General features: G+C 38.3%; 7 protein-coding genes and 1 long non-coding RNA gene across 21 annotated transcripts in view; 5 read left to right on the top strand and 3 right to left on the bottom strand.

Annotated features, from left to right (window-relative positions):
- Positions 1 to 6621: 6621 nt before the first annotated feature.
- On the bottom strand, positions 6622 to 39178 carry LOC106877762 (GPN-loop GTPase 1-like). Its single transcript, XM_089347231.1, has 12 exons — positions 38868 to 39178; positions 36729 to 36822; positions 35827 to 35866; positions 32614 to 32676; positions 30463 to 30504; positions 28714 to 28796; positions 26108 to 26220; positions 22516 to 22662; positions 12595 to 12677; positions 11106 to 11125; positions 8741 to 8839; positions 6622 to 6815 (listed from the first exon to the last, which is right to left on the bottom strand). The coding sequence occupies exons 1-12, from the start codon at positions 39027 to 39029 to the stop codon at positions 6760 to 6762; spliced, it is 1002 nt and encodes a 333-aa protein (XP_089203357.1). The 5' UTR covers positions 39030 to 39178; the 3' UTR covers positions 6622 to 6759.
- Positions 39179 to 43506: 4328 nt separating this feature from the next.
- Positions 43507 to 122831, top strand: LOC106874195 (serine/threonine-protein kinase A-Raf). 8 transcript variants are annotated; one of them, XM_089348394.1, is made up of 17 exons: positions 43507 to 43640; positions 69282 to 69383; positions 80018 to 80248; positions 83487 to 83596; positions 87330 to 87438; positions 91087 to 91286; positions 92067 to 92184; positions 95866 to 95932; positions 97397 to 97543; positions 104400 to 104560; positions 104687 to 104883; positions 110483 to 110659; positions 112414 to 112460; positions 116221 to 116339; positions 116539 to 116670; positions 116901 to 117035; positions 118685 to 119039. In XM_089348394.1, exons 1-17 carry the CDS (start codon positions 43533 to 43535, stop codon positions 118862 to 118864), a joined length of 2340 nt encoding a protein of 779 aa, XP_089204520.1. In that variant the 5' UTR covers positions 43507 to 43532; the 3' UTR covers positions 118865 to 119039. The 8 variants fall into 8 exon arrangements, with proteins under 8 accessions (XP_089204520.1, XP_089204518.1, XP_089204532.1 ...); XM_089348392.1 differs by having other exon boundaries at positions 92022 to 92184; XM_089348403.1 differs by lacking the exon at positions 43507 to 43640 and adding an exon at positions 67735 to 67875.
- A 56-nt stretch (positions 122832 to 122887) lies between these two features.
- LOC106874203 (uncharacterized) lies at positions 122888 to 133892 on the top strand. Its single transcript, XR_001409977.3, has 3 exons — positions 122888 to 122978; positions 123771 to 123863; positions 133755 to 133892. It is a non-coding gene; the product is annotated as an uncharacterized LOC106874203 (long non-coding RNA).
- A 2797-nt stretch (positions 133893 to 136689) lies between these two features.
- Positions 136690 to 177799, bottom strand: LOC106874202 (uncharacterized). Its single transcript, XM_089348458.1, has 3 exons — positions 177664 to 177799; positions 169699 to 170102; positions 136690 to 137910 (listed from the first exon to the last, which is right to left on the bottom strand). Exons 2-3 carry the CDS (start codon positions 170095 to 170097, stop codon positions 137365 to 137367), a joined length of 945 nt encoding a protein of 314 aa, XP_089204584.1. The 5' UTR covers positions 170098 to 170102; positions 177664 to 177799; the 3' UTR covers positions 136690 to 137364.
- On the top strand, positions 170810 to 220175 carry LOC106874200 (protein SHQ1 homolog). Of its 4 annotated transcripts, none has more exons than XM_052978435.2 (15): positions 170810 to 171019; positions 187391 to 187477; positions 189060 to 189127; positions 192385 to 192443; positions 199486 to 199614; positions 202169 to 202344; positions 203184 to 203296; positions 204443 to 204549; positions 204688 to 204738; positions 206716 to 206819; positions 210529 to 210582; positions 211192 to 211315; positions 212280 to 212400; positions 214611 to 214650; positions 218245 to 220175. In XM_052978435.2, exons 2-15 carry the CDS (start codon positions 187403 to 187405, stop codon positions 218485 to 218487), a joined length of 1464 nt encoding a protein of 487 aa, XP_052834395.1. In that variant the 5' UTR covers positions 170810 to 171019; positions 187391 to 187402; the 3' UTR covers positions 218488 to 220175. The 4 variants fall into 4 exon arrangements, with proteins under 4 accessions (XP_052834395.1, XP_089204559.1, XP_014777342.1 ...); XM_089348433.1 differs by lacking the exon at positions 170810 to 171019 and adding an exon at positions 177833 to 177851; XM_014921856.3 differs by lacking the exon at positions 170810 to 171019 and adding an exon at positions 179770 to 180534.
- On the bottom strand, positions 218477 to 248399 carry LOC106874201 (borealin). Its single transcript, XM_014921857.3, has 16 exons — positions 246796 to 248399; positions 246401 to 246543; positions 240674 to 240768; positions 237456 to 237489; positions 235433 to 235517; positions 234599 to 234653; positions 229276 to 229303; positions 226815 to 226860; positions 225769 to 225823; positions 223942 to 223969; positions 221862 to 221892; positions 220356 to 220416; positions 219950 to 219981; positions 219045 to 219122; positions 218797 to 218911; positions 218477 to 218702 (listed from the first exon to the last, which is right to left on the bottom strand). The coding sequence occupies exons 2-16, from the start codon at positions 246531 to 246533 to the stop codon at positions 218616 to 218618; spliced, it is 963 nt and encodes a 320-aa protein (XP_014777343.1). The 5' UTR covers positions 246534 to 246543; positions 246796 to 248399; the 3' UTR covers positions 218477 to 218615.
- A 2688-nt stretch (positions 248400 to 251087) lies between these two features.
- On the top strand, positions 251088 to 266000 carry LOC106874204 (AFG2-interacting ribosome maturation factor). Of its 4 annotated transcripts, XM_089348388.1 has the most exons (6): positions 251279 to 251400; positions 253143 to 253422; positions 254277 to 254571; positions 256662 to 256818; positions 259028 to 259142; positions 263221 to 266000. In XM_089348388.1, the coding sequence occupies exons 3-6, from the start codon at positions 254288 to 254290 to the stop codon at positions 263259 to 263261; spliced, it is 597 nt and encodes a 198-aa protein (XP_089204514.1). In that variant the 5' UTR covers positions 251279 to 251400; positions 253143 to 253422; positions 254277 to 254287; the 3' UTR covers positions 263262 to 266000. The 4 variants fall into 4 exon arrangements, with proteins under 4 accessions (XP_089204513.1, XP_014777345.1, XP_089204514.1 ...); XM_089348387.1 differs by lacking the exon at positions 253143 to 253422 and having other exon boundaries at positions 251088 to 251400; XM_014921859.3 differs by lacking the exon at positions 253143 to 253422 and having other exon boundaries at positions 251262 to 251400; positions 256662 to 256823; positions 259027 to 259142.
- A 12257-nt stretch (positions 266001 to 278257) lies between these two features.
- Positions 278258 to 287027, top strand: part of LOC106874194 (calbindin-32) — a 122127-nt gene continuing 113357 nt past the window's right edge. The window contains exon 1 of the mRNA XM_089348378.1: positions 278258 to 278868. Within this exon, the coding sequence (XP_089204504.1) occupies positions 278742 to 278868 (127 nt within the window). The 5' untranslated portion in view covers positions 278258 to 278741. The remainder of the gene's footprint in view (positions 278869 to 287027) is intronic.

Here is a 287027-nt window from a genome sequence, read left to right as displayed (position 1 = left end):
CGGCGGCAGAGCTGGGGAAGACGAACGGAAGAAAGGAAACGCAGATTCGAGCTGCGACGGGAGAGCCGCCGCGGCGAGCGAGTCGTCGGAGTGTATTTCCTTAGGGCGCCGCGGGGCGAGTGCGCTGCCGAAAGAAGTAGAAGTAGAAGCGCTGCTAGGTGCGAGACTGGTCTCGGGTGTTTCGTCCTCCGTTTCCGGAGAAGCGGGGTCTTTTTTCTTCTTTCCCTATTTTCTTTCTTTCTTTCAAACCGAGAACCGACGGCATCGAGCACGAGCGCGAGAGCGTGTGCCGGACGTCGCAGCGCGAGCGTATGCCGGTCGTCGCCGCGCGAGCGCGATCTCTCCAGGTGCATCGAGCAGTGGAGGAAAGTTGTAAGGTTTAGGGAAGCAAAGCGATTAGCGGCGTCGCTCGGATCGCGCAAAGACGTGACCGCCGCCGGCCGAGTGACTGTGTGTGTGTGTCCGTGTGTTAAGCAGGCTAAGACACGCGGTCGACGGATAAGGAGTTGGTTCGAGTGAGAAGGAAGCGAGCGACGTTGCTGGGAGCGAGCAAAGAGGCAGCAGACGCATCGGCGGTGGGCCTCCACCGGCGCGATCGAAGGCGATACCGACCACGAGTGTATGTGTGTGTGTCCGTGTGTTACGGGAAGGTAGTGACGAAAAATAACGGCGCGGGACTCTGTCGAGGCCCCGCGATCGGAATGAGTACACTTCAAATCCGTTAACGAGGATCGAAAGAAGAAGAAGGACGGACGTACGTTCACGTGCATCTTGGGCAAGTGTCTTCTGCTATAGCCTCGGGCCGACCCCCGTCGTATATATATATATATGTGTGTGTGTATGTGTTTGTCCCCCCCCCCAACATCGCTTGGCAACCGATGCTGGTGTGTTTACGTCCCCCGTAACATAGCGGTTCGGCAAGAGAGACCGATAGAATAAGTACTAGGCTTCCAAAGAATAAGTCCTGGGGTCGATTTGCTCGACTAAAGGCGGTGCTCCAGTATGGCCGCAGTCAAATGACTGAAACAAGTAAAAAAGAGTAAAAAAAAAGAGTATACACACACAATGGGCTTCCTTCAGTTTCCGCCTACCCCATCCACTCGCAATGTTCTGATTAGCCCAATACTATAGTAGAAGTCCTTTTCCTAAGGTGTCACACAGTGGGACTGAACCCGGAACCATGTGGTTGGGAAGCAAACTTATTACACAGCCACGCCTGCGCCTATTTCGGTAATATTTCGTTTTCTCTTCTTAAAGATGTAGCTTTTGTAATCACCGTAATACGCACTCGCGATTGACATACAGATTGTCAAAGAACTGCATGTGATGCAAATTTGAGTAACACATTGTGTTAAGAATATCCAAGCAGATAAATATTTAATAAGTTTCGAGGGCAAATGACGAAAGACTTAAAAGTGTTTTCCAGTCTATTATTATGCGTTCATTAGCTGAATCTCTACCTTTGCATTAGATTTCTATAAAATCATAAATCGTAATTGAGAAAATGACATAAAGCAAGCTTGTTGATCTGCCTTGTTAGTGTTTAAATCTGATTTAATCGCTGATTTCAGGCAATATGATAGAGAGTGGAATATCATCGTCTGACTTAACAACATCAAAAGCTTTTACTTTCGTCGGAAGGTGAAGATGAATTAGTTACGTTCACTGTTGAGTTTTGCGCTTCACTACTTACTGTCCAGCCACTGGCTATGTTGGTCATTAATGTCCGTAGCCTGTCTCTGGGTAAAGTTTCTAATAGATTCCATATGTAAAAATAGACGTTCTTGATTAGTTCCCGATCGGCCCTTAATTATCAAGAATATTCCAACCGTGACTTTACCGTCTGTTTTTCCTCCAGATACATCTAAACTACGGCTGTCGCCCGCAATCAACGATGATTTGGTAATTGTTTTCGGTGCACATGTAGTCATGCGCAGACACACTCTTTCGATCATGTCACCCTTTATCTTGTGCAGTGGCTCTCAACCGGAGTCCATGTGGCCCTTGAGGGCTCAAATAAGATTTTGGTAAAATTTATGTGCAATAAATCGGTTATATTTTAACAATAATCAAAATACTTCAACAATATTTTTATACATTTTTTTAATAATATATAATCATATTTTATTTATTAATTCGTAATGGAATATAAAGATAAAAATCACGTTAATGATTTTTATCAGGTATAAAAATATACCTGCCATAAAAATTTATAGGTATAAAATTTTTATAGCCTGCTATAAAAATTTATAGGTAATTTATACATTAACTTAATAATATACAACCACATGATTCCGAGTTCAGTCCCACTGCGTGGCACCTTGACCAAGGGTCTTCTTCTATAGCTTCGGGCCGACCAAAGCCTTGTGCGTGAATTTGGTAAACGGAAACTGAAAGAGGCCCGTTGTATGTATACCCACATCAGTTGTCAACTATCAGGACACAGCTTCCTTCAAAAATTCCACGCTTTCTGAAATTCACCAACCCTGCTCTTGACATGCTTGTCGCCCTTTTCTTTTTGAGCTTCTTCTCGTGTTCTCTTGTCTGTCTTTCTCTGTGTGCGTACGAGCGCGTGCGTGTGTGTGTGTGTGTGTGTGTGTGTGTGTGTGTGTGTGTGTGTGTGTGTGTGTGCAATGAAGGCGCTTGGCTTCGTACTTACGGTATTCGGCTCACTATCGTAAAGTCCTGAGTTCGATACCCGTCGATGCATTGTATCCTTGGACATGACACTTTATTTCCCGTTACTCTAATCCACTTGGTTAGCAAAAATGAGTCGTACCTGTTATTTAAGGGGCCAGCCGTGTCGCAATCTATAGCACGCTTAATCTCCCTGAGAACCACGTTAAGAGTTACGCGTTTCTGTTGAGTTCCTCAGCCACTTGCACGTTAATTTCACGAACAGGTTCTTCCGTCGATCGAATTGACTGGAACTTCGTCATCGTAACCGACAGAATACCGGTGCGTGCCAGCGTGTTTTTTCCTGTATACAGTGCATATAATTCTTTCATTGTAGACTTCTTTTACCTGACTTATGCCCTTCTTTCTGACCCTTCTTTTGCCATTTTCCGACGAATTTTGTTGCGCCTGAGCACTGCATACAATAAGCCCGTTATTATTACTCCTCACGCGTAAGAGAAAGCAGGGTATTGTAATCACTCGTCTTTGTCTGTTTGTCTGTGTGTTTGCAAAATTACTGGAAAACGGCTCAACGGATTTTCACCGCATTTGGCAGAAATACTCATTGGGTGAGTGGCTCGACGTGATGGAAATTTGGTTTGATTATCTTCAAACATACATAAATACCTTCATAGATATGCGGCTCTGGGGGTGGGCGTGAGCGTGTGTTTGTACAGTGATGGATTCGAGGGTTTCGTGTATTTACGAGTTGATTTCTTAATTTCACCGGAGTATAAATACCTATAACAGTGATACTTGAAAAAAAAAATTTTAATCGAACTTACAAATTTCTCGATAAGCAAGTGGTCATATTATTTATATCGTACTCCGAACTTACAGTATGCTTGATTCATCTGCCATCATTGAAAGACGTTGAAAGCACAATTCTATACAATATTTTATTTAAGTAATGCAGCGAGCTGTGGAGGCGCGATGGCCCAGTGGTTAGGGCAGCGGAGTCGCGGTCGGAGGATCGCGGTTTCGATTCCCAGACCGGGCGTTGTGAGTGTTTATTGAGCGAAAACACCTAAGCTCCACGAGGCTCCGGCAGGGGGTGGTGGTGACCCCTGTCGTACCCTCTTCGCCTCAACTTTCTCTCACTCTTTCTTCCTGTTTCTTGAGTAACGCTGCGATAGACTGCCTAGAGTAAACAAGAATATTTTCGATAAGTATTTCATTTTGTTCACTTTCTTTTTCGTATGAACTGACCCTCGTCTGCGTGTGTATAGATCATTGTGTACCTATGCGTGTAGACACATGTGGGTACATACATACATCTGCGACTGTGTTTGTATGTGTGTATATGAACACTGATGGATTCGAGGGTTTCGCTTATTTACGTGTCGATTTCTTAATTTCACCTATAATGGTGATACTTTAAAAAAAAAATTAATTCAGTTCAATTAAAAAGCATGGGTAAGCATTAAGCTACACATTGTAAGCCACACTGTAATTTTCAAAGAATATTATCTGCGCGCAGGGTATGCATCGCCCCTCCGATACATTTTTTTTTTTTTTGTCATTTACAGGGCAGCTATCTGTCCTCGCTTTTAACTTTTTTCAACGAGGTGCAGTCTACAGTAAGTACATCATTATTCTTGTAGCGTTTAAAGTGGGATATGATGCAAATAAACGAAGTATCTTGGTTATTGTTTTAGCATTATTTTACACACACACACACACACACACACACATGCACAGTATATCGCCCCAATAAGTGATTACTGTCCAGATCAGATAAAGGCAGCCTTTTTCCGAAAAGTAGGTTGCATGAGACATGGCTCATCGTCAGAAGGGGCCGCACTACTAAAAACATAGAAAGCTATTTTTCGTAGGGCGTGCATTTAGAATATCTTGCAGGCCGCATGTTAGCCATGAGTGGTCTAGTTTATCAATTAGAACCCTCGAGGTCGTAACCGACGGAGAACCAGTTTAAAGGGGAGCTGTTATGTGTCTGGAGCATGTGAAGATTTTCTACTCCAGACTCTTCACGGCCTTAAAGAGTTTCAAAGAGCTGCTGGTTGAAACTTCTAAGTCACTGTCAACACTATTCCTGTTTAAAAAATAAAATTGTACTCTCCAAAAGTAAGGTGGTGACCCTTCAGAATAATGCAAAATTGTTTTTATTACAACTGACAACACACACACACACACGAAGGCGTGTGGTGCGTAGCATAGTGGTTAGGGTCACGATCTAGCGAGCATGAGTTCGATTCCTTGACTGGGCAGAACATTTCACATTGCACCAGTCTACTCAGCTGTAAATGGGCCACCCTGAGATGGAATAGTCTTCCAATCAGAGGGACTGTTGGCCTGCTCACCTAGCCATCATTTGAAAGCTAAAACAATGTGAAGCGCATTGTGACCATCGATGTATTACAACATGCAATAGTCTGGTCGATACCGTGATATATAAACACACACACAATGGGCCTGCTTCAGTTTCTGTTGACAAAATCCACATACAAGGTCTTGGAACATCATCATCATCATCGTTTAACGTCCGTTTTCCATGCTGGCATGGGTTGGACAGTTTGACTGGGGACTGGCAAACCAGGAGGCTGCACCGGACTCCAATCTGATCTGGCAATGTTTCTACAGCTGGATGCCCTTCCTAACGCCAACCACTCCAAGATTGTAGTGGGTGCTTTTTACGTTCACCAGCACGGGAGCCAGTCAGGCGGCACTGGCATCGGCCACATTCAGAAGGTGCTTTTTTGTGCTACCAGCACAGAAGCCAGTCGGGTGGGATGGGGTGGACAAAATCCAAGTTCAATAAGTGTCCATACAACCCATCATAGTATTGCAAAAGACATAAAATGAAAGCAATACGCACAAGAGAAGCCAGTCAATACATCATGAAAGAGACATTTTAGCAATTCTAACATGGAAACTGTTAAATTCCATTCTTCGTTTATTTCATGAGCTGACAAAATTTTTGCAGCACATCTGTAAAATTACCTTTCATAGTTATTGGGTTGGTGCATATTTATTGCGGCTTCTTTTCAACAATATCAGCATGTAACAAAAACATCTTTAAAGGATTATTCCAGAGCATATTCACCATCGACTTCAATTACTGCTTCCCATTTGCTTGGCAGACGGTCAGACCGTCATCTAAAGATGTTTTTGTTAAATATTATTGTTTTTGTTGAATAAAATTTGTTGAAAAAAAAAGCCGCAATAATTATGCACCATCCCAATAAAATAAGTTAGGAGTTATGACTAAACTAAAATTAGAGCTTGAGGAATAATTGCTGTGTTTCGTTCTCCAAGAAGAGAAAATTTGTTTTTTTGCTTTTTTAAGAAACAGTTTTTCATTAAAAGAAGTTATATTTTCTTAGATTTGAAGTAAAATATTTTGGACCAGGATTGATGAGAGGATGATTAAATATGACCCTTTACGAGTATCTCTGATGCCTTTTAGATTAGGCGATTATATCTCTTAACCCAAGAGTCTTGTGTGTGTATGTGTGTATGTGCACGTGTGAAGATATATACCTGCATGTATGGATGTATATGTGTGTGTGAGTGTATTTATGTCCCCTTGTTTTGATATTGCATGACACTTGTAAATGAGTGTCATTGACTTCCAATCTTCTGCAAAAACATGTCTGGCCGTGGAGAAATATTACTTTGCTAGGAAACAGAAAAGGCACCTGGCTGTGGAAAATCAATTCCAATAAACACCATCCGACCCATGCAAGCATAGAAAAGTAGATGTTAAAACGATGATGATGATGATCAACTGTAATCTAGTCGTTGGTGCAATTCCAGGACAGAGTGGAAAACCCACTTTAAATATCTAAAAGGTTCTTCCTCAATGTAATTGCTTCAGTCTCAATGCAAACCCTCAGATCAAGTTACTTAATGAAAGAACACCATTTCCAAAATAGAAAAAAAATGGAATATTTTTATTTACAAAAATATTAAAAGCCTCAAGCCTCTACTTTGCAGTTGCTAAACTCACTTATTCCACAAGTAGAGCAACACATTTTGATCAAATGAAGCTTTTTAATACAAAATCCAGTAAAACTGTTTTATGAGAACCATAAAGAGACCATCAACTGTTGTTTTGGCTTTTCACTTTCTCTCCAAAAAGTGTTGGAATGACTCCCTCTCTCGCTGCTCTTCTTCATCTGTAAAGTAAAACAATAAAGATTTCAATTGTTTTGTCTAAAGAGAAATCACAGACTACACAAATTAAGGGGCTTTTACAAATTAGTAATGTTCAGTCGTAGATAAGTAAGATTAATGAAGGCTTTAAGAGTTGCAGAAGTGTGTAGATTAAGAATTTCTGACAGAGAATGGAAAACGGCACCAACAATAGGAACCAGGTGACATACACCGTAAAATGCTAACCCTTTCATTATCAACCCGGCTGAAACTGCCCCTGGCTCTGGAGTACAAATATCTTGTTTCCATAAGTTTTCAATTAAAATCTTCCACCAAACCTTAGTCACAATTTATGTTTCTAACACTAGCTGAATGGTAACTAAATTATTTTACTAAATTCTTTGTTATATTTAAAGTAATTAAAAGAAACACAGAGCATCTCAAATACAGTAACGAAGGGTTACGACAAACAAAAAAGTTTGTAGAACAAACTTTAAGAGAAAACCAGGTCCAGTCTGCAAGTCCAAAAGAACAGACTAATAGATTTTCCATTCAAATTAATAAGCAGTAGCCCAGTACCTGAACACAATAACCTCATTTGTCACACACACACACAGAAAAGGCACCTGGCTGTGGAAGGCGTTTAATGGCATAAGGGATGTGCTCAAGGGTAGGTTGGACAGGACCACCCATGCCAACCTCATAAATAGCACAGTTCTACCTGCAATGTTATATGGTTGTGAAACATGGGCTACAACAAAGAGAGAAGAGCAGAGATTGGTAACGGCTCAAAGAGCCATGGAGAGGTCAATGCTTGGAATCTCGGTGAGAGAGCACATCAGTAGCAAGGTCGTCAGACAAGAAGTCCGGCGTGATGGATGTCATCGTAGAATATACACACAGCAAGTTTAGATGGGCTGGACACGTCGCCCGGCTCACTGATAATCGGTGGACCCGCACAGTTGTCGAATGGTACCCGCACAAGCGGAAACGACCACTCGGAAGGCCTCCATGATGGTGGAGTTACGATTTTAGGAGGGCGTTTGGGACCACGTGGATGAGGAAGGGACGATTCAGAGAGGAAGGGACGATTCAGAGAGGAAGGGACGATTCAGAGAGGAAGGGACGGTGTGCTGTGACCAGCAGTGTCAAATGGATGCCCGACGGACTGGTCGGTCAAGGTGGTCAAGGTGATATTCTCACGTAAAAGAGCTTTTATCATGTTTGTAAGTAAATGGCGGAACTTGAGGCAACCTGGCACCACTACACAAAGAAGATTGACTCAGTGGAACAGACGAACTACTGGGAGAGGCTACAAAAAACTCAAGTTCTACTCCCCGGAGAGAAAATGAGAAAGATATGCAGTGATATACATATGGAAGATCCTGGAAGGATCCTGTGAAATTAGAATTTTCTTACTGTTCAATAAAATTTCATCAAACTATTTCTCTGTCATTTGTGATTTTATATACAGGGTTGGCCAAAAGTCACCTGACAGTAAATCAAAACCATTTAATTCCAAGATTTATTTATGTTTAACAACTGAATAAATTTAATAAAAGCCTCTAAATGTGAAAAATCATGAAAATTGTTTGAACTGAAGTCCCTCTTGAGTGACACATTTTTCAATTCGAGTTGATACAAAATTACAGATAGTATCTATGGAATTTTGATTTACTGTCGGGTGACTTTTGGCCAACCCTGTGTGTGTGTGTGTGTGTATGTGTGTGTGTTTTGTTCCCGACCATCGCTTGACACCCAGTGTTGGTGGATTTGTGTCCCTGTAACTTAGTGGTTTGACAAAAGGGACTCAGAATAAGTACCCAGCTTTAAAAAAAAAAGTAAATAATAAACATTGTGATTGGTTTGTTTGGCTAAAATTGTTCAAGGTGGTGCTGTAGCATGGCCGCGGTCTACTAACTGAAACAAATGAAAGATATAAGATTACCAATAAAGTCATCAGGATCTCCAGTAAAATCTTCATCACTGTCACTTTCCACAACTCCTGGGGTGATTGCAATCCCTGGGTAAGGTTTACCAAATGCTTCTGCAAAAGACAAACATAATGTAAATGATTTCATCTGTTACATCTGGATAAAACAACACTTTAAAATGAGCCGATGAAGAGGCCACTATGTGGTCACTTAATTTGCAAGAAACAGCAGCCAAGTCGTCCTCAAATCACACTGTACCATCATTAAAAGATGGAAGAATCATCATCTTCATTTAATGCTTGCATTAGTCAGATGGAGGGCCAGTCTGGTGGTACTGGCAACGGCCACACTCAAATGGTGTATTTTATGTGCCACCTGCACAGGAGTCAGTCTTGCGGCACCGGCAACGACCTCACTCGAATGTTTTGTTCACATGCCACCGGCACAAGTGCCAGTAAGGTGATGCTGGTAACGATCACACTTAAATGGTGCTTTTTACGCGCCACCAGCATGGAAGCCAGACAGCCGCTCTGGCAGTGATCCCGCTCGGATGGTGCTGTTAGCGCTCCACTGGCACAGGTGCCAGTCATCGAATTTGGTTCAGTTTCAGCATATACACATACACACACACATATGCACATACGCATCCAAGATTTAAAAACTGTGCTCTCATTTCCGCCATCATGTTCCACTCACTACAGCTACCCTTATGTACATCTACCCTTATGTACCTCTACATCTCCCGCCCCACACACCCTACGCATCATCCACCTACTTCCTGAGCCATTTCTACTCCTCACACCTCACCCCATTTCCATACTGATATCCCCCCCATCCACACATTCACCCTTGTACATCATTCACTACATCACTTCTACCCCCATCTCTAATCACCCCTCACACTCTTATGAAACAAATAACCCCCCCACACCCCATCCATTCTGTATCCTCAAATAGGCTCACTTCCTTGTACCTTGAGGGTTCTCTGGCACCCTATTACTGCCATCTTGATGGCAACGATGGTAATAATGAGGAGGACGGTGGTGATGGTGATGATGATGGTTATGATGATGGTGGTGGTGTTGGTGATGGTGGCGATGTGTTATTCAACTCTCCAATGGCAACCTCTGACATTTTCTACAGATGGTATTTTTTTTTTCCCCCCTATCCTCATAGGAGTCTAACAAACTCCATTTCCTACTTTTACACTTTGCTTTGCATGAAACTTATTTCATAAATAATTAATAACTTTTTGAAAGGTGAACCACAGTTCATTAAACATAAGTAATTGGTTGTAATAAAAAAGAAATAATATATACTTGCATGTCTTTAACAAAACAATTGCTTCACACCTAATTATTATTATTATTATTATTATCATTCAGTAGTCTTATTTTTATCACATGCTTTCACTTCACTACCGAGCACAGCTCTGTGTGCCTTGGGTATGTGCTGTGGTTTGCTGTGATGCTCTTATGGTTACTGTATTGAAAGCGGTTTGCATAGGATGTGTGCAGTGCCTAGTAGTGCTATTTTCTGTATGTTATATATATTTGTTAGACCTGGTGTTTTTGTTATGTATTTCATCATCATTTAACGTCCGCTTTCCATGCTAGCATGGGTTGGACGATTTGACTGAGGACTGGTGAAACTAGATGGCTACACCAGGCTCCAATCTGATTTGGCAGAGTTTCTACAGCTGCATGCCCTTCCTAACGCCAACCACTCAGAGAGTGTAGTGGGTGCTTTTACATGTCACCCGCACGGAGGCCAGTCAGGCGGTACTGGCAACGGCCACACTCAAAATGGTGTATTTTATGTGCCACCCGCACAAGAGCCAGTCCAGGGGCACAGGCAACGATCTTGCTTGAAAATCCTATGAAGGCCAGTCAAGCGGTACTGGCAACGGCCACGCTCAAAATGGTGTATTTCATGTGTCTATTTTTTTTATCATACCTAACACGCCTATTTCGATAGGAATTGTCTCTCTTTTTAGACTCCAAATTCGAGTTATCTCTATTTCCAGGTTTGTATTTTGAAACTTTCTCCATTTCTTTTAGAGAAATGTTGCCATCTGCTGGTATTGATACATCGATTAGAAAGCATATTTTTTCTTAATGATCTCTGACAACTATATCTGGGCTATTGGCCTTAATTTCTCTATCTATGTGTATTGGCATATCCCATAGTTTGGTTGCTTTCTCATTTTCTGTGACCTCTTCTGGCATGTGCCTACACCATCTTTTTTCTGTTATTCCATAGTGTTGGCATAGCTTCCAGTGTATATAGGTCTCACCTCTGTCATATCTATTATTCTTATTCTTATTATTATTATTATTATTATTTCCTTTTTTTGAGTATATGGCTTTCTTTTGTTACCATATTTTTTTTGAGATGCCCTGTGTTTCTTTCAATTAATTTTAAAAATAAAGAATTTAGTAAAATAACTTAGTTATCCTAGTGTTAGGAACATAAATTGTGATTAAGGTTTGGTGGAAGATTTTAATTGAAACCTTATGGAAACAAGACATTTGTACTACAGAGCCAGAGCTGGTTTCAGCCGGGTTGGTATCAAAAGGGTTAAAGGCGGCGAGCTGGCAGAATCATTAGCATGCCAAGCAAAAAGCTTAGCGGCATTCTGCCCATCCTTACATTCTGAGTTCAATTTCTGCTGGGGTCAACTTTGTCTTTCATCCTTTTGGGGCCAATAAAATAAAGTACCAGTTGACTACTGGAGTTGATGCAATCGACTAACCCCCTCCCCACAAATTTCTGGCCTTGTACCTATTGTAGAAAGGATTATTATTATTATTATTATTATTATTATTATTATTATTATTATTTTTATTTCATTCTTCTGAGTATATGGCTTTCTATTGTCTTAAAGGTGGTGAGCTGGCACACTCGTTAGCACGGTGGACAAACTGCTTAGCAGCATCTCTTCCAGCTTTACATTCATCATCATCATCATCATCGTTTAACGTCCGCTTTCCATGCTAGCATGGGTTGGACGATTTGACTGAGGACTGGTGAAACCGGATGGCAACACCAGGCTCCAGTCTGATTTGGCAGAGTTTCTACAGCTGGATGCCCTTCCTAACGCCAACCACTCAGAGAGTGTAGTGGGTGCTTTTACGTGTCACCCGCACGAAAACGGCCACGCTCGAAATGGTGTCTTTTATGTGCCACCCGCACAAGCCAGTCCAGGGGCACTGGCAACGATCTCGCTCGAAAATCCTACAGGAGCCAGTCAGGCGGTACTGGCAACGGCCGCGAGTTCAAATTCCACTTTGCCTTTCATCCTTTCGGGGTCGATAAATTAAGTACCAGTTGAGTACTGGGGTCGATGTAATCAACTCATCCCCTCCCCTCAAAACTGCTGCCCTTGTGGAGAAACTTGAAACCCTTATTATTAAGGTGGCGAGCTGGCAGAACCATTAGCATGATGGGCATTTCGCCTGTTAACCACCGGAGTCGATGTAATTAACTAGACCCCCTCCCCTCAAAAAATGTCATGCCTGGTGCCTACAGTAGAAAGAATTATTATTCTTACTATTTTCTTGTTAATCCAGGGTAGCAACCTGACCAAATTGTTAGCAACCCAGACAAAATGCTACAAGTCTTTCTGCTAGCTCTTTACATTCTGGTTTCAAATCCAACTGAGGGAAAATTTACTTTTAATTCTTCCAGGGCCAATATAATAAAATACCAGTCAAGTACTAGGGTCAGTGGTATTAACTAACCCCTCTCATCTCAAAACTGCTGACTCTGTACCAATTTAGAAACCATTATTTCTGGATAATCTTGAGAATTATTAAACCATAGACAGATTAACGAATTACCAGAAAGAAAATGTGAAACAACTTACTGTTTATATTCTTCTGTAGCATCATCAACAAGTTTGAGGAATTCAGGAAATCCTTCGCCAGTGATGGCTGACACTCCAACAGACTGAAATTTGTTAAAATATACAGGAGTTAAGAAAATTTTAAATACAACTACAACATGCATGGCACCATGTGGCTTAGGGGTTCAAATATTCAGCTCATAATCAAAAACAAAATTTACAACCAAATGGTAAATCAGCAAAGCTAGGCCATACACACTTACAGCACACATTTTTTTTCTTTTACATGTTTCAGTCATTGGACTGCAGCCATGCTGGGGTACTGCCTTGAAGGGTTTTAGTCGAACAAATCAACTCAAGGACTTATTCCTTTTTAACCCTTTCGTTACTGTATTTATTTTGAGATGCTCTGTGTTTCTTTCAATTAATTTTAAATATAACAAAGAATTTAGTAAAATAACTTAGCTATCATTCAGCTAGTGTTAGGAACATAAATTGTGACTAAGGTTTGGTGGAAGATTTTAATTCAAAACTTATGAAAACAAGACATCTGTACTCAAAACTTGTCAACAAACGGTGTATTTATGTCCCCATAACTTACTGGTTCAGCAAAAGAGACCAATAGAATAAACACTACGCTTTAACCTTTTCATTATCAACCCGGCTGAAACCAGCTCTGGCTCTGAGTAGAAATGTCTTGTTTACATGAGTTTTGAATTAAAATCTTCCACCAAAACTTAATCACAATTTATATTCCTAACACTAGCTGAATGATAACTAAGTTATTTTAATAATAATTCTTTGTTATATTTAAAGTAATTGAAAGAAAAACAGAGCATCTCAAAATAAATACAGTAACGAAAGGGTTAAAAGTGATAAAGCCATTTGCATTTTGAAGCAGACATTACAATGCAGTTGAGGGAGAAAGAGATATGATAGAATGATATATTTCTGAATTCAACCAATTTCCATAAAAGAGGTAGGGAAAATTTTTTTTTAAAAAAGCCAATCACAAGAGACTGTACAAAGAATACACCATAAAAGGAAAGCACCCCTGCTCTTAATGGACAGGTTTTTGAAATAACTTTTAGATGTGCATTCTACAAGGTTGCATTAGGCATTTACAACTTTCCACAAAAATTTTTAAAATATTATCTAATGTGTATAAGTTTTGTCTTGCAAGTTATTCGGTGATCCAGTCAGTGCTGGTGCCGTGTAAAAAGCATCTGTGCCTACGTCACCTAAAAATCATCTGTACCAGTGCCACATAGGAAGTACCCGTGCTGGTGTCACGTAAAAAACACCCAGTACATTCTGTAAAAGTGGTTGGCATTAGGAAAGGTATCTAGCCATAGAAACAATGCAAAAACACACGACTGGAACCTAGTGAAGCTCTCCAGCTTCTCAGCTTTTAGCCAAACCACAACCCATACCAGCATGGAAAACAGACAGGCAGATGATGATGATGATGATGATGATGATGAAGATGATGATGATCTTACTTTTATTTTTTTTTTTTTTATTTTCAAATTAAACTTTTCTCATTTTCTTTTTCTATTTTATTTACCTGAAATTTTGAATTACCTGTAATTTAATTTATCAGCAAGGTGAGTGATGAATTCTGTATAATTATAATTAGTACATCATTATTGTAAGTACATCTGTGTATTTGTATTAGTAAATGCAATTATTATGTTATTAGTGGTTAATTATTGTATGGTGGTGCATAAATAAGTTTAGCAGTTTTCTTCAGGCACTAATAAACTCCAATATCTTGTACTATTCTTGGTACACCTGCTTTACATGTACTTAAAGTTCAACTGAAAATCCAATAATGTAGACAATTCTTCACTGCTTATTATACAGAGGTGGTGTGCAAAAGTAGGTATACAGTAGGGACGTGCTACCAAGGCAGGTAAGGTAGGCAGTGCCTACCTTAAATAAAAAAGATTGATAGCAACATTTTCTTTTAAGGCAAAATATGCACCTAATTCAATAAAATTATGAAGGTTATTCTAATTACTATGCATAAAATGCAAAAAAAATTTTTCTTTTTGTCGATTAGGTAGGCATAATTCAACCCTGCTTTTCAATCTCAGTATTTAAGATACGTATAGTATTGCTGTAGTACATGTGCTGCGTACATTCCTACAACACCATTTTCTTTACGTCATTGGACATTAAACTCTGCTTGCGAAGACCTGTTGAGGCAAGTGAAATCGAAATCTAACCAAATTCGACAAGTATTTTTCAATGTTCTTATTCATCATCATCATCATCATCATCGTTTAACGTCCGCTTTCCATGCTAGCATGGGTTGGACGATTTGACTGAGGACTGGTGAAACCGGATGGCAACACCAGGCTCCAGTCTGATTTGGCAGAGTTTCTACAGCTGGATGCCCTTCCTAACGCCAACCACTCAGAGAGTGTAGTGGGTGCTTTTACGTGTCACCCGCACGAAAACGGCCACGCTCGAAATGGTGTCTTTTATGTGCCACCCGCACAAGCCAGTCCAGGGGCACTGGCAACGATCTCGCTCGAAAATCCTACAGGAGCCAGTCAGGCGGTACTGGCAACGGCCACGCTCAAAATGGTGCATCTCATGTGCCACCCGCACAAGAACCAGTCCAGGGGCACTGGCAACGATCTTACTTGGCTTGCCGGGTCTTCTCACGCACAGCCCATTTCCAAAGGTCTCGGTCCGTAGTCATCGCCTCGGTGAGGCCCAATGTACGAAGGTCTTGCCTCACCACCTCAGCCCAGGTCTTCCTGGGCCTACCTCTTCCACGGGTTCCCTCAACTGTTAGGGTGTGGCACTTTTTCACGCAGCTATCCTCCTCCATTCTCACCACATGTCCATACCAGCGCAATCGTCTCTCTTGCACGCCACAACTGATGCTTCTAATGTTCAGCTTTTCTCTCAAGATACTTACACTCTGACGGGTATTCACATTGACATTACACATTATTATTATTATTATCATCATTATTATAATTATTATTATTCAGGTCAATGCAAAAGATCGATATCTGAAGGTGGTATTTGGTAAAAAATTAATTGAAGGCTCTTACTTAAATCATAGTACTTTCAGAACTACTCTAATTACAGGTGTATACAGGTAAATTCAGTGAAATGTATGAAGTTATTTAAATTTAATTTAAACACACGTGTAGCTGTGTGGTAAGAAGTTTGCTTCCCAACCACAAGGGCAAGTGTCTTCAATTATAGCCTTGGACCAACCAAAGCCTTGTACATGGATTTGTATGTATGTATGTATGTGTGTATGTGTGTGTGTATGTGTGTGTGTGTGTGTATATATATATATATATATATATATATATACATACATATATCTGAGTGGTTGGCGTTAGGAAGGGCATCCAGCTGTAGAAACTCTGCCAAATTTAGATTGGAGCCTGGTGTTGCCATCCGGTTTCACCAGTCCTCAGTCAAGTCGTCCAACCCATGCTAGCATGGAAAGCGGACGTTAAACGATGATGATGATGATGATGATATATATATATATATATATATATACATACATTATTTGGTGTGTTTATGTCCCTGTGACCTAGCAGTTTAGCAAAAGAGACCAATAGAATAAGTACCAGGTCTAAAAAAGCTAGGTCCTGGGGTCGGTTTGTTTGAAATTAAAAACCTTCAAGATGGTGCCCCAGCATGGCCACAGTCAAATGACTGAAACAAGTAAAAGATAAAAGAATTAATAAAGAATGCTTTACCGATGCTTTTTTGCTTAGTAAAGCAATAATATTTTGTTCAAATTTAATTATTTTGTAGTTATTTATCAAATTAGAAGTTAATTTGTGAATTCATAAAATTTAGGGAAAAATACAAATTTAAGATCAACCAAAATTGGTATTTTTTCTTTCTTTTTTTTTTTTTTTTTTTTTTACAAAAACAAGACAAGATAAAGTAAGAATAATTGAAATGGGCCTGGAAATGTTAGAAATAATCAATAGCAAGTTGATTAGAAAGATTAAGGGAAGAAGGGAAAAAAAAAGAAGAAAAAAAATACTTTATTCTCGATATAATGAAACAACGAAGTTTAAAAGGTGAAGTATGGTGGGGGGAAGGGTTGAGTTGAGCGTGAGACAACATAAGAAGGTAGAGGGGGGAATAAGGTAATATCATGGGTAGTGTAACTCCAGAAAATACTAAAGGGGGGGGGAAGAAAAAAGGGGTCAATTGTGAAAGAGTAGCAAAAGAGGAAGTGAGTTAGCATGAGGCCAGCATTAGTTTAAAAGGTCTCAACTAAAAGGATACAGCGAAAGGTTAAAGTTGCCTTCACTATATAATAGTAAAAGTAGTAGTAGTAGTAGTAGTAGTAGTAGTATAAAAGAAGATAAAAACTAATAAAACAAGGAGCTAATGTCAGCTGTAGTGCAATAAGTTGCACAATGCACATTCTACGCAAAAGTTTATGCATAATATAAGTTGCACAACATTTAATTATACCTCCCAATAGTATAATACGACCAGTATATATTCTTTTCTACTAATTTAGTGACCCCGAAAGGATGAAAAGCAAAGTTGACTTCGGTAGAATTTGAACTCAGAACGTAATGACAGATGAAATGCCGCTAAGCATTTCGCCCGGCATGCTAACGATTCTGCCAGCTCACCACCTTTTAATACTTTTTTCTACTCAAGGCACATGGCCCAAAATTTTTGAGGAGGGGACTAGCCGATTAGATCAACCTCAGTATGCAACTGGTACATAATTTATTGACCCTGAAAGGATGAAAGGCAAAGTCGACCTCAGCAGAATTTGAACTCAGAACACAAAGACAGACGAAATATTGCTAAGCATTTCGCCATGCTAACAATTCAGCCAGCTCATAACCTTGACCAGTATATATTCTACACTATGACTTCCTAACGTTATAAGGCCGGCAATTTTTGAGAGGAGGGGCCAGTGAATGCCACTGACCTCAATACTTAACTGCTACTTTATCAAAGTTGACCAGAACAAGATTAGAACTCCGAATGAAAACAACACCAACAAAAACCACCATCACCATATCATCATCATCATCATCATCATCAATTTAACTCCATGCTGGCATGGGTTGGATGGTTTGACAGGAAGTGGCAAGGCTGGAGAGCTGCACCAGGTACCAATTGTTTGTTTTGGCATGGCTCCTATGGTTGGATGCCCTTCCTAATGCCAACCATTTTAAGGAGTGCACTGGCTGCTTTTCACATGACACCAGCACAAAACCCACCACTTTTTATGCTGCCATCATCATCATCATCATTTAACGTCTGTTGTCCATGCTGGCATGGGTGGGACAGTTTGACCAAGGCTAGCAAGCTGAGAGACTGCACCAGACTCCAGTCTGATTTGGCATGGTTTCTATGTCTGGATGCCCTTCCTAACACCACCCACTCTGTGCTGGTGCTTTTACGTGACACCAGCACAGGTGCCAGTTGCGTGACACCAGTATCTGCCAGTTGCGTGACACCAGTATCTGCCAGTTGCATGACACCAGTATCTGCCAGTTGCGTGACACCAGTATCTGCCAAGACTACAATTTCACTTGGTTTGATGGGTCTTCTTCTCAAGTGGCTTATTTATATATATATATATACACACACACACACACACACACACATATATATATATATAAAGTGTAAACACCCACTTTGGTCATGAATGGGTGCCAGTCAGACAGCACTGGCATCAGTCATGCTCGAATGGTGCTTTTTACGTGCCACCAACACAGGTGCCACTCAAGTGGCACTGGCAGCAGTCACACTCGGATGGTGCTTTTTATGTGTCACCAGCACAGGTGCCAGTCAGGCAACACTGGCATCGGCCACGACAAGGGTTTTACTCAGTTCAACAGATCTTCACATTTTGCCCAACAATTGAAGGGCACTTTTAAACAGGCCAGTTATGCGGCACTGGCATCGGCCATGACTACAATCTCACTTGGCTTTCTGGGTCTTCTCAAGCACAGCATATCTCCAAAGGTCTCAGTTGCTTGTAATTGCCATGTATATATATGTGTCTTTGTGTATGCCCCACCCCCAACAGCTTGACAACCAGTGTTGGTTTGTTTATATCCCAGTAACTTAACAGTTCTGCAAAAGAGACTGATAGAATAAGTATCAAGATTTTTAAAAAATAACAAGCCCTAGGGTCCATTCATTCGACTAAAAATTTTTCAAGGTGGTGCCCCAGCATGGCTGCAGTCTTATTGACAGGAATAAGTCTTTTCTTTATTAACCAAAATGTCAAAAAATAGAGTGGACAATACAAGGACAGACAAGGGGTCAGGGGACGAATCATCATCATCATCATCATCATCGTTTAACGTCCGCTTTCCATGCTAGCATGGGTTGGACGATTTGACTGAGGACTGGTGAAACCGGATGGCAACACCAGGCTCCAATCTAATTTGGCAGAGTTTCTACAGCTGGATGCCCTTCCTAACGCCAACCACTCAGAGAGTGTAGTGGGTGCTTTTACGTGTCACCCGCACGAAAACGGCCCCGCTCGAAATGGTGTCTTTTATGTGCCACACGCACAAGCCAGTCCAGGGGCACTGGCAACGATCTCACTCGAAAATCCTACGGGAGCCAGTCAGGCGGTACTGGCAACGGCCACGCTCAAAATGGTGCATCTCATGTGCCACCCGCACAAGAGCCAGTCCAGGGGCACTGGCAACGATCTTACTTGGCTTGCCGGGTCTTCTCACGCACAGCACATTTCCAAAGATCTCGGTCAGTAGTCATCGCCTCGGTGAGGCCCAATGTACGAAGGTCTTGCCTCACCACCTCAGCCCAGGTCTTCCTGGGCCTACCTCTTCCACGGGTTCCCTCAACTGTTAGGGTGTGGCACTTTTTCACGCAGCTATCCTCATCCATTCTCACCAGATGTCCATACCAGCGCAATCGTCTCTCTTGCACACCACAACTGATGCTTCTAATGTTCAGCTTTTCTCTCAAGATACTTACACTCTAACGGGTATTCACATTGACATTACACATCCAACGGAGCATACTGGCTTCATTCCTTGCGAGCTTACGTATGTCCTCAGCAGTTACAGCCCATGTTTCACTGCCATGTAGCATGGCTGTTCGTACGCATGAGTCATACAGTCTGCCTTTTACTCTGAGTGAGAGTCCCTTTGTCGCCAGCAGGGGTAAGAGCTCTCTAAACTTTGCCCAGGCTATTCTTATTCTAGCAGCTACACTTTCAGCGCACCCACCCCCACTACTAACTTGGTCGCCCAGATAGCGGAAGCTATCGACTACCTCTAGTTTTTCACCCTGGAATGAGATAGAAGTTGTTTCCTGTTTGTTTACAGTCTTTATTGCACCTGAACATCTGCCACAAACAAAAACTAACTTCCTAGTTAACCTGCCTTTGATGTTGCTGCACCTCTTATGTGTCCATAGCTTGCACCGGGTACATCTTATAGAGTTACTACCTACTCCTTTTCTACATACTGAGCAGGGCCATCTACCTGAAGGGGTTTGTGTTTTATCTACCTTCCTACTTATTAGGATTTTGGTTTTAGCTAGGTTGACTCTAAGGCCCTTCAATTCTAGACCTTGCTTCCACACCTGAAACTTCTCCTCTAGTTCTGATAGTGACTCCGCAATTAGGGCAAGGTCATCAGCATAGAGGAGCTCCCAGGGGCAACCTGTCTTGAACTCCTCTGTGATTGCCTGGAGGACTATGATAAATAAGAGGGGGCTGAGGACGGAACCTTGGTGGACCCCTACCTCTACCCGGAATTCATTGCTGTATTCATTTCCAACCCTCACCTTACTGGCAGCATCTCTGTACATGGCTCGCACAGCTCTCACTAACCATTCTTCTATCCCAAGTTTCCTCATTGACCACCAGATAAGGGATCGGGGGACACTGTCAAAGGCTTTCTCCATGTCAACGAAAGCCAGGTACAGAGGTTTATCCTTAGCTAGGTATTTCTCCTGCAGCTGTCTCACTAGAAATAAGGCATCAGTAGTGCTTTTACCTGGCACGAACCCAAACTGCATCTCATCTAAATTGATTCGCTCCCTAATTAGTTGGGCTATGACCCTCTCTGTAACTTTCATAACCTGATCTAACAGCTTGATGCCTCTGTAATTATTTGTATCTAAAGCATCACCTTTACCTTTGTAGCAGTTGACTATGATGCTGCTACACCAGTCATTGGGTATGACTCCTTCGTGTATCACCTGGTTCGTAATACGGGTGACTAGGCTATAACCAACACTGCCAGATATTTTGAGCATCTCTGCAGTGATTCCTGATGGAACATATAAATCGATGATAAATAAGTATAAAATTTGGATGAGAAACAGAAATGAATGAAAAAGGCGACGAGCTGGCAGAAAAGTTAGCACGCCAGGCGAAATGCTTAGCGGTATTTCGTCTGCAGCTACATTCTGAGTTCAAATTCCGCCGAGGTCGACTTTGCCTTTCATTCTCTCTGGGTCGATTAAATAAGTACCAGTTACACACTGAGGTCGATATAATCGACTTAATCCCTTTGCTTGCCCTCGTTTGTGGCCCCTTGTGGGCAGTGAAGAAATAAGAAATGAATGAAAAACATAATTATAAAGTGAGGCACGTGGCCGACCCCACAAACCACATTCCAACACTGAACCCTTTGTTAAACTCTTTAATTTCTCGCTCAAACAGGTTCATTTATTCTCAACACTCTTGCTACAGTCGGCCATCTTTTCCGAAATGAGATAAAAGAAAGACAGGAAAGAAGAATCATAAGGAAAGGGTTACACTGACCCCCAACTGGTGGTTCTTGGATTATTGACCCTTAGGGCAACAGCAATAATCTAATGACAGATCTGTGTAAACAATCTGTGGTGTTAATCTGTCATATTGTGGAAAGGAGATAGTAAAGTGTGTATGTGTGTGTGTGTGTGTGTGTGTGTGTGTGTGCATGACAGAGAGGGAAAGAAAAAGAGAGATTCACACAAATGTTACAGGCATACACACACACACACATCTTCCTATCAATTTATCTTATATTAGATTAAAGTGGTGAGATGATAAATATCTGTGCTAGAAACAGACACGCACTCACACAGATATAAACTATTGGTACACACACAAATACAAATGCTCTTGGCACACACATGCAAACACAGATGATAATTTAACACTAGATGGTCGCTTCTAATCAAATCACGGAATATCCACAGGGTCAGCTAGCTGTTATTATTAAGGCAACAAGTTGGTATTTCATCCATCTTCACGTCCTGAGTTCAAATTCTGCCGAGGTTGACTTTGTCTTTCATCTTTTATAGGGCCGTTAAAATAAGTACCATCATCATCATCATCATTTACTGTCCGCTTTCCATGCTGGCATGAGTCGGATGGTTTGATTGAGGACTGGCAAGCCAGGAGGCCTAATGCCAACCACTCCGTGAGTGCTTTTTAAGTGCTACTGGCACGAGGGCCAGTCAGGCAGTACTGGCATTGGCCACACTTGAATAGTGCTTTTTATGTGCCACTGGCACAGGAGCTAGTCAGGCGACACTGGCAACAACCACGCTCAAATGGTGCTTTTTACATGCCACCAGCACGAGTGCCAATCAGAGTACTGTCATCAGCCACGACGACGACTTCACTTGCCTCAACAGGTCTTCGCAAGTGCAGTTTATTGCTCAATGATTGAAGGGTACTCTTAAATGGGTTGGTTATACTGCACTGGCATAGGCCACAGTTACAGTCTTACTTGGCTTGCCGGGTCTTCTCAAGCACAGCATATCTCCAAAGGTCTCCGTCACTTGTCATCGCTTCGGTGAGGCCCACTGTTCTTGTCAAACCATCTAACCCATGCTAGTATGGGCAAAAAGGTCATATGATGATGATGATGATGATGATCATCATCATCATGATGAAGATGTACATTGAAGAAGTAAACTCTGATTTACCTTAAGGTTAGTGTAAAATTCATCCAAGACTAAACTCATAGACCTTGTCAAGTTTGAAATGTATGAAGTTTCATTCTGTAAGGCTTCTTCAAAAGTCTCAAAGTCAGTCATCCATTCCACTGCAAATTCATGGCTCACAATATCTGTCTGCACCAAAAAAAAAGAAAAAAAAAACAAGAGAAACAATGGGTAATGAAGGAGCTAAAATGTATCCGTGTAGATAGCATACAGGCTACGGGACAGATGGAGAGAGGTTAACCCTTTCGTTACTGTATTCCTGTTGAGATGCTCTGTATTTCTTTCAATTACTTTAAATATAACAAAGAATTTAGTAAAATTAACTTAGTTATCATTAAGCTAGTGTTAGGAACATAAATTGTGACTAAAGTTTGGTGGGAAATTTTGATTCAAAACTTATGAAAACAAGACATTTGTACTCAGAGCCAGAGCCAGTTTCAGCCAGATTGGTAATGAAAGGGTCAAATCCCTTTGGCATTCAGATTACTGTGTCAAATGTAAAGGCTTATTTTTATCTTTTCTTTTATTTGTTTCAGTCATTAGAATGCGGCCATGCTGGGGCACTGCCTTGAAGAACAGTTTGTCAAACGAATTGACCCCAGAACTTATCTTTTTCAAATCTGGTACTTTTTATATTTTTGTCTCTTTTGCTGAACTCCTAAGTTACAGGGATGTAAACACACCAACATTGCTAGTCAAGTGGCTGTGTGGGACAAACACAAAATCACACATATATATCTTTTACATTTTTCAGTCATTAGACTGTGGCCATGCTGGGGCACCACCTTGAAGAATTTTAGTCAAATGAATCGACCCCAGGACCTTTTTTTGAAACCTAATACTTATTCTGTCAATTTCTTTTGCCAAACCACTAAGTTACAGGGACATAAACACACCAACACTAAAGTCAAGCAATAGGGTGGGGACAAAGACACACACACACATATACGATGAGGTTCTTTCAGTTTCTGTCTACCAAATTCACTCACAAGGCTTTGGTCAGCCTGAGGCTATAGTAACAGACACTTGTTCAAGGTTCCGTGCTGTACAGCAGAATTGATACTGGTGCTGGTGCCACATAAAAAGCACCCAGTACACTCTGTGGAATGGTTGTCATTAGGAAGGGCATCCAGCCGTAGAAACCTTGTCAGAACAGACAATGGAGCCCAGTGTGGCCTCTGGCTTTACCAGCTCTGGTTAAACTGTCCAACCCATGCTAGCATGGAAAACGGACGTTAAATGATAATAACAATGATGATGATAAAACTACAGGTTTCTTTATGTTTCCATTTACCGAATCCATTCACAAGGCTTCAGTTGGCCCATGGCCAAAGTATAAGAGACCTGCCCAAAGTGTCACACAGTGGGACTGAACCTATTGTTTTGGGTTAATCATGCTATTATATCATAGCTTTGAGATTTCAATGATGTGACTGCTTATTTTTAGAATGAGATGGTGGACTTGATGAGAGAGGTTGGAAGGGGCCAGTTTGAACACTGAACAATTAAGATATTTGGGCCGATAGGGCCAGTTTAAATGCTAAAGTGTTAAAGAGAATAAATGTACATGAGCCTTTGTAATTGCTTTATAAACTATTGTTTCAAATACGCAATCTTATGAATAACAACCTTGTTAAACATCTGAGCTCAAAGAGTGGCCCAATGAGCCAGTTCACAGCGATCTACCAGAAGATTCACTCTTGTACAGAGTTACACAACCACTCTACTTTACCAATAAATAGGGGAACCCAATGAAATGAGATTTTGCATATTACACTGGTTTCAAATGTTAGAACAAGGCCAGCAATTGTGGAGAGGAGCTAAGTCGATTATGTCGACCCCAGTACTCAACTGGTACTTTTTTTATCAACCTTGAAAGGATGAAAGGCTAAGTCAACCTAGGCAAAATTTGCATTCAGAATATAAAGGACGAAAAGATGCCATCTTACCACTTTGTTTGCATATTATATTAATGATTATTATATCAAAGGAGACATTAAACATATATAATATTCATAACATATATTTTATTTAACATTATGTATAAACACATCATGAGCCAAATTTCTATTTAACATTCATTTATAAACTGAAGTGTTTGTATTTACAAGTTACAAGATTAATTTTCTATAGAAAAAGACTTTGAGGTACAAGCAAAAAAACTAATGACGGTTTATAACATTCTGTATTTTAGAAGCTGATGTTAACATATTTAATCAATGACTATCAAAAAGCAAATTAGAAAAATTAAGTAATGAGAAAAATACATTAGATAATGACCAGAATTATAAATAGCAATTATGCAAGCATGGGAGACAACTCGTGACGATTTTACTAAATTTGATCTAATTTAAGTATACCGGAAGAATGTAAGAAATATAGTCATATATAATAAAGTGAAGAGGAAAGAAAATACATGGGAGGTCCGTTCTCACGTTCTAAGGACATTAAGTGTCGATGGATGACATAGGGGAGGAATTCGAAGAAATCAATGTGTGTTGGTTTATTGGGACATTGTTTTTGCACTTCCTTCAATTCCTTAAAAAATCTTAAGACGAGAAAAGCAGAAGTTCAGAATATCTTTGGAAACTTTTTACAAGCTGGATCTTATTGCAGAATCAGTGAATGAGCTCCTGAAAATGCTCCAAGAACTTATAAATACGCATCCACTGCGACCAACAGATACCCAGAAATGCAGTGCAGCTTCTGCAAAGACCGACAAAGAACCAGGACTTCTGATATAACAAAGATATACAGGAGTAATTAAGTAGCAGAAGTTTCCATGAAATGAGTCTTTAAATTGCTCAGATAGCTAACCAGGTATAAGACTTCATGTTGGTAGGTGACCTAATTAGTACTGCAGATGGACAAAGTAATAGTTTTAGTGGAAAATATAGTAACTAGAATAGTAACTGGACATTGCTCCAGTCCACTCAGCTGGCAAAAATGAGGTGTACTTGTAGTTCAAAGGGTTAACCTTGTTACACTGTGTGTTACATAGGAATCTCCTTGAGAACTACATTAACCCTTTTGTTACTGTATTTCTGTTGAGATGTTCTGCGTTTCATTCGATTACTTTAAATATAACAAAGAATTTAGTAAAATAACTTAGTTATCATTCAGTAAGTGTTAGCAACATAAATTGTGACTAAGGTTTGGTGGAAGATTTTAATTCAAAACTTATGGAAACAAGACATTTGTACTCAAAGCCAGAGCCAGTTTCAGCCGGGTTGGTATCAAAAGGGTTATGAATCGTTTCTCTATTATACATTTTAACCCTTTCGTTACTGTATTTATTTTGAGATGCTCTGTGAAGAATTTAGTAAAATAACTTAGTCATCATTAAGCTAGTGTTAGGAACATAAACTGTGGCTATTAGGTTTTGTATAAAAAAAAAAACTAAATATTTTGTGTATTGTAGAAATATAACCAATTTATTGCACATAAAATTTTAACAACAGAATCTTATGTGGACCCCAGTTGAGAACCACTGATCTAACCCAGTCACAAAACCATCACAAAAATCAATGAGATGATGAAACAATGACGATGATGATGATGATGATTTACTTACTTTGTTCATCACAACAATAAATGGCAACTTAGATTTGTACAGGATACTGCAGGCGTAGAGCATGTTGGACATAAATGTGACGGGACTGAGACTGCGTGAGGAAATGAAGATGCCTCCAAATATACGAAAATTTTAATTAATACTTTCTTCAAAATATCACAAAACTAAATATTAAATTATAAGGAGGAAAATGAGAGCTAATTAAATTTAGAGATTTAATTAAATACAATCAAGTTTCGTGACAATTCTGAATACAAGCAACGTTTATCCTATAACTTGACTTACCATTTTTTCTGGAATACAAATCGAATTTTTCAGACTTAAATTTACAGCGAAAGAGCTACTTAACTATTCTGGTATATCTTTACTGCATCTGAAGTCCTGGTTCTTTGTCAGTCTTTGAAGAAGCTGCACTACATTTCTGGATATATGTTGGTCGCAGTGGATGCATATTTATACACCAAGGCAACTTTGGAGGATCAAAAATTCCATGTGAAATGCAGCAGGATTTGGCAAAATAGTAACGGTGTTTGGACGTTTACAAATCATGTTAACGCTATTAGACTGCATCAATTAGTAGACCAGAAAATGGAGTATATTTCCAAAATGAAATGAACAAAAGAAAATAACCTTAAAAAATGATTTCAATGTCTTAAAAGAAGCTTTGGAAATTAATATTCCACAACTGTATTGTTCTGTTTTCTTTTTTGCTTTTTTTAACCAATTCTGACGATAAAATTGTAACATGATGTTTGAGTATTGAGCAAATTATTTTACAACTGAAATCTTCATATTTGAGCTAAACACTGAAATATGTATGTTGACAACCACATACATCATCATCATCGTTTAACGTCCGCTTTCCATGCTAGCATGGGTTGGATGATTTGACTGAGGACTGGTGAACCAGATGGCTACACCAGGCTCCAATCTGATTTGGCAGCGTTTCTACAGCTGGATGCCCTTCCTAACGCCAACCACTCCGAGAATGTAGTGGATGCTTTTATGTGCCACCAGCACAAAGGCCGGTCAGGCGGTACTGGCAACGGCCATGCTCAAAATGGTGTATTTTACGTGCCACCTGCACAGGAGCCAGTCCAGCGGCACTGGCAACGATCTCGCTCGAATGTCTTATATGTGCCTGGAAGGTGATGCTGGGCACAGGAGCCATCACGATTTTGCTTTCACTTGCCCCAACAGGTCTTTGCAGCAAATGAAATAAGGTACTTTGCCTGTGAGCTTTAGAGCATAACTGAGGCAGAGTTTGAACTTTTGACAATGCTATCAGCATTCCGATAATTCATAATGATTTTAAATAATTTTGTTGTATAGTGGGAGGGCCATCATGCCAATAAGAAACACACACTGGCAGAACTGTTAACACACCAGACAAAATGCTTAGTAGCACTTCGTCCATCTTATGATCTGGGTTCAAATTTGGTTGAGGTTGACTTTGTCTTTCATCTTTTTTTTTGGGAGGGGTAGATGAGAGTACCAGTTGAACACTGGAGTCTATGAAATCGACTAGTCCCCTCCCCAAAAACTTCAGGCCTTGTGCCGATAGCAGAAAGGGTTATTATTATCAGTCAAGTACTTAACTGTTTAACCACTTAAATAATCAATTGTTTGATCAATCATTCAGTCAATCAATCAATCAATCAGGCAAACCAAGATGATTGACTGACTGACCAAATAATTTTACTTTTACTTGTTTCAGTCATTTGACTGTGGCCATGCTGGAGCACCGCCTTTAGTCGAGCAAATCAAGCCCAGGACTTATTCTTTGGAAGCCTAGTACTTATTCTATCGGTCTATTTTGCCGAACCGTTAAGTTAAGGGGACGTAAACACACCAGCATTAGTTGTCAAGCGATGCTGGGGGACAAACACGGACACACAAACATATACATACATATACATACGACAGGCTTCTCTCAGTTTCCGTCTACCAAATCCACTCACAAGGCTTTGGTCGGCCCGAGGCTATAGTAGAAGACACTTGCCCAAGGTGCCACACAGTGGGAATGAACCTGGAACAATGTGGTTGGTAAGCAAGCTACTTACCACACAGCCACTCCTGTGCTATATTAATCAAACAATCTGTAAGCATAACGGCTCTCTCAATATACAATAAAATCTGTTTCAACCATGAATTCACACCAAGGATCTTGAAAACCAAATACAAAAACAAAGTGGCTGAGTTCCTTTTGAGTGTTGGGCCTCACGGAGGCAATGACCAAGACCTTTGGCATGATGTCGTGCTTGAGACGAAGACCCAACAAGCCAAGCAAAATCACAGTTGTGACAGATATCAGTGTCATGCAAATTGGCACCTGTGCCAGTGGCACATAAAAGTACCTGGTGTCATGCATATAGCACCCATGCTGGTGGCACAGAAAAGCACTCATTACACTCTCAGAGTGGTTGGCATTAGAAAGGGCAACCACCCATAGAAAACCATGCTAAATCAGAATGGAGTCTGGTGCAGCCTTCCAGTGTGCCAGCCCAACCAAACTGTCCAACCCATGCCAGCATGGACAACGGACGTTAAATGATGATGATGATGATGAAATATTTAAAATAATACATGATACTGTATGGATTTACTTACAAGAGCCTCTGTGATAATACTTCCAGATGCTGACCAAGTGAATACTTCAATTTGACCAGGTGTGTCCAAAATAACATACCTACAAAATAAAAGGCCATCAAAGTAACAAGTTTTCATTATGATTCAATTCTGTTTATAAACATAGCAATATATATTTAGGTAGCAAGATGAGATAGAACTTATAAACTCTTAAATAACATGATTCTAGGTTCAGTCCCACCATGGGGCACCATGGGCAGGTGTCTTCTAATATAGCTCCAGGCCAACCAATGCCTTGAGAATAAATTTGGTAGACGGAGACTGTGTAGAAATGTGGCTTAGTGGTTAGGGTATTCGGCCCACGATTGTAAGGTCGTGAGTTCAATTCCCCACGACGTGTTGTGTCCTTGAGCAAGACACTTTATTTCACGTTGCTCCAGTCCACTCAGCTGGCAAAAGTGAGTAGTACCTGTATTTCAAAGGGCCGGCCTTGTCACACTCTGTGTCATGCTGAATCTCCCTGAAAACTACGTTAAGGGTACACGTGTCTGTGGAGTGCTCAGCCACTTGCACGTTAATTTCATGAGCAAGCTGTTCCGTTGACCATATCAGCTGGGACCCTCATCGTCGTAACCAACAGAGTGCCCCTCTAAAAGAAAAAAAAGAAAACAGAAACCTGTTGTGTGCGTCTTTGTGTTATGCCCCCATAACTTAGTGGTTCGGCAAGAGACAAACAGAATAAGTACCAGACTTAGAAAATAAGTTGTGAGGGTCAATTCATTCAAGGCAGTGCTCCAGCATGGCCACAGTCCAATGACCGAATCAAGTAAAAGGAGCAAGATAAAGGATGGAGTAATTGCATAAAACTGACAGAACTTCAACCATTGTGGAACCAAAAACTTCAATTTTAGCTAAATTGAAACATCATCATTTAATGTCGGTTTTCCATGCTGGCATGGGTTGGACAGTTTGATAGCAGCTGTCCAGGCTCCATGTCTGGCATGGTTTCTACAGCTGGATGTGCTTCCTTGCACCAACCACTTTACAGAGTGCACTGGGCACTTTTATGCAGCACCAGCACAGGTGCCTTTATGTGGCACTGGTATGGATCCTTCTTAATGTGGCACCAGCACCCACCAGCCTGCAAGATTAGGAGCGGTCAGCAGAAGAGGGATGTAGGGGACAAGCTTATATGCAAGGACAACCATGATTTTATTTAGCGCTTGAAGTATCTTCTCAACCACAGCAAAACATAGGTAATATATTTGATAAATAATTACAAAACAAGACCTGTTGGGGCTAAGTGAAGTGCTAAGAGCACTGTCCGAGCGTGATCATTGCCAGAGCAGCTGTCTGGCTTCCATGCCAATAGCACGTAAATAGCACCATTTGAGCGTGATCGTTACCAGCGTTGCCTTACTGGCACTTGTGCCAGTGGCACATGAAAAGACATTCAAGTGGGATCGTTGCCAGTGCCGCTGGACTGGCTCCATAGCAGGTGGCACGTAAAATACACCATTTTGAGCGTGGCCATTGCCAGAACAGCCTGACTGGCCTTCGTACCAGTGGCATGTAAAAGCACCTACTACACTCTCGGAGTAGTTGGCGTTAGGAAGGGCATCCAGCTGTAGAACCATTGCCAGATCGGATTGGAGCCTGGTGCAGCCATCTGGTTCGCCAGTCCTCAGTCAAATCGTCCAACCCATGCTAGCATGGAAAGCGGACATTAAACGATGATGATGATGATGATTAAAAGGTATATGTACTTGCATTCTTTTGATCGTTTCTCAATGAATTTCATTACCTGAAGAATAAAATAAAGGAGTTGCTTAACAATATTATATAAAAATAGCGGACGTTAAACGATGATGATGATGTAAGTGAATTTGATGGATGGAAACTTAAAGAAGCCCATTATATATGTAATACACACACATTATATGTGTGTGTATTTTTTGAAGACACATGGTCTAGTGGTTAGAGTGTCTGACTCACAATCGTGATGCCATAGGTTCAATTCCTGAGTTAGGCAGCACATTGTGCCCTTGAGTAATGTACTTCATTACACATTGCTCCAACCTACTTAGCTGAAAATGAGCACCAACCGGGGGCTGATGCAGCCCTTTCTCCTTCCAAAAATCATATCCTAGATGTGCTGTTTGGTCGCAGGATGGGAGAGTCAAGAGGTTGTTTATGTCAGTTCATGATTACACAGGCACCTAAAACAATTAGTGAAAGCATGGTACATGTTACCCAGTCATGCTCATCCACAGATAACAGCTGGAATTTTTTTAACACATATGTTTGTGAAGTAAACTTCTCAACCATGCAGCCATGCCTGCAACTACAAGTCAAAGTAATATTCTTTTATTTGTTTCAGTCTTTTGACTGTGGCCATGCTGGAGCGCTTGCTTTAGTCAAACAAATCAACCCCAGCACTTAATCTTTGTAAGACTAGTACTTATTCTATCGGCTTCTATTGCCAAACGGCTAAGTTGCGGGGACGTAAACACACCAGCATCAGTTGTCAAGCGACACACACACACACACACACACACGCATATATACAATGGGCTTCTTTCAGTTTCCGTCTACCAAATCCACTCACAAGGCTTTGGTCGGCCAGAGGCTATAGCAGAAGACACTTGCCCAAGGTGCCATGCAGTGGGACTGAACCCAGAACCATGTGGTTGGGAAGCAAGCTACTTACCACACAGCTACTCCTGCGCCTATAATATCTGACCCTTTGGCATTCAAACCAGCTATATCTCACCAAAATATTCTGCCTGTTTTACATTTCAACTGTCCAGATCAAGCATCTCACTCCTACTCAACAATGACATTCTAAAAATAAACAATCTCATCGTCCAAAATCTTGAAGCTTCAAGGCAATTCATGACTAATTCAAAACAGAGTAAGCTGAGTGCTAAAGGGTTAATGAAAGACAGAGGCTTTGTTGAAAAAAATTCATAACAATAATAATAATAATAATAATCTATTCTACTATAGACACAAGGCCAGAAATTTGGGGGAGGAGACTAGTCAATTACATCAATCCCAAAAGGATGAAAGGCAAAGTCGACCTCGGCGGAATTTGAACTCAGAACATAAAGACAGATGAAATACCGCTAAGAATTTCGCCCAGTGTGTACAGCGGGTACAACATTGAAAAATACCTCAGGAATGAGAACCCAGGTTCGAAATTTCCCCAAGACACCTGATGAAGGTTGGAGGGTATATCAGCCGAAACGTTGTGCTAACAACAAACAAGATGAGAACAAATGTTCGTCAAATGTAAATAATGAACTAATTCCTTGCTCTTTTTTTTTTTTTAAGGCCTTTAATAGGAATTAAATTTCATATAAATTGATATAAACTACAAATAAATCTCCAGAAATTGCTTCATTGTTTCCACAGCTGGATGCCCTTCCAAATGCCAACCACTCCGTGAGTATAGTGGGAGCTTTTTACATGCCACCAGCACAGAGGCCAGAGGAGGCTGGAAATGACCACGATCACTTGGTGCACGGGGATCACAACTGAACAGTTTGATTTCTTTTTTTTTTTTGCATGAAAATCAATATCAAATGGAAATGGTAGCTGTGATCCCCATGCCGTTGGCACGTAAAAAGCACCATCCAAACATGGCCAATGCCAGTGCTGCCTCGACTGGCTTCCGTGCCGGTGGCACGTAAAAAACACTCACTACAATTTCGGACTGGTTGGCGTTAGGAAGGGTATCCAGCTGTAGAAACACTGCCAGATCAGACTGGAGCCTGATGCAGCCTCCTGGCTTCCAAGACCTCAGTGGAACCGTCCAACCCATGCCAACACGGATGTTAAACGATGATGATGGTGATGATGATGATGGTGATGATGATGAAAGAAAATTCAAATGAGTAAAATTCTTACTTGGATCAAAACGAGTAGCAAAGAGATTCAGTGAAGTGATTATCCCTCCATTTGGTCCAAGTTTGTATCTGATTTTAGTTAAGGAAGAACAGCAAAGAAATTAATAGATACGAGGGGCTGCTGAAAAATCCCTGGCTTTAGGTAAAAAAAAAATACAGGAGGATCAGTTAATTATGATTTTATTTGACATGTTCCCCTCTCAGACTCACACTTATTGCAGCAGCTCTTCAGTTTTTTTGAAACCTTGTTAAAAGAATTCAGAAGATTGGGCCTCCAGCCAGACCTTTTGCGATTCTCTTAAAGTCAAGAACATTTCAGAACCCCCTCGTATACATGCATACATATACCTAATACCATACATACATCACCATCACAGACCTTTGCATGATTTTGGCATAGTTTTACAGGTTGAATATCCTGCCTATCACCAACCAATTTATTACATGGACAGGGAGTAGTTTTTTTGGTATTTTTACTCCAGCATTAAAGAAGTTGTCTACCATGACTAAATTGCCCCCACCACACTTTCAGTTTATATTCAGAGATGTTCCCCTTCATGGGTTGCTTTCACTATGACTTACATAGTTTACATCGTCCTCATTCGAGTAACTTAGTACAAACGACTACTCGCCAGAGAGGGTTAACTTCACTAAGGCTTATGGCATCCTCATCTCCCTATGCAAGCAATTTATTTCATCACTTGCAGCCCACACAGTGCCAAATGTGAATCACAACAGAAAATTTAGAACTTCCTGCTACATTATTTACATTTGATGGATATTTGTTCTCATCTTGTTTGTTGTTAACACATTTCGGCTGTTATACCCTCCAGCCTTCATCAGGCGTCTTGGGAAATTTTAAACCTGGGTCCTCATTCCTAAGGTATTTTTCGATGTTATTATTATTATTGTTGTTATTATTATTATTCAGGTCACTGCCAGGGATCGAACTCGGAATTTTGGGGTTAGTAGCCCGCGCTCTTAGCCATTACGCCATCAGATCAGATTGGAGCCTGGTGCAGCTGCTGGCTCTCCAGACGTCAGTTAAACCATCCAACCCATGCCAGCATAGAAAACAAACATTAAACGACAACAATGATGATGAGATTTGAAAACTCAAAGAATTTTGCAGTACTCCAATCTTTTATCAATTGATCTTATGTCGACTTCTAAACTGATATCATTAATAAATATTTACAAATTTAGCAGAAAGTCACAAGTTAACAACATCAAATATAGGAACTCAGATGGGGAACTCTCAAACCTTTAGCTTCTAAATTGTAGAAACACCTTGCAGAGTGAAAAGATGAATTCCCTCCCTTTTAAAGTAACCCTACTGGAAACACACACACACACACACACACACACTGCCGCCGTCGCCACCGCTACCACCAGTGTTTCTCAGCCATTTGTTTACCAATGGATCCCTTTAATTATTATTTTACTTGGATGTACTCTCCAAGCCACTCAAGGTCTAAAAATCTTGTTACATTTTTATATTTAGATATTATTATTAGGGGTTGTATAAAATAGAATTGTTAAAATATTCTGTGTATTGTATTCTTTTATTTGTTGCAGTAATTTGACTGTGGCCATGCTGGAGCACTGCCTTTAGTCAAATAAACCAACTCCAGGACTTATTCTTTGTAAGCCTAGTATTTATTTTATCGGATTTTATTTTTTTGCCAAACCACTAAGATACAGGCACGTAAACATACCAACATCAGTTGTCAAGCGATGGTGGGGGTACAAACACAGACACACAAACATATACATATATACGACAGGCTTCTTTCATTTTCCGTCTACCAAATCAAATCCAATCACGAGGATTTGCTCGGCCCGAGGCTATTTGTAGAAGACACTTCCCCAAGGTGCCACGCAGTTAGACTGAACCTGGAACCCACCCAGCCACTCCTGTATCTATCATATAACCAATGTATTGCAGATAAATTTTTAACAAAATCTTATATGGACCCCCTCCCCCAGGGGCTATACGGAACCTAGTTGAGACCCACTGATTTAATGTCTGGTACACATACTGGCATGGTTTAGATGGTTTGACAGGATCCAACAAGCTGCAGAGTTCTGTTAGGCCCTAATGTCAGCTCTGGATGGCTCAGAAATCATACCAGTTGATCCTCAATTTATTACTAGCATAATCAGACAGAAAAAAACAAAGCTCAATGCAAAATGAAACACAACATACTACACAGAAGAGAAGAAAGCTTCGAAGTTTCAGTCTCTATTACTCATGCCCACTTGTCCATCCATCATCGTTTAACGTCTGTTTTCCATGCTGGCATGGGTTGGACGGTTTGACCGGGGTCTGGGAAGCCAGGCGGCTGCGTCAGGCTCCAGTCTGATCTAGCAGTGTTTCTACAGCTGGATGCCCTTCCTAACGCCAACCACTCCGTGAGTGTAGTGGGTGCTATTTATATGCCACCGGCACAGGAGCCAGGGGAGGCTGGCAACAACCACAATCGGATTGTGATTTTTATGTGCCACCGGCACAGAAGCCAGTCAAGGCGGCATTGGCATCGGTCACATTCAGATGGTGCTTTTATCAAATAAGTAGGCTAGTTTAATCAACATTTAAATGAAGAGACCATTTTGAGCAGTCATCAAATTTTTTGTAGCCATATTGCTGTCTAAACGAATACATTGCCTAGGTTTCAAATAATATGGAAAATAATAGAAGATTTAAAGGAACTTAGTAAGGGTCACCTTGGGTTAGTGTCTTCTACTATAGCCCCAGACTAACCAAAGTGTTGAATAGATTTGGAAGATGAAAACTGAGAGAAGCTTTCCATGTATGTGATTGTCTACATATGTGTGTATATATAAAACAGCATTATGTCACAAGTTCATGTGTGTGTGTGTGTTCACACATCTACTAAACTCTCGGACTGGTTGGAGTTAGGAAGGGCATCCAGCTGTAGAAACTCTGCCAAATCAGATTGGAGCTTGGTGTAGCCATCTGGTTCGCCAGTCCTCAGTCAAATAGTCCAATCCATGCTAGCATGGAAAGCAGATGTTAAACGATGATGATGATGATGAATGATGATAGCAATGATAATGATTGTATTTGTAAACCTAACGAAGAGTTCTTAAATAAAATCAGAGATGGAAAGTTTCAATGTGAACACTTAAAAACAGACAGGTTGGTATCGAAATATTTAATTGAACAAAACAAACACAATACAACAAGAAGGATACTGTTTCATGACTTCTTTGTAATTCACAGTGTCTCGAATATCTGAAAAGACGCACAGACATAGAATAAATCAAAACTGATAAAGAAACGCAGAATTTCACAGTTAATTGAGTTATTGAAATGGTACTCAAGGCTTTGTCTTTTACATGTTACAGTCATTAGACTGTGGTCATGCTGGGGCACTGCCTTGAAGAATGTTCTAGTCACATGAATCAACCCCAGTATTTGTTTTTTTTTTAAGCCAGGTACTTATTCTATCAATCTCATTTGCTGAACTGTTAAGTTACAAGAACAGAGTGGACCAATTGTTTTCACCACAGGAATTTAGTATTAACACATTAATATAAAAGATTAATAAGGAAAAGGATAATTAAGTTAACTGCAGGTGTTTAACTCTTTAGCATTTAAACCGGACCAAATATTGTACCTTTTTTTATGTTCAAACCAATGAGATCCCACCTCGCACAGCCACCCTGCTATGACATTCTAAACTAAACAATCTCATCATTGCAATTTTGAGGCTATAAGATAATGCCTGATTAATTCAAAATGATGTGAATACATAAGCAATAGATTTGACAGAGTAATCTGAACGCTACAGGTATTTAACCCCTCCATTAACAACCCGGCTGAAACCAGCTCTGGCTCTGAGTACAAATGTCTTACTTTCATAAGTTTTGAATTAAAATCTTCCACCAAACTTTAATCACAATTTACGTTCCTAACACTAGCTGAATGATAACTAAGTTATTTTACTAAATTCTTTGTTATATTTAAAGTAATTGAAAGAAACACAGAGTATCTCAACAGAAATACAGTAACGAAAGAGTTAAGTTATTGAACCTGAAATAACCAAAGACAAAAACTCATCTCAACAAAAATCATTATCAATGAATTTACTTACCAATATTGGCAGGAAAAGATACGTCAAGTACAGCTGGATCGAGGTTAATGACATAGGGAGCATTGTTCTTCATAAAAAGGTGCCCTGTTAGCCGCTAATAAAAGAAAAAAAAGATTGGAAATAGTAAAATGTAAAATGAAATATTCAAAATATTTACATTCCTAAAATATTGTAATCATCATCATCATTTCACATCCATTGTCCATGCTGGTATCGGTTGGATGGTTTGACCAGGGCTGGTAAGCTGAGGGACTGCACCATACTCAACTGATTTGATATGGTCTTTACAGCTGGATGCCCTTCCTCACACCAACAACTCCAAAAGTGTAATGGGTGAAGGCCAGTAATTTCAGGGGATAAGTCAATTCCACTGACCCCACAGTTCAACTGGTACTTATTTTAGTGAAACCATAAGGATGAAACACAAAGTCATCCCTGGTGGCATTTGAACTCAGGATGTAAAGAGTCTGCAAAAAGTGCCACTAAGCATTTTAACAAGCATGGCATCGATTCTGCGAGCTTGCCATCATACTTTCTCAAAATATTGGAATATTCTTTTCTACTCTAGGCACAAGGCCCAAAATTTTTGGGGAGGGGGCCAGTCAATTAGATCGACCCTGAAAGGATGAAAGGCAAAGTCGATCTCGGCAGAATTTGAACTCAGAATGTAAAGACAGACGAAATACCGCTAAGCATTTCGCCCGGCGTGCTAACATTTCTGCCAGCTCACCACCTTCAAGCTATTGGAATATTATACAAACAAATACAAGTTTTTTTTTTTGTTTTTTTTAAAACTCAGGTCAACCATGAACGAAGAGATCAATGATTAAAGATATTCCAACCATGACTATCCTGTCTTTATTTATAAATTACTTAAGCCCTTTTCTCCCGATGGAGCATAGACCATTGACAACTTTTCTCCAGTTTTCAACTTTAGCCTCTCTTTTCTGCTTCTCTCCAGCTGGGCCCCTACTTATTGCTACTTGTTGTGTTTCCATGAGGGAGAGCCTTCCTTTCCTAGGTCTTGTGGGTTTTCAATTGCCATCAGTGCTGTAATTTAGCTTTTTTCTCTCGGAAGGGGTCATACACAAACCTATTTTTATCTCTGGAAAGACGTGGTTCATATTAGTCTGGCTTCCATCTTTTGATCTGTCCAGCACAGGAAACCCCACAAAAAGCTTGCGCTCCACTCGCATACATCTCTGGGTCATTGATATATAAAAGCCACCACATTGCAACACGCATTGGCCCTTATGGTGGTTTATCTATGAAAGTAAGATGTAATTTGATAGAGATTTGGCTGCTTTTCAAGCAGGTCAAACATCTATATAGTAAATCCTTTGTTAATTCACAGTATAAGTAAAGCACTGAAAAAAAAAACTAATTTTTTATTGCTTTTTATCCATTTTCTGTTCCTTATTTGAAGGGACAGCTTCAGGAGTACTGTTGGATTAATTCTTTTACAGGAGTTAACTTTCATTAATTAAGTTACCTAAAAAGGCATGAACATCACATAATCTTACCCAACAAGCCAATATTAGAAGAAATACAATAAAACACTGGTGCTAAATAAAGAGCACTGAATACACTGCAAAGTGGTTGGTGTTAAGAAGGGCATCCAGCTGTAGAGACAAAGCCAAAACAGATTATGGAACTTGGTGTGACCCCTGGACCAGCCAGTTCCTATCAAACCATCCAACCCATGCCAGCATGGAAAACGGACGTTAAATGATGATGATGTTACATAGTGGTACGCCACACGAACACTTTTAGCAACTCCAAGCAATTTATTTTAATAGCTTTTAGTCATTGTTGTTGTGGTTGTTGTTTGGCCTTTTAGCAAACAATATAATTGCACTGGAATATGGCTGTTAGTATACGATTACTCGACTAGCTAGAATTAACAGTCAAACAGCGGTAGCTTCGCCAGCTAGAAACAGCAGCCACCAAAATCAAAACATACAGTATTTAGAAAAGGATAAACTGGATAATGGAATCCTAGATATATAAATAGATAGGATGGTGATTGTTGGATTGTCTTTGATCACCTGTCTGTTCAGTCAGGGAAGATTTAATATAAACAAGCAGCGTGTATAAACAAGTCATGAATCGGAAGGAGAAAGAAAAATGAATTAATACCTGTACAAATGTGCTTTTACCAGATCCAGCCATTCCAAGAACAATGACACATGTTGGTTTCACCTGACTATCTCCACCTTCAGCTCCTTCAACGTTATCATTATCTTCAGGTGTCATTTTCTCTTCTTTCTCCGACGGAGAACTTTCACTCGCATCCGCCATGTTGTAAATATAAACAATTAGCACAGTTTCGTAAACAAATAGCGTAAAATATAATGAATCTTAAAAATAAAGATTAGAATAAAATAAATATTATAAGAATTAAATAATCTAATTTGATATCAAATCTATGTTCAAATTAACCCAGTTTTTTTCTCTCTAATGGAAAATATAATTTATACGAAAATATCTAATAGAGCACAAATATTTTTTAAATGTTACTTTTAGATTAAAAAAAATATTATTTAAAGTTTTATGAATTCAATATTTAGAAAAGGTTAGTTGTCATATGGGCGAATAAACTAGTTATCGGTTTGTAGTAGTGAGAGAAACAGGTATAAAAAAACAGCAGAGAAAAATAACTCTAATGAAAACATTAATATTCCTAACGTATTCGAATGTCATTGCCGTTTTAAAGTGGATTCGACTTTGTCGAACCTTTTCTCATCTTCTGTATCTGAATTCATTTTTGGTATACCAGCAGAAGTATCCACACACACGCGCGAATTTGTGGTGGACAATGGAATTAGACACTGAGGGAAAATGGCTGTAACTTTTTTATTTTTTAATTTTGGCGATTTTCGTTTTCGATAATGTGTTCTACATGTCACGGTCATGCGGTTCCCCCTTAAAAAATGTTTTTGACAACCCAACCCCCTCCCCCACACACACGGGTGGGGGTGGCGATTTTCATTTTTGAGATTGTGTTCTACATGTCCAGTGTAGAACACATAATTAAAATTTAGGGTTCGGCATTGCTTTACCACACGCAGCAATGCCTGCTGAACCCTACATATCAGTTGAATACAGTAACTGCTGTGACGGTGTATATGATATTAATCCCCGTTAGTTCTGACATTTCCGATTAACTAGACTGTTCGTAAACAAAGGGGAAAAAGCTATCAAAATACTTGAATATTGCTTGCACTTGTTATTGGAGCTACCAGAATTATTAATGCACCTCCACCAAGTGCTTCATTTCCTAGAAATAGCAGCCAAATCTTCTTCAAATCAAACTCTAGTTTAGGGTTAGGGTTATGAGTGAGGTTATGGGAAAAATATACACACACAGATACGCACAGCGTAATTTATTATATAAACAATATATGCGTATATCCGAGTTGTTTATTATCCCATCAAGAACAAAAGAATAGGATCTTTATGATTTGACGGGCAACATTTTTTTATGTAGTGTTTTTGGTACCGAAACACTTTCAAACTTCGTATACTTGTATATTTTGTGGTATAGAACAGATAAAAAATTTTTGTATTTGAAGTTATTTCACGTTAAAAATTGTCTTATTTCGATAATTTCAACTAATCACTGACGTCTATTCAGTTGAATACAGTTAGTGCTGTGACGGTGTATATGGTATTAATCCCCGTTAGTTCTGACATTTCCGATTAATTAGACTGTTCGTAAACAAAGGGGAAAAAGCCATCAAAATACTTGAATATTGCCTGCACTTGTTATTGGAGCTGGCAGAATTATTAATGCACCTCCACCAAGTGCTTCATTTCCTAGAAATAGCAGCCAAATCTTGGGGTTAGGGTTATGAGTGAGGTTATGGCAAAAATAATCATAACCCTAACCGTCACCCTAACTCTAGAACCCGAACTCTAGTTCTTCTTCAAATCAAACTCTACCATCATTTAGAAAATGTGTTACTGAGTACTAGCGAAAAATTGTTACACACACAGATACGCACAGCGTAATTTATTATATAAACAATATATGCGTATAAATTACGATTAAACCGGATGAAATATGTCACAGGGAATAATATTTTTATGACCGGCCAAAATTTATTGTTTGAAATTAGAGAAATACGACAACTTTAACATGAAATAACTTGCGATGTACAATTTTTTGTTAAGAAGGCTAAGAGAAAAAGTTGTTTTGTATGACACATTCTACCAGTGTCCCAAGTTTGAAAGTGTTTCATTAAGAAAACAAGTGTCGCCCGTCAAATCATAAAGATCCTATTTTTGTTGTGTTTTATTGCTTTACTTATTGTTGTTAATAACGTTCTGGTTATAACTGCTGTTATTGTAATCTTTCTCACTGTTGTGGTTGCTATTGTGCTTTTTTTTTGTAGTAATTGTTGCTACGTTATTGCTGTTGTTAATGCTATTAAAGAAGAGATATAAAAAAGAAACAAAGAACACGACAGAAAGACGGGTTATGGAGAAGAAAAAGAGAGATAAGAAAAGAGAAAGAGAGTATATAGGAAAAGAAAAAAAGGAAGCTAGATAAATGGCGAGAGTGGTAGAAAAAGGGTTAACAATTAGTTACAAATTAATGCAAGCATTAAAGGAAATGGAAGTAAATGGGATAACATGCAGTTAAAATCGTAAAATAGTGAAAGTATATCATTTTTATAAATGAAAGTATATTGTGATAGAAACCGGAAGTGACGATAGTCAATTACGAATGGAATTCTTTTGATATCGATGGGTGGACTGCCTATGTGTCTTAGTAATTATGAACTTGTCAATCATCTACTCAAATTTTATGATCTAAATGATGACAGCATCTATATCAGACTATAGAAAGGCGAGAGATGCTCGACAAGAAGAAACTTAGGTGACAATGTGGGATTAGTGATGATTTATTTACATGAACATGTGTGACAATTCAAATTTAGAGATCGAGAAAATCTATTACAAATCTCATTTCATGCATCAATGACTTATGAATATTTGCATATCTAGTCTTAACACGTCTAGGAAGGTTCGTGCGCAAAATGTCGAGCGCTATAGGAGGATAATTCCCCTCTTTTATACAACAGTGTGTCCACACACTTATCTCATTCTGGGTTACCGGTGCTTCGACATGTGTCTCGTCAGCCAAAAATAGCCGGAACTTCGCCGCTATCTTTGTTTAAGCCCTCAATGAATATTTGTCTGTTATGTTTTCATCTTATATAAAATAGATTGCCAATACTTGTACAGTTTTCCTGTTGAATATATGCACGTTTATGTATTGGATACATAACACGTCAGTATTATGAAATTACAGGATATCACTTCCGGTTTTTATCGCAATATAATTTCATTTTATAAGGATAATTTTTTAAATTTTACGATGGTAAACTACCCTGTTAAACCATTAAATGTTCTGCGGAAAATTATGGAGAAAGAATGGAGCATTAGCTGGCAATTATGAGAGTTAAAGATAAGAAGTAGACCAGTGACAAGAATAGTAACATATACTTGGGAGAAAAGCACAACTGACCGTCCCTATCATATTTTTGAACGAGGAAGCCTCTACGTGGTCGAAATTAACTATAAATCGTAACTAAATTTTCTTCAAGTAACAACTTATTGTATTACAAAAAAGAAAAAACTTGAATATAGCTGAATTGTATTTAATTATAATCAGCTTTCTAAAGAAATATAGTCGCCGAATTAGCAGTAGTTTATCAATGAAAGATAAAGTTCAAATCTTGCTGGTAACGACATCACATTTTCCCCTTTGATAAAATATATTCTAGTGAAATATTGAAGCCAGTCTAACCGACTTTGACTTTGTGCTTATCACAGAGTAATCGGTTTAAGTGTTTGCAAGAGTTGATGAAGCATCAGTCGAAATCGAGTGTGGTTTTGAGTTACGTCCCTTGTTCTATTGAGTTATGGCCCTTTAGGTCCACCCGTTCTGTGATCGATTATCCCTAATCAAAGAAATCAGTAATAACCCTTATCCCTCCCCCAACCCAATATCTGGCCTTATGCCTCCAAGTTATCACTGGATCTGCTAGAAATAGGAGCGAAATCTATCTTAACATCCACAAAACAAAAATATGTGTTTCAATGTTTCTAACTAGATGTGTGAACAGGAAAAAGACGAGATGGGCATGAGTAGAACGCTTTTTGTCATATTTCATCTCGATCGGGTCTAACGTGGGCGTAGCAGCCAAACAAGGAAGAACACATCAGATAATGTACACCTAGTTATTTCGTGCTTAAAAATATAGACGAGATGGTCATTATTGAACATCTATGATGATAGATTAGGAGGATAGCGAGAACTTAACAAAGACACAATAGATTTTGCACTTTGAGACACACTGCCTAAAAATAAACGATTGGAAGACACACTACTTGAATGTCTTTCATCACAGGTTTACTGAGCTGACTAATCGAGGAAGCGTAGAGGGATCCTAACAGCAATGAAGGCTACATCCATTATTGTATCCTACATACACTGTACGTTCCATCTTTGGCCATCGCCTGCACATCAGCATTTCATCGTCCAATTTCTCCTTTATTCAAAATAGTAGGTGAAATTCAAGAGAATTTAGCTTCTATTTTTAGCAGGTCCAGCAACGTCGTAGAGAATCCCCCCCACCACAACAGTGACAGAGGGTGATGGTAGGAGAAGAAGCAGGAGGAAGAGGAGGAATGCCTAATGATCATTGCAGCGTAAATCGTGTAAGGAGAGAGTGAGTGAGTAAGGGAGGGAGAGAGAAAGAATCACGTGATCGGCCGCTGCAAGGAGGTAAGATGGCGGTGTCTGAATCAACAGTCCAAAATGGTGATATTACAACGTTTGGGGAGAATACAAACATTGATGACGATGATGATTATGATCGAGATACGATATTAGAAGAGGTAAGTTGTTCATTTCATGGTATTTAGAGAGTCCTCCTCCTCCTCTTTGAAATACTCTGCTATTTTAATGTTGTTGTTATTATAAACGGAATGAGAGATTGGAGCAGCAAATAGGGGGCTTCCCCCCTTTTTATGATCAATTTCTCAATTCTAAACGATCCATGTTGCAGATTAACTGAAATTTGACATTGTTATATTACAGCCAACACGTATTGACCAAAATAGAAAGCTCAAAACCAGAAGCTTAAAAAAAAAAAAACTATGCATATATATATACACACAAACATATATGTGTGTGCGTATATAGATCTATATTTAGCCTCAGTTGATCTATTTGTAAATATATATATAATGTATGTATATACATATGCTTTATGCGTATAAATGTAATCGATGTATTTTTTGCTTGTTTCCGTCATTGGATCGCGGCCATGCTGGAACTACTTTGAAGGGTTTTAGTCGAACAAATCGACCGTAGAGGGTTTTTTTAAAGTCTGTTACTTAATCTATCGGTTTCTGACTGAACCGTTGAGTTACGAGGACGTAAACAAACCAACGCCGGTTGTCAGGCAGTGGTGGTGGGGATGGACAAAGCATATATATATGCTTCTGCCTTTCGGTTCTAAATTGCGAATAGCCACTTTAATAATATATATATATATATATATATATATATATATATATATATATATATATATATATGGGAGAATATATATATACACACACACACACGCGAGTGAGCACATAAATACGAAATAAGGTGGAAAAAAATAGTACTCGAATACCGGAGGTAGAGTGATATGGTTTTTTTCATGCTAAAGCCGAAAGAATGCCATATAATTTATAAATTGTTAACGTATGTGTACATATATTTAATATACGTATATATAACAGCACAGGCACATGGTTAAGAAGGTTTATAATTCTATTTACAAAATTTCATTCGCCACCGTTTCCTAACTCACGTTTACGTACAGATATTTATTAATGTTTGTTTTTATGTTATTTTTGTCTTTTATTTTTTTACTTGTTTCAGTCATTAGACCGCAGCCATGCCGAAAAGAACCTAAGTCGAACGAATCGACTGCATTATTAAATATTTTAAGCCTGCTACTTTGCTATCGATTACTGTTTGCCGAACCCCTAACTTACAGGGCACATAAACACATAAATACCGTTTGGAAGCTGTGGTGAGGACAAACACACATACATGTATGTGACGTGTTTCTGTCAGTTCTCGTCTACCAAATTCATTCGCAAGGCTATTGTAGAAGACACTTGTCCAAGGTGTCATACACACTGAGACTGAATCCAGAATCATGTGGTTGGAAAACAAACTTCTTACCACCCTGCCACGCCTACTCTTTTACATTGGACTAAAGAATATTGTAGAATAGAAATTTATTATTTTTGAACAAGAATTGTATTCACTGTGTCTTCAAGCTTTCAGCCAGTTAAACAATCGTTCCACTGTCCAGTAATGGCTTAGCTTTCTCTCTCTCTCTCTCCCTATATATATATATATATATATATATATATATATATATATATATATATATATATATATATGAAGCATCAGTAGTGGTGTGCAAGAGAGACGATTGCGCTGGTTTGGACATGTGGTGAGAATGAATGAGGATAGCTGCGTGAAAAAGTGCCACTCCCTAACAGTTGAGGGAACCCGTGGAAGAGGTAGGCCCAGGAAGACCTGGGCTGAGGTGGTGAGGCAAGACCTTCGAACATTGGGCCTCACCGAGGCGATGACTACTGACCGAGACCTTTGGAAATGTGCTGTGCGTGAGAAGACCCGGCAAGCCAAGTGAGATCGTTGCCAGGGCCCCTGGACTGGCTCTTGTGCGGGTGGCACATAAGATGTACCATCCTGAGCGTGACCGTTGCCAGTACCGCCTGACTGGCCTTGTAGGGTTTTCGAGCGAGATCATTGCCAGTGCCCCTGGACTGGCTCTTGTGCAGGTGGCACATAAAAGACACCATTTCGAGCGTGGCCGTTTTCGTGCGGGTGACACGTAAAAGCACCCACTACACTCTCTGAGTGGTTGGCGTTAGGAAGGGCATCCAGCTGTAGAAACTCTGCCAAATTAGATTGGATCCTGGTGTTGCCATCCGGTTTCACCAGTCCTCAGTCAAATCGTCCAACCCATGCTAGCATGGAAAGCGGACGTTAAACGATGATGATGATGATATATATATATATATATATATATATATATATATATATAGAGAGAGAGAGAGAGAGAGAGAGAGAGAGAGAGAGAGAGAGAGAAAGTATTCACACAACATTCCCTCATGACATAGATAAAGAGGCTGCAAAAGATTGCTAGCTACGGAAACTCAGAGACTGGAAAAGTTGTTTTATGACTTCTTAAGAGACAGAAACCAGGCTGTACCAGCCAATGGAGGCTCTGTCCAAAGAGACAGTAATAGCAAGTGGAGTGCCTCAGTGAACTGTCTTGGTACTACTGCTGTTTATGATAGCTCTCTTGGATATGTCACCAGTTACACTGACACCCACACTTACTAGCTATTCTGATGACACAAAAGCAGTCAAGGAATGTTTTGATGCTAATTTTTACAGAAAAACCTAGATGCCATAAAAAAAAACAACAACAACATACAGTTTAATGCAGGAATATTCCAAGCTCTCCACTATCAGTCAACTTGTGCTAACATGCTACAACAAAGATACTTTAGAGTCAGAGTGCATCATCTGGGGATTGATATGAACAATGATGCCTCATTTCATGTACATATTACCAAGAGGTGGCAGTATCCAGGTGACTGGCCAGATGGATTCTGAGAACTTTCAGAGCAAGGGACCAGGAAACTATGCTGGTTCTATGGAAGACGGGACTATTAACTGTGGTCACCACATAATATCAAATCAATAACGGAACTTCAAGCAGTTTAGCAGTACTACACTAGGAAGGTTGCATCAATGGAACTGCTGAGTTATTGGGAAAGACTGAAAGAATTATACCTTTAGTCTCTTGAGCTGACAGGAGAGATATGCAGTGATATACATATGGAAGATCCAGAAGGGGTTGTCAATGAGAGTTATTTATACCAGCCCGGAACTGGACATCACTACACTGTCTCAACAGTCTCACATGTCCTGTCTAAAGTGGGAACCATGTACTGCAAGAGCTTGGGATTCAAAGTATGCCAGCTATTTGATATCTTGCCAAAAAATCTGAGCAAACTACATGTAGTGGTGATAGATGCTTTCAAGAAACAACTCAATCGCCTGCTGTCCAAGATCCCACCATGAACCTACATCACAGCAAGAAACTCTAAAGAGGGCTACAATATCAAACTCCCTCCACCAAAAACTAACTGTTGAAAAAGTGATAATACAGACAATGCCCTAGCATGGCCACAGTTTTTGGTCTAAAATGCATAAAAGAATATATGTATGTATATCATCATCATCATTTAATGTTCACTTTCCATGCTAGCATGGGTTGGATGTTCTGACAGGAGCTGGCTAGGTAGAAGGCTGCACCAGGATTCAGTGTCTCATTTGGTATGGTTTTATGACTGGATGCCCTTCCTAACACCAACCACCCTGCAGAGTGTACTAAGTGCGTTTAACATGCCACAAGCACAGGCAAAGTCAGTTTTAGCATAGTTTTTACAGCTGGATACCCTTCCAAATGCCAACCACTTTACAGTGTGGACTGGATGCTTTTTACATGGCACTACCTCTAGCAGCATCAACAAATAACTTGCATATCATCATCATCGATTAACGTCTGTTTTCCATGCTGGACATGAATATATATATATTGTGTGTGTGTATATATATATATATATATATATATATATATATATATATAGATAGATAGATAGATAAACACACACACACACTAGCATGCCTCCCGGCCTTTGGCCTGGTCTGTACGGTGTTCAAATGTATTCATAAGGCACATATTGGCATCTATCATAATGCCCATTTTCCTTACAATAAAAGTTGTTAAAATGTATTTAAATATTGCATAACATATTTTTTTTTAATTATTTAGAATACAGAAAGTAATATGGATTATAGTAGAGAAATGTTTTGTGTGAAAATTATAAAACGTTCACAGAACCTCAGTATATACAAAGATTTTCACTTTTTTCTTTGGAGCATATATGAAGAGTTTCTGTGGGCTTCCTACTCTAGAAATGCTGTGATGAACTGGTGTCCTGTCCAGCTGGGTGGGGGGGGGGGGGACACATATGCCATAGAAACCAGGAAACCGAGCCCATGAGCCTGACTAGGCTTGGAAAGGGCGCATAAATAAATAAAAAATCCTGCTCTAGAACAACCTACATACGACTGACCCTGTGCAAAACAGTCCTCTTCTGGACAGAGACCGACAACCTGCAGTGTTTAATCTTGTGACTTGTTAATTGGTCAGTGCATAACTGACCAATTGGTCACTGGGAATTGCCTTCATTTAAAATGAAAGGAGACATCTGTTGGTATTAGTGGTATTCTCGGTATAAATATGTCTCCCTTTACACATCCAGTTAGGATTTTTGCTTTAACCCTTTAGCGTTCAAATTGATGTGTCAAAAGTAATCCTTATTCATTTACATTTTAAAAAATTAATCTGGTATTATCTTGTAGCTTCAAGAGTTGAAAGATGTAATTGCTTATTTTTAGAATGACATTGCAGGACAGGTTAGAGATACTGGTTCTGGCCAGTTTGAGCATAAAATGAGTAGAACATTTGGGCCGGATATAGCCGGTTTAAACACCAAAGGGTTAATAATGAGGCTGTAGTTCAGTCAGAACCATATGTGTACCATTGCACAATCTTGGCTGACCCAGGTTTGTGGTGGCATACCTGATGGTTCCAGACAGTTGAGGAATTCAACAGGATAATGAACAGCATCATCCGCGTCAACAACTTTATCGATAGATTTATAGATGTGGCTACCTCTATCCCCCCCTCTGTCTCACTTGTTTCCCCTAACTCCCTTTCTATCTGTCTCATGTATTTTTTCACTAAAGAGAAAAAGAGGTAGAGGTAGGGAGAGAGATATAGAGAGGGACATGTAGACAGAGAAAAAGCAGAGGTCTGGCGGTGACTTCAAAGGAATGTATGTAATGTTAAAGTTGGGGGTGGATTGAGTATTTTTTCACTCTGTATAAAGCATTATGGTGAAATAGAGAGTACGTGGATTACTAGAAATAGGAGCCAACACACCATCAACTCAGCTCTCACCACACCAAAATTCCATTTTTAGAAAATAAGTGCACAGTTATCTGTGGAATGGTCATATTTAAATGAAATAAAAACCTGAAATATTTATTTTATTTAGTGTTTTCAGCAATTAACATAGAAACAAATAAACTTTGCTTTTTATATTTTGTGTTTTCAGTGGTCAACATACAAACAAACAAGGAATCTTTACTTTTTATTAGGATATATAGTCATTATGGTGAAATAGACAGTACATGGATTGCTAGAAATACATGCCAATACACCATCAACTTACCCTCCCCATCCGTTTTTGGAAAATAAGTGCACAATTATCTACAGAATCATCATCATCATCATCATCATCGTTTAACGTCCGCTTTCCATGCTAGCATGGGTTGGACGATTTGACTGAGGACTGGTGAAACCGGATGGCAACACCAGGCTCTAATCTAATTTGGCAGAGTTTCTACAGCTGGATGCCCTTCCTAACGCCAACCACTCAGAGAATGGTCAGATTAATTTAAATGATGTGAAAAACCTGAAATATTCTCAATTTTATTTAGTGTTTTCAGTGGTCAACGTACAAACAAGCAAACTTTGTTTTTTATAAGGATAGAGATAATATATCAGGTCATTAAGAATGAAATGTCCAATTTTGAACTGAAAGTGTAATTTACCCAACAAAAAGCAATGCAGTTAATCAAAGTATGCACCTAAATTATCAACACATTTTTGTCATTTTATCGGTCCCTTATTTATGCCAGCAGTGAAGAATTCTGGAGAGCAAGAGGTGATGAAATCATAAAAGGTTGTTTTTGCATCTTCTTCAGATTTGAAGTTTTTTCCTTGCAAAAAGTTGACTAATGCCTGGAAAATGTGATAGTCAGTTGGTGCAAGGTCTGGTGAATATGATGGATGACAGAGTGCTTCCAAGTTCAGTTCCTGTAACATGAGTAATGTTCTTTGTGCATCATGTGGTCGAGCATTGTCATGCAAGAGACTTGGCCTGTCTCTGTTGACCGATCTTGGTTGTTTAATTGCAAGTTCATTCCTCATTTCATCCAATTGGTTGACGTATACATCTGCTGTAATTGACTTATCAGGTCTCATGAAGCTGTAGTGGACGACACCAGCACTGGACCACCAAACAGACACCATTAGCTTTTTTTGGTGAATATTCTTTGTTTTGGCACTTCATCTCAATCCAGCCACTGTGCAGAACACTTGCTATTGTTGAAAAGAATCTATTTTCCATCACACGTAATAATACAATGCAAAAATGGTTCACTTTTATGCTGTCATAGCAAAGAACGGTAAGTTTTAAGACGAAGTGTCATTTGATTCTTGTTCAGTTCACGTGGCACCCACTTGTCCAACTTCTTTACCTTGCCGATTTGTTTCAGATGGTCCAATACAGTTGAAATCGAAACATCAACCCTTGTTGCTTACTCATGTGTAGTTTGAGATGAATCCACTTCCACTACTGTTTCCAGCTCATCATTATCCATCTTGGTCTGAAGTCTGCCACGGGGCTGATTTTCAAGAGCAAAGTCACCAGACCGGAACTTCTCAAATCAACGACATAAAGTGTGCTCATTTGCCACATCTTCATCAAACACCTACCTCATTGATGTTTCAAGCTGTCCAGGAGGTATTCATAAACAACACAAATTCTTGATCCATCCATGGGTTCACAAAAACTGATTTACTAGAGAAAATTCTGAATATAATCAGACACCATGAATTGCATTTCGAAAAGTATTGGTGTAACTCTTCAAAGAATTGTCAGGATAAAACATTAGAGTTAATGACTGTCAAACTTGGTGCATAAGAAAATAGAACATTTCATTCTTAATGACCTGATATATATATATACACATGCACACACACACACATGCATATATCCTCACCAAACACAGGGACAGATGTATGCCCTTAAATATATATATATATATATCTTATCATCATCATTTAATATTTGTTTTCCATGCTGGCATGGGTTGGATGGTTTGACTGAACACTGGTAAGCTGAGGAGCTGCGCCATTCTCACTTGGCATGGTTTCTATTACTGATGCCCTACCTAACACCAACCACTCCGAGAGTGTAGTGGGTGCTTTTTACATGCCACTGGCACAGATACCAATTACTAAGCAGGTATCTGCCATGACTACTATCTCACTTGGCTTGACAGGTCTTCTTAAGCTCAGTATATTATCCAAGATCTTGGTCACTTTTCACTGCCTCTGTGAGTTCCACAGTTTGAAGGGTGCTTTTTACATACCACTGTCAGAGGTGCCAGTTATGCAACCCTGGCATCAGTCATGACTACAATTTCACTTGGCTTGACAGTTTTCTCAAGCACAGTTTATCGCCCAACATTCAAAAGGTACATTTTACATGCCACCAGCATCAGCAACAACTGTGAATTCATTTGGCTTGATGGGTCTTCTCAAACATGGCATATCACCAAATGTCTCGGTCACTCATCATTGCCTCCACGAGACCCAATATTTCAAGATCATGCTTCACTTCCTCGTCCCATGTCTTCTTGGGTCTACCTCCCCAACAGTCTCCCTCCACAGTTAGTGATCAGCACTTCTTCACACAGTTGTCCTCATGCATATGCATCACATGACCATACCAGCACAATTGTCTCTCTTGACCACCACATATGATGCCTTCTATACCCAACTTTTCTCTGAAGGTGCTTCCACTCTGTCATACATGCACAATGACATTACACAGCCAGTGAAGCACATTAGCTTCATCTCTTTCAAGCCTTCGCATGTCATCAGCAGTCACATCCCATGTTTCACTGCCATGTAGCATGGCTGTTCACACACAAGCATTGTACAATCTGCTTTTCACTCTAAGGGAGAGGCCCTTTGTTATCAACAGAGGTAAGAGCTCTCTGAATTTTGCTCTGCCCATTCTTTTTCTAGCCGCTATGCTCTCAGCATCTTGAGCAAGGGTCTTTTACTATTGTCCTGGGCTGGGTAAAGCCTTGTAGACTTGTAGACAGAATCTGAAATTAGTTCTTTGTTTGTTGTGTGTGTGTGTAGACAGAAATAGTTTATTTTTGACCAGATACTTGTCTTGCAGATGCCTTACTCAGAATATAGCATCCATAGTGTTTCTCCCTGGCACAAAACCAAACTGCATCCCATCTAGGTTAATTCTCAATTGTGCAATGATCCTTTTTCTATGCATCTTGGCAGTGTGTATCCATGTGTGTGTTTATATGCATATATATATTATATGAAATTCATGGGTAGAGCCGGAACAATGCAAAATAAATCCAAAGTAAATCACAAGAAAACAGGCATAGGAATTAATGGTGACTTACCCTGCATTCAATATTTCAGGGTTATGACTCCCTCTTCAGGAATTAGCGAATGTTGCAAATGTAACCCTCCTCAGAATTCACTAATTCTGAGGAAGTATTAGCTAATTCCTGAAGAGGGGGTCATAACCCTGAAATATTGAATGCAGGGTAAGTCACCATTAATTCCTATGCCTGTTTTCTTGTGATTCACCTTGGATTTATTTCACATTGTTCCAGCCTTACTCATGAATTTTATATAATATATTCCACACAATGCTTCATACTAACTATTCCATTATAATATATATATATATACCAGAGTAAGCACATAAATGTAAAATAAGGTGGGGGGGGGAATAGTACTTGAATACTGGAATTAGAGTAATATGCTTTATTATTAAAGGTCCCCTTTCATCAGACAGTTTTGATTGACATTTATGTGCTTACACTGGTGTAAGCACCCCGTTCTTTTTTAAGAAAGTTTGAGCGACTCCCACAAGTAAGAAGAAACGGTTATATATACTGTAAATCCTCGAGTATAGTCCACCCTTGAGTATAATACGCAGGGGATATTTAGGGGGCTGTACCTCTGAAAAACCTAAACCTTGTGTATAATACGCACCCCTTCTCTAACTTGAGTCAAGGAGATCTATATAACGTCCTTGTTTTGTAAACGTATATATGGTAACATCATCATCATCATCATCGTTTAACGTCCACTTTCCATGCTAGCATGGGTTGGACGATTTGACTGAGGACTGGTGGACCAGGTGGCTACACCAGGCTCCAATCTGATTTGGTAGAGTTTCTACAGCTGGATGCCCTTCCTAACGCCAACCAATCCGAGAGTGTAGTGGGTGCTTTTACGTGCCACTGGCATGAAGGCCAGTCAGGCGGTACTGGCAACGTCCACGCTCGAAATGGTGTATTTTACGTTGTCACCTACACAGGAGCCAGTCCATTGGTACTGGCAATGATCTCGCTCGAATGTCTTTTCACGTGCAAGGAAGGCGACGTTGATAACGATCACGCTGGTGCTATTTACGTGCCACTGGCACGGAAGCCAGGCAGCGGCTCTGGCAACGATCACGCTCGGACGGTGCTCTTAGTGCTCCACTGGTACAGGTGCCATCACGATTTCGATAGCCCCAACAGGTCTTCGCAAGCCGAGTTTAGTGTTCCTACAAATTTAATTCAATTTCAATTTCACTTGCCTCAACAGGTCTTCGCAAGCGGAGTTTAGTGTCCAATGAAGGAATGTTACGCGTAAGTAGGCTGGCTACATCCCTGGCAGAAGCCTTGGATTTTGGTCTCACTTGGCTTGCCGAGTCTTCTCATGCACAGCATATTTCCAAATGTCTTGGTCACAAGTCATTGCTTCGGTGAGGCCTAATGTTCGGAGGCCGTGCTTCACCACCTCATCCCAGGTCTTCCTAGGCCTGCCTCTTCCATGGGTTCCCTCAACCAGTAGGGTGTGGCACTTTTTCACACAGCTATCCTCATCCATTCTCACCACATGTCCATACCAGCGCAATTGTCTCTCTTGCACACCACAACTGATGCTTCTTAGGCTCAACTTTTCTCTCAAGATACTTACACTCTGACAGGTATACACACTGACATTACTCATCCATCGGAGCATACTGGCTTCATTCCTTGCGAGCTTACGCATGTCCTCAGCAGTCACAGCCCATGTTTCACTGCCATGTAGCATGGCTGTTCGTACACATGCGTCATACAGTCTGCTTTTTACTCTGAGTGAGAGGCCCTTTGTCGCCAGCAGAGGTAAGAGCTCTCTGAACTTTGCCCAGGCTATTCTTATTCTAGCGGCTACACTTTCAGCGCACCCACCCCCACTACTAACTTGGTCACCCAGATAGCGGAAGCTATCAACTACGTCTAGTTTTTCTCCTTGGAATGAGACTGCAGTTGTTTTCTGCACATTTACAGTCTTTACTGCACCTGAACATCTGCCACAAACAAAAACTAACTTCCTGTCCTTTATTATTATTGTATATATAACATAATGCAAACGTGTAGCTTTTTTGTGCATTTTGCAGAAAATAAAGAAATAACAGTAATAACGTCAGTGAAAAATAAATATTAAGTAAATTGCCTTTACATATTTATCACTTAGAAAATATTTTTCATTTTTAATCTCGTATATAATATGCACTAGAAATCTTGACCTTTAAATTTTGGGGAAAAAGTGCGGATTATACTTGAGGATTTACGGTATATACACACAGAGTTTCCATCTCTTAAATTTTACTCATGAGCACCGAGGCGATGACTACTGACCGAGACCTTTGGAAATGTGCTGTGCGTGAGAAGACCCGGCAAGCCAAGTAAGATCGTTGCCAGTGCCCCTGAACTGGCTCTTGTGCGGGTGGCACATGAGATGCACCATTTTTGAGCGTGGCCGTTGCCAGTACCGCCTGACTGGCTCCCGTAGGATTTTCGAGTGAGATCGTTGCCAGTGCCCCTGGACTGACTTGTGCGGGTGGCACATAAAAGACACCATTTCGAGCGTGACCGTTTTCGTGCGGGTGACACGTAAAAGCACCCACTACACTCTCTGAGTGGTTGGCGTTAGGAAGGGCATCCAGCTGTAGAAACTCTGCCAAATTAGATTGGATCCTGGTGTTGCCATCCGGTTTCACCAGTCCTCAGTCAAATCGTCCAACCCATGCTAGCATGGAAAGCGGACGTTAAACGATGATGATGATGATGATATTGGTCTACAGTAGAAAATATTTGTCCAAGGTACTTTACGGAGGGGTTGAATCTTGAATTACATGGTTGCTAAACAAACTTCTTTACCACATAGCTGTGTCTACTCTAAGAGTAAAAAAAAAAAGACTTTTAGACATTTTTCTTCTACTTATTAGAGTGAAAAAGTATTGTTGCATATATTGTAACTAATATTCAACAATTAATGAAAATAAGCTATTATACAAGAGGAAAGTTTGTCTTTTACAATATGTAACTGTCATTTATTTGTGGACATTCTTCTATCAGTTGAATCACATGTAAACAATGTTAATTCAACTTGTATGCAAATGAAACTTATTTAGTCATGTGTTTGTCAACCGGAGACACTATAATGATAGATTATAGTGCTTAATGTTTTGAGTGAATTTTATTTAAAATATGATCACAAAAGGGTTAAGTATAAAAAAAAATTTCAACGAAAAGCCTTCTTTTGGTAGTAATCACATTATAGAAGTTTTATTATCTTATCTATAAAAGGCAGATTTTCTCTGTGTGTGTGTGTGTGTGTGTGTGTGTGTGTGTGTTTAAAATTCATACATTTACACAATTCCAAATTTCTTGAATGAAAGAATCGGAGTTAATATTCTAAATACAATAAGTTAGGTCACAGCGTCATTTTTTCAGTCAAAATAACTCCTAATTACGAATAAAATCCATAAAACTACATACAAAATTACTTTGCCCCTCTAAAACAATCTACTTAACTATTTCTATTCCTCTTACAAATCATTTCAATTGCTACTTTCTCTTATGAACATTTACGAACGATCCAAGAAAAAGACAAAGAAACAAAGGAGAAAGAGTGAGAGTCATATAAACAGACACACTACCAATCATACGTAAATACACACATATCATCGTCATCATCATCTTCGTTTAACGTCCGCTTTCCATGCTATGGTTACCAATGACCTCATTCTAATTGGCGGGAATTGTAAGTTCACTTTCCATTTCTAACTCTGTCCTTCACCATGATAACAACAACAACAAAAACAGCGAGACATCTTTTTCAAATACGATCGACAAACATTTATTCCCTCCAAACTGAGTTTTTTAAAAAATCTTTTCGTAAATCTTGAGATTAACACCCGCACGATTACCTACCTAACCCTAACCCAGACCCTAAAACCTTAACCCTAACACTGTAGTGAAAATCGTGCAGGTGTTAATCTGAAAATTTACCAATCTTTTTTAAAACACATTTACTTACTTAACATTTTTTTATTTAGTGTGTGTGTTGCCCATATATATATATATATATATATATATATATGCACTTAACACTTAGTTGTGGTTTAGGAGTTTGATCGGCAGAGATCATTATTATTATTTTAAATTTTTCCCACAAGGGTGACTTGGGGCAGGTGGAGAATAGTCGATTATATCGACCCATGTGTTCAACTGGTACTTATTTTTTAGACCCCGAAAGGATGAAAGGCAAAGTCAACTTCGGCGGAATTTGAACTCAGAACGTAGAGATGGGCACAAACCTCCCGTTGCGACACTGATTCTGCAGAACAGGGTTGAGTGTGAAAGCCAACTTTAAAGTGTAAATATAGATGTTTTTGAATACACACTCATACATACATACGTACAAATACACACATGCATACAAATAAACACATACATACAAATACCTGTCACTCTCTTCCAAATACGATCGACAGTCAAACATTTATTCCCTACAAACTGATTTTTTTGAATATCTTTCTTAAAACGCATTTACTTACTACCATATATATATAGAGAGAGAGAGAATACACATTAATACACACACACATACAAATACCTGTCATTTCTTTTTATTTAGTGTGTGTGTTGCCCATATATATATATATATATATATATATACACTTAAGACTTAGTTGTGATCTGAACATAACCGCTTCTGACACAGACGATCAGGAGCCCTTTTGGTCATCTTATTTTCCTTGCTGGAAGGATTCCCGACCCATGGGCAAAGAGGGATAGATGATGGGGTCGGTGTTTCCAAAGGTCTGGCATGTGCAACCTGACCACCTCTGCTGATCAAACTTCCAACCCGCATGGTTTGGGAGTTTGATCGGCAGAGGTCATTATTATTATTACTATTATTATTATTTCAAATTTTTCCCACAAGGGCGGCTTCGGGCAGGTGGAGAATAGTCGATTATATCGACCCCTATGTCCAACTGGTACTTATTTTTTAGATCCCGAAAGGATGAAATGGGCACAAACCTCCCGTTGCGACACTGATTCTGCAGAACAGGGTTGAGTGTGAAAACAAACTTTAAAGTGTAAATATAGATGTTTTTGAATCAGCAATATTGTGTTCGGTTAAGTCCTATTTGGGGTGAAAAATCAATAAACTGATTCCTTATGGAGTTTTCCATTTAATCAGGATAAAATTTCAATCGATAAACCGATTTCTTATAGGATTTCCCAATAAAATTGGCTACACCTCATTTTCAACCATAACTTTTACCAATTTTGATGTATTTTGTTCAAACTTTTTGCCAGCATTACTTTATGACTCATGGGATCTTTCAATGCTTTAAGTTCTCCAAAAACGAAAAAAAAAAAAAAAAAAATCAATGAATGGAAAAAATTGATAAACAAATTCCTTATGGGTTAACTCAATCAAGTTGTCTGCAATTTTCAGCCAAAAGTTTACCAATTTCAACACATTTGGCCCAAATTTGACGTCGATGTTACTTAGTTTGGTTTCAAATAAAGAACTTGATTACCTTAATAATCCTAACTTAATCCCTGGCAAAGCCAGGCTATACTGCTGGAGATTATATAAAATTAAATATTAGATTTAACATGTTATATGCAAATTACTAAAATTTTGCACTTTCATATGAGCTCTTAAAGGTGATATTTAGTAGTTTAGGGGCTGAATATTGTGGTAAACAAGACTAGAAAAGAATGAATGTTGACAAGTATAAGAATGGAATTTTGGATGAATAAAGAGTATGATTTTAAAAGGTAGGCGATAAAATGAAAGATGGGTGGAGTAAAGAAAGTTGTGGAATAGACTGAAATAAGTGATGGTAAGTGTGATATGTTTAGGTTAATAAAACTGCAGTGTTGAGATAACATTGATTAGAGTGAGCATAAAGAAAATTCTATTGTGATGTATTTTTGAATCTATTAAGGAAAATGGATGTGAGGAAATCTCTGCAAATTGACCTGACTAAAAGCCCACTCTTTCAAAAGAAGCAGGAAAAGCAGAGTATTTCTCAAGAAACTCAAAAATCTACAGAACAAAGTTATTAGGATAGATCAGAAAATAATAAATCCATACAATTTAATGAATTAATAGAGCTGTCAGATGCCAAAGCATGTTGGAAGTACTTAAGGGTGCATTGAGTCTGACACAGCCTTAATTTATAATAAGCTTGGAATATTTGATGAAATAATAAGTAACCTGTAAAAAATAATTAGGGGTAGCACCATGCTGTATTTGACACTAAGAATGTCCTTCAAAAAATACAGAAGTGGGATTATTATCTGATGAAAATGACATCAAAAATAAACCAACCATTGAAAACTGAAGTGGCTGAACATCAATGGTAAATGGTAACTTATTTAAAATAAGTGTCTACTATGTTTACAACAGAGATCTATCCATCTTTAGTCTTTTTAGGGAATTACTTGTGCAAAGCAAAAAGAATGACATAAATTATCAACTCATAAAGATTTACAAAGACTCTATGCAAGTGCTGAAAATTTAAGGTTTTGCACAACTTTTTATTCTAATGAGTTTCTAAAAGTAAGGCTTCATTTTTCTAAAGTAAAGGGTGTCTGTTTTTAAGTAAAGATATTGTTTTATTATTATTATTATTATTATTCTTTTTTGTTAACACTGACATTGCAAACTACAAAAGTTTGTAGCCAAAGCAGAAACAACTTAAAGTACTTGCTGGTAGCTAAAATTAGTCTAAAATACGTAACAAGTATAAGTAATAACGTTCAGCTTATAAAGAAAGTTATAGATAGAAGCTTGACATTATGTAGACAATACAAGTTGTATTGTCAGTATTTCAGTCAGACTGACACCTCCACTGCACTGGGTTGACACAATTGGAGGTACATGCAACTCAACCTTAAAATTATTAACTACACACACACACACACTCTCTCTCTCTCTCTCTCTCTCACACACACACACTAGATAGGCCTTGTTATCTTCTTGGCTTAATGTTACTCGTCATAGTATAGTGGTTTTGTTAAAGTTATTTGCATAGTTCTGTCCTTGATGACAAACTATTTTTCATTCACAGATGATTTGCTTAGTAAAACATTTTGGTCAACTGAAGCTTATATAGTTACTGTGCAGTAATACATAGCACTATTATTATATTTCTGTTTTAATTTTTCATGGAGGCAAAGTGGCTGAGCTCCTTTCGAGTGTTAGGCCTCACAGAGACCTTTGGCAAGTTGTGCTTGAGAAAAAGACCCATCAAGCCAAGCAAAATCACAATCATGGCAGATACCAGTGTCATGCAAATGGCATCCGTACCAGTGGCATGTAAAAGCACCCATTAAACTCTCAGAGTGGTTGGCTTTAGGAAGGACATCCAACCGTAGAAAGCCATGCCAAATCAGACTGGATCCTAGCACAGTGTGCCAGCCCATGCCAGCGTGGACAACGGATGTTAAATGATGATGATTAAATGAGATTGGATATGTGATGACTACTCTCCTTATCTAGGGATGAGTTATTATTTTAACTTTTATTAATTGTTATTGCTGTTTAACCTCAAATCAATTCTGATCAAGCAGACCCATGATCAAAGAAATTCAAATTGTAACCACCCCATCTTTGGGGTGCATCTAGGCACATTATCTAATGTGCCTTTTTTTTTGTTTTTCTTAATACTTTTGATACCGACATGCTAAGACTGCTCTTAGTTCCGTGATGCAAACTCCCTGTTTTAAACTGATTGGAATTAACATCTTCCATTAAAATTTCCTGTTAATTTAAGCTCAAAGTTATCTTACTAAATTCTTCTTTATTTGAAAAATTAATTGAAATAATGGTACTGTTTCTCAATAGAAATATGGTAACAAAAGATCAATATGTTGACGCATGTTTTAAGAGACATTTGGCTGTTTTTCTAGTTGATTGAGAAACTACCTTGAGGGTCCTTCATTGGTTTTTTATAAGTTGATAAATATAGCATCGTTCCTGTTCCTAGACTATCAGAGTTTGTACGCATTTCTGAACCTCTACATATAATATACAGAATCTAGTGTAGAGTTACAAGTCTTCTGGGTTCATTTCTTACTCGAATTTTTTTGCTATACATCACTAGTTTAACTTTTAACATTTTGTTGAATAAATTTAAGTCAAAAGCTCAACCCTGAAACAAGTAGAAAATAGCTAAAACTGGATTTGTTTATTCAAATGCTTTTTAGTATTTTGTGGTCAGGTTACTATGGAAATTAGCTGTATTTCAGAAAAGAATTTGTTTCTATTCTTATGCAAATAGTAATTTCATCATTATCATCATCCTTTAACATCCACCTTCCATGCTGGCATGGATCGGACAACTTGTTGACCAAACAGAAGACTGCACCAGGCTTCTGTGTCTACTTTGGCATGGTTTTTATAACTCGACGCCCTTCTTAACACCAACCATCCCACAGAGCTAAAAATAATGTGCATCTATGTTTGTTAATTAATTACATAATGATAACTAGAATTAAACTCCAACAATGTCACTGGTCATATTTTGAGCATGTACAGGTTACTACACTGTAATAAACCATTATACTATCTTGATTGTATGGTTAAGAAGTTTAATTGAAAACCAGGTGACTTTAGATTCAGACCCATTGCATGACACCTTCAGCAAGTGTCTTACCCTGGGTTAACCAAAGCTTTGTGAGGGAATTTGATAGATAGAATCTCATATGATGTTGAGTCAGCTCCTTGATTACAGGAGAAGTGATATCAATAGGGGCTTTTCTTTTCCTGGAAATATAGTCAATTATTAATTCTTTGACCAATTCTAGATGTGAGATGGACTTTAAGTGTTTCTCAATTCAAAATACATTTACTGATCAATTTGCATCTAAAAGAAAGCAAAATATATATTTTCACTACATTTTGCTTTGTTTCTGCTCCCATACTAGATCTGCAGTTTGTATATTTGGGGATGAATTTTGGGGTATGTATAGTCATTCACACCTTTTTCTATTATTTCTAATCCTGATGGTGACAAGCTGGTAGAATCATTGACACGCTGGGCAAAATGCTTAACAGCATTTCGTCCGTCTCCACATTCTTCTGAGTTCAAATTTTGCCAAGGTTGATTTTGTTTTTCATTTTTTTTAGTGTTGATAAAATACCAGTTAAATACAGGGGTCGATGTAATTGACCTGGGTGTTATGACTGACAGCCACATTGTATTATTTATTCCTTTCTTATGTGCAGAATTGGCACAGCTGGTATATAGTAAACTGGATTACTGGCGTAATGGAAGTTAGTGTTTGTTTAAAAGTGAAGAGTGGGAGTACAATTTGCATGGGTTTGCATGAAAGTGCTTTCTGTTCTTGAGAAGGATCAGAAACTATCAAGTGTTTCATTGTATAAAAGGGGGTTAATACGATTTTGTCCAGAAATCACGTTTTCAAAATTTTAATTTCTCCCCATCCCCATTGCAATTTCTTAATTTGTAAGTTTAAAAAAAATTTTTTTTTTATCCATGTAGAAAAATACAGAGATTACGAATCTGGGAAATATATATATTTTTAGAAGTTTTTCTTCAAGATGTCGTGGTAGAGAAATGTGTTCGCATGGATGATGGTATGCTTGCACTAAACGAGGCTGCAAAGAAAGAGGTTTGGAGACGCCACTACGAAAGATTGCTCAATAAAGAGAATGGATGTGAGAAAGAGAGTCTGCCGAATGTTGACCCAACAGGGGGACCAGCTATCCGAGTTGACAGTACCATGGTAGATAAAGCAACTAAGAGTATGAAGACAAGGAAGGCTCCCCCAGCCCATCAGGAATCACTGCAGAGATGCTCAAAATATCTGGCAGTGTTGGCTATAGCCTAGTCACCCGTATTGTTAACCAGGTGATACATGAAGGAGTCATAACCAATGACTGGTGTAGCAGCACCATAGTCAACTGCTACAAAGGTAAAGGTGACACTTTAGATACAAATAATTACAGAGGTATCAAGTTGTTAGATCAGGTAATGAAAGTCAAGGAGAGGGTCATAGCTCAACTAATTCAGGAGAGAATCAGTTAAAATGAGATGCAGTTTGGGTTCGTGCCAGGTAAAAGCACCACTGATGCTATGTTTCTGGTTAGACAGCTTCAGGAGAAATACCTAGCCAAGGATAAACCTCTGTACCTGGCTTTCGTTGACATGAAGAAAGCCTTCAACAGGGTCCCCCGATCCCTTATCTGGTGGTCAATGAGGAAACTAGGGATAGAAGAATGGTTAGTGAGAGCTGTGCGAGCCATGTACAGAGATGCTGTCAGTAAGGTGACGGTTGGCAATGAGTACAGTGAAGAATTCCGAGTAGAGGTAGGGATCCACCAAGGTTCCGTCCTCAGCCCCCTCCTATTTATCATAGTCCTCCAGGCTATAACAGAGGAATTCAAGACAGGATGCCTCTGGGAGCTCCTCTATGCTGATGACCTTGCACTAATTGCTGAGTCACAATCAGAACTAGAGAAGTTTCAGGTGTGGAAGCAAGGACTAGAATCGAAGGGCCTTAAAATCAACCTAGCTAAAACCAAAATCCTAATAAGTAGGAAGGTAGAAAAATCACAAACACCTTCAGGTAGATGGCCCTGCTCGATCTGTAGAAAAGGCGTAGGTAGAAACTCTATAAGATGCACCCAGTGCAAGCTATGGACACATAAGAGGTGCAGCAATATCAAAGGAATGTTAACTAGGAAGTTAGTTTTTGTATGTAGCAGATGTTCAGGAGCTATAAACACTGTAAATGTGCAGAAAACAACTTCTGCCACATTCCAGGGAGAAAAACTAGAAGTGGTTGATAGCTTCTGCTATCTAGGTGACCAAGTTAGTAGTGGGGGAGGGTACGCTGAAAGTGTAGCTGCTAGAATAAGAATAGCCTGGGCAAAGTTCAGAGAGGTCTTACCTCTGCTGGTGACAAAGGGTCTCTCTCTCAGAATAAAAGGCAGACTGTATGATGCATGTGTATGAACAGCCATGCTTCATGGCAGTGAAACATGGGCCGTGACTGCTGAAGACATGCGTAGGCTCGCAAGGAGTGAAGCCAGTATGCTCCGATGGATGTGTAATGTAAGTGTGCATACTAGACAGAGTGTAAGTACCTTGAGAGAAAATTGAACCTAAGAAGCATCAGTTGTGGTGTGCAAGAGAGATGATTGCGTTGGTATGGTCATGTGGCAAGAATGGACGAGGATAGCTGTGTGAAAAAGTGCCACACCCTAGCAGTTGAGGGAACCTGTGGAAGAGGTGGTGAGGCAAGACCTTTGAACATTGGGCCTCACCGAGGCAATGACTTCCGACCGAGACCTTTGGAAATATGCCGGCAAGCCAAGTGAGACCTAAATCCAAGGCCTCTGCCAGGGGTGTAGCCAGCCCACTTATGCGTACCTTTCCTTCATTGGACACTAAACTCCGCTTGCGAAGACCTGTTGAGGCAAGTGAAATCGAAATCGAACTAAATTTGATGACTGGCACCCATGCCAACGTCTCCTTCATTGGACACGAAACTCGGCTTGCAAAGACCTGTTGGGGAAAGCGAAATCGTGATGGCACCTGTGCCCAGCGTCGCCTTTCTCACACTTGTGCCCGTGGCATGTGTAAGGACTTTCGAACGAGATCGTTGCCAGTGCCGCTGGACTGGCTCTTGTGCAGGTGGCACGTAAAATACACCATTTTGAGCGTGGCCGTTGCCAGTACTGCCTGACTGGCCTTCATGCCGGTGGCACGTAAAAGCACCCACTATACTCTCGGAGTGGTTGGCGTTAGGAAGGGCATCCAGCTGTAGAAACTCTGGTGATGTAAATATGTTCATAATTCAAAAGACGATGAAATGAATAGGGCAAGTCTGAAGGCTATTTTGTGTAACATTATTAAGCGTATGTAAATTTCATCCGTCTAATTGGCTATACAAATGCTTGTGCAACTTTTTGCGTTGCCCTGATTATACATAGCAGGGTAATCCCTTTTCGCAGGAGCTAGGACAGCAATTTCTGATGAAGCAATTGCTGGCGATCTGTTGCTACACAGATCTGCCAGAATTCTATCAGATTGGGCAGTAGATGTTGATGCACCATTTTGCATTATGTTCTAAGTAGCTTCTGGAATGTGGTGAATTGCTGCAGTCTGTTGCTGTCTTTTTAAACTGGTTGCTTTCTTTCCCTAGCAAACTCTCTTCTTTGGAGGCATAATCTATGTATATATTCAACAGAACAACAAAAAGTTATAACAGATAGCAGGGTAGGTAGTTTTCACATTTCTAATGAAGTTCACTGATTTGCAATGTGTTGTTCTGTCTACATAAGCTCCGTAGTTTGTATATTTACAAAACATTGATGAACATGTAGTAAGGTAAGATCTAGTTATATTGTAGTGAATGCTTGCGTGTACGTGCGCATGTGTGCGTTTGAGAGAGCGAGAGAGAAGAGGGAGAGAGGGGGAGAAAGGAATAGAGAACGGGAGCAATGAAGAGAGAGAAAGAGAGGAAGGAAGACAGTTATAAAATAGCAATGCGTGCGCGTGTTTATATAAGAAACACACACAAACTAAATCTTATATCAATAATGTTGATGTGTGTATGTATTTATGTGTATGTTGTTGTCACAAATCACGTATGTGTGGTTGTGTGTGTTTTTACGTTTCTATGTTATGAAAAATATGTGAAAAATACTAAGAGGAGACAAGGATGCTGAACATGCAGACAGACAATGTAAGTCTAGTTACAAATTATCATTGCAACTTCAGCAAAAGGAAGCTAAGAGCCCCAGATTCCTTGGAAGAAAGAACAGTCATTTTTGAATTTTCACTACAAACAAAATATTTATTGTTTACATGAACTGAACTACAGTTTTTTTTTTTTTATTTTTTTTTTTTGTAATTTAATATTGAGTTTGTCTTTTTGTAATTTAACTTTTTTTTTAGTACTTTTCTCAAAACTTGTTTCATTGAAGATTTTTTTTTTCTTTTTCTGTTGTTTACCTTGCAAAAAAAGAAACTAAATTCATTTGGTCCCCTAAATAGTAGAAATTATCTACTACCTCTAATGAGCCTCAGGGGCATTTACGAAAATCAATTTCCTGAACAGCTGTACTTTTTATGGCTGCTGTGCATCTTCCACATACAGACTCGTCTTTCTTTGATAACCTTATTATTCCGCTGCACCTCTTGTCTACACTGGGTACACCATATGGAATTCATGCCTACACCTTTCCTTCAAATCCAGCAGGGCCACTTAACTGGAGGGTTAGGGTCCTGTCTGTTTTCTTGCTTACTAAGACTTTAGTCTCTGCTTAGTTAACTTTAAGGCCCTTAGATTCCAGGTTAGCTTCCACAACTGGAATTTCTTTTCTAGTTCTGCTATGAGGGCAAGATCATCAGCATATAGTAGTTCCCAAGGGTTGTCAGTCTTGAATTCCTCTGTTATGGCCTGGAGGACAATGATGAAAAGGATGGGGGGGAACTGAGGACTGAGCCTTGATGAACACCTACCTGTACACCAAATTCTTTGTTGTATTCATGGTTAACTCTGACCTTACTGACAGCATCTCTGTACAGGCTTTCTCTAGATTAACAAATGCCAAGTATAATGGTTTATCTTTAGCTAAGTACTTCTCTCCAGGGCAAATCTCACCTAATTTTGTTCCTAATTAACTCTCTCTGTAATTTTCATTACCTGGTCCAGTAATTTAATGCCTCTAGAATTGCTTCTATGTAAGGCATCTTCCTTACCCTTGCAGCAGCTAACAATAATGCTACTACACCAGTCATTGGGGGGGGGGGGTATGCTTTTCTGAATAACCTGATTAACTATGCAGGTGATTGGCCCATATCCTACCTTACCAGATATTTTGAACATTTCAGCAGTGACTCCAGATGGACCAGGGGCTTTACTTGTTTTCATGTCTTTAATTGCCTTATCTACCATACTGCTGTCCACGAAGATAGCTGGTTCCTCTGTTGGGTTCACTTGGAGACTCCCTTTACCCCATTCATTCTCCACTACCAATGGCCTTGCATAATAACTCTTCCATATCTCTTTCTTGTTCACATCACTAAGTGCAAGCATACTATTATCCTCCATCCATGCACGCTTCTCTTCTACAATATCTCAATTCTCTCAGACTGCCTAGCAGTCTCAAACACCTGTCCCTGTGTCTCAGGATGTTGTTAATCTAGCTAGTGCGTCCACCAGATTGATAAATGATCAGATGGTTGGCAGGTTTCCTGAAGTTGATGTTGCAGACCAGTTTGCCATGAGCACCACAAAACTCCAGCAGCTTTGTTCCCCGCTATCTACACACACACACATGTAGAGTCGGTCTTCTGCTTCCTTGGTGTTTGTGTGTACATGAGATAATCAGATAATCAGTTTCCCATAGATAAAAATAGTATTAATCCCTATTCCGGTATTGAGTACTCTTTCTTCAGTCTAAATGGATCTGGCTGACAGAAAGTGAAAGGAACCTGTTTGTTTCCTTGTCTTGTCATCACGTGATACATGATATGTGTAAAAGAGCGTCACCGTCATATAAGCGATGCTATTCGTTTTTCAATCTTTCGTAATATACGTCCGACCTTGGGGAAATATTACCGTGTTAGGTAATGTTATCAGTATGTAGGGTATCCAGCCACTTATTGTGCCTCACGGAGTTCCGTCTGATCCATGAAGCCTGGAAAGTGGTCGCTAAAACGATGACGGTGGTGGAGTGTGTGTGTGTAGCGTGAATGAAAGAATGTGTCACACAGATTTCACCTGAAAATTACGTTTCATGGGACAATTGTCTCGGCCACTTGAAGTCCAATTTAGTCTGCAGGTAGTTCACCACTGTCGTTGCCAAAAAAAAAAAAAAAGACTGACAGATCTGTTAATGTCGATACATACACATACGTACCTATATGTATGTATGTGTTTAAAGAGGGGGATACTTGGGAATTTAGTGCACCAAAAAGCGTAATTTCTTTGTTTGATCTATGCTATAGTGTGTGTATGTGATTTTAAAATTTGCTTGGCATGAATTTATTTGCAGACTCTTTCGAAATACAACAATATTTTTCTATTTATTTACTCGTCCGTCTCGACTTACATATATACAAATCTAGTCTGCCTATATGTACACACACACACATGCGTGTGCACAATATATCTGCAATCAACAAGGAACATGAAAAACAACCCTTGTTGAAATTGATCAGTTTTCTTTGAATTTCCGAAACTTTCTAAGTAAAGTCCTCTCGCGACGTTTAATATCGAAATAGAAACCGGATTAAATGCCTGTTTTTTGTGGTATCGTGTATCAGTTTTTAAGAAGTAACCTTTTCTTTGGCTTCTGATTATTAGATCTGACTATAAATTTGTTTTAATACCATATGGAAAGTCTGGTGAGTATAGGTTACATTGACATGACCAGTAACATTCTTTCGTAGGTTTTTCCTTCCTATTTATTTTTATCCTCTCTCGACTATCGTCGCTGCTTCGGAAACTATTAGAAAGGGGGGAAGATTGGAGTCCTCCTTTTTCTTCTGGTAGAATTCCATTGATTATCTCCCCTTCGATGCAGGTGCTCTCCAGCGTTGTACTTGACCTTGGTAAGTTTATGATGGCGAGCTGCTGTTTCTGTATTGGCGACTGATTTGGGATATCCCGACTGATTCGCAAAGAAACGTCTTACAACCACCTCACAATCTTAAGAAAATGACAACTACTGACAATCAAGTATTTATTTATTTGAAAGCTTTGTGTATTTTCCCTCTTTCATTTTAGTATTCAATCAGTGTCTGTGTTAATGTATGTTTTCATATGATGTATGTCTAAACGCGCTGTGTAAGTATGGGGGTGTTCTCCTAATATACGTTGGTGTAGCTAGGCATGGTCTGTATGTAAGTTATTGATACCTTTACTTATTCACATGTTGATAGAATCACCTACATTCTCCTCTAATTTTGAGCTTTCTGCTTTCTTTTCCCCATTTTCGTTAGGATTTAACAAAATATAGTCATGAGGTAAATATCCGCTTCTTAGTGGAAATACTATGTTTATGTAAAGCTAATTTTATGTCATTGGTAAAAAAAATAAAATAAAGACAAAGAAAATATAAATTTAAATGTTTGATGCCTATTAGACATGTTTTTATCCTTCAAGCAATATTTTTTCTCTATAAACCACAATCTTTCAGTTTGCATCACTTGGAGTTATCTTATATTTGCAAAGTTATTGGAAAATCCTACGTAGTGTTGCCTCCCTCCCCATTTGGCAACTAGTAGTCGTGTATTGATTGTGCTGTCGTATAACTTAGATAAAAGAAAAGCACATCAAATTAAGTCCTTGATAGCAAATATCGTGATTGTCACCTTTAAAAAATTGTAAAGGTAAAATAAAAAGAAATAGAGCTTTGATGACGTGAAAACATTTGCAATAAAGAATGAAACAGAAAAAAAAAAAAAAAAAGATTTGTTGACTGTTTTAGTCTATTTTCATCAATGTAAGCTACATTTCGAATTTACTTTTATTGTTACCGTTAATCGATGATGGAAATAGATTTTTAGTTCTAACATATTCAATAAGGATTTTTCTATATTAACTAATTAAGAGGCTTACAGTTTTGATTGCTTTATTAGTATAAGCTTAAAATAAATAAATTAAAAAAAACAATATTCACGGATTTAGCTGTTAGTTTCTGAAACTTTCAGTACCTGTTAATATATTTTTAAATTTCAGTTTACGTTTTTTTTGTTTGGGTTTTTTTTTTTTTTAGTATTGGTTCAAATATAATATTTTATCCTTTTTAATATATATATATATATATATATATATATATATATATATATATATATATATATATATATATATATATAGCTGTTGTGTCTAAGGAGTCATTACAACAATTTGTTTCGACACGAATTCACATAAAGAATCTTGCAAACGAAACACAAAAACGAAGTTATATATTTCTTTTCCTAATTTGTGAATACTTACCTCTGATATTTCCAAATTTACTTTATGAAGCAACAACGAGCAAAAATTATGGGATCAGCTAATGATCGACATTTGAAATTTGATAAAATAAATCTTGATTTTTCTGAATGAAATTTGAAAAGTTTTTTTTTTTTTTTTTTTTTTAGTTGAAAAACATTCGAAATGTCATTCGATTAACCAAAGAAAAACTTGAAGATATGAACAAAGAATTTGGTAAACACCAGCATCCACATCCATTATATATTCAGGTTTGTAATGTTACTTTATATTCTTCGTTCATATGAAAATGTACTGTCTTTTCTTTTGTGCTTTTGTCACGTTTTTCTGTATAAGTTAATCAAAAAAAGTGTGCATTGCCTTTGTCAGCCCTCTCGGCAGGTGATATTGGTGTGGTTAATCCTTGGTTAATGTCTCCAGGGAATTCCAAAAGTGGAAATGGTTGGGAAAATGTTTAACGTAGGGTATGGAGACTCAGCAGAAGTAAATGTGTGAGGAAGCTTTGAATGAAGGAAAGAAACAAAGGTTATTGTAATATCAGTTAAAAGGCAGGCAGAAGAAACAGTTTGTCTAATACATGACAGGGTGTGCCATAAAGTATTCCTGATTGCTTTTTAGTGATAATTTTTAGTAAAGGGCATAAAAATACACAAGTTGTTTAGGATTTAATTAAATATGGTCGTGTAACATATTAAGATATGTTTCATTCAATATGTCTGCCATTACCCTTGACAATCGCCTAAAGATGGCCGAGAACTGAGTCACACAAATGCTGGATGACTTCTTCACTTAAACAATCCTGTGATGCAACTAAAAGCTTTCTTCAGGACAGGAAACTCTTGAAACATCAGAATGGACCAAATAGCGAGGTCCTCAGAGTTGATGTCTGGGCTGGAGGGTGGGGGCCACACATTCTTGTCCCAGAACCTGCTGAAATGGCTCTGCATCATTGCTGTGTCACATTAGATGTATAAAAAGGAGCAGCGTCTTGCATGAACATGTAATAATATCCAAATGCTTTGGTCAACCATTGCAAAACATTATCCCCCCAATATTTTCATGCTGAATTGACCTTCATCCCCTCTTTAATATGCACCAGGGGAGATTTTCCACCATCAGATGGCACTGATACCCAAACCATCACTCTAGCAGGTTTAATTCAGCAAAACACCTTATGGGCGCCTTTGAGAACAACATCCGACCTCAGTGTTTGCTACAGCCTCCACAGTGAATAAATTTTCATCCAATTAGATGAAGACATTGTCACCTGTCCAGTCGCTTTGCTTTGGAAGTGGCCAAAATTAGGTGTTGATGTTGCAATCTTAATGACTTACAATTTAAGTCTTCATGCACAACCCATCACATGGTTGTCTGCAAATTTCACAACATTCTCTTTTGGACAACATCCACCATTTGTTTTGTCCTTATGGATCATTTTCAACCAGGAATGGGCTTGCTATTGATTGAAACTGTCTCTCTAGCATTTCATGACATTATAGACTGTTTTGGGATCAACACCAACCCTTGAAGCCAGTCTTTGGTGCTATGTCTTGCTTTTTTGAGAGCTACAAACTCACTTCACCTGTTAGCTGCCATATTGAAATGTTTTACTTGCTGAATCTAAACAAACTGGAGTGTACATGCTCTATTGAATGTTGAGGAGTGCATTTTAATTATTTTTGTGCCATTTCAAACTAAATTTAATAAAATAAACCTCATCAGCTTATAATGTCTGTTTCAGTTTAACCTAGATTTGTTTTTCCAAGTGAGGATAGGCTAAACAAGATTTCTTAGGGCAGTATTCTATGATCAGATGCACTTCTAAAGGCCAACCCTTTATTCTCCCAAGTAAGCTACTTTATTCCATGTCTGTATGTTGAACCACTGCCAAACATTTTTATTGGGGACAGGATTACAAACACTCTCTCTCTCTCACACACAAATATTGAACACTCAAAGTTAACAGAACATCAGGTAAAGGAAAGTCCAGGGAGACCTGGGAAAAGTGTTGAAAATTGATCTCCAGATGCTGAACCACACAAAAGCGATCACAATGGACTGTGGTGATTAGTAACAGAAAAAAACAGTCTTAGTAAGTAGGAAATCAGACAAATTACAAATACCTTCAGGTAGATGGCCCTGCTCAATCAGTAGGAAAGTCTTAGGTAGAAATTCCATAAGATGTACCCAGTGCAAGCTATGGACACAACAATGTCAGAGGAAGGTTAACTGGGAAAATAATTTTTGTGTGTGAAATATGCACCGGTACAATAAACAATAAATTTGTACAGAAAACAGACTCCATCAAATGCCATGGTAGGTAAGCTAGAGGTAGTTGATAGGTTTTGTTGTCTAGATGATGAAGTCAGTAGAGGAGGTGGATGTTCCTTGAGTGTGGCTGCAAGAATAAGAAGAAGCTGGGCAAAGTTCAGAGAGCTCCTACTTTGTTAGTTTGTTGTTTTTGAATGTTAAATGGCACAATTTTTCCTTCTACGAATTTATTTTTTTCAACTTTCATATCACTTATGATGTGTTGAAGATTGTAGAACAAGTTGTTGTAATTTAGTGTTAGTTACATTTGAAGAAAAGATGGGGGTTTTGTTAGCTAAAACTGTCGCACATAATACTTTGTGGTTGATGGACATGGATGAAGATGAACAACAGATATTTGTAGTCAAGGAAGCAGTATGAAAGATTTCTGATATAACAGCAAACGTGTTGGAACATTGGCGTACAAGATAGAGAATTGCTTGTAATTATTGGGAGCTTTTAACAAGGTTTAGTTTCAATATGGACTTACACTAAATCAACTCATATGCAAGTAAAAACCAGCTATTTTGATTGGTTCACAAAGAGCTTGAAATCAGGTTTTTCCACTTCAACCCCTGATAAGGAAGCAATCGAATTGCTTTTTGATTTCATAGAAGAGTTTTTCCTAACCCAACTTATTCGTGAACCAACAAGGTGTCACAAAAACACCTTGGACCTAGTGTTCAGTAACCACACTGACACTATCCTCAATATTGCAGTGGAAAAAAACACCACTACTCTCAGACCATGACATGGTTCTCTGCAATCTGAGATTCTACCACCCAAAGATCAAATCCAGGGACATCTCTCCAGCCCCTCCATTTGACACTATGCATCTTTATAACACAGACTGGGATGCGATCAGTCTTGATCTTTCACAAGTGGATTGGGCCTTCACGCACGCACACACCCCCTTAAACATAAACACATCATGGCAGACATTTGTAGATACTGTGACAAATATATGCACCAAACACACTCCATTAAGATCAGTCTACAAATCTAAGTGCAGAATCCCTAGAAATAGAAGAGCAATTATCAGAAAAATAAAAAGAATTAACAAGAAAATCAACCAACTTAAATACTGCCAGCAGCAATGCACCCATTTGACTACCATTGCATCAGTCAAATCGAAAAAAACACAACCTCCAAAAAAGCATGATGGCCTTCATTAACAAACAAAAAGCAGCTGAGGAGAATTGGGGCATTGAGAAAATAAAACTCAATCCCAAAATGACGCTGTTTCCACTGTTGGTCCTTTGGTTGATGAGAACAACACTCTACATAATGATGCAAAATCCATGTGCGAGATACTGCAGAGACAATACTGCTCTGTCTTCAGTAACGCTAATGCAGTTGATCTGGCTAGTATCAGTGATGTAAACCCTCTACTAACCATATCTGACATAACTTTTGGTGCACCTGATATCCTAACAGAAATAGATAAGATCAAGCACAACTCAGTAGAAGGTCCCGATAAGTTCCAATAAGCTCTGGAGAACCTCACTTGATGTAGGCTACATTCATGATCATATTCTTTCCCAGTCTGTCGTTCCAGTCTTCAAAAAGGGAAACTTTTTCAAAATATCCTGGACCAACCTCCTACACCCGGATATGTCTCCAACAATAATAACTCTTTGCTAGAGTGGGCCATGGTGCCCCATATATGACTAAAAGACTTCACCAGGTGGTGCTATTAATTTAGACATGGCCTGGGCTTTTACTGGCCGAAACCTATCAAAGTTATGTTTACATAACTTTAGGCTTGACATAAAAATCCAATGTGCAAATGCAGAGGGTTCAGTGAAAGTAGTCAAATGCAATAAGTGCACTCTTATTGACCACATCTTAGAGCTGTACTGCTGGATGGTGTAAAGAAGCAGTCAGTGAATGTGCACTTGCAGCCTTGAAGAAGACAGGATACACTGCTTGTGCAGCTGATGCGGATATCTATCTCAACTTTACTCTGGCCTAGGGTAGTGAATGTAGAGCCAAGGTAGATGAATGATCAACTCCTAGAACCTTGCCATCGGGTATGTTAAGAGAAGTTTTCAGAGGACAAGATGCGAGTGGAGACAATCCTTGTTTAGCTGCATTGATTTTCTTAAAACAGATGTCAGTGAAGGAGTAATGTGAGGCAGTGACTGATGGGATATCCAATACAGGGGTGCACTTACTTTGGCTATCCCTAGTTATTTAAGCATAATGTGTCACCAATGCTTTACCCTCATCCATTAGCTCTGTTCCACTCTCCCATCATCATCGTTTAACGTCTGCTGTCCATGCCAGCATGGGTTGGACGACTTGACTCCGGTTTCACCAGTCCTCAGTCAAGTCGTCCAACCCATGCTAGCATGGAAAGCGGACGTTAAACGATGATGATGATGGGAGAGTGGAACAGAGCTAATGGATGAGGGTAAAGCATTGGTGACACATTACAGTGAATAGGAACTTAATTCCGTGCATGAACTTGAATCCTAAGAACACAGGTTATTGTCCTTTTATCTCTTCTGACTTCATTCTTAGCCTCTTGTTTTGCCAATCATCTCTCCTTCTCCTCTAAGTTACCCATTATAGATATTCCATCACACTCTTTTACCACTTGCCATTTTTGTGACTATTCATCACCCACTCTCCCCTTTCCAAGTAACCTTGTAGCTGTCCCGTCCCCCCCACCCCATTTTGTCAACTCAATTACTCTACCCCCTCCCACACACACACACCTACCTACCATAGCAGGTGTTCCATCAAATAGATGCACAATATTGTTCAATGTACCTTTTGAGTCAAGTAGCAATTGATCAGTGAACAGCATCTCCTCACAAAGTTGAATATTTTCATTGCAAAAATGAACATACATCATCATTAAGTATTGATGTGCCACAACTGTTGATTCGTCAACTTGCATGGAAAATTCAGAACTCTAAAGAATATAGATGAGTTCATGTTTGACATCAGTGGCCATTTCATGTATACGTTGAGAAATTGTGTTATTTCTAAGTGGAATTGTATTGAGAATTCTGTCGGGCTTTTTATGCGTGACAGTCAAAAGAACTTCTTCAATAACAGGTCAAAGTAATGTGTCTCCTACAGTGGGGGGCTTATCGGCCTTTGCAACCAGTAACACAATATTGTATGACACAATCATCCTATTATCTTTCTGAAATCCCAAGATCGTTTTCCACTTTCCGAATTAGGTCTTAAGGTTGAAGAAATATTATTACAAAGGTCAGGATGCTTGGAATATAAATGATACTATAAACATGAAGCCTTCATGGCTTTGTTGCTTAAAGTTTGGTTGCATATAAGACACATAGGCAATTGACTATTCTGACGAGAATAATAATCCTTTATTACTGTATTGACAACAAATTTTCGTAAATGGAGACATTGGAATGTTTAAAAATTGTACAATACAGAAAAAAGTTTTGTTACTCGACATCCATTTTCTATACTCCCCAAATGCAAAAACACGAGTGTTGCAATCACTTGGCAATCAATACAATCCAGCAACTTCATGTGGCTGTCTGTTTACATGAGCATGTGCATTGAGCTGTGAACAGGTCGGTCCCATCTTGCAGTTCTCATATTTTGTCTGGCATTGTCATCCATACCTTCCTAGCTCATTGCCTGCATCAATTTTGTGTGATCACTTGGTACTGGCAAGTTTATCCCAAGGTCACTTCTTAATTTTATTGGCAAAAGTTGTTTGTGGCCTTCCCTTATCTAACTTATATTGAAAAACAAAATGTTATTTCATCCAAAGAATTCTTTAAATGTTAATGATCCTTCTCAAAATTGTAGTATATACCAAAATATTCTCTGTTTGCAAAGATACTTATTTCTTATTCAGGAATGTGGCCCATTTTTTCCCCATTAACCTCTTGTTTCTTTTTTTTTTTCCTCTTTTTTTTTATACAGATTCTTTGCATATCTCCTTTGAATATTTTTTGGGGTTGCATATGTGAAAATATCTTAATACTCAAAATTCTATATCACCCACCATTTTCTGTTCGGTTGCTCATCATTCACTCAACAGTTGAAAATCCCTCACGTTGGGAAACTCTGGTATAAAGGAAGACAGCTTTATACCAGGAAAACATCCTTGGGAGTGTATTTGAGAGAGAGGGAAGTGGCTTTGTGTCAGGTGTTGAAGTCTAAGGTATGATAGAGGTGTCAAACACGTTTTGCTATAGAAGAGATATATATGGCTTTCCTACACTATGTGAGGGTAGCTAGAAAGAAGACAAAAATGTTGGTGACAAGGTGCCAGAGCATACTGTCAAAGTATAAGAAGGAGAGTATAAACAGTGGGTCAAATGGGGTAGGAAAGGGTAGGTAATTTCATAAGAGATTGACATGGTTAGAGATGGGGTTAAAGATGAATGAGTGATGAACAAGAGTGAAGGTGTACAGTATGGAGTGAGGAGGTGTAGAGAGTAGCAGTATTATAAATTTGAGGGTAGATGAGAGAGTAGGGAGATGTAGAGGAAGTGAGAGTGGAGAGGGAAGAGATGGAGGTAAGCGGCATCTGAGAATGGCTGTAGTAAATAGAGCAACAAAGATGGTGGAGACCTGAGAGCAGAAAGAAGTGTTAAAGATGAGGTTATAGGATACCTCAGAAGAAAAAGAAATAACTGAAGGCACAGAAAAGGGGGATAATCAGTGGAAAGTAGTATGGTAGTGCAAAAAGGGATTAACTATGTGCCGTTTCTGCTCTCATGATTACAGCAGTTGAGTCGTGCCATAATTAGAAAAATAATGGAGGTTTGAGTGTTAGGAATATGTGATGTAGGGGAACTGCTTGGGTGCAATGGATGGGTCTTCTTGAATCACTATGAGGCTCAATATCTTGAAATCAGCCTTCACTGCTTCAGTCCATGTCTTTCTGCATCACCTTCTTCCACAAGTTCCGTCCACTTGAAGGGATGGCCACTTCTTTATATACACTTGTCCTCATTCAGACACATCACACAACCAAACTGTCTCAGTCTTCTCTCTTAGATGCTACATCTGATTCCACTTGCGCTTGATATTTCTCTCAACCCATTTGCCTTTTGTTTTATATATCCACACTCACGTTGCTCTCTCAAAGGAACACACTAGTTTCATTCCTCTCTAGTCTTCACATGTCCTCTGCATTCAGAGCTAACATATCACTACTATGTGGCATTAATGTTGATATGCAAGCATCATACGATCTGCCTTTCATTCTGAGAGAATGAGAGAGAGAGACCTTTTGTTGCCAACTGAGGTAATAGCACTTTGACCCCACCCCCATTCGTATTCTATTCACTATATTTTCAAAATATCCTCCTCCACTGCTAATTAGATCACCTAGGTAACAGAAACTATCTACTACCTCTAGAAAACCCCTTAAATACTTGAGAAAATCTACTTCCTGTATGCCCTTAGTGCTTATTGCTCATTTGCATACAAAGATTATTTTCTCTACTGTATCTCTTGTGTATTCAAAGCTTGCACTGAGCACACTATAGAATTCCTGCCTACACCTTTCCTACTTATCAAAGAGGGTCATCTACCTGATAGGAAGAGAGTCCTATCCATTTTCTTGCTAACCACATATTTGGCCTTTGCTAGATGGATTTTAAGGCTCTTTGATTCCAGGTTTTGCCTTCTCATAGAATTTCTTTTCCCATTTCATTACAGATCCTGCTATTAGAACAATGTCATCAGCATATAGTAGTTCCCGAGGGCAACCCAATCTTAAAATTCCTCTGTTATTGCTTGTAGGACGACTTTGTTGAGTATCAGTCCCTTGTGAACTACTTGTAGTACTCATGGTTGACTTGCACCTTACTGGCAACACCCCACTACATGGCATGTACAGCTTTCACAAGCCACTTGTCTACTCCTAGCTTCCTTAGAGACCACTGGGTCTCAAAGGCTTTCTCCAGGTCAAGGAATGTCAAATAAAATGGTTTACATTTAGCGACTTCTGAAGTTGTCTTACTAGGAAGATGGCATCATTGGAATTCATTATTGCACAAAACCAAACTGCATTTCATCTAGTCTAATTCTGTTCCGCATTAATCTATAATAATAATAATAATAATAATAATAATAATAATGTGTGTCAGTGTGCCACACTTTGACACCCCCTCTCACTATTCAATGACACTTCTTCTACTCCTCTTGCTGGGGTGAGAGTAATAGTAGGCATAGAGAAGGTGAGGGCAGAAGTAGATTGACAGTGGAGATGGTAATGGGGTGAGAGTAATAGTATGAGCTGTGGTTGTGATAGAGGCAGAGGTGGTGGTGGTGGTGGTGGTAGCTGAGGCAGTCAAGCATGACAGTGATAGTAAGGGATGTGAAAGACAGTGGTGATGGTGGTGGAGGGGAAGGCAGTGAAGTCAAAGGTGTTGATGGTGGTGGCATGAGAAGTCTGAATGGTGTGTGTATGGTATTTGTGGCGATGGTTGCAGACAATCAACAGAGAGAGAGAGAGAGAGAAATGTTAGGCAGAAAAAAAATTGTACTGACCCCCCCCCCCCCCTTCCGAATGGGAAGACAAAAAATGTTATGAAGCTTTGCAATAAGTCCAAGTCCACATATTATATTGTTTTGACAAAAATTGTTCATTGCTTGAAAAAATATTAGTCAAGTTTAATAAAATTTAATATGTACTCTATGCAGGAAATGTCATTATTGGGATCTAGAGCCAATAAAAAGAGGCCTCCACAGGAGCTAGCTTAAAAGCTGCCCGAAGCTGGTTAGGCCATAACTCTCTTTGGAATTTTCATGACCTGCTCCAGTAATTCTAAGGCCTCTCCTTTATTCTTGTAACAGCTAATTATAATGCTGCTACATCAGTCATCGGGGGAATGACACCTTCTAGTATCACCTGATTATAACTATATAGATGACTAGGTTGTATGCTGTCAGATATTTTAAGCATCTTTAGTGGTGATTCCGGTTGGAATCATATTGGAACCATTGACACTAATTCCATTGGAGTAGAGTTGTTGCAAAATGCATTAGAAAAAAACAGGTGGGTGAACTCTTAAGAGTTGTCAGGTGGTACCCAAGAGCTCAGAAAGGACCACTTGGAGGTTACCATGATAATGGGAATATGATTTAGTTAAATGGCTTGTGCCAAGATGGAAAGGAAGAGTTCCATCAAGAAAGAGTTGGAAATGCATTGTGACCAATGATGTGTATAGCAACATCCAGTAGTCAGGTGATATATATAGCACTCATGGTTGTGTGGTAAGAAATTTGCATTCCAGCCACATGGTTTCTGTTTCAGTCCCACTGTGTGATACCTTGGGCAAGTATCTTCTTTTATTGCCTTGAGCCTTTCAAAGCCCTGTAAGTGGATTTGGTAGATGGAAACTGAAAGAAGCTTATCGTGTATATTGTTACTGTCTCTTACCTTGACTTTGCGTGATAGTTGTAGCCATGCATGACTGTCATACAAGCAGCATTCCACATTTCAATCTCCTGTAAAAATATCTGGTCATAGGGAAATATTACTTGGAAACAGGGTTAGGGTTGACAATAGGAATGGCATCCGGCCATTGAAAATCTGACTCATGTGAGCATAGAAGAGTGGATGTGAAATGTTGGTGAGAGCAGAACTGCACCTATTTCTCTCTCCTTCTCACCCTCTCTTGAAGCACTTCCTTTGTCTCATGTGTTGTCAGTGTCCTTCCATATCACTTCATTCTTTTCATTGAATTCTCCGTTCGCCTCTCTTTTTTCCCTCACCCTAACCCTCTTAATTTGCCATAGCTCCTCCACTGTTACCTCTGTTCATCTTCCTCTTTTTTTCAACCCTATGTACCTTTGACTTTGTCCCTGCCACTCCACACACTTCAATTATCTGTACTTCCACCTTCCCTGCTAAACTGATATTTATAATTGGCCATGCCTTCAGCCATATTCACCATTTACTCTGCTCCTCTCCATCCCCATCTCTAACCATCTGCTACTTTCATGAACCTACCCACTCACTTTACTTAATCCTCTATACCACTTATATTCATCTTCTTATAACTTGAGGGTATGCTCTGACACCTCTTCACCACTATCTTTCTCTTTTCCAACTGAGGTAACCATGTACTTCCTCCCTTACAAGACATCTGTTCCTGTCCTCCGTTCATACTTTAACCTCTTGTTACCTGACATAAAGCCACCTCCCTCAGCATTTTACCCTCTCAGTTTAGAGGTCTTATCTTGTTAGTTACCTGGTGACTTTACTGGTACCAATGCTATGTAAAAAGTACCCTCTGTGAGCTGGTTGGTATTAGGAAGGGTAATGCCATAGAAACCATGCCAAAGTAGACATTACAGCTTGGTCCTCTGCCTTGCCAGCTCCTGTGGAACCATTCAGCCCATTCCAGTATGGAAATGGACATTAAATGGCTGTGATATATAAACTTGTATAAATTTGTGTTTGTATATTCCCCCTCCTGGGCAATGTTGGGTGCATCTGCTAATCTAAGCTAATGTTTTTCCTAATCAGTTGTGCTGTAACTTTTCCTCTGATTTTCATGACTTGTCCTTTTCAGTTTTGCTCATTTTAATAGATTAATTCAATTTTTTCATGTAGGAATATGAACAACTTACAAACAAAATTCATGATTTCCAATTAAAAGAGCAGCAGCTGTTAGATAAAGTGATTATTCCGTCAAGTGAAACTGAAGATGAAGATGATGATGAAGAAGAAGAAGAAAAGTTACCTTCACCTACAAATAGTTCCACGTCTAGTCCAAAGCTCCCATTGAAATCTCCTGTCAGATCTACTATAAAGGTATTACTCCCTAATGCACAATTCACTCGGGTAAGTCAACTTTTTTTTTGGTCTCATAATAAAGATATAATACACTGCTACTTCAAGGAGGTTCTGTTAGTTTCACACAATGTGCTGAAGAGATAAAGGTTTTACATTTATGAAATGTAAGAGGGATTAATAATATAAAACACATATTGCTAATTTAGTTTCTCTCATTCTTTTCTTTCACAAAACAATTTGTCTCATATATTAGTGCAACTTTTAAAAAGTGCTAAATGTTTTTCAAATTTATTTGAATCAAATTAATACTGCTCCGACATTATCTCACAATGGATTTTACTGTAAAGGAAGAAATGAAGTTGGGGAAAGAGTTATATGTTGGAAGAAATCTACATTCAAGCAACTACTGTATTAGTCATAAAACATACAAAATGAACTGTAGATAATAGGTGTATTAGATAGAGTGGCTAATATTACATTAATTCTGTCACCTTTCAAAAATATGGTACGTGATGAGGTTATAAAGTGTTCAATAGATTTGAATAAATTCTATGTTGGAGAGAAAGAGAAATGAAATATCTTATGATCACTTTGTAATATGTGGAAAAGTATCACATGTTAATATAATGCTTTGTCAAGATAATAATTTTTCATTGTAAATGAAAATGAACGAGTGAACTGAGACACTAGAATATTAACTTTGTCCATGTAATGAACTAAAGATGAAACTTGTCTGGGGTGTAGTTTGTCAAGGATTTCACTAATGGAATATCTTTCAGACCTCCATACTTTTAAGCAATTCTCCATTTAACAAACAATTTTTAAAATGTTCAAGTTTTAAAATACAAATTCATTTTCTTGATTTGTGCACCAGATGCAAATGAAAGAAAAAAGTTTAAAAAGCAAATGGATTTATATTTATGCCATGACTTTTATACATCTATTAGTTGGATTGCAGATGTTTTATCTCTAAATTCTTTTTATTTTGCTTTTTTATTTCTTTTCCCAAAGAATGTAATTATTAATAAGACCTGCCAGCCACAACAGAATTGATATCCTAAAACCAAAGTACCACATAAAAAAGCATTGGTGTGGATGCTGGTGCCACATAAAATCATAGAAAGCACCCAGTACACTCTGTAAAGTGATTGGCGTTAGGAAGGGCATCCAGCTGTTGAAACCAAGCCAAAACCGGCTATGAAATCCACCGTGGCCCCTGGCCTTGCCGATTCCAAACAGACATTAAATGTTGATGATAATAATGATGATTAACAACAACTACATTAGAAATGCTGTTCTTATGGAGAGACTCTATTTCTTCGTACTTTCTAAGCATTAAGGTTCTGATTTTCCAGGCTATTATCCTCATCGTTAGGGCTTGCATTTACATTTATGTTTCAATGATTTACACAGTCCCAGATTGAGCCTGAATTAATGGTGATGTTCTTATCCAAAGTTGTTAAGAAAGGATTTGTCAAGGACCTACGATGTCATACAAAAACACAATCTGCTACACATGAAGCAGATTATAAAGCTGAAATGAGTCACTTCAAAAAAATATATTCCTTTATAAGAGATCTCAGCCTAGCATAAAATGGCTGCAGCTATCATACTTTAGTAGAAAAAAAGTTACTGCAAATGTTTGCATGATGTGTTTGTGTGTGTATATGCATGCATTCTCACACACACACACACACACACAAGTGGGTGCTGAAAAGTTCCTGGCTTGTCCCCAGTGATCACAGCCCATGTTTCACTGCCAAGTAGCATGGCTGTTTGCACACAGGGTTCATACAATCTGCCTTTCACTCTGAGGGAGAAGCCCTTTGTCACCAACAGAGGTAGAAGCTCTCTGAACTTTGCCCAATCTATTCTTATTCTAGCAGCTACACTTTCAGAGCATACACTTGGTCACCTAGGTAACAGGATCTATCATATATGCATACATACAACCTCATGTATCCTCCTCCAAAATGGAGATGAGTACCAACACTTTCATGTGGCATTCTTAAGTAGTTGTGAAGATCCTTCACATGAAACCATTGGTTGCTTTGTCAACCCACAAATAAAGAGTATTTATTCACAAATGCAGTGTTGAGCACTCGTTCTCATTGTTCAGTATTTGTGTGTGTGTGTGTGTGTGTGGCATATAACATAATGTCCTATGCATTTGTAGATCTTCTGAAGTGACTGAGGCTAATAATACAAAACAGTTTAATCTTAGCTACAACAACTTTGAATTATAGACATTTAATCCAAAGAATTGTTTGTATGTTCAGAGTAATGAAAGGTTGCCTTTATCTCAGATTAAATAATCCCTTGAGCAATAAAATAGTTTATAAAAGTGATTGGAAAATATTGCTGATATTATCTCATCATCATCATCAAACATCTGTTTTCCATGCTGGCATGGGTTGGACAGTTTGACAAGAGTTGACAAGCCGGAGAGCTGCACCAGGCTCCTGTTGTCTGTTTTGGCATGGTTTCTATGGCTGGATGCCCTTCCTAATACCAACCACTATCAATTATACTACTGCTAATGATATAATACAAAACTATGCTTTAGTATTTTAATGAATTTTTATCAGTCTGCTACTAGAACAAAAAATAAAGCATTATCGTCTGTTCTTTCCATACCAGCATGGGTTGGACAGGTCATCGCAGTCCAAGTCACTTCATATTCAGAATTATTGTTTTCCTAGATGGATCAGGGGACCACATTTCACCAATGTTTAAATTTTGGCATGATTTCTGTAGCTGGATGCTCTTCCAAACACCGACCACTTTATAGATTGTAGTTGATATATTTTATGGTGACACCAGCACTAGAAACATGGTTATGTCCTCAGTAAGACTAAACTATGGACCTTCTCATTGTCTCCATTTGCCAGTCACTTTATAGAGTGTATTGTGTCCATTTATCTTTTCACAAGTGGTAGTGAAGTTATCCGAATGAAAATAGAATTAGTTGCATATCTCTCTCTAATTCAATAAATTTTGAATGATAATATAACTTACTTGGCCATATTACCAATAGGTCTTGGATAATAATAAACTTCAAAGAGTGGGGGACAACAGAATAATCTTAGTTGTAATAAGCTTTGTAATAATCATTGATAATTTGATCACGAGTTAATTATAATGTTTTTGAGGTTGAACATGTTTATTTATTAAACTAATGTGTTGAATGCTTTATCAACAATAACCTTCACATGTTGTAACCATTTTGTTGAATGATTACTCATCTGACCTATTGATTTTTTTTTTTCTTCAACATTTGTTATAGGTTCATGTAAAACCAGGAGTAACCTTGAAAGGAAGTCTTGCTAAAGCTATGAAGTTGCGTGACTTTGAACCTGACAGATGTCTGGTATTTATACAAAAGCCATGGCCCAGGTTAGATTTTTTTTTTTTTTTAAGAAAACATTCTACACCTTAAAGTTATATGATATATATTTACATATCTTGTCACAATATAATGCAATATGATTGTTACTTTGCAAATATTCCAAAATTTACAATAGTAATGATAATTTCTAACATAAACACAAGGTAGAGGTATAATTGATATAATCATCATCATTAGAAAACAGATAGTGTGAATTTTCCAACAGTCCTCTTCCCCCTCCTCCTCAAAAAACATTTTTTCATAAATTTCTTTATAATCATAATCTATGTTGTTTGAAAGGTGTTTCTGTAAAATTTCATTAAAAGACATCCATTTTCCTGAAAGCTATGAGGGAAAAATCGGATCTTGTGAATTTCTTAAAGTCCCCCCCCCCCCCGTTCGTTTGTGTACATTTTTGTTTTCATATTCATTTTCTACACATTTTTTTTACACCTATTAGGTCCCCCCCCCCCCACACACTTTTTTTGGGTGACCGGGAGTTAAACTATATATTAATCAGTGATTCTACATAGAAAGAAGCATGGAAGTACAACTATGAAAGGCTGCTAAATGTGGAGAAGGTATGAGAGGAGGGGGAGGAGGAGGATCTCCTCATTGTGGACCAACTGAGGGATCAGCTATCCATGTTGAAAGCAGCATAATAAATATAGTAATTAAGGATATGAAGAAAGGGGAAGCTCCTAGCCTGACAGGATATTTGGTGGAGTGGGATATGACCTAGGCACCTGTGTAGTCAATCAGGTTGTCCAGGAAGGTATCATACCTAACCACTAGTGTAGCAGCGTTATAGTCAGCTGCTACAAAGGGAAGGAAGATGCCTTTAACAGAAGTAATTACAGAGATGTCAAATTGTTGAACCATGTCAAGAAAATTAGAGAAAATATCAGAGCACAACTAATTAAGAAAAACTTGATGAAATGTAGTTTGGTTTTGTACCAAGGAGAAACACTGTTGATGCTATATTCCTAGCAAGGCACCTGCAGGAGAAGCATTCAGCTAAAAATACATTGCTATACTTAGCATTTGTTGACATGAAAGAAGGAAGCTTTTGACAAGGCCCCTCACTGTCTCTCATCTGGTGGTTGTTATGGAAGCAAGGTGTAGATGAATGGTTGGTGAGAGCTGCTCAAGCCATGTACAAGGATGCTGTCAGTAGGGTGAAAGTCAGCAATGAGTAGAGCAACAAATTTAGTATAGAGATAGGAGTCCATCAGGACTCAGTTATCAGCCACATCTTATCATAATCCTCTCGGCCATAACAGATGAGTTGAAGACTGTTTGCATACAAGAGCTCTTCTTTGGTAATGATCTTGTTCTTGTAGCTGAATCTCCTGTGGAATTAGAGAACTTTCAGGTGTAAAAGCAAAGCCTGGAATTAAAGGGCCTTAGAGTTAATTTGGCAAAGACCAAAGTACTAGTAAGTAGGAAAGCAGACAAATTATTAATCTCTTCAGGGAAATATCCCTGCTTGATACAGAAGAGGTGTAGAAATTCCAGCCCCCTCTTATTCATCGTAGTCCTCCAGGCAATAACAGGAATTCAAGACAGGATGTCCCTGGGAGCTCCTCTATGCTGATGACCTTGCTTTAATAGCAGAGTCACTAGCAGAACTAGAGAAGAAGTTTCAGGTATGGAAGCAAGGTCTAGAATCAAAGGGCCTTAGAGCCAATTTAGCTAAAACCAAAGTCTTAATAAGAGTGAAAAGCAGATTGTATGATGCCTGTACATAAACAGCTATGCTACATGTGAAACATGAGCTTTGAATGCAGAGGACATGTGAAGGCTTGAAGAAAATAAAGCCAGTCTGCTCCACTGGATGTGCAATGTCAGTGTGCCTGTATGACAAAGTGTAAATGTTTTGAGAGAGAAATTGGGTAGAAGAGGCAAGAGAGAAAACTGCACTATTATGGTCATGTGATGTGTCATCATCATCATCATGTGATGTGTATGAATGATGACAACTGCATAAAGAAGTGCTGATCACTAAATGTGGAAGAGGAAGATGGGATGGGATGAAATGATGGAAAATAGATGTTGGGCTTCACAGAGAGGAGATAGTAAAGGAGTCAGACAATTGGTGAGTTGTTCTGATTAGGAAGACCCACCCAGCTAAGTAAAATCGATGCCATGAAGACATGTCCTTTATATCCATGCCCCCCCCCACACACACACACACAATTTGTCCTGTCAAACTTCTCCCCCCACCCACAGCCCATCTTCCTAACTTCTCCTCCTTCTTGCCATCTGTGTTCACCACTCACTGTATTCCCCTCCCTCTGTCTCCTACTCTTCCTCATGAACCTTCCTGCACAGAGTATCATCATCATCATCATCATCATCGTTTGATGTCCATCTTCCATGCATGCATGGGTAGGACAATTCACAGGAACGGGCCAGGTAGAAAAACTACCCCATGCTACTTTGTCTGTTTTGGCAGGGTTTTTACAACTGGATGCCCTTCCTAACACTAACCACTCTGCAGAGTGGACTCAGTGATTTATATGTGGCACTAGCACAGGCGAGGACAGTTTTTAGCATGATTTTTACAGCTGCTGGATGCCCTTCCAGATGCCAACCACTTTACAGTGTGGACTGGATGCTTTTTACATGGCACCAGCACTGGCAGGGTCACTACGTAACTCACAAGACAAGGAATTTTGAGAGGGGCAGGGGGGCATTTGAGGAGGGGAACTTGTGTCAGAGGATGAAAAAGAGAGAGAGAGTAGACAGAAATAGGTGTGCGGCTGTAGAAGAGATATGTGGCTACCCAACCAGAGGGAAGAGAGAGAGTAGGAAACAGCAAGGGTGTGAGAGAGAGCAGGAGAGGGATGGTGAAGTGCCAGGGTATACTCACAAGTAACAAGGATCAAAGCATAGATGCGTAAAGGAAAGAAAGGTACAAAGGTTGTAATATATGCAATCAAGTGTTGCCAGGAAGGTGCAAGTAAGGAGTGCGGATTGGGGTTGAGGGCAGGAAAGAGGATTGAAAGACACCTCTCTGTCCAATCTTTTCCTCACAACATGTCTTCCTGACACGCCTCCCCTCCTTCTCCCACTCTCCTTTCACAATCTTGTGTACTTACCCATCCAATCCCTGATCCATCTCCCTTCAACATGGCTGTACACCCCATCACATCTTTACTATGTTATCTATCTTACCCCCCACCACTACCACCACTCTCTCTCTCTCCCTCCCTCACCTATGGAGGTAGAAATATAACCCCTCTACTGCAAGACACCTATTTCTGTCCCTCTGCTGATACTTTAACTTCTCAACATTTGGCACAAAGCCACCTCCTTCAATACTGCCCCCCCCCCCTCTTCAGTTGAAAAGTCTTGTTTTGCAAGCTACTTGGTGTCAGGTAAAAAGCACCCACCAGCTCACTCTGTAAAGTGGTTGGCATTAGGAAGGGCATCTAGCCATAGAAACCTTGCCAAAGCAAGCAGAGCTTGGTGCAGCCCTGACTTTTCCAGCTCCTGTCAAACCATCCCACCCATACCACCCACAAAGAGAGGTTAAATGATGATGATCATCATCATCATCGCCACAGCTGCCGAAAACCAGAAGAAATACTGCAAGATATTCAGTCTGACAGCTCACTACTTTATCATTAACCTCCAAAAGATGAAAGACAAAAAGGGATAAAGAGAAATCATGCATCTCCTAATTTTTCATATTCATTCAGCTTTCGAGACTTATGATAATCTGTTTTTCTTCAGGAAATTTATTCCCTGGGATGTTGATCTCTCAATGCTGGCAGCTGAGGAACTTTCTGTTGAATTTATCAGCCAACATCTCCCCACTGATAAGCCTTTATGCCACAACTATGTAAGTATTTATTTGCATATTTTCTAATAATGAAATCTCACATTGGTGCAAGATAGCACGTTTGTTTTTGAAAGGTGTGTTAATTAAAATGACATCCAATGTATTACTGCAACCTATTTAATTAACCTTGAATCAAAGGCGAGTTTAACTTCTGTCGGATCTGAATATAAACTAGAATAATTAGCTACTCTAAGGTTCAACATTCTACAACTTCAGTATTTTATAATTTTAACTTGGCAATAATTGAAGTAAGAAATTATCAGGTTGTGGTTGGCCATCTGAGAATATGGCAGCAGCTTGCATTACCAGTTTGCTGGACAAAAGCAACACTCGTGTAAAGTACCTATTGTTTAAGAACCTTTAACCACAATGCTTGTTATTTTTTTTTTGTTTTTTTTTTTGTTTGTTTTTGCAAAACATGTATTGTGGTTAAGGTCAGCTACTTGACAAATGTAAATGTTTCATCTTAGGTTGCAGAGAGCAACTGATCATCATACAACTACCATCTATTGAATGCCATTTGAACAGGTTATCTCCTTATCAGCTACTTGAAGCATTAGAAGTTTATATTGTATCAGCATTTCACTGTATAATTAGTTATCTCTATGAATCTTGGAGAATATTTCAATGTGATTTCTGCTGTACTTTTTCATAGAGAGCATCCAAAAAGAAACATTTTCATATTTCATTTGTGATATTTGGATGAATATTTTTGGAAATATGACAATTTGAATGATCAACAAACTTGTTGTAATCTTGTCTAATTGGCCTAAATTAATAATTAGCCACATTTGTGGTGTCGTATCATTTTCAAATTACTTAGTGACCACGGTATACCAATTGGTTATTTTTTTTTTTTTGTTCAGGTTCTTGGAAAGAAATCTTGGGTGGGAGCAATTTTATATATATATCTATACCTCTAAGGCCTATTTTGTTACATGTCACAAGCTGTCAACTCCACAGTGTTTTCAGACCTAATTAAATCAAGAAGCACAAGCCATGGGGGACTTCAGTTTTGGCATATTTGTAGTAGGTATAGAACTAAATAAATCCTGAGATTTTGAAAGATGACATTATTTTAATAAAATTTTAATGGCTAATTAAAAATGGCTCTAAATGGTGGAGTTTCAGATTAGGACACCCACAAAAGTTGAATTTTCCCCATTTTGACAGAGATGTTTCCTTTTCTTCTTTTTTTAATTTTTTTTTTTTTAATCTATTTCAATAAAAGTCTTGGAAATGATAGTTGTAAGCTTTTTATGAAAAAACTTTTTGGAAAATTTGATTTTTTTTCCACCCCTCCCATCCAGGCCGATTTTGGCTAATGTTTTTTTGCATTAAGCACTTAAAAACGATGAGAGAAGCTGTATTTGTTTTTAATATTTTCAAACAAAAAAATTGTGTGATTTAAGGGGGATTTAGCTGTTGTTTCTCACACATCCCACAACCACCTGGTTCTTTTCTCAGAATTGCATGTAGACCTAGATTTTAAAAAAAAAAAAAACAGAGCAAAATATGAAAACTCCTTGTTTTAAGCATTAAAAAACAAAAATTAAAGACATTAAAAACATTTGTAACTTACAGCAAACTCATTGGTAACAGAGAGAGAGAGAAACCCTAAACAAGTATGTAGACAATAACACTAATTGTCTGTCTGTATTCAAAATCAGAAAAAAAGAAAAAAACATCTCATCTGATTTTAATAGTCTACAAAATTATATTCATTGTACAATATAATTTTTATTGGTGAAATTTGACCAATATTTCTCAAAGGAAAACAAAGTTTACCTGTACAAGAATATCTGCTGGGTTTGCCTAGCAGCTCTCTGCACATTAAAACAGTGAGATGAAATAAACAACATTCTCAACACAACGAATCTATTGTAAGGTTCGTCTCGATTCAGTGCATATGTTTACTTAATAATTACTTCATCCATTTCTTGAAATTCTGGCTCATGTTCTGTTTGACCTTTTGTTACACGTAAATACGCTTTACTGACTTTGTGCCTTTTCATCATATCGTGGCCAGGTTTAGCAATGACCATATAAAATTTGCAAGAATTTTTTTTTCTTATGATATAAAAACTTTGAAAAAAATATGGTCTTTTCTAAATGAAAAGTAAAGATAAAATGTTCACGTTTCTATTTTGTAATGCTTATATGACCTACCCCTATATATTTTTATATCGAAATAAAGCAAAAACATTCCTCTTCATGACTATGATTTTGAACACAACTGGAGTTATAATGCTCCAGCACATTGAACCAGAACAAGGGCTACCGTTCAGCAGAATAAAAAAAATGGGATAAACTTTGTAAATGCAAGAAAATACCAGTGTGTTTGAGGGACCCTAACATGATATGTAACAATCAGACTTTAATTCAAACTATATGAGAACAAAGTTCACATCTAAAACTTTCCAATGATATATAATTTTTTGAGGAAAATATTTATTTTCACATGAAAATGAAGCAAAAAGTGTGTTTTTGTGTGTTCAAACTGTGCTTGTCTCCATTATATGGTGCTCTATAGTGATACCTAGTATAATGCAAAGCTATTTTCAACTGCCTTCACAACAAGAGCATTGGAAAATTGATCAAATATTTTTGTTAGCTTACCAGAAAATGTAAAGAAAAACCAATCCAGTGAATTTTCTCTTCATTTGATATAGTGAAGTACATTATTCCTAATTAGGTTAACTGAAGAAAATAGAATCTTTTTTCTGTTATGGAACCTGTTAGTACATATTTGAATGCATTAGTTTTAGCTATCATAATTTGCAAACAAATGATACAGTAAGATGTTTTAGATTAGAAAGAGCAGTATCATTATTAATGGGGCAGAAATACAATCCTAACTTACAGGAAAACATTCCTGTAGCACTGAACAAATCTACTTTCTCCTCCAGGAAATGTTGAATTCCACTTCATTGTTAAAACAAAAATTAAATTCTTTATAGCAAACATTGATTTGTGCTTTTCTTTTTTTTATTGACAAATCTTAAGAGTCAGTAGCTTTCTATAAATTTAAGCAACTTTAAAGATATTCCAATTATAATACTAATTTCTTTTGTTAGCAATATTTTATGAATGATTTAAAACATTTCATATTTATACAACATTTTTGCATTTGTAATCTGTTAATGACTATTTCCAGAACTTTCTGACTTCATATAATATTTCAATAGCTTTATAGTAGAATGGTTTAAGTTTAAATGCAAAATGATTTAATGATGCAAAATTTAAAGGAAACTCCATTGTAAAATATACCAATGTAAGAAAATCCAAGGACAGCCATATATATATATATATATAGCATGCTTTAAAACAAAATTATGAATATCTAAAGTAAATATTTTAAACATTCTATAAATTGAAGTATGCTTAGCACAAAACTGAAAAATCTAATATTTTAATCAATGTGTCCCCTATAATAACATAAAACTTTTGAGGTCATTTTGCCAGCCACATATATTGTCTCTAGTTTCCTCGAAATTCATGTGTTTATATATTTTTATTTTTGTCGTTACCATGGTAAATTACATTCATGACATCATTTCTAAATTTAACCATCTGACATTATTATGTTTTCCTTCTTACTTAATATGCAGTCTAAAAAGATCTAAAAGTATAAATTAACTTTTGTAGGTAAGGAAGACATTTTTTACTATAGCTTTCTGTGATCTGTGCAGAAAGTTGTTGTTCCATGGTTGTTATCGCTGTGCAACTTGTGGCCTCCGCGTGCATCAACGTTGTATACACCGGGCTTACAGCTACTGCGATGGTGGTGATGATTATCATTCACATTATGGTAGTCCAAATAGAATTTCAGAACCAATGTACAATCAGTAAGTGAATCCTATTTTATTTACCATTGGAATTTGTATCTTGTGGGAGAGAGTATATTGCTTTTTATGGATTATCACATTTTATAAGTGTTTTTTATATTCATTGATGACCTAAATTTTAAAAATAACTATTAATATTGACTTACATTTTTTTTAGAATTAAAGACCAATTTAATTCTAATTCTAGAGAAATAATTAGAATTTAATCCTTTAGTTGATAGGAAACTAAACAATTGAGAGGTTGACATTTGATTCTTTGTCTGTGGTTAAGATATTTAATTGTAAAATCGCCCAGAGAGTAAAGGGCAAAAGCCACAAGAAATGTGAGGTAAGTAGTTGGAGGTGGGGGGGAGGAGGAGAATAGTGTAGAGGCAAGGAGCAGAAGATAAAAGCAATGAAATTGTCCTGGGAAGGTGGGCAAGAAGAGAGAAGATTGAAGGAGAGGCATCCTAGCCATCAACACTCTTCTCATTAGCTTTCTTTCTGCTGCCTTTGCCTATGGGAGCAGGTTTTCTCCATTACAGCATATCCCCAGTTGCTGCAGTCACTTGTCATCTCTTTTGTGAGATTTACCATCTTCAGATCAGGTTTTGCCTCTTCTCTCATGTCTTTCTAGCTCTTCCTCTTCCACAGGCACCATCCACTTTGCTCTGATGGAGAGACCCTTCAGAGCAATATCTTTTTGTTTGTTAAAAATTTGGCCTTTAGTGAGCCACATAATTTTATTGTTTCTAGACCATTTCCAGATGTATCTCATACACTACCTACATACGTTTCCAGTCCGTTCAATCAGTTCCAGACATTGCCAAATCAACGTAACACTCGTAAGCGTCCTCCTCCAATATGCCAGAGAGAGCGTTCAACATCAGCTCCAAATGTCTGCTGTAATCTAGTCAATGTAAGTAATAGCTTCAACCTTTCATTGCTCAATGTTGACTTTGAGAAAAAAATTATATATCACCATTATGATATATATACACACACACACTCACATATTGGTTCATCCCATACATAATGCAGTTTTCTTATACTTTTATTTTCCAAAATTAAGGTAAACAAAGTTCTTTTTAGTCTAAAATATACTCTCCTTCATTTGTGTGGTAGACTTGCAAGCCTCCTCTTCCAAAATTCACTTGTCCATGACGAAAAATACTCCTCCAGTACTGTTCTGATCTCATCTACAGAATTCATATTTTTTCCGTCCAAATGATTTTGAAGACTACAGAATAAATGATAATCAGGTGGGGCAATGTCTGGTGACTATTGTAGGTGGGGCATCGCTTCCCATTCAAACTGCTCCAGCCTTTGGAATGTCATTCTCGCTGTATGTGGCTGAGCATTATCCTGATGGAAGAACATCTTTCTTCTTGAAACCAAAGATGGTCATTTTCCTTCTAGCACTGACTTAAGCCACTCAAGCTGCTCACAGTAGATCTCCTTTGATATCATTTGGTCTGGGTTTAAAAGTTCAAAGTGGACTAAACCTTTCATATCCCACCAAACAGATAAGAACACCTTACGTGGATGAAGACCTTCTTTAGCCTGGAGTGCTGCTGTTTCTTCTTTCCCTAACCACTGTCTTGAGCACTTGAAATTTTTATAGGGAACCCATTTCTCGTCACCAGTCACTATTTGGTCCAAAAAAGGTTCAGTTGTGACATGTGACAGCAAAGAAGAGCACACATTCACTCTCTGTGATTAGACTCAGATAGTTTGTGTGGAACCCATTGACCCAGTTCGCTGATTTTTCCGATGGCACACAGTTGTTGATGAATGGTCAAATGACCAAATCCAAGCTTCTCTGCTGGTTTCTCAACCGTTACAATGGGGTTTTGTTCCACCAGGGTTTGTGCTCTACACATCTTCCAGGACGAGGCTCATCTTCTAGGCTGTAGTTTTCAGCTTGGAATTGCTAGAACCACTGTTGACACTGGCTTATGCTTATTGTCTGATCTCCATATACTGCATTAGTATTCCTCACCCTTTCTGCTGTTGCCTTTATTGAACTCATCAAGCAAAATATGCTGAATATGCTCCTTTGTCACTTCCATTATTAGCTTTGGGAAAATAGTTAAAATCAATCTGCACTATTCAGAACTTGCACTAAGGATAAGAACAAGGTAAAATTATTACCTGCTTTTATAGCAAGTTGAAACAGGTTGATATCTTGTCCTCTTCCAACTTTTAGTTCATGTAATTGAAAAACCCGTATTATTTATGGGATAACCCAATATATATCTATATATATATATATATATATATATATATATATATATATATATACAGAGAGAGAGGGGGAGTGGGGTAAAAATCTGTATATCAAAGTTATATGTATAAACATCTGTATGAATATTTACTGTTTGTTTAAAGGAAATTGTGTGTGCACGTGTCACTTTGTACATATTTGTATGTGAGTTTTGTATCTATTTTCCCATGCTAGCCTGAGTAGAAAAGATTTAACATTTTGGGACATCTTAGTCATAACTGGAGAAACTGGTGTCCACATGTGGGTGTTAATTAGTCCATTTACTAATGTACACTTTTAAAAAATTTCAATTTTACAAACAACTAACATGGAGAGGAATGATTGAAATTTGCTGTTGTGAAATTTCAATTACTCTTTTGCCATTGTACAAATCATGTTGCCAACTATACTTTTTTTTTTTCTGTAAATTTTACTTGAAACCTCTTTTACTATAAATTTGATAATAGATTTTAATTATTACTACTAGTAAATTTCTTAATCATTCTTAACATCTTCGTCACTTGACTTTTCTGTAAACTGGGTTGTTAGATTATTTACAAATTTTAATATTGTTACAACTAGTTTTTTTTCTTACTTCTACGTGTTGGATAGCTTTACATAAATTATAATATACTAGCAGTATTACCTGTCGTTGATCAAGTAATTACTTTTACTGTTTCTCGGGAGCCAAGATTAATATGTAATAATTGAAATAGAAAAAAAGATCAATTTCATACATGAACTTGTGTTTGTTTATTATATGACAATAATGAGTTGTATGTGTTATTTAATTCATTAATACAGTAATGGCAATTATAGAATATTGTTATAAGAGAAAAAACATGTAATAATTTAAAGTAGAAAAAGATCAATTTCATGCATGAATTTCTGTTTGTTTATTAAATGATAATAATAAGTGAGTTATGTGTTATTTTATTTATCAATACAGTAATGACAATTATACAATACAGTTCATTGAAATAGGTAATTTACTCAATCTTGAATGTTATAATAGTAATGGTAAATTAAATTATTAAAGTATTCATGTTGCATTAAGAGTGAATATTTCTTTATAAACAATGTTTTTTGTTTTATTTCGGGGTGCATAAGCAAAAAGATTTTACACCCACACATGATGCTCGTCCATAAAGTTGACCATGTAAAAAGCATGGTTCTTCAAGTAGCAATCCATCAACTTTTAGTGTTTGGCCCTGACTTTTATTAATGCTGATGGCAAAAGAAAGTGGGATAAGAAACTTGAATTGGAATGGGACATTAGATGGTATATAACTGGTATGTGAGGAATGAAAAGGGTCTTACCTTTACCACAACCAGTGAGAATATTTGCCTCAATGTACTTCGTCATAAGTTTGTGCACAATCTTTGTACCATTGCATAATTTTGGATGAGACAAATTATGTGCAATAGCATATTAGGAGTCCTTTTTTGTCAGGTGAAGACAATGAGGAGCTGTACCTGGTGGTTCTGGGGAGTTCAAAAATTCAATGGGGTAATTAACAATATCCTGATCATCAACAACACTTTCAATTGAGTTATAAGTGAATATTTCTCCTGGAAGTTTATTCAATAGCATATTATTAATGCTATTTACGGCAACATTTTTTTTTTTGGAGCCAGTGTAGCTCGCTCACAAATCCAATCTGTATTGCTGTAATTATGAAGAAGATTAGGAAAGACTTCATCCACCAAATCATCGACGGAATCAGTTGAATTATATATTGGATTGAATGTAAGAAATTAGGCAATGGCATAATAGCTCCTCTTGAACCAGGTGCCTTCATTTTGCCGAAGAAAGAGACAGAATTTCAATTTTATATATATAGAAAAAAGCATAATAGTTTCCCCTGAACCATTTAGTTTCATTTTGGTGGACAAACGAATGAACAAACAAACAGACAGAATCTCTCTTTTATTTATATAGATAGATAGAAGATAATATTGGAATAGGTTATTAGTTTGAAGAACTGAGTTGGTATATCTTTTGAGCCACATCCCAAACCAAATAGACAAAATCAAGTTAGCTTTATTGAATTAACTTGTCAGACAAAACAAAATAAGAAATCCAGCTTCTAGTTTAAATTACTGTGAAGCAAAATAAGTTGTTGAACAGGTGCGTAGTTAACTGAGAGAGAGAGATTCACCTTTTTGGTGATGGTTCCTGGATAAAATGTAGAGTTAGGAGAAAAAGCATAGCTACTATTTAACTATTATTAATGATTGGATGCTACTTAGCAGCTGTTGTTGAGAGATAGCGTTATTTCTCTAAGATATTAGGCAATATATCTTGTATTCTTTTGTTTCAATCCTATGTAGAGCTCCTTTTTGACATCTGAACAAGAATCGAGTAGAAAGAATATGGACTATCCTGGAGATCATTCAAGTATGTATACCTCTAGACCATTTCTTGAACATATTTACTTCTGTGCTAGTATTTTCTAAAGTTGTATAATGCATTATGTTTGAAAGTAAAATTGTAGATTGATTTAAGGAAATCTCTTCCAAGAAATATTCTTAATTTTAATTTATTTGTATTTTCAAGAGCAATATTTATAAATCTGCAAATGTGAAAAATACAGACAGTCACTGTTCTGACTTTTTACTGCCATTGTAACATTTTCATTTAAAAAACACACACAAATAGTTGTATTTAAGAATGTTGTAATAAATTCACAACACTTTTTCATGCGAAATCTCATATTCATAAAACATCTGGAACTTATTCCATTGTCTTTCCCATTCCCTTATATTCACTGCAAATGTACACTAATTTGATTCAAGAATTCTCTTGAAATTATTTTTTATGTCAGTTCTTCACATTTTAATCATTTCTATTGTTTTTGACATGTTTTTATGGTTCCACCTTGTAAATAATATAAAAATTATTCTGCAATCATTCATATTACATACTGAGAGCAACTTTGCCGCTGCTTGACCTACTAGAAATAGCAGCCAAGTGTCTCTCAACACTTTAAAAGAAAAACAGAAGGATATATTGCATAATGTAATCCTAGATAAACTATGCCTGCAAAAAAGAAGTAATAATGATAACGAGAATGACTTTCATTTGGGCTGATTTGTGAATCATTAACAACTTTAATTCTTAGGTGTTGTATATTTTAAAAGTATATGAGATAAGTGTATAAAGTAATGTAAAGGTTGAAGAAAGTATCTAATGACCTGTATTATTACCATGGCAATTTGAAATAGTGAAACATGTTGCCAATTTGCATAGTGTTTACCTGAAATATTTTATCTGGTAATATGTATGGTGTCTGTGAATTCAAATCTTGGACTGTTGTGTTTTATGAAACACAAAATTAAAACTTTATTCTTAGAAGAAGATTTTACACTTACTTTATATCTCTCTTAATTATGGAGTTTTGTGGGTATTTTTCAAAATTGTTTAAATTTATGAAAAGGACTGCCCCATAACCTCCAAAAATGCTCTCAGACCAGTGAGATCAATGTTTGACCGCAAGAAGGAGCTCTGTCCACAGCATGCACAGGACTTTTTAGACCAGTGAGGTTGATGTTTTTCTTGATGAACTACAGGAAAACCTGGGGCAATGTGGGAATTTCAGAGAGGTGACATTCAGGCATGGAAAGATTGTGTATAGTTGTTAGTGGGACTTAGCAGATGAATAAGTTGGATAATGGGTATGAGACAAGCTGGCTTTGAGGTGGAAAGGCCACAATCGTGTTGAAGAATTACAAGTTTATGAATTCTATTTCCTTTTGCTGAAACTTAACTTCAAACTTGAAAGGTTTTTCTGAATGGTTTGCCCAAAAGGTATTTGAAGCATCACCTTTCTTTTGCTGTTGGCATTGTTTCTATGTATTTCAGATGTTGCTGCACCAGGTACAAACCACAGCAACAGAAGTAACATGAGCCACAGACAAGCTCTTCAGTATAAAGATAAACGTCATGCTAGCGACAGTATTACAGCTATTTGTAAAATTTCTCCATTTTTCTCTTCCTTTATGTCCAGAGGTATACACTACTGCATGCTTCAGAGTGGTGTGAAGATTTGGTTTGCCCTTCCTTCAGATAACGTTTTCATTTCATCTAACCTTTTACTGTGACTTTAGAATCAAGTTGAAGCAAACTAATCACTTTATTATCACATTTCAGTAAACAATAGAGCCAAAGGTGTTTTACTAATATTTCTTGTGAAACATGGATCCAGTTTATATCATGATAATATCTTCTTAAAATAACTCTGATGGTTAAAAATATTTAGTCTTCATAACAAGAGTAGCTCTCTCAAACTGCTTCTTTATTTCTCTACTGTGTTCATCATGTGACATACTCGTTGATTGACTCTAATGATGTAATTGAGCTGTTATTTGAACTTATGAAACTTCAGTTTAAGCAATCCTCCAGGCTACTCATTCAAATACTAAATAAGAATTATGGACTTGTGTATAACTTGATACATTTGAATAAGTGAAAGCAATAGCACTGATACATTTTTGAATGTCTTACATGAGTTTTTAAACGTTATAAATTCATTTAGGTGACCCTTCAAAACATCCTTGATTATTCTAGTTCTGAAGTCTGCCATTCAAGTTTTGTTTGTATAGAATATTTCTTTGCTCAAATTAAATCCATTTTATCAAATGGATTAAGCATTTTTTATATTTGTTTTATCAATTTTTTTAAAATTATTAAGCTATAAAATTTTGTTTTAGCAGTACATTGTCTCTTCATTACGAGACATAGTGTTTGGTATCCAATCAAAATATGAAGGTCTCAGATTCTATAATAACCTCTGAACTGTTCCCAAGACAAACTGATTAACCTTTTGCCTATCCACTGATTTTGTGACTGGTGCATTAACAGAGTTTTGCTCCAAGCTAATATTATAATACAGAATATACCGATAGAGTTGCTGTATCTTAGATGTAAACACTTTGCGTACAAAATAGTTTTGTGGACAGAAAAAAAAAAATAAGAAGAAAAACCAACTATAAACAATATTTAACAAATTAGATGCAAATTTGTAGACACCTTCATATCATTATTTGGCTATTTGCTTTTCCAAGCATGAGTGTGAAGGGGATTTGTTTGAGACAGGATTTTATGACTGGAAACCCTTCCTGCCACTGTGTGTTTTCCAAGAGATTTTTTTTTTATACCATAGTGCAGAGTTACAGGTCATGATATCAGTGAAGAATGTCAACATCAACAGTGTGTGTGTGTGTGTGTACTCTCTGTCTATTGAATTCATTTTTACTGCCATTTTTCTCTCCTACACATAAGAGTTTTCATTCCACAATCTTGCAAACCGATTCTTCAACTCACCTTGTGCCTTGTGGAGCCATCTAGGCATCTTATTGCCATTATCTGTCTCTTAAAGTTCCTGCTGGTTTTTCTCTTTCTCTCCAATTCTCATACTGGATGTGAGTAGCCATGCACAAGTACCTGCACTGTCCCCTCTCACCCCACCTCATAGTTCAGTCCTCTCGACCCCTGGCATGAGATTACCCCCCCCCCTTCCCTTTCTGTAGTTCTGTAGTCTCAGTAATGCAGGTGGTGCGAAAAGAAAAAAGGCACCCAGTCCATGGTGTACAGTGGTTGGTGTTAGGAAGGCATCCAATCATAGAAATCGTACCAAAATAGACATTGGAGCATTGCTGCAATCCTTGGACACATCAGTTCCTGTCAAACCGTCCAACCCATGGAACCCAGGCATTAAATCATGAGAATGTGGATGAAATTTTTGAGAGCACAGCATCACCACTATTTAGTTTTTTTGTAGGAAAATGACAACTGACAAAAGTGTCGTGGTTCAGCAGCTTTTCATACAATTTCACACTACAAACATCACACAGATGGGAAGCCTACAATGCTGTGTGTGTGTGTGTAAACACAAGTTAGCACAGAGGTGCAATATAAGGTGGGAAAAGTAGTGCTCAAATACCAAAGCTAGAATAAAATACTATTTTATTAAAGCCAAAAGAAACTTCACAAACTGTTACTTAAGTTTCAGACAACCATTCATCAGAGAGTTGTGATAATACAGGCTAATAAAGAAATTTGATAAATTGTGAGTATATATAAACCTTGGAGGTTTTAGTCGAACCGGTCAACTTCAGTCCTTTTTTTTAAGTCTGGTACTTATTCTATCAGTGTCTTTTGCCAAACTGCTAAGTTACAAGGTTACAAGGATGTAAACAAACCAACATCAGTTGCCAAGTAGTGGATGGGGAGGCAAAGACAGCAATATTATCATCATCATTTTTAACGTCCACATTTCCATGTTTGCATGGGTCAGATGGGGTTTATTAAAGCCTATTTTCTATAGATGGGTGCCCTTCCTGTTGCCAACCCTCACCTGTCTTCCACACAAGGTAATAGTTTTCCAGGGCCAGACATGCTCTTGCAGTATATTGGAAATGAATGTTATTGCTTGTATGGTTGTTATAAACCATTTACAACTATCAAAACAAGGAGACACAAAACTAATCTCCTTGTTGAAGTGCTCCAGCTGCTTCATTGAAGGCCCCATGGAAATCCTCCAAAGTGAAGGTGTCCAGGGCCCTCGCCACAGCCTCCTTCATATCCAAAACAATTGTCCCTAAGGTTTTCCATCAGTTTAGAGAACAACAAAAAGTCACAGGCTACAAAGTCTGAACTGTGGGGAGGATGAGGGACAGTTTTGGTGCCCCGTCTCTGTCGAGTAATTGGTTACCAGGATGGAATTGTGGGCTGGTGCAAGTGCCATCAACCCAAATGGAAAAAAGCTCTGTCCTTTTGTGTTGAGATCTCTTCCTGAACTTCCTCAAAACCTCCACAAAGTACTCTTTGCTGACTGTCTGGTCAGGGTTTGTACCAGTGGAAAACATGCTCAGCTCATACAAGTTAATGCAGAAGTAGTTTGGAGCATTTCATAAGTATCTGTAGCATTTTTGCCCAGTTTAGCACAGAATTTTATTACATAGCAAGCATCCCAATTCTAGTGTAGAAACTAGTCAGCTGACAAGCAGTGTTCTGTAGGGTGTATATGCATAGTGCTGTTACAGCCATCTCCTTCAGTCTGGAATAACAGATGTTGGCAGGTCAGCTTGTTACATGTATAGTTTGACTGGGCTGGCACACTGGAAGGATGCACCGGGATCCAGTCTGATTTGGCATGGTTTTCTATGGCTGGATGCCCTTCCTAACAACAACCACTCCAAGAGTGTAATGGGTGCTTTTGTGTGACACCAGTATCTGTCACAACTGCAATTTTGCTCGGCTTGATGGGTCTTCTTCTCAAGCACAACATAATGCCAAAGGTCTTTGTCATCATCCTCGTGAGGCCCAACAGCCGGATGGGCCCAGCCACTTTGCCTCCATGAGGCCCAACACTCGAAAGGTACTCAGCCACTTTGCCTCCGTCAGGCCCAGCATTCAAAGGTCGATTTTGTTACATGTCACCAGCATGGCTTCACTTGGCTTGACAGGTCTTCTTAAGCACAGCACATCCCCAAAGGTCTCAGTCACTAGTCATTGCTTCTGTGAGTTTCAAAGATCATTCTTCACCACCTCGTCCCATGTCTTCCTGGGTCTAATATATATATATATATATATATACACACACACACACACACACACACAACAGCACACACACACACAACAGCAGACACACACACAACAGCACACACTTACACTAACACATACACATGCATGCGCGCATGCATAGGAAGGAATAAAAAGTTCTTGTTAATACAGAATAGTATTATATTAATGATAATAATTATTTCTACTACAGGCACAATGCCTGGAATTTTGAAGATTGGATCTAATCGATTACATTGAACCCAGTACTCAACTGATACATATTTTAATGGCCCCAGTTTGGCAGCAAAAACAGAACAATCTCCCATATTGCGAGTGACTAACAAACTGGCTCAAAAGGAATGCAAAAGATGCATGATAACAGAGCTAAGTTTGTTCACTGAAGTTTGTGAGAAGTACAGTCCTGAAAGAACACAAAAATGGCCCAAACATAAACCAGGAGGCATCACTGAGAATAATGAGTGTAAGATCTTATAGGATTTTACAATCCAGTGTAATTCAGTGATTAAGGACTACTACTTCTCACTCATATGTTCCATGTTTGGAATTGTTCTGTAGCTAGATACCGTTCCTAATGTGTATTGGATGTATTTTATCTATTTTATCCTAGCACCAGAAAAAGGTTATCATGTCCTCAGCTAAATAAGTAAATTGGTTTTCACTAATTTTTGTGTTTACTTAGCAGCTAATCATTATTTGAAATCCTTCTAGTTCAACTTTAGAAATGGAGATGAATTTACAACAGTTCAAACCCTTTAATATATATTGTTGTTTGTTGTTGTTTAATAATTTCACTAACCTTGAACCTGAGTGGATTTTATTGACTTTTTCTTTTTTCTTTTTATTTAAATGAAAGTTCAATGTTGTAAAATGTCCAAGAATTGTTTGTCCTACTGAATCACTATCCTCATTCTAGAGAGTTATAAATTAATTATTGTACACGTTTTTTTCTTTTTTTTTTTTTTTTTTGTAGTTTTGTGTGTGTGTGTGTGTTGCTTTATATGTATATCATCCTCATTGTAAATGTTCACTTTTCTATGCTTGCATGGGTTTCACACAAACACACAATACATGGAGTACAGTTAATGGAGTTTCATATCCATAACAGATACGTGATCAGTCAGACAATATATGATTGTCTTCTGTGTGTATTGTTCATTTGTTTGTTTTTGTATGCCAGCCACAGCTTAAACAGAGGATTCAAGGCAGGATTTTTACAACTGGGATGTTCTTCCTGCCATTAATCCTTATTTTTTCAAGTGAGGTTGTTTTTAGTTTTTTTTTCTTATTCCAGAGAAATTTGAAAACACAGAGCTAAACTAATAATTTGTTGGCAAGAAATGTTAATAAACATCATCAGTTGCAGCTAAATTACAAAACAGAGATTTCACTGTTTATAGCTGTAGCTCAGAGCAGATTGTAAACAATTATAGTCATTCATGTGACTCACATACACATGTATGGCAATTCACAGTATATATATTTATCTCACTAATCAGTACACATAAAACTCTGAGCAACAATGGAGTAATCATCACCAATTGATTACTCACACACACACACACACACACATATGTGCATATAACACACACACACGTGTGTGTTATATATATAAAGTGTAAGTATGGCTGTATGGTTGAGAAGCTCACTTCCTAATCACAGTCTCGGTTCAGTCTTACTGCATAAGACTTTGGGCAAGTGTCTTCTACAATAACCCCAGGCCACCCAAAGCCTTGTTAGATGGAAATTGTGTGTGTGTGTGTGTGTGTGCTCTTGTCGTGGTATGACATTATGGTTGTAAAAGAGCCTCACCATCATACAATTGATATTGTTCGTTTCCATCAGGTCATTGGAGAATATTACCCCACTTGGGAACAGGTGAGGGGGGTTGGGAACAGAAAGGACATTCAGCCAGAGAAAAGTTGACTCAACAAATTCTGTCTGATTCATGCAAGCAAAAGTGAACGTTAAACAATATTGATGATATGTGTGTGTGTGTGTGTGTGTGTATATATATACACACACACACACACACACACACACACACACACACACACACACACACACACTACTTAGACTTAGGTTATCCCATGTTGTGAGGCACACAAAGGCAGCAAGCTTTCTCGAGAAGGATTGATCTGCCGTTTTCCCTGTCATTGCTGTTTTTGTGTGTCAGGTGGTAGGCAGGTGCAAAATGTGACCGGCCAAGTGTAACTGACATGGCTCTGTGATGTGATGCAATGATAGGAACTTGCTCCGTAGGAGGATTTCCTCATCTGTAAACAGCAAACAAGTTGTAGAAGACCTGGGCAATTTCTTCTACCCAGGAAGTGTGATCAGCAGTGATGGACGCATAGAAAGTGATGTAAACAATGGAATTGATAAAGCAGGGGCCACATTGCAGCCTATGCACCAGACCTGAATAATAACAACAACAATGTCCAGCTTTTGGGGTGATAGTCTTGCTTGTGGTTTTGTATGGTTGAGAATTTTCACCAATAAAGGTAGCCAAGAAGCTAGAAGTCCAATCAAATCTATAAAAGATCTTCAAAAGTTACTTTGAGATAGATCACACACACACACACACACATCCATGATTCATTATATATATATATAGATATGGATATAGAATATCTTGTGAGCTTGGGTGTACAAAGAGATGTATGACAGCTACTGCTGAGTTCCCAAGTAGATAATCATCATCCAGTCTGCTTCCAGTATCGTGGTTTAGCTACTACTACTAGACTTAGAAGTGCTACTAGTTAGGATATACAGAGCAAATGTAGCAGAAATTACAATAAACACAAGTTGATGTCATTTGTTCCTACACATGTTTCATTGGAACTCTGCAGTGAATGTTCCCCTAGTGCAGTTGGATGCTTAACCATAATGGATTGTCAAAGGAACACTTTATTGCATTATGCGTAAAGCTTTGTGTGAAAACTTTTCTGAGGTAAAAAAAAAAAATTAAAAACAAGCAATTTATTTTATAACAAAATATATTTGGGGAATTCTGGAATGCTTAAAATAGTTTTCTCTAGAAATATATTCATTTCAAAACTGACACTAATTCTCCTTTGATCAAGTAACTAATTACTCAGAATGTGTCACCTCACTCCTCTACTATTTCTATGGCAAATGTTTGTAATATTTTATGATAATTTGGTGTGTGTGTGTGTGTGTGTGTGTGTGCAGTTTGGTTTGTTTGTTTTGTTTTTTTGTTAAGGATAGCTCTCTTGATATAATTTTAATACTGATTTTCAAATATTTATTTTCTCTTCAGGTCACAACACTAATTGTTTGGCTCCACCTAACTCTGGCTCAAGCCACAGTCAGGGAAATAGTCCAACTAAAATCCACAGTGCAAGGGGTTCACCTACCAACCAATCTGAACAAATGCGGCCACGTGCAAAATCAGTAGAATCAGAGCTAGGACAACATGTGGTAGATAATTTATGACATCTGTTTGAAATCCATTTATAAAATAGTTTTATAAACAAGCTGCTATTACCAAAGCCTCATATTGTTTATTTAATCTTTACATATTTTGTCTTATTTTCTAATCTATAGCGACTACGACGAGATTCAAATGAAGAATGGGAACTTCCTGACAAAGAAATTATATTAATTCGTCGAATTGGTTCAGGATCGTTTGGAACAGTATTTTGTGGTCACTGGCATGGGCCTGTTGCTGTGAAAAAGCTGAATGTAGTTCATCCAACACCTGCGCAATTAGAAGCTTTCAAAAATGAAGTTGCTGTCTTAAAGTACATATCTTCTTTCTTCCCTCAGTCTTAAGTTGGGAGAGTTTTATTCATTTTAGTTTTTAGTGTGATCTTTATGTTTATTTCTATATTTTCTCATCACCGAGGACATTGGGCCTCACCGAGGCGATGACTACGGACCGAGACCTTTGGAAATGGGCTGTGCGTGAGAAGACCCGGCAAGCCAAGTAAGATCGTTGCCAGTGCCCCTGGACTGGTTCTTGTGCGGGTGGCACATGAGATGCACCATTTTGAGCGTGGCCGTTGCCAGTACCGCCTGACTGGCTCCTGTAGGATTTTCGAGCGAGATCGTTGCCAGTGCCCCTGGACTGGCTTGTGCGGGTGGCACATAAAAGACACCATTTCGAGCGTGGCCGTTTTCGTGCGGGTGACACGTAAAAGCACCCACTACACTCTCTGAGTGGTTGGCGTTAGGAAGGGCATCCAGCTGTAGAAACTCTGCCAAATCAGACTGGAGCCTGGTGTTGCCATCCGGTTTCACCAGTCCTCAGTCAAATCGTCCAACCCATGCTAGCATGGAAAGCGGACGTTAAACGATGATGATGATGATGATGATCATATATTGCTTTGTATATATGTAAATCTCTCTTTCCACACACACACACACACACGCACACAGCTATTCCACAGATTCCTTTCACTTCGATCACTTGACAATTATTTTATACACATCATCACATGCAGAGATCAGTGAATGCAATCATCTTGCTTGTACATTAAAATCTCTTCTACTCAGTATTTTTCTCTCTGTTTATTTGTGCTTTGTTGTTCATTACCACTTCAAATCCAGTAGAGCATGTTCAACTCATTTCTTTCCAACTGTCACACTTCTCTCTCATTCATTATGCTTTGTTACCAAGCACATACAGTCTGCCATTCTCTTGAAGACATGAATCTCTTGGCTGTCACCAGGCTGATAGTTCCTTGAACTTTTTCCATTACAACCTTATTCCATCTCCCACCTCTTTTAATTGTGACTCCTATATAACAGCAGCTATCAAATACTTTGAGGAAACGTTCTGGACTTTAAAAAGAATTCAATTCAAAGGTGTTTTCAGCGCTTTCTACTCTTGTGCATCTACTACATATGAAGTCGTTCTCCTATGTCAGCCTGCCTGTGGTACCCCTGCATCTCTTATTCACTCTTTGTTTACATTGGATACACTGTATAGCATTCTGACCTACTCTTTTCTACATGTGGAATATGGTCACTTTCTAAATAGCACTAGGCTCCTGTTTTCTTTGCTGCTAAAACGTTTGTCCTTGGTTTACTCTAAAATACCTTGTTTCTGGACTTACTTCCATTTTGAAATCTCTTCTCTCATGCTCCAACATAACTCTTAGTTATGAGAACGAAGTCATTGGTACAGGCAGTCTGTCATTAACTCTTCTATAATGGCCTGAAAGAACTATCATAAATAGCAGCAAGTTTAGAACTGAGCCATGATATACACCTTGCATGCAAAATTCACCACTGATCTCATTAATGACAGCATCTTTGTACATAACTCTCATAAACCATTCATCTACATGTAGTTTTCTTAGCAAACACCACATTACAGAGTCTGATATTTTGTTAAAGGCCTTCTCCTGGTCAATGGATGCTAGGTACTGGCTTACTTTTTGCTGAAAATGTCACTTGTCTCACCAGGAAGAGGGCATTAGTGATATCCTGTACAAACACTTAACTGTCTTGCTTCTCATCAAAGCCAATTTTCTTAATCCATTGTGCTATAACTCTTTCTGCTATTGCCATAATCTCGTCCATCTGTTTAATACATCTATAGTTGCCTTTTTTTTTCCCTGAAGCGTCTCCTTTGCCATTGTAACAGCTGTTGATACTATTCTGACAGTCATTGGATAAAGCACTCCTCCCTGCACTACTTAATTAACTATGCAAGTCACCAGCACATGGGCCTACCCTGCTGACAAGCCAGCTGTTTTCCCCTGTCTTCATATCTCTTTAATAGCCATTTCAACTGTATAGCTTACCCTCTGCTGGGTTACAGGATGTGGTCTTTCTCTCTCCCATGCAATCCAGCATCATTTAGCATCATTTCAAAATTGCATTCCCTTCCTCATTCTCTTTGGCATCTGTAAAAACAAGTGAACCATTATCATTATAAACACACCTCTCACCACACATCTAATTTCTCCCTTCACTGAGTTACTGGATATACAGCAAAATTGTAAGATAGAATTGTGTGCATTACTGAATTTTCAAGTGAATGCTCAATTTTGTGTCATCATTTCAATTCTCCCTGCTCACCATGCACCTAGCGATTTATTATTACTGCTCATTATTTACATTTCCTTGGAGATAGCCCCATTAGCCAGCACTACCTGACTTCTATCTTTTAGAAAGTCATTTAGCCATTCTCCAAGTTCTCCAACTATGCCAAGATTACATGACTTGTGACATATCATACCATGGTCGACTTTGTTATAGGCTTTTGCAAAGTCAAGATATATCATGTCCAGATTTGAGTTGTTGAACAGCTGCTTTAATACCCAGTCATAGTACAGCAAGAGGTGTGTCAGACAGCTTCTACCTGGTTGAAAGCCATGCTGGTTGTCAGCAAGTCATTCTCTTCAAGAAATGCAATTAGTTTCCTTCAGACTATTCATTCCGAGATATGCTGATGTGTGACGTCAGAGAAATAAGCCTAGAGTTTTTGACATTTACTCTGCTTCCTCCTTTGTGAATAGGATATATTGTTCCCTCTTTCAGTTTGTCCAGGAGCTTACCATTTGCAAGGAAGCTTTGAAAAAGAAGCTGCAGTGGTTTTGCAAGGACTCAGTTGCATGACTTGAGGAGGATTGCTGGGAATTCATTGGGGCTGAGTTTGCATCTACATCATCTTTGATGTTGTTGTAATCAGTTGTTACTGCCTCTCTTTTCACATTTGTAGTGGTAAAGAATTCTAGAGGCTTGTTGACTTGCATGTGCCAGAAGGTTGAGGTGAAGACATTTTTGAATTGTTCATTCTGTGTTTCACTTATCCTCACTCTGTTTCCCATGAAGGAACCCTCTTTTTTAAAGGTGTGGCACTAGTTTGCAACACACAGAGGCAGTTTTTATGGCTTTAGGTTTGATTTTATATTTCTTATGACCCAGGTTTCTTTATCTTCTCTTTCTTTTTCACCTGTAGAATATTCCATCCCTGATTCTCTTTACCCCCACCCCCTCACCTTCCTCTGCCTTCAGTCATTTCTCTCTCTGCCATACTACATCTTAATACCTCACATAACTGCTATTCTCAACATCCTCTTTCACTGAATTCCTTATGTACCCCCATACCATTTCCCCTGCCCTCCTTCTCAAGCCACTTGTATCTCTCTCTCTCTTTTTCACCTTAATCTCTCTCCATACTGTTTTTTCCAATCAACCACCCCTCCACCCTCCCTCTATTTTCACACCTACCCCCATCTCTAACCATCTGTTACTCTTTCTCCTTACATTCTTATGAAACTGCACACCATCTCCTTCCCTCTTCCTGATCCTTTCTTGTACCTTGAGGCTTTGCTCTAGCACCTCATCGCCACCATCTTTATTTTCTTCTCAGCCACTACCACCCACCCTTATATAATACCTCTCTTCTATAACAGGACACTTGTGCTTGTCCCTCCAATGTACTGTAGACTTTCAACACCTGACATGAAGCCACTTCTCCACCTCCTACTCCCTCTGCTTAGTAGTAATGTTTTTTGGGGGTTTTTTAAAACTTTCTTTTTCCTCTTCTCTTTGGTCTTGCAAGTTACTTGTCAACCTCACTGGTACCAATTGCACACAAAAGAAAAGGCACCCAATACACACTGTAAAGTAGTTGATGTTACGAAAGGTATTCCGCCATAGAAGCCATGTGAAAGCAGGCAGCCCTGGTGGGGTCTTATTTTAAATAAGGGATCATAATCATCTTCACATACTGCTAGTGTCTCATATATGCAAGTACTAGCATCACTTCAAAGAGCATGTTTGTTCATTAAACCTGATACCTACAGGTTGTTAAAAAAAAGGTTTGTCCTAGTTAGCCATAATCCATGTTAAGAGCAAAAAGTGCCTGAATTTCCTCCAGGCATATTACCATAGCACAGACTTTCTTTCTCTTTACATTCTGAATGACTTAAATTTCTGCAGTTTATTGTTTGGAATGTTTCATTCATAAAAATGAAGAGAAATAGTCGGTGGTTCAACTCATTGGAAAGACTGCGAATAGGTTGAAGCAAAGTAGTTTTTAAATCCTTCTCACTTTCTCTTTCTGCTCTCATCACTTTCAGAACTCAATATCACTAATTGTTCATCAAGCATGTGTTTTCAGCTGGTTGCATAGTTTATTCTGCTGTTTCATCTTCTGAAAAATCTTTTAAATTCTGAATCATAATCTGTGAATGTGAAACTTTTTTCTTTTTTATTCTTTTGTAAAAAAAGATATCATCATCATCATCATCATCATTTAACGTCCGTTTTCCATGCTGGCATGGGTTGGATGGTTTGACCAAAATCTGCTTTATCTCCCTGGGTGCTGTTGATTCAGATAGCTGGTCCCTCAATTAGGTCAACCTTTGGCAGACTCTCCTCCTCCCATTCATTCTCCAGATTCAGCAGTCTTTCATAATGGCATCTCCAAGCCTCTTTCTTTGCAGAATCATTAAACGCAGGGGCACCAATCCATGCGGATACATTTCTGTCCTATGACATCACGGTTTTCTCTCACACACTGTCTTTTAATCCGAAATACTTCAGTTCTTTGGTCCGCACGTTGCTGAACATTGGCAAACTTCTTTTCTGCTACTCCCTTGGCTAATAGTTGTGAAGTGAAAAAAATATTTTGAAAGTTGAACAAAATAAATTTGATGTTAAGAATTGTTTGTCAATTGTTTATCTAGCGAAACTTCAAAATAACAGGATTTGTGATGAAATTCTCAATTAAATAAGACTAGTTTATTTCAGGTAGGTTCAACAAGGAAACTGAGCTGTCATTCTTTACATTACTTATACCAGCAAAGCATAGCTTGCCTTTGCATAAGATCTAAACTGTCTTCCTCTTGCCTGCAGTAGAACAAGTTTCAAATTGTTAGCTGTTTTACAGTCCATGAATCTTTATTCATCATCATTCAACATTTGTTTTCCATGCTGGCATGAGTTGGACTGCCTTCATAAACCTTTCACATTCTTCCGGCAAGAAATGTACTGGAAAGATAGTTACTTTTGATACATGTTCTTCATATTTTCTAATGCAGGAGCTGCCTGACTGGCCCCTGTGCCGGTGGCATGTAAAAAGCACTCACTACGTTCTTGGAGTGGCTGGTGTTAGGAGAGGCATCCAGCTGTAGAAACATTGCCAGATCAGATTGGAGCCTGGTGCAGCCTCCTGGCTTGCCACTCCTCAGTCAAACCATCCAACCCATGCCAGCATGGAAAGCAGACGTTAAACGATGATGATGATGATGATGATGATGATGATACATTCAAATCTTTTTCCTAATCTTTTTCATCAACTCTAACAAGAAATGTCTTTAAAACATGCTATTCCGTAAGACTGATATATTATTTTACATTGTTTTCTTTCTCTCTTTTCAGGAAAACTCGACACTTAAACATCTTATTATTTATGGGTTATACCATTGAACCTCAGCTTCAGATTGTCACTCAGTGGTGTGAAGGGTCAAGTCTTTACAAACGTTTGCATGTAGAAGAAACCAAGTATGATATGTCTCAGCTAGTTGAAATAGGTCGTCAAACTTCACAAGGCATGGAGTAAGTTGGCACTTTGTTTCTCATTTTAAGACGAATTTTATTTAGCCATTTCAAAGAAAGAACTGCTTCTGCTACATAATGGTTAAGTACAACAAAAGTAAATGAAATTGTCAATATGTTTATGTTATAGGAGGAGAATATATAAGAGATTTGTATTTGGTTAAATTTGAAAGACTTGTTAGCATTTTGAGTTGTTTTGAAGATGAAATAGTTCAGTGGAGATTGTACTTGAATAAGCAAACTGATGGTTCTATCAAATATTTAAGAATTCCCACTCCATACTTACTACATAAAAGAGTTGTGAATTGTCCATAAAGGAATCTGTAGGTTTTGTGCATTACATCAAAATTAGTACAATTTTTGTTTTAAAAATTATTTTAGTTCTGTAAATTAGTAAAATCAGTTAAATTCAAGTATTTCTTTCTTTTTACCTCTTTTTACTTAAACCTACAGCTGAGCAAATTCTACAGTATCAGGAATAGCAAACCAATATTTTATTGACTCAAGAGATCTTATAGACATTATAAGTCCCAGAAAATATTAACTGGGGGGACATAAACCACATATCAACAGCAAGTGATTAAATATGTGGTTTTATGTCCCATCAGTTGATATTTTTTGTTTGTTTTGTTTTCTTTTTTTTTTTCTTTTTACAATGCCTAATATTATTTAGTAGTGTTTTTTCATACATGATCTTGTTTGTACCTGGATACCAGTGATGTTACCTGGGGATCAACCTTTACCCATCCTCCCTGATTCACCTGTCTTCACAATCTCTTGGACATGTTACTTTGGATATTCCCTGGCTCCTTATCATCATCTTATCTCTCCTCCTGCCCACACACCATTCTACCCACCCATGTATAACATGGGGGTAACACTCCTTTTCCTCCTGTTCGTCCCTACCCCTATCTTCTCTCTCATGTTTTCACTTTCCCTTTTTTTTTAACCCCTTTCCCTAACATTGTCTCTGTTATTGTCTTTCCTACTTTCAACAATAAAATTGTCTAACCAATAAGAACATTTTGGACCCTGACAAACAGCCAGCACATGCTGGTATGGCAGGCAAACTGACCAGCCCATCACTGGCTCCACCTACTCAACCTTACCCCCCTCACCCCCACCCCATTACCCCTTTGTCCATCCTTTTCACACAAAACCCTGATATTACTCTTATCCTCCATTGCCATCCTCTTACAACAAATTCGTTCCATCAATCATGGATGTTCTCTTTTGCTTTGCAAGTTACAAGGCAAACAACCCCAACAGTGCTCATGACATGTAAAAAAACAAAAAAAAAAAGAGGACTAGTACACTCTAACATGGTTAGTGTTAGGAAGGGCAGCTGTTGAAACCAAACCCCAAAAAGGACATAAGTGAAACATACTCCTCCTGTTGAGAACTGATTTGGGCTATAATAAGCACAGAACCCATGAGAAGTAGATATCCAGCAGCATAGGGTCGTTTGACGTGTGAAGACCTGGAATAATCTGTGTTTTAAATAGCTTAATTGAAAAGAGGGGTTGATATCTGGAAAGGCAACACAGAATGCAGAATACTGTTGCAAGCAACCTCATCCAATCCGTGTAGCAGACAAACAACAGACAAAAATGATGATCACAATAACAATGGTGGCAACAACACTTTACATTTGTCGGGAACCCTTTTTCTTGAGAGAATGATGTGAAAATTAGCTAAACATGTAGTAAATAAATTATCTTTCATTTTCTTTTTTTTTTTTTTTTTTTTTACAGTTATTTACATGCAAAGTTTATCATTCATAGAGATTTGAAGTCCAACAGTATCCTTTTAAAATTTTATTGTAAATTTAGAGATTTTAAACATTTGTGTTATGATTTTTTTGAGAAAACTAATATTGGAATGGTTTTAATTTTATTTTGAAAATTCTAAAAAAAAAAAAAAAGGACTTTAAAAATTTCTGCTTAATAAAGAGAAGATTGCTTAATAAAGAGAATGAATGGGAGAAAGAGAGCCTGCCGTATGTCGACCCAATAGAGGGACCAGCTATCCGAGTTGATAGTACCAGGGTAGATAAAGCAATTAAGAGTATGAAGACCGGGAAAGCCCCATCAGGAATCACTGCAGAGATGCTCAAAATATCTGGCAGTGTTGGCTATAGCCTAGTCACCCGTATTACGAACCAGGTGATACACGAAGGAGTCATACCCAATGACTGGTGTAGCAGCATCATAGTCAACTGCTACAAAGGTAAAGGGGACGCTTTAGATACAAATAATTACAGAGGCATCAAGCTGTTAGATCAGGTTATGAAAGTTACAGAGAGGGTCATAGCCCAACTAATTAGGGAGCGAATCAATTTAGGTGAGATGCAGTTTGGGTTCGTGCCAGGTAAAAGCACTACTGATGCCTTATTTCTAGTGAGACAGTTGCAGGAGAAATACCTAGCTAAGGATAAACCTCTGTACCTGGCTTTCGTTGACATGGAGAAAGCCTTTGACAGAGGTATCAAGTTGTTAGATCAGGTAATGAAAGTCAAGGAGAGGGTCATAGCTCAACTAATTCAGGAGAGAGTCAGTTTAGATGAGATGCAGTTTCAGTTCGTGTCAGGGAAAAGCACCACTGATGCTATATTTCTGGTAAGACAACTGCAGGAGAAATACCTGGCTTTCGTTGACATGAAGAAAGCCTTCAACAGGGTCCCCCGATCCCTTATCTGGTGGTCAATGAGGAAACTTGGGATAGAAGAATGGTTAGTGAGAGCTGTGCGAGCCATGTACAGAGATGCTGCCAGTAAGGTGAGGGTTGGAAATGAGTACAGCAATGAATTCCGGGTAGAGGTAGGGGTCCACCAAGGTTCCGTCCTCAGCCCCCTGGGAGCTCCTCTATGCTGATGACCTTGCCCTAATTGCGGAGTCACTATCAGAACTAGAGGAGAAGTTTCAGGTGTGGAAGCAAGGTCTAGAATTGAAGGGCCTTAGAGTCAACCTAGCTAAAACCAAAATCCTAATAAGTAGGAAGGTAGATAAAACACAAACCCCTTCAGGTAGATGGCCCTGCTCAGTATGTAGAAAAGGAGTAGGTAGTAACTCTATAAGATGTACCCGGTGCAAGCTATGGACACATAAGAGGTGCAGCAACATCAAAGGCAGGTTAACTAGCAAGTTAGTTTTTGTTTGTGGCAGATGTTCAGGTGCAATAAAGACTGTAAACAAACAGGAAACAACTTCTATCTCATTCCAGGGTGAAAAACTAGAGGTAGTCGATAGCTTCCGCTATCTGGGCGACCAAGTTAGTAGTGGGGGTGGGTGCGCTGAAAGTGTAGCTGCTAGAATAAGAATAGCCTGGGCAAAGTTTAGAGAGCTCTTACCCCTGCTGGCGACAAAGGGACTCTCACTCAGAGTAAAAGGCAGACTGTATGACGCATGCGTACGAACAGCCATGCTACATGGCAGTGAAACATGGGCTGTAACTGCTGAGGACATACGTAAGCTCGCAAGGAATGAAGCCAGTATGCTCGGTTGGATGTGTAATGTCAATGTGAATACCCGTCAGAGTGTAAGTATCTTGAGAGAAAAGCTGAACATTAGAAGCATCAGTTGTGGCGTGCAAGAGAGACGATTGCGCTGGTATGGACATGTGGTGAGAATGGATGAGGATAGCTGCGTGAAAAAGTGCCACACCCTAACAGTTGAGGGAACCCGTGGAAGAGGTAGGCCCAGGAAGACCTGGGCTGAGGTGGTGAGGCAAGACCTTCGTACATTGGGCCTCACCGAGGCGATGACTACTGACCGAGACCTTTGGAAATGTGCTGTGCGTGAGAAGACCCGGCAAGCCAAGTAAGATCGTTGCCAGTGCCCCTGGACTGGTTCTTGTGCGGGTGGCACATGAGATGCACCATTTTGAGCGTGGCCGTTGCCAGTACCACCTGACTGGCTCCCGTAGGATTTTCGAGCGAGATCGTTGCCAGTGCCCCTGGACTGGCTTGTGCGGGTGGCACATAAAAGACACCATTTCGAGCGTGGCCGTTTTCGTGCGGGTGACACGTAAAAGCACCCACTACACTCTGAGTGGTTGGCGTTAGGAAGGGCATCCAGCTGTAGAAACTGCCAAATTAGACTGGAGCCTGGTGTTGCCATCCGGTTTCACCAGTCCTCAGTCAAATCGTCCAACCCATGCTAGCATGGAAAGCGGACGTTAAACGATGATGATGATGATATATATATATATATATATATATATATATATATGGGTTATGAGAGGTAATGGTGTCAATAAGACCCAAAGGTGTCAGGTAATGCTGAGTAAGTGCTCTGGACAGACTGTAGTTAAGCTCCAGGTTCGGTGATCATGTGAATAAGGAGTCCAACGTAGGTCATATATCAGCATGTGTGTATATAAAAAAATTTTTAGAATGAGATAAAAATCTATGGCTGTGAAAGATTTTAGAACATTTATAAATAGAAGGTCTTACACCTGTTTCCGGGATGTTTTATATATATCCCTTCATTGGAGATGGTGTGAGAAAATGGTTAAGCAATAGTTAATTTAGATAAGATATGAAAAAGAGAGTGAAGTGGAGGAATGAAAATACATGTGAGATATGCAGGGATATTGCATCTGTAGATCCATTATTTAGGCAGAATGGTATACATATAAGATTCCAGTACCTTGTGAGTAAGTTCCAATAGTATTTAAAATTGGTCATTCCAAGTATAGAGTTTGTACACGGTGCTATTGAATGAAGGGTTCTATTTAAAGTGACTTAAAAGTTGGGGATGTATTTGTAAGGTCAAATGGAAAACAGGAAGAAAAGAAAAAAAGAAAAGCAAGAAGAGAGATAATAAAGAGATGAAAGAGGGAAAGTGTACTGGTCAGTCAAGATGAATTGATAGAAGGAATGGGGAGGTAGGGGTGATAGAGAGAGAAAGATATGATAGGGTAAAGAGTAAAGGAGTGTCAGGTATGTAGTGATAGAGCCGAAATGAGGGGGTAGGGGTAGTAAAATGGTGGAATGAAGGATTTGGGAATATAGGTTAGGTTGGTTAAAGGACAGGTCAGTGCTTAGTAGTAGAAGAATATATATATATGTGAAGATGTATACACATGCATATATTAAACATGTATATAGATATTTATACATATCAACACCTACACATACAAGACGTACTCTTATGTATATGTACATACGTGTATCTGTATATATTATCGCTCCTGCACATGCAAGTATATATACTTTACATACATACACGTATATATGTACGCACACATATACATACAAATATAATTAAATGGTTGTGATACTCGAGTATGGAACAGGAATTAGATAGGTAGATGTTTCTAGAAGCTGATCTCATTAAAAGTCTGTTGTATTCACTTCATGTTGGGATGGTTTAATTACAATCTGTCTAACCCGTTCTAACCTAAATAAATGTTTATAAAACCCATGGTTTATGCTTTTAGGTGCTTCAGCTCTTGTCTATTAACTCAACAAACAATATTTTAAAAATATCTCCAATTCATTTATTGATTAGATGTTAACACAAAAACAAAATGATTTCCCTTAAATTATTGCTCTCCAGATATATTTTTGACAGAAGACTTCACTGTCAAAATTGGTGACTTTGGTCTTGCAACTGTGAAAGCACGATGGAGTGGATCCCATCAATTCCAACAGCCAACTGGTTCCATTCTGTGGATGGTAAAATTGTTTTTTAATAAAATCTAATCAGTTAAACTTGATATCAGTTTGAAATTTGTTTCATATTTGCTTTGGGATGTAATTTGAGAATAACTACACTAGAAATACAAAACATTAGAAAAACTTGTTAAATTATATATTTTTTTTTTTTATTGAAACTATGTTGCTACTACTATAAAATATTGGTTTTTTCCTGTAGGCTCCTGAAGTAATAAGGATGAAAGATGACAACCCTTACACATTCCAATCTGATGTGTATGCGTATGGTATTGTCTGTTTTGAGTTAATGACCAGCTCACTGCCATATTCTCACATCAACAACAAGGACCAGGTAAGAGGAAAGTTTTCAACCAACAAACACAATATACATTTTGAAGTCATTTCAGATTTCAGACTTCTTCAAATCATGACCTTTGTTTAAAAATATCTTTGTTGCAGTATCATTGAACTATTTGTCTTCTCAATTGCATTTAGCTTCTTGTAGAAGCTATCTATTTGTTGTACCAGCTTTACTATTAAAATATTCATAATTTCTGAAAAACTTCTCTCTTTCTTAATTAGATCCTCTTCATGGTTGGTAAAGGCCATATACGACCTGACCCCAGTAAATCCAGATCAGATACACCCAAAGCTTTCAAACGTTTGATGATGGAGTGCTGTAAATATGATCGAAATGAAAGGCCTCTATTTCCACAGGTATGCAAGGAAAAACTTTTGAATGGGAATCATTGACTTGTGATTAAGTTTTAGATGTGGAGGTTAGGGTTAATGTGTTAATCCTATTCAAATGGTTTAAAATGGGTGGTTATCTCCTTATCACACTGTATTTCTACTTAGCATACTTTATTTTGTAATGTCAGGACTATTGCTCACAAATTTGCAGAAGTAATGGCTGAAGCACCAGAAGATTTTCTTTAGTTTAAAAGATGGAAACATTCTCCATTCCATTTTTGTTGTCAGAAAGTGTCAATACTCACAATTTTTCAAACTTTTAACCATTGCTAATGTTTTCATTTTACCATCAAAGTTTAGATTTCCACTTAACCAATATTAGAGATTCTATGTTCATCACTTGACTCTTCAGCACAGTCAATCTTGCTTCAAAGACTGTCGTTTTAAAAGATCAGGAGTATTCATGCCAGAATGGAACATGGGTATTAAATGACGATGATGATGATGATGATGATGATATATGAAGTTTTTGCTTATCTGACTCTACCAACATAGAAAGAAAACTAATGAAATGACTTGATGAAACCTTTATAATTAATGGTAGTAAAACAAATGTGGCTGGGAATTGCAGAAGGGAGAAACCCAGGAAGGCATGAGACAAGATTATAAAGGGCTCACCTCAGGACCTTGAACTTCACTGAGAAAAGGGCCTGGTTAACTGGTGATATGCTGTTCCCAAGAAGACCTGTTCACCTCAGTGAAATTCACAATTGAACCCTTCACCCAATTTCCTTCCTTCTCAAGGCAGCCACGACCACCCCACCACTCCCTCCCTAACTGCAGTTCTTCCTTAATATCTCTTACAACCCAAAACCCCTTTCATTTGTTGTCCTTCATTCATTAATACTGTTCTCTCCACCTATACTTTCATTGAACACCCACCCACCCACTGTGCCACCCAATTTTTCTTTCTTCTCCTTCTGCCAATATGTCCCACCTTCTTCATGCACTACACCTACCGCCCTTCTCTTCCCCATCTTTCCACAACATATCATCTCTCTTTCATCCTGTCTACTGTATTTTGGCCCTTCTGTCCTACTCATTCCTACCTACTTCATACCTTGAAGCTCCACCCTGATACCATCTCAGCACTCCTACTTCTCTTCGAAAATGGGATCAGTCATGCAGCAAAAAAACACTTTTCCTCCTCTGTCCCCTTATCTCTCATACTCTCCCCGTTTCTATTTCTCATTTCAACCTAAAGTTGCCTTCGTTTGTAGTCTTGAAAGCTGCATGCTGACTTCACAAATGTTGGTGACATGAAAAAAGCATGCAATACTACAGTGATTGGACGTTTGGAAGGACATCAATCCAGAGAAAGCATACCAAAGCATATGCTACTTAATAATTTACACTTATGAGTGATAACGTTTCCATAACACTAATCTTAACGAAATCTCTAGGAAATGTGGATGGGTTGATGTTGTAATTCCCTCCATTGTTTGATTGACTATTTTCACAACCATTATTTACAATTTTGAGACATTGTGAATTCATGTTAATCCTTTCTAAGGAATTTTTTCATTTGAGTCTTTCTTTTTTTTTTTTTTTTTTTTTTCTTTTTCTTTTTCTTTGCTATTTAATTAGTCTGCTTATTTGTTTGTCACTTTCAGATATTGTCTTCTATTGAATCTCTGAAGAGATCTCTTCAAAGACTACAAAAAAGCCACTCAGAGCCTACACTGCGGCCACAGTCATCCGATGACTTGGATCTATTTAATGTATTTTCATCACCAAAAACTCCTGTCAACTGTCAATATGCACAGTTCACATTCTATGATTTAGATACCTGAGAAGGTTAATGTTGATATCAACAGTTTGGGGTGTTGTATTTCTCCAGTAAGATCGAAGAAAAAAAAAAAAAATTAGGTAAATGATGAAGAGAGAAAGTATGAGTTTTCTTTTTTTCTTTTTCTTTTTTTTTTTTTTTAAATATATAAAAGAACAATTTTAAGTTTAATGTTCATTCCTAACACTGCTGTCAAAGCGTTCCAGTGGAAACTAAGATGATGATGATGATGATAATTTTATAAGCAATGAGGGAACTTAGGTTTCTGTGAACAGTACCGTGTCTTTCTTTACTTGGAAGTGAAGATCCAATGAATATTGCATGGATTTCTGGAATTCCAATATTTCTGGCTGTACTATATTCTTTTTTTTTTCTGTCTATACTGTTGGTTGAAACAGAGAAGATAGCAGCAGCAGCAGCAGCAAAGTTATTTGTGGGTTAGCTTGAATCACTGTTCTCCTTGCTGCAAACTATTATTATTGCTACATTGACGAGAGAAAAAAATAAAAAGTTTCACTCATTTCAGGATGAGCAAGAAAGAACAACACAGGTAAGTTGCTGTTATCACCTGCTGCTGCTGCTATTATTCTCTTGGATTGGGCTCGAGGATTCATCACTGGTTCCATTGATAGTATTACAGCTAACGATGAGTACAAGTTAGTCATCAACAAACACATTGAAACATCATGAATTCACTTTATTTTCTTTGTGTATTTTCTTTTCTGCCATTCTCTCTCTTCCTTCTCGTCCATTAACACTTTATAAACACGTTCTAACTTATATACTAAAACATTGGTGCCATTTCCACGTGATTGCTAAAGATATTTTTTTCAATGTTACAATGTTTGCATAGATGTGTATGTATGTGTGTGTGTGTGTGGTGAGGGTGTGGGTTTTTTCAATTACACATATTTGTGTGTGTGTGTGTATATATATATTTATATATACACATACAAATTTATATATATATATATATATATATATATACATATGCGCACACATTCACACATTGTATTTGATTAAAGAGAGAGAGAGAGGAAAGAAAAAAACTATTAGTGAAATGATTTATCACTGAGTAGATTTAAGATATCCTGTGCCTTTTTAATCTGGTGAATTTTAATCTCTGCTTTCTCTACAGCTATATTTACTGTTATTGATTCTTTTTACTTCCAATTTACCAGCTTCATGTCTCTGACAGATTCGACTGGATTCTTCAGAATATTTTGGTCTCTATAAAGCTGCTATTCTAGCTTCTTTTTTTAAATCTCTTAAATATTTGATTCTCTGGCTTATGCGTTAACAGATATTGTTATACTTTTTTTTTCTTACTAGTTTGTGTTTTTATATTGAAAAATACTTCATCCCAAATTTTATTGCATCTTATTTTCGATGATGCCATCAGCATTAAAACATCCGTATGTCTGATGTTAAATGATTTTAGTTGTATCATGGCAGTTAATGCCATATCTAATCTTGCCCAAACATTCTTCATCGCTGTTCTTTTAGCTGTAGAGGCCTGTCATTTACTGTAGCTAAACAGTAAACTATTGCATTAAAATTGTAACCACATTTTATTCTATAGAAATCAAGGATGGAACTAATTTAATGTTTTGTTTGATATTTTTTTCAAAAATAAAATATAAATTTTAAAACTTTGGCAATTCTAACAGGAAATTTCCTAATTGTTGGTGCTAAGTTACCACAGTTCTGTAACGTTCTCATAGCATCAAATTCATTTTTAGAACATTTTAACTGAGTCTGGCAAATCTATTGAAAACTCTCAACAAGCTCCATTCATTAGTATTAAATGTCAAAAAAATGGACTTGATTTTCATACTTCTCATATCCTGGCCAATTTTTGTTTTTCTTTTCTTTTTCACCTTTTTGTGGAATTTTTCCTTTCTGTAAATTATTACATCTATTTAAATAAATTATGTGTGTGTGTAATATGTATATATATATATGTGTGTGTGTGTGTGCATAGATATATGTGTGTGTGTATGCATGTATATGTATATAAACTACACTAATCTTAGTCAAAAGACCACATGCAGGTGTTTGTGTATACACACATGCACACTCACTCTCTCACACACACACGTGCACACACGTTGTGGCCACTGATTATCATAGCTGATAAACAGAGAAGCCAAAATCTGCAGGTTGCTGTCAGCCTTGTGCAAAGTGTGGATGCAGATTTGTTGAAACATTTTCATATGAAGTAAACCAATAATTCTGTACATAAAACCTTATGATTAGTTTATTTTCATTTTACTTTTCTTTTAAATTTTAATAATGTTTTTGATAATAGGTTAAAAATGTTCAAAATATATTCCTTGTTTATTTTGACTCTGGCTCTGCATCTAAATATTTCATACAAACTGTTGTTTTTTTTTTTTGTTTTTTTTTTTTAGGTTTAAATAATATCTAAGTTCCCTCTTTTTTCCTGCTGTTTGTACTAGTGTATGATGATGATGATAATGATAAGGCTTGAAAACAATATAATACATTATTTTATATTGCTATTACAGTTAACATTAAGTTGGTGATGAAACATTTTGAAATTTTGCTTTCTATGTTCCTCTCTGATTTGTTTGCTGGTGTTGTTATTACACAAAATGAACAGTCCAAACTTTCTATATCATTTTTATTTAATAGTATGCAAATATATCAGTACCCTCTTCAAGCCACAGGCTGCTCTTTTTAATTGTCTACAACTTTTAAAAGTGGGAATTTCATTTGGTTGCATCAAAGTCATTTTTTTTTTTTAATATTTTTTAAAAATCGAAAAAAATATTAGCTTCATGACATATTATAAAAGAAATGTTAAGATCGTTACAAACTCCTTTTGTTTGCATTCACAGAGTGTGTGTGTGTGTGTGTGTAGGTAGGGGGGTATTCTTTAAAAACAAACATTATGATGCCTACCGTAACTTTTTTTCCTAAATAAAAAATTTTAAAGATATATTTGGTGAATTAGTTTTAGATTGGACATTTTCTGTTAGTATTCTTAGCTTAAGACCAACATTTTCTTTGACAAATATGTAGCAGTGATGTTTATTCTTTTAAATATTCTCCTTTAATGAAAAAAAAATTCTTCAGCTTGCTCCTCCCTTTAAACTTGTATTGGATACCATTTTAATGCTGATACCAAAATTTATATTTTCCCCTTATATCTTATTCATTCCACAATTTCTCTTATTCTCTATAGAAAATGTCTATCTTCCTCTCTTTACTCTTCAACTAATGTTGCTTTGAATTCAAATTTCTTGTTCTTACTATTAATTCTTTCTTCTGAGAGTTCTTCTTTGCTACAATTCTTTCCCAATGTTGTTGGTTTCCTGTAATCTTCTATCTCACCCACCATACATTTCATTATCAGTGAAATGGCTGATGAATCAGAAGTCTTGCATGCGGGCACCCTTGATCCCCTGACCCCCCCCCCCCCCCATGCTCATTCAGTTCTAGTGCCAGATGTTGCCAGCCCTGCCACCAAATCTGCAAGTGATGCCATCGAGTTCCTGCTCATCTCTGCTCTTGCTTGCTGTCCCCCCCCCCCCCCTTCCCTCTTACTATTAACAAACATCTGCAGACAAATTCTATTGATGAAAAGGAGGAGAACAAATATATGATGCATGTTAGAATATGGATGTGTGTATGGAAGATCAGTGGAGGAAAAAAAAAAGAACCTTTTTTTTCTGTCCTGAGCATCCTAACTCTGACTAAAATACTCTGGAAATGAAAAATGGACGTTTTTTTTAAAAAAATACTTTAAAAAAATATTTTCAAAAAAAAAAGTAAAATTTAAGAAACACTTTAAAAAAAAAACCCGGAAAACATGAAAATGAAGACTGTTAATATATGAGGACTGATGAAATGTATTATTTATATCAACTTCAGGACAGGCTATTTCATTTTATATATTTCACATAAGTTGTAAAGATGTTACAATGAAGTTCTGTAAAAACTGTTGTGTTTGTTCACTTTGTTTTTATTCCATTCTAATTTTTCTAATATCTTGTACTCCAGCTTTTTAAACAAGAGTTCAATGAGAGTTTTATCACTTTAAAAACTCTCTGCCCGACTATTTTAGTTTGTTGATAGGCACCAGTTCATAGGTGAGTATCTTGTTTTATCATTGCAAATCTTATTGTTACTAATTAACAACCATGGTATTTATTATTCAGTTATGCAAATAGTCACAGCCTAAAACATAAGTTTGAGAGTTCGTTGTTGCCTAATTGAGAACTTGCCTTAATAACTCCACCTGATCCTTAATTATCTTGAGTAGAATTCACTATTTTGTGAGGTTTTGGATCAGTTACTTGGATGCCCAGCCGGAATTTCTACAATAATGTAAGAGGACTTGCAAAGCCTGTAGATACACGCACCAAGTATATTATTAAGGGGTTCTTTTTCCCTTTTTTTAAAATTGAAGCTAGTTGAACTAGCCATGGCTTAAATACCAAAAATGTTTCATTTTGAATGTCTGTCAAGAATCCTAGCTCTGTAAATTTAGTGTGGTTATTATTTGAGCACATTATGTGGGAATATGTTTCTTTCGTTTTTATTCATTGTCACTCATCAGGTTGTAGATATATGATGTTGTTAGAAAATTCTTTCAAAATCCTGAATATAATAAGGTCATATGTGATAAAATATCTACAATGGACTCTCCTATGATGCAGTTGTTTGAGTTTCCATTTCAGATTAAGTGAACCACCCAATTCTGAAAATGTCTGTGTGTCCTAGGTGATACTTGTGTGAAATGTGCAGGTGATAAATGTCCTGTTTTTTTTTTTTTTTGTTTTTTTTTTTGTTAATTATTTGGGGGGATAAACTATATAAATGAATTGAATAAAATATATATTCCTGCCATTTATTAGATAATGCCAAATATATCATTGCAGTGCTGCTTGGTAGTGAGAAATGGACCTTAAATGCTGAGGAGTTGAGAAGACAGGAAAGAAATGAAGTGAACAGGCTTTGTTAGAACTTGCAATGTAAGTGTGAATGAATAACATTGTGCAAATGTGCTGAAAGAAAAACTGGGCATGAGAGGGGATCAGATGTAAGAAAGAAGAGAGCACAGGCGGCATGGGCATGTAGCACGTTTGGATGTAGAGAGCTGTATAAAGTACTGCTTGCCAAATACGGTTGGAGCTTGTAGAAGAGGGAGACCTAGGAAATCATGGAATAAAGGGCCTTCAGCACTTTATTGATCTTTCTCATTCTCTTTCCAAAATGTGAGTAATCATGTAACTCCTCTACATAACCTGGTTGCCCTTCCCTTCTTCCCACCCCCATACTCAATACCCTACCCCTCCCTTCACCCAGATTTTGTGGTCTTGCAGTTACATGGCAACTTCACTAGTACTGGTGGCGTGAATAAAGTATCCAGTACATGCTGTAAAACGGTTGGCATTAAGAAGGGCATCCAGCCACAGAGACCCTTGCCAGCATGGAACATAGACATTAAATGGTGATTCCATTTATATATACATACATACATACATATATATATATATCTCTGGTTGGAACAAAATTTATGTCCCGTTTTAAAATTTTTATTAATAAATGAAAAATTTGTTTATAGAAATATTTAGCTATTAACATCCATTACTCCATTGAACTTCATTCCATCTGTCAACAAGCTTATAGATGCCATGCTTGTAAAATTCTTTGGATTCTGATGCAAAGTACAATGCCAACTCATTTTCAACCTCTTCTCTTGATGTCTGCCTCAGACCATCCAAATGATTCTGTAATCCCTTATACAAGTGATAATCAGAAGGTGCAACGTCAGGAGAATATGAAGGATGAAGCAATTTCTCTCAACAGAGCTCTTGTAAGAGACCTTTAGCTAGTTGTGCAGTAGGGGGGGGGGGGGGCATTATCATGATGCAGAATGACTCCCTTTCTGTTGACTGAGGCTGGGTGATTTTTATCTAAAGCTGCTTTCAAATGACAAAGTTGATTGGTGTTGATTGTTTATTGTCTGCCAGTTCATACTGAGTAATTCCTTGAATATCCCACCATACACTCAACATGGGTCTTCTTTGGATGAAGTCATCCCCTCAGTTACTGGGGAGGTTTTGCTTCCACAACTCGTTCATTGACGACAGTGTTTAACGTTATGATATAGGACCCACTTCTCATCACCAATAACAAGCCTATCCAAAAATGGCTCACAACAAGCAACATGTTGCAGATTCTCTTCAGGCAGGTCATGCAGGACCTATTTTCCAACTACAGAAGCCTTTCCAGTTCACGTAGGATAGTCGTATGGTTTACTTTGAATTTCTCGGTGAATTTCCTCGTACTAGTGACAGAATTTTCTACGAGAGCAGCTTCCAAGTCTTGGAACGACCCTCCTTTGACTTGTTTGTCTTTGCTGAAATTCTCACTTTGAAAACAGGAAAACCACCTCCTGCAACTTCTTTCATTCACTATATCATCATCTCCCTCAGTGCTCTGAATGAATTTTGCTGCTGCACTCACATTAGCACCTTTATGAAACCTGTTGAGTAAAGCACATCTAATGTGTGAATATGAAAGCAGATTGTGAACAATATTCTTTTAACCTGTAGTGACGTCATTTGGCGCCAACATACAGTCGCCATTACTGCGTTTTCATCCACTCATGCGCAGGGAATAGTTCCGGAAGGAACACGGGAAGAGTCTCATGCGCATGCGTGGAATTCAACATCTAAAACGTTCCCGCTCTTTTCATTCTCTTTCTCGGTCAGCCGGCCATGAGCATGGACGGGTCAAGCTTTCTCTCCAACATTCCAACGTCTCAGCAACCAAGATTAAAGCTGCCTATTTCCTCCATAAATAAATATTGTTGTGTTGATAGTTCAGAGTCTGCGTTCCGTTGTTTCTTTTGAATTTAATATAGGAAAGCGGATGTACACCTAATGGTGTATAACCACTTTCCTATAAACCCAAAAGAAGAAAATTGAAATCTCTCATTGCTTCAGTCCATTGATTGATGATAAGAGACAATACTTCAATGAATGTCATCTTGAAAATCTAACAAAATGTTCGTTCCAATGTGATATATATATATACATACACACACGTTTTAAACTTGTGATGTATATTTCTCCTCTGTATTGTTACTAAATGACTTGTCAGTGTTTTAACGGAATACTGAGATTGTAAAAGAATAGCAGAGAATTGGCTACGATATGTATATCAGAGAGAGGAGGCATACTGCCAACTATCTGAATAAATCTGTAAATTCTGCTCTACATTGATGCTTATGTTTTGTACTCTAGGGCAACACTGAATGATAAAGTAGTTCACTTGCCAGTCATATAGCCCTGGACTCTTCTTTCTGGCACACATCAGATTCCACTTCTGCCCAATTTCCCAGTTTTTTTGCTCAGAGTACCTTTGTACTCTGCCTTTCAACCACACTTAATGTTGCATATACATGCTTGTGTACGTATGTATGTATCATCATCGTTATTTAACATCCATGTTTCATGCTGCCATGGGTTGGATGCTTTGGCAAGAACTAGTGTGTCCAACGACTGCATTGAGCTCCAGTGTTTGCTCTGGCATGGTTTCTATTGGTGGATGCCCTTCCTAACACCAACCACTTCACAGCATGAACTGGGTACTTTTTTTGTACCACCTGCATTATTGCAGTCACCATACAGTTCACAGGACTACAAACCCAGTGGGGGGGGGGGGTGTCACCTTCTTGATAGGGGGTCATGGGAATTACTGTGAGCAGGTTCTTGCAGTGGGATCTGCATGGCTACTCACATTTGGTATGAAGAAAGAAAAAAAGGTGGGGAAGAAGAGAAAATGATGAGTAGGAGCTGCAAAACAGGTAATGGTGATGAGGTGTCCAGGTGGCCCCCATAAGGCACAAGCTAAGAAGTGAGTGAGTGGTTTGTAAGACTGCATGGAAAAGTGAAAGGTGGGGGGGAAGGCTGCCAAAAATGTGTAGGGTTCAAAGGCAGATTCTCTTCAGGCTGGGGATGATAGAGGGATGCAGAAGAGTGGGGACAGCAAGTAGCTGGAGTTCATTTAACATCCAGACGATACAGTTGCAAGGGATGGCAGGGTGACCAAAAAAGAGGGAGGGGTAGAGGCACAGTGCATGAGAGAAGGGAGTTGCTGTAACAGATGGAGAACCCCAAATATAGCAGTTCCAGAACTTAGTTTTGCTGAGGAGGAGGACAAATCTTTTTGAGAATTTCATTTCACTACAGATCGCAGTACTTTGTTGTCTCACCCATCAGGCTCAAAGTCCTGACATCAACTTTCACTTTGTCCCGTGTCTTCCTGGGTCTTCTTCCACCTTTTACATTGAGATGGACTCCTTTATATACAGCTGTTTTCCTCATTCTATTGCCCAGTTTTTCACTAAGTGCCTTTCTACTAATTTTTTCATGCACATCCAACAGAACATGTTCACTGCATTTCTTTCCAGTCTTCTAATGTCCTCTGCATTCAAAGTACATGTCTCACTACCATGCAGCACTGCAGTTCTAACACAAGCATCATACAATTCACCCTTCACTCTTAGGGGAAAGATTTTTGTTGACAACAGTGGTAGGATCTCCCTGAACTTTCTCCAGCCCAGTTCTTACTCAAAAAACTCGTATCTGGAAAGTTCAGTGCAAACATTTTGGCCGTTAGAAATTTTGCCGCAAGACAAAAAAATGAGTCCCCCCCCCCCCCCCCCCTTCTGGTGTATAATTGTTTCAACCAATAAGAAGAGGTAAGGTCATTTTTAACTCATTTAAAATTTCTGTATTCATTCGACAATATTTTTTTGTGTAGCCAACCTATTACAATGGTCTATCGAGTGGGAACTAGCAGAGGTGGTGTGAAATTAGTTGATGATCTTAACTTTGTTTATAAGATAGATGGAAAATACTGTGAAAAAACATATTGGAAAAGTGAGAATAGAGAATGTAAAGCAAGAGTGCTGGAAAACGATAATTCATATGTGAGACATTCAGCAAGCATTGCCATCCTTCTCATCCTTCAAAACCAGAAGTTTGCATTGCAAAAATGAAATTGAAATCACTACATCCAGGGGGCTTCCATGGCATACATGGAGGCTATGGTTTTGGTTCCCGCAATGAGGAGGAAACCAGGCTGCTGGAGTTTTGTGATGCAAATGACCTTATGGTCTGCAATACTAACTTCAGGAAACCTGCCAGTCATCTTGTCACCTACCGATCTGGTAGACACACTAGCCAAATTGACTACATCCTCGCCAGGAAAAGGGAAAGATGGCTGCTTATAAATGCCAAAGCTTTCCCAGGCGAAGAATGTACCCCATAACATAGACTAGTAGTTAGTAACTCCAGGATTAGGGCCAAGTGGTTGCCCAAGAGACGACCAGCTTGGAGAAGAAGGGTCTGGAAGCTCAAAGATCCTGCGAATGGACAGAGATTTAGAGACTTATTACTTGAGGCCTTTGACGAATTAGAAGAGGAAGTAGCTTCACACGATGTAGAAGACAACTGGAGGTTTCTACGGGACAACCTGCTGAGGGCCACTGACAAGATCTGTGGATGGTGCAAAGTCCCCTCTTGACCCAAAATAACGTGGTGGTGGAACAATGTTGTTGACAAGGCTATTAGACAACAGAAACGGGCTTGGAAGGACTGGAAGAACGGTGGTAGCAGGGAATTGTATCAGACTGCCAGAAGGGAAACTAAGCGACAGGTTTATTTAGCCAGAGGGGAAGCAGATAAGAAAAAATTTGCCAATGTTCTGCGCCGTGAGGACCAAAGACTTGAGGTATTTCGTGTTGCAAGACAGTGTGTGGGAGAGAAATGTGTTCGCATGGATGATTGTACACTTGCACTAAACGAGGCTGCAAAGAAAGAGGTTTGGAGACGCCACTATGAAAGATTGCTCAATAAAGAGAATGAATATGAGAAAGAGAGTCTGCCGAATGTCAACCCAATAGAGGGACCAGCTATCTGAGTTGACAGTAGTACCAAGGTAGATAAAGCAATTAAGAATATGAAGACAAGGAAGGCCCCCGGTCCATCAGGAATCACTGCAGAGATGCTCAAAATATCTGGCAGTGTTGGCTACAGCCTAGTCACCCGTATTGTTAACCAGGTGATACATGAAGGAGTCATAACCAATGACTGGTGTAGCAGCACCATAGTCAACTGCTACAAAGGTAAAGGTGACACTTTAGATACAAATAATTACAGAGGTATCAAGTTGTTAGATCAGGTAATGAAAGTCAAGGAGAGGGTCATAGCTCAACTAATTCAGGAGAGAGTCAATTTAGATGAGATGCAGTTTCAGTTCGTGTCAGGGAAAAGCACCACTGATGCTATATTTCTGGTAAGACAACTGCAGGAGAAATACCTGGCTTTCGTTGACATGAAGAAAGCCTTCAACAGGGTCCCCCGATCCCTTATCTGGTGGTCAATGAGGAAACTAGGGATAGATGAATGGTTAGTGAGAGCTGTGCAAGTCATGTACAGGGATGCTGTCAGTAAGGTGAGTGTTGGCAACGAGTACAGTGAAGAATTCTGGGTAGAGGTAGGGGTCCACCAAGGTTCTGTCCTCAGCGCCCTCCTATTTATCATAGTCTTCCAAGCAATAACAGAGGAATTCAAGACAGGATGCCCCTGGGAGCTCCTCTATGCTGATGACCTTGCCCTAATTGCTGAGTCACTATCAGAACTAGAGAAGTTTCAGGTGTGGAAGCAAGGACTAGAATCGAAGGGCCTTAGAGTCACCCTAGCTAAAACCAAAGTCCTAATAAGTAGTAAGGTAGAAAAATCATCAACACCTTCAGGTAGATGGCCCTGCTTGATCTGTAGAAAAGGCGTAGGTAGAAACTCTATAAGATGCACCCAGTGCAAGCTATGGACACATAAGATGTGCAGCAATATCAAAGGAAGGTTAACTGGGAAGATAGTTTTTGTGTGTGGCAGATGTAAATGTGCAGAAAACAACTTCTGCCACATTCCAGTGAGAAAAACTAGAAGTGGTTGATAGCTTCCGCTATCTAGATGACTAAGTTAGTAGTGGGGGAGGGTGTGCTGAAAGTGTAGCTGCTAGAAAAAGAATAGCCTGGGCAAAGTTCAGAGAGCTGTTACCTCTGCTGGCGACAAAGGGACTCTCACTCAGAGTAAAAGGCAGACTGTATGACGCATGTGTACGAACAGCCATGCTTCATGGCAGTGAAACATGGGCCGTGACTGCTGAGGACATGCGTAGACTCGCAAGGAATGAAGCCAGTATTCTCCGATGGATGTGTAATGTCAGTGTGCATACTCGACAGATTGTAGGTACCTTGAGAGAAAAGTTGAACCTAAGAAGCATCAGTTGTGAGATGATTGCGCTGGTATGGTCACATGGCGAGAATGGATGAGGATAGCTGTGTGAAAAAGTGTCACACCCTAGCAGTTGAGGGAATCTGTGGAAGAGGCAGGCCCAGGAAGACTTGGGATGAGGTGGTGAGGCACGACCTTCGAACATTGGGCCTCACCGAGACCTATGGAAATATGCGTACGTGAGAAGACCCAGCAAGCCAAGTGAGACCAAAATCCAAGGCCTCTGCCAGGGGTGTAGCCAGCCCACTTATGCGTTCCTTTCCTCCATTGGATACTAAACTCCGCTTGCGAAGACCTGTTGAGGCAAGTGAAATTGAAATCGAACTAAATTCGATGACTGGCACCCATGCCAACGTCTCCTTCATTGGACACTAAACTTGGCTTGCAAAGACCTGTTGGGGCAAGCGAAAGCAAAATCGTAATGGCACCTGTACCAGTGGAGCGCTAAAAGCACTGTCCGAGCGTGATCGTTACCAGCGTCGCCTTCCTGGCATGTGAAAAGTCATTCGAGTGAGATTGTTGCCAGTACTGCTGGACTGGCCCCTGTGCAGGTGGCACGTAAAATACACGGGGAGGGATCCGACTGTCTAATTAAAACAGCATTGCATAGCTGGCTGAACTGCACAGATGCGATGTGATTTCTGCCCAGTGCTAAAAAAAAAAAAAGAAAGAGACGGACCTTATCATCTGTTATCTCAAAGGGGGGCCTGTTGAGAAGTGCTTGGATAGTCTTTTGGACTAAGAGCATTATGACTCGGTCTGCATAGACGATCCAAGCTGGCCTCCGCAGGTGACTGCGGAGGTCATAATAATTTATATTGAACACATGATTTCGAGGGGTTATCAATCGGCGGGCGCTGGTGCCCCTCCCATTTTTTATTCATTTTGTCGTTATCATCCTCATCACATTAATATCTTTGTCCAGCCTGCAGCTACTCTTCTATGTACTGCCCTTGTGGCAAATTTAAATGAAATAAAGTAGCTTGCTTACGAACCACATGGTTCCAGGTTCAGTCCCACTGTGTGGCACCTTGGGCAAGTGTCTTCTACTATAGCCTCGAGCCAACCAAAGCCTTGTGAGTGAATTTGGCCCGTCGTATATATATATGTGTGTGTGTGTGTGTGTCCCCCAACATTGCTTGACAACCGTTGCTGGTGTGTTTACGTCCCCGTAACTTAGCGGTTCGGAGAAAAGAGACCGATAGAATAAGTACTAGGCTTAGAAAGAATAAGTCCTGGGGTCAATTTGCTCGACTAAAGGCGGTGCTCCAGCATGGCCACAGTCAAATGACTGAAACAATTAAAAGAGTAAAGAGAGTACATGCCGGACTTCATACAATTATGCAAAAAAAAAAAAAATACGGCGTAGTGTGATTTAAGTCCTAGGCCTGTTTGACTGCTATTTTTAGCTCACATGACAACCATCTCAATGACTGTGTGACAAAAATATTCGATCGATAAACAAGTCTGCTTTTTTAATACAAAGCAATGTCTCATGCGAGTAGTCAAATCAATAAGAGTGCATCCTTATTCTAGGCAGGACTAGATATCAGTAAATGCAGACTTGATTTCTAAAATTCTTTGTCACCCACCAAAATCTCAAATCGCCCACCCACCCCTTCTAGAAATTCACTCATCTGTAAGTTTGGACTTCTTTATCAACTTTTTTATTTTGGTTATATTTTGATATAATCTTACGTGCTCTTATATATTTTTCATTTTTGTGTTGATGGTGTGAACTCATGCTGTGTGGTTGTACACACACACATATATATATACATATAATCATCATCGTTTAACGTCCACTTTCCATGCTAGCATGGGTTGGACCATATATATATTCACATTTCTTACCTTTTAAGGCTCTTATTTTTAATATCATGTTTCTTATCTTCCATCTATCTTTAAGTGCATTTTCATATATCTCTGTACCTGGCTTTCGTTGACATGGTGAAAGCCTTCGACAGGGTCCCCCGATCCCTTATCTGGTGGTCAATGAGGAAACTTGGGATAGAAGAATGGTTAGTGAGAGCTGTGCGAGCCATGTACAGAGATGCTGCCAGTAAGGTGAGGGTTGGAAATGAGTACAGCAATGAATTCCGGGTAGAGGTAGGGGTCCACCAAGGTTCCGTCCTCAGCCCCCTCTTATTTATCATAGTCCTCCAGGCAATAACAGAGGAGTTCAAGACAGGTTGCCCCTGGGAGCTCCTCTATGCTGATGACCTTGCCCTAATTGCGGAGTCACTATCAGAACTAGAGGAAAAGTTTCAGGTGTGGAAGCAAGGTCTAGAATTGAAGGGCCTTAGAGTCAACCTAGCTAAAACCAAAATCCTAGATGTTCAGGTGCAATAAAGACTGTAAACAAACAGGAAACAACTTCTATCTCATTCCAGGGTGAAAAACTAGGTAGTCGATAGCTTCCGCTATCTGGGCGACCAAGTTAGTAGTGGGGGTGGGTGCGCTGAAAGTGTAGCTGCTAGAATAAGAATAGCCTGGGCAAAGTTAAGAGAGCTCTTACCCCTGCTGGCGACAAAGGGACTCTCACTCAGAGTAAAAGGCAGACTGCATGACGCATGCGTACGAACAGCCATGCTACATGGCAGTGAAACATGGGCTGTAACTGCTGAGGACATACGTAAGCTCGCAAGGAATGAAGCCAGTATGCTCCGTTGGATGTGTAATGTCAATGTGAATACCCGTCAGAGTGTAAGTATCTTGAGAGAAAAGCTGAACATTAGAAGCATCAGTTGTAGTGTGCAAGAGAGACGATTGCGCTGGTATGGACATGTGGTGAGAATGGATGAGGATAGCTGCGTGAAAAAGTGCCACACCCTAACAGTTGAGGGAACCCGTGGAAGAGGTAGGCCCAGGAAGACCTGGGCTGAGGTGGTGAGGCAAGACCTTCGTACATTGGGCCTCACCGAGACCTTTGGAAATGTGCTGTGCGTGAGAAGACCCGGCAAGCCAAGTAAGATCGTTGCCAGTGCCCCTGGACTGGCTCTTGTGCGGGTGGCACATGAGATGCACCATTTTGAGCGTGGCCGTTGCCAGTACCGCCTGACTGGCTCCCGTAGGATTTTCGAGTGAGATCGTTGCCAGTGCCCCTGGACTGGCTTGTGCGGGTGGCACATAAAAGACACCATTTCGAGCGTGGCCGTTTTCGTGCGGGTGACACATAAAAGCACCCACTACACTCTCTGAGTGGTTGGCGTTAGGAAGGGCATCCAGCTGTAGAAACTCTGCCAAATTAGATTTGAGCCTGGTGTTGCCATCCGGTTTCACCAGTCCTCAGTCAAATCGTCCAACCCATGCTAGCATGGAAAGCGGACGTTAAACGATGATGATGATGATATATATAAAAAAACATTTTTTTCATTTTTGTACAGAAAAATAATTCTTGAATTTTTGGTTTCTAAAAAAATCTATTGATATAGATTTTTTAAATAATCTTTTTTTATTTTTTAATTACTTAATTATATTTTTATTTTTCTATTAATCCTATTTACAATTTTTCATTACTTAAAACTTCATAATGTGTTTGTTTATTTTTAGAATTACAGAATCCATGTGCAAGAGGCAGGGTCTGATTGATTTGAACATAAAACTGGCAGAATATTTGGACCAGATAAGCTTTTAACCTTTAAGGTTATTTCTTGGAAAATATCATATCATTAGTACAGTTGTCACACTCGAATTTGGTTTATAACACTTTAATGATACATATAAAGCTAAGTAGTTGTATGTAGAATGAGGATAGCCTCAGGCATACAGAAAAGGACCAACCTATCAATATGCTCCTCTTAAGGAGACTTCAACTTCCCAAATGTTAAATAGCCTGTAGGCCACGTCCTCTCTTGAACAAACCAGGGCAGAACTTGAACTTTCTAATATGTTATTCCTGGAACAAGTTACATTTGCCAACCAACCAAGAGCAGCAACCTCTTGCATCTTAGTTTCACAAATAATATAGACCTCATCTATAATGTGAAGATGGCACGAACAGCTTTCTCAAACTACAACATTGTAAAACTAATACTGATCCTAGGTGAGCTGCTGGCATCTACTCTATAAGATAAGAAGTACTCAAAGCCATATCCGACTTGAATTTCCATAAAGCAAACAGGAAATCAATTTGCAAAGAGATGTACAGCAAAACAGGCCCAACGGTTTATGTAAGACAAGGACTTAAAACTCAGTTTATGTCAACGAGCCAGCTATATGCACTAAACATGAAAACCAAAGATTAAAACTCGAGAAATAGGAAAATCCTTATAAGATGCAGAACAAAGGTCTCAAAGTGATTGCGTAGGCAACTGAAGGATAGTGAAAAGTTAAGATGGACATTCCTGGAAATTGAAAGCAAACTCAAACTCTCTCATGAAAAGAAAAGAGACCAGAGAAGAGAGTTGTTAAAAGTATTAGAACAAACCCTGAAGCTTTCTATAGATTTGCAAAGGAAACAGCCGTAGTACAGTACAAAATAGGACCATTGTTCCAAGAGAATGGCTCACTGATTACGGACCCCAAAAGGATAAGTGATGTACTCAGTGAACAATCTGAAAGTGTCTTCACCTCCCTCTCCCCTGGGACACATGTAAATAAATAAACCTGGTTGAATTCTTTGACATTTCAGAGGAAGACATTTCAGCAAAACCATGGAACAAATCATCAGAAGGAAACTGATGACGTTTCAAGAAGGAAATGACTTGCTGAGTGTTACTCGGCCTGGTTTCAGTCAGGAAGAAGCTGCCTCACCCAGCCCTCATGGCGCAGATGACTGGGTTTTGAAGCAGCTGCTCAATCATTTAAATGTTGACTTTGCAAAAAAACCTTTGACAACATAGATCGTGGCACATGTCACAAGCTGAGAGCGTGGCATTGATGGTGACCTAGGAGAGTGGCTACATGATAGTTGGGCAGTTGCAATTGATAGTGCCCTCTCTAGAGAAACAAATTCTGAATGGGGGTCACTCAGGGAACTGTCTTAGGACCATTACTGTTTATAGTTGCTCTTTTAGACATGCCTATGGTCATTCAGACAGGTAGTACCACTAACTACACTGATGACACAAAATTATTACAGACAATAAAGAACCCTTACAGTGTGACAAGCTTTTGCAGCTGCACCTGAATGCAATATATGTGGACAGAACAAAACAACATGCAACTTAATGCTGGAAATTTTCAAGCAGCACCACAACCTACATGTATAGGACCTGGAGGCACTGCATTCCTAGAGTCACATACAGCATATGTAATGATGCATCATTTCATGTGCACATTACCAAGATGGATTCTAAGGACCAAGAAGTCATGTTGACCCCTGTGGTCACTGCACAATGTGAAAATAATTGTGCAGCTTCAAACAATCCAATGTTACTACACTAAAAGGTACTGTCCACTCCATCTAATATCAGCTTGGGGTTCACAAATTTTCAGTACTCTGCCACAAAAATTAAGAAACTTACCCAATGTGAATGTCTTCAAAAAGGACTTGAACATTCTCCTATCCACAATATCAGATGAACCAACATCCCAGCATGAAATATAATGTGTGTGTGTGTGTGTGTAGCTTTGACTGGTTTCAGTCATTGATTTGCAATCATGCTGGGGCACCACTTCAAAGGGTCAACCCCAGTAATTACTTTTAAAAGCCTGGTATTTATTATATCAGTCTCTTGTGTCATCATGTAACAGGGATATAAACAAATTAACACCAGTTGTCAAGTGGTGGTAGAGGACAAACACACACACACAAAATGGGCTTCTTCCAGGTTCTATCTGCCAAATCCACTCACAAGGCTTTGGTCAGCCCATGGCTATAGTAGAAGACATGTGCCATGCAGTGGGACTAAACACAGAGTCACGTGATTGAGAAGCAAATGTATATACATGAGGGAAAATTTCTGGATTTTAAACATTTCCCACTATAACATTAAATTGGTTTTTCAGAGTACTTAATGAAATCTTGCCCCAATCTAGCATTGAAGGGATGTTTACAGGAGACTTGCAGCAGTTTTCTTGAATCCTCAGCAGAGATCATTATTTTGTTTACAATGGAAGTGAAAATACACACCTAAGACTAAAGCTCTGACAACTCCTGCATGTCTGGAATACTACTGTATTATTAAGCTACACTAACCAACACACACACACACACACACCAGTTGCTGGATCACAGATCTATAGTGTCCTCTCTCTCTGCCTGTTCCTATAACTACTGCCACCTCTATAGATTTCCTTCAAACACCTGACACATTTTCCCTGCTAACCAATTATTTTTAGTTTTAAGTGGTTCACTTTTAGACATAGGAATTGCTAAATTAGATGTAAAGTGCAAATGCTTTGTAATTAGATTGCTATTGCAATAATTATGATTACAAGCCTGTTTCTACCTGTTGTGTTAACACATGGTCAACATCTTCATTTTGAACACAATTCAGTACATTCTACATGGCTGGGCTAAAGTGAATTATTCAATAGAACAAAATAGAAATATTTCTTTATTATCAGCATATTTCACCAAAGGTTTATTGAAATGATAATCTCAGTGCAGCTTTGTAAGTACAGAAGATGTCCCCAAGTTTTTGTTTTTCAAGTCACAAACTTCCTGAAAATGATGGCAGATGAAAGATTTCATTGTGGAGCAAGAATAGAAACTAAATCCTGAATCGTCATTATTTTAACAGCTGCTTTTCCATGCTTGCATTGTTTCGTTTATATATATACAGCATTTGCATATCGAAATAAAAATACTGAGCAAATAAATTAGACACACACAGAAATCGAGTTTGATTAGTAAGACAGGAGAAACAGACATTACAGCACTGCCCTTAACAAATTTTTCTTGAGAAATCTTCCTTTGATGGGTGAAACAGTTTCCTCTATGGGGATTCATTCATTCCATGTTGCTGAAACCCTAAGTTACAATATATTTTGGTTCTTTCAACCTCAAAATTTGCTCTTACAAATAGTTCACTTGTCATAATTATCAAACCTTGAGCAATGGTCAAAGGAAATGAAAGTTAAACACACCCAGCAGTGTTGGTGAATTTATATCTGGAATGTCTTCTCAAAACTGGAAACTTTTGTTCCTTATTCTAATGTCCCTGGTAGAATACCAAAAATTGCTCAAATTCACAAAGAGAATAGTAACCAGAATTCAAAAATTTCTCTCTCCAAACCCTAAAGGAAGAAGATAGTTACGTCGTAATTCAGATGTTGGTAACTTATTATATGTGACTGTATCTTTCAGGTTAAAGTTAAAATGACTTTTGTGGAAATAAGCAGTTGTTGTCAACACTTCTGCTTCGTGGTCTTTGTAGGCAGCTATGAAATTAGTGGAGAATTCTTCATGGCGAATTGTTAATTTGTTAGTAACCCACTCGCGTTTTACATCAGATACAAGCAAGGTATGTCTTGATGTTCGAGTCTTTTTCATCAACTGCTTGGCTATATCCAGAACTTTACTGAAACGATCTGGCCCTTTCTCTGGTGTCAACAGAGTTACATTAAAGCCAGTTCCTTTATTCCTTATCATTAGTAAATATATGCTGAACACGCGTTCCGGGTCAATCTGTGGTGTCACAATATAAACAGTGGCACCAACTCCAAACCAATCATCCAGCAGACATTTCCAAAGTTGTAAGATAAAATCATGACACATGATGCCACCACCTTCTGGAATCATATCAATGAATTCTTGAACCTGAAATGGACAAAACAAGAGAAGATAAAATCAGTTACAAGTTTTGTTAATAATCTCAAAAGTCAATCATCCAAATATACTTAATATTTCTCACTCTAATGATTTTGATCATATTCTAAAAGACTAAAATTTGTTTTATCTGTAAATCCTGTTATTAATGTTTTTGGTTTTACAGTTATTTCACATAATTTGCTGAAAGAAAAAGTTACTATAGACAGGTTTTTAAAAAAATCTCTACCTAGAATTTGCATACTCCAAGCAATTACACATTAAATTCACTTTACATATCTCATAACTGCAATCACTAGTAAAATTTCTTGGTACACCGGAGAGAAAACCTCGGAATTTTACATTATATATTCCATAACACTTGAAGATGGAGTATGTCACATATTCACAGAATAGATTGAATTATCAACCAAAGCCAGTTAGAAGTTACTGTTGTTGAGTAATTCCACTCTATTCTCTTTCTTTAAAGCAAACAATATTTCATCTGGAGTTTCAGTTAATTCTCTTGAAAAAAGAAAAAAATACCCCACGAAGGAGTAATATTTTTATATCTGAAAAGACTGGTATTTAGTAATGTGGACATTAAGAAGAAAACTGTTTTGTTGTATCGTCTGGATGTTGTTATTGTGTCCTCTGTCTTTTATTTTAAGACAATCACTGTTTGTTAACTGTGATATTGTCAATGTATCTAGAGACAAAGAAGATATCAACAGGTACCATGGTTTGGGTGATATGCCATCCTTGAGAAGACCTGTCAAGCCAAGTGAAATCAGTCGTGACCGATGCCAGCATCGTGTAACTGGCACCCTTTGAATGTTGGGCCTCACAGAGGTAGTGACAAGTAGCTGAGGCCTTCGGCAATATACCGTTCTTGAGACGACCTGTCAAGCCAATTGAGATCATAGTTGTAGCCAGTGCTGGTGTTACATAACTGACACCCATGCCAGTGGCACATGCACTCTTGGAGTGGTTGGCATTAGGAAGAGCATCCAACCATAGAAACCATGCGAAATCAGATTGGAACCTGGTGCAGTTCCGCAGCTGCCAGTTTTCAGTTAAACCATCCAAGCAATGCCAGCATGGGAAACAAATGTTAAATGAAGATGATCTGGACTGTATTAGGTTTTCAAAGATGAACTGAATACATCAACATGATCCCATTCTGTGAATGTAAATTATTTCACCTTCAAACCAACAAATACTCAACAATAAACATCTTTAACGACCTTCTGTTTATAAGTTGAAACTCACCTAAACAATTTTAACCCCAGAAAAATAGCTGAATGGAGATAGCCGAGCCTTCGATATTGGTTTGATATTTTGGTATTAAAAAACTAAGTTGGTACAAGTATTTCTACTGCAGTACATAAAAGGTTTCTTTATTTTTTGTTAGGGAGAAGTTAGTAATGCAAGAGACATGGCCATTGAGGATCAGTAAACTCCTAGAAAGAGATTTACCAGCTTGAATGGCATTATTTAATGATTGCAGTGACAGTAGGCGGTCGGTACAAAGTCATGATGATCATCATCATCGTTTAACATCCATTTTCCATGCTGGCATGGGTTGGATGGTTTGACTGAGGTCTGGAGAGCAAACGGCTGTACCAGGCTCCAATCTGATCTGGCAAAGTTTCTACAGCTGGATGCCCTTTTTAACGCCAAGTGCTTTTTACATGCCACCGGCACAGGAGCCAGTCAGGCGGGCCTGGTATCAATTATGTTCAAATGGTGTTTTTTTACGTGCCACCGGCATGAGAGCCAGTCAGAGGGGTACTGGCATTGGCCATGTTTGGATGATGCTTTTTACATGCCACCAGTATGAGAGACAGTCGAGGCACTGGCCACAGCTACAAAATTGGTTTTGACTCAATAGGTCTTCTCAAGCATATCATATCATCTGAAGCATCAGGAGTTCTCTTAACTGGGCCAGATAAGCGTGGCTGCGATCTCAGTTGCCAGGTCTTCTCAATCACAGCATATCTCCAAAGATCTCTGTCACTAGTCATTGCCTCTGTGAGACCTAATGTTCGAAGGTCATGCTTCACCACCTCATTCCATGTCTTCCTGGGTCTACCTCTTCTACAGTTAGGGAGTGGCACTTCCTCACACAGCTGTCTTCATTCATACATAACACGTGACCATACCAATGCAGTCATCTCTTGCACACCACATTTGATGCTTCTTATCCCCAACTTTTCTCTCGGGGTGCTTACACTGTCATATATGCACACTGACATTACACATCCAGCGGATCATACTAGCTTCATTTCTTTCAAGCCTACGCATGTCCTCAGCAGTGACAGCCTATGTTTCTCTGCCATGTAGCATGGCAGTTCACACATGCATATTAGTCTACCTTTCATCCAGAGCGAGAGGCCTTTAGTTGCCAGCAGTGGTAAGAGCTCCCTGAACTTTGCCCAGGCTATTCTTATTCTAGTAGTAACACTCTCTGAGCATCCACCCCCACTACAAACTTGGTCGTCTAGGTAGCGGAAGCTATTAACTACTTCTAGTTTCTCTCCCTGGCATGTGATGGAGTCTGTTTTCTGAGCATCGATGGTGTTTATTGGCACTGTGCATCTGCTCCACATGAAAACTATCTTCCTGGTTAATCTTCCCTTGATGTAGCTGCACCACTTATGTGTTCATAGCTTACACTGGATACGTCTTATGGAATTTCTACCTACACCTCTTCTACAGATTGAGCAGTGCCATCTACCTGAAGGGGTTTATGATTTGACAGCCTTCCTACTCACTAAGACTTTGGTTTTTGCTAGGTTAACCCTAAGGCCCTTCAATTTTAGGCCTTGCTTCCACACCTTAAACTTCATCTAGTTCTGGCAGTGACCCAGGTATTAGAGCAAGGTCATCAGTATAGAGAAGCTCCCAGGTGCAGCCTGTCTTGAATTCCTGTTATTGCCTGGAAGAAGAGGGGGCTGAGGACTGATCCTTGTAGAACCCCCACTTCTATCAGAATTCTTCACTATACTCGTTGCCAACTCTCACCTTACTGACAGCATCCTTTTACAGGACTTGTACAGCTCTTACCAACCACTCGTCTATCTGCATTGGGAGGAGGGATTGGGGGACCCTGTCGAGGACTTTTCCCTAGTCAACAGAAGCCAAGTACAAAGGTTTATCTTTGACTAGATATTTAACCTGCAGTTGCCTTACCAGAAATATAGCATCAGTAGTGCTTCTGCCTGGCACAAAACTGAACTGCAACTCATCTAGGCTAATTCTCTCCCTAATTAGTTGAGCTATGACCCTCTCTGTAACTTTCATTACCCGATCCAATAATTTGATACCCCTATATTTATTTCTATCTAAAGCATCACCTTTACCCTTGCTGCTGTTGACTATGGTGCTGCTACGCCATTGGGTATGACTCCTTCATGTACAACCTGATTTTCGATGCAGGTGACAATATCATAACCCACACTGCCCGATATTTCAAGCATCTCAGCAGTGATTCCTGATGGGCCAGGTGCTTTCTCTGTCTTCATATCCTTAATTGCTTTATCTACCAGGGTACTGTCGATTCGGGTAGGTGGTCCCTCAACTGGGTCAACATTTGGCAAGCTCTCCTCCTCTCATTCATTCTCCACATTCAGCAGTCCTTCATAATGGCATCTCCAAGCCTCTTTCTTTGCAGAATCATTAAACGCAGGGGCACCAATCCATGCAGATACATTTCTCTCCTATGACATCACAATTTTCTCTCACACACTGTCTTGCAATCCGAAATACTTCAATTCTTTGCCAATGTTCAGTGATGTGAAGACCAAACTTCTTTTCTACTACTCCCTTGACTATATATACCTGTCTCTTAGCTTCCCTTTTGGCTGTCTGATACATTCTCCTGCTACCCCTACTCTTCCAAGCCTGTTTCTTTGCTCTAATGGCCCTGTCTACAGTATTGTTCCGCCACCATTTTACCCTAGGTCTGGAAGGGGCTTTGCACCAGCCACAGATTTGGTCTGTGGCACTCAGCAAGCTGTCTCGCAGGAATTCCCAGCTGCTTTCTATGTCACATGACTGTAGCTCCTCCTCCCTATCATCAAATATCTCGGTAAGGATATCCTTAAATCTCTGACCATGTGAAGGGTTCTTAAGCTTCCAAGTCCTTTTCCAGATTGGTCTGCTTTTTGGCATCTTTCTGGCCTCAAGTCTGAAGTTACTAATGACTAGCCTATGCTGGGGGGGTACATTCTTCACCAAGGAGGGTCTTTGTATTTAAGAGCAACCATGTATCCCCCTGTCTGGTGAGAATGAAATCAATCTGGCTAGCAGAGTTTCCTGATTGATAGGTTATCAGGTGGCTAGCTGGCTTCCAGAAGTTAGTGTTGCAGATTAATAGGTTATTTGCATCACAGAACTCCAGGAGCCTAGTTCCCTCTTCATTTCTGGTACCAACTCCATGGAAAATACCAGGTTGCTGTCTGACATGCCCATTAAAATCTCCAACCACAAAGATGAGATCATTGTCACTTGTCTTTGAGGTAGCCTGCAGAAGAACATCTTAAAAGTAATCCTTCTGTTCATTTGGTAAGCCCGCTTGTGGGGTGTAGGCAAAGATAATTATAGCTATACCATTCTGCAAGACTAGCCTTAGTTTAATTATATCTATCGCACACTCTCACTACCCCTATGACCTTATCCACCCATTTCTCTGCAAGTAGTCTGCCCACCCACCTTATTCCATCACTATTACCTCCTAGAAGAGTTTATACCTGTGTGCTTTGCCTGTAAGAACTGGCTGAAGCTCTTCTCCACCTTACCTCTTGTATGCAACATACATCAACACATCTCCATTCAAGCATCTCTACAATCTCAATGTGCCTACATTTACAGTGCCAACTCTGAAAACTGGGAAAGAGATATGGGAGGTAACACAGGAAGGAGAGATGTTATTCAGCACCTGAAACGAAGGTTCCTGTGATTGTTTGGTAACAGATGTCATAATAGTTGTTCTTGCTTTTAACCTACCGTCATTCAAACATGTTAGAATTGTTAAGGTTGTTGCCTCTACTGGGGGGGGGGGGGGGGTAAGGAAGCATTGTATATGAAAGTGTTTGGGGCATTATAAATATAAGCGTTATGAGTCTTGTGGGCGTAAGCATTAATGATGCTGCAGATATAAATATAAAAAAAAGAGAGCGGGGGTAAGTGGGCTGCTATCTGGTTTAGTTAGTCCAGAGATGGGGGAGAGAAAGGAGAGGGTGGCAAGATTACCAATATGACAGGGGAAGGGCAACTGGATGTCTGGTAAGAGAAAGAGATTTCTGGTATTGGTGGGAAAGGGTGGGTGCAACCACGGACACGAAAAAGCCATTTTAAGGGGTAGAGTAAACAAGAAAGAATTATTTTTAAGAAAAGTACGAAATATGTATATACATGTAGCCAAGAAACAAGGTTAGTCATAGCAGGGGCAGAACAAACAAGAATTATTTTAGAGAATAGATGAGTTTGAATGAATAAGGCAATTAAAAACAAGAGAAATACTTAGCTATGAGTGTATAAGTGCTACAAGTGAGACCAGATGTCAAACTTGTGATGACATTATAATAAGAGGACAATATATCAAATTAAAACAACAATGAAAGTGTTTTTATGGTGGAGTAGCTTTAACTGCAACAGTATAAGAGTCATGACCATCACAACATATTGTTAAGAGCTTCTCTTTAATGAGATACAATTTGTCTTCAGGCCTGCAGTACATGTTCTATGAGTTGTAGTATTGGAAATGATGAAATCATTTATTCAAACTAACCAAGTTAATCTGTTCACATCTTTACCTCATTACTCCTTTAAAATAGAGTGTAACTCAAAACTAAATCAGGAGTGAAACCTATGGGAATACAGCTGTATTTAGAGATTCAATTTTGTGGTTTTGTACACAAACCACGTCGATTCTGATTGGATGCTTTTGGATATCGAGCAATTGTTTTAAAGTTAGTCTTTCATTTTGTGAAGTAAAAATTGTATTTTCGCTGAAATTTTTGGAACTAAGAACTGTGTTGTCATATTTAAAAGAATTTAAAAAAAGTTATTGAGTACGGTGTGTGTTTTGTTCTTTTTTTCTTTTTTTTTTTTTTGTTTCACAACAGATCGAGTTAAGTGTTGACTAATTTTGTTAAAAGCACAATTGATGAGATGGAAACAGAAAACATTTTAACTGTTTCCAACACAAAATTTTCAGTGAGTGGGCAAGATGGATGCTGTTTTTAACACTTTCGTAGCAAAAGGAATAGCAGAAAGTAAGCAGTTTGACAATATTCTAGTGTGAGGTGTTCAGAATAGCAAAGCAGTGTATCAGAGAGAATCGCAATGTGGTAGGGGAAAAATGTTCAAATGGGTATAAGCTTGCATTTAGCAACTCGGAGAAGAAAGATGCATGGAGGTGCCATTACGGAAGGTTATTGAATGGGGAGAATAATTGGTAGAGAGAGTGAGTCTTGCAAATATCAAACCAATTGAGGGACCAGCCATCAGAGTTGATAACAGTATAATAGTTAGGGCAATTAAGGATATGATGACTGAGATGTCATCAGATGTCACTGCCAAGATGATTAAAATATCAGGCACAATGAGATACAGCTTATTCACTCACATGGTTAATCAGGTTATATATAATGTATGTATATATTACATTTATAATGTGTGTATATATTACATATATATACATAATGTATATATTATATATATGTCTCTGAGTGGTTGGCGTTAGGAAGGGCATCCAGCTGTAGAAACTCTGCCAAATTTAGATTGGAGCCTGGTGTTGCCATCCGGTTTCACCAGTCCTCAGTCAAGTCGTCCAACCCATGATGATGATATGTGTGTGTGTGTATATATATATATATATATATAGATAGATACTATATATATAGATATATAATAGATATAACATATATAGGCACAGGAGTGGCTGTGTGGTAAGTAGCTTGCTTACGAACCACATAGTTCCAGGTTCATTCCCACTGCATGGCACCTTGGACAAGTGTCTTCTACTATAGCCTCGGGCCGACCAAAGCCTTGAGTGGATTTAGTAGACGGATTATATGTATGTGTGTGTCTGTGTCCCCCCCAACATCGCTTGACAACCAATGGTGGCGTGTTTAGGTCCCCGTAACTTAGCGGTTCGGCAAAAGAGCCTGATAGAATAAGTACTAGGCATCTAAAGAATAAGTCCTGGGGTTGATTTGCTTGACTAAAGGCGGTGCTCTAGCATGGCCACAGTCAAATGACTGAAACAAGTAAAAGAGTAAAGAGTACACAATATGTATGTCTATATATATATACATATATCGTCATCATTTAACGTCCGCTTTCCATGCTAGCATGGATTGGACGATTTGACTGGGGACTGGCGAAGCGGATGTCTACACCACACTCCAATCTGATCAGGCAGAGTTTCTACAGCTGGATGCCCTTCCTAATGCCAACCACTCCAAGAGTGTAGTGGGTACTTTTTATGTGCCACCAGCACGAGGGCCAGTCTGGCGGTACTGGCAACAGCCACGCTCAAATGGTGTTTTTTACGTGCCACCTGCACAGGAGTCAGTCCAATGTTTTGTTCACACACCACCGGCACAAGTGCCAGTAAGGTGAAGCTGGAAATGATCGCACTCAAATAGTGCTTTTCACGTGCCACCGGCATGGGAGCAAGACCGCTCCTCTGGCAGTGATCCCACTTTGATGGTGCTGTTAGCGCCCCACTGGCACAGGTGATGTCATCAAATTTGGTTCAGTTTCGATTTCACTTGCCTCAACAGGCCTTCGCAAGCAGGGTTTTGTGTCCAAAGAAGGAAAAGTATGCGTTAGTGGGCTGGCTACACCCCTGGTCAAGGCCACAGGTTATGGTCTCACTTGTCTTGCTGGGTCTTCTCACGCACTGCATATTTCCAAAGGTCTCGGTCACTAGTCATTGCCTCGGTAAGGCCTAATGTTTGAAGGTCGTGCCTCACCACCTAATCCAAGGTCTTCCTGGGTCTACCTCTTCCACAGGTACCCTCAACTGCTAGGCTGTGGCACTTTTTCACACAGCTATCCTCATCCATTCTTGCCACATGACCATACCAGTGCAATCGTCTCTCTTGCACACCACAACTGATGCTTCTTAGGTCTAACTTTTCTCTCAAGATACTCACACTGTGTCGGGTATGCACACTGACATTATACATCCATCGGAGCATACTGGCTTCATTCCTTGTGAGCTTACACATGTTCTCAGCAGTCAAGGCCCATGTTTCACTGCCATGTAGCATGGCTGTTCGCACACATGCGTCATACAGCCTACCTTTTACTCTGAGCAAGAGGTCCTTTGTCACCAGCAGAGGTAGGTGCTCTCTGAACTTTGCCCAGGCTATTATTCTAGTAGCTACACTTTCAGCGCACCCTCCCCCGCTACTGACTTGGTCACCTAAGTAACGGAACCTATCAACTACTTCTAGTTTTTCTCCCTGGAATGTGGCAGAAGTTGCTCTCTGCACATTTTCAGTGTTTATTGCTCCTGAACATCTGCCACATATGTGCCAGTCCAGCAGTACTGGCAACAGCCACGCTCAAATGGTGTTTTTTATGTGCCACCTGCACAGGAGTCAGTCCAATGTTTTGTTCACATGCCACCAGCACAAGTGCCAGTAAGGCAAAGCTGGAAACGATCGCACTCAAATGTTGCTTATAGTATATGTATAATACATACATAGTATATAAATAATATATAATACATACTTATAACATATATAATACATATATATAATATATACATATAATATATATGATATACATACATATACAATATATACATATAATATATAATATACAAAAAAATTTTTTACCGGTCAAGCAACGAAAATTCTGACATAAGTGAAAATTAAATTACAAAAATGTACTTGCATAGCAAGTGACTTGATCTGAGATTGTGTGCGGAAACAAAAACAATTGCAGCGTGCGAAATAATTGTAAGCCATTTGAGAACACACAATAAAACGATAGATTCACTTCTACATTTTTTTGTGTGTTCTTAAATGGCTTACAAGCATCTTCCATGCTGCAGTTGTCTTTGAAAATTAAATGTTGTAGTGAATCTAACGATCTTTTTGTTTTCCTTGAATGGCTAATAAATATCTTCGAAGTTGCAATTGCTACAGATAGACACATAATGTAAAGAAACCACAAAAACCCTTGTGAAAAACAGCAACCTAGGGTTTCGTGGATGAAATGCACATCAGATCAACTTCAACATAAAAAACCCATTGTCCTACCTATATCGAAAAATTGGAGCTAATGCAGAAACACATCTCTCTTTGAAAAATACATTTTTTTTTAAGAGAAATTTTTTCGGATTCCTACATTTTAAATGTTGGAGATTACAAATAGGCAAAAAAAAAAAAAAAAACTTCAAATTTCACTCTACTCCCAATTTTTTTTTTTAAACGACCTTTTTCAAATTTAAAATCCCCACCTCAACCCCTCCTTCTCCTAAATTTAAATTTTTTTAAATTTCACCGTCTCTGCGACAGACCTAGCACAGTCACCCCCATCCCCCCCACACACACACAAACAGGCCTTTCTGATATTTTTTTTTCCATGACAGAGATTCCAAATATGCAAGAAACCATGTTTTCAAAATTTTAAATTCAATAAGCATATAGATATGGATATAAAAAGATGTATATAGACAGGCAGAGATGTATGTAGACATGAATAAATGGATAGGGATAAATAAACAAACAAATAAATGGATGAAAAAGTTCAAAATTTAAAATTCGGGGAGGAGGGATGAAATTTGAGCTCCTTATTAAGCTTTATAACAATAATTATTAAACATATTAATGTTTGTTCCTCATAAAATGGTCTTCATTTAATTTACATTTAATTATTATTTACACTCATTTCAGGTAAACATAAGTAAAACACATTCTTTTCACTTTAATGTTTGTCTATATCTGATTTCGATTTGCATATGTTCATCAATTCACTATGATCCCTTTAAGGTAAATAGAATCAAAATTTTAAATTGGGGGGGTTGCTCGACCGGTATCACAGACAAACTTTATCCAGGACAGACTAGATTTAACTGACAAAGTATTTAATATGCAACTTCGGGATCTCTTGCATGATATTTTGGAGAAGAATGTTTTGGGAGAGGTTGCAGGGTACATGTGGCCTCTATAGAGCTTCAAAAGCATGGACTAACCCATTCACATATTCGTAATATCTGACAGAGTGAATACTATGCAATAAATATCTCCAGATGTCTTATATCACAAAAGCAAACCAAATTGTATGAATCATAAGATTGATACGTGGAGTAAAAATTTCAAATAGCATTGACAGTAATTTTTGTCTTTGGGTGTGCGCATAAACATGTACTCCGGTCTGGAAAACACTATAAGCGGTTAATGTGTATCACTGAGCATGTTTAACAGGACATACAGAAAAACATCTTTTCTGTTGGATACATTACTAATGATCCGATATATATATATATATATATATATATAGGATCATTAGTAATGTATTCTAATTCACATCATATATTACATTACAAATCAGGCTGAAGAGGAATGGACAATCGGTAAGATTTGTTAAATCCGAAACCGGTACCTGTTTAATAGTGTTTTTTTAAGGTGATTTTAAATGTCTTGCCTGCTTACGTTTTGGTATACTGCTATATTTCATGCTGAGAGCAATTTAGGTCTTAATAGACACAAGATGTGATCTATTTCTAGCACATTAATTGTCCACGTTAGTGGTCAACGTTATTTTAAAAATATATATATATATATATATATATATATATATTCATGGGCCATGAATGCTGAGGACATGCATAGGCTTGAAAGAAATGTAGGTAGTATGATCTGCTGGATGCGTGATGTCAGTGTGCAAACATGACAGAGTGTAAGTATTCTGAGGGGAAAGTTGGGCACAAGAAGCATTGAATGTGTGCAAGAGAGACGACTGCACTGGTATGGCCATGTGTTAGATATGAATGAAGACAGCCGTGTGAGGAAGTGCCACTCCCTAACTGTAGAAGGAACCTGTGGAAGAGGTAGACCCAGGAAGACATGGGATGAGATGGTAAAGCATGACCTACGAACATTGGGCCTGACAGAGGCAATGACAGGAGACCGGGACCTTTGGTGATATGCTGTGATTGAGAAGACCCAGCAACTAAAATGAGATCGCAGCCATGTACATCCAGCCCTGTTAACAATACTCCTGATGCGTCAGGCAATATGATATGCCTGAGAAGACCTGTTGAGTCAAGTAAAACCAATATCGTAGCTGGAGCCAGTGCCCCCTGGCTGGCTTCCACGCCGATGGCACATAAAAAGCACCAACCGAATATGGTTGATACTAGGTCCACCTGACTGGTTCCTGTGCCAATGGCACGTAAAAAGCACCAACCGATCGTGACTGATGCCAGTACTGGCTCCTGTGCCAGTGGCATGTAAAAAGCACCCACTACACTCTCGGAGTGGTTGGCATTAGAAAGGGCATCCAGCTGCAGAAACTCTGCCAAATCAGATTGGAGCCTGGTGCAGCCACTGGCTCCCCAGACCTCAGTCAAACCGTCCAACCCATGCGTGCATGGAAAATGGACATTAATCGATGATGATGATTATATATGTATATATATCAAATTAAAAAAAACATGTAGTAAATAAATATATGAATATATACTAAATACAGACGAACAGAAAACATAAGTCACCAACTCCTCTTCAGTTATCGGCCAGAGGGTCAAAGCACAATTTCGGCCATTATCGATAATATTGCTTCCACTCTGGAGGCACCAGCAAGAAACATGCCAGGAATGGGACCAAAACATAAGATGGGCTCAAGACGAGACCGTGAGTAAACAGACAAGGGACAAAACAAGTAGAATAAAGTCTTAGGGCCACACAAATAACATCAATCATATATATATATATATATATATATATATATACACACACACACACACATACACACACAATAGCTTACCACTGCCCCATCATAGTGCAAAAACAAATTAAAATTGAGTAAAAGTTAGAAACAAATTATCACGTTTTTTTTTTTTCATCACTTAAAATTGCAATAACTTGTTTTTCTATCTAATATCTTTTAATGGGGTTTTCCCCAAAAAACTTCGACTCATTGAGGTCTTTTTAAAATATATAATTAAAGCATAATTTGCTTTTCAAATAACTAAGAAATTATGAATCAAAGTAAATATCAGGCGTTACTCCCCCATTTTTGGCCCTACACTTTTTATTATAATTTTTTTTTCTACTGAACCAAATTTCGATTATTTTATGTGAAAATGTAGCTTACCAATGGGTCCATCATAGTGCAAAAAAAATGAATTAAGATTGAGCTGAAACTGAATTAGTGGTAAAGTGTGAAATTGGCCGCAAGTGAGCAAAATTTGACCTTAAGAATATTATTCACACACTACCATGTGAATGATATACACGCATGTTTGTGTGTGTAAAATGTAAAACTCAACTGTAATTTGGAGCAAAATGATGTATCAGAAGAAATTGTTATTCATAAAGAATATACATTGAATATTCAAATTTATTTGTGACAATTCTACAAATGTCTCAATGATTAAATATAGTCTACTTGTTACGAAAAAGTAATGAATTCATAATTATTACAAGATCCATTCAGGTAAAAGAACTTCTTAGAAAATGGTGAGGTATTGATTGAGAAAAAGTCCAACAAAATCAGCATCTGAACGAAATTCCTAGACAGCATTGCTGAAAATAAAGAAAGGGTAGCAAATGTATGTAGTATTATTGAAAGTAACTACCACTCTGACATAAATTTTCTCAGTCTACTCAACAAGAGCAGAAGCAGGCTGTAATCTACAAGATCTATCAAACTGTAAAACAGAAGTTTTTGAGGAAAAGAGGCAGGAAACTGGCTTCAAGTCAACATAAGAGATTTTCTCCTTCACTTGTGTTCTCCCTATTTCCTCCAGTCCTGGAAATGTAAGGTTTTGTGCCCTCAGGTGAGTGTGAGAGGAAGTCAATTTAGTGATTCCCCTGTGAGAAACTATAATGTGTCATAAAAAACCTGCATGTGATACTAAATAAATAAAAAGCCGTGTGTGTGTGTATGTGTGTGTGTATTCCATGCTGTAGGCTGTTTAGTGTATATAACACATTATATATATATCCATTAAGTGGTTGATATTGAGTAGACTTAGTCAGCTCTGTTTGAATATATACAACATATAGACAGTAACTTGAATGCTTATGAGCAGTCCACAGGTCCAGTAAGTTGGATAAGCAAAGACATTGTGTTTCAAGCTGGTAAATATATAATGTCCAATGGTAGCAATTACATGATGTCTCAAGGCAACAGATAAATGATGCCTGAGGCCAGCACACAAGTGAGGTATTGTGTAAGGAAACAGAAGCTGCCTGATGCTGGTAAATGCACGAGATATCACAGAAGTAAATGTGCTAGCAAATAGATGAGGTTTCATGGCAGGTTCTATATGTAGTTTGTTAACAGGAAATATATGACATCTCATGGCACACAATAACTGATCTCTCGTAACAATAACGATATGATGTTTTGTAACAGCAAATATATGATGTCTCAGCACAGAAAATATGCTGTCTTTGATGTAGGCAAATATATAATGTCTTGTGCCATCCAATACATAATGTTTGTTCATTTCTGCTAATATAAAATGCCTCATGCAAGCAAATACATGCTGTTTGTTGATGCCAGCTAATAATATAGAACGTGTTTTGTCAGCAATTGTACAATGACTTCTACTGACAAAACCATGATGTCATACAGCAGCAAATATATGATGTCATATTGTAGATTTACTTTGTATTTTATTGATTAGCATTTGTAGATGCCTTCTCCCTCCCCACACTTCTTCTGTCTGAAAACTGAAGATTTTAAAATATGTGAAACTAGCTCAAAAGCCACCCTATACGACAGCTTTTAAGCAACTGACCTCGAATGGGAAGACCTGCGATCCGATCTCTGACTTGTTTTGGAGAATTTGTTGCAAATGCTTCCTTCAGAGTCCTATCCCAATGAGGATCAGATTCGTCGCAAAAAGTAATGTAAAACAAAAAAAAAAACAAAAAAAAATCACCGAAAACAATCGCAGTAATGAAAACATAGGAATCCAAAATTTCAGGATTACAGATCCGGATTCAGCCTGGAATGTTTTTAATTTACTCACAGAGTCAGCCTGATTCCAAAATGGTAAGATATGGTGATCTACGGCCTCTAGGAGTAAAGTTGAAAAAGTGTGACACACTGACATTCACATTTATTACATTATATTAAGGCGGTGAGCTGGCACAATTGTTAGCATCCCAGGCAAAATGCTTAGAGGTATTTTGTCTGCCATTAGGTTTTGAGTTTTGACAATCCCTTCCCCCAAAATTTGAGGCCTTGTGCTTCCTTCCTGTAGAAAGGATTTATTAAAGTTGAAAAAGTGTGACACACTGACATTCACATTTATTATATTAGATATGTTTAATTTTGGGGAAACTTTATTTCAATTAAAGTGTATTTTGTGTGTGTGTGTGTATTAAAGAAAGCAAAAAATAAAACGAAAATGATAGTGTTCAGTATGTTGGCCACAGGAATTTCTGTCAAAGAGATATGGTTAAACAAGGTTGTAAATCATCTCCCACTTTCTCTCTCTCTGTCTTATTACTCCCACTGCTACCATCAACACTACTAAAACATCATTACTCTCCCTAAATTTCTTTGTCTCTTTCTCTCTCTCTCTCTCTCTCTTCCTTTCTCTCTGTCTTTACCATCCCCTCACCATCTCTATGCCTACTATTACTCTCACACATTTAGTGTCACTGACTAGTGAGAGAGGGGTGGGGTCAAAGTGTGACACACAGACACAGAAATTAGTTTTTTACATTTATCATATTAGATGATAGTAATATTACAGAAAAGGATTTTGCTGTTGTATTAACCAGGTTAAATAGATATTTAGGAGCTCCCTGACAGTTTCAGTAAGGTTTAAGAAAATGTTATCCACTAAATTTGCCATTCCAGACACAATGAACAAAAAGTGATGGTTGTTACAGTAAAAAAACTTCAAATAAAAACATTCACAACATCACTTTCTTCATATTCTTTTCTTTAACGTCAATAATGTATACACTAACTCTCTAAATATCACATTCTGCTGCTATATAATATATACAACCAGTTACAAAACAGATAATGAAAATATGTTCCAAGTTTGAAAACTCTAACTAGTTTAATGCTTGTAACATAGCAGACTCAACTGGAACAGATATTCAAAATATGGTTATCTTGTATAATATCTGATTTATATGGAAATTCTAGGTTTTATAAATTTAATTTTATTTTGACGAATATAATCTTATTTCATCACATTTATTCTAATCAGCAAGAGATTGAGGTTATTGAAAAATAGTGTTAAAATCAGTATAATAACAGCGTAACCAGCCCACTTATGAGTACCCCTTCATTCATTGGACAATAAACTTTGCTTGCAAAGACCTGTTGAGGCAAGTGAAATCAAAATCGCTGACGTGGCTGATGACAGTACTGCCTGATTGGCACTCGTGCCAGTGGAGCATTGAAAGCACCATCCGAGCATGATCGTTGCCAGGGCTGCTGATTGGCTCCCGTGCCAGTGGCACGTAAAAGGCACTATTTGAGCGTGATCATTGCTTTAATGGCACATGAAAAACAATATTTGAGTGTGGTCGTTGCCAGTGCTGCTGGACTGGCTCCCATTCAGGTAGCACGTAAAAAAACACCTTTTGAGCGTGGGTGTTGCCAGAACCGCTTGACTGGCCCTCGTGCCAGTGACACGTAAAAGCACCCACTACACTCTCAGAGTGGTTGGCGTTAGGAGGGGCATCCAGCAGTAGAAACCTTGCCAGATCAGATTGAGCCTGGTGCAGCCTTATGGCTCATCAGTCCTCAGTCAAACTGTCCAACCCATGCCAGCATGGAAAGCAGACGTTAAACGATGATGATGATGATGAAGTAAATATTATTGAATAAATATTAATGAAACGACTTCAGTTCTGCAGGGTTTTTTGAAAATCCATAGAATAATAAAATTCTGTAGAAACAGGATTTCAAAGGTGCAGATTTTAATTATATAACTGATATTAAGACAATTTTGTTTTTTACTCATTAAGGAAAGAAGTCTATATCTTCTTAACCTTTCAGTAATTGGCTAATAATTTTTGAACAACATAAAAAACCCATGGCAATATCCTAATTAATTTTAGTCATCAACATGAAACTGGAAGATAGATTATTTGTTTGAAAACAGTCTTCTCTACCCCTATGTTAGAGACGTAGTTGTTGTTATATCATGCCTAAACTTTGAGAATGAAAGTAAAGTTGAGAAGACAACCACACTTGAAATGCATTTTGTTTGGTATTTATCACATTCCCATGACAAGACCTTTACCAAAGTGACCATACCAACACAAACGTCTCTCTTGCATGCCACATCTGATGCTTCTTATGTCCAACAATTCTCTCAGGGCGCTTACATTCTGTCATGTATGCACACTGACATTATACATCCAGCGGATCATGCTAGCTTCATTTCTTTCGAGCCTATGCATGTGCTCCGCAGTCATGGTCCATGTTTCACTTACTACGGATGGACGGTTCGACCGGGGTCTGGGAAGCCAAGAGGTTGCACCAGGCTCCAGTCTGATCTGGCAGCGTTTCTACAGCTGGATGCCCTTCCTAACACCAACTACTCCGAGAGTGTAGTGGGTGCTTTTTACGTGCCACCAGCACAGGGGCCATGTTTCACTGTCATGAAGCATGGCAGTACAATCTACCTTTCACTCTGAGTGAGAGGCTCTTTGTCACCAGTAGGGGTAGGAGCTTTCTGAACTTTGCCCAGGCTATTCTTATTCTAGAAGTAACACTCTCAGAACATCCATCCCCACTACTAACTTGGTCACCTAGGTAGCGGAAGCTATCAACTACTTCTAGTTTCTCCCCCTTGCATGTGATGGAGTCTCTTTTCTGAGCATCTGTGGTGTTTATAGCCCCTGTGCATCTGCCGCACATGAAAGCTATCTTCCCGGTTAATCTTCCTTTGATGCTGCTGCACCTCTTATGTGTCCATAGCTTACACTGGATTAGGGTTATGTTTTAAACTTATTTTAAATATTTCTATTAAAACTCGTCACACTCTAAACACAGAACACCCCTACTCCTGCGCTCCCTTAAACTGTGAGCTCAGAACACCCATAAGCAGGAGTTATTTCTTAGGTTATTAACCACTACTTTAGACCATTACTAACAGGAGGCAGGAATGGAAATTAACTTGAAATATGAATATAATCAACTTATAGACCTCACTTGCCAAAAACTTAACCTTACTCCATAGTGCTTGCTAAAATATTTTAAACTTTTGATCAAAGATTCATTAACTTTAATTTTAATTTGTAACACTGACAAAATGAATTTCTCTGTTTTCTCAATGACCATTATGGCTTCCATTGAACTAGAACTAATGCACACCTACTTTCTTACAGTAACCACCAGCTAGCTTTCACCTTAGAGAAATTCTATAAAAGTAATGTTATCATCCTAGGCATAAAAACTTTCAGCTTGAATAGTTCAAACACAATGGCTTGAGCTACAAGCAAAATTAAAGCCAATACGAGCAAAATTAAAAGGCTATTTCCTAATCGTCTTTTAATTTTTCTCATACCTAAAGACGTCATGTTCTTGTTTTGAAAACTACTTTTAATTTAGCTCATAATGGCTTTTACTTTTGCTCGTAGCTTGAGACGTCATGTTCTCTGCTTTGAAAACTTCCACGGTTTTCATTTCCGTCAGCCATCCTGCTTCCTTTTGGCCATTCATATGAACAAGCCAACCATGTGCTATTTACTAAGGACTACCCATCTAGTCACTCAAAGAAACAACAGTATTTTAGTGATGGGGTCTTGTCATAAATTTTGAATTTACCAAGAACAAAAAGGGTAGTAAGATACAATATATCCTGAAGGTTACATTACTGGCTATGCCAGAATATCACATCAAAACACACTAGAAGGTTAATGGAGTGATTTTACAAGTTTGAATGATTACTTCCAAGTGATAGATTGGTTCAAGCTGTATACAATTTTGTTACTTCTCAACCAACAGAATTCGCTAAACTTATTTTATGAACCACAGGTACTATTGAGGTAGGCTGAATTTTAAGTGTTTTATCCAGGAATTCAACAGTTGAAGATATTTTGATATAAGTGATATAAAGAAATAGTGCTATTTCAGACATTAACAGTTCAAAAGTCTAAGTAAATGCTTTTTTCATGAAATTCAAGTGAACAACTGGTTTGGAAACTGAAAAACAAATCTTGCTTAATAGCAGCAATGTTATGTACCTTTAGGCAAAATATGTTATTTTCTTATCAAGCTGACTGTAAGTAGATATTAAGCCAGACTTCACATTTGGGTGATTATTGTTAAGAAGAGCATCCAACTGTAACAAAATACTTGATTCAATAATTCAGATAACAATAATTTATGTTCAGAAAGATCTTAATTCTGATAGAGGAAACATTAAAAAATAGTGGAAGAACATAATTAGAGATTCTAGTTTAGAAGACAAATTACAAAAACCATTTCTATTTGGTGCATTTTTTATTGGTTTCAAATTTTGATAGAATGCCAGTAATTTTGGGGAAGGGGTACATTAACCTCAACAACAACTACATCATCAGCGCTACACATTCTGGCCACAATAAGTAATGTGATACCTGACGTAGCTGTTCAATGTTGGCATCTGTTATTTCAATCCAACTTGGTAGCGATCTAATTAATCAACAAACATTTTATTGTCAGCACTGTGTCATCATTGAAGATTTGTCTCAATAGATGGACATCACTCATGAATGTTTTCAGTAGAGGCAAGTTATCCTCAGACCAGAGATCTGGCCAGACTCCACTAAAAGTACCAGGATGGTGAAGTGGGTGATGGAGTCAATCCATTTCATTGTTGTTAACTAATCTTACCTCCAGCTTGTGGGGTAAAAATAGTTTGGTTTTCTTCCCTTACCCAGCAGGAAGAGAAAGTAATCTCATCGTTGTAAAACCTCTGAGAACAATATGGTTGAAGATCAAGTTGAATATCAATGTTTGAAAGATAGACATTGATAAGGAACGCCAGAAGATGGATACCAAGATGAAAGATGGACATTGATAAGAGGGTTGATGTTATGCCAAAATGAGGATAAGACGTTATTGCAGTATTTGGAGCGTGAAAAGTGTGGCTGAAGTGTGCAACTTGCTATTTCAGAGGAACAGAGGCCATTGAAGTAGTGGTAGAATAAGCAGAGAGAGGAGACAAGTTGTATTGCATTGGTGAAGGTGTCTTTCCCACTTAGTTTGTGAATCTTCTATCAAACTGCAAACAGGAACCATATATCAGAGGCACCAAAACCCAAATGCTTAAGGATCAACGTAGTAATAGTTAATGCTTATTGCTGTCTTAGTGGCTCTATAACCCATAAAACACAAGACAAATTAGTTTTTAAATAGCTATTACTCCAGAACTTGAGTAATTCCTGCTTTGAAGAGCTACCAGAAGAAGAAAATTTAAACCATTATTACAAAGAGATACAACAACAATGTAGTATGTTACTGACCAAATTCTATTTTGAAGAATGGAAAACAATCTTTACAAACTTGACTCTTACCAATGTAAGATTCAGTTTAAAGAAATCTAAATCGAATAGTTTGGGACATTACATACTTTGTGATAGTCTTGCATATTGTCTGAGATTAGCTTTATTTGCTATAAACTTTGGTTGAATTAATGCGATTAAGAGATTAGCTAATGTCAGATTAAATATTTGAAATCGATTGTTAACTGGCAAGCCAATAGCTGCTGTTACAGTCACACCCTTTTAAAAAAATTATCTAACTTGCAAAAAGTTGCAACAAAAACATAACATAATCGTGAAACATTAAAACAGAAACAAATAGGGTGCAAGAAGCATTTGAGGGCATATTTGATAATTTGATATAACAACTCTAATCTAGCAAGAACAGAATGTATTCTAATAAAAACGTGTGCACATGATCTCAATAAACTTTCATATAAAACTGTTTTATGAATCCACCTTCAATCACTGCTTCAATGCAGAATTATTGACATCCTACACTGAATGGTCTTTATTCATTTCAGATATCACCCAGACAATGGCAACCTTCAATGAAGCTATTGTTTTATGAGAAAGTCAATTAATTTCCCCTTTCAAAAATGCTCCAAATGTAGTTCATGGGATTTTAATCTGATGAATTTGGAGCCCATAAGTCGAGTGTTACATGATTGTTAAGATTGTCTGATATTAATTATTGGATTATGTGGACTTTGTGAGAAGGTACTGAATCTTGTTGAAACTCATATGCCCTTCCACTGCATATTTCATCCAACCAATGCTAAACAACTGTCTGCAGTGCTGCAACATATCCATCAGCATTAATTCTAAAACCCTGGAAAATCCACAGTAGCATGATGATTTTCATTGCTCACCACTCTTAAAACCATCACAATTGCTGAAAATTTAGTGCACGTCACTCTAGGGACACCTCAAGGATCTACACATAACCATCTGTTATTTCTCCTCTTAGTCAAAGTTTTTCTCATCAAAGAAGAACCAAAGCATGCCATGCTTGTGAGAGTTTTTCATTTACTAAATAACTGCTCAGAGCAGATCAAACAGTTTTCAGGTGTCTTTGCAGACATTAATTGACCTCTACTCAGTACATACAACTTGCATCAACTATCTTCGTGCAGCACATTTCTCCAACACGTGAAGTTCTTTGGAACTTGCCCTCATTGATTTTCCAGGATCATCATCAATAAGGTTTTGAACCTGTTGGTTGAACTGCAGTCTTTACGAAGTCTGATCAATAAGTATCTAGACTGTTGCCATAGTAACGAAGCTAAAGCATACAGAGTAAAGCCGCTTGGCACAGATTGACCTTGAACTCTGCTGTGCATGTGCACTAAGTTTTAACATTCTAGCTCACTTCCGCTGTTTACAGTAATGCTTGGAAGGAACATGTGTGGTGTGTGATCATTGTATTGATCCTAACAGAGAAAGTTGTCATGGTGATATCTGCTCAGAGGCCAATGCAAAGTTGAAGAAAGTGTATGGAGAGGAGTGTATGAACCACACACTAGTGTATGGATAGTTCAGACATTTCCAAAATGGCCAAAAAAATGTTGATATTAACGAACATTCTGGGAGACCTGCAGCCAGCAAAACCGAGTAAAACATCACAGATGTGCATGCAGCTGTGAGGAGAAATTGTCGAATCACCATCCGTGAATTATCGGATAAGTTACAGTTCAGTCCATTAACACTGAAGATTTGGTTATGAGACGTGTGTCTGCCAAGTTTGTGCCAAAACTGTTTTCAGCTGGCCAAACAGACACTTGGGTTTCAGTTGCACAAGATCTCCTTGATTGTATCGAGAACAATGAAAACTTTATGAAAACTTTGCATAGGCCTCTGAGCAGGTATCACCAAGCTTTTGGCAAAATTTGATGCAGATTCTCTGCTCAGCTTCTGTCATAGTCAATGCAACAATCACATGCTACACACCTTCCTTCCAAGCACTGCTGTAAACAGCAGAAGTTAGCTAGAACGTTAAAACTTAGTGCACATGCACAGCAGAGTTTAAGGTCAATCTGTGCCAAGAGGCTTCACTCTCCATGCTTTAGCTTCATTACTATAGCAACAGTCTAAATACTTATTGATCAGACTACGTATAGTATTGCAACATCTAGACTGCTTTCTGTTTTTAACATAGTTGAAAGATTCCCATCAGGGGCAGCTAATACCTATGATTTTGTATACAAAGGATCTTGTAATATTTAGAAAGTTGGCAATTTCTAAACAGCCATGTTTTGCACATATGGAAATAATGACTGTCATATTTTCATTCCTTGTGTTAGCATTTTATTTACCATGGTGAATCTGAAGGAAATTGAAACCTTTTAATTGGTGAGAGTAATATATTAATAATTCAGTGTCCTCAAAGAGTCCTTGCACCCCATATACTAATTAAGCAATATAAGCTATCCACATTTGCTAATCAGAATATTTAAATGATTCCTTGATGGACCTGAATTACTCATCGTACACTTAATGGGTAACTACAAACCATTCCTTAGAGTGCTTACAATAACATTATTTACAATAAATATATTAGCAATTAATTCAACTTTTTTAATCTAATTCTTCTATATATTTTTAATATTATTAACAACACTTTACATTCTGAGTTCAAACCCTACCAAGGTCAATTTCAGTTTTCATCCTCCCTGAGTTGACTAAATAAACAGCAGTCAAGTACTGGGTCAATGGTATCTATTTAGTCTCTTGCCTCAGAATTATTGTTCTTGCATGACTTTTTGTTGTTCATTAGTATCATCATCATCATCTAAATCATCTAATGTCCGTTTGCTATGCTGGTATGGGTTGAATGGTTTGACAGAGGCAACAGTAAATATATATCACCTTCATTGTTTTAATGTCCAATTTTTCATGCTTGCATAGGTTGGACAGAATTTATCAAGGGAAATTTTCTACAGCTGGATGTCATTTCTGTCGGCAACCCTCACCCATTTCCAAATAAGGTAATATTTCCCATGGCCATGGAAGATTGGAAATGAAAGCCATCACTAGTCTGACATTGACATTCATACAATGTCAAGACAAAGAGACACACCAGAAAACACACACAAAACTGTAGAGCAAATGGTTTCTAAAGTGGGTGGTACTACCCCCTTGGAGGCCTTGAAGAAAAGTGGAGTGATAATGGGGTGTAAAAAAAAAAAAAAAAAAAAAAAAGAGTTAATTAGGTTAAGTTTTATTTGTGAGATACAGCTGTTTTGAATTTGCTGCAGAAAGTGATCTATGTTTGTAGGGGTAGTGGTGAGGGATGGGGTACTAGGAATGTGGCCTTGGTGCCAAGAGGGTAGCAGCCTGGAAAAGGTTGGGAGCCACTGCTGTAGGGTTTATAAGTTCACTATGTATCTCGTGTAGTTCTGAGTTCACTGCTGCTGCGTGGTATTTGGGGCAACTATCTTCTGCTGTACCCCTAAACCTTAGCGAGTAGATTTGGTAGACAGAAACTCATAGAAGCCCATGGTGTATACATACATGCACATGTATGTGTGTGCACATGCATAGGTGTGACTGTGTGCATAAGTCCATATTTCTCCCTGTCTTCACATGTCTCGCTAGTTGTAAACAATGGTTTTGACTTCCTGTAGACGGCGCTGTTTGCTTCCAGTGCAGTGAGGAAAATATGAGAGCTTCTTGACATGTTGCATGATCTACTTAAGCAAAAAGCTCAAAAGTATCATTCATACAATGTCATTTGCTTCTAGTGATCCAAATAATCATGTTGGAGCTGCTTTTTCGATAAACAGAGTGAGTATAACTGCTAAGAAACGAGCAAGGGTTAGGATCAAGAAGAGTATCTGGTCATACTCTACCCTAACATACTCTTGTCTGATCCATGCAAGCAGAATTATAAATACCTTTTGTGGCTCTCTTTTCCAGCTTTCCATTACTCAGCCTTATATCTTTATCACAAGACATCTAGGGCTTGTTTTTCCATCACACTAGTATCTCAACTCTTGGCACAGAACCATTACTCCTCCTCCACTTCTCAAACACTACCCTACCTCATATAGTCAAGAAGGCTTTTCTTTTTTATTCCCACCCCCATTTTTCTTCTTGTTCCTTTCTTTTCTTGTAAATCACTTGCACCCAGTACACACTGTTGAGTGGTTGGCATTAAGAAGGGCATCCAGCTATAGAAACCAAGCTAAAGCTAATTTTGTGGAGCTTGACATAGTTTTATGGTTCAATAGATCTTGTCAAACTGTCTAAACCAATGCCAGCAAAATGATGATGGTAATGATATATATATATATATATATATATATATATATATATATATATATATAGGTTGCCATTATCTGGGTGATATATGAAATATACATCTGGTTTTTTCAACACTAAACTTCAAGCACTCTAATAGGTAGCTAACTCCAGTCTATCTCTTACACATCTACATTTAGATAATTGACACTTCAAGGAAGCTCAACATAAAAATGCAATGAGACATATTTTGCATACTTAGGATCACCTTGAAAAATCAAGAACCAAAATGACCAATATCAACATCTCATGGTTTTTCATTTAAAAAAAGTCAAGACGGTAATAGAAAACTGCAGGAAGATATGCTCTATGTACAGAGGGGATGCTGTTACAGGACATGTGTGCCAGAATTGGTTTTCAAGATTTTCATTGTGAAATTTTTTGGTCCTTGCTCTGGTTGGCCAACCAAGATTAACAGTGACAAAATGACACCAACCCCCATTATACAGCCAAGATGATTGTAGACATTCTCAAAAAATACAAATTGAGTGTTGTAAACTATTTGCATCAAATACATCAGTGTTTGGGTCTTACATTAATTGAATGAGACTAACTTTTTTCCATCAGTGATTCATTGCAGAAATGTGAAGAAAACAATCCCTTTTTTGAAGAGAATGGTGACAAGGGGTGGAAAATGGATTGTCTATAACTATGTGAAGTGAAAACAATCAGGAGCGAAATGCAGTGAACCATTACAAACAACTTCCAATGCAGGACTTCACCTAAAAAAGATTATGCTTTCAATTTGGAAGGAAGTCATCTTTTACAGACTTCTTCCCATGGACAGAATCATTTTGGATGAGACCAGCTAGATCAATTAAATGTAGCAATCCACCAGAACCCAACACTTGCTAATTGTAAAGGCATTGTCTTTCATCATTACAACACCAGACTGCATACTCCTTTACAGATACAGCAGTAGTTACTAAAGTTTGACTGATTTTTGCTGCACCATTTATATGTACCCTATCTTTAATAAAGAGAGACCGGGAGATGTGGTGATTTGCTGTACTTGAGAAGACATGTCAAGCTAAGTAAAATCCCTGTCTTCCACATCAACAGGCTTGTCCTTTCAGGTGCCAGTGCCACTTGAAAAGCACCCATGCCTGTGCTGCATAAGTGCACCTGTGTCGATGCTATGCAAATGCACCCGTGCTGATGTTGTGTAAACACACCCATGCCAGTGAGACATAAAATGCAGCCAACACTCTGCTAAGTGGTTGACATTAAGAAGGACATGCAGCCATAGAAACCATGCCACAACAGACAGCTCCATGTCAAACCATCCAACCCATGCCAGCATGGAGACTGAATATTAAACAATGATGATAATGATGTATCATTCTTCCCAGCCCCCAATGTTGAAGGCCCTGTCAAGGAATCTGGGCATTACCCATCCCTCCTGACAAAAGTATAAAAACTTCTTTTTTTTTTTTACTGTTTACAAAGAAAATAAAAAATATGACTAATATAAGGAGTCACAAAACGCTCTCCTACAAAATATTGACTCAGTATCTTGTATCATAAAAGAGAAAGAGAAACTAGAGGGAAGTGGTTCAGTGGCTGTGATCTTACACTGAGTTTACTGTCTCCAGGCAACAGACTATAATTCTACACTGACCTGATTGACGAGAAACCTTACCAGAGCCTATGAGTTGCCAACTCACAGAAACTGGTATCTGTTCTAATCAGATATTGGTTTATCATCTGCCCCAGAAGCTAGAATTAAATAATGACCTTCTTCAACTTCATGTGGGAAGAAGATTAACTTAGCTGGTCAAAAAAGTATATATTGCTGTAAATTATGTTGAGTTATAGTATATCTGTCCTCATTTAATGTTGAGATTTAGTTTCAAAAAGATATTGAGATAAATGAATTGTCTCCACACACTCCAGAACGAATGGTAGATTCATCAACACCAAACTCCTGAACCACTGAAGCTTCCACCATCATATATTTCCTTGATCATCTTCACCTTTTCCTGTGCGGAACATTCTTTTGTCTATGATGTTTGTTTGGATCATGCACCTTCATATTGTTTGGATCATGCACCTTCATATTGTTTCCCTTCACTGGTCTCATGTTGGTGGGTATGAGTACATACAGCCACATAAAAAAACATGCAGCCTATTTGCAGTCATATAAACATCAGCTGCAGTCAGTGCATTCCGAGCAGCTGAGCATTTGTGGGTGGTCACTGAGGTGTGGTTTTGCAGTCCAAGCAGAATCTTCAACCGATCACTCATCTGTTTTATCACATATCAATTCATGATAAGAGGGTTATTTCTGTAGCATTATAGGTCCCGTGGGGCAAATCGATACAATTTACTTATTGACAGCAAGCCACATAGTTCAGAATAGGGGCCCCTGGGCAACTGCTGAGTGTGCTCATGCCTTGAAATGACACAGCAAAATAAGAGTAACATGGTTCACAATTAAGTGCACCATGTTACCCTGGCCCTGATGTACGAATCCATGAGAGATGAATGTGCCATACAAGTATAGTAGAGGTCTATCTGCAAGAAATAGCAGCTGAATATCCTTCAAATCCCTAGCATCTTAAAAAGAGAAGTATGCACTGGATAATATGGTCCTAGTTATATTTGTCTGCAAAAATATGATGGGGTGGTCACTGCTGGACCACTTTTGATTGTAGTTTGCTGAATGAAGACCAACCTGCAGCTAAATAGCAACATGTATTGTGAGATTGTTTGACAAACCCAATACTTTCAGGTTGGGTATAATTACTTCTTACTAAGCTGATTGCTATATATAGGAACCTACCATCACTGACACCACCATCACCACCACCTTTGCTCACACAGCTAGAGTAATTCTAGTGTCTAACACCACTCAGTGCCTTTCATACTCACATTCTTTCTTTACTTCAACATTTCCCATTCAATGAACTGTTTCAACATACTTCATATCATTGCAGATTATTTTAACACTTTTGAATTTCACTTCATAGAAACTTTCTTATGGAAAGACAAAGTTTGCTACTTACAGATAGCAGAACCTACCCACCTAACACTGCCTTCAAGCATCTCTAGCAATACAGACACTGTTCACTGTGTTATTTGTGGCAGAACTATTTACTTCTGGTTGTGAGGTATCAAGGATCTTCATTTTAGCCAGATTATGCTATTAGCCACTCTAGTGCGCATGAACTTTTGGTTGCCAGTCAATACCAAATAACTTATCTTTTTGGGACACACGGTAAGCTCAAGTAGTTGAGTTTTCTGACACCGGCGACTAACTAAACTTTACTTTTAGCTTTATATCCCTTAACTGTTCAATGTATAGGCACAGGAAGAGTGGGTGTGTGGTAAGTAGCTTGCTTACCAACCACATGGTTCCAGGTTCAGTCCCATTTGGTAACACCTTGGACAAGTGTCTTCTACAAAGCCTTGAGTTGGTAGACAGAAACTGAAGGAAGCCTGTCATGTATGTGTGTGTGTGTCCCCACCCAACATCGCTTGACAACCGATGCTGGTGTGTTTACGTCCCTGTAACTTAGCTGTTCATCAAAAAGAGACCAATAGAATAAGTACTAGGCTTACAAAGAATAAGTCCTGGGATCAATTTGCTCGACTAATGGCGGTGCTCCAGGGTGGTCACAGTCAAATGATTGAAACAAATTTTTAGTTATTCTTTTGCTCTTTTATTTAAGTGGTCAAGTACAAAACTTTATGCCATTCTTATTTCAGAATAAGACACACAAGGTCTTACCAAGTCTTAATTCATAATAAGACACTAGCTTTATAGTTATTTTTTTCTTTGTGTTTTTACTCAGCCTGTATTGCTATCAATGTTCCTTCTATTTCACATTGTATTCAGTTATTCAGTTTCGTTATACAAGATACAAAGCAAACAAAAAGGAAGAGGCTGTCTACAATCACTTATGATCTTGCTGAACGAATGGTAGTAACTAATGAAGTAGTGACAGTAGTTTTAGTGTGAAGCAGAGGTCAGAAGCTTATTAATCCCTGTTGAGGAATAAAAGTAAATAGATGCAGGCAGTGGGATTAATATTTCATTTGAAGGTTTGCAATTCAATACTAGAGGGGGAAAAAAACATTCCTGAAAAGATGTTGCTCTAAAGAAGATTAATTAGGCATTGTATCTGAGAGGGTATCGGAATGTGAGGTAGTGAGAAGGTAAGTCATTAATTAAGCTATAGAAATAAAAGACACAAAAGCGTAGGGTGGGGCACTGGATTTGTTACATTGGTAAAATCAAACTTGCTTAATGTCAAGCAGGGTGTTGCGCAAGATTAAGTATTTTTTGTTGATAATCATCAATAAAATCATCTTTTATAAGAAATTAGGATTCTTATAAAAGAAGTTATACAATTAAATATTTAGCTCACGTTTTTATGTCCACTTTTTTCATGCTTGCATGGGTTACACAAATACATTATTGAGGCAGTGTTTTACAACTGGATACTCTTCCTGTCGCTAAACCTTACCTGTTTTTCAAGCAGGGGATATCTTATTCCACACAGCCTTGAAAGCACAAAGTGGATGCAAACACACATACAATGATCTTTTCAGATTTCGTGAGATTGAACAAATTTCTTAACCATACAGACATACCCACACCCCAACACACATTTAGTGATGCAAACAGGAAAATAGAATTCAAAACACAAATTATATTTATGTTTCTTTTTAAATCAGCAGAAGTTACAGAACGACTCAAGGGCTGACAGTTTCATGCATTGGCACTTATCAAACTGGTTTCAAATCATGGGGGCATGCATACATATCTTTAAATTTCTTTATCTGTTGATTATTGAATGGCGTAATTAGTAAACCATTTGAAAAATATGCATTATCCACATGACATTGTAACTGTTTTTATAACATGTTTCAGAACAATTCTTGGAAATACCTTATAACCAGTATATAAATGCAAGCCCCTTGATTTGAAACCAGTTTGATAAGTGCCAATAGACAGAACTGTCAGCCCTTGAATCACTGAATCATCTGCCAATTAATAAAGAAAAATGTACGCACACACATTAAAATCTATACATACAAATTTGACATGGGCAATTCTTTCTTGTCTTGGGATTCACGGTCAAACGGCTGGGTGGAATTGCGCGAAAAATTACACAGATGTGTAGAATGATGCCAGGCTTTGTATTTTTTCATAGTTCAACTGGTTACCGAGATAATCTACTATAATAATACTCTTGTGTTTATGAATGAGAAAAGAAGGTGTGATAGATGAATAAGGAAGGAAGGAAGGGGTGAAGCCATACTTGGTAGGGGGATGATGAAAATTGTATGCTGAAAAAAATAAATCAAACAGCATTTCAACTCTGTGTGAATATATGTGTGTGTATGTAAATGTGTGTGCACGCGCAATGGAAATGGGAGGGTTCATCTTTGTTCGCTTAGTATTTGGGTTTATTTTGGGATTTGGTTGAATCTTGGTTGTCTTTTTTGTTGTTGGTCTGTTAGTTTTAGCGTTTTGACAGAAAAAAAAGGCATTCTAAAAAATTGTTTTTTAACATAAGCATGTCCAAACAAGTCGAATGCTTACACAGAGCAGGTTTTACAGCCACATCATCCAAACCGATCGGATGAAACCGGGCTTAGCTGCTAGTATACATATATGTGGCAATCTGTCGGTATTTGTAGACGCCGTCATTCGCCTTCCTTTTCAGCTCAGGCTCTATGTCATGAGGGAACATTTTGTAGGTGAATGCTATCTACTAATACAGAAAGATTGCCTGCATATTTAAGATATGTTTTCCCTGGGAAAAAACTACTCCAGAGGAGACACTATATGGCCTCCACTTTGTTTGCGTCGGGGGATGGCCTGTTTGTAACCCATGACTTGCTCATATCGATCTCATGGGAGATTGCAAGGATTCTCGGAACTCAATAAGCAAACTGGGAAGAGCGTCAGGAACTAACAAACTGGAAATTAGGTCAGTGAAGGGCAAGAATTTTAAACAACTTGACTACAAGCAACCAATACCATGCTGCTTGAACAAAAAACTTGTATAAGTGGACAGCTTTAAATACTTTGGGTCCATACGGCAGCTCTATAAAAAAAGATATGATTTGGCCTGACCTGGCGACATGACGAAGCTGATTGGAAAAAACAGTTCTATCAGTTTTCCAATAAAGGGTACTACTAAAGCAGCACAGTCGCGCGTCCGCGCTAGCTAGTCGTGAGTGGTCGATCCTAACCCTAACCACGTATTTATTTGCACACGCGGGTTAGGGTTAGGATCGACCACTCAAGACTAGCTAGCGCGGACGCGCGACTGCGCGTTCGGGACCGTGCTGCTTTAGTAGTACCCAATAAAGTTCAGTGTACAAGTCCCTGGTAACTTTTTTTCTCTTTTGACGTAAGGGGGGGGGGGGGTGATTTTTGACCGTCTTATCGAAGATTAACTGTTTAGAATTGTCATCACACTGGGAATGGATGAGAGTTCTACGGAGACTGCGGAATAACCGTTAACGAAAACACAAAATCATGATATTTACTTTAATTTCATGAAATATAAAGCGAATTTGATATATCTGTGTATATTAAACCGCTCCTCCACCATGCACCATGTATTAATAAATCGTTTCATTCGTGAATTTTCTTTTATAATAAAACAAACCTTGAAAGTTCTAGTGGCAATCAGGAAGTAGTTTTCCTGCCTTCGTAGTCACAGTCGTTTGGCCCAGTAAGAACCAGCCTATATAGAGCAAAGGTAGTTCAGAGGTGACCATCCCGCCTTTTAAGTAGGTTGTGATATGCCAGAGAGATTTATAAACAATGAAGTATTATGTATTAAAATAAAGTAACACGTGGGAGGTGGAAAGACTATCAAATAGGTCAATCTGATTAATTATTCTATAAAGATTTTCATAATCCATGAAACTTCAATATATTAACAGAACATTTTTCTAAATGTTCACCAGACAACTACATTAAAAACAAAAATAAAAAAAAGCAACAGGTGCCTTCAATGAGGTCAGGATTAATTAAAATTGAAGAATGATTCGGGGATGTTTAACAAGTTTCCTTTTGATCAAACTTCTGTTTTTAGATTCTATCTTGTCCTCAAACTTTACAACAACCAACCTGTGTTGTAAATTTGTTTTTAACTACAAAAATAACCACCAACACCATAAGCTTTCAAATATTGCAGGTAAATATTCATATGTGAAGAAATCAGCTGCAAAAAGCTAAAATAGAAATAATTAAAATTAAATTCAACTAGGGTGGCTATTGAGTTTCAGTCATAATAATATCTAGTTAGGTGGAACGAATGTTATATTATCAGATTTAATAAGAATTAAGTTTATGAATTTGTGTTGCAAGATTCCTGATGTGAAACCGTGTGCTGAAACAGATATTGGTATATTTCGGTATGGTCATTTTTTGAGGGGAGGGGCAAACAAGTAACCAACCCGAAATATAAAACTATAACGTTTGTGTGTTGTATTAACTTGATAACATGCAATTTTAATTAAATTAATGATTGTACAAATAAGGAAAAGATGAATCAACTATTCTAAATTCAAGTCTACAACAATATTCTCCCTTCTTTTAATCTGTATCAGTTTGAGTTTAAATAAAATTGGAAGGATTTAAATCAGTGACCTTCTAAAAATAGTGGCCAAATTTCCCTCAAATTACATGAAGGACAAATTGGATAAGATAAAATGAAATAAAATGTTTGAAAATTATGGTCAGAACGGACCAGCTGACAAGGAGTTAAACGAACAATTATTTATACCTTTAAGACGAAGAAAATTGTTAACTACTTACCTCGTCGAGGTTTTTATCCAAATGTAAATATCTTGTAACAGATGTATCCGATTGTTCAGCAAGTGACTCGGCATCAACATTTCCTTGTTCCAGGATGTTGGCAAAATTATCGACAAACCAAACCCAATGGTTTTTCCCTTCGATTCTCATCACTCCCGAAGTTTTATTGAGGCGTAAAGTGACCCCACTAACTGGCTTCAACTTGATGAGGTCTCCTTTCTCTCGATAGGTCTCCTGTGGGTAGAATACTTTCAGAACATTCATCCACCACTTTATGATATCTTTGTAGGTTGAAGTCACAACCAGATATTTCCCCTTGTCGAAAAAATCCAATTCGTGGACTGTCGGTTGCGACCAAATAGAAGCGAGTATCGTTCGCCTTTCCTTCTTTGAAGACATAGCACCTGTTCAGGACCGAGAAAAATCACAATAAAATCTCCTAATTCTGTTATTGAACTAGAAAGTAGTTACACTTTCAAACGGATCGATAAAAACGGATTGGGATTATTAGGCAAGATTTTCATGGGACGGAGGAGGTAGCAGTGTTCGTCTAATAAAGTATGGGCTGACAATGGAAGTGAATTTAGCCTAATATAGTCAACACGAAAATTAAAGACATGGCATTCAACGAAGAAGTGTAAAACTTTACTTCTCGGTTGGCGGGAGGTTACCTTCTTCAAAACTTTTTTAAAAGCTTTCGTCTCAGCTGTCATTACCTTCCACACCTGAACATATGTCTGTCAGCCTACCAAATGATATTTATATCTGCAACAGGTCGTCCACCTTACTCTCTCTTTACAACTCCACAAACGCAATCAATAAAAGTAAATATTATTTTCGAAATCATAGCTTCTTACTTTAACCGAATCAATATACATAAAAAGTTCGATACTTTTTTTTAAGCATAATCATTATTATTATTATTATTCATAATTAATATTATAATTATTTCTGTGAACCCGAGTAGCAACAACAATAAAAGGGAGACGTCGGTTAATGAAAGGTTTCCATAGAGTAATTTGTGGATTAAAACGATCCTGCACACACGCACGCACCTGACCTCAACTGAAATTGTGTCAGAACTTAATTACTAAATTTGTTGATGTTGACTAAACAGTCAAACCTTTGTCTCCGAGTAAATCTCGTGAAGCTGCAATCAACTTTTACCTACTTTAATCGATAGACACCACGATGGAAAGGTTTCGAGGGAACCTGAACAGATATATTACTAATTGTAAAGTCACAGATTTATCGCTCAAACCGTCCCAACATTATCTCTTACACTTTTTGGGTTCCCTTTTAAGAACAAATGTAATTTAAGGTAGGTCTTGTTGCTGTTTCTAGCAGTTGAACTACCATATAAAGGTTTCTTCGTTGACTCGGAGCATGAACACACACATTGTGAGTTAACTTTGTGAGACCAAACTCATTAACTTCCTCTTCGATTGCGCTGGACATTTCCCAACAGTAAAAGGCCGAATACCTCACCATAATCACCGTTTCTTTATTCTTATTCCGTGGAAATTAGAAACACCGTTTTTTAGATTGTACATTTAAAATTTTCCAATTTTTATTAACCTTCCCAACATCTCGTCATATTAGCTAACACACACACACACACACATATTTACATGTATTTATATATATTAATTACTGAAAGCGGGGCATCGTTTTTCGTTATGCTACCATAGTATACTTCCAAGTATATTAAAGGTTTCATAAGTCAACCCTGAACCTGTATGTGTAATATATATATATATATATATATATATATATATATATATATATATATATATATACTGTTGTGTCTGGGGAGAGTCATTTTCTTATCGTGCCTTAAAAAAAATCTTGCAAACCAAATCCAAAAACGAAATATATATATATATATAAATATATATATATATTGTTGTATTTCGGGACGGTCATTATTATTATTATTTTTTTTTTTTGCCAAATAAACACACGCACTATATATTCGTTCTTTACTCTTATTACTGTTCTTATTCTAATTCGTGTCCCTTGTCCGGAAACCTTTCGTCACACATCTGTGACCTCCTCGGCGGCATTTTCCGTTTTCGTATGTGCTCTTCGTACGAAGAACACAATGGAATAAGTAGAGCAAGAGCACACACGAAGACGGAAAGTGTCGCTGAGGATGTCACAGGTGTGTGACGAAAGATTTCCGGACAAGGGACATGAGTTAAAATAGGAACAGTAATAAATGAGGGAAGAACGAATATATAGTGCGTGTGTTTATTTGGCGGAAAAAGAAAATGACCGTCCCGAAATACAATATCTGTCTCAACACACGATTTCACAACAGGAATCTTGCAATACAAATTCATAAACGTATATATATATATATATATATATGCACACACACACACACACACACACTATATATATATATATATATATATATATACATATATATATATATACATATATATATGTGTGTGTGTGTGGAGGCGTGTGGCTTAGTGGTTAGGGTGTCAGCACCATGATCGTAAGATTGTGGTTTCGATTCCTGGACCAGGCGACGTGTTGTGTTCCTGAGCAAAACACTTCATTTCACGTTGCTCCAGTCCACTCAGCTGGCAAAAATGAGTAACGCTGCGATGGACTGGCGTCCCGTCCAGCTGGGGAACACATACGCCATGGAAACCAGGCCCATGAGCCTGGCTAGGCTTTAAAAGGGCGCATTTATATATATATATATATATATATATATGCACATATATATATCCTCACCATCATCATTTAACGTTCAGCCATCTCGTATTCATATATAGATATATTAATGGGGAAGGCCAGTTTATGGGATTACCCTGGGTGCAGTACCTAAAACATGCACAGTGGTGATAACATAACCAACGCTACCACCACCTCCAGTGATGCCAACACCAGCAGCCCCATCTCCAACAACAACAACAACATTGGCAATAACAACAACAGGTGCCCACGGAAAATACATTGGATGTACTGGAAATTCTCTCGAGCAACGTCTCTCCAACCATAGGTCCTCCTTCAGATTTCTGGAAAGGAGATACATAACATCACTGGCCAGTCACATCTGGCAACTAAGAGACAATGGGATCCTCTGCTCAATCTCATGGAAAATCCTTGAACCCCAGGCCCTTACATTAATGGAACGAAACATTGCAAGTTATGCATAGCTGAATGCACAAGAATCCTAAAAGACTAACTCAAACTAGGGAGTATCCTTAACTCCTGAATAGAGATTTTCAGGACATGTTTGCATTTTAGGAAATTCCTGCTAACTTTTTGGAATCTGCAAGATGGCAGCATAATCAGAAATCGATAGCCAACGGCAAAGAAAGATGATCCCTATTGTGTATCTTCGTAGCGTTTTGGAGACCGCAAGAAGGCAGCATGGCCAGGAATCAATAGCAAAGGAAGATGTTGTTTACTTTCGTAACGAGATTTTTTCCCCCTCCATATTTTGAGGAGGTCTTAGGCCAACAGGTTTTCGGGTTTGATGATATGCCATAATGCTAAACCCTTTATGAATGGGAAACCCAGGGTAATCCCATAAAATGGCCTTCCCCATTAAAATATACATTGCTCTACATCTTAGAGTGTGCTTCTTCTCCAGATTTGTTTTCTACAAACAATATATATATAAAAGCCAGCTGGAGGAGATGTCCTCCTGGGGCTAAAAGCAACAGTAACATCCACCCCTAGGGGTCAGCCACATTTAAGTGGCAATATACTTCACTTTATCGTGCAGTTACTGTTAATACCTCATTTAGAGAATTATATATATATATATATATATATATATATATATATATATATATATATATATATATATATGTATATATAAGTTCAAAAAAGAAAAACGACAAAAAAACAATGTGAGGACGTGATACAGATTGTGTTACTGGATGCTCGGGAAAGGAAAGAAAGAGAAATTGACGTTTCGAGCGGAGCTGACGTACCTGGTAATTCCCAGGAAAGCAGGGCTTATCCCTTGGTCCCATTCTCATAATTGTTTTGCTAATCCAGTAACACTAATACAAAGTATGTAGCCCTTAAAACAGTTTTTTTCACAGGATCTTGTTTTAGGAATTCCCAATAAGCTATGAATACCCAAATTGTGAAGTCAGTTATGTAATAACATGAAATTAGTTACCTAATAGTAAGAATCCAAATAAAGTAGCCTCGAAAAGAGCTTTAATGCGTTCCCAGAGTATATAGAACATAGGAGGAAATATTAATAAGGTATGTATACTAAAATCGTGAAACATGTGACATAATAACAGGCTTATCAGGTATGAGAATAACAATTTAAAGTAAATAACTCTGAAAAGGGCTTTTGTGCATTCCCAGAGAATATTACTTTGTTGCCAGTGCCACTGGACTGGCTCCAGTGCAGGTGGCACATAAAATATACCATTTTGAGCGTGGCCGTTGCCAGTACCGCCTGACTGGCCTTCGTGCCGGTGGCACGTAAAAGCACCCACTATACTCTTGGAGTGGTTGGCGTTAGGAAGGGCATCCAGCTGTTGAAACTCTGCCAAATCAGATTGGAGCCTGGTGCAGCCATCTAGCTTCAGCAGTCCTCAGTCAAATCGTCCAACCCATGCTAGCATGGAAAGCGGACGTTAAACAATGATGATGATGATGATGATGATATAAGGATCTTTTCCAAGGGTGAATAGGTTACTTCCCTTAGCTTTTAAAATAAAATATATTAGATATATATAAGGATCCCTTCCATGTTGAGTCTGAGGCCATGTGGGAAGATGAATGGAGGCATAACATTGCCATCACTAGTGATCACTCCAAACACCATGATGTTGACTGGATGTTTGGTTTTTATCACTCTTGGTACATGTTTTGGGGACACAGCAAACCAACAGTTGTTCCGTGTTCACCACCTGTTCGTATTGGAGCTTCTGGTGCAAATGTGAAGCAGTACAGCATGTCATTTCTAAATTTCTGGCAGAGTGAATTGCATCATGGTGCTGTTTTTCTCACAGACAGTACCCAGATCATTATTCATTGCCAGATCAGATTGGAGCCTGGTGATTCCCCCTGGCTTACCAGTCCCCAGTCAAACCGTCCAACCCATGCCAGCATAGAAAACGGACGTTAAACGATGATAATGATGACGACTGACATCGTATTCATCCCACAAATGATGGGAAAGTCTTCCAAAAACACTTGTAGCCTTAGCTATCCTAATATTGATTTCATCATCAAGAGAACTCTTAAAGTTTACTGTATTTCCAAGATATTTAAATGATGTGACCCTTTTGAGTGGCTTGTTGTTTATCCTCATGTTTGAGTCTTGAGTATGTCTTGCCCCAGGCCTTGGTTGGAATGAAACTTCAGTCTTCTTGATGCTGGTAGTCAGTCCAAATGCATGAGCTTCCACGGCAAACTTGTCAAACATTTCCTGAATTTTCTCAAATGTGTGAGAAATCAAAGCACAAACATCAGCAAACAGAAGGTCTCGCAGGATCTCTTTCTTGGTCTTTCTCTTTGATCTGAAACTTTGCCCTCTCAGGTATAACAGACCTCCTTCTGTCCACAAATTTCCCATTTCTTCTATTGTCAATATTAGATGTTGAGCTAGGAATCTTTTTTTGCATTAAGATATGATGCATTTGATATATATTGGGTCATCCCATAAATAATGTTTTTATTTTTATACTTCTTTTATTTCTCAAAATTAAGATAACCAAAGTTCTTTTAAAATCTCTTCTTCATTTTCTACAATGCTCTTCAATCTATCTGATAGACTTGCAAGGCCCCTCTTCCAAAATTCACTTGTCCGTGATGAAAAATACTCCTCCAGTACTGTTCTGACCTCATCTACAGAATTCATATTTTTTCCGTCCAAATGATTTTGAAGACTACAGAATAAATGATAATCAGGTGGAGCAATGTCCAGCGAATATGGTGGGTGGGGCATCGTTTCCCATTCAAACTGCTCCAGCCTTTGGAATGTCATTCTCGTATGTGGCTGAACATTATCCTGATGGAAGAACACCTTCCGTAATGAAACCAAAGATGGTCGTTTTTCTTCTAGCGCTGACTTAAGCCACTCAAGCTGTTCGCAGTAGATCTCCTTTGTTATCATTTGGTTTGGGTTTAAAAGTTCAAAGTAGACTAAACCTTTCATATGCCACCAAACAGATAACAACACCCTACATGGGTGAAGACCTTCTTTAGCCTGGGGTGCCAGTGTTTCTCCTTTTCCTACCCACTGTCTTTTGTGGTTGACATTTTCCTAGAGAACCCATTTCTCGTCACTAGTCACTATTTGGTCCAAAAAAGGTTCATTTGTGAGATGTGACAGCAAAGAAGAGCTCATATTCAGTCTCTGCACACGATTAGTATTGGAAAGTTTGTGAGGAAACCATTGATCCAATTTGCTGACTTTTCCGATGGCACTCAGATGTCAATGAATGGTTGACTGACTAAATCCAAGCTTCTCTGCTAGTTCCTCAACAGTTATGATGGGATTTTGTTCCACCAGGGTTTGCAGGATGTCCTTTCAGGACAAGTCTCATCTTCTAGGCTATAGTTTCCAGCTCAGAATTTCTGGAACCACCATTGACACTGGCTTACGCTTATTGTCCGATCACCATATACTGCATTAACATTCCTCGTATTTTCTGGCAAAATATGCTGAATATGCTTCTTTGTCACTTCCATTATAGCTTTGAAAAAATAACTGTTAAAAATCGGACTGCACTCTTCAAAACTTGCACTAAGAATAAGGACAAGGTAAAATTACTACCTGCTTTTATAGCAAATTGATGTAGGTAGTTTATCCCATCCCCCCTCCAACTTTTAGTTCATGCAAATGAAAAAACTGCAATATTTATGGGATGACCCAATACTTGGTTTCCCTACTTAAATTAGATATTTCAGGAGCATTGCTATCTCAGAAGGTAAGGAGTTGTGATTTTAAAAAAGAATAAAATGTTGGAAAATCATATTTCTTATGATTGTATCTACATTATTCTATATGTTGGACTATATTGTCCTTTATTTTATATAACAATAGAGGTGGGTGGTCTGAGAGAAATTTAGCTGTTGTTTCTAACATGTTAAGCAACCACACTGAGGCCTCCCTCATCTCATCTGCTGGTTGTTGGTCAGCATAAATCCATGCATGAACAAAATGAATGGTGGAATATAAAAACCTCTGGAAGGTTTGTGTTGAGCAGGTATGGGTAGTACAAAAACCAGGAGGGAAAGGGTGGAATTTTAAATAAACTTGAAATTTTGAAATTTTTTTCAGAATCATCATCATCATCATCATCATCATCATCATCGTTTAACGTCCGCTTTCCATGCTAGCATGGGTTGGACGATTTGACTGAGGACTGGTGAAACCGGATGGCAACACCAGGCTCCAGTCTGATTTGGCAGAGTTTCTACAGCTGGATGCCCTTCCTAACGCCAACCACTCAGAGAGTGTAGTGGGTGCTTTTACGTGTCACCCGCACGAAAACGGCCACGCTCGAAATGGTGTCTTTTATGTGCCACCCGCACAAGCCAGTCCAGGGGCACTGGCAACGATCTCGCTCGAAAATCCTACAGGAGCCAGTCAGGCAGTACTGGCAACGGCCACGCTCAAAATGGTGCATCTCATGTGCCACCCGCACAAGAACCAGTCCAGGGGCACTGGCATCGATCTTACTTGGCTTGCCGGGTCTTCTCACGCACAGCACATTTCCAAAGGTCTCGGTCAGTAGTCATCGCCTCGGTGAGGCCCAATGTACGAAGGTCTTGCCTCACCACCTCAGCCCAGGTCTTCCTGGGCCTACCTCTTCCACGGGTTCCCTCAACTGTTAGGGTGTGGCACTTTTTCACGCAGCTATCCTCATCCATTCTCACCACATGTCCATACCAGCGCAATCGTCTCTCTTGCACGCCACAACTGATGCTTCTAATGTTCAGCTTTTCTCTCAAGATACTTACACTCTGACGGGTATTCACATTGACATTACACATCCAACGGAGCATACTGGCTTCATTCCTTGCGAGCTTACGTATGTCCTCAGCAGTTACAGCCCATGTTTCACTGCCATGTAGCATGGCTGTTCGTACGCATGCGTCATACAGTCTGCCTTTTACTCTGAGTGAGAGTCCCTTTGTCGCCAGCAGGGGTAAGAGCTCTCTAAACTTTGCCCAGGCTATTCTTATTCTAGCAGCTACACTTTCAGCGCACCCACCCCCACTACTAACTTGGTCGCCCAGATAGCGGAAGCTATCGACTACCTCTAGTTTTTCACCCTGGAATGAGATAGAAGTTGTTTCCTGTTTGTTTACAGTCTTTATTGCACCTGAACATCTGCCACAAACAAAAACTAACTTGCTAGTTAACCTGCCTTTAATGTTGCTGCACCTCTTGTGTCCATAGCTTGCACCGGGTACATCTTATAGAGTTACTACCTACTCCTTTTCTACATACTGAGCAAGGCAATCATAATCTCCATATTTTTAAACACAGAATTTATTTATCTATTGACAAAATCGTAATGTCTCTTGTTGAAAGGAATCCCCAAAAATTTAAAAAAAAAAAAAAAAAGTCATGTGTAATGTGACTGTGACACATCCACTGAAATTATAATTACTGATATTTAATTTTCTCTTATTTATTTATGAGATCATTTAGCTACTGATAAAAATTACACCTTGACCTGCAGCCCCTCAAAAGTAGCCCTGCTGTTAAAATGAACCTTTGAACTTTAGCCTAAAACTCTTTACATGAAAAATACACTTTGATATATAGGTCCTATATTATAGGGTAATGATCAAAGGTGTTCCAGATATGACCTCACTGTCTGCTTTTTCAGTACAGTATATCTAAAACTGCAATATCTAACATGTTCTCTCTTTTGTAGAATGGTAGTATGATATGAAAGCCATTTGGCATCTATTTCTAGTAGTCAACTGAATGAGGCCAACCCTCGTTAGCCTGGTAACATGATGTGTGCTGGTGTGGTGTAGTCTTGTCATGTGTGGTTGAGTGCTGTGTATAGTATGGTCTCTACTGAAAAAGCAAACAGTGAGGTCATGTAGTGTGGTGTGGGATAATAAGGCCTGGTGTTGCTTATAGTGTGACCTTATGTGGTTTAAGGCCTTAGAAAATCCATATTTTAATGCTTGAGCAACTTAAAAACGTGTAATTCACAATTCTCTTATATTCAACAAGGAAAACCATATTTTTCTATTTTTTGTTTTGTAAACATTTAACTTTGAAGTTAGACTTTTCTTGAGGATTACTCAGGTAATTTGTTATTTGAACAGTGTATATTACGAAATTAAAGAGTTTAAAAAAAAAAAACCTTGTATTCAAAGATTGAACGGTTTTGATCTGGATTCCAGAGTTGTGTCACTTCACTACATTTATTGTTAGGCTTCTCTCTGTACAACATCATCGTCATTTGATGTCTGTTTTCCATGCTGGCATGGGTAGAACGGATTGACAGGAGCCTAGGCTCCAGTTGTCTGTTTTGGCAAAGTTTCTACGGCTGGATACTCTTCCTAACACCAAATACTTTACAGATGTGTTGGGTGCTTTTACGTGACATGGCTACGAGTGCTTTTTACATTGTACTGGTACGACAGGAGCACTTTTATTAATTTCTTTGAACCATCATTGTCAAATTATATGAAATAAAGAGGCTAGGCTGAAAAAGAGGGTGAATAACGTTATCTACTAATACTGAAAGATAGCCATAAAATTCTTGGCAACACAAAACATTTTTCTATATAAAATATTACTGTTTATTTCATAAAAATGTTTTCAGCAAATTCATCTTTGGGGTAAAATAGTAACATTGACTTTATCACTTATTATTTTTAGCCTAAAGATAAAAGATATTTTGCTGCATATTCAAATGTTCTAAACATGAAATGGGCTGAAGAAAACTTATACATCAGGGATTATGGAACTCTAGAATTATTGTCATTTGTAGTTTATAAGGCATAACTACAGGGTTTGACCCCCCAGACTTTGGGAGGGTTTTCTTATGACGGCTTCTCTTCACTGTCTAGAAATCTACGGATGCACATACGCACATAATAGAGAAAAATGAAACAATTATGGACGACTTGCTCCGAAACACCACCGAGTGGGGAACGCTTCTCAAAAATAACCTGCAGTTGTTTCCTTCAAAATTCCTACATGCTCGAAATGTACATACATCAAGGTATATTTGTAGAAAATTTCACGAAAAAATATTAATTTTCCTGGAAGTTAAGAAGAATTTAAGTGGACTCTGTTGGAATTTCCGAAAATTGTCCCCCACCCTCATTCCAAAACACTTTCACCGGAAATTTTTCTATATTCGGATTCTACATAGTAAATACTATATGCATAGAAAATTTCATTAAAAAATATTCATTTTTCTGAAAGTTATGACCTCCCAAAGTCTGGGGGGGTAAAACCCTGTAGTTATGCCGTTTATAATAGCAGTGTAGTAATTTTAGCCGAGTGAAGATACTGTAACGATTAAACTTATAAAAGGTCTGAAACAAAACTTGATTATGCTTAATTATATCTTTTAAATAATTAGTCATTTTAAATGTAATTAACTGCAGAGCAGACCGGAAGTGGAAGCGAAGGAAGTCAAGTGTCAATATAAAACCCACGTGGTGTTTGTGTCTTTATTTATTTGGAAGTTTCGGTGTTTATTTACGTTTTGGATTTTATTTAAGTTTCTCACCGAAGAAGAAGTATTTAAATGAATGCAGCAAAACATATTCCACTCTAAACAATCTCTATTATTCTCTGTCATCGCAGAACGTCACTAATTGCCTCGGATTCCGTTGTTTTATTTGTTTGTAAGTTTATTTACCTCAGATAATTTTATGTAAAAATTGGACAGACACAAAAGACTGTTATAAAATATATATTTTGTTTGTATTTATTTAATGTAATTCTTTCCTTGTGTGTTAATGAATCTGACTTCAATCTCAGCCTTTTATTTTTAGTTTAACCAAAAATGACGGTGATAAATGTTAAAACATTCAATGAAAACCATTCACTGTTTATGTGTGTGTGGATTTTAATTGATAAAGTTAAACACTAGACTTCAAAACAGATGGTATGTGTCAAAATCTATCAATCTATGAAGTTAATCAGGTTAACCCATAAAGCGCTGGGATTTGCACTTACATAGCATGAACTGAGACTACCATAGTTAAAATATCTTTTTAGTATAATAATTGAGGCAAGATTTGCATAATCTGAAATATCATTAGTTGAACTATTTGTCCTCTTGCATTCCTGGTTGTATCGGAGCTTTTCAGTGACATTAGACCCCCAACAAACCCCCTTAAATTAAATGCATCTATTGGGGCCCGTCGAACTGTGCCTGACTGTCACGATCGTGGCCTGTCGTGCTTTATGTGCTAATTCCCGAAAGAATTCAGATTGCTGGTTCCTGTAAACATTAAATGATAACAAATGAAATGAATTAGGTTGGACGTCCAAATAACCAAGAAAACGTTCGTTTTATGTCTTGAATCCCGTTTATTGAACTTAAAATGTTAAACAGAATTTATAAAAAATCTGCAACGACACCCAGCCGGCTTAAAAGCAGTGATACATTGGAGGAGGACAACACTTTGGTGCCCCATTTTTTATTTTGTTTCCGCAGAACTTTCTAAAAATTTCACACTTCTTTATGAAAAATTTGCTGAGAGATATTGATAAAATTATTGTCATGAGATAAATAATTTACGAAGTTCTACGCGCAGGAGTAGCTGTGTGGTAAGTAGCTTGTTTATCAACCCCATGGTTCCGGGTTCAGTCCCACTGCGTGGCACCTTGGGCTAGTGTCTTCTACTATAACCTTGGGCCGACCAAAGCCTTGTGAGTGGATTTTGTAGACGGAAACTCAAAGAAGCCCGTTGTATATATATATATATATTTTTTTTTTTTGCTTATTCGTAATCTCAGACATTTAAAACGTAGGAATCCGAAAATTTTTTTTGCAAAAGATGTATTTTTCAAGGAGAGGTGCGTAACTGCATTAGCCCCTTAGTCCCATATATATACGACATTGGCAAACCTCTTCCTTTCTGTTTCTGCCCTAGCTAGATAAACCTAATGTCTAGCCTCTCTTTTTACCTTCCGATATGATTTTTTGCTACCCCCTCTTTTCCATTCTCTCCAGACCTATCTATTCTCTTTTATGGACTGGTCTTATAATAATAATAATTATTATTATTATGAGTACCTACATTATTATTATTATTGCTGTTGCCATTAATGATATACTGTCCATGTGTACAATTGCTATTATTACTATTATACTTGCTGTTGTCACTAATAGTAGTATTACCGACAGTATTGGTGTTATTAATGTTATTAGGGTAGAGACGGACTATATGTAATCTGAACCTTTCCCCCCCCTTATTAATTAATTTTTTTTTACGGAATCCCACGTTTTAGGCTATGGAGATTCCGATTCTGAAAAAAAAAATTTTGAAACATTTCACCCCCCCCCCAAGCAGGCTATTTACATGCTAGAAATAACAGCCAAATCTCACAAAACTAGTGTTAGGGTTAGGGTTAATTTTTTTCACCACATTTGAAGCAACTGGATTCATAGTTGACTGGGGATAACGTTACTAGACAAGTGAGAAATAAGAGCAGACTCATGCGAATTTTTTATTACCCACAAGGGGCGACATAGAGGGGGAGCAGACTCATGCACTTCAGTATCTGAAGCAAAGTTTCAATATATGAACATGTCATGCTCTCAGCACTAGATTTTTTTACACAATAATATAGTAACTGGATGTGAGTGTTGTTTTATTGTGATAAAATACCCCTAAGAGGAAATTGCTTTCCATTATTAATTTGACTCTATCAAGAGACATCTTGTTCTACTTTAGCAAATTAGATGTGAAAAAAGCGAATTAAAGAGTGAAATTAAAATATTATGAGGAATAATTAGTCTGTCATTATATATTTTTAGATAATGATGAAGCCATTGGTTCAAAAGATTTAGATCAAATGTAACTATGAATTAATCCCTATTAGATTTGAAGGAAGAGATTACGTATTGATTTCTATAATCTATAAGTCCCATCTAGACTGAGGGTGATGTGGTTGAATGATGCTGTAGACAAGGCCATTAGGGCAAAGAAACAGGTCTGGAAGGACAGGAAGTGTGGGGATAGCAGGGAATTGTGTCAGATAGCCAGAAAGGAAGCTAGGAGGTAGGTATAGTTAACCAGAGAAGTAGCAGAAAAGAAGTTTGCCAATGTTCTGTGACGTGAGGATCAGACACTTAAAGTGTTTTGGATTGCAAGACAATGTGTGAGAGAAAATCGTGATGCCAAAGGAGAGAAATATGTCTGCATGGATGATGATTCCCTTGCATTTAATGATTCTGCAGAGAAAGAGGCTTGGAAATACCATTATGAAATGCTGCTAAACGAAGAGAAAGAATGGGAGGAGAGTCTGCCAAATGTTAGCCCAACTGAGGGACCAGCTACTCGAATTGACCGTAGCTTAATAAATAAAGCAATTAGGAATAGGAAGATAGGAAAATCCCCCAGCCCTTCGGGAATCACATTTGAGATGCTTAAAATATTTGGCAGTGTAGGTTATGGTCTAGTCACCTGTATAGTTAACCAGGTGGTACACAAAGGAATCATACCTAATGACTGGTGTAGCAGCACCATAGTCAATTGCTGCAAAGGTAAAGGAGACATCTTAGATGGAAATAATTACAGAAGTATCAAATTGTTGGATCAGTTGATGAAAGTCATGGAGAGGGTTATAGCCCAACTAATTAGGGAGAGAGTTAGTTTAGATGAGTTGCAGTTTGGGTTTGTGCCAGGGAAAAGCACCACTGATGCTATATTTCAGGTAAGGAAGCTGCAGAAGTAGTCAACGATAAACCTCTTGGCTGTCCTTTACATGGAGAAAGCCTTCGACAGGGTCCCTGCTCCCTTATCTGGTGGTTAGTGCAGAAACTAGGGATAGATGAGTGGTTGGTGGGAGCTGTACAAGCCTTATATGGAGATGCTGTCAGTAAGGCGAGGGTTGGCAACAAGTATGGCAAAGAATTCTGGGTAGGGGTAGGGGTTCACCAAGGATCAGTCCTCAGTCCCCTCTTGTTCAGCTTAGTTCCCAAGGCAATAACAGGAATTTAAGACAAGGCTGTCCCTGGGAGCTCCTCTATGCTGATGACCTTGTTCTTATAGTTGAATCAGTACCAGAACTAGAGAAGAAGTTTCAGGTGTGGAAGCGAGGCCTAGAATCGAAGGGCGTTAGATTCAACCTAGCTAAAATCAAAGTGTCATTAAGTAGGAAAGCAAACACAAATCTCCTCAGGTAGATGGCCCTGCTCGATCTGTAGGAAAGGCATAGGTAGAAATTCCATAAGATAATAATAATGAAATTATTGTATACAGTGCTCAGGTTCACTACAACTTGTTAAAAGTGTGCATAAGGCATATGCAGTATTGTACAAATGACTGGAAAGTGAACAGTGTATGAGTCAGATACATGCAGCAACTCTGAGGATATCAAAAAGTTATGTGTCTTGATGATAATTTGTGGGGGGGGGGGGGGGCGGTAAACAACTCCAAGTAGAATACTTCCTGTTGAGATTGGTTCAAATCATCACAACGAATTGCCGATAGGTTTGAACGAACGTAGACCATCACACCCCGACCATGGTGATTAATGCGGCCTTTGCGGAACAGGTTGTCGCTGGCTATACTGAAAACCCCATCACAGAGTGCAGAATGTGCCCATGTTTCCATGACTGTGATGAAATCTGGGTTGATACTTTTGATGTAAGAGTCAAAAAGATGTACCTTGTATAAATTACAGGCATTGAAGGACAACAGTTTGTATCTGTATTTCAGATGATGATGATGATATGCAGGGGATGGCTGATTGATCTTGTTTAGTTTCCCATGATTTTTGTATTGCCCGTTATTGTGGGTGCAGTATGCTCAGACCAACTGATATCCCTTATGTACCCGGTGTAAGTTATGGACACATAAAAGGTGCAGCAATATCAGAGGAAGGTTAATAGTGAAATTAGTTTTTGTGTGTGAGAGGTGTACAGGTACAATAAGCACCAAAAATGTACAGAAAATAGACTCCATCAAATGCCAGGGGGGAAAGTAGTTGATAGCTTCTATTACCTAGGTGACCAAGTCAGTCGCTGGGGTGGATGCTCTGAGAGCATAGCTGCTAGAATAAGAATATTGGTAACAAAGGGCCTCTCCCTCAGAGTGAAAGACAGATTGTATGATGCCTGTGTGTTGACAGTCATGCTACACGGCAGTGAAACATGGGCTCACATTACACACACACACACACAATACAAATGCTAATACCACAAAAGGCTCCAGCTGAAGCCCCTAACAAAACAAACTGATGCAATGTAATACAAAGAAGAGTTTGTACTCCCCCAACAATGAAAAAAAAAAAAAAAGGAACACACATGCTACACACACCTCAGCAACACAGAGGTGTAGCAGGTGATACAGTAGAAATTTGCCTGAAGCTATTGAATACCGAATAACAACAACAACAATAATAATAATAAAAATCCAAGCTGTAAATACATGGGTGATAGCTTTGCTTTGGTATCAAGCTGGCAAAAGAAAGAACTATAAGCATGGAAGATAGAGAAAATATTGATAGTGAACTTTGCTTGCGAAGACCTATTGAGGCAAGTATAAACAAAGCAAAATCGCTGACACGGCTGATGACAGTACTGCCTGATTGGCACTTGTGCCAGTGGAACGTTAAAACCACATCCGAGTGTGATTGTTGCCAGGGCCACGGACTGGCTCCCATGCCGGTGACATGTGAAAAACAACATTCCAGTGTGGTCGTTGCCAGTGCCACTGGACTGGCTCCCGTGCAGGTAGCACATAAAAACACCTTATGAGCGTGGTCATTGCCAGAATTGTGTGACTGGCCCTTGTTCCAGTGGCACATAAAAGCATCCACTACACTCTCTGAGTGGTTGGCGTTAGGAAGGGCATCCAGCTGTGGAAACTCTGCCAAATTTAGATTGGAGCCTGGTGTTGCCATCCGGTTTCACCAGTCCTCAGTCAAATCGTCCAACCCATGCTAGCATGGAAAGCAGACGTTAAACAATGATGATGATATATATGAAATCGAAATCAAATTTGATGACAGCACTGCTTGACTGGCATCCGTGCTAGTGGAGTGTTAAGAGCACCATCTGAGCAGGGTCGCTGACTGGCTCCCGTGCTGGTGGCATGTAAAATGCACCATTCAAGCGTGATCATTACCAGCATCACCTTACTGGCACTTGTGTCGGTGGGATGTGAAAGACAACATTTGAGCAAGGTCGTTGCCAGTGCTGCTGAACTGGCTCCTGTGCAGGTGGCACATAAAAAACACCTTTTGAGCATTGCTGTTGCCAGTCCTGCCTGACTAGCCCTCATGCCAGTGGCATGTAAAAGCACCCACTACACTCTCGGAGTGGTTGGCACTAGGAAGGGCATCCAGATGTAGAAACTCTGCCAGATCAGATTGGAGCCTGGTGCAGCCATCTGGATCGCCAGTCCTCAGTCAAACCGTCCAACCCATGCCAGCATGGAAAGCAGACGTTAAATGATGATGATGACGATAGGACAATGTGGTAAAAACGATCCATTGGGAGCTCCGTGGAAATGATGGCCTACAAAGTGCAAAAATGTGATGTGACCAAACTCCAGAAGAAGTTACAGAGAATGAAAATTTGAAAATCCTGTGGGATGTAATGATTCAGTGTGACCGTCTGATCAGACCTGACATTGTTGTGGTGAACAAAAGGGAAAATACTTGCACGATAATCGACGTAGCATGTCTTGGGGACAACAGGATCAAAGAGAAAGAAGAAGAAGAAAAAATGAATAACTTTGATGACTTGAAGTGGGAAATATGTAGGTTGTGGGCAATGAAGAGAGTGGAGGTGTGATACCAGTAGTAGGTGGCATGATTGGAAGTATCAGCATTCAACTACCAACATGGTTCAAAAAGATTGGTGCAAATGTAAAGATAGAACACCTACGAAAATCATCCTTGCTTGGAACTGCAAGAGTTCTCTGCAGGGTTCTTGAAGCACGATCAGTAAACAAATGTCACTTTAGTTTGCTGGCTGTGGGCAGCTGACACTTTCCATCTTACCCAGTAAAATAAGCTGAGAATTTTCATCAAATAATAATAATGATTTAAGAAGATATCATCCAGCAGATAAAAAGTTCACCTTTGATTTATTGACAACTCATCAAAAATACTTGATAGACAATAATCCAGCTGATTTCTGTAATTAGTTGGGCCTAATTTATGGTAGGTGCTCAGACCACATACATGTGCAATATAATAAGACAAGTTAAAAGGATAATAAGGGTAGACATTTGATGTGTTTCTTATTTGGATAAATATTTTAATATTTAACCCTTTGGCATTCAAATTATTCTGTCAAATGTAATGCTTCTTCGTATTGTTTTTAATTAATCCTGCATTATCTCATAGTTTCAAGATTTCGATGATGCAATAATTTATTTCTAGAATGACATTGTAGGATAGGTGTGAGAGGCTGGATCTGGTCAGTTGTACTTAAAACAAGTAGAATTTTTGGGCCCGATTTGGCCGGTTTAGACATCATCCTTTTAATGGTTATCTGTGTCTTCCTCATAACAGGACAGAAGCATAATGTTGACTCCGCGATTTGAACTTAGTCAAGATGATGATTTCCTCCACATTATAATTGATGCTGTACTTGCTAAGGTAAGTTGTTGGCATTTGTTGTTTTATCAGTCATTGTACTTTTTAAATAATAATGTAATAAGTTCAGAGATCTCCTACCTGGCAGTGAACTATCTCTTCCAACTTTTCTTTGTTTCTCTTTCTCTTGCTTTGTTTTTTCTTTGTCTTTCTTTTTGTATTATATAGTCGATAGCTTCTGTTACTTAGGTGACCAAGTCAGTAGCGGGGGGAGGATGCTCTGAGAGCATAGCTGCTAAAATCAATATCCTGGACAAAATTCAGGGAGCTCCTACCTCTGCTGGTGACAAAGGGCCTCTTGTTCAGAGTGAATGGTAGACTGTATGATGCATGTGTGTGAACAACCATGCTACACGGCAGTGAAACATGGGCTGTGATTGCTGAGGACATGTGTAGGCTTGAAAGAAATGAAGCCAGTATGCTCCAGTGAATGTGTAATGTCAGTGTGCATATATGACAAAGTGTGAGTGCCCTGAGAGAAAAGTTGGACATAAGAAGCATCAAATGTGGTGTGCAAGAGAGACGACTGCGCTGGTATGGCCATGTGTTGCGTATGAATGAGGACAGCTGTGTGAAGAAGTGTGACACCCTAACAGTAGAGGGAACCTGTGGTAGAGGTAGACCCAGGAAGACATGGGATGAGGTGGTGAAGCATGACCTTGGAATGTTGGGCTTCACCCTCTCATCCCAGGTTTTCCTGGGTCTATGCCTGCCACAGGTTTGTTGCACTGTTAGTGTGTGTGACACTTTTTTTTACACAACTGTCCTCATCCATACGTAAACACATGGCCATACCCGCGCAGTCGTCTCTCTTTGGAGGTATGCTGCAATTGAGAAGACTCGGCAGATCAAGTGAGATCGTAGTCATGACCAATGCCTGTGCTGGTGGCACGTAAAAAGCACTGCTGACATCCATGCTGGGGGCACATAAAAAACACCATTTGAGCGTGGCTGATGTCAGTGCTACCTGACTGGCTCCTGTGCCAGCAGTATGTAAAAAGCATAATTTGAGCGTGTTTGATGGCAGTGCTGCCTGATTGAGACTCGTGCTGGTGGCACGTAAAAAGTACCCACTACACTCTTTGGGTGGTTGGCATTAGGAAAGGGCATCCAGCAGTAGAAACTTTACCAGATCAGATTGGAGCCTGGTGCAGCCTCCTGGCTTGCTAGTCCTCAGTCAAACCGTCCAACCCATGCCAGCATGGAACGCGGACGTTAAGTGATGATGATGATGATATATATGTATGTATGTATGTGTGTGTGTGTGTGTGTGTGTGTGTGAGTATAGAAGTCAAGGAACTTTCTGCTGTCTTTGTAAGAAGAGACCTAAATTTTCAACTGGATGTGTTATTGATTGAAATAGCTTGTGTAATCAACCCTTGAAGGATAACAAAATTCAAATTGGAACAAATATGTGAAACTCCATAATCTGAGCCAAATTCCTCTGTTGCCCCACAATTTCTTCTGGATAGTTGCTACTCTTTAGTAGCAAAGTTGGAAGTGTGAGGAAATCATATTCTACAGTGAGGAATTTATCAGTTTTGAATTGAAATCTTTTTTTGTCTGTTTTCTCTTTCTTTCTCAGATTTCTGACACAGAAATTCTTATTGATGATGATGAGTTCATCTTTTATTCCACACCCTATTATTTACGGTAAGTTATCAAATCTATTTGAAACTGTTTGCATGAAATAGTTTTATCAAGTTCTTGGACTTTAAGATGTGTTAACTTTTATTGATTAATTTTTTTCAATTTTCATCACCATCAACCAACATCCTAATTAGTCAGTCTGTATGAAGAATACCTATTATCAAGGTATTCCAACCATGACCATTACTGATGGTAAAACTACGATTGCATTATCTAATGTGGTCTGCCTTTCGTCCAGGACAGAAAAGTGGAATTTAAGGGAGACTTGACTGCTAGAAGCAGGTTGGAAATTGGTGTAGAGCCTTCTTCGTTGATTTGATTCTGTTTTCATGTTTGGTAGATCTTCAGAATATCATTTAACCATTCTTACCAGAAGCATTTCTCTTGAAATACTCAGAAAGTTCTGTGGAACTGATGTTTTGAAAGCAATTACAGTCAGGATGGAATCCAGTGAGCTGTTTACCTCTGTCATCTATCAATGTCTTCTCAGGATGAAAGTCAGATTCTATGATGCTTTGTTGTGGTGGTGGTGGTAGAGGTGTTGATAAAAACGAGTTGGACAGAAGGTAATGGAGAGTAGGTGATGACTAGGGATTAGGAATGTATATGAGATGGAGGTGTTGAGTGGCAGTACAGTAGATTGAACATCAGGAGAGAGAGAGAGAGAGAGAGTGATGATGGAGTGTGGGTTGAAAGAGTGAGTGTAGATAATAATAATATAGTGCAAAGGGAAGAAGCGGTCATGGGGGTCAGTCCCTATGAAGTGGTCCAATAGAGAGGGAGAGAGAGAGAATTTGGTAACATAGGAGGTTGGGGTGATTGCTGTAATTCGTGAATGAAGCAGGACAATGTAAGAATGAAGGATGGGAATCAACTGAAGTGATTCTGGTTTATAAGAAAGATAACTGGTACGTAAAAAGCACAATTGAAGCATGGTCAATGCCAGTACCACCTGACTGGCCCTCGTGTCATCATCATCATCATCATCATCGTTTAACGTCTACTTTCCATGCTGGCATGGGCTGGACGGTTTGCCTGAGGACTGGTGAGCCAGAAGGCTGCACTAGGCTCCTATCTGATCTGGCAATGTTTCTACTGCTGGATGCCCTTCCTAATGCCAACCATTCTGAGAGTGTAGTGGGTGTGTTTTATATGCCTTTTTACATGTAAAAAGCACCATTTGAGTGTGGCTGATGCCAGTACCGCCTGACTGGCCTTCGTGCTGGTGGCATGTAAAAGCACCCACTATATTCTCGGAGTGGTTGGCGTTTGAAAGCGCATCCAGCTGTAGAAACTTTGCCAGATCAGATTGGAGCTTGATGCAGCCTTCTGGCTCACCAACCCTCAGTCGAACTATCCAACCCATGCCAGCATGGAAAATGGATGTTAAACGATGATGACTCTAGGCACAAGGCCTGAAATTTTTGGGGAGCAGGTGCAATCGATTAGATCAACCTCAGTACACAACCAGTACTTAATTTATCGACCCCGAAAAGATGAAAGGCAAAATCGACCTCGGCAGAATTTGAACTCAGATATGCTGATGTGAATATTGGTATATTTATGTATATGTTTGTATCAGTATATACATATGTATGTATGTGTATATGTATATCAGTGTTCATATGTATGTATGTCATCAGTATATTTATGTATGCATGTATATTCCTAAGTACTTGTTTTTGGATGTATCTGCATTTGTGTGGGTCTCTAAATGAAGGCATTTTCTTTGTGTGCTTCCTATAAATAATTAAAAAAATTAAGACATTTTAAACCTAAAATATCTTGGGTCCCTACTGATTATCTCATGCTACCTCTTTATCTCTCTTTCTCCTGGTCTTCTCACATCCTTCCATTCTGTATATTCTTGAAGTGACTTTCTAGGTTAGGTTACCAATTATCTCTGGCTCCCACCTTCTCCATTTCCCTTTGGCCTTAAACATTGTTTATTTTGCACCAACTTTGCCCCTCATCCTTTAGTGGGTTGCAAGAACTGGACACGATACAGTATTTGTTCTGGATGTTTGTGTTCTAAGTTCAATCATAGCCTGGTTAGGTAGTAGAGTTAGTCCATCACCAAGTTTGATCCTCACATCAGGCTCTTTGGTACTAGTGCAGTGGGGTGTACTGTCGCAAGCTTAGGTCTCTGGTTTGAGGAAAGCTCCCTCCCTTTTCCCTACCAATCTTAGGGCCCCTTTGAAGGGTCATGGGTACAGCTTTCCCTCCTGACTAAGAAGATAGAAAAAACTTAATGGTCCTGTATAGCCTTTACTTCAATTGTCACAACAACAACATCACTATCTCTCTCACAATTACCAGAACTTCTTACACCAGTTAAAATTATCGAACTTTTCACTGGAATTAAAGAGCTAGACCTTCCCTTATTTATTCCCTATTTACTCATTAATAAAAATGGTCTCCTGTGAATTTCTTTTATGTTTTGTAAACTATGACACCATCACACTAGTCCTTGGAGGAGAGTGCCTCCCTGTGCCACCTGATTAATTAAACAACCAACTGCTTCATGTAATGAGAATGAAGTTATGTTTTATGTTGGTCAGAACAAACTGAGCGAACTGTGGTTTTTCATGTCTTACTTTAAAGACAACACAATGGCTTCGATGAAAGTTGAACTTATGGCTGTGAGATAACTGGTCAAGCACTGTGGCTTCACATACATTCTACTTTGTAATATATTATATACACTTATGTACCAATTAATGTGTCACTTTAGGTTATACTATAATTACAACCATGCAATGGATCCAGTCTAGTATTTGAGTGGATACTGAAGATCGACAATTTTGAGTATTTTAATGTCTTCATGTTCTGAGTTCAAATGACACCAGGCTCAACTTTGCCTTTCATCCTTTTGGGATTGATAAAATAAAATACCAGTCAAGCATTGGGCTTGATGTAATTGACTTAACTGAAATTGCTGGCCTTGTGCAAAAATTTGAAACCAATCGTTTAACATTTAATCTGTCCAGATCTGGCTCAAATATTCTACTTGTTTTATGTTCAAACTGGCCAGATCATGCCTTTCACACCTACCCTACGATGTCATTTTGAAAATACACAGTCACATCATTGACATCTCAAAGCTACAAGATGAAAATTGATTAGTTGAAAACAATGTGAATAAATAAACATTACATTTGACAAAGTAATACTAAGAGGTTAATATCTTTTAAATATGTGACCTTGTTTCATTTTTCTTGATATATCATTGCTAAACTATAATTCTTAACATTTCACAGACTCCATCTGCCAGGGAAACTTGATGAAGATGGTCGTGAGACATGCACTTATAATGATGGTAATGTATTCTGTTTCTGAAACGTTTCACTAAAGATTGTATATTTTTTCTCATTCTGATTTGTGTTCATCAAGTGAAGCATTCATTATCATCTTTTATCTTTTACTTGTTTCAGTCATTTGACTGCAGTCATACTGGAGCACCACCTTGAAGTGTTTTAGTCAAGCAAGGAAACCCAAGTCCTTTCCTAATTTTTTAAAACCTGGTACTTCTTCTGTGAGTCTCACTTGCAGAACTGCTCAGTTACAAGCACTGAAGCAAAACAAAGACACCCTTATTGTCAAGCAATGACGGGGTCAAAACAAAGACACATAGATATAAACATGTATGCATACATATATATATATATATAAATACACATACACACATACATACAGAGTGCGGTGAATAAACTGTCGTCTAAATTACGCAAAAATGAACATAACACTGACATCTCATTTTAACAGATATATTTACCAAAATTACATAAAAATATCTTGAAATACTCAAGAGTAAATTTATTCAATAAAATCGCCATTGGCTTCAACCACAGCCTCCAGATGACTTCAGAATCTCCTGCAACTCTTCTGACAGTCTCCTTGTTTAAGTTGGTGAATGCTGCCATAATCCTTGCCTTCAGTTCGTCTTTGGAGTTTTGTTGGTCTCTCACTCAACTGTGCCCCACACATAATAATCAAGGGGGTTGGCATCTGGGGAGTTAGGTGGCCAGATGTTAGGGGTGATGTGGTCACAGAAATTATCTGACAGCCATGACTGGGTTCTCCTGCTTGTGTGGCATGGTGCAGAGTCCTGTTGCCAGACATAGGGTCTTCCAGCAGCCACCCTGTTCACCCAGGGCAGCACTACCTCCTTCGGGCACTTGCTGTAGGCCTCTGTGTTGAGTCTGAGGCCGTGTGTGAAGATGAATGGAGGCATAAAGTCGCCATTGTTAATGATCACTCCAAACACCATGATGTCGACTGGATGTTTGATTTCTATCACTCTCGGTACATGTTTTTTGGGATATGGCAAGTCAACAGTTATTCTGTGTGTTAATCATCTGATCCTGGAAGAAGTTTTTCTTGTCTGAGAAAAACCAAAATATGTTCGGTTAAAAGGGATGCTTGAGTTTGTTTAAAAGCTTTGTAGTGCGATCTTTCCTCTTGTCCTTGATGGCTTGGGATAAAAATTGGCCCTTTCTCATCTTGTATGAGGAATACTGAATGTCTTCATGCATTACCTGTCTGAAACATGTCCCTGGTGATGGACCTGATTGATTTAATGGGATCGTTGTCATTCATGGCCTGGATCTCATCAACAAATTCACGAGTTCTTAGCAGAATGATCAGATTGAATTTTCTGAGCTGCCATACCTTCGTAATCATCATTAGATCTATCCAACTCTTTCTGGATCCTCTGCATTGTCCTCAGATTGACACTCAAACACTGAAATGTTCATATTAAAGCTTCCAGCATGAATGCCAACAAGTACAGCATGTTGTTTCCAGATATCTGGTAGAGTGAATTGCATCATGGTGCTGTTTTTCTCACAGATGGTTCCCAGCTGACCCTACTATACTGTGTAGTTGACAAAATCAAAAACAAGCAATGTGCATGCATGAAATTAAAAATATAAACCGGCGACAATTTACCCATCACACCCTGTATATATGTATGTGTGTATGAATGTATGCATATGTATATATGTACACGAATGTATATATATATGTATGTTTATATATATATGTGTGTGTGTATGTATATATGTTTGTATATATGTGTGTATGTGTATATATTTATATATATCAGCAAAGCTGGGTATAACCAGAAGTATTATGCACAAAATGTGGACCATGGTTGCTCTAATGACATGGGCATTACTAACAATAGCAGTTATTTCAAAAGGCCTAGCAGAAATAGGAATAAGGATAGGAATAATGAAAATAAACGTCCAAAGGAAAGCCATTTTATTGCTTTGCACATCTGATAATGCTCATAAAATTAGTAATAGGAATAATAGAATAAAACGATACACCCCATATATATATATACATATATATATATATATATATTGCCAGTACCGCCTGACTGGCTCCCGTAGGATTTTCGAGTGAGATCGTTACCAGTGCCCCTGGACTGGCTTGTGCGGGTGGCACATAAAAGACACCATTTCGAGCGTGGCCGTTTTCGTGCAGGTGACACGTAAAAGCACCCACTACACTCTCTGAGTGGTTGGCGTTAGGAAGGGCATCCAGCTGTAGAAACTCTGCCAAATTAGATTGGAGCCTGGTGTTGCCATCCGGTTTCACCAGTCCTCAGTCAAATCGTCCAACCCATGCTAGCATGGAAAGCAGACGTTAAACGACGATGATGATGATATCTATATATATAAAAATGAAAATGTGTGTCTGTCTGTCTGTCTGTGTGAATCCCTAAAATTCGAGAACTACACAACCAATTTCATTCAAATTTTACACATGCCTTACTTAGGGTTCCAGTTGTGTTTTAGTCAAAAAACATTTTAACTTCTTGCAGAGTTCGAGCCCACGGCAACATAATATCTCCTCCACTATTTAAGTATTACGTGTCAAAAGTGAAACAAAAACACTCATGTCAAATACTTTCACTTTAAAAATGAAACTATTCTACTAACTGAAACAATCACATTTCGATACTGTAATGACAGATACTTTCAGAGAGAGAGAGAGAAAGAGAGATGTATATGTATACATATAGATGTATATGTACACGTTATTCCACTAACTGAAACGACCACATTTCGATACTGTAATGACAGATACTTTCAGAGAGAGAGAAAGAGATGTATATGTACACGTATATGCATAGATATATATATATAGATATAGATCTATATGCATACATGTATATGTATACACATGTGTAGATGTATATATATATATATAGATGTACATGTAATATGTACACATATATACATATATATACATGCATACAGATATCTATACATATATACACCCATCACACACGAACACATGTACACAAACACACACATTAGTCATTTGTTTTCTTATCCAAAACTACGTCAAAAGTACTGAACAGATCTTTATGAAATTTGGAAATTATATTCTATGTATAACGGCCATAACTCCCATGAAAATTCATATATTTTTGATGTTGATGAAATTTTAACCCTAACATAACAGATGAGCATTATTTGTAATTCAACGGTACAGCAGTGTAAGACTACCCTTTCAGATATACTTTCATTGTGATTTCTGCAATGTGGTGCATAAATTGTCAAGTAAATGAGACGCATCTTTGCCTCCACTGATTCACTTGCAAAGTGTTGAGTAAAATTATTTCGTTGCAGACCTCCTTTGGGTCTTTTTATTATCACTACGACACACATAGTCCCCAGTTGGTAACATTGATTTCAAGGCCCTCCTAGATGAGAGACTGGCATTCCACTTAATGTCTATGTTCCATGCTGGCATGGATTGGAGAGTTATTAATGTAGAAATATGGTATCGTAGCTACTAACAGTTGAGGGTTGCGTAGTCTAGACGGCGTTTTTAGATTTCATTATTCTCTTTAACCCGGGCAAAGCCGGGTATTTCTGCTAGTATATATATATATATATATATATATATATATATATATATATATAAAGGTTTGAAAATTTGTAACTTGTGATAAAAATATTCCATTTGTTAAGCAAATTAAGAATAATTTAGTTGGAATTTTATACAAACTATTTTCTAAATATTTTACCAAAGAAAATAATTAGGTGGCACATAAAATACACCATTTTGAGTGTGGCCGTTGCCAGTACCACCTGACTGGCCTTTGTGCCGGTGGCACGTAAAAGCACCCACTACACTCTCGGAGTGGTTGGCATTAGGAAGGGCATCCAGCTGTATAAACTCTGCCAAATCAGATTGGAGCCTGGTGCAGCCATCTGGTTCACCAGTCCTCAGTCAAATCGTCCAACCCATGCTAGCATGGAAAGCAGACGTTAAACGATGATGATTATTATAATATAATTAACGTCAGTTTTCTTTGAGTGGCTTTTTCTGTTTCGAAAAAATATGTCCCAAATTATTTCTTCCCCTAACAAGAGGAAATTATCAAATTTTTATAACAATAAAAGACAGATTAAATGCAGCAATATTAAAAATCAAAGATGCAATGTTAATAACGAATGTATAATTAATTCTGGTGATCTACAAGGGGAAACAATCCACATTAAATCCCATCCTAACCTGACGAATTCTAGTAAAGTAGTAAATAACCATCATACTGAATATAAGAAATATAGAAAAGACAAAAATATATATTGTGATTGTAAAATTAGAAATAATTGTTTGTTTAATAATTAGTGTAAGCCAAAAAAAACGTAGTATATAGATGTAGAGTGAAATCTGAAGGTAAGAATTTCTTTTACATCGGTGCAACAGAAAACTTTATATCAAAAAACACATCGTTAATCACAATTACACCTTTAATAATGGAAATAAATCGTCTTCTGCCAGCCTTAGTAAATTTATTTGGCATTTAAAAAGCACCATTTGAGTGTGGCCGATGCCAGTGTCGCCTGTCTGGCACCCGTGCCAGTGGCATGTAAAACGTACCATTCAGGCATGGCTGATGCCAGTGCCACTTGACTGGCATATAAAAAGCATCCACTACACTCTTGGAGTGGGTGGCGTTAGGAAGGGCATCCAGCAGTAAAAACCTTACCAAATCAGATTGGAGCCTGGTGCAGCCTCCTGGCTTGCCAGTCTGCAGTCAAACCGTCCAACCCATGCCAGCATGGAAAGCAGACATTAATCAATGATGATACTGATAATGATGACTTAAAGGAAAAAATGAAACGTTTACTGTGCAGTGGGAAATAAGAAGCAGGGCTGGTGCCTATAAAATTGGAAATGCCTATTGTTTGTTTTCTTTGTGTGGAAGAATTATTCCAAATGTAGACACCTTAACAACAAAAAATGGGTAAGTTATCATGTGTTCAGCCCTGTAAACATGTTTTTTTCAAAAACTACCATTAAATTAAATACTATGTAAGGATTACTAGGACTCTAGGCACAAGCATGGCTGTGTAATAACTAGCTTGCTTACCAACTGCATGGTTCTGGGTTCAGTCCCACTGCTTGGCACTTTAAGCAAGTGTCTTCTACTATAGCCTCAGGCCAACCAAAGCCTTGTGAGTGCATTTGGTGGATGGAAACTGAAAGAAGCCTGTCATATATACATATATATGTGTGTGTTTGTGTTTGTTCCCTCACCATTGCATGACAACCGATATTGGTGTGTTTACGTCCCTGTAACTTAGCTGTTCGGCAAAAGAGACCGATAAGATAAGTACTAGGCTTACAAAGAATAAGTCCTGGCTGCAGTCAAATGACTGAAACAAATAGAAGAATAAAAGAAAAGAAAGAAGATAAATTAGGTGATATCTTAGGATAAAAAGATTAAATAATCCTTAGTAGATTATCTTATTAATATTAAAATATAAAATAAGTTGTAAATATAAGGTTTTATTTACAGGTAACTGTATTATATAAAGGTTGCTAGGACATTAAGTCCGTATCATAGGAATCTGTGATTTATTTTATAAAGTAACAAGTAATTTTAAGATACTACGTATTAATTTAATAATGGTTTTAATTTGTTAACGTTAATGCTTTTCTCAATTATGATCGTTTGTATATATTCTTGCTATTATAGATAAATTTATTGTGCACGTATATTGATGATGTAATATTCAGCTTTGCTAATTCAACTTTGATTCGTCATTGTCTAGTAACTTTCAACACATTAACAAACGCATTCATAAATACATAAAAAAATATTACTTAGATGTAATAACAATAAATAATAAATAAGTAAATAATAAATAATAATAATAATGATAATAATAATGATAATTTATTATTTAGTTGTAATTACTAGAGATTACAACTGACTGAATTATAACAAATGTCTTAAGTGATCAAATATTTTACTGACATTTCAATTTATCATAACTAATAATGGGAATTAAGCAAACTGTTTTAATTTCTAGGTAAAGTAATCGTATCGAAATATTGTTTAAGCTAACTCATGGATACTTTTGAATTTCAACACATTACATGTACACGTGAACAAATCATCATCATCATTGTTTAATGTCCGTTTTCCATGCTGGCATGGGTTGGACGGTTTGACTGGGGTCTGGGAAGCCAGGAGGCTGCACCAGGCTCCAGTCTGATCTGGCAGTGTTTCTACAGCTGGATGCCCTTCCTAATGCCAACCACTCTGAGAGTGTAGTGGATGCTTTTTACGTGCCACTGGCACAGGGGCCAGAAGAGGCTGGCAACGACGACGATTGGTTGGTGCTTTTTATGTGCCACCGGCATGGAAGCCAGTGAAGGTGATGCTGGCATCAACCACATTCAGATGGTGCTTTTTTTTATATATATATATATATATATATATATGTATTAGAAGGTTTGGAGATGATGTACAGGTATTATATATTAAAAAAAATAAGGTACTCAGAGATCTGGATGGTTGTACATTTACAGATTTTTATTAATGTCACATGTTTTTATAAATCATATATTAGCCCTTGCATCTATTCTAGTAGAATCTCCAGATTAAAATTTTTTGAGGGGATTCATGTCTTTATAGTATTATTGAGTGTGTAGGGGTGAAGAGAGATATATAGGATAGTAAAAGAGGGTGAAGAATGGGGGGAAAGTGAGAGTGAGTGTGTTTTATATTTGGTAGGATGGTGTGTGTGTATGTTTGTGTTTTGTGTTGGTGGGGATGTTATGTGTGTGTACGTGAGTTGATTCCAGTAAAATTGAAACACAGAGCTGTTGAAGTATTAAACTAGAGATTGAGCTGTGTCTACCATTTCTCTTTTGCTTCCCTTTTGGTATGGCTGACTTCAAAGCAAGGATCTGAAAGTCTGAATGCATTTTGTTATGCTATTATCTTCTGAAATGGTATTCCATGAAATTCCTAGACTTGTAGTTCTTTTGTTTCTACTTTGTTCTGCTAACATTATTTTTTTTTGTTTTTTTTTTACCAGGAAAGTTTTCAATCCAAATTCCAAAGAAAGTTGCTGGTGAAATGTTTCAGGGTCTTGAAATGCTTACAAAACTACTAACACCAAAAGGAAAATATTCAGCTAACTCTCCATTAATTGAAGTTCTATACAGTAAGTAAAATAATGTTTTCGGGAAGTCAGTGTTTCAAGCAATCCCTGCTATTCATCTCTTACCTGGATAATATCAAAGTCTCCTATCTTTTCCTCTTAATACATCTATTGCTTCTAAACTCCTCTTGAGTTGTCGCTGTAGAATCTGTGTCTTTTGCAATCTTTGTTTTTTTTTTCCCCCTTCCCCACAAATACCCTTTATCTCTTTCTCACCTCTAAACTCAATGTCTACTAAACTATGGTCATCTCTGTCCTTAATGAGTTGTCTAGTCCCTATCTTGGTTTAGAATTATTTTTAATGCAAAAATTCACATGTTAGGAAGCAACCAAAAAAAAAAACAAATGTCCGATTCCGGGCATTTTCGACCATGAGGAATCCATTGGTGCGACTCCCAGGTTGCTATCTTGTAAGGTGTGGATTTCTATAGAGGCAACACACACACACACACACTCACAAACTCAGCTATACTATAGTTATAGATAGATAGATAGATTATAGATTATAGATAGATATAGATAGTCCTTCAGGCTATAACAGAGGTGTTTACAACAGATTGCCTGTAGGAGCCCCTCTATAACCTTGTCCTTATAGATGAATCTGTGGTAGAATAAGAAATTCCAGTGTTGAAACTAAATCTGGAATCAAAGGACTTTGGAGTTAACTTAGTAAAGATCAAAGTCCTAGTAAGCAGAAAAACTAACAAACTATTAATCCCTTCAGTAAAATAGCCCTGCTCAATATGTAAAATAGGTGTAGGTAGAAAGTTTAAACTGTGGACAGTGGTGCACTAAAATCACAGGGTGGTTAACAGAGAAAGTAGTCTTTGTGTGTGGCACAAGAACCATAAACTAAGAATACACAGAAAATTATTTCCCTGAAATACGTAGGCGATCCTTAGAGGTAGTAGATAGTTTCTGTTATCCAGATGACCTAAGGGTTAAGGAGTGTCTTCTGAAAGTGTAACTGTTACAATAAGAATAGGATGGAAAAAGTTCAGAGAGCTGTTACCTCTGTTGGTTACAAAAGGTTCGGATCTCAGAGTGAAATGCAGATTGTATGACATTTGTGTAAAACTACACAGTAGTGAAATGTGGGCTATGAATGCTGAGAACATGTGAAGGGTTGAAAGAAATGAAGTGAGTCTGCTCTCCATTGGATGTGTAGTATCAATATACATGTATGACAAAATGCAAATATGTTGAGAGAAGAACTGGGCTTAAGAGGAATCAGGTGTAGTGTGCAAGAGAAAAGACGATGTTCATGTGATAATATATATATGGATGATGAAAGCTGCATAAAGAAGTGCCAGTCACTGAATGTAAATAGAAGCTGTGAAAGAGAGAGCTTGGGAAGATGTGGGATGAAGTAATGAAAGATGATCTTCAAATGTTGAGCCTCATGGAGGAGATGACAAAGGACCAAGATTTGGACAATTGCTGGGCTCAAGGAAACCTGTTCACCTTAGCAAAAATGAGATCCTGAAAGCATGTCGCCTTTGTCTATTCCCCCACACCCCCAATTTGTCTTTGAGCTATACCTCCCTCCCATCCATTACACTCTCGGAGTGGTTGGCATTAGGAAGGGCGTCCAGCCATAGAAAACCATACCAAATCAGAATGGAGTCTGGTGCAGCCTTCCAGCTTACAAGCCCTGGTCAAACCATCCAACCCATGCCAGCATGGACAACAGACATTAAATGATGATGATGATGATCAATGTCCATTTTTCCATGTTTGCATGGGTTGGATGAATTTTTCAAGACAGATTTCATACATCTGACCTGTGGTTATAGTAGAAGACACTTGCCCAAGGTGCCATGCAGTGGGACTGAACCCAGGACCATGCAGTTGGGAAGCTAACTTCTTACTACACAGCTATGCTTGTGCCTGTGTGTGTGTGTGTGTATATATATATATATATATATATATGTATGTATTTTTTTTCTCCAATTTTTTTTTTTTTTTTCTCCGTGTTTTTCTCCTTGTCTCCGTATTCTTTCTGTTGAAGAGCGTAGCTCGAAACGTCAAAGACTTTCCGTATTCCCGAGCGTCATACTAATATATACTTTTGTTATTTACACCACCTGTCCTCGTCTGTTGTTATTTTTTGTATATTCTCCCATATATATGTATGTATGTATGTATACATACATACAGAGAGAGATAATGGCTTAGCTGTCCGAAACTTTGAATTCACTGCCAACAACATTCTTTTTTAAGAATAATGAATTTGTACTCTGCAAAAGTATAGATTAACCCATCAGATCAATGTAAAATTGGTTTTAGAATAACTGAACATAAAAACAAACTTTAATGTGTGTGTGTGTGTGTGTGTGTGTGTGCACAATATATATATATTTCCCAGTCAACTTTCCTATGAATATAAATGTTGTATTTATAATAAATTATGCCTGATTTTGTTCCATATTTTATCACTTCACTGGTTTACAAATATATGTCGAGAGTTTAATAGATTTGCTCTTTAATTTCATTTCACAATTACATTTTCCATATTTTGTCTACAATGAAATATTTTTCTGTTTTCCCTGTTCAGATGAAACCAGCCCATCAAGTACAAAAGAACACAAAACCGGTGAAGATGCAAACGAAGAGGAAGAATTTGATTGGTACATTGAACAAGAGCCACCCTCTGCTCTTAATGATACATTTCTACCGCAGTATTGTTATGGATTTGCTAATAAAAGATCTGGAGTATTTCAAAACTTAGCTGTGAGAGTCTTACTGTATTTTATCATGTTTTTTTTTTCATTCTATAACTATTTCTCTTTTAAATGATGGAAATTATGTCTGCACTCTTCAACTATCTTCCAAAGTAGAACTGGAACATATTTTTAGTTAGGGATTTACACCAGCATGTATCTAAACCTGTCAATCTGTCTGAATAATTTTCTGATAAATCTGGTACGTTGTTCAACTTTTAGGCCTTCATGTTTACAGCTAACATATCAGCAATATTGGAAGGAATTGGTTGTGGAATGATAAAAAAAAAATGTCTCACACTATTTATATTCTGTTCTGAGTTGACTCCTGTCACACTCAACTTCAACTTTCAGGGGTCAGTGAAGACAGTACCTATAATGTAGCGGGGTCACTATATTTCCCCTTCTCAAATTTATTACCTTATATCTTGTATCTGTTAGAGATCAATATTCCAGTTAATGTCAACTTCAACAAAAACCACAAGACATTAATTATGATTTAAACTATTAAAACCAAGTTAGCTCAATGAGCATTTTGTTAGATAAAAAACACTTCACCTAAATCTGATGTGTTTGTCACTTTATACAATTTTATATTTGTGGGATGAGGAATTTATATTATGTATATTGTTCCACTAATATGAACAATATTGTTACTTTACTTTTAAGCAATTTCCCAGATGACATATCTACATCTGCTGCTGCTATTTTATTCTCTCCCTCTTAGCTGAACGTTTTTTTTTAACAATATCTATTGAGAAGTTTTACCAGGAAAATTCAATAACTATCTAAACATCACAAAAAGCAATTTCCCAGTCTTGTAAAAGAATATATTTTCAATTATTTCAGGAAGAATTTTCTGAGACTTGTGACATAAGGTATCCTGATGAAATGTCCCCTCAAGAAAGAACACAAAAGAGATGTGAACTTGAAGCAGAAAAATTTGATCCTGATTATTATATGTAAGTTAGGTTTAAACATTTGTTCTCTCACTTTTATAGTAGTTGCAACATTCAGGAGAATACTGGTACATTTCTAAGGACAAAGGGATGAGTTCAAATGTTATGTCAAATACACACTGTATTTGGTAGAGGAGGCATTTTGAGCTCTTTCGTAAACTGGATCTTTGTAAAATGGTTTTGATTCTTGGTTATCAGCTTTTCATTCCACTCACTTTGTATTTATGGTTTGGAAAAATAGTTTCAAAGTTACAAACATTGTTTCTCTTCTGACAGGCAGTTGGAATGAAGATCCAGTTTCTGAATGTCTATGTGACTGCCTGACTTCCTAGAAAGAGCAATCAAGTCTTTAATAAATTACACTAAACAACTTACATAATCCATGATAGATTATAATTGAAGAAACAAGGACAGGAATGTCATGGCTAGAACGCCTTTTATGATAGTCCTCACGGCAGGCTTGGTGTCAAATGACAACAATGAAATCAGCCACCTCATTCCTTTGATTGCAAGTTGAAACTTGCAAGGTAAAACAAAGGAAATGTGAAACTGTTGATGATGTTCACAAGTCAAAATATTGATTGGTTGCCATATTCTTTTATTTTATGACAATCAACTTGGAGAAGTCTTTGCCTTTAACATCTTAAACTAGAGATGAAGTAAAGATTCATCCATATAGTTTCTTATATTCAAGTACTTTAAGTTTCATGCTTTCTGAAGTTGCATGTTCTTCTTTACTGGGGCCATTGGGTGCATTTAATGTTTTGCGGTAATCAGATTAGGGGGATTCTCATGTGTTTAACAAGACCGCACCTCATTAACAATGTACTCTGGGTGCCTTTCATCTCTCATTAAGCATGACACCCAGATCGTTATATATTCACCCGGCATCTTGTATGGCTAACAGTCGTTGATAACTATTGCATGATGTGAAAATGATGTGACGCAGACACATCTGTATACACACACACACACACACACACACACACACACACATGCATCATCATCATCATCATCATCATCATCATCATCGTTTTAGAATTCACTTTTTCCCTACCTAACAAGATTAGATATAAATTAAGAATACAATATTTTGTGTTGTAATGTTTGTTGTTATTTTCCTCTTTTTTTTCTTTCTTCAAATTTTAGTGCAGATTTCATTGACGAAGAAAATATAATTAAAAAGCTCTGTTCGTATGTTTGTCCCTGGAGTTGTGAGAAAGATGGAAACTTAGTTCACTTTCCAAAGAGTTCAGGTGAGTAAGCTTGTGCAAATCGTTTCGGTCAGTTTGAGAATGCATTTGTATTTTAAGAGTGTAAATTAAAACTAAAATAAAATCCTAAATATTATTCTTTTTAAATTGATAATAATTTATGATTTTTGTTTTTATTAGATCTGACTGAGCAGGAAAAATATATTTTGACTCAGCTGCCCAAGAAACAATGTATCTTTCATTTATTTTTACTGTTGTTGTTTACAATTTTTGTTCTGTTCTTGTTCATTTGCCAACCTATTCCATCAATTATTTATCCTAAAGATAAAATGTATGTGTAAGGGTCTAGCTTGACCCTGCCTGAGATTTGAAACTAAATCCACCAGCTTGCTGCTTGTCAAAACGAGTGGGAAATCCTCCACACTAGATGATTGATGAGGAAACACTCCACCCCCTAGGACCTGTACTGGTCAAGAAAAGGTCAGTCCTTTGTTTAAGGTTTGACCTACATTACTGACCATAGCCTCTATAACAGAGAGAATTTTCTCTCTCTTCTTCTTCTCTTCTTCTTATGTGTCAGCTATGACCAAGGAACAACACCAGCTCTTAGGTGTCAGCAAGAGCAGCACTTCCCTTTGCCCTTTGCTCGACATGCGAAGAGAGGCTTTCAGCCTTTCTTCCTTTCTAGTCAGCACCATGACTACCTTACTCTTTTCCTCTCTACTGACAGACAGCCTTTTTCTACATATCAGCTACTAACCAGCGAGACATCCTTGTCGCCACTATCTCTAGGATTGCTACTGTCTCTGTAACAACCTGTCGGGTAAACAAATAAATAAATGTAAACAACATTTCTTCCTTCTTGGAGTTAATTCTTCAATGTTCACTGGTTACACCAACGGGAGAATCTTGAAGCGTTACATCTATACGCTACATTCAGTAGCGGGCTACCGCATATCGAACTGACATGGCACATCACAAGAAACCTACCACAAATGTTTTTTTTGATCCCGAAAGCTTTAGATTTAAAGCAATTGATGAGAAAAAGACCTCCTGGTTAGGATTCTTACCTACTGTTGCTTCCATTTCTTGACCTCTTGGTGAAGTAAGGTATTTGGGATTAAATGTTGGGAAATACCATAAATATGTTTGGTAGGAACAAACTTCAGGTGACTCCTGATCTGTTGCTTTAACACTTTACATGAAGTTTGGTGCTTTGCCTCTGTTGTTGATATTCTTATAAGATCTAGGCTGTTGATTGTGGCAATGAGCTTTTAGCAATGTCGTCAAAAGTTACACTATTGATCTATTCTCTGAATTAACAATAAAGGGTTTAATTCATGAAGTTGAGGACTATGGTGCCTCTTATTCATCATACTGCTCCAGGCATTGTTCTAATAGCTGACTCATTGCCAAAACTAGAGATGAAGTTTAGGGTGTGGAAGCAAGGTCTAGAATCGAAGGGCCTTAGAGTCAACCTAGCTAAAACCAAAGTCTTAATAAGTAGAAAGGCAGATAAACCACAAATTCCTTCAGGAAGATAGCCCTGCTCGATCTGTAGAAAAGGCGTAAGTAGAAACTCTATAAGATGTACCCAGTGCAAGCTATGGACACATAAGAGGTGCAGCAATATCAAAGGAAGGCTAACTGGGAAGATAGTTTTTGTATGTGGCAGATGCACAGATGCTATGAACACTGAAAATGTGCTGAGAACAGCTTCTGACACATTCCAGGGAGAGAAACTAGAAGTAGTTGATAGCTTCCGTTATCAAGGGGACCAAGTCAGTAGCCGGGATGGATGCTCTGAGAGTGTAGCTGCTAGAATAAGAATAGCCTGGGCAACGTTCAGAGAGCTCCTACCTCTGCTGGTGACAAAGGGCCTCCGGCTCAGAGAGTGTAGCTGCTAGAATAAGAATAGCCTGGGCAACGTTCAGAGAGCTCCTACCTCTGCTGGTGACAAAGGGCCTCTGGCTCAGAGTAAAAGGCAGACTGTATGACGCATGTGTATGAACAGCCATGCTACATGGCAGTGAAACATGGGTCGTGACTGCTGAAGACATGCGTAAGCTCGCAAGGAATGAAGTCAGTATGCTCCGATGGATGTTTGTCTCTTATCAACTTCGTGAAACACAAGTTCCTGTAACCAAAAAAATCTCTTATTTTTGTTTTCTGTTTATTTTGTGATTGTTATTCCTTATCAAAGTTCAGATCTTTTAGATAATCCAAAAGATGTCACTTCTGTTTACTTAGGTCTTGTAGACATTCTTTTTGCATATTCATACGATGTTCGCACAACAGAAGGAGAGAAAACTGTAAGTGTTCAAAATATTTGGTTTAATGTCTGTGAGAAATGTCCAATTTATGGTTGTTTATACTCAATTGTTAATCAGACATCTTCTGCCTGAAAACTATAGCTTTTCCTCCTTTCATACAAAACTTGAAAATAAACCAAAGGAGATGGGCTTCAAACTACAATGTTGACAATCAATGACTCCTGGATAATAACTAAACGTTTAGTAAACTTTCTGTTGTTTCCAACTTGTAATGTCTTCTTTTATATTTAAGTTAGATTAATCTTTTACTAAACTGTTTCTGTTCTCTACAATTCATTTGTTATTATTGTGTAACCCTAAGGTAGCTCTGATTGAGATCACATGTGATCTGTTATTCAAGCACTTATCCAAATGTCTATTTTCCAGGCTCGTATGATTTGGACAGATCTTTTTCTAGCACAGCATCTCAGCCACTTGTTGCTGTCCATTTTCAATTTCTTGAATACTACTTCCACCATTTCTTCATCTTCCACAGGTTCTTTCCTCTTAGATTGCTTCACTCTTCTGTACCTAACTGTCCATCTGCCATACAGTCTTTCCTTTTTGTACACCGTATCTCATTCCTTTTGGCTCACTCAGCATTTTTCTCAGCTCATTCATGCTCTGTTGTTCATGTACACCTACATTACACATCCAGCAAGGCATGCTTGCCTCATTTCTTCCAAGCTTCTACACATTCTCTACAATCAATGCCCATCTTTTGCCTCCACCATACAACATCACATTTCATACACAGCCACCATACAAAGTAACCTTACCTGTGTTTCATTGATCACTCTCTGCCATCATATATTTAACTGCACTTTCAACTGGATTGCTGTCAACTTCAATAGCCAGTCCCTGTGTTGGATAAGACTTGTAGCAGACTCACTCTCTCTTGTATGTATTCTGCTTGTTTAGTAACCACTCGTTAACATCTTCATACCTCTTTTTGCAAACGACAGTAAAGGTAAGTGATTTGTGACTATAGTCAAAGCTCATCATCATCTTTATTTCTGTTGATCCACTCCACTTCTCTCTTTTTTCTCCCATTCTTTTGAAGCTTGTCTTTTAGCTCTCTCTCTACAGTTCCACCACCATTCCCACTTTCTCTCTGAATCCCTTTTCCATCTAAAGATCTGCTACGTGGTTTGCAGCAGATTGTTTCATATGTAGTCCCTCTTTTTCCTTTTTCTTATCAGATGTGTCACCTAACATGTTTTTGTGCCTCTTTAAGGAATCTTCCATCTTCCATCTCTTCCTTCTCCAGATTGTCTTATGTCTTTGAGTCCATTTAGCTCTTGTCCTGACATCACTGATCTGCATTGAGTGCCATGTTTTTCATCAGGAAAGAATGAAGTATTTGCAGCCAATTGTGTATTTACCAGGTTGCTGGATGATTGGCTGATGTCTTACGATTGGATTGGTCATTTGCTTTTCAGAAGAGTCTGGAACTCCTCATTCTTTGTACCATATCTGTAACCTCTATATACACCAGTGGCCATCATGATGTCCATATTGCACTCAATTTCCTATTTGGGATAAACGAGATTGCTGTCATTTTTTTTTTTATCACGATAGTTTGTAAGAAAGACTCACAGATACAATATTTTACCTGTTCTGTCATCCTGTGGTGCCTTTGCAGAGATCATTGTTGTCTATGACTATTCTAAATTGAATTATTGTCACATACTTTGCTTACCACTCTTAACTGATCTCTCTCTCTCTCTCTATATATATATATATATATATTTCTCTACCAACAATGTCTGCTTCATTCACTTGAAGTGTTATTATTCATCCAGAAGCCCCTATTCCTGTATTCCTCATCTATGAGGAAGCTGGCTGATGCTCCCATCTGTCATTTCATTTATATCTACTCTAACATCTTGAGCGTGACCGTTGCCAGTACCGCCTGACTGGCCTTGTAGGGTTTTCGAGCGAGATCGTTGCCAGTGCCCCTGGACTGGCTCTTGTGTGGGTGGCACATAAAACACACCATTCCGAGCATGGCCGTTTTCGTGCGGGTGACACGTAAAAGCACCCACTACACTCTCTGAGTGGTTGGCGTTAGGAAGGGCATCCAGCTGTAGAAACTCTGCCAAATTTAGATTGGAGCCTGGTGTTGCCATCCGGTTTCACCAGTCCTCAGTCAAATCGTCCAACCCATGCTAGCATGGAAAGCGGACGTTAAACGATGATGATGATGATGATGAACATCTCTACAATCTTCTCATTATCATTTAACGTCCACTTTTCTATGCGTGCATAGGTCAGGGAGAATTTGTAGAGGCAGATTTTCTACAGCTGGATGCCTTTCCTGTTACCAACCATTGCTTGTTTCTACATAGCTTAGTATATATTTTTCCTGGAAGCAAATAACTTTACTTCAATGACAGTGATACTCATTTACGACCCTCATGTGATGTCTGTATTGATCTTCCTAACAAGCTGTCTCTCTGTCCGTCTCACTCATAATGCTGTGGCTGGCCTGGAGTTAAAATGTAAGACACTGAACCCAAAGGCAAGGTGGTTGAGAAGCCTTAACCACAGACAGGCCTATTGTTTGTCAGACTGATGTGTGTGCCAGTCCTTAAATCAGTTTCTTATAGCAACGCACTCACTTCCTACAGTTATCTCCCCTGTCGAGCAAATTAACGGAGTCTGTAACTCAGTTGGCAGCAAGCTGTGGAGCTTTCTGATTGGCACACCTAACAAATAATTACCATGAACGCTTTTTGTAGTGTGGCTCACTTGATGATGAGCCATGCCTCATGGGGTTCACTTCTTGAGAAAGGTTATTGAGGCCTGCTGTATATAGCTGCCAACAAACTCTCTCACATCTTCAAGAATGGATACACTGAATACACTGTCTGAAAACATTGTAGAGGCAGTCATGGTTGATCATCAATATGCTCAATCAGAGCTGACAACAATAACAACAGTAGCAATGAGCATCGACCCCTGCCTTGTCCTGTTACATCTTAACATCTCAGAAGACATTCTTTTACTAAAGTTGTAGTTGATACTTCAAAAGTGATTTCTGCTATACATCAGATAATGTAGAATATTATCAGAAGAACTGTATGTTTGCACCAATAGTGTAGAAGGGGTTTGTGTTTTGTCTACCTTTCTGCTTATTAGGACTTTGGTTTTAGCTAGGTTGACTCTAAGGCCCTTCGATTCTAATCCTTGCTTCCACACCTGAAACTTCTCCTCTAATTTTGATAGTGACTCAGCAATTAGTGCAAGGTCATCAGCATAGAGGAGCTCCCAGGGGCATCTTGTCTTGAATTCCTGTTATTGCCTGGAGGACTATGATAAATAGGAGGGGGCTGAGGACAGAACCTTGGTGGACCCCTACCTCTACCCGGAATTCTTCACTGTACTCATCGCCAACCCTCACCTTACTGACAGCGTCCCTGTACATAGCTCACACTAACCATTCATTTATCCCTAGTTTCCTCATTGACCACCAGATAAGGGATCAGGGGGGCCCTGTCAAAGGCTTTCTCCATGTCAACGAAAGCCAGGTGCAGAGGTTTTACATCTGAAAACTGATATTTCAAGAATGTTTCCTTGGTGACATTTAACACACCTCAAATATTGTTTACTCACATTCTGTACCCTGTCCCATTTCTTTTTCATTTTGCTGTGTATAAATGGGACACACACAACAACAACAACAATAATGTTAACTTTATTTCAGGTAGAATCTGGTTGGACCGTAGCAAAGTTGAGTTCTACTTTAAGTTGTTTTGAAGTAAGTTGATGTTTCCTTTATTACGTCTGGTTTTCAAAGTTATTTGCAGAATGTTTAAACAAGTTTTGACTTTTTGAGCTAGATTTATTTCTACATTTTGTGCACTGGTGTGATGCACATTAAAATATAATGCTGCCTATTTAATGCACCTAAAAAATGCAGCTCTGCATCAAGCATTGGAAACTTCTTTAAAACTAAAATATTTAAAATCTTCTAGAGGCAACTACTGTTGTTATTTTGCTCACTTTTGTCACAGTTCATACATCCTAAATGTGTTTGCTATTGTTGTCGGGTGTTTAGGATCTCTGATGTTATAGGGACCTATTTTATGATCACTAGAGGAACATAGGTTTTAACCACTTAAATATGACTGAGTGTGTATAAAGACTACATTAGTAATAGCGTAAGCTATCAGTTATCTATAGTCTGTTGCTTTAGTACTTGATTATTAAAATAGTTTGTGATTCTACAAACTTCTAGAAACCTCTAAACAGAGAAATTAATAATGGTAAATGTTGACGCTGTTCTTCTTGAATCTGATTTCTGACCAGTATTTCTTGCTCTTTGTAAATATAATTCTTTGTTTTCTATCCACCACAATACTTGCAGACATTCATCAATTTAAAAGACGTTATAATTGCCTCTTTCCGGCGCAGTTTGTCTTATCCACTCTATCGAAACTGGCAGTTATCCATGGCTGTTCTTTCTGATGTTCAATTCCTTTTTAATTCTGGTAAGTCCATCATCATCTACTACTACTACAATGTTAATATATAAGCGAAGGCATGGCTGTTTGGTAAGAAGTTTACTTCCCAACCACATGATTCTGGGTTCAGTCCCACTGTATGGTGCCTTGAGCAAGTGTCTTCAACTCTAGCCTCAAGCCAACTGAGCAGACTTGGTTGGTGGAAACTGAAAGAAACCTGTTGAGTATATGCAAAATTTTTCTCAGGTGAAGAATATACAACTCAACATAAGCCAGTGATTAATGACTTCAGGATTAGGGCCAGAAAGGTCCAGAGACAAACCAGTATGGAAAAGGAGGTCTTAGGATCCTTCAAACGGGCAGAGATTTAGAGATGTCTTTAATGAGAGTCTCTTCTCATAAACTATTTTCTGAATGAACCCCTAAACGACATTACTGCCTTGCAACATGGTGACAATATGTCACCAATATCTGCAAGGCCTTAAAGACTCTTTCACTCTGCAACTTCACGTTTGTGAAGAGTCATTTGCAGGAGTTCAATATGCAGTAGCTGAGAGTCATCAATTCATCATCATCGTTTATCGGCCGCCTTCCATTCTGGCAAATAGCGTTATTATAAAATACAACTTTGGATTTGTCAATCCTGTTTGTTCGAGAGAAGAGATCTTCATTCATCGTTGTGTGGTAGAAGTACTCAACTGTAACTGTTATGTCTGATCAAACTTTCTGAAAATAGCATAGATTCCTTTCCTGTATATATATATTCAAAACAACCACAGTCTAGATGGCCTACACATGAAGCTATATGTTAATAGGAGACAGAACAAGGCTTACTTTGTTTGGTGTTTGCAATCCCTCTTCCTCAATCAATATTGACAATATTAGCTTTACAAGCTACCCCCAGCATTCACTGCATTTTGTGACCCACGACCTTGTTGCACTTAAGATGTTTCTACTTTTCAACCCTAATAAAAGTTATTTTATTCTTTAGGTCAACTACATATTCTAAAATGTCTGCTGGAAGTCAAAGAACTAATGCAGGAATATAATTTGAATCACATTCTTAATGATCTCTACATTACAGACTATTGTGTATGGATACAGACAGCATGGTAAGTTTACCCCATCGCTTTTAGTGTTGCCTGAAAATCTATAGAAAACATCTTGTCAAAAGTGTGTATAAAGCATATGCAGTATTGTACAAATGTCTGGAAAGTGAACAGTATATGAGTCAGATCCATGCTTGCGTGTGTATGGAGGGGAGGAAATCAGGTGTAGTGTTGGCGAATCTCAGGAAGCATGGAAGGTTTGAAGGATGCTGTGCTCCGACAACTAACAATTGATGCCGGCTGTTTGTTCCATACTTTAGCAACTCTTAGCATGAAAAAGTGTTTCCGAAAGTCATGGGAGCTGTGCTGTTTTCTGACTTTGTAAACATGTCCACAGGTGTTAGACAGGTGGAGTTTGAAAAGGTGCTCAGAGTTATTGTTAGTAAGATGGTTAATAATTCTATGGGCATCTGCCAGGTCAGTTGCCAGACGTCGGAGTTTCAACGTATCCATACCCAGGGAAGTAAGGCGTTCAGAATATGGTATTCTCGTGGTTGCATGTCGCTGAACGGTTTCCAGACGATTAAATATCCTGAGCAAGATAGGGGTTCCAGACTGGAGATGCAAATTCCATGTGAGGCCACACCATAGCTATGTAAAGCCTCAGATAGATAGCCGGAGAGTGGCTCACAAAGGACTTGGTAAATGATGCCAAGACACCCTCAGTCTTCTTGGCAATTTTAGCAATGTATTTTGTCCAACACAATGGTATTAGTAAGTCTGTGACAACTGGTCTGATAATAATTCAACAATTCTCTTTAAGGACCAAGTCTTCACATTCCAAACTTATTTTTCTTTGTATTATAGTTGTGCCCCCCCCCCCCCAACCCTTGTCCATTTACCAACTTTCAGGTATTGTTCCCTCTCATCAGACTTTGAGAATAAAATCTACTTAAATGTACCATTTGACTGTGTAGTATTGCCTGCTGCTACAATTACATCCTCTCAATATCTGATTCTATTTTACTAGGGTTTTGTTATTATATTTTATAAGACACTAATACTGAAACTAAAATGATTATTAATTTTTGTAAAACGAAAATTATTTTTATTTATTTATTAAAGTGGGATTTTAAAAATACTGTGAGTTGTTTAAAAAGTATGAAAAGTAATATTCTTAAGATTATAAGCCTGGAAAAGTACAGGACAAGTTATTACACCTGAAAAAGTATAGGACGAGCTATTACTTCAAGTAAAGAATAAGAAACTTTTTACTTAAAATATTGCAGCTAAAATTAAAATTTGAATATTAAAACTTATTTTATTATAGTTTACAAATAATACTATACTTATTTAAGTAGAATTTGGCTAATTTACTACCTTAAATACAGAAAAAAGGGACTAATTAGACAAACTTACAAATTAACTGAACAGTTTTGTACAATAAATTTATAAGATGAGAACTGTAAAGAGTGATAAATTAGAAGAAATGGCATTCTTTGCCAAAATATTTTAAGTATAAAATTTCTTATTCTTTACTTTACTTGAAGTAATAGTTTGTCCTATACTTTTCCAGGTTTATAATTTTAAGAATTTTACTTTTCATGCTCGCATTTTCCCATGTAATGACAAAATGGAGAAGGCTAACCTCTACTTTAGCAAGGGAAATGGCTTTAAAATACTTGTTGTCATTGTATTTCTTTATGCAACTGTCATCCACCTACACAATACACCTGTACATCTAATTCCTCTTATAACCAGTTCCTCTGTCAGCTCATTTCTACTCAATTAACTTTACACAACCAATGGAACATACTAACTTCATTTCTTTCTAGCTTTCACTAAATCCTCTGCATCCAGATCCCATGTCTCACAACCATGCAGCATTTGCAGTTTGTACACAAGCATCATACGATCTTCCTTTCAATCTGGGAGAAAGAAAAAGAAAATCCTTTGTTATTAACTGTAGCAATAACTCCCTGAACTTACCTCCAGCCTCTTCTTTGACTATGATACTTTCAGACCATCCTCTTCTACTGCCAATTAATTGGCAGATTGTGCTGTCGATGCCATGGGATAGGAGAGTGGAATAACCAGAGAAATTGCAAGTTGCATGATACAGGCCTGAAAGTGTTTTTTTAATGCTACAGGCGTCAAAAGAAACCATCTGTCTTCACTCTATCCTAAACATTAATGATGTCACACAATAATAATATACTTACTTTCTAAATCTACTTTGGTATCAAATATTTTATTTTAATCTATTTCCCCAGTGCTAAACAACTTCAATCTCTGGCAACCGAATTATCAAAGGTAAGGATTTCTTCAAGTGTTTCTCCTTCATTGTTACAATGTTTGTCTACAAGTGACTTGTTCCTGAAATACATATCATCGTCTTATTACAAACTAAATGCTGAACATGGGTTAACTTGATAAAAGACAATTCTACCTGTGATTTTAGAAATAAGCTAACTGATGACAATCAGATAGGGAACCATAATGGAATTGTAAACAAGATGAGATCAATAATTTATTTCATTTTTGTGTATTTGGTTTGCAAGATTTTTGAGGTGAACAAATTTTGATGTATCTTGGGAAGGTGGTCATTATGCCAATAATAAACACACACAGTAACTATTTCACTTTTTTATTAATTGATTGACTAATCAATTGTTTGATAAATCAATCAATCAATCAGTTGTTTATCAAAGTCCTTTTGCCATCATCATCATTCATGACCTCTTCAATGATCTCTCAAACTCAGGTCAGTGTCAGGTCTAGGTATCTTTTAGTTTTCATCATTGTCATTTAGTGTCTGCTTTCCATGCTGGCATGGGTTGGACGTTTTGATTGGAGCTGGAGAGCTGTACTAGGTTCCAGTCTGATTTAGCTTGGTTTCTACAGTGGGATGCCCTTCATAATGCTAACCATTCCAAGAGTGTAGTGGGTGCTTTTTGCATGTCACTGGCACCAACAAAGGTAGAAGCACTTAGAACTTTGCTCAGCCAATTCTTATTCTAGCAGCTATGCTCTCGGAACATCCACTGCTGACTCGGTCACCTAGATAATGGAAGCGATCAACTACTTCTAAGCACCCACCTCCGTTGGCATTAGCTAGAGCCTATTTTCTGTCCATTTCTAGTGTTTACTGTACATCTGCCACATGCAGAGACTATTTTCCCTGTTAACCTTCCTCTGATATTGCTGCACCTCTTATGTATCCATAGCTTGCACCGGATACACCTCATAGAGTATCTACCCACGCCTTTTTCTACATATCGAGCAGGGCCGTCTACCTAAAGAGATTTGTGATTTGTCTGCTTTCCTACTTAAATAAGGCTTTGATTTTTGCTAAATTAACTCTAAGGCCTTTTGACTCCAGACCTTGCTTCCACATCTTGCTCTAATTGCTGAGTCACTATCAGAACTAGAGGAGAAGTTTCAGGTGTGGAAGCAAGGTCTAGAATCAAAGGGCCTTAGAGTCAATCTAGCAAAAACTGAAGTCTTAATAAGTAGGAAGGCAGACAAACCACAAATCTCTTCAGGTAGATGGCCCTGCTCGATCTGTAGAAAAGGGATAGGTAGAAACTCCATAAGATGTACCTGTGCAAGTTATGGATACATAAGAGGTGCAGCAACATCAAAGGGTGGCTAACTGGGAAGATAGTTTTTGTAGGTGGCAGATGCTCAGGGGTAATAAACACTGAAAATGTGCAGAAAACAACTTCCAAGGAGAAAAAACTACAAGTAGTTGATAGCTTCTGTTACCTAGGTGACCAAGTCAGTAGCCGGGGTGGATGCTCTGAGAGCGTAGCTGCTAGAATAAGAATAGCCTGGGCAAAGTACACAGAGCTCCTACCTCTGCTGGTGACAAAGGACCTCTTGCTCAGAGTAAAAGGTAGACTGTATGATGCATGTGTACGAACAGCCATGCTACATGGCAGTGAAACATGGGCTGTGATTGCTGAGGACATGCGTAACCTCGCAAGGAATGAAGGTAGTATACTCCACTAGATGTGTAAAGTCTGTGCATACACAACAGAGTGTAAGCACCCAGAGAGAAAAGTTAGACGTAAGAAGCATCAGATGTGATGTGGAAGAGAGACGACTGCGCTGGTATGGTCATGTGTTGGGTATGGATGAGGACAGCTGTGTGAAAAAGTGTCACACCCTAGCAGTAGAGGGAACCTGTGGAAGAGGTGGACCCAGGAAGACCTGGGATGAGGTGGTGAAGCACAACCTTCGAACATTGGGCCTTACCATGGCAATGACTAGTGACCGAGACCTTTGGAGATATGCTGTGCTTGAGAAGACCTGACAGGCCAAGTGAAACCATAGCCCGTGACCTATGCCAATGCAGCATAACCAACCCATTTAAGAGTACCCTTCAATCATTGGGCAATAAACTGCACTTGCAAAAACCTGGTGAGGCAAGTGAAGTATTGTTGTGGCCGATAACAGTACCACCTGGTTGGCACTCGTGCTGGTGGCATGTAAAAAGCCACATTTGAGCATGGTCGATGCAAGTGCTGCCTGATTGGCTCCCATGCCAGGGGCACGTAGAAGGCACCCTCTGAGTGTAGTCGATGCCAGTGCCGGCTGACTGGTCCTGTGCCGATGGCATGTAAGAAACACCATTCAAGCATGGTCGTTTGCCAGTGCCACATGACTGGCCCTCATGCTGGTGGGACTTAAAAAGCACCTGCTACTCTCTCAGAGTGGTTGGCATTAGGAAGGGCACCTAGCTGTAGAAGCCTTGCCAGATCGGATTGGAGCCTGGTGCAGCCTTCTGGCTCGCCAGCATGGAAAGTGGACGTTAAACAACCATGATGATGATGATGATGGTACAGATCAAAGTACAACTTAATGACATTTCAAAGAAGTAAGGATCTTGGTGCCTGATCCCCTCCATTTGCCCACACATTTACAACAGTTGTCTGCTTAATAACCCCAGCCTGGTGGCAATGTTGGTGTGGTCTCTACATGTTAACTGTATTTTTCATAAGTGATCTCGTGCTGGTGCCACATAGCACCCGGCAGACACTCTGTAAAGTGGCTGGCATTCAGAAGAGCATCCAGCCATAGAAACCTTTTGAGCTGCCCGTTGCAGCTCTCTGGCTTGCCAGCCCTCAGTCAAACTGTCCAACCCTTGCCAGTATGGAAAATGGACATGAAATGACAATGATGATAGTTTCCATTTATTAGAGAAACTCCCATATCTGTTGTAATAATGTGTCACAGGACTTTATATACAAATAAGAAATGGTATTGTAAAACAAACTAGGATTAACTGTAAAACAAGAAATGTTTAAATTTCAAATGTCTGGAGGGTGAGTGTAGGAATTTGACCATGTTTGCAGAAAGAATGGAAACATATTAAAACCTGTGCTGGTACTCTATCAACTTGCTAAGGATAAAATCCTCTTGATATGTTTATATGGTACATTGTTACAACAGATATGGGAGGTTACTCTAATAAATGAATGGAAATCATCACTTAATGATAAAAAAATACTGTTAAAATGCAGAAACCACACCAACACTGCTGTGTTAAGGCACAAAATCACTGCATGTGTTGAACTATATGCTTTGTGTGCATGAACCAATCCTGCATACAACTACCTAAATATAGAACCTACAAAGTAAGAGGCTGACTTGAAGCTAATAGGGTATAAATGATGAAAGGACATCAATAAAACCATAGCTGATTGATTAATCAAACAACTGATTAGTTAACCAATTGATGAGTAATAAAGAAGGGAAATAGAACCAGTGTGTGTATATTATTGGCATAATGACCCTCTGAAGACACAACAAAATCAATAATTTGATCTAATTAAAGTTTTGAGGAGCTGGAGGATGACTAGAAATCAATGTATTGGTGTTTTTATTTTCTTACTTGCAAAGGTGACCATCACTAAAGAAGATTGTAACCTAGAACTTGAAGAGTGGGAAAACACAGCAATTGGAGAGATGGATAATTTAGAAGTAAATACTGTAACAGAAAACCTGTGCAACCTAAAAGTGAGGGATAGTGATGACAGCAGTACAGAGAGTGAATCCGTTACCGATTCCAGCAGTGAGGGGAGTAGTTGTACAGAAAGTGAATATTCCACTGGATCAGACTCAGAAGACTCAATTAAAAAATAATAAAAACTTGATTTATTTAAAGTTAAAAGATTTTACAGAAGCAGCAGCTATAGTGAATATGACATGAATTAAAAATCCAAAGAATTTGAAAACTTTTCTTTTTTGAGAGAGAGAGAGAGAGGAAACCTTCATTCTTTTATCACTTCTAAGACCTCATTCAGTATTTTTATAGACTCAGTTCCTGCAAGAGCTTCATTCATAAGTGCTGTACTGATCTATAAAAAAAAAAAAAAAGGATAAAAATAAAAAGTTAAAAGGAAGACATTATTACAGCACAAAGCAGTAATTTTCATGGGTTATTTTACTTACTCGTTCCCTGATTTTGTCAATTTTATTTTGAGACCGAACAACAACTGGGCTTCCTTCTAAAGACATGAATCTTTCACCTTGTCTGGGACTGCGATCAAATGGAGTGATAGGCAACCTTAGAACCGATAGAAAAAATAATACAATATTAGTATTCAAAATGAACTTTCTACAGCCCCTATGATGAGATGGGGCTTTTCATTTAACTTACTTTCACTTTAGATGAATTTAAGAAAAGTAGGATCACTCACCTGGGATCAAACTTTGGTGTGATTGCAGGGGTCATTAAAAACTGTGAAGATGACCAGTTCGTCAAGGGGGTTTGTTGCCTACAGAATACATAATAAAAATCATTAGTAAAATAGTTACCGTGATGATAATTAAATCATCAGCATCGTTTAGTGCAAGCAGCACAAGGCTCCAGTCTGTTTCGATTTCTACAGCTGGTTGCCCTTCCTAATGCCAACCACTCCATAGTGTACTGGTCATGACTATGATTTCACTAAGCTTGACCACAGTAAATCACCAAAGGTCTTTGTCATCACTTCCATGAGGCCCAATATCCAAAGAGCATGCTTCAGCACCTTATCCCATGTCTTCCTAGCTCTACCTTTTCCACAGGTTCTCTCTACAGTTAGAGATTGGCACTTTTTTTTATGCAGTTGTGCTCATCCGTATGCATCACATGACCATACCAATACATGTCCTCTGCAATCACAGACCATGTTTCACTGTCAGTGTAGCATGGCTGTTTGCACTCAGGCCTCCTCATACAATCTGCTCTTTACTCTGAGGGATAGAAGCTCTCTGAACTTTGCCCAGACAATTCTTATTCTAGCAGCTATGTTCACTGAGAGTCTAGATTAATGAAAAGTAACATTCTCAGTTTGACCACCAACACTATGGACAATAACTGGAAAGTCGCTTTTCTCATAAAGATGAGAGGCAGTTGTTGTTGTTGTTGTTGTTGTTGTTAGCATTTAATGTTACACAATCTGAGAAATTTCTGCTGAAAAGAACTTTTGGTTCCAGATACAAAAAGCCTGGAATTGAATGCGGATATAAATGGATGTCAGATATGAAAGCAATCTTCTAATAGCATTTATGTAGCAATAATAAGAAACTCAAAATATTTATTAGAGGAAAGGAAACTTACCTTGCATTTGAAGCAGTTCGTTTGCTAGATCTCTGTTAATAAAAACAAAAACAATTTTCATCAAAACCACTGGAAAATGAATGAGATTTAAAATGACTGTTGCAGAACATTCCTTGATGCAAAATTTAAAAACTGTCAAATATTTAAATGACCTCCATTGAAAAAACTGACGAGCATTTTCTCTTTGTAAGATGATACAAATAAATGTCATAAGTTTTACATATTATACAATGTTAATTATTCTTATTATTAATTGGACTTAAATTTTAGATAGCAAAACTGTTTATTCTTAGATACAATTATTCTCCACGTTATTTCAATAAATATCAAATGTCAATTAATCTATTGAAATAATTTCCATAAAACCAAATTTCAAACTCTACAACATGAAGTAATTATATCTTACCGTTTTAATTGTAGAAGGGGCCTGCATTGAACCTTTTGTATTTCGGGGTCGTCTTTGGCGCCTTTAAAAATTAGATTAGTTTCATATTTCAAACAAGTTTCTGTTTAGACATTAATGGAGTAGATTACTTCACTTTCTACATTGCTGCCTAATTCTAGCAATAATTGATATTATTGAAAACTTCTCACCGTAATAGACATCAAAGATTTACACCAATTCAAGAGAAAGCCACAAGTGGAAATTTTGAATAAACAGATATGGATTCTTATTTATAAGTATCTTAACCCATTTCTCAGCAAGGAGTATACCCACGCCCCCAACCCCATCACTGTTCCCTATCCAGAAGATCTTATACCTATGTTCTTTGCGTGTGACGAACCTAGCAGAACCTCCTCTTCATCATACCTCTTGGATGCAACACAAATCGACATGCCTCCATTCAAGCATCTCACCAGGCCTACCTTTCAATGTGCCAACTCTGAGGGTGTGGGCTGGCGAGACCCAGGGAAGGGGTACAGCATTTTGCATCTGAACAGAAAGCTCACGTGCGTTTGGCAGACATCGTAAACATACAAATAGGCTTCAGCCTGCATACACTTCCCAATTACTATGTTTACCAGGAGGAAAGATAGGAAAGGGGGAGAGTGTTCCCATATAGGCAACCATTAAAAGTACCAAGAGAAAGACTTCCAGTACGGGTGGCAGGGGTGGGCTGGGAGGGTGCAATGCAAACGACAAAACACTACGGACGCCCTATTCCCTAGCTAAAGGCGATGTAACATATCCACAAACAAAGCAAAAACCACTAATTAACATGGGAAAGCAAGGATACAGACATAGTATGGGCAAACGAAAATGTAGTAAGAAAACAGAGAAGAGAGAGGTGAAATTTTCAACAATTAAGACTACAGTAGAGGAAACAATAGAACGTTTGCATAAGATTAGCAGGTAATAAAACAAACGTGAAGAGATAGAATTTTCGAGATTTAGAGCCAACAGAATTGAACAATTGGATTTCTTAACTTTGTGGCTAAACAGATAACTAAATGAATGATAATAATTATTATAATGAGTGCTGAAAACCTACAAAAGCAGAGTTTCCTGAAGTCACACTGCAACATAGAAAAATTAGTGCAGTTTTGGCAAGGAATGAAATCTCCCAGCAATATTTGGGAATAAAGAATAGTTTTTCTTTTATGAAGAATTATCTTCTGGTTTAGTTCTGACAAGAGATTTGATACAAGCTAATTTGTTGTGACAGGTGTAGTTTGGTTGTGCCATTTGAATATTCAACACATGCACTACTACTAACTCACTTTTTTTCCTCCCACTTGAAACCTGTTCACTGTAATCAATGAAAAGGTTAGAGGTTTACCTGAAGTACAACTTCTGGTTAATTTACCAATTGAAATACAACATTATTATCACAATAAAAGAATAGCAACCTAGTATTTTGTAGTCGATTTTAATGATTGAGATTAACAGAAAAATAACAAGTTTACTTACAAAGTTCTTTGGATACTCATATCGATAGCATCTGAAGAATGAATCAAAACATAAAAGTTCCATTTAGTTGAATTGGTTTGGAAGAAGTTAGAGAATGTTGTATGTTAAATAGGCTTTATGAAGGCTTTTTCGTTAGCTACAGGTATGATATAAATTTTATAATTTAGCACTCTCTCACTAATGTCATAGTGAAGACATGAAAGGTTTTGTTTAAAAAAAAATTTAATCAAATTATTAGCAATAAATAAGGTTGTAGACTAACACTAGCCTGTGACCTGTTGGCTCACCTACAAAGTCTGAGTTTCCCAGCAACAGAATTTTGTTTTGTGGGGTCCCCCCCCCCCAGGTTATTTTGCATGCTTTCAATGAATGTAACATCGAAATCACACATAAATGGCTCCTATTTCTTGCACACCTTGCTACCACATAGCAGCCAAATCTTTGGAACTGAGATACATTGAATGCAGTTGAAGAATTTTTTGCAACAGTATTCCCTTGGGGCGATCTTTTGCTTTGACTCTCAGAACTGTCATCTGGATCAACTGGTTTTGTTTGTTAATTTCCGTAAAATTTATTTATTTACGTTTGTTTTAAAAGTAAAAGAGAGAAGAAAGTCAAAGATGTATGAATGTGTATATGAAATGGACGTGTGTGTGTGAGAGAGAGAGAGTGCCACTTACATATACATGAGAACACACTCTCTCACACACATGCACACTTACATACAAAAAAGATGTACACATGTATTGATGTATGTATGTATACATGACAACACACCCCTTCCCTCACTCTCTCTCTCTTTCACACACACGTTCATACATCTTTCACTTTAAAACAAAAGTAAATAAAAAAAAAATGTTTATGGAAATTAACAACTTAAAAATAATTAAGAAAAAAACATTAAAATATTGTCTGTTTAAAGAAAGCTAAAATATAAATACTTACTGTACAAACAACATACATTTTTGAAATCACATTCACTTAAAAATATTTCTAAATGATTTGAATATTGTGTACGTCAAAAAGGTTAACGTTTTGTTTTTTTTCTTAGAGAGTGCAAAAACTACATGTGTACATTTATATCACAGATAGCGGATGTGTGTTTGTGTTGATGCACCATGACATTCATTATATGTGTGTTGACGTCATGGAAGCGATGTGGTTTTTGTTTGTCAAGAAATAACAAACAAATAAATAGAATCCCCCAAAAATTTGTACTGCACTGCCGAAGGTAAGTATGAGAATAAATTAAGATAAAACATACCATTTGTGAGATATTTCGGGTACACACAAACATCTCCAGAGTTTTAGTATTATCAAGATGAGGAAAGAACAGGTTAGAAAGTATGCAGGACACTTGGTTGCACTGATTATGATATGTAATGATACCTGTTGGCTGAAAGGGGCAGAGGTCAGTAAAGGAGGGCCCTTTTAATTGAAGTAAAACCCAATGAAATAGGGGAATTACTTTTTAGCAAACCATTACAAGCAATTTATGCACAGATGTAAATTATCATTATTTTTATGTCTGCTTTACCTATGGATTGAACAAAACTCAAGCAGCTAACTCATATTTTTCTGCTCTTTTTACACAATGAAAAGTGATGTGACAAATTGTGTACAAAAGACATAAACAAATGCACTGCTGCTCAAAGTTGATGGGAAGACTCAAGGAAACACACATCTGTGTAATATTTCTTTCTTTACTGCCCGCAGGGGACAGACAAGGAAATTAAGTCAATTACATCGGCCCCCAGTGATTAACTGGTACTTATTTAATCGATCCCGAAAAGATGAAAGGCAAAGGGTTAGAGTTAGGGTTACATCTATGTAATATTAAAGACATGACTAGGTACTTAGCTATAAAGGTTTCCATAAATCAATCACTGCTTTTAGACTTTTACAATCTCATTGTCTCAAATTGTCTGACAACACTAAAACAAATTCTGTGTAAGTTCCACCATTCCAAATTTCACTACTAAGGCATTGATCAACTCGAGGTTATAGAAGAAGCCACTTGACCGAGTGGGATAGCAGCCCTACACCCTGATATAAATTTATTAAAATGTGTTCCACTCACCTGTCAACAGTTGGTTTTCTATAAGAGGCTGTAAATAAATAAATGAATAAAGTGACATTTTGCGAAGGAATAAAGAAAGAGCTAACACAGAATAAGATTATTGTTCTGTGGAGACTGTCAGCTGGATCAGACACATATTTTAAAGTGTTCAAAAATTTATATTTTTACAAGAGAAAGTCGAATGCCAGCTTTAAAGCTTTTATGAAAGTAGAGTCGGTTGATTGGTTTCAACATCAAAATTAATATCAATATTTGAGTCAGCTGAAAATAAAGATTGCTCCTTTTCTGGAGAGGCTGGCTTGACGGATAAATAGTAAGTCAACAATAAAAAGACATTACATCATCATCATCATCATCGTCGTTTAATGTCCGCTTTCCATGCTAGCATGGGTTGGATGATTTGACTGAGGACTGGTGAAACCAGATGGCTACACCAGGCTCCAATCTGATTTGGCAGAGTTTCTACGACTGGATGCCCTTCCTAACACCAACCACTCAGAGAGTGTAGTGGGTGCTTTTACGTGTCACCCGCACGAAGGCTAGCCAGGCGGCACTGGCAACGGCCACGCTCAAGATGGTGTACTCTATGTGCCAATGTAAAAAGGACATGAAATCCAATCCTACCTTTGTTAGTATGGTAAAAATGGAGTAAGAAAGAAAGTGTTAATGGGTAACTGAGTGAAAGGTAAGTAAACCTGATACAAGCAAATTCTCTTTGCTTCAGAAATTGTAAAAGTGAAGGAAAAATAATGAAAGAATGAAATCTGTTTTACAAACTGGTTTACCAAAATCATTTTAGGATAATTACAAACAATAATATTTGTGAAGTATTAAAGAGACTCTCCTAATATTTGGTTTCAAATTTTGGCACAAGGCCAGCAATTTCGAGGGAGAAGGTAAGGCAATTATACCAACCCCAGTATATCACTGGTACTTACTTGATCAACCCCAAAAGGATGAAAGACAATGTTGACTTTGGTGAAATTTGAATAGAAAATGTAAAGGTAGACGAAACATTACTGAACAGTTTTGCCAGGTGTGCTAATGATTCTGCCAGTTCCACCACCTGAAACTCTTGAATAGCTAAAGAGATTGTTAAACAAGACTGTTTGTCACAGAAAACCCACATCATAATGCTTCTTATCTTGAAATAAATCTAAATCAAATATCTCGATGTAGAAAGCAAAATATTTACTCTAATCAATAAATTAGTTGCCAAACAAAACAACAAAATCCAATTTAATAGAGTCGAAAATAATTTTGTTTTTAATTCCTATCAGATATATCAAAAGTTATTGATTTTAAAGATGTTAACTTTCTTGGTTTCGTGGTTAGGGTTAGGGTATGCAGCAGCTGACAATTGTAAGGTGGTGAGTTCGATTCTTGGCAGTGGATTGTGTCCTTGAGTAAGACACTTTATTTCACGTTGCTTCAACCCACTCAGCTGGCAGAAATGAGTTGTACCTGTATTTCAAAGGGTCAGCCTTGTCACATAACTATGTCATACTGAATATCCCTGAGAACTACGTTAAGGGTACACGTGTCTGTGGAGTGCTCAGCCACTTGCACGTTAATTTCACTAACAGGCTGTTCCCTTGATTGAATCAACTGGAACACTTGTCAAAAACTGACAGGATGCCAGGTAAACTGTCTTGGTGGATAATTTAGGAGCACAAAATCTGTTGAGATGAAATACTTAATGATCCCAAAACAGAATCAAAGCTATTCTGTTTATTTAAAGGAGCCAAATGCTTCTAAGTCTGTCCATATTTAGGCCAAGAAAATTCTCAATAACAAAAAGAAAAGAAAGAAAAAGAAACAAGATACCTTTTCAAAAAGAGGAAAGTTATTCTCTGGAACTGTTTTCAGTTTTGTCCTTTTCCTAAAATAAGAAAAACATTAACTTAAGATGGGCACAAAGTAATTGACAGGGAAAAAAACTATGTATATACACATTCATAAATGTGTACCCTCATCATTTAACGCCTGCTTTGCATGCTGGCATGGCCTGGTGAGGCAGGAGACTGTCTATTTTGGCAGGGTTTCTTAGGGCTGGATGCCCTTCCAAATGCTAATCACTTTACAGTGGCAGAGTCATCAAGTAACATGCAAGACAAAAAGCTTGTGAGAGGGGGGGGGACATTGGAGGAATACATGTATATACATACATGGCTGGGGCCATTCTGGAGCAGTGTTTTGGAGTCTCCCTTTGGTACTGTTTTTGGTGAAGAAGCAAACTGGATGAAGCTACCCTTCTTTGTGCCTCCTGCCACGGTGTGGGCTCATCTGGGATTTCAGAGAGAAAATTGCCCAGTTGCTTTTTGTGGCTGACTATACAACTGAGGGAGTCACTACAAACAGTAGTGGTCCCAGTACAGTTCCCTGAGGAATTCCACTGTGGATTGATGTCTCCCCAGAGAGAGCACAATTGGCTGCAAATGCCTGACTTCTGTCCTTTAAAAAGTCTTGCAGCCACTCTCCCAGTGATACCAAGGTCACATAGTTTGACATATATATATATATATACTCGATAAAGAAGTGGCAGTCACTGAAAGTGGATGGTACCCGTGGGAGAGGAAGACATGGGATGAAGTAGTGAGGACCAATCTCAGGATGTTGGGGCTCATGAAGGAAATGACAATGGAAAGAGAGGACAAGAATTGCTAAAATTACAAGAAACTGCAAGTGGTAAGATGCCGTGCTGGAAAGAGCTACCCTACCCATACAAGCATGGAAAATCCCATACAATGATATCATAATAACAAAGAGAGAAATGTAGAAAATGTTATGCATGGCAGGGGGGGAGGGAGAGAGAGAGGGAGGGAGATGGAGCAAAGCAACAAGTTGAAAATTAGGTTTTAAGTGGTACCTACACAGTGCTTGGTGCTTCTTGTAAGTCGAACATTTGAAGAGATGTTGCTAAATAAATAAAATTGAAACAGTAAAAAAGAAATTATTCAATTCTTTGCAAACTGGAACAGAAAGTATTTTCAGAAAGAGTTATAGAATAACAAGTGTGTTTCATCTTTAAATTCCATGGAGCATCTTTCAGCTTTATGAAACCTCTTTAGCCCTTTAGTGTTCAGATTAATCTGTCAAATGTAATGCTTATTCATTCACGTTATTTTCGATTATTCAGGTTCAAGAGGGGTGGCCACAATATTTGCTTGTAACTTAGTTCATTTTTGACATAGAGATTCAAAATTTTGTCAATGGGTGCTTATATATCAGTGGATTATAGTTATGTAATTTTAGCTGATTTTGCTGATTAAATTTGACTTTTATAGGCAGGTAAATTTAATGAATAGGTGTAAAAGCAGTAACATTATGGATAAACACTAAAATTGAAATTCTTGATGCATCTTACTTGTTTGATTTGTTACTAAAACTATCCCAGATGTCAATTGCCAACGATTTTGCTACTTTAATTTGAATTAATTAAAATACAGGTATAATTGGTACCAGATTTTATTCTTTATATTTCATTCAAACATTTTCATTGAAAATAAAGTACAAAACTCTTTTACTAGTCAATATACCATTGGCTTATGCAATTTAATGAATACATTTATATAACAGAATGCATCTAATAAAAAAAGCTCATTAACAGGTGAGGCAAAGGTGAACACAGGTGTGTAACATACTGAAAATTAATATGTATTTCTCACTTTCACATTTTATTTGTAAGAAAATGAAAGGAGTATATGATATTACTATCAAATAAACAAATTGTTTAGAGCAAAAAAAGTTTGCATTTCTGCAGTATCAGTTGGCTGCCATAGTGGATCGGGTCTTCCACAAATAGAAATTATGCACTGAACCTATTTGTTTCCTCCGCGACAGTTTCAAAAAAACTTTTCGGTAAAAATGAAAATAAAATGGTTGAGCATTGGGAATTGGGGTTGATGTAGTAATCTATAAACATGTTGCTTTAATCTCATCTGATGAAGATGCATAAATGTCAATATGATTTGTCTGAAGACATTGTTGTTTTCGTTTATATTCTGAACATCATCAAGAGTAAAAACCTTCAAAGTTGGAATTGTTACTTGTTGATGCCATATTGTTAAAGACTAAAATATACAACACTTCTCTTCAAATATAGAAAAATCCAAGAGGTCTCAAAAATTTCACTGTATTCTTACTTGAATAAAGGCAGGAAAGGCTTTATCTTGCATTATCTAAAAGCTCCAAGAATTCAATAATGTGATTTGTTTATTTTTTTAGCAATTTCATAGAGGAATCTGATATGGCTGGATTTGGCTGGTTCAAACAAGTTAAGGGGAATAATTTTCGGCTGGATATTACTAGTTTGAACATAAAATGGGCAGAATATTTTGGCCAGGTTCCTGTGCCGGTGGCACGTAAAAAGCACCATTCGAGTGTGGTCATTCAACTGTCATGGCCCATGTTTCACCGCCATGAAGTATGGCAGTTCACATACATGCATCATACAATCTAACTTTCACTCTGAGTAGGAGGCCTTTTGTCACCAGTAGAAGTAAGAGCTTTCTGAACTTTGCCCATGCTATTCTTATTCTAGTGGCAATGCTCTCTGAGCATCCACCCCTACTACAGACATGGTCACCTAGGTAGCGGAAGCTATCAACTACTTCTAGTTTCTCTCCCTGGCATGTGATGGAATTTGTTTTCTGAGCATCTGCAGTATTTATTGCCCCTGTGCATCTGTTGCACACAAAAGCTATCTTCCCAGTTAACCTTCCTTTGATGTTGCTGCACCTCTTATGCATCCATAGCTTACACTGGGTACATCTTATGGAGTTTCTACCTAAACCTTTGCTACAGATTGAGCAGGGCCATCTACCCGAAAGGGTTTGTGATGTGTTCGCCTTCCTACTTACTAGGACTTTGGTTTTTGCAACATTGACTCTAAGACCCTTTGATTCTAAACCTTGCTTCCACACCTGAAATTTCTTGTCTAGTTCTGGTAGAAATTCCACTATGAGAGTAAGGTCATCAGCATAGAGGAGCTCCCAGGGGCAACCTGTCTTGAATTCTTCTGTTATTGCCTGGAGGACTATTATGAATATGAGGGGACTGAGGGCTGATCCTTGGTGAACCCCTACTTATACCCGGAATTCTTCACTATACTCATTGCCGACCCTTACCTTACTAATGGCATCCCTGTACAGCTCTTATTAACTACTCGTCAATCCCCAGTTTCTGTATCGCCCACAAGATAAGGGATCAGGGGACCCTGTCAAAGGCTTTCTCTACAGAAATCTGCCATAGAATTATCTCTAATAAAATAACTGAAATAAAATGATTGAAAAGAAAAGACAAAAGTTAGAAGCATGGAAGACAGAAACTTACCACAGTCACCAGCAACTTTTTGAAAAGTCTGGAAAAAAATGGAAAATACACATCAATTTCAATATAACTATAATAATCATTGGGCAAACATCCATCTGCTGTTACACGTAGTGAACAAAGAAGGTAAATAGCCCTTAATAGTAAATTGACCCTTTCACAACTGACTCATCAGGAGTTAACTTCCTTCACTGTAGTAAGTAGCATTTTAGTTTGGTAGCCAAGGAAGAGTTGTAGAATAATGACAGGTAGATAGATACTATATATACACGTATCGCTGACATACTACGACGAAATCTCCAAGATGCAGATAAGATAGAGATTTTTTATTTATTTACGGCCTCAAACATCTCATAATACCTTCGCACTTTAGTTTGCCCTCTATTATTTATCTTGTTTCTCTCCATGAAATTCAATTGAATTCAGTTGTTGTCTTAAATTCATGCTTATTCATTTTCTAAGCTTCCTAAATTCATGCTACGTTATATTCTAATCACCTAGAATTCATTCATTGCTCTTTTAAAAATTACGATTTATGCATTGTTGTCTCTCAAATATTTAAAATCTACAATTAAGAGCCCTATCTACTCGCTGACGGTAACCCGCCCTCCCACCCCCTCCACCGGAAGTTCATTCCTCTGTCATCCTGTCAACCTCGGCTGTCTCCCGGAACCCATCTAGTAGCCTTGGCCATCCTCTCCCCTACCTTTGGGTAGCGCATTAAGTTTGAGAAATGTTTGCAGGTTGTAGGTACTGTTTTGCTTATGAATTCTTCCAATTGCAAGTTTTCTTTTCAGGTACACGACACTGCTTTTCCCCTTCCCAGGCTACAGGCCCACACCCCCAACACCCATACTGTTAGGATTGGCACTCTCAACGTCGGCACGCTGAAAGGTAGATCTGGTGAAATTGTTGAGATGCTTGAACGGAGACGCGTAGATATGTGCTGCATCCAGGAAGTAAGATGGAGAGGAGGTTCTGCGAGGTTCCTCACAGGCAAAGAACACAGGTACAAGATTTTCTGGGCAGGGAACACTGACGGGGTCGGGGGCGTAGGAATACTTCTAGCGGAGAAATGGGTGGATAAGGTAATCGAGGTCGTTAGAGTAAGTGACAGAGTACTTAAGATCAGACTAGTGCTTCATCATGGATTAGCTACTGTCATCTCAGCCTATGCACCTCAACCGGGGCTACCAGATGGTCTGAAAGACCAATTCTATGACACCCTCTTGCAAACTACCTCGTCGACGAGTGACAGGGACCTTCTCTTTGTGGCTGGAGACTTCAACGGTCATGTCGGACGTCGTGCTGGAGGCTTCCATGGCATACATGGAGGCTATGGCTTCGGTTCCCGCAACGAGGAGGGAACCAGACTGCTGGAGTTCTGTGATGCAACCAATCTTATGGTCTGCAATACCAACTTCAGGAAACCTGCCAGTCACCTAGTCACCTACCGCTCCGGCAGACACTCTAGCCAAATCGACTACATCCTCGCCAGAAATAGGGAAAGAGGGCGGCTTATAAATGCCAAAACCTACCCTGGCGAAGAATGTACCCCACAACATAGATTAGTAGTTAGCGACTTTGGGATCAAGGCAAAATGGGTGCCCAGAATTAGACAGGCTTGGAGAAGAAGGGTGTGGAAGCTTAAAGACCCTGCAAACGGACAGAGACTTAGAGACAAGTTACTTGAAGCATTTAACGAAATAGAAGGGGATATAGCATCATACAACGTGGAAGACAATTGGAGATTTCTGCGGGACAACCTGTTGAAAGCCACCGACCAGATTTGTGGGTGGTGTAAGGTCCCCTCCCGACCCAGAGTAACGTGGTGGTGGAACAAGGAGGTAGACAGGGCTATTAGACAAAAGAAACAGGCTTGGAAGGACTGGAAGAACGGTGGTAGCAGGGAATTGTACCAATGTGCCAGAAGGGCGGCTAGGCGACAGGTTTATTTAGCCAGAGGGGAAGCAGATAAGGAAAGATTTGCCAATGTTCTGCGCCGTGAGGACCAAAGACTCGAGGTATTTCGTGTTGCAAGACAGTGTAGGAGAGAGAATAGTGATGTTGTAGGAGAGAAATGTGTTCGCATGGATGATGGTACGCTTGCATTAAATGAGGATGCAAAGAAAGAGGTCTGGAGATGCCACTACAATAGATTGCTTAATAAAGAGAATGAATGGGAGAAAGAGAGCCTGCCGTATGTCGACCCAATAGAGGGACCAGCTATCCGAGTTGATAGTACCAGGGTAGATAAAGCAATTAAGAGTATGAAGACCGGGAAAGCCCCCGGCCCATCAGGTATCACTGCAGAGATGCTCAAAATATCTGGCAGTGTTGGCTATAGCCTAGTCACCCGTATTACGAACCAGATGATACACGATGGAGTCATACCCAATGACTGGTGTAGCAGCATCATAGTCAACTGCTACAAAGGTAAAGGGGACGCTTTAGATACAAATAATTACAGAGGCATCAAGCTGTTAGATCAGGTTATGAAAGTTACAGAGAGGGTCATAGCCCAACTAATTAGGGAGCGAATCAATTTAGATGAGATGCAGTTTGGGTTCGTGCCAGGTAAAAGCACTACTGATGCCTTATTTCTAGTGAGACAGTTGCAGGAGAAATACCTAGCTAAGGATAAACCTCTGTACCTGGCTTTCGTTGACATGGAGAAAGCCTTTGACAGGATCCCCCGATCCCCTATCTGGTGGTCAATGAGGAAACTTGGGATAGAAGAATGGTTAGTGAGAGCTGTGCGAGCCATGTACAGAGATGCTGCCAGTAAGGTGAGGGTTGGAAATGAGTACAGCAATGAATTCCGGGTAGAGGTAGGGGTCCACCAAGGTTCCGTCCTCAGCCCCCTCTTATTTACCATAGTCCTCCAGGCAATCACAGAGGAGTTCAAGACAGGTTGCCCCTGGGAGCTCCTCTATGCTGATGACCTTGCCCTAATTGCGGAGTCACTATCAGAACTAGAGGAGAAGTTTCAGGTGTGGAAGCAAGGTCTAGAATTGAAGGGCCTTAGAGTCAACCTAGCTAAAACCAAAATCCTAATAAGTAGGAAGGTAGATAAAACACAAACCCCTTCAGGTAGATGGCCCTGCTCAGTATGTAGAAAAGGAGTAGGTAGTAACTCTATAAGATGTACCCGGTGCAAGCTATGGACACATAAGAGGTGCAGCAACATCAAAGGCAGGTTAACTAGCAAGTTAGTTTTTGTTTGTGGCAGATGTTCAGGTGCAATAAAGACTGCAAACAAACAGGAAACAACTTCTATCTCATTCCAGGGTGAAAAACTAGAGGTAGTCGATAGCTTCTGCTATCTGGGCAACCAAGTTAGTAGTGGGGGTGGGTGCGCTGAAAGTGTAGCTGCTAGAATAAGAATAGCCTGGGCAAAGTTTAGAGAGCTCTTACCCCTGCTGGCGACAAAGGGACTCTCACTCAGAGTAAAAGGCAGACTGTATGACGCATGCGTAAGAACAACCATGCTACATGGCAGTGAAACATGGGCTGTAACTGCTGAGGACATACGTAAGCTCGCAAGGAATGAAGCCAGTATGCTCCGTTGGATGTGTAATGTCAATGTGAATACCCGTCAGAGTGTAAGTATCTTGAGAGAAAAGCTGAACATTAGAAGCATCAGTTGTGGCGTGCAAGAGAGACGATTGCGCTGGTATGGACATGTGGTGAGAATGGAGGAGGATATCTGCGTGAAAAAGTGCCACACCCTAACAGTTGAGGGAACCCGTGGAAGAGGTAGGCCCAGGAAGACCTGGGCTGAGGTGGTGAGGCAAGACCTTCGTACATTGGGCCTCACCGAGGCGATGACTACGGACCGAGACCTTTGGAAATGTGCTGTGCGTGAGAAGACCCGGCAAGCCAAGTAAGATCGTTGCCAGTGCCCCTGGACTGGTTCTTGTGCGGGTGGCACATGAGATGCACCATTTTGAGCGTGGCCGTTGCCAGTACCGCCTGACTGGCTCCTGTAGGATTTTCGAGCGAGATCGTTGCCAGTGCCCCTGGACTGGCTTGTGCGGGTGGCACATAAAAGACACCATTTCGAGCGTGGCCGTTTTCGTGCGGGTGACACGTAAAAGCACCCACTACACTCTCTGAGTGGTTGGCGTTAGGAAGGGCATCCAGCTGTAGAAACTCTGCCAAATCAGACTGGAGCCTGGTGTTGCCATCCGGTTTCACCAGTCCTCAGTCAAATCGTCCAACCCATGCTAGCATGGAAAGCGGACGTTAAACGATGATGATGATGATGATGATATGTGTGTATATATGTATATGTTTCCCTGTAGTGCACAAATGGTTTCCCTTATCAATTGGCATCCATTCTGCTTTGGTTGCTCTTCCTACCCTTAAACTATAGTGAGAGATCCACATAATAGCATTCCATATTTAGATGGCCTAGCAAAGTTGATGAGGCATCTACAGAGGATATTATAATATGTGTGTTTTGATCAACAAAAGCAATGCCAAAAGAAAGCACTGTGAACGCCTGGCCTGCTTGTTGTAGTAAAAATAATGGTTTCAAATTTTGGCACAAGGCCAGCAAGTTCAGGGGACAGAGTAAGCCAATTACATTGTGACCCCCACCTCATTGTACAACTGGTACTTATTTTATTGACTCTTAAAGGATGAAAGGTTAAGTCAACCTCAGAATGTAAAGAAAATGCAGTCAAGCATAGCAATGGTTCTTTATAATAACAACAGTTGGCCTGATGCAGTGTACCAGGCAGTGGCTCTCATGGCTTCTCATCTTAAACTGATTGGAAGTGTTAACATGTACATTGTTTTCTCTTTCCGTAAAAGATGGACTAGAGAGCAAATATTCTGCTCAATACCACAGATTTGCCTGTCAGCTGCTTGACTGTAACCAGTTGAGTATGTCCCTTGGTGGCTGACGATATGTGCATCTGTGATCACGAGCAGAAGTAGTGGGGGAGCATCATAGCCATGTGTTGAGAGGAATTCTTTGGGGTTTGAATAATTCATCTCAGGAAACATGGGTGTTTAGTTCATCATCCTAAAGCAACCCTTATGCAGACATTTGTTAAGCAAGACAAACTACTTGACCCGAAGAAGATTCTAATTGGGTTCCACCTGCAAGGTCATGTTGCACACATATGGTTGTGATGCATGTGCCTGGTGTACCCTTAATAGACAAACAGTTGTGATGGGTACACTGGGCTTCGTACATTTGTACCTCAGCATCACTTTGATGGTAGGTGCTGCTCTTTCACTCAATAACAATAACAATGATGACATGTTCAAATACATTGCCAAGTAAAAACTGGTGGAAATTAAAAATACTTACTGGATCATTATAAAGTTGATTTTTGGAAGCTTTCTCACCACAAGCAATGGCATTTCTGGAAAGAAAAGTTTGATATAAGGAAAAAAACAATTTTTGTGACAAGGAAACAAGACTTTAACAGCAAATGTTTCTACATTTTCTCAGGGCTGTGCACACATCACCCATGCTTTTCCATGCAAGCATGGGTTGGACAGGATTTTTTAAGGCAGTGTTTTATAGATAAGATACTCTACTTGACACCAACCCTAACAGTCACCTTTCATGATGTGTGGGGATACAGTGCACCCACTCTAACAACCAGGAGACACACCTAAAGCAAATAAGAAAGTGAATAAAACAATGAGGGGAAAAGGGGGAAATGAAGAGGTTTCCCTTGTTGTGTATTTATCACTGGGACCCCAAGTCTTCCAACGATATTTCAATGTTTTAACACACAAGAAAAATGCAATTTAAAAAAATAATCTGAAATACTATAGGCATGGCTGTAGGGTAAGAAGTTTGGTCCCCAACCACAAGGTTTCAGGTTCAGTTCCACTGCATGGAAACTTGGGCAAGTGTCTTTAACTATAGCCTTGAGCCAACCAAAAGCTTGAATTTGGTAGTTGAAAACTGAAAGAAGCACATTGTGTGTGTGTGTGTGTGTGTGTATACACCTTTGTTTGTCCCCCACCACCACTGAGCAACTGGTGTTGGTGTGTTTATGTCCCTGTGACATAGCAGTTCAGCAAAAGAAACCAATATAATAAGTACCAAGCTTTAAAAAATAGGTGTTCTTCATATTGATGCTCCAGCATGGCAGCATTTTAATGACCGAAACAAGTAAAAGATACTTACAGGGATCCAACAACATTTTCATCAACTGTGTTCTCTTTTTCCATTGTGAGGTACTGAAGAGCACTTTCAAATGTCCCACCAGCAGCTGAAATGTTAAATAGCAAGAATTGAAAGCTACCAAGAATTAAATACTGTATTTATTTGTATATAGTCTGTGAATTGTGTGTATATACACTGATTTACTTAGTCATGTGATGATGTTTACTCAGATTCATTGGAGCTGTTTTAAATACGTTGGAAAAGTTTGCTCATCCTCAGAGCAAAAAGTATATTTTGAAACTGACCACAGTCTTTTTGGAGTAGGCTGTAAAAGTGTATCTATTGTAAAGTGAATGAGTGCAGAAGGATATAAAAAGACAAAAAGCACCGAGTACACACTATAAAGTGGTTGACGTTAAGAAGGGCATCCAGCTGTAGAAACCATGCCAAAACAGACAGTTGGAATCTGGTATGGATTCTGTCAAACCATGCAACCTATGCCAGCATGGAGAATCAATGTTAAATGATAACACACAATGCAAATATTACCATTTCATTACTTCCATTTTACAATAAAAACATATACATTGAGGGTTCTTTATAAAATTTAGAGTATTTAAGGAACACAAATATTTGTTTTTATGTCCACATTTTGGAAGTACGATGGAAGTGACAAGCACAGACATTTTGCTATAGAAGAGCTATATGACTATCCTACACTATGTGAGGGTAGCTGGAAAGAAGATAAAAATGTTGGTGACAGGGTGTCAGAGCATACTGTCAAAGTATAAGACGGGGAGTATAGATAGTTGGTCAGATGGGGTAGGAAAGGGTAGGTAATTTCATAAGAGATTGACATGGTTAGAGATTGGGCTAAAGATGAATGTAGTGAGTAATGAACAAGAGTGGAGGTGTTAAAGATGAGGTACGGCAGGCCTATGAGGTTGTTCAGAAGGTATGGTAAGATAAGGACATGTATGTGTATGTGCATATATATATCATCATCATTTAACGTCCGCTTTCCATGCTGGCATGGGTTGGACAGTTTGACTGAGGACTGGTGAGCCAGAGGCTGCACAAGGTTCAATCTGATCTGGCAAAGTTTCTACAGCTGGATGCCCTTCCTAACACCAAGCACTCCGAGAGTGTAGTGAGTGCTTTTACGTGTCACTCGTTTCTTGCAAGCTTACGCATGTCCTCAGCAGTCACGGCTCAAGTTTCACTGCCATGTAGCATGGCGGTTCGTACACAAGCCAGAGTCTCAGCGGCAATGACAAAGAACTAAGACAACATGCAATGCTGGAGAAGACTCACTTACCTATGCAAACATGACAAAACGAACCTTAAGAACCAGTGGTAATGATGGAAGCTAAGACACATCTACATTTGCTGCCTCTTTGGTACTCTTTCGGTTCTCTTGTCTTCAGTACTTTGCCAGATCTCTTCTATTCCCCTGTAGCACATTAACCAGTAATGGCATTGAACCTGTCTCTCTCCTCTCTATCATATCATGCTGCTCATGTAGTGGAGTCTGGTAAGGAACCAACACATATTCACTCTCCTTACTTCCCTCTTTATCACTTTGTCATCCACCATTAAGCCTATGTGTTGGATCTCTTTAGACCCTTCTTTTACTTAATATGATCATTGTCCATGTCTGCTAGTATCCAATATTTCTTCTATTGCTTCTACCAGCAGACCCTTGCTCCTGCTGTCACCTACCTAGCACACTTCTTTTGTCATTGAGTTCTTACTACTTGTTCTCTCAAACTATGTCTTGAGCAAACAAGTAAGTACATCATAGTGCAGGTATCATAATAAAATGCACCCTAGAACCCTCTGTAAAGTGGTTGATGAACAAGCAGAGACAACATAGCATTGAGAGGAACCTTTACTCTTGTCGAGATATTTACCCAAAGTGTTGTGCGGTAAAATTGGACTTGGAACCATGGGGCTACAACCAAAGCAAACTTATTAACCACAAAGCCATGCCTAGATCTGTATATATCTATAAATTATTATTTTACAAACAAAGTAAGCTTACCAATAAAATCTTGCAACTTCATTTTCCGTAATGTCTGAAAAATATACAGATATAAATTAAGAAAAATGATCAGTTTAAGAACAGTTAAGTCATTTATTGCTATATTTATGTTGAAAATATAGGAATTGTTTTATAAAAGAGACACTCAGAAGCTTGTTTAAAATTGAAATTTTTCTTGCCAAATGTCTAGTGTACAGAATTAGTTTATAACCATACAAGCTAAAATTTCAACACTGCTCTCACTTTATAGTGAGCCACTATAATGGTGCAACAAGTGTAAAAAGTTATACAAATACCAACAAAACCACCCACTGTCCAGAAATGAATATAGGCAAGAACAATCTTGTCCTTAGTGTTTTGAGGGATGTTCTAAGTGTACTTTGTATGTAAATATAAAAATGAAACTGGATTTTTATTATCAATTGTAGTTTTCTTATGATATTATGTTCATTTTACTTCCCATTTAGCCAAAAAAATATATTAATATAACTCCCAAAATTTACCATTAGGACAATAAATAGCCTGAGCTATATTTCAGGTAAAAAGTGGGTGATCAGGACAAGAATTAAGCCTCTTGTGTTTTTTGTGTGATGTGTATGTCTATTAAAAGTGTGAGTTGACAGATCATGTCAAATATCATTTGCTATTACAATGATTTAATGAGAAACCAAAGATCACATGAGGGACTGTTTTTTCAGCTTTGTCAGTAAAAAAGGAATCATTTAAAAGGCAAATGACTTAATTAGCCTAACTTACCATCTTTAATGAGACTGTCTCCCTTCAATGTACCTAATCCTACTTTGGCTCTACAAGTCATATGCAAAGATGCAGAAAATGAGATTCAAGGATTTCAGTGATGAATTTAGCGCAAAACTAGGAGTTTATCAAGGCTCAGCTCTCACTCCTCTCCAATCCATCAGAGTCCTATAGGCCATCACAGAGAAGTTAACCCTTTAGCATTTACATCAGCCATGTCCGGCCAAAATCTTCTACCTGTTTATATTTAAAGCAGCTAAATCTGGCCTCTCACATCTACTTTACAATGTCATTCTAAGAATGAACAATCACATCAAAATCTCAAAGCTATAGGATAATACAAGATTAATTCAAAACAATGCGAATGAATGATCATAACATTTGACAGGGTAAGCTGGATGCTAAAGGGTTAAGACTGGCTATCCATGGAAACTCTTGTACGCTGATGATTTTCTCATAGCTGAATCTATAAAGGAATTAGAAAGGAAATTCCGAGAATGGTAGCTAAACCTAGAACCCAAGAGATCTTAGCAAAGATGAAATTTTTTAATAAGGAGGAAAGATAGACCTCTGGTATCTTCAAGGAAATGACCTTGGTCAATATGCTAAAAAGGAGTAGATATAAACTCCATATAGGTTATGGGCAAGAGTTGTAGTCGAATCGTAGGCAGGCTATTTGAAAATGTGAGCTTCATATGCACTAGATGCACTGGAGCAGTAAGTAGGTGTAGGAGCTCAGTGGAAGTAGTAGTTCATTGTTCTGAAAGTATAGTAACCAGAGTAAGAATGGGTTGTAGAAGGTTCAAGGAGCTATTGACAACAAAGGTCTTCTGTCTTGGAGTAGATTGTATAATACTTGTGCTAGAACCGTAATGGTGCAGGTAGTGAGATATGGGCCTTGGATGCAGAGGATTTGAGAAGAGCAAGCTCTGTGAGATATGCAATATAAGTGTGCATGAAAAACTGGGTATAAGAAGAATGATGTAGTATGCAAGAAAAAAAGACTTCCCTGGTATGGATGAGGACAACTGTATAAAAGAAGTGCTGGTGACTTAATGTGGCTGGAGCTTGCAAAAGAGGGAGATCAAGGAAGACATGGGATGACCTCAGAACCCTCACACTCATGGAGGAGATGACAAAGGACTGGAATGACTGGCGATATGTGGTTTTTGAGTAGACTTGCCCACCTTGGCAAAACTGACCTCTGGATCCACTGTGTGTATATCATCATCATCATCATAAACCTTTAACATCTGTTTTCCATGTTGGCATAGGTTGGACTGTTTGGCCAGAGCTGCACAAGGTTCCAGTCTGATTTGGCATGGCTTCTACAGCTGGATGACCTTCCTAATGCCAGCCACTTTACAGCGTATTCTGGGTGCTTTTTATGTTGCACTGGTACACGTGTGTTTACATGGCACTGAAATGAGTGCTTTATATGTGTCACCAGCACAAAACTCTTAGAGGTCAATCTTCCTCTTCACCAGGGGTGGGGGGGCCTTAACACTTCTGCCGTGGGAGACAGGTCTTCTTGAGTACAGCAAGGTGCCAGGTCCCTTGGTCTTTTGTCATGTCATCTGAAAAGTTCAGTGTCCTGAGGTCATCCTTCGGTACCTCATCCAATGTCTTCCTGAGTCTCCCTCTTCCGCAAGTTCCATCTACTCTGAGAGCACTTCTTTATGGAGCTGTTGGCATCCATCTGCATCATATGACCAAACCAGTGCATAAATGGACACCTCACTCAATCTCTTTCTTCTCTTCACGCCCCCCTCCCCTCCACCCATTATCTCTCTGTTGATATCACTTTATTTTTCTTCTTGCTATCCAGAACTATTTCACTTGTTAACTATTCTTCATCTCTCAATATTGTTCCTTCCATCCATACATTACATTGACCACCCCCTCACCCCCCCAACCACTAAACTATCCCTTGCCAGAAATAATTTTAATAAACCAAGAATTTATGTTGTATCGTATTTAATACACCAGTATTTGTCTCTGCCACTGACCCACTCTCAGCTCATCTTTGTTTAAATTATGTAAATTACCTAAGGACATAAATTATGTAAATTACTTAGGACATAAATGCATTCTATTCTTTTTTTTATATGAGTCTAAGTCCCTTGCTTAGATTAGATATTTGCTAATGAGCCAGAAACACATGCCCATGACTGCCCTCTTATTTCCAGACAATAAGTCTGCCCCTTTCCTTAATGGCAGGTCATCCTTGATACTTGAGATTATCCCTCCTCCTCAATGGTAATTATGACATATCCTCTAGAGGCAGAGATGATTCCATTAAATCCAGAATTTGTTATATGGCACTTGATATACCTGTAATTGTTTACACACACACACATATATTACTGACAACTAAACTTTGACTATTAATGTTTTTGTTCAAGTAGTAAAATTCTGATTATTTATTAATTACTTCTAAAATTGATAAAAGAATTTCTCACCTTAGGTATTTGCTGGATCCCTATATGGCAGTAAGTGTCGATCTTCTTTAATGTTAGACTAATTTTATCATCAAATTCTTGTTTTTTCTCTTCAACTGAAATTCATTTATGTAAAGTTAATAAAATTCTATATTAATGAATATAAATGAATTGAAGGAAAAATATTAAACAAGTGTTGTTAACATATTTAATATACTGGTCCTCAAACAACTAATTGGAAATCAATACATGTTGAAAAAAACAACAAAACAAAATCATTAGCTCATTAACTAATATTTTAATCATTTCACAAAGTATGGAAGACACATGATACTTAGGCACCACTGTACTTGCCAAAGTTATGATAATTAAGTTGATGTGGAAAATTAGTGAATTAAAACAAAGAAAAAAAGTCCAACATTGAACTTAATGTCCAAAGTTGAGTCACGTAATTAACTCAGGAATTGGGACCTTACAGAAGATTTGACAAATGATCAAACTGACCTGAGATACAGGGAGTTCAAGATCTACCCATTTTAGTGAAACTGGGTTTCTGAAAACTCAATGTGTATAAATACACACACACATACACAATTTCCCCCTTCAAGCCTTCCCTACCATCCATCTTTATTTTATCACTGACATCTCCATTACCTTCAGAACTGCATATTTCATCATGTTGTTTGGTGATACCAGTTAACTTTCTCACCTCTCTTAACATTGTCTCCCTCCACTCACATTTTGCATTGTTCTCTCACCTGTCCTACCAAATTAACTCCTCTCCTTCTCAACCATTCTACATCATTCTCTCAATACACAATGCCTGCTTCTCTCTTAAACACTCATGTCAACTTTATGCTTCTCTTCAACCACTTCTGCACTGACAGTCATTACCTAATCCTCAAGCTTCCTCCCATTTCAAGTATCCATCCTTGCCCACCATTCTCTACTTTTACCTCTCAAACCAAGCCAATCACCACAGTCATCAGCCACTCCTCAACCCATCTTTTTCTACATACTCACCCCATCACTCATAATCCCCATACACTCTTGTAACTGCTACCCACTCACTTCTACTTGCCCTGTAATATGAGGGTCAACCCTGACACACCATCACCCCTATTGTTTACCTCTCTTTCCACTTTCACCCCATCCACTCTCCCATTTCTCAGAAGCCATGTATCTTCTCTTCAATGAACCTGCTTTTTTCTTACCCCTTCCCATCTCTAGTATAAAGCTCTACTGTAAACTCGCTCAATCGAAGACAATGTTATGTCTTGCAAGTTGTATGGCAACCTCACTAATGCTGGTGCCATGAAAAGAGCATCCTGTACACTTTGTTAAGTAGTTGGCCATAGAAACCATGTCAGAGCAGACATCAAAGCCCAATGCAGTGTTCAGATCAGTCAGATCTTGCCAACCCTCACAACCCCTACCAGAATGAAAGTTGAATGTTAAAAGATGACCTTCAACTCCCAACCTCAGAGTTTTCTTTACCACTTTTTTTGTGTTAACAAATATGATTCCTAATTTCAGTGGGGAAAAATTCCTTTGTGGCATGTTCAGAAGAAGAAAAGAAAAAAAAAAAAAAAAACTTCCCCACAGAAATCAAGAGGGGGGGGGGGGGGGTGTTCCTATAAATTTACCCAGAAAAGCAACTACACAAGTGTGTGCCCTCACCATTGTTTCCTCATAACTTCCTGAAAAATGATTGGTTTTAAATGAAATTTTCTGCATATATGCTTCAGATGATGTAAATTCCAATTACATCAGAATTTGTAAAAATAAATTTCTCTGAACGTGGGGAGAGGAGTTTTGGATAATTCACACAATTTGGCTTTGTTTCCTCATATTATTATTATCATCATTTAACATCTGCCTTCCATGCTAGCATGGGTGGGACAGTTTCACAAGAGCCAGCCAGGCAGAAGCCTGCACCAGACTTCTGTAACTGCTTTGGCAGGATTTTTACAGCTGGATGCTCTTCCTAACACCAACCACTCAGCAGCAGAATGGACTTGGTGCTTTTTTCGTGGAACGAGCACAGGCAAGGTTAGTTTTGGCAAGGTTTTTACAGCTGGATGCCCTTCCAAACACTTTACAGTGTGGATTGGGTGCTTTTAAGCGACACCTGCACTGACAGTGTCACCAAGTACTTGCAAGACAAAAAAATTTTTTTTAAACCTTTCAAGAGAGGAGGGGGGGAATTGGAGGAGGTGATCTTGTGTTGGATGATGAAAGGTTATAGTGATACAGAAGCAGGTGCCTTGCTGTAGAGGAAGTAAGGTTACCCAGCCGGAGAGGGAGGGAGGGAGGGAGAGAGAGAGAGAGAGAGATCAGGAATGAAGACAGAAACAGGTGCGCTACTGCAAAGGAAATACATGGTTACCATCAACCTGGGGGGAGTGCAGAAGGGGAGGGAGAGAGAGAGAGAGAGAGAGGAGAGAGAGAGAGAGGAGAGAGAGAGAGAGAGAGAGGGAGACAGCAGGATAGAGATGGTGGCAAAATGCCAGACATACTCACAAGTGATGGGGATCAGAATATAAATGGGATGGTTGAGTAAAGGCAGAGAGAGATATAGATGGTGGCAAGTGCCAGGGCCTACCCTTGAGGTTTGAATGCCATAATGTAAGTGACAGGATATTGTGAAGGCAATGTGATTAAAGAGTGCAGAGGGAGGGGGAGTGAGTAACAAAAGCCTGGGTATATAGAGTCGGGGAGGGGGCCTGCTGGATAGCAATGATACAGAGGAACAGGGCCGTGAGGACAGGACTGGGGAGTGAGAGGTAGGCATAGTGTATGAAGGAAGAAATGTGAGGAAGAGATGTAGATTGGTTTGTTGGGGTAGGGTGAGCGAAAAGGTTTCTTGTTTCTGTGTGGATGGTACACACAGGTCGGAGGCTAGCAGAGAGCAATAATACATTGAGACAGGGCATGCAGGTGAAACACACAGGTCGGGGGTTAGTGGAGAACAATGATACAGTGGCACAGGGGGGCCAAGAGGACAGGATTGGAGAGTGGGAGGTAAGCATAGTGCATGAAGTGGAAATGTGAGGAAGAGAAAAGATGTAGAGACATAATTTGGTTTGTTGTGGTAGAGTGTGTGATAAGTCTTCTTGTTGAGTGTGGATGGGACACACAACACTTCTAGAACTCAGTTCCACTGACATGGACAGGTCTTCTCAAAAACTTCACATCACCAGACATCTCAGTCCATTGTCGTTTCCGCCATAAGGCTCAACATCTTGAAATCGGTCCCCACCACTTCATCCCGGGTCTCCCTCTTCTGCAGGGTATCATCCACTTTCAGTGATCAGCACTTCTTTATACCTCTGTCTTCAATCATATGCATCACATGTCCAAACCAACGTAGTCTTCTTCTCTTGGATGCTACATTTGATTCCTCTTATGCTCAACTTTTCTCTCAATACACATTTGCACTTTGTCGTACATGCACACTGATGTTGCACATCCAACAGAGCACAATCCCTTCATTTCCCTCCAGTCTATGCATGTCGTCTGCATTCAGAGCCCATGTCTCACTACCATCGAGTATAGCCGTTTATACGAAAAGCATCATATAATCTACCTTTTACTTAAAGAGAGAGTCCTTTTGTTGCCAACAGAAGTAACGGCTCTCTGAACTTCCTCCATCCTCTTCTTATTCTGGAAATAATATTTTCAGAGCATCCTCCACCATGGCTAATTTGGTCACCTAGGTAACAGAAAAACTATCTACAACCTCAAGAGAGTCTCCTGGGCTTTTGAGAGAGTCTAAGTCCTGTGCATCCTTAGTGCTTATTGTTCCTGCACATCTGTCACATACAAAAAAATCTACCAGTGATTCCACTGCACCTCTTATGTATCCATAGTTTACACTGGGTGCAGTGAATGGAATTTCTTTCAACTCCTTTCCTACATATTGACCAGGGGCCATTTACCTGATTGAAAGAGAGTTTTATCTTCTTTCTTATTAACTACAACTTTGGTCATAGCTAGGTTAACTTAAAAGCCCTTTGATTCCAGGTTTTGTTTCCATACTTGGAATTTCTTCCCCAATTCTGCAATAAGAGCAAGGTCATCAGCATATAGCAGTTTCCACAGGCACCCAGTTTTGAATTCCTCTGTTATGGCGTGGAGGACTATGATGAATAAGGGTGGGCTAAGAATTGAGCCCTAGTGAAGATGTATGTTATGTGTGCGTCTCCACGCCATAACAGATGAATTCAAAACTGGGTGCCTGTGGGAACTACTATATGCTGATGACATTACTTTTATTGCAGAATTGGAGAAGAAATTCCAGGTGTGGAAGCAAAACCTGGAATCAAAAGGTCTTAAAGTTAACCTAGCAAAGACCAAAGTTGTTAGCAAAAAAAGCAGATAAGTGTCTCTTTCCATCAGGTAAATGACCTTGCTCAATATGTAGAAAAGGAGTTGGAAGTAATTCTTTTTGCTGCACCCAGTGTAAGCTATGGACATATAAAAGGTGCAGTGGATCTCAGGTAGATTAACAGATAAAGTCACCTTTGTATGTGACAGATGTGCAGGAACAATAAGCACTAAGGATACACAGGAATTAGACTCTCTCAAAAGCCCAGGAGGCTCTCTTGAGGTTGTAGATAGTTTTTCTGTTACCTAGGTGACCAAATTAGCCATGGTGGAGGATGCTCTGAAAATATTGTTTCCAGAATAAGAAGAGGATGGAGGAAGTTCAGAGAGCCGTTACCTCTGTTGGCAACAAAAGGACTCTATCTTTAAGTAAAAGGTAGATTATATGATGCTTTTCGTATAAACGGCTATACTCCATGGTAGTGAGACATGCATAGACTGGAGGGAAATGAAGGGATTGTGCTCTGTTGGATGTGCAACATCAGTGTGCATGTACGACAAAGTGCAAATATGTATTGAGAGAAAGTTGGGCATAAGAGGAATCAAATGTAGCATGCAAGAGAAGAAGACTATGTTGGTTTGGACATGTGATGCATATGATTGAAGACAGAGGTATAAAGAAGTGCTGATCACTGAAAGTGGATGATGCCTGTGGAAGAGGGAGACCCAGAAAGACATGGGATTAAGTGGTGAGGACCAATTCCAGGTTGTTGGGCTTCATGGAGGCAATAACAATGGATCAAGATGTCTGGCGATATGAGATACTTGGCAAGACCAGCAAAACTGAGTTCTAGAAGCTCTGTGTTCCACCCATTAAAATTCTTACAAAATAAATTCAAATAATTTTTTTTAAATGAATGAGTTTTAGATAATGTTGTCGATACTGTTTTCTCACATGCAGCAGAAATAAGTTTTCTAAAGAGTAGGTTATATATACAGTGACAAAATTTAGAGGGACAGAGGAAATTGGGGGCGGGGTTGAATTTCGGACGGTCCTTCCAGGTTTGATTTTCCCAATTTCTGTTAATTGAAGATTTTTGTTTCTTTTTCTCAGATTTCTGTTTGAAACATCAAATTAATCGTAATTTACAACCTGAGAAAGATATTTCAGCAAGAAGGTAGTATAAAAAAAACATTTTAACAAGTGTTACGAAGAAACAAAGTCGGGGGTCACAATCTATAGATATGTCAGTTGTTTAAGCATCAAGTGAAAGCTGATCTAGCAGACATCTCAACCATGACCATCCCATCTAAGACTGTGTCCATCAACCTCACAGGTTGGCAGGCGCGAACCTTACAACAATCATAGATGGCTTAGAGAAGGGAACTATAGAAACGATCGGCATATAAGCTACTTACATTTACGGTCAAAATCGTCGAGGAAGACTTGTAGCTTCGCTTGTTGTTCTTCTTTCGTTAAATCTTTTCCTTCGTCTCCATTGGGAAGAACCGGTTCACGTCGCACTTTCTTTGTCTGCCTTTTACGGGGCATTTTTTTGAGCCTAATAAATCAATAAATCGTTGTTTTATAGTTGATGAATTCACACATTGTCATGTATAAATTAGCAGCTGTAAACGGAGACTAATTAACGAGCATTAATTAAAAAATCTTTGGAGGAAATTCAATGATGGAATCTCAGAAATCGTCAATGAGACACAATAACAACAATAATAATCTATTTAGACTGTAGTGGTTCGTTATTATAAGATATTAAAACGTTCGTGTAAATATGGTGAAAAGGGAAAATATTTACCTGGAAGTTAACCAACAGAAAAATCTAAAGAATTTAAAAGAGAAGAAAATTAATAAAAAGCAAATCAGTTGGAAATTTTTTAAACTGGCCGCCGAAGAAGAGGTTCAGCGATGTCAGCCTCTCGACCAATCAGCGCTCACCATTTCGTCACATGCCATTCCTATCGCTGTGTTCGGAATTGCACTAGTTTTGGTTCCAGAATGTCAGAATGATGTCAAATGCAAAAACATACACCTCTTCCCCCCGTGTTACGTCCCTCATAATATTTCTTTCAAATTTTAGTTCAAGGTCAGCAATTTCGGGGGTAGGGTAAGTCGATTACATTGACATTAGTACTCAACTGGTACTTAATTTAATCGACCCCGAACGGATGAAAGGTAAAGTGAACCTCGGCGAAATTTGAACTCAGAACGTCCCTGATTAATAATTGCTTTACGTGAAATTTCGTTAAATGAAACCTATTTTGTCTACTGACACCTGAAATCTATAAAATATTAAAAGTTAATAGGAAAATACATTTGATGTAACAGTAAGATTTAAGGAAAACATTTCCGTAACGCGAGGCACTTTATTATTTTTTATTTATTTATTTCAAGAAATACGTTGGCAATTTATTAGCTAAGGTCGCATTTATAATAGCAGTCGCCTAAACTTCTATTTCATTAATCTTTGCGACGAGATTTCAACTGGGAACCAGAGAAAATAGATTCTATTGGGGGTATCTGTCTTTGCAGATCGCCAACGGAGATTCTTTGAAATATAGGGGACAGGTTCTTTTTTTTTTTCAAAAACATTTTCCTCAACTTTGACCCGATTGTGGCTGAGGTTGCTAAGAAAATATCTTGATAATTTTTGATGCTCTGTGTCTCAATTATTGGAGAATAGAGTCGTGGCTTGCAGTTTTCAAAATTACTGGTTGACAATATTCCTGACGGCAACAATGACGAGGGAGTCTGGAATCATTCTTGTAACGCGCTTTTTTTGCCGATGTTTATATAATTCCATGCTATACAACAACAGACACACATACGTGTGCAATGGGTATCCGCACAGTTTCCGACTTCTGAATTCCTCTCAAAAGGTTCAGCCAGTCCATCTCGAGTGTCGCGCAACGGGATCGAATATCGAACCTGGCACCACATTATTACGAAATGTGTTTATTAATCTTAGCCACTTTGGTTTTTCATATCTTCATTCTTTATCAACAAATTTTAATAAAGAAAGAAAGAAAAACAAAAAGGACGACAGATTTCAAACTGTGATAAACTTGTTACAATAAATCTATTCTCGAAGTAATTTCTCTTGAAGCATGTCCCATTTAAAGTTCACTCTTAGACAAGTTTTTGTAACTTCTTCCATTGTTGGCGCTAAACTGTTTCTATAACTGTTTACCGACAATTTATTTAATCATTCACAATGGTTTACATCCTGGGAAATATTTTAAAGTAATGTTTGCAAACGGTTTCATAATAAATTTGTGTTTATAAACGAGTGTTTAAAAACTATTATAGTTGGTTCGTCTTAGATCTGCCTCGATCGAGTCAATTTATAACTAAAGGTAGTCCAGCCATGACCATCTAGTCTTCCTGTTTATGGATGACGTCATTGAATAATTTTCTTTTTAAAGAACGCATGTGTAATTTGGCTGCTATTTTCAGCAGGCTGAAGTACCCCACATGCTCCGAGAGAAAATGGGTATCGCAGCTTAAAACCTGTACACTTTATCAAAGTAAACCAGAGACCGATTCGAAATGACTGATGCCCGTCGCTTTCTAAATTACATTCATTATACTTTAGCTGCGAGCAACCTTCTAATAAACGAAGTTTCCAACTGTTTAGGTAAAAAAAATTAATCAAAAAATCTGTAAGCTAAATTGAACAGATTCGAATACGATTTTGCCTAAAAATCACGTTTCCCAAATTTTTATTTTCCTCACCCCGACCCCAATTTCTTTATTTTTAACTTGTTTGGAATATTTTAAAAATCTACGTAGAAAAATACAGAGATTACGAATCTGGGAATTTTTTAAACTTTTAATTCTTCTGTGAGAAACACTCAATGCCCCTTCCGCCCCCCCCCTTCATCCATTCATCACCTCAGCTTTCAAAAAAATAAACAATCAAATGTTTAACTTTCGATTGATGTTTCACGCATGCGTAGAATTCTACTGAAATAGCAGACGTCAAAAATATCAGACCACCACCAGAAATCCCGACATGCTAGAAACAACAGCTAAACGACATTATTTCTGGGCAAAACTTACCTGCTTTCAAAAAAGCTAAAAGTAAAACATTTGGAGGTAATGAGTGGAGGTTGGGAAAGGGGATTTGAATGTTTCTTTAAGAAAAATTAGAAAAAAAAATTTCTTAAAATTCATAATCTCTATTTTTCTATGTGGATTGAAAAAAAAACTTCGAAAAAGTTAAAAATAAAAAATTTGGGCTGGAGAGGGTTAGGGTTATTAACATTTTGAAAACGTGTTTTTGGGGGCAAAATCCTAATCTCCTATTTTGAAAACAGGAACCTGAAGAAATTTTGGAAAAAAGTAAATGGGGGTGTGGTGGGATAAAGTTTCTAAATTCACTCAACACAAATAAGTATTACAAAATATATATAAAAGGTCATTTCAATTAATGTTGAGCTGTAATTTTATAATTCATACTGAAGTTTTACCATGTGTGTGTGCAAAAGAAGTTATTTGTACATACTTTTCTGAATTCCAAAACAAGAAAACTTTCGGCAGATTCCAGCCATTGAATCCGCCCACATCTTACACATATTCCTTCCTTACAGTCTTATCTCTTCCATTTATATGGAATTTCACCATTCAAACTGACAGAAAGATAGATGTGAATAGGCCAGACATTAAATTGAAAAATTCAGTTAAAAATCATGCCTCCTTATTATTGATATGACTGTCCCGATCGACATAAATGTATCTGTCAAAACCTAAAAAAAACTGAACAAGTATAAAGATTTTGAAATAGAAATTGGCAAAGTGTGGAACCTCAAGACTAAAACAATACCTGTTGTCATAGGTTCCCTAAGAATGATAGCAAAAGGGGCTGATTGCTACCTAGCTCAGATACCAGGAAACCTCAAAATGGCAGAAATTCAAAAGATAGTGCTCATGGAAACTGCCCATATCCTGCATAAAATACTGTCTATGTAATCTCAAATTTTAAAACAAACTTATAATTTTCTTAAACATTCTCTAGAACAATACTATGTGCAAAACCAAATATATAACACCCTAAGCATAACACCAACATGAACTTCTAACTTGTTATCTCTTGAGGTCTCTGGGTGAGACTTGGAGTCAACTTATACAAATACAAAGCAAAAGCCAAATATATAATAATAATAATAATAATAATAATAATAATAATAATAATAATAATAATAATACTAATAATAGGTCTTGGTATAAAAGATGGGTTACAGTCAATATTCTGCTCAATAGTCTTGGTATAAAAGATGGGCTATAGCAAATATTCTGCTCAATTTTCTTGGTATAAAAGATGGGCTACAGCAAATGTTCTGATCAATACCACAGATTTGCTTGTCAGTTGCTTGATCTTAACCAGTTGAGCTTGTCCCTTAGTAGCTGACGATATGTGCATCTCTGAGTACAAGCAGAAGTAGTGGGGGAGCATCATAGCCATGTGCCGAGAGGACTTCCTTGGGGCTTAGATAATTCACCTTTGGAAACATGAGTGTTTCGTTCGACATCTTTAAACAACCCATATTCAGGGACCTTTTGAGTGGAATGGGCTACTTGACCCATGGAAAATTCTCAACCTGAGTTCCCCTGAATCCTAGGGTTCCGCAAAAGATTTCTAGGGATTCCACGAGAAAGCGTGAGATAAGCTAATGCTAATTTCATGGTCAGTGAACAGGTCGCGGTCTCAAAGCGACGAAAATATTTTGGCAAATTAAATTTAAATGTTGAAGTGAATCTAACGGTTTTTGTGTGTTTCTTAAATGGCTTATAAACACCTTCCACGCTGCAATTGTTTTCATTCCAGCGCACGATCTCAGATCAGGTCACTTGCTATGCAAGTATATCTCCGTAATATATATATATATATATTACCACGTGAACTACGATGAAAAAGTGCGAGAAAGATATGGTATATAATTAATTTTTGTGCAGGGGTTCTTTGAGACATGTAATTTATTTTAAGGGTTAGGCAATGGTAAAAAAAGGTTGAGAAACACTGCCCTAGAAGGACGAAAGACCAACTCTACTCCAGCAGGATTTGAACTCGGAATGTAAAGGGAGGTAACTAGAGGTTTCATCGGCCGAGTTTCGGAAATGTTTCTCGGTTATAATATTTTATGAAACCATTCATTAGTTTTAATAAAAGTTATAATAAATCAACCCTTTTAAGAGGAAAAAAAAACTATTAGGAACTTTTCGATGACGTTTCATTTAGAATTCTTACATTCCCTCAGAATGTTTAAAAATGCTAGCAAGGAGGAAATCTGCCCGAGTTATCGGTGTAACTGTTTTTAAGTAGGGAACATTCTGTTATTCTTTTATTCTGCTGCCACTTGCTGTCTGAACAACATTGGGAAAACTTTAGCCACATCGTTGAAAGGTAAACACTTCATGTTGTTGCTTTGAACTTTTTAATGTTTGTTACATTAAACAAAGAACTTGATTTGTATTCTAAAGGAAGGACTTAACACTTCCATTCTTGTCTGCTTTATTTTTGGTTACGAATTGACCCATGTGGACGGTGTCAAACCATCTTTTATAAACATATCTAATTGCATCTCTCTCTCTCTTTCCAGCTTCATTAATTTATATAATCTTTAATAATCCAAACATATTAAGTTTCCACAAGAATCCCAAGTAGATTATTGTAGAGTTGTTGCCTGAGATTTGTGTTTAATACTAAACATGTAAACCATTTAATATCAATTATAAATCATTATAAACGGTTTGTTGTTTCACCACAGATTTGTAATTCTTTGCTCATAATCTTTAATCTATAATTATTGTAAAATTATATTTTTATTTAGTTTTAACAGTTGTCAGATTAATTAAAGGAAGGCAAAATAATAAATTGTGATGAATCTTGTGGACATTCACAATAAAAACGTGGTCTTGTTTCACAAGAATTTCATCCGTAAAGATAAAAATATTTATTAGAAAGTATTTATATTAGTTTTATTATTAATGAAGATTTTGTAGTTGTTTAATAACTGTCTCTTAACGAATCACTTCTCAGTAAAACCAGTTTTATTCATGCAAGATTCTTGTTCTTGCAAAAAGTTAACTCAGTTCTCTGTTGAAGTTGCTTTTAATTAATACTCAATAATTTTACGACTTTTCTCTACAATATATTGATGTTGAACTTACTATTCACTTTGTAATTTTGTTTCTGTAGTTCTTAAGCTAATGTAATAAGGATGATTATAAGAGATCATTAGAATAACAATGGGTTTTCATGTTTATAGATAAATTGGCAAAGTGTTTCCGATAGAAAATAGAATATTTTATGTACTCTATTTACTATTTAATTACGGAATCTCTTCAGTTCCTTGTGTGTTGCAATAGATTCCAGATGAGTTATTTTGGCATTCATTACTAATTCCGGAATGATAACAGGAACAAGATAAGTAGCAAGGGTAAATTTTGATCGAAATTTACTGTAGCAAGTACCCAACATCTGGGAATGTGTTTGGTTAGAGCAATCTTTATTCATTTGAACAAGAAGAAGTATGTTCATAGCTTTATAGACCTCCCTAGAGAATGAAACTGGAATAACTATTGATGCTAAACATTTAAGTTGAATTAAAGGTTAGTGACTGGCAGGAAAAGTTAGACTGGTCTGGAATTGCTGTGGGGGTGACCAGATGAAGATGGATGCAAATAAGTTAGGGTGGAGTTGGTATAAAGTGGAATTTTGAGAGAGCAGAGCTCATTGCATATAAAGGATTGAGGAAGGACTTCATTGAGAGGTAAAATGTTGGGTCAAAATGGACGTTAATTCACATAGGTTAACTCTGGAAATTATGAAGAAAAATTGAAAAAGGGAATCAGTAAATGATGAAATTCGAGGTATGCACTGCCCCCCCCCCCCCAATCATACCATATGCATAGGGTAACTGTGTTCCCCTCTTAAAATTTTTGAGACTCCACAAAGCATTCCACAGTAGGTGATTATGAAGCTGAGGAGCTAAAACTGCTATCCACCCTCTCAAGCTTCAGTAAGACAAAATACATTTTAGTATCCTTTGCACAGACAATATTCCCCCAAATGATTTGGGGTTCTGGGAAATGCTCCTCTCTCTTGCTTCTTTTCTTCCATTCATGCTTGCTCCTCTTTTGTAGGTGACATCACCTTCTTTTGAACTGGGAACATATGTGAAGGGGGCTGGGACTTATTGTTCCGGAACAAGAAAAAAATTTGGAACAATTCACTTCCCAAATATGTTTTCAACTCTTTGCATTTGTCCGATCAATGAAGGCACTACCTGCTTTCTGTGAGTTCCTGATTTTCTGTAGGTTCCGTCAACACTTTGCCTGTGGCTTGGTTACCTGGATGAGCTCTGCATCTTCATTGCCCTCAAGGTTGGAACTGATGTGTGTTGGGGAATAAGGTGTTGTAGTGGTAAGCTTCTTGAATCCAGAGTCTTTTTCAATTATTAATGTTGACTGGATGCATGTCATGTTGGTTGCTATTAGATGAACTTAGTTAAATAAATCCTACCCAGGGTAAATACCTCTTTAGTTGTGAAACCTATGAGATTGTGTAGGGTATAATGGGGAAGAGATCAACACTTTGCCATCTGGCTTAGACGCAGATACATTACCTGAGATACCCAGTGGTGACTTATTTGCTCCATCACATCTTAATGCTGCACTTGTTTTGTGCATTCAGAATGCTGAACAAAATAAGGCACTGAAATATCTAATCTGTCAGTAAATTATGTTTTTCAACTTGTGGCTTTTGAGCCTTTGGAGAGTATTGGACCCCTGATAAAAGAGGTTTTTGACTTTGTTTTATGCCCTATTTTGCTGAAATATAAAATGATGCTCAGGAAAGTCCCAAGCTGTTCCATTGTCTCACCTTTGCAATCACTTGCAGTAACACTATGAATGTTTTAGGGAGTCCTAAATTTTTGAGTAGAATACCAATTTGCCCAGGAATATCATTCAAGGAGAACACCAGTTTGCCCAAGAATATCATTTTATAGGACAACACCTGTTTTCCAAGGTATATCATCTAATTCAATAACATAAATTGGTAGAATAGAAAAAAAAGGAAACATTTGTTTTTTATTTTCCTATTTTAATATGCAAGCAAACCTTATCCATCTCTTTCTGGGTTGTAAATGATATTTATAAATTATTTTAAAAATATTATTCAAAATAATTTCTCTGGTGACTTTATATTAAACATTTAGAACATTATAGAAACTTAATTTTTTTTGTAAACAAGTTATTTTCTTTTTTCTTTTGCAGTAGAATGAAATATGCCAAACATTGTCCAAGTTCAAAAAACCGAAGTCTTGAAATGCAAGCTTCGTCATGCATTTCTTGCAGTACAACATTGTGCATCTGTGTGGCAGGAATGTGCTCGTCAGCAAGAAGTGCAACTTAAGGAACTTTTTAACTTATGTGAACAATACCAGTGTTGTTATGAAGCAAATGTGGAATCTTTAGAGCTCCCTGCTAGTCTGAATGAAGTAAAATCCAAGTTACTTTATGTGATTGTGGAGAAGATAGAACAAAAACTGTGTGCAGTTCAAGCCACAATGTAAGGATTTCAATTTCTCATTGACTCTAATACAAGATTTGTACATGGATGACCATCATTTACTCGCTCCCCTACCTTTGGAAATATTTTTTCCTTTTCCATCTTATTTACTCTGTGTGTAGATATAGGTGCATGTATAAATACGTGTGCATGTATAATTATCATCATCAATTAACGTCTGTTATCCATGCTGGCATGGGTTGAACAGTTCGACAGCAGATGGTGAGATAGAGGATTGCACAATGCTCAAATGTCTGCTTTGGCTTGGTTTCTGCAGCTGGATGTCCTTCCTAATGCCAGTCATTTTACAGAAAGTACTGGTTACGTTTTATGTACTGCCAGCACTAGTGAGGTTAACCAAGTGACTCACGAGACCCTTCAGCTGAGGGTGGGAGAAGTAGTATTGAGAGAGGTTGACAGATGTCACATGATGACAGGTCGAAGTCGCATAGAGGGACAGGCACAGGTTTCTTGCTGCAGGGGAGACATATGGTTGTAGTGAAGATGTGTCAGGGCATACCCTCAAATTACAGGAATGTTAGATTACCTTGAACAGACAGACAACATAAAGTTGAGATACTCTGACTGTGTAGAAAGTAATCTCTTTAGTGTTGGTGCTGAGACAAACTGTACTCAGTAGTGAACTCTGTAAGGTGGTTGGTAAACAAATAGGCACAGTATAGAATAGAGAAAATCTTTTAGTTTTGCTGAGGACAAGACAATCTCTCTAGTGTTAATACCATGGTAAAATATACCCAGTTGTACAGTGGTTAGTGTTAGGAAGAACATCCAGCCATACAAACCCTGTGAAGAAAACAATGTATAAGGAAAATGTGGTTCCTGACTCATCTAGAAAGGTGGTGACTCAAATAGCAGCTGACTCTGATTATGAGGATTCATCTAACCCATGACAACCTAGAAAGTGGACGAAAATGATGATGATGATGATAGAGGTGGACGTATGGAATTGGAGAGTGTTAGTGAAATCTGTATGTCATGTTATGTCATTAGTTCTGATCTTGAAATATAATTTTTATCTTTTGGGTTTGTACATCATCATCATCATCATCATCATCATCATCGTTTAACGTCCGCTTTCCATGCTAGCATGGGTTGGACGATTTGACTGAGGACTGGTGAAACCGGATGGCAACACCAGGCTCCAATCTAATTTGGCAGAGTTTCTACAGCTGGATGCCCTTCCTAACGCCAACCACTCAGAGTGTAGTGGGTGCTTTTACGTGTCACCCGCACGAAAACGGCCACGCTCGAAATGGTGCATCTCATGTGCCACCCGCACAAGAACCAGTCCAGGGGCACTGGCAACGATCTTACTTGGCTTGCCGGGTCTTCTCACGCACAGCACATTTCCAAAGGTCTCGGTCAGTAGTCATCGCCTCGGTGAGGCCCAATGTACGAAGGTCTTGCCTCACCACCTCAGCCCAGGTCTTCCTGGGCCTACCTCTTCCACGGGTTCCCTCAACTGTTAGGGTGTGGCACTTTTTCACGCAGCTATCCTCATCCATTCTCACCACATGTCCATACCAGCGCAATCGTCTCTCTTGCACACCACAACTGATGCTTCTAATGTTCAGCTTTTCTCTCAAGATACTTACACTCTGACGGGTATTCACATTGACATTACACATCCAACGGAGTATACTGGCTTCATTCCTTGCGAGCTTACGTATGTCCTCAGCAGTTACAGCCCATGTTTCACTGCCATGTAGCATGGCTCTTCGTACGCATGCGTCATACAGTCTGCCTTTTACTCTGAGTGAGAGTCCCTTTGTCGCCAGCAGGGGTAAGAGCTCTCTAAACTTTGCCCAGGCTATTCTTATTCTAGCAGCTACACTTTCAGCGCACCCACCCCCACTACTAACTTGGTCGCCCAGATAGCGGAAGCTATCGACTACCTCTAGTTTTTCACCCTGGAATGAGATAGAAGTTGTTTCCTGTTTGTTTACAGTCTTTATTGTACATATTTTTTTTTATTAATGTTTCTATCAGAATTGGCAGATATCGATATGATAAAGTTATTAACTGTATTCTATTTTATTGAAGTAATATCTCTGTCTTTTCATTTTTAGATGTGAATTTCAAAAATCTTATGATAAAGTGAATCAAGCAAGAATCAATGCTTTTGAACAAAAACCCGACATGGTTTATTTGACTGAGAGCAGAGCTATGTCCCCAACTCTGGCTACCATGTTGGAATGGTTAGATGATACAGAAAGACAGGTTTTTGTACAATATCCTTTGTTGATTTCATTCTTTACATTATTGATCACTTCATTTTTTTTTTTAAGGAATAAATCAAGTGAATATTTATTGAATATTAGTGTCTACTCCTGTCCACATGGAAAGCAATTATGATGACTGATTGAGTGATAAGCTAGTGAAATATATTCCATTGGTTCTGAACTCTATAGAATTATCTCCCAGATTGGTGAAATTGATGTGTAATGAATAACCTGGCCACCTGTAGGTCAGTCTTTGCAGGAATGAGGAACATGTCATTTGCTTTGATTACTTGCAATAGATTGACTTAAGCTCAAGTGATGAGGTTAAACTGATACAAACGTGTGTATGTGTGTTTCAATTCTTAGTCCCCTCTTATTTATCTAGCCCTCCATATCATAATAGAGAGATGAGCAGTGATACATCCACCCGTCTTGGTGAAATTGAGGTTCTGGAGGCTATATATATAATTTCAGGAAACCAGTCAGTCACCTGATAACCTATAAATCTGGTGACCATACTAGCCAGATTGACTACATTCTCATCGGAAAGAAAGATTCATGGTTGCTCATAAATGCAGAGACTTTCCCAGGTGAAGAATGTATCCCTCAGCATAGATTAGTCAGTGGTTTCAGACCACAGGCATGAAGGATTTCAAGAAGCAAGCCAATTTGGAAAAGGACCTGGAAGCTTAAGGCTCTTTTGAATAGCCAGAGATTTAGAGACATCCTAACTGAAGCATTTAATGAGAAGGAGGAAGAGTTACAGACAGGTAACATAGCGGATAACTGGAAGTTCCTACGAGACAACTCATTGAGAGCTACAGACCAAATTTGTGGCTGGTTGCAAAGTCCCAACCAGACTTGGAGTGACATGGTAGTGGAACTGTGTAGTTGACAGAGCCATTAGAGCAAAGAAGCGGGCCTGGAAGGACTGGAACAGGGAACTATTTTGGGTAGTGAGAATAGAATCTAAGGGATAGGTATACTTAGCTAGGGGTGAAGCAGAAAGGAAGAAGTTTGCCAATGTTCTGTGGTGTGAGAACCAACAGCTTGATGTGTTTTGATTTGCAAGACAGCGAGTCAGGGAAAATTGTGATGGAGAGAAGTGCATTTATCATCAGCCAGTCCTCAACCTTTATTCTTCATTCATTATATTTGAACCCCAGCTCCTTCACCCTCTTTCCATCTCTTACCATCCCTCAGTCTCTCCTCATATAATCTTGCAACCTCTACCCTCTCACATCCCCTGTTCTTCTGTCACCACTCCCACTCAGCTTATGCTTGATCACTCCTACCCACTCTAACCATGTAGTTCCTCTATAGCAAGAAACCTGTTTCAGCCCTTTCTTTTGTCCAAACCTCATCATTTAACGTCTGTTTTCCATGCTGGCATGGGTTGAATGGTTTCAAAGGAGCTGTATCAGACTCCAGCTGTCTGATTTGGCATGGTTTTTTTTATGGCTGGATGTCCTTCCTAACACCAACCATTTTACAAAGTGTACTGGGTGTGTTTTACATGGCACCAGGACAAGTGCTTTGTACATGACACCAGCATGGGTGCTTTTTATGTGACCAGCACAAAAAAAAAAAGAAAACTACTGAACTGCATGTACTGTAGTTTGTTGTAATTTTCCTGACAACAAATTATCCTCTGACTTTGCTTTCATAGACATGTGAAATATGTGGCCCCTTATTTGAAAAACACTAAGAGTTAGTGATAGGAAGGGCACCCAGTACTAAAAGAATGTCTTAATAACCATTCCCAAGTTAGCATGGAGAAACAGATGTGAAAAAGATGAACATATTCAATGTTTCTATTTTTCTTAGTACTGGTGTAATTTTCTGGTTCCCTACAGCTGTATTTGAACTGGTGTTCTCCTTATCCATAGGCCTTTGCCAGTTCATGAAGAGGGGATTCACTTTTGTGAAGTCTGAAACCATTTATTTCAATTTTTATTATTTTGGTTGGTGATGTATTTATTTATAAGTAATATATATGTGTGTGCATGTATGTATGTGTGTGTGTATGTATGTATATATATATATATATATATATATATATATATATATATATATATATATTATATATATATATATATATATAGAGTGGGGGAAGTTGTGTATAAACAAAGTATGTTTATAAATGATTATTTCAGGCAAGCTAAACTAATGAGTTGCATCTTTATTAATTTGCTTCCTTAACTAATTTTAAGCTACACCTCAAGAAATATTTACTTGATGAAATGAAATATGGTGATGTGTCAATCCTGCAGCAACTTCTCAAATCCTGGTTACTTGATGACACTAAAGTCATCAATAAAATCCAAGGTTAGATACTATTATTGGTAGTTGTTCAATAATTCTTTTTTTTCATCCTCTTATGTTTTCAGCCAGACACCAAGGTCAATACGAGGAAATAATTTACAAACCACTTAGATAAAAATTGTCAGTTTAGGACCAGGTTTTTCTATTTTAGAAAAATCCAAGTGTTTGGAGATTGTGAAAAGACTGCTGGCTTTTGTTTCATTGATACTTATTATTTGTGGTTGTGGTCAGCAGTGGGGGATGTGCTCTTGGCCCCCTTCTGTGTATGCATCATCATCATCATCATCATCGTTTAACGTCCGCTTTCCATGCTAGCATGGGTTGGACGATTTGACTGAGGACTGGTGAAACCGGATGGCAACACCAGGCTCCAGTCTGATTTGGCAGAGTTTCTACAGCTGGATGCCCTTCCTAACGCCAACCACTCAGAGAGTGTAGTGGGTGCTTTTACGTGTCACCCGCACGAAAACGGCCACGCTCGAAATGGTGTCTTTTATGTGCCACCCGCACAAGCCAGTCCAGGGGCACTGGCAACGATCTCGCTCGAAAATCCTACAGGAGCCAGTCAGGCGGTACTGGCAACGGCCACGCTCAAAATGGTGCATCTCATGTGCCACCCGCACAAGAACCAGTCCAGGGGCACTGGCAACGATCTTACTTGGCTTGCCGGGTCTTCTCACGCACAGCACATTTCCAAAGGTCTCGGTCAGTAGTCATCGCCTCGGTGAGGTCCAATGTACGAAGGTCTTGCCTCACCACCTCAGCCCAGGTCTTCCTGGGCCTACCTCTTCCACGGGTTCCCTCAACTGTTAGGGTGTGGCACTTTTTCACGCAGCTATCCTCCTCCATTCTCACCACATGTCCATACCAGCGCAATCGTCTCTCTTGCATGCCACAACTGATGCTTCTAATGTTCAGCTTTTCTCTCAAGATACTTACACTCTGACGGCATTTTCTCTTACTGTCACTGCTTCTCCTTCTTTGGTTGTAGACGTGTGATTGTTGGTATTGACGATGGTCTGATGCACTCTGCTCTTTGCTGTTCCATAGGTCAGAAAGCCTTCAGGTGGTCTGGTTTGTCACATAGGTTAGCACCTGTGGTTTTCTCCCTTCTACTATCATTCATTTTGCTTAATCTCTTGAAACTGAAAGTGATCCGGGATGCCAGATAAATTCTCAGATGCCACCAACATCTGGAACTTCAGAGACAAATCCATTCTATTCTGCTGCAGATTGAACTTGAGTGCTATAATCTTTGTTCTCCCTCATTGCTACCACACCAGCCTGGTCCATGTTGGGATCCATCTTTTGGTCACCCATCTTTCCAAGTAAAATAAGATCCTGATAAAATCTTGGGTTGCATTGGTGGGCATGGCCAGAATCTTAGCCTCCACCTTATTGTTACAGACTGGGACAATTGTCCTAAGTTGTTTACTGCTTGTTATCTATCCAACGCGAGGCCACACTTTCTGCTGGCATTTCACTACTTGTACTAGACTGGAATACTGTAGCTTTCTTTTTTTTCTGTTTGGGGCAATGACAAATTCATGGTCATGGCCAATGCCGGTGTCGTGTAACTGGCACCTGTGGCAGTGGCATGTAAAAAGCACCTATTACACTCTTGGAGTGGTTGGTGTTAAGAAGGGCATCTGGCCCTAGAAACGATGCCAAATCAGACGGAAACCTGGTGCAGCTCTCCAGCTTACCAGTTCCAGTCAAACCATGTAACTCATGCCAGCATGGAAAGCGGATGTTGAATGATGACGATGATGATGCATTAGTTTTTTGTTTTTGGATGAGCTATGGACTTCAGCAACAGGAAATTTCATGAATCTCAAACATGTAATATCACATTTATCACTATCGTCATCATCATGGCAGTATAAGGGTAGATTGATTGGATCAGGAGAGGATGATAGATAGGCAGAGCTGTTCACCAACTGTAGAATGTGCGATGATTCGGAAGAGACCACAGCTCACCTTGTATTGGAATGTCAGAATAAATACAAACAGTGTTGGTATAAGATTGCAATAATCCATTGGAATTTTTACAGGAAATTTAGTTTTGCATGCAGAGAAAAAAAGTTATAATAACCATTTTATGGGAATAGAGATTGCAAACCCTCGAAAATCCTAGACATCATAAGAATATGTAAAGGTCCTTAATACAGTTGATATTCTATGGGTTAGTGTTATGTGTGGACGTAAATGTACGGACCAGTTACAAGTCTGATCATTTCAATAGAAACCATTCATGAACAATCTATAGACTAATCTATTGTTGTGAAGGTTATAAAGTCTGAGCAGGTTTGTGACTTCTACTGAATCATTTGTTCCCTCCCACTGGAGTCATAACATTTTTATGAACTGTAAAGGGATGTCACAACTAACTACACGTATAGGATTATCTGCATATCACTGTCATCCATATAGGTAATCATTCTAGCATAACCTAATGGCTACCTTTAATAGGGGAAGTGTGATTGAGCTGTAACCATATCCAACTGAAGAACGAGCTTCATTTGAATTTTATTTCTGCAGTTTAACCACTCAATTACCTCCCTTGTATTCATCCAGAGGCCAAGTTGCATTTGGTGTTGAATTAGAGGAACTACTGTAATCTTTTGCCGATCTTACCTATATCTAATAATTGATGGGTTCATTAATTTAATAGTGAGGTATCTGCTAAAGTCTAGTGTGTGGTCTTTCACTTTATTGGTACAAGTTTTCTATTTCATCTGAGTGGATTATCAAATCCAGGGAATTATTGACACTTAATCTGTTGTGTGGAACCTGTTTTTATTTCTTTTAAACACACTTCTTTTAATCATGGAGAATCATTCAACTACGGTAGTGGTTGAATAATATTCTTAAGGTCGCAATTTACTCACATGCAGCATCTTTCAGAGCTTGTCAATAATTCAGTTCTTAACCAAATTAAAAACTGTTAACATTTTTGAAGAGGACTGGTCCCTAGCTACATTTTGACGGGAAAAAAACAATGGAGATTTGCTCCAGTAGAAAAAGTTTACATCAAAATTTGTAGCAACGTTATAGGAGAGTAAGTAACGCCACCAATCAATTTTAGATCTAAATAACTTTTTTTATAGTAAAGATCGCCAACATAACATAACATGGCAGTCCTGGTTTAGGACTAATGTTGCTGTAATTTAGCCCCAGGAGACATTGTCTCCAGCTGGCTATATGACACGATCTGTGTCCTTATATTTTCGAACAGATTGTTGAGCAGCTGCATGGCTGTTCATATTAAGGAGAGAGAGAATGATTTGGTGATATCTCCAAAGAGAGAGAGAGAGAGAGAGTGGTGATGAAGTGTCCAGGTGACACCTCAGGTAGGAGTAGTAGTAAGTGGAGGGGGGTTGCAAGAGTGTGTGGAAGCTGGGATAGGGGAAGTGGGACAGAGGTAATTAGGTAAGTAATTCTTATAAAGATTGATGGGGTAGGGGTACAGAAATTGGGAAGGGGCTAGAGGGATGCTAGCAGCAGGATAGTATTGATGATAACATTGACAGAGGAGGAGAAGAGAGATGAAGTATTTGAGTAGGCTGTAGGAACTGAATAGAGAGAGAAAGAGAATTTGGTGGTCTAACGAGGGAATGGCCACTATAATATGGCTGTTGGCTAACAAGTGAGATGGTTCTGGGTAGCAAGAGAGAGAATGGTGGCATTTAACAATAGTCTTTTGTCAGAAACTTCACAATTAGCATTTATTGTGAAAAACTGATTTTGTTTGTGTTTGGTCTCAACTCAATCAAATGATCAAGAATCTACTGAGATTGGATTATTTAAAGATCTTTCTTTTTCTGTATTTCTGATGGGTTTTACGATAAATATTCTTTTGTACCATCATGATTTGTTACCTGTTTAAAAAATATTAGAATATCCTGATTGCATCTTTTTCACAAATGTCAGTTTGTTCCTAAACATTTAACCAAGACATTTGTCAGCACACAAACCCTTACTCACTGTTCTTTCTTTCACATTGACTTTTTATTGTTTGTTTCTTTGTTTTATTGTTGAATTTTCTGTAAATTTTATTGTTTGTTTCTTTGTTTTTCAGAAAGACTTCTTTACTTGGAGGATTTCATGAACGAACCGTAATTAAGGTTTGGGAATCAAGCAGGATCTCATTGGGTACATTCTCCGGATCAATACTAAAAGAAAACAAAACTTATTTGTAATTAATTGGGTTAAACATGTCATTGCTCTCAGGGAAAATCCAAGTGTGTTTCAAAAGACACCAAAGATTGAGAAGTTTTCGATGAAAGTCAAAGAGGAACTTGAGAAATGGTGACTTTTGGAAGATATTTTATTTCTGTCTAAATCTTGTTATATTTAACAATTTGAATAGTTATTTGGTATTGAGGCAGCAGTTAAAGAATCAATAAATGTTCATTGATCTAAATGGAGAACTGCTTTACCTAAATTCTAGCATCTTTATTCAGCTGATTTGATCTGGTAAGCACTAAGCTTCATTTTATTTGTGGATTGTAAATTTACTAAGCAGATATCTTTAGATTAAAATAACAGTGCTGTGTTAACAATCACATAATGTCGTTGTTGTAAGTAGCGGCTTTATTGAAATGTTACTGGTGTTTGCTGTGAGTAATTTATAATCTCTATAAAATAGTTGCTTTTCAATGTTGAGGTCGGTTGATGCTTTATATTCGGGTTGTTTGTGTGAGTAGCTCTTTCTTGTAATGGGAACAGTAGCTGAGTACTGTGTAGATATGAGGAGTTGTATTAGAAAGTTTGTTTTGAGTAGTTGGTACTCATTGGGTTGATGTGAGGAACTCGGTACGCTGTATAGTTTTTATTCTTTATTGAGAATATTAATATTAGTGGTAGCTATTGTCGAAGAAGTTACTTTGAGGATGTAATATTGTATCAGGACACTCAGTGCATGTAGCAATTAATTGTAAGAGGAATTCTTGAGTATTGCTGTCAGTATTAAACTGGATTAGACTGCCTCAGTTATATATCTCTATGTTCCAGTTTCAAATCCTGCCGAGGCTACCTTTGTCCCTCTAAACTAAATTCTAGCAATGTTCTTGTTTCTTATAAACCTGTGGCCTCATTCGAAAGTTAGAATTTCATGTGATAATATAAAGGTGCAGTAGCAGATTTGGTAGTTTTTGTGATAGTAACTGCCTAATGGTATTTAGTTTTGTCTTTCTACATTCCGAGTTCAAATCTTGCTGGGTCAGGTTTGCCTTTCACTCCTCTGAGATCAGTAAAATAACTATTAAAAGATAACTGAAGTTTCCCTTCTTAAGCACACTTAAGGCCTATTCCAGTGTGAGGGGTGAATATTGGTTAATAGAGATGGGGTGGGTTTTACAGAAATAGTAAAGTGCCAAATGAAATTTCTTAGTTTATCCTTGGTTAAAAAAAATCAATCTCCTGAAAATTTATAAAATAAATTCCAAAAAATAAGTTGGCTTCATTTAAATAACTCCACTCCTACAAATTAAGGGTTCTGTTTAAGGATGGTCTGAAAATCAAAGGGGGACATCTTAAGCTAAGGGAGACATCAAAAGCTAACTTCATCTAAAAGAAATAACTTAGTATTTTCAAATTAAAAATAGAATTTTACTTGATTATGGAATGAAAAAGGCTAAAAGTAATTTAAATGCTTGTAGTAATACTGCTGTTTGTTCACAAATTTTCGTTAAGAATAAATAAAAAAAACTGTTTAAAGAAATTGTTTTAATTATTGAAATAGGTTTGTTAAATGTAGAATTGTTAGCATAACATGGAAAAAATAGTTTTAGATAATTTGAGCTTTGCTTAGCTTAGAAGGTTACTTCACATTCACTGACAAATTTAGATATTTCAAGAAATCCAATGTGATTGATTAAAAAAAAAAAATTATTGTACATCAATTTATTGGGGCAATTACTTTTGGAATTGGGTATATTTCCTACCACTTTCCACTCAGCTGGAGCAAATAGATCTCAGTGCTTTGCTCAAACATATAAGACAATGAAAGTTGTAAAATATGAACTTATGACCTTGAAGTTGCTAGGCCAACACTTGAACCTTACTGCTAACATTAAAAAAAAAAAAAAAAAAATGAAGTACTAAAATTTAATTTTGTAGTGGCCTGTTGTCAGTAGACAAATTTTAAATTTATCTGAATAAAAAAATGATTCTGAAGTATTTGAGATATTAAGTTATTGCAATATTAGTTTCTCTTGAGTTTATTACAAACCTTTGCAAGTTTCTACTTAATAATCATATTGATTAATTTAATATTATTGATTGTTGTTTTTATCGTTAAGCATTCCCACTAATTATGAAAACTGTCAATCACAAACAGTTAGATATTAAACCATTATTAGTCTTTTATGTGAGGTGAAGGTGCCAGGCTTTAAACTCCGTTGTCATGTTTGAACCTCATTGCGACAGCTGTTGTGTTGTGGTCATAATTCTGTTTCCTTCAGTTGATCTTACTAACACCAGAAGACTTGAGTTGTACTTTGCTATAAATAGTGGGGTTAACCATGATATTACATCCAGCTGTTAAACTAATCACTCCAACAGGAAACAACTTTGTAAAAGCACCATTCTATTCCTGCTAGCATGATCTATGGATATAGAACAGTTTGGTCAAAAAAATATATCTCTGGTTTTCTTTTACATATTTCTGGTTCAGCACTAAATTTCTTTGTTGGCCACTTTATTGCCATCATAAATTATCATGATCCCCCCCCACTTTTTTTTTTTTTTATCTTACACCAGAACATTGACGAGTGTGATATATTATTAAATATAACAAATGATCATATTCCAAATGTTTTTTGTTTGGTTTTGAAAATAAAAGAAATTTAAAACTGACATCTTTTTTTTTTATTTCTTTGGGTTTTTTTCATGGTATCAATTTTATTACTTTTCTTTTTTTTTTCATTTTAATTGTAATTTACAGAGAGTTTATGCAGTAATGGATAGATATGAAAATTTATTGAGTCTAGTGATATGTGATAAAGAGATAGAAGGTGGTTTGAAAACCAGCATTGGATAGCAATGCATAAAACCTTGGGAAACTAAACAAGAACAATACACCCCATAGGCTTAAGTTCAGATCAAAATTACTGTTTTGAAATGCCTACAGAATACGAAACAGTGGCCACCTTTTAGGCTTTTACTTTGAAAGTATTGACTCCAGTTTCATTACAGTCATGGAAATATGGGTACTTTCTTTACTCTGAGATGGTGTTTTTAGCATGGCTAGTTACATCTTGTTTCACAGAGACCACTTAATCATTGTTGGGGGGTGTGTGATGGTTTGTGCTTGGACAAGTCTTTCAGCAACTCCTTGCAATGATATAGAACAGTTGTAGTAAAAGGTATATTTCTGCAACATTCATCTAAGCATATCAACCCTTTTACTTGGAGTTGTTTATCATCCCACAAGTTACCCCATCAAGACTGCTTTTTGACTTTCTCAGAGTTGTATCTAAGAAAACAGCTACTTGTCTTTTCATGCTGGTGATTTGAATGTGACACTGTTTGATTTGTAGGAAAGGTGTTGGCAGGAACTCCATGTAGTGTAACCAGTGTAAGCTTTGGGCACACAAGAGGTACAGTGGATTAATCAGAAGGTTATCAGAGAAGGTGGTGTTTGTATGTGGAAAATGCACAGGATCCATAAAAATTCTAGAGACTCAGAAAATTGATTCTCTCAAATGCCTTGGTCACTCATTAGAGGTAGTAAATAATTTCTGCTACCCAGGGTACCAAATTAGTAGCGGGGAGGATGCATAGAGAGTGTAATAGCTAGAATAAGAATAGGATGGAGGAAATTCAGAGAGCTGTTACCGTTGTTGGCTACGAAAGGTTTCTCTCTCTGAGTGAATGGAAGATTGTATGATGCATGTATAGGAACAGCAATTCTACATGGTAGTGAGATGTGGATCCTGAATGCAGAGGACATGTGAAGGTGAGGTTGGAATGAAGCTGAGGTCAATATGCTCTGTTGGATGTGTAATGTAAGTGTACATGTTTGACAGTGTTAATGTTTTGAGAGAGAAGTTAGGCATAAGAGGAATTGTTTGTTGTGAGCAAGAGAGAAGACTATGCTGGTTCGGTCATGTGATGTGGATGGATGCCGACAGCTCCATAAGGAAGTGCCAATCTCTCAAAGTAGATGGAACACGTGGAAGTGGGAGACCCAGGAAGACCTAGGATGAAGTACTGAATGGCGACCTCAAGACGCAGAACCTTTCAGGCGAGATGACAAAGGACCAAGATGTCTGGCGCTTTGCTTGTACTCAGGAAGACCCGTGCTCTGCAGCAGAAGTGTTAAGACCGGTCTCCCTGGTGGTAAGGATTGACCTGCAAGAATCCTGTACTAATATCACGTAAAAAGCACTCGTGGCGGCACCCGTGCGGGATCACGTAAAAGCACTCAACACACACTAAAATGGTTGGCATTAGGAAGGGCATTCAACTGTGAGAAACCATTCCAAATCAGACTGGAGTCTAGTGCAGCTCCCTCGCCTGCCAGCTCTAGTCAAACCGTACAACCCATGCCAGCATGGACAATGAACGTTAAATGATGATGATGATGATCAGAAAACCCCTCAAACCCTACAAAGTGCAAATGATTTCCTTGACCGGAGTCAAACTGGTCCCAAGTGGTCACATCCTCCACAAGAAATCACAACACTTTGGATCTGTTGTTGACCATTACTCCAGAAACTTATCAGTTTCACGACTGAGGCACTTTTAGCCAGCTCTCATCTCACTAGAATCATTGCCAATTTGTCACTTTTGGACCGAGAGAAAAGAAAAGACCTTCTCCAAATTGTTTAATTTGATCGTAACAATGCTGACTGTAACTCTTTTTGTACTGAGTTACTGCAGCCAAACTGGCCGGTATTTTATGGTTCTCGAAATGTCAATACTAGCCTTGAATACATCTTCAATTTAATCTGGGCCACATGTGAAGTATCAGTACCATATAAAGGCGTTAGAATCCTGCAAAGCACAATTTGAGAGACTGCAACATTGAGACTTGTCAGAAAAGCACAATGAGATGCTGAACGTGAATACTAATTAAATCGAATAGAAAATAAACAGGAGGTGCAACAGAGCAATCAACCATATCAAGCAGGTGACTAACAAAAGCAGTACTTGAACATAGCAACCAACCTGGATAGTAAATTGTCCTGGAGATATGTGTGTTCAAAACACTCTCCAGTCAGTTCTCTCTGCAATCCCTACATAGGTCAATCGTATCATCTTTACTGCGACTGACACCAAATTACATAAACTATATCGATTTTCTCTTGCAATACTGCGATTTCACTTCAAGCGTAAGTGCAACTATGCTTCCCCTGGTCTTGGTGTTATTTATCTGCTTGTTAAATGTGGAGGCCTCTTTCTACTGTACCAACTTTCACTCAACTCCCTGTTCTGTCTTAAGGTAACTGTGTTACTCCAGAACTGGAATACTGCCAATGTTATTCCATGCTCAAGAAATATGACGACACATCACCTCTCAATTACTGTCCAATCAGTCTCACAAACTGTCTCACCAAATTAATGGAATCTTGTGTCAGAAAAATACTTTGAACCTCTAGAATTCTTGTAATCTTGTTCATGGGTAGATGTTATCTATCTCGACTTCGTCAAAGTCTAATTCTGTGCCACACAAACGATTTATGTCGAAACACTCTGCAATGGAAGTGAGAGGTAATCTTTATAACTCGTCCATGATTCTTTGTTCAAATGAGGTAGTCACAGCACTAGGTTAACGTTCTGCACCTTGTGAACCAACATTTGATGTCCCATAGGGATATGTTCTTGGTTCCCTATTGCTTGTAGCATATATTAACAAAATAGAAGCCAACTCGAAGCATGTTATTATGTTAAAATATGCAGACAACATTAAGCTGTACCTTGAGATAAAAAACAAAAAGAAAAACAAAAAACAAAAACATGTCCTCTACGCTATAGATCTTTCCTGCAAACTGACCTGGAAACAATGCAGAAATGGATTGCTGATAGGCAACTCAAGCTGGCTGTAGACAAATGCATCACGATATATATTTTAGTAGGAAAATCCTGGAATTTACCAATTCCCTCCACAACACAAGCTTTACGAAGTCTGCTGGCGAATGTGACCTAGCTATTAATGTTATCAACTACATTTGTTTCTTTTTGTCTTTTATAATCATATTTGGCCTCCTTGCTTCAGTGGAATGATCAGTCTTTATGGGGAAAGACCCGTAAAATCCCATAATTCCTGTTCTCTGCTACAGCCTCTGCTTCATGTTCATACTGTTTTTCTGTCATTTCGAACCCACATACTCGGCTAACGTCCCAATGCATTCTTTTATATACAGTCAGATTTGCGTTTATACTGTTTTCGTGCTAGCTTAGTGCATTCACTCAAAAAATGGTTAATACTTTCGTCTCCTTTCCTACAGATTCTGCGTTTGTTCTCTGAGGTTTGTCAGTTTTTGTCCTAATGTTTTTTTCTTGATCGGTTATAATTAGCACTTTAGTTTCTCCCTTCAGGCTCCTGTCGGTCAGCCAGTTTACTTCCAATTCTTGGTTTGTTGCATGAATCGGCCATGTCATTCTCTTTCTTTCCCTCTGCTTGCTCTTTTATTTTTCTTTTTGTTCTTTAATTCTCCTACTGAGTCGATAATATTTTTTGGACATTTCTAGCTGCTGATAATAGTCTTTCTTCACTACGTACATCATCATTTTTCAACCCTAAAATGGTAGTATTAATGGTATCTTTCTGCCTCCTTCCTTTCTTGGTAGGTAGAGTCTGTCGGTGTTACTTTTAGGGTGGGGTGCATTGTGCAATTCATGCAGCTACCCTAAATTTCTACCTAAATTTCGAACCTTTTTCCTATTTCAGCAGAACATCTTAATGCTGGCATAGACCATGTATTTATTATTTAACGATATTCCTTCCATTTAAAATTGTACCCTCTTTAAGGCTTCTCTTGTACTCTTTAGTGACTTTATTATTCATTTTCTCCTTCTATTATCCTATCCTCTTGAAGCACCCCAAGATACTTCTATCCCCCCATTATTCAATAGAGGTCCAATGATATTGTCTTGTGATTATTTTGTGTGTTAATCCTTCATGATCAACACTGTGAATTTATTTACCTCAAACCGCATTCCAGTATCTTTGCTGAATACTTTTACTGTTTGGATTCGGAAATCCAGGTCTTTTTTACTTTTTGTATATAGCTTGAGGTTATCCATACACAGCAGGTGATTGATTTTTCACCAGGGTTTTGGTAAACTCAGAGCCAGACCTGGATTTTTTTCAGTGTACTTGACAGAAGGATTAACACAATGATGAAGAGTAACGGAGATAGCGCATCTCCCTGGAAAATCTTCATATTTCCTAACAGAAACACCTTCCTTACAGATAATAATCTGAAGGGTTCTCGGTTTAGTCGCCAACGGCCCAACTTTGTAGATACTGATCTGATATCAATCCCTTCAGATGCGATTGTCATGGTTTTGATGGGGAGAGAAATATAACGCGCTTGGGTTGATGAGATAAGGGAGAAGAGAGAAAAAAATAAAGGTGGGGAACTACGGGTTTCATAGTGCGATCTTAGCGCCACTAGATCCACACAGCAGAGGTTGTTTCGCATCGGCCGCAAAGAGAGGAGGAACATTTTATTGCTAGAAATAGTTGGTTTCATCGGACAAATGTAAAGTTCTCTGAATTGACTCTCAATCTCTTTGCATGGTTCAATGTCTCATCAATTTCTTTTGTATTTCTTCTCGGTTGTTGTCTTAACCAAACACAATCTCAGTTTATCACTTTTATCTCTGAGTGTTGATGGTATCCAAGCTTTTCATTTATATGTATTCGTACCTGGTCCCCAGGTTCAAACGGTGCAGGTGCTTTTCCTGCGTATTGGTCATAACACTTTTTTGTAGCCTTTGGCACTTAGCGGTACATCCCGAACTTTAGATGTCTTTTATGCATGGGGGTACAATAGCTGACATGATGTAGACAAATTTGTCCCCAAACGACAATTTATAAGGAGTTGCGTACATAGCTTTCATTTCATTCTTAACTTGTCCATTCATTTTTAGGAATCGCGAACTGAATGTAATATGATGGCAGTCCTACACTTTGGTAACCTCTCTGAATTCAGCATACTATATTTGTGAGGCATTGTTTGAAATCAGAATATTTGCTATTCCACATGAGACAAAACCTGATTTAAAATTGTTTACTTCTGTGAAACTAGTTTCATCTCTTAACTGTTTTACTTTTGTAAACTCGAGTAATAATGAATGATTATATATTTATGTTCATTGGTTGTATATACGTGGGTAGGTGTCTTCTGTTATAGCCTCGGTCCGACCAAAAGCTTTGTGAGTGGATTTTGGTTTTGGGAATTATATATAATTTAATAAACACAATATATATTTTTATGCGCTGCTATTAGTTTCACGCGATGAAAGCATGCCAGACAGTATTTTTTAACATGTCTGGTGTCCACCAGACGTGCTAAAAAATACTGTCTGGCATGCACTGAATACATGAAACTAATCGCAGCACATAAAAACCTATTTTGTGTTTATTAAATAACATTTATCTCTCACCAGGCGGAGGACTTTTTTGTGGATCTTACCATCAAGGAACAGTACACTATATATATATATATATATATATATATATATATATATATATATATATATATATATATATATATATATATATATATATATATATATATATATATATATATATATATATATATATATATATATATATATATAATACGAATGATATATGAGCATATGTATGTATACATACATATATGTACATACCTACATCGACATGTACATATAGATGCATATCCGGGTACAGGACGTCAGAAAAGGAACGGGAACATAAAGTACAAAAACGGACTTTTTTACAGACAACAGAACGAACACATAGGAAAACAGACGAGCCACTTATGGAACTTTTCCTTCATCAGCTGCCTCTATTCTAAACTAGGCGTTTCGAAGATGAGGCACAACGCGCTCTTAGAATAGCTCTTCCTGCTTAGTGGATTAACCTGCTAAACAGAGGGTTCCAAGGTAGCAAACAAAAAACAAGAAAGGAAAAATTAAACAGTGAAAACAACATTAAAGGCTGTAGGGTCAAACGCGATGAGATATTGAACGCTGTGATGTGACGAAGCTGAACGGAGAGAGATAGTAGTTTCATCTTGCCTTTATGCTGGTTGAAGGGAGAAAAGAAGAGGTGACCGCAGGTCACATGTGATCAACGAGGAGTGGTAGAGAGAGGGAAAGGGAGGAAGTGGAACAAAGGTGAGCGACGAGAGATAGGGAGGAAGAGTAAGAGAGAGAGATATATGTATAGCAGTGAAGGGGAGAAGCAAGGACAACAGAAGGAAGCAGAACTAGAGGGGGAGATAGGTAAGAAGATAGATAGATAGACAGAAAGATAGAGTCACGTCACGTACATATACACAAAAAGCTGACAAATTTAAGAAGGAACTGCATCACTACTTTAAAAACCTGCACTTCTCTATTACAATAGAAACACAACTACAGTCAGTAAACTTCGTAGATGTTACCTTCGACCTGGAATCCAGCATCTATAAGCACAAGGAGAAAGATAACGAAAAAGTTCGGTTGGTACATAAAGCAATCTAAATACTCCAAAAACATAAGCAAAAGCCTAGCAAAGAACATTTCTCTGAGATTTGAAGATAAAGAGGAAAATCTTCCACCCCAACCACAAAAAACTTCAAATAATCAACAAACACAACGTTAAATTCTCAAACCCCGCTGCCTACAACTTTCAAAAGCCTGTAGTCAATTACAATCACCAAACATTGTCTAAAAGTGAAAACGTGAACCACTCACATAATAACAATTGTAATTATAGAGCACCTTAATTCTGCCCTCTTGAAGGAAACTGTCTTTCAAAAAATATCACGTACAGCGCAACGGTAACTGCGAGCACAGCACCAGCAACTATATCTAATTATGTATAGAATAGACAGCAAAGCAGTTCAAGACACGCTACAATCAACATACACACACATTACGCAACCCAAACAAGTAAAATTATACGTCACTATCCAAACATATATGGACATTAAAATAAAAAAAATACTCCATTTAGCATCATTTGGAAAATATCACACACACAACCATACAAAGGTAATGACGAACCTACCAACTTCTACATTCTCACATTGAAGAATCTTACCACATTCTCACATTGAAGAACCAAGTTCTGAACCGAAACTCTGAACTAATATCCATTCATGCAAGCACAAACTCTTAAAAACGCTAAAACATTTCACACTAATATTTTTTTGACGGATAAACATGTAAATATTTACCAGTTCTCCTCCCTCCACTTACACCATGAAGTACCCCCATAATATACATAAAAAACACTTTTACGGCTTTACACTAAACAACTACTATGGAAGTTATCCAAAAGTTTCCTTATCTCCAACCAAAATCTTCACAAAAGATTTTATAATTAGGGTTACCTACATAAACACTCATAAAAATAAATGCTTGCATGCAAGCAACTTAGAATAACCATTTCTTTTTTAATTTTAAATTTCAAATTTTGAAATAAATTCTTTTTAAATTAAATTTTATTTTCATTTCCTTTTTTATACATGAGTATATATACACCTTTTATAAATCCCCACTTTCGCATATATGCAGAGGCTTAAGATAATATTTTATAAAATACTCACGTTTGAAACAGGATTGAAACACATGGCGCACATATTCTACCTCCATAGCACAGGTTAAAATTTCTTCATATTAATCAAATTGCTTATGGAGCAATAAATCCCTAAAGAGAAACGTACAGGCCAACAGCCTTCACACCTATCCAAATCCTTTTATGAACATCAAAGCACAAGATAAACACATTTCTATATTAACAACATCATGACATAGCTAACTAACTACCCTTACCTTCCAAATAAATAAGGGAAACACCCTAAATGACTGCAACAATACCGACTGCTAACATTCTTTTACCAAGATTCTATTACCAAACACTTGACTCTCTCAGTTACTAAGATTTCAAATACTGGACTAAACTCCGAATTTTTGACCATTACATTGTCAAAGCAAGGGGTCAAATCCAACAAAACCAAAAAAATAACTAAAACTACTGAAAATTCATATAATACCTACCAAAAGGAACATACCTAAATATTCTCACAAAGCTCTAAATACACGAATAAATTCTAAACAATAACATAACCACAAATTTAATCAACAAAAACTTCTTCAAAACACCTCTCCATAACAACCCACCCTAAAACCTAATTACCACCCCACTCAACCCTATACACCCAAGGAAGATTTTAGCCCCACAGAAACTGTAAAGAATCAAAATTAACTTCATTGCATCGCAGTCAGACGATGGCTTAGATGGCCGACACTTCGAAGTCACTATCAATAATATTCTTGCTTAAGACGAATAAATTTGTACTCTACAAGAGTATAGAGTAACCTGTCCGATGAATGTAAAATTGTTTTTATTATAACTGAGCATGTGTTTGTGTGTGTGTGTGTGTGTGTGTGTGTGTGTGTGTGTGTGTGTGTGTGTGTATGTGTGTGTGTGTGTGTGTGTGTGTGTGCATGTTTTGTATCTCCCCCCCACCCCGATAACTGGTGTCGGTGTGTTTATGTTCGACTTAGCCGTTCGGTAAAAGAGGCTCATGATAGGATAAGTACCAAGCCTAAAAAACAACCAGTCCTGAGGTCGATTCGTTCGACCAGAATTCTTCAAGGTGGTGCCCCAGCATGGTCACAGTCTAATGATTGAAACAAATAAAAGAGAAAAGTGTCTGTGTAGTTGGGGATAAGATTGTGCGACATTCATGCTTCGTTAAATCTGTGTGTGCGTGTGTATGTGTGAATTAAAGTGACGCGAACCAAGAAGTATAGTCAAGTCTCTCCGGGCCAAAGTACGAGCTGTATCCTGCGGTAAATACTAGTCTCACTCCTAGATATTAATCAAATGTAGAAGAATGACGTAGAGAAGAGGTGAAGTATCGGCTGCTTTAGTCACAGACCTCGTTTCGATTCTGGTTCGGAGCAATGCCACAGTAAAGTGTCGTTAATGTTGTTCGGAAAGCCATAAACATTACTACTCACAATTTTTATATCCAATGTAAAGACGAAACTCTTCGCCCAGACTCTTTACTAAATTCGTACTAAATTCTTCTTGCCGCCATTTATTACTCGTATTCCTGATGTTGCTACCGTTTAGAACTTGTGTGATCAATCCACGACTGGTGCTAGATCTCAGGGATTGGTTTGCAACGCAGTAAAATTCACAAATAACATTCCTGCATACACACATGCGCGCGCGCGCACACACACACACACACACACACACACACACACACACACACACACACACACACACACACACACACACACACACACACACACACAATGCATTTGCAGTACCAGTGCTGATCCCAACATTTGGAATACTTGATTGGTCTGTAGAGGAAATCCACTCCATAGATATCAAAACCTGCAAAATCTTGACAACAACTGGGAACTTCCAGAGAGACAGTGATGTTGACAGGCTCAACCTAAGAATAAATGAAGGTGGTAGAGGCCTGAGATCAGTACAGACGGCCTTCGAATGTTGTATGGTATCACTGAGGCAGCACCTGCTAAACAACACCAGCAAAAATAAATATATAAATGCAGTGCTGGAAAGTAAAGGGAGCATTGATATGTCCTGCATTATGACGACGTATTTGGTCGTCTGCGTGACTAGACCCAACTGCATACCTCGATGACTGACACTACTTACTGAATCTGTCTACTATTTATTAGTAGTGGACCAGCCCACTTCTCCCCTGGGGGCGTCCGCCACAACAGCAACAGTGTACGAGTTGGCAGTGAGCTCTTCAAGAAGCACTCTCTTCCTTATGGTCTCCTATACAGTCCCCAAACAGCTGGGCTCTCTTCAGAGAAGACTTGGATGGAAAGCACTCAGCATACAAAAAAAAAAGACCATGCATAGATATGTTGCCCGGAAGCTTGAAGAAGACAGTAGAATTGACACGAAGCGCAGCTTCTTTTGGACAAAAGATCACTACATCAGATCACACTTTGAGGGCTATGCGTTTGCAATGCAGGAACAGGAGATTGCCACAAAGTACCTGGTGAACAAGAGAGACAGTGACGCTCTTGTAATCCCAAGGTGCAACAGCTTGTGTAGGCCATGTCGTGTTTCTGTGGAAGACATCATGTATGTGATTAGCAGCTGTCCGATAATATCGTCAAGGTACTTACCTCCCTATGCGGCACGATATTGTTGCTAAAACAATTTACAATGCCACCCACAAAAAGACTGTCCTGAAATTAAACTTAGAAAATTCCTCTGTTATGGAATACATTCATAAACACCGACTCAAGGAATACTGGTGGAATATTCCCATCAAAACTTCTGTCAGAAGTAAACATAACAGGCCGGATATTGTCGATTGGGACAGAGGGGCAAAGGTATGTGCCATCATAGAGGTTAGCTGCCCTGCAGATATAAATATTTCTTTGAAAATCAAAGAAAAAGAGGATATCTATGGATAACTGTTTCGAAACCTCCAGCTTCTATATCTAGATTGTGAATTCATTTTCATACCAATAATAATTGGAGCGCAAGGTTTTGTTAGTAAATGCTTAAAGGAGAATCTGGATAAACTGTTGTTTTCAGAAAGAGAAATTGATCAGCTAATTCGTGCATTATAAGTGTAATCTGAGAGTGGAACAGTAAAAATATGCGAGACTTTTCTCAAGTTCCAAATGTGAATGTGTCTGTGTTGACTACATCCCAAAGATGGAGCCTTGTATCTTTGTTGGATACCGGCTCCCTCCTCAGTGGAAGATTTATAATAATTAAAAAATAGAAGATACATACATACATACATACATATATACATACATACATACATACGTACGTACGTACGTACGTACGTACATACATACATACATACATACATACAACCAGGATATTGCTCTCACTTGGGAAGATATACTTTTGCAATACAAGAGCAGGAAATAACAACAAAATATCTGATGTACGACATGCATAGGAATGTAAGTAAATCACTTTGATACTATAAACGCTGCAGTCTCTGTAGAATTAATATTTAGGATGTCACCAACATCATAAGTAGCTACCCATTAATATCATCGCAGTATTACCTACTTACGGGACATGATGTGATTAGAACATTACATAATGAAATCCGTAGGTAAGATAATCCCGAGGAGACAAATATAAGAAGCTACAGTGATGTGGAGGACAGGATCTAATATGAAAGAAAACAGGTATAATATATCTGTCAAGACTTCAATAAAATATAAGCAGAACAGACCAGACATAATGATCTGAGACAGAGGTTGGAAACTATGCACAACAGTTGAGATCAGTTGTCCAGCATTTGTGAACCGAGGGTTAAAAATAAATGAAAAAGAGAACATCTACGACGAACTGATGAGAAATTGTAGTTACTCCATCTGGATCATAAGTTTAGATTTCTGCCAATAATTATTGGTGACTTAGTACCAATCTTGAGAAGCTGAGTTTGACAAAACCACAGAGAAGGCGTCTGATCAGAAAATTACAGCCATAAACAGTCAGAGGCACTGTCAAAATATGTAAAACATTCATAAAGTTTAGAGTGTAATAAGATCCACATATTCAATAAGATCCATGCATGCGCACATGTATACATGTGTAAATACATACACGCATGCATACAAATGTATGTGTGCGTACATATATACGCAAACACTCATATAAGCATACACGCATAAGTCCATGCACATAAACACATACATGCAAGCACGTTTGCATGTAAATGGTGAGGAGGACAGACACAACTTCATATATTAACAAAATAAAGAAAAAAAAATTAGCGCGCGCGCACACACACACACACAGAGTCACGAAAATGATCGGCGGTTTACATATCTACAACCTCGCTTCATAGATTCAGATATCGTATCGATCTGTTTAATCACTCTGTCGACCTTCACCTGCGAAGTCGTACCTGCTGCTCTTACCTTTGCTGCTGCTGCTGCTGCTGTTGTTGTTGTTGTTGTTTGTGTTGTTGTTACTTTTACTGCTGTTGTTTATGCAGCGAGTTATTACTTGCAATCTCACTTCTCCCCTCCACACACGCACATCCTTACACGTAACTTTAATCCTTCTCAATACACCAGTCAGTTGGGTCGTCGACGAATGCTACAAACTCGTTGCTTTGTTTAAAAACAATCCCGTTGTAGTTTTATCATTTTTTTGTTCTTATAAAGCAACAAAAAACTCCCCCAAAAAACATCCCCAACCACCCCACATTGTTCACGGTAAAAGTTCAATTAATTTTCTGTACAAGTGATCGATCAATTAGTTCAGAAAATCTACCTGACCGATTAAACGACCAAACGATTGCAACAAACTCAACCCGTGACCACCACAAAGAAAAACAACAAAACAGTGGTTTTCAATAGTTTTTGTTTTTGCTTTGTTTATGCTGTTGTACTTTGGTTCGAAACATGGCATCAAGTGACCGAGTGAACCGAAGTGCTAACTTTCTGAAACAATTTCGCGACGGAGCTGGACAGTTCAAGAAAATCACGGCAAATCAGTTCATGGATGTTTGGAACCATTACGACCAAAATGGTGAGGTGGACATTTTGATATTTTACACGCACGCACGCACGCACACACAAACTCACACATACACATACATTCCCATATATATATATAAAAAACAAAAAACAAATGCGCCCTTTTAAAGCCTATCCAGGCTCATGGGCCCGGTTTCCCGGTTTCAATGGCGTATGTGTTCCCCAGCTGGACGGGACGCCAGTCCATCGCTGCGTAACTCATTTTTGCCAGCTGAGTGGACTGGAGCAACGTGAAATGAAGTGTTTCGCTCAAGAACACAACGCATCGCCCGGTCCAGGAATCGAAACCACAATCTTACGATCATGATGCTGACATCATAACCACTAAGCAACGCGACTCCACACACTCACACATATACATATATATATACACACACTTATCTGTGTGTGTGTGGAGAGAGAGAGAGAGAGAGAGAGAGAGAGAGAGAGAGAGAGAGAGAGAGAGAGAGTTTGCTTTATCTATATGTATACATACATAAATACATACATACACATCTCTCTCTCTCTCTCTCTCTCTCTCTCTCTCTCTGTCTCTCTCTCTCTCTATATATATATATATATTATATATATATATATATATATGTATATATATACATGTATGCAAATATACATGTATATATATATGTATGTGTATATATATATATATAGTTTTTTTTCTTATACTTGTTTCAGTCATTTGACTGCGGCCATGCTGGAGTACCGCATTTACAATAGTCTATATATATATTTATATATATAGACGGAAACTGAAAGAAGCCCGTCGTATATATGCATATATATATGTGTGTTTGTGTGTGTGTGTGTGTGTGCTTGTGTCTGTGTCTGTTCCCCCACCATCGCTTGACAACCGATGTTTGTGTGTTTACGTCCCCGTAACCTAGCGGTTCGGCAAAAGAGATTGATAGAATAAGTACTAGGCTTACAAAGAATAAGTCTTTGGGTCGATTTGTTCGACTAAAGGCGGTGCTCCAGCATTGCCGCAGTCAAATGACTGAAGCCAGTAAAAGAATAAAAGTATATATATATATATATATATATATATATATATATATATATATATATATATTGAACATAGCCAAGCCCATGCTGGAGTACCACCTTTCCTGTTTAATGTGACTATTGTCTGTCTTAATCCAAAAATATATCTGCGTTGTAATCTGCAACCAATAAAAAATCGGTTCAACTACTGCTTGGAAAACAATGGGAAAAATAACCTGTGGGCCAATTTTGTTTACTTAACACCCTCACCACCACCACCACCACCACCACCATCATCATCATCATCATCATCATCATCATCATCAAGTCTGCTAGCTGGCAGAATCGTTAGCACGCCTGATGAAATGCTTTGTTTAAATTTTGCCGAGGTCGATTTTGCTTTTCATCCTTTCGGGGTCGATTAAATAAATACCAGTTACACACTGGCATCAATGTAATCGATTTAATCGCTTCTCTCAAAATTGAGGCCTTGTGCTTCCAGTAGAAAGGATTATTATTATTATTATTATTATTATTATTATTATTATTATTATTATTATTATTATTATTATTATTATTATTATTATTGCTGTTGTTGTTGTATGTATATATGTATGCATGCATGTATGTATGTATGTATGTATATATGTATGTGTGTATGCATGAATGCGTGTATGTATGTATGTATGTATGTATGTATGTATGTATGTATGTATGTTTGCCTGGTGAAGAAGGGCAGCTAGAAATCCAGCAGATCTAAAATCAATTTCGTTCAAAATGACGGATGAACTTAAGGTTCAACGACTCTCTAGCAATAACACAGGCAGATAAAAATTCCGAGTTGGTGTCCGGCGTGCTTGAAGACCACTGAGAGCGAGGCATTCTTCAGCTTTTATTAAAGCATGTTTCTAAGAGTAGGCCACTCTGTTATAAAACCAGATATGCAAGGAATGGTATCAAACATTTTGGAGGTTTTTTTGCTTGCGCTTCAGATAATGGCGCTCCCGCATTCCTGAGCCTGTGACCCATATTGGCACTGAATATCTTGCGCTGGTTTGTCGCTGGATCATGTCAGTAGGGTCTGTTTGGAGGTCGTGCAAGCCATAGTGGACCTAAAATCGCCGGTGAGATTACTTTCCGATGCCCTGCTGAATAGCAGGGCGTCGCGGCGAGCATGGAAACCGCGGTCGCGAAATCGGGTGAAGCCGATTTCTGGTGCAATAATCTTATGAGCATGCGTTGCTGACATTTTGCATGTGCATTCGGTCACGAGTGTGCAGCCATTATGTAAGTATGTGGTGGAATTCCAGTTTGACGATAATCACTTTTTCATGACAGGTAAATGCCCGTAGCATGTTAGCTACTATTTTTAGTATGGGCTCCTGATGATTACCTAACTCTGATTTAATTTTAATTTCGTTTTTGTGACAAATGGTGTGTGATTCATAATGTCACGTATGATATAGACATTTAAGTAGAACGACAGCGTAACCCGTGCCAGTCAAAATTCAAACTATCAGAGGTCTTACAAAACCCGACACTGATTTCCGTTCAGTTCAAATACTAAGAAATAAACATACTCAATTTGATTCATATCAAGTGATTTAGGAAAGGGAATGGGTTATTTCTCTTGGCTGTTAAAATTTGAGCGAATTCATTATTTTCCTTGGCTGTTAAAATGAAATATATTAGATATTTATAAGGATCCCTTTCAGGGGACCTATTATAGATTTTTTCAACAACCTGAGTATGCCATGGAGTTTCTAGACATGAGTTCTACTCACGTGTCAAGTTTCATCAAAATCGAATAAATGATGTAGGAGGAGTTAGCTAACAACTCCACAAACACACCCACAGACAGAATTTCCAACATATGTAGTAGATATATACATGTATATATATATATATATATATATATATATATATATATATATATATATATATATATATATATATATATATATATATATATATATATATATATATATATACATACACACATATATACATACATAATAAGAGAGGCAAGAGAAAAACAAAAAATATATGAATGTGAAGTACACGGGTTGCTTGAATGTATTTTTCTATACGTATCCACGCACATGTGTGAGCGCGCACACACACATAGATGAAAGACAGTTATTTTCCGTGCAGAATACTCTTTTTAGTGCTCAAAGAATTTAAACTTGAGCAGGTAGCGGAGTAAATATAAGGATAAGCAAGTTCGGCAAATCGATGTACAAAAAATATTAAATACATTTAATACAAAAAATGTAGATGTTTACAGACAAAAAGGTCAGACACACATAAAAGAAATGATATCAAGAATTAAAGGGGTTGAATAAGAGTTTTAGGAGTCCAACAGCTGTTTTTTTGGGTGGGGGCTGGGGGCTTGGTCGTCCCAAAATTGATTGTAACTTGATTTCATCATTGGATAATACCAACCTCCGTCTTCAGGGAAGAATTTTACATTTGAGATGTTGACAGAAAGGAAATTAAATATGGACTCTCTATTTTTCGCTTCTGCTTTTCTCTATGTGTGTATGTATGTTCTCTTCTGTATTCGATTATTTGAAGTCTCCATTATGAACGGAGCAGATTTTTAAACAAAGATACAAAGCCCCATCGTTGGAATGTAGATAAGAAAAACAGTGTCATATTCTAAACTTGAGAAAAGTCTTGCATACTTTTACTGTTCCGCTTACAGACTATTTGTAAAGTGCATATTAAATTGGTAAGTTCTTTGTCTGAAAACCCTAACATTTCCAGATTGCTATTTAGGTATTTATTCACAAAACCAAGTGCACTAATTATTATTGGTATAATATAAGACCGCCAAAACGATGGGTCGACGAAATAAGACGAGCGTTCGGAGCTACGTGGATGAGTAGGGCACGATCTAGAGAGGAATGGACGGTGTGCTGTGAGCAGCGGTATCGAAACGGCGATCGACAGTTTGGTCGGTCAAGTTGATCAAGGGGATAAATGTAAATTTATGATCTGTATATAGAAACTGGAGGATTCGAAGCAGTTGTCCATAGTTATTACTTTTCTCTTTGATTTTCAGAGATATTCACATCAACGGTAGCTGACCTCTATGACTTGTCTATCTCAAACAACAATATTCGGCCTGTTATGTTTACACTTGATACAAGTTTTGATAGGGATGTTCAATCCTTGTGTTGATGTTTATATATGTGTTCAGTAACAGAGGGATTCTCTATATTTATCCCAAGACAGTCTTCTTTTCGGATGGCACTGTTTTAGCGCCAAATGTTAAGTCACACTGGGAGGTTGTACTTTGAAGGTATTTTGGGCAGCTGCTAATCGCACGTGTAATGTCTTCCACAGAAACGTGGCATAATCTATTTTTTCGGCTGCATCTTCGGTCTCCAAGGGCTTCGCTGTCTCTTTTGTTTATTAGGTATTTCGTAGCAATCTGTTGCCTTTATATTGAAAAATGCATAACCTTGGTAGTGGAATGTGATTTAGAGGTCACAAATTCAAGAAAGGTTACAATTCTTGTTGATATTAGCGTCGTCTTCAAGTCTTCGGGAAACATACCCATGCATAGTCTTTTTTTCTTCTTCGTATGCTAAGCTTTTCACATCCTGGTCTTCTTTGAGGTATGTTACTCCGGCAGTTTGGGGATTGTATGGGAGGTCGTCAGGAAGAAAGTACTTCATGAGAAGCTCATCGCCAAAACATGGGATGTTCTCTTCGCGCATATGTATGTATGTATGTGTGTATGTATGTATGTATGTATGTATGTATGTATGTATGTATGTATGTATGTATGTATGATTTTTCCTTGAGTTTTATTTAAGTTCTTCTTAAGGCAATTCAATCCGGTCGTTAACAAAACAACAAGACATTTTGAGTTAAGAGAGTTCCCAGTATTTGTAAATATGTGGTTGAGTTGGTGTGTTGGTTGAACTGACGATGCATACTACACCCATGTGTGTGCATCTATTCACATAAGAATCTCAAATGGAGAATTTCTAGAATGTCTTACAAATCTTCACTGCGCCATTAATAGATTGGATTTGGAGAATCTGCAGCAGTTTCTTTTAATCATTCTCCGTGAAACCAAGTGTTTCTAGGTTTTAGGGCAAATTTGTTGGTACAACATAGCCTAATGCACCTATGATGATAGGTACAAATGCGAATTCATTTTCAAGATACAAGAGCTGTAAGTTCCGCATTAATTCGCCATAAATGTTCTCTTTTTTTCCTGAATTTTTCATTGTACATTTACACCTACTGGACCTCTACAACAACGCATGACTTTTGTGTTTTTGTTCCATAGAATAATATTAGGTCTGTTACGCTTTTATTGGGATGTTCCACCAGTATTCCATGTTTTTAAAGGTATGAATACCTGCTGGTTCTGACATGCCTTTATATATCAGGGCAATCCTTCCTACGAGTAGTCTTTGCAACTATATCACACCTCAGGGGCAGGTAGTGTCTCGTAGACATTTGGAGGAAGACCTAATGATATGGGTATTGTCTTTCACACTGGTATAGCAAAGCCTACATTTTTTTAAAATCAACATGGAGGTTTAGTGGTATCTTTGTCCCTTTTGTTTATCATGCATTTAATAGATATCTTCTGTTCCTGGATAGTGATAGCACACGCATCCTTCTAGGTGGGATGTAATGCATCTATCGCAGGTCCAGGAGAGGCTACTCTTCCTGTCAGTGCTGTTGTTACTCTCTAGCTTACAGGATATGTACCCATGCATTGCTTTTTGCGGGTATGATGCCTGCTCCCCATCCAAGTTTCTGTTTTGGTAGGCCAGTCCAACTTCCTTTGGGTCGCATGAGGCAGTTGTATTCTCAGAGTAACGCCACAGTAGATCTTCTCCAACTCTGAAGATGTTGCTCTCACTTTTGAATATGCATGGAATATACTCGTTTCTTTCTTTTCTGTTCAGCAGGTGTTGCCTGAGTGATACAGTTCGACATTCAAATATGTATGTATGTATGTATGTATGTATGTATGTATGTATGTATGTGTTAAATCCTTTATTTATCGGAATCATAGGAGAGAAGTGTCCGTCAATGCCAAAAGTCTATTAAACCGAAGGTCAACGATTAACCTAGTGTTTGTGTCAGTTAGAGCCTTCCATTGAAGGTAACCTCGGGGCTATTTTATATTATTTTTAATGTTATATAAAACTTCTGAGATATGTATCTAAAATTAAATTAGAAAATTATGAACTCAGTAAAGAATACGAAATTCCTGTTTCCTTTTTTGACGGTTTAGTTGGGTATTTTGAGGTAACTGTAACGGAAGTCTTTATTCAGTGTCGGAAGGTAACAGTGTAGAGAAATTCACTTTAGTCAGTTTTCTGAAATATCTACAAATAGAACCACTGGTGCCATCTGTTTGTAGATGTTTATGGTTTACCAGAAGCTGTTCGAGGAGAAATAAGAGCTGTGGGGGAGACTAGCTTAAAGAAATTGTCCAGCTTCAGTTGTCTGGTGGAGTTTCTTAATTCGTTCTGAATTGTCAAAACATTCATGGTTAGGGGTCAATCTTGGGATCAGATGTCCCTGTGAAGTGGAGGGCAATATCCATGAAGGTTCCTGCTTTCAGACAATGTTGACTTTAATGGTGTCATTTCTCTACATTCATTTTCTTCTACCTTGCTCTGTAGTCTTGCCCACAATTTCTTTGACACTTTCTCGATAGTCAATCATCTTCATCAGTTTCCAGCCGTCTCTGAACATCATTGTCTCCTACTTGCCACAATTTAAAATGTTTCACACCAAAAGTCATTTGTTTTAAATTCTTGAAAATCCGAGCCAAATTCAATAATATTGAACAATTTCTTCTCTTGGAATCCGCTGTGTAGTTGGTTGATCCACTACTCAGGAAGAGACTATTCTAGAGTACGTCCTGTCTGGTCTTCGAAACGTCTAGATAGAATAGAGACAGCTGATGAAGGGATATTCCAAGGGGCTTTCCGTTTTCCTATGTGTTCGTTCCGTTGTCTGTAGTTTATTGTTCTAACGTCCTGTACCCTGATATGCATGTATATACACATGTAGATGTAAGTATGTACATATATGTGTGTATACATGTATATATATTCTTTGTATTATTACATTATTGAACGCACACGTCCTATTTTACAAGTAAGTCTACTATTATTCTGACGTGACTATCTTTCTATCTATCTATCTATCTATCTATCTGTCTATCTATCTATCTATCTTTCTATCTTTTATCTATCTGTCTTCCTCCATCTTTCTATCTATACCTCTGTCCTGGCCTCTACTTCACTGCTATACCCTTCTGTCCCTTCCTCCTTGTTCCACTTCCTCCCTCCACCATCCTCTCTATCTATTTATCTATCTGTCTTCCTCTATCTTCCTATCTACCCTTCTGTCCTGGCCTCTACTTCACTGCTTCTGTCCCTTCCTCCTTGTTCCATTTCCTCCCTCCACCATCCTCTCTGCTCTCGTGTGACCTGTGGTCAGCTTTCTTTTCACTCCAGCCGCTGTGAAGGCAAGACGAACTACTAGCGTTCTACCTCAGATTTGCGTTTGGCCGTACGGCTTTTGAATGTTGTTTTCACTGTCCATTTTTTCCTGTCTTGGTTTGTGTTTGCCACCTTGGAATCCTCTGTGTAGTTGGTTGATCCACTACTCAGGAAGAGACTATTCTAGAGTACGTCCTGCCTGGTCTTCGAAACGTCTAGATAGAATAGAGACAGCTGATGAAGGGATATTCCAAGGGGCTTTCCGTTTTCCTATGTGTTCGTTCCGTTGTCTGTAGTTTATTGTTCTAACGTCCTGTACCCTGATATGCATGTATATACACATGTAGATGTAAGTATGTACATATATGTGTGTATACATGTATATATATTCTTTGTATTATTATATATATATATATATATATATATATGAATGTATCTATCTAGCTATCTATCAAAATCTCTCTCTCTCTCTCTCTCTCTCTCTCTCTCTCTCTCTCTATATATATATATATATATATATATATATATATATATATATATATATATATATATATATATATATATATATATATATATATATATATATATATATATATATATATATATATGTATGAACTAAAATGGTCAATCCTAAGTCGAGCAAAACCATATGAAATAAGACGAAGGAGATGTGAGATAT

The sequence above is a fragment of the Octopus bimaculoides genome, chromosome 1 (genome assembly GCF_046866305.1).
Source record: "Octopus bimaculoides isolate indiv1 chromosome 1, ASM4686630v1, whole genome shotgun sequence".
In the NCBI taxonomy this organism is placed as follows: Eukaryota; Metazoa; Mollusca; class Cephalopoda; order Octopoda; family Octopodidae; genus Octopus; species Octopus bimaculoides.
Note: the sequence above shows the minus strand (reverse complement) of the source record. Positions and strands in the feature narration are given on the sequence as shown.

Coding starts and splice junctions, on each gene's coding strand:
- LOC106877762 (XM_089347231.1), bottom strand. CDS start 39,029: ATGGCGGATGCGAGTGAAAGTTCTCCGTCGGAGAAAGAAGAGAAAATG. Junction 36,823..38,867: donor GTAAAAGCACATTTGTACAG/GTATTAATTCAT, acceptor TTCTTTTATTAG/CGGCTAACAGGGCACCTTTT. Junction 12,678..22,515: donor AATTTTACACTAACCTTAAG/GTAAATCAGAGT, acceptor AACAAATTTCAG/TCTGTTGGAGTGTCAGCCAT.
- LOC106874195 (XM_089348392.1), top strand. CDS start 43,533: ATGGCGGTGTCTGAATCAACAGTCCAAAATGGTGATATTACAACGTTT. Junction 43,641..69,281: donor GAGATACGATATTAGAAGAG/GTAAGTTGTTCA, acceptor TTTTTTTTTTAG/TTGAAAAACATTCGAAATGT. Junction 87,439..91,086: donor AGCCTTTATGCCACAACTAT/GTAAGTATTTAT, acceptor TAACTTTTGTAG/GTAAGGAAGACATTTTTTAC.
- LOC106874202 (XM_089348458.1), bottom strand. CDS start 170,097: ATGTCTTCAAAGAAGGAAAGGCGAACGATACTCGCTTCTATTTGGTCG. Junction 137,911..169,698: donor TGGATAAAAACCTCGACGAG/GTAAGTAGTTAA, acceptor TGTCCATTTCAG/GTTCAAGAATTCATTGATAT.
- LOC106874200 (XM_052978435.2), top strand. CDS start 187,403: ATGTTGACTCCGCGATTTGAACTTAGTCAAGATGATGATTTCCTCCAC. Junction 202,345..203,183: donor GAGTATTTCAAAACTTAGCT/GTGAGAGTCTTA, acceptor CAATTATTTCAG/GAAGAATTTTCTGAGACTTG. Junction 204,550..204,687: donor TCACTTTCCAAAGAGTTCAG/GTGAGTAAGCTT, acceptor TGTTTTTATTAG/ATCTGACTGAGCAGGAAAAA.
- LOC106874201 (XM_014921857.3), bottom strand. CDS start 246,533: ATGCCCCGTAAAAGGCAGACAAAGAAAGTGCGACGTGAACCGGTTCTT. Junction 235,518..237,455: donor GAAGTTGCAAGATTTTATTG/GTAAGCTTACTT, acceptor TTAACATTTCAG/CTGCTGGTGGGACATTTGAA. Junction 218,912..219,044: donor ACACCAAAGTTTGATCCCAG/GTGAGTGATCCT, acceptor ATCGGTTCTAAG/GTTGCCTATCACTCCATTTG.
- LOC106874204 (XM_014921859.3), top strand. CDS start 254,288: ATGCCAAACATTGTCCAAGTTCAAAAAACCGAAGTCTTGAAATGCAAG. Junction 254,572..256,661: donor TGTGCAGTTCAAGCCACAAT/GTAAGGATTTCA, acceptor TTTCATTTTTAG/ATGTGAATTTCAAAAATCTT. Junction 259,143..263,220: donor AGTCATCAATAAAATCCAAG/GTTAGATACTAT, acceptor TTTGTTTTTCAG/AAAGACTTCTTTACTTGGAG.